At 52.1% G+C, this 286,076-nt stretch overlaps 3 protein-coding genes across 11 annotated transcripts in view; 2 read left to right on the forward strand and 1 right to left on the reverse strand.

The window, feature by feature from the left end:
• PARVB (parvin beta) overlaps positions 1–4,364 on the forward strand; it is a 142,139-nt gene extending 137,775 nt beyond the window's left edge. Inside the window, 1 exon segment of the mRNA XM_030915385.1 lies at positions 3,734–4,364. Coding sequence (XP_030771245.1) covers positions 3,734–3,810 — 77 coding nt within the window. The 3' untranslated portion in view covers positions 3,811–4,364.
• A 12,802-nt stretch (positions 4,365–17,166) lies between these two features.
• On the forward strand, positions 17,167–84,830 carry PARVG (parvin gamma). 9 transcript variants are annotated; one of them, XM_030914166.1, is made up of 15 exons: positions 17,167–17,256; positions 17,627–17,805; positions 19,202–19,292; positions 22,101–22,165; positions 24,349–24,451; positions 25,678–25,818; positions 27,117–27,232; positions 28,599–28,654; positions 30,158–30,180; positions 32,701–32,759; positions 32,893–32,961; positions 35,157–35,258; positions 39,410–39,477; positions 42,479–42,551; positions 43,050–43,382. In XM_030914166.1, the coding sequence occupies exons 3-14, from the start codon at positions 19,214–19,216 to the stop codon at positions 42,510–42,512; spliced, it is 915 nt and encodes a 304-aa protein (XP_030770026.1). In that variant the 5' UTR covers positions 17,167–17,256; positions 17,627–17,805; positions 19,202–19,213; the 3' UTR covers positions 42,513–42,551; positions 43,050–43,382. The 9 variants fall into 9 exon arrangements, with proteins under 9 accessions (XP_030770026.1, XP_010367631.1, XP_030770030.1 ...); XM_010369329.2 differs by lacking the exon at positions 39,410–39,477; XM_030914164.1 differs by lacking the exons at positions 17,167–17,256; positions 39,410–39,477 and adding an exon at positions 17,270–17,428.
• A 2,188-nt stretch (positions 84,831–87,018) lies between these two features.
• Positions 87,019–167,579, reverse strand: SHISAL1 (shisa like 1). Its single transcript, XM_030914172.1, has 5 exons — positions 167,284–167,579; positions 137,814–137,912; positions 133,716–133,929; positions 122,279–122,596; positions 87,019–87,536 (listed from the first exon to the last, which is right to left on the reverse strand). Coding segments are annotated over exons 2-5 (600 nt in total). The 5' UTR covers positions 137,881–137,912; positions 167,284–167,579; the 3' UTR covers positions 87,019–87,535.
• Positions 167,580–286,076: the final 118,497 nt, after the last annotated feature.

The following is a 286,076-nucleotide window of genomic DNA, read 5'->3' on the forward strand; positions in this document are numbered from 1 at the left end:
AAAAAAAGAAAATGGATCCTGTCCCTTCCATCCACCCACCGCAGCCTCTGCCTCCTGCCAGTCCACGCAGAAGGCTCCTGGCCGGTCCCTTCCTGCCTGTTCATCCTCCTCTCAGAGTTTCACAGGACAATTTCACACCCTCCTGTCTCATTGTGTGTGTGGCTGTTTATTCTTTTTTGTTTTGAGACAGAGTCTCACTCTGTAACCCAGGCTGGAGTGCAGTGGTGTGATCACAGCTCACTGCAACCTCTGCCTCTTGGGTTCATACCATCCTCCCACCTCAGCCTCTTGAGTAGCTGGGACTAAGGTGCATACCACCATGCCCGGCTAATTTTTTAACTTTTCTTTTTTGTAAAGACAAGGTCTCACTATGTTGCCCAGACTGGTCTCGAACTTCTGGGCTCAAGTGATTCGCCTGCCTCCCATTACAGGCGCAAGCGCCCGTGCCTGGCCTTATTTATTGTTTAGTGTCCCTCCTTCCCCACTAGAATGGAAGCCTCAAGGGAGCAGGGCTTTGTCCGCTGCATGCCGGTGCTGAGAACAGTGCCTGGCCTGGAAACCGCTCGACAGCACTGGATCAAAGCACACGTCCAGCAGGGAGTGTGGCAAGCTGCTGCCCGTAGAGGCCGGCCTGGCCTGGGTCTCTGGGACTCCTTGTTGCTGCTGCACCTCAGCCCTTTTGTTGCTGCGAGGCAGGGGCATGAGGGAGTGGCTAGGGGCCCGAGGGATGCTGCTTTGCCTCTCCCCAGCTGTGCGTCTTCGGACAGGTTACTTTGCCTTTCTGTGCCAGGGCCTCCTCCTCATCTGTGCAGGGGAGTGACGACGGCACCTGCCTCCGTGCGTCTCATGGGGTCGCTGGGGGGGTGCGTCACACAGGACTTGTTAGAGCCTTCAGTGTTCGACTCTGCTCTGTAACTTTCCAGCAAGGCTCCCGGGCAGTGCCACCCACGTGCTGCTGAGCCTGACTGCCCCTGAGCACCTATTCGGCTCAAGTGAGCTGCTCCTCTGAGCAGTGCAGAGGGTCCTGCCCATGGAACACGCCAGGTCCCTGCTGATGGTGGCTGCCAGCTCAGCGTTCGTGTCTGGTGGGTTGCACACTGTCAGGGAGGAGAAATCCTTGCTCATGTCTGCTGTGGGCTTGGCTGGGGCTTCCTTTGGTTTCCTGTAGCCTAAAGCCTGGGCCCTTTCTGCAGCACGGGCTGCTCCCCCGTACCCTCACAAGAACCCCTGGCGGCCCTTGGCCTCCGAGCTGCTGAGGGAGCCCTGGTTCTTTGTCCTCCCCAAACCCCTGACCTTTTTATTTTTTTTTCCTGAGACAGTCTTGCTTTGTCACCCAGGCTGGAGTGCAATGGCACGATCCCAGCTCACTGCAATCTCCTCCTCCCGGGTTCAAGCAATTCTCTTGCCTCAGCTTCCCGAGTAGCTGGGATTACAGGCACACGCCACCACACCTGGCTAATTTTTGTATTTTTAGTAGAGATGGGGTTTCACCATGTTGGCCAGGCTGGTCTTGAACTCCTGACCTCAGGTGATCCACCTGCCTCGGCCTCGCAAAGTGCTGGGATTACAGGTGTGAGCCATCGCGCCCAACCCTTTGTCCCCTTTTTGAGGAGTGAGGGAGGAGCCTGTCCAGAGGCCAGGATATCCTCTGACGGGCCGGTCTCCGAGCAGGGGGTTTGCCCCTGAGCCCAGATGTGTTTCCTACTCATCTGCCGCTGGACAGCACATTAGGGAACCCACCATGGGCACATGGAAACCAGGCCAGAGGCAGAGGCACCACCAGCCCAGGGCAAATAGCAGGTTCTGCAGCCTCCCAGGCAGGGTCCCTCAGGTGTCCCAGGACCTCTGTCCAGCCCAGGCAGGGGACAGAGCTGGTCTGCAGTGCTCATTAGCACCTTCACTGGGCCAGCACTGGGCAGGGGCCAAGCCGCAGAGATTTATGAGACGGGGTCCCTACTGGGCCTCTTTATTTTGTGGCTGATGCAATGAATGAGAGATTTTTCCTTCTTCATTCAAAACCATCTGGGGAGCAAGAATCAGGAGGTAACAGATGAGAATGACATGGAGACTGCAGCGCAGTGGCTGTGGTCTCCCTGACGCCCTCCTCCAAGCTAGGCAGACTTACCTGGGTACCCAGGGCTGGTGGGGAGGGAGGCAGTGGCTGTGACCTCCTCCCCTGCGGGCCTGAGACTGCCCTGTTGGTCCCCACTGGGCATGTCTCATGCCCCCTGCACGTGGGCGGGTCTGAAGAGCCAGGCCCACACCTGGTTCCCCAGGCCCCGAGCTCCAATGGGCATCCTGGCCCCTACCCCCTTGCGGGGACCTGGCGGAGACTCCAGTGGGGTCCCCGACCCTGCCCGTAAGGAGGCCCCTTGCCTGGGAGAAGGGCTTGTGGCTCGCTCGAAATTCACAGAGCTGAGTGCCGGAGGTGGATGGTGGGGTGGGTGTTTGGGGAGCACAGAGGGACTGAGGTTCAGGAGTCACAGAAGGGGAGTCCTATCCCTGGGCACAGGTGCTAAGGGGTGGCCATGGTTAGCAGGGTCTGGCAGGGGTGTGAGGGTTGAGTTCTGTTTGTCCAGCGAGGCTGTCTCGAAGTTCTCAGAGCTCAGACCTGGGGGCTGTTGTGTGGGGGCATCGGTGCCAGGCTGCTGCTCTGGTCTCCCTGTGAGTCCACCATGGGAGTGGACTCAGAGGGGGCCAGGGAGTGACAGCCCCCACCCCTGGGAGCTGCTCTGTCCCTGCTGCCGCCCCTCACCTTGGCCACCTCCAACTCCGTGGCTGCCATCCTCCCTCCCCTGCCTCCACTGCGCTGTGGGAGCTGGGGTGGATCCTTCAGGCCAGGGGGAGACCCTGGGATCCCCGACAGAGCCCTGGGTGTGTTCCCAAGCCCACCGAGCCGAGTTCAGCCCTGCTTTTGCTCTGACAGCACACTTGTGGGCAGGTCATTTCTCCACAGTGAGTCTTGGTCCTCTTTGTAAAACGAGAGGGAAGGAAAGGAGGCTGTGCGGGCTCTGATGAGGGTGTGCAAGTTGAGAAACTCCACGCCTGGTGACAAGGACAGTTGCTGATTCTTAGCATCCACCCCACCTGCTCTCTCAGTAACAGATGTCGTTTCTTGCTCTTGTGATCAGGGCTAAAGCACAAGGTCATCCTGTGGCTGCTTTTGGATCACAGGGAGTCAGGACTCAAAGGGCCTCGAGCATTATCTGGTCCAGGCCCGTTTTACAGATGAAGAGTCTGAGCCCCATATCATGGAAGTCACTTAGAGGTCACAGAGCAAGTGAAATGAACAAGGTGTCTGATTCCCAGGAAGGTTCTTGGCCACCCAAAGAAAGTGGCCCAAGACTTCCAGGGCCCCAGAGGGAGCCGTCAGGTCCATTAAGTGTTACTGGGGTTTTTGGTCCCAGAAGTGTCATTAGCCATGTCCCCCAACCGGTCCTTAGACACATCCTGATGCCGATCCAGGACGGGCTGTGGAAGTGTCTCTGTTTTTGTCACCCCAGATGCCTGTCCCGCAGGGTATCAGCCCGCATTGGGAGCTCTCACACAACCTGTGTGTCTGGGGAGACGCTGCCCACAGCGTCCTGGATGTGGTGGTGGCAGGTCTTTAAGGGGAAGCACTCTGTGTGGACGCGGCAGCTGGTGTCATGCTGGAGACATGGCTTCTGAGAGTACCTACTGCAATGACAGGAGAATGGCTGGGTCTCTGAGGTTTCTCTGTTTCCTTCTGCAGACGTGGTGAACTTGGACCTCAAATCCACCCTGAGGGTTCTTTACAACCTGTTCACCAAGTACAAGAACATGGAGTGACGGGGGAGCTGTGGATGGTGGCAGGAGTGTCCCAGCAAGAAAGGCGACATCTGTCTGTGCCCTGTGCCTTTCCAGGGAGCCAGGTGCCATGGGCTTCTGGTCCAAACTGTGTTGACTGTCATCCCCACCCCACCCCTACCTCAGGCCTGCACCACCCCCTGCCTCTTTTGGTTGTTGTTCTTAATCTCCCTTCCATGTAATTCCCAGTGGGCGAGAGTCTTTGAAAATGCAGGATTCTAAACACCCGTGCTTGCGTTTGAGGCCTCGCGTCACTCAGTTGCGTGGGATGATGAGTCCGTTATTGTCTGCCTTGGCCGAAAGATGGAAAAAAGCCTGAAGCCCAACCCACAGCTAGTTGAGAGCACCCTGCATTCCACCTGATGGTGCAATTAGCAATCACAGGCCTTCAGAAGTACAACATCAGCTCAGCAGCAACGCCAGCTCCCCGAGGACCCAGGCTTGATGATTCACCGGGGATCCCCGGTGATCTCCTGGGCTGGGTTCTCCTTCCAAGTGACGCCTACTTAATAAAAGGGTTTTGCAGTTTGAAAAACTTTAAAGTCCCGGAAGCTTAGATGTGACATGAGTGTCCTCCACCCACATTCCTGTGGCTTCTTGGCCACTCATTGTTGTTTTAATGTAGCTTTCGCACAAACATCTGAGACTCAGGATGGCCCAGCTCCCACAGGCATTGAAAGGAGCTGTTTGCTGGGGATGTTTCTTAATTTCTTGCTGTGGTTGAGGGGCTGGGTCTGGAGATGGCTGTAATTGTGCTGCTTGAGATAGCTTGCACCCTAGCTTTCCCCTTCAGAGGCCCTTTTTGGGAACGAATGCGTCTTCGGAAACTTTAAAATGAGTTGGTGCGTTGGTTCACTGGCTCTGTGTAGTCAAGTGCCACAGGTGAGGGGCTGAGACATCAGAGAGTTACATCCTCAGGCCTTTCGCCTTGGTGTGTAGATGCCGGCTTCCCCCAGTGTCTTCACACGGTCTCCCCTCTGTGTGTCTGTGTCCTCACTACCTCTTTTATTTTATTTATTTATTATTTTTTTGAGACGGAGTCTTGCTCCGTCACCAGGCTGGAGTGCAGTGGCGTGACCTCGGCTCACTGCAACCTCTGCCTCCCGGATTCAAGCCATTCTCCTGCCTCCACCTCCCAAGTAGCTGGGACCACAAGTGTATACCACTAGGCCCATCTAATTTTTGTATTTTTAGTAGAGATGGGGTTTCACCTTGTTGGCCAGGCTGGTCTCAGTCTCCTGACATTGTGATTCACCCACCTCAGCCTCCCAAAGTGCTGGGATTACAGGTGTGAGCCAGCGTGCCCATGCCCAGTGTTTTTTTTTTGGGGGGGGGGGGACAAGGTCTCACTCTGTCACCCAGGAGTAAAGTGGTGCCACCTCAGCTCACTGCAGCCTTGATCTCCTAGGCTTAACTGATCCTCGCACCTCAGCCTCCCAAGTAGCTGGGACCACAAGTGCATACCACTAGGCCCATCTGATTTTTGTATTTTTTGTAGAGACAGGATTTCACCATGTTGCCCAGCCAGGCTGGTCTCAAACTCTTGGGTTTGAGCGACCCACCCACCTCAGCCTCCCAAAGTGCTGGGATTGTAGGCACTAGTGGCCATGCCCAGCCCGACCCCCTCTTCTTAGAAGGGCTGCAGTCCTATTGGATTAGGGCCCACTTATATGACCTCATTTATCTTGATTACCTCCATAAAGACCCTGTCTCCAAATACCATCACGTCGGAGGGGCTGGGGTTAGGACTTCAGCATGTGGATTTGGAGGCGGGGGGCATAATTCCCCTTGTAACGGGAGGATGTGAAGTGTTCATCTCACTCTCCCTGTAGCCCTGAGAGCATCTCCCTTTAGAGTATCCTATAAAAGGAGTTGCTGCTCACTCAGTTATGAGCTGTTCACCCCCTCGCTCACCGCAGCTCTGCAGAGAATTGGGGATCCCATCAGGCCATGCTTTCTGGGCTGGCCTCTGGTCGCAGTGGCTCCCTCGCTGTGGCGCCCCCCTCCCCAGCTCCTTCCCAGGGTTATGGCCCACCGACCCCCTGGGATGCACCTGCAGCAAAGCGGCCCCCTTCCTTGGCATCTCTCAGCATTCTCTGTAGTGAGCCTGGCCTTTCTGATCTTGTTAGCTTTTGGTCTTCCTGCCGCAGATCAGAGCTGTAGAGTAAGTTTTAATATGAAATTGAATGCCAACACCGAAGTTTTAGAAAACAGTTTAATATTCCCCCTCAGTTCCGGCTGTTGCTAGGCTGGGGATGGTTTCAGAATAGCCATTTTGATGGAGGTGATTTCCCAGCGGGGGAAAGAAATAATTAAAACAGCATTACCGTGTCTCCTGCGGGATGCAGTGACATTAAAGAGCCACACTGACAAAAAACCTGGGACTGGAATGTTCTGTGCTGCCTGCATGGCACGGACAGGATCACGGCCCCCTGGAGCTGGTGGAGCGGCCCGGCCTTGCCCTGCTCCCACGTGGGCCTGGAGAGGGCGCTGTGCCTTCCTGGGGTTTGGGATTTGAAAAGAACAGAGCTTGGCCAGGCGTATGGCTCATGCCTGTAATCCTAGCACTTTGGGAGGCTGAGGCAGGTGGATCACTCGGGGTCAGAAGTTCGAGACCAGCCTGGCCAACGTGGTGAAACCCCGTGTCTATTAAAATACAAAAATTAGCTGGGCGTGGTGGCACATGCCTGTAGTCCCAGCTACTCGGGAGGCTGAGGCAGGAGAATGGAATGAACCTGGGAGGCAGAGGTTGCAGTGAGCTGAGATCAGTGCCACTGCACTCCAGCCTGGGTGACAGAGTGAGACTCCGTCTCAAAAAAACAAACAAACAAAAACAGAGCTGCAATTTTCAGCCAAAATGAGCAGTCCCGGCCCATTCTGTGTCATCAGAGGGGAGAGGCCAGTGACTCTGGGAGGGGGCTTCTCCTTCCCAGGGAGGTCCTGGCAGCCCCCATCTGGGAAACACATGTCCATCCTCGTGTCCATGTCACACTCTTCTGGGTTTCAAGTTGAACAGTAAAAGGAATCATAAGATCTGTAGGGAAGCTACACAGGCCTCGTGTTTCACAACAGGGACCCTTAAAGGCCATGGTTCCAGCAAAGGATGGGATTTTTTAAAATTTTGAGATAAGGTCTTGCTGCGTTGCCCAGGCTGGAGTGCAGTGGTCATTCACAGACGCACCTGTAGCAGACTACAGCCTTGAACTCCTGGGCTCAGGTGATCCACCTGCTTCTGCATCCCGAGTCCCTGGAACCGCAGGTGCATGCCACCATACCCGGCTTGGATGTGATCTTTTGTTCACATTCTTTTCCAGTTGGTTCAAAGGTGTAGGTGTGCCTTTTGCATACCTGGGGAGGGTCCCGTTAGGCTTGACTTCTCTCATTTTTCTCCATTCACCCTCAGTTTGAGTCCGAAATCATAGCATGGCCTGGACAGATGCGTCAAGGGGCCGGTTCCAAGGCAGAATTTAGGGTGAACTCGATTCCTCTAGGCTCAGGATGAATGGCTGCTGGGACATGAGGCTGGGTGTGAGATGCCCTGTGTGCTGCTGCTCTTGGTTCTTAGTTCAGAGAAGTTCTGGGACCCTTCCTCCTCCCAGCACCACCTTTTCAGTGAATGGTTCTTTGAAGAGGAACCCTGGTCCATAGGAACTAAGTGAAAGCAAGGCCGTGTATGTCTACTCATGGGGACAAACATCCAGTGCAAGGGGGTCTCAGGTCTGCAAGGCCCGAGTGGACGCTCGGACAAGGGCAGGAAGGTATTTGCTAGTTCTCCTTCTCCGCGTGACATGTCTCTCAACCCACACCGGCTAGCGGAGCCTCCCGCAGCTTCAGTTCCCCTTTGACACCCACACAGTGTTATGCAAGCACTGAGCCCAGAGCCCCGCTGGGCCGTGGTGTCCTAATTGGAGGTGACAAAGAGCAATTTTATTTTAAAGCGACTGAATCCTTTCCCCCTGTTTTGTGTGCCAGTATTTTGTTGTCTTCTTAATTGTTTTAAGCAATGTTTACTTTAGATTCCTGGATGTTAAATAAAACCCACGAAAACCCTGGCCATGCTGTTGGTCAGGCCCACCTGGCTGACTGCAGGAAGCAAGCGCTTTTTGGGAGCTCACTGCAACACCAGGCAAACACTTCTTAAGCCAGAGATGCCATTAGGACAATGCCACGTGGCGTCACAGTATGCTGTTATTTATTCCAATAAAGAACTCGTGAGCATGGGCCTGTCCACCATCTTTGTTTGGCTGCTGTTTTTATCTTTTATGCATTTAGCATTCATAGGTGGTGCCAGCCAAGTAATAGGTGCCAGGGCCTTGTGACTCCACCCAGCCCTGCTTCCCTGGGGCCTTCCAGTTGGACAGGAGCTGGGGGAAGAGCCGGTTCACAGCCCTTTGTGGGGGATGCGACTTTGGGAACCCTAAGCTTCCGCTGGCACCACAAGGAGAAAAGGGCAGCAGAGTCACAGCTGCAGGTGAGTAACAAAGGCTCGTCTGCCCCTCTGCCTAGGTCCAGACCATACACACACAAAGCTAGCGGCCAAGGGCACAGGCTGCATGAACATGTGGAGGTGGTCTCCTTACTCTTCATGCTGTGATGTCACAGGGCCTTGCATGCTGACCAGTAATTGACCGCTCTTGACCCTGCAAGGCAAAGGACCCCTGTGTGACAGAGATGGTGGCCTGCCCTCCGTGCTGGCCCTGCCGTAAACCCTCCTCGGCACAGGTCATAGCAGGCTTCAGGCGCATCAAACTTTATGAAATGATGATAAAATTGTGACTATGCCAGGATGGGTAGACTGGAGAGAAAGGCAGCCATACTATTAAAAAAAAAAAAAAAAAGAAAAAACTAACAATTATAAACTGCAGATGGAAGGAATCTGGGCTTTGGAGAAGTGCCTGGGTTTGTGTCCACCTTTGTCCCTGTGTGACCGTGACTGCAGGAAGCGAAGTAGCCTACACCTTCCAGCTGAGGGTTCTGAAGGACAAAGTCAACCTCCTTCCTTCAAAGTCAGCCATCCTCAGCAGAGAGGGAGGTTCTGTCCCTTGGGGGATCTTTGGCAATGTCTGGAGACAGTTTGGGTTGTCACAGCTCGGGAGGAGGCATTCTGGGCAGGTAGCTGGTGGGGCCCAGGTTGCTGCTTAACGTCCCGCAGTGCCCGGGACAGGCTCCCTTCTCCCCAGCAAAGAATCACCTGGCCCCCATGTGCACTGTGCTGAGGTTGGGAAGCCCTGCTTCCCAGGTCCTTGAGCCTGGCCTGTCTTCGCCTGTGCTTTTATTGGGTAGGACTCAACTGTTACTATTGATGGGGATAAAATATTGTCCACTGAGATGCCGAGTCTTTGAGGCCAGCAATGGTGCAGAACCTTTTGGGGATCTTCCAATTGGTTCTGTTCAGCAGTCATTTACTAAGGGTCTGGTTTGTCCAAAGCTGGGGCAAGTGGCCAGTGAGAAGAGTGTCCCCTGCCCTTGAGCCGGTGGAGTGAGAGGCAACGCCCAGAAAGGAGGGGTGCGGGTGGGGCAGGGGAGTGGTTACCTGTCTGGAGAGGGACAGCTGAAGCCTGGAGACGGTGCGGTGGAAGCCAGTCTTTGAGAAGGAACAGGACCTGGGTGCTTCAGGTGGACCGGAGTAGGGACTAATCCAGGTGGCTTTAATTCTTTATCTATTATAAAAATTGGTTTTGGGCTGAGTGTGGTGGGCTCTGACTCACGCCTGTACTCCCAGCACTTTGGGAGGCCGAGGTGGGTGGATCACTTGAGGCTAGGAGTTCAAGACCAGCCTGGCCAACATGACAAAACCCCGTGTCCACTAAAAACAAACAAAAAAACCCACAAAAAAATAAAAATTAGCTGGGCATGGTGGCACACACCTGTAATCCCAGCTACTTGGGAGTCTAAGGCATGAGAATCGCTTGAACCCGGGAGGCGGAGGTTGCAGTGAGCTGAGATCACCCCATTGCACTCCAGCCTGGGTAACAGAGTGAGACTCTGCCTCAAAAACAAAAAAGAAAAGTGTAGGTGACATAGGACAGTTCTGAAGATGCTCTTAGACTGACCTGATTCTCCCACGTTTCTCACTTGTTGTTCTCAAATATAACTGCAGTCTGGGCACAGTGGCTTACGCCTGAAATCCCAGCACTTTGGGAGACTGAGGCAGGCAAATCGCCTGAGGTCCGAAGTTCAAGACCAGCCTGGCTAACATGGTGAAACCCCATCTCTACTAAAAGTTTAAAAATGAGCCATGCTTGGTGGCAGGTGCCTGTAATCCCAGCTACTAGGGAGGCTGAGGCAAGAAAATCACTTGAACCCAGGAGGCGGAGGTTGCAGTGAGCTGAGATTGCGCCATTGCACTCCAGCCTAGGCAACAAGAGGGAAACTCAGTCTCAAAAACAAAACAAAACAAAAATTGCTTCTGTCCCATTCTTTCAGGCCGATGCACTGGCATGAGCTGCATGCCCCCAGGAAGGCCCCCCCAATTCAATTGTCACCTCCCTAGGGGGCTGTGGTGGGGAAGGGGCTCTCTGCTTAGGTCAGGGCCCCTCCTTTCCTGGTGGCCAGTCTCTGGGGAAGTGACATTCCACTGCCACTTGCTCTCAGATGTGGCAGAACTGACAGAATCTGAGAATCTCGAGAAGGAAGGGACCTTCTGAGGTCACCTCCGTTCATCCTTACCCTGGCAGGAGCTCCCGGCCACTGCTGGCCCGGAAATCTCTGTTCCTTCTGCAAGGACAGTGCCCTGAAGTTGGGCAGCTCGGAAGTAGTGAGGTTTTCAGTGGAAACCTGCTCTTTGGGGTTTAAATTTGACTTAATACATCATCATCATCTTCACCAGGGTGAGGCTTTGCCCTGGGGCAGGGGGCAGGGAATCCCTGTGTCCAACACAGTAGGACCCTGGAACGTTCATTTGGTCAGTGCGTTTTGGGAGCCTGCTGTGTGCCGCTGAGGTATTGGGCGAGGGGCGGTGGGGGTGTGCTAGGGCACAAGGACCGGGAGAGAGTGGAGCGGCAGGGGGGCAACACATCGAGGCCAATGAGGAAATGCAGCTGGGGGCAGGTCTGGGATGAAGATGCAGCAGAGGACTGCATCTATGCATAGAGGCGGGTAGGGAGGTCTCTGACACCAGAGAATTGGGGCAAAGGCCCCGTATTCTTCCAATCCCCAGCGCCTCGGATTTAGGTGGTTATGTGGCTGGTCCCAACAGCTGGGACGTCACGCCGGACAGCTTTTGTCACTTCTTAAGGCAGACCGTCACCTTAAAGTATCCAACACCTTTGTGGATGTTTGGTGTGTTTTCAAAACATCCACACAGGGTTCTGATGTTCTAGATGGCTTTGGAATGTAGTGCTAGATTTCCTTCCACAATCCCATTCTTAAAAAAAGTATTGCCAAGGTGAGCCTGAAACACTGTTTCAGAAAGCAGGGAAGCACAGTTATCCCTGGTGTCCTCTGTGGAGTGAATCTGGGACCCTGGAGGATACCAAAATCTGAAGATATTGAAGTCCCTGATATCAAACGGCACAGTATTTGCATATGACCTATGCACATCCTCCTGCATACTTTAAACCAGCTCTAAATTACTTATGATACCTAATACAATGTAAATGCTATGTAAATAGTTGTTACACTGTATCACTTAGGGAATAATGACAAGGAGAAAAAATCTGCATGTGTCTGGTACAGATGCCATTGTTTCTTGATATTTTTAATTCATGGTTTGTTAAATCCATGAATGTGCAACCAAGGACATGGAAGGGTCAACTGTACTCAAGGAATGATGGGGACGTGTCAAGAGGACAGAGGCACAAACAGCATCCACATTTTGGATACTTCAAGCATCTGAAGGAGCAATGTGGAGTATAACACATTGGACTGGTTTTTAATTCATGCACTTAGAGTGATATTAAACTAGGATGAGAGCAAAGGCTTTTTTTTTATTTTAACATTTTACTTTTAGATAGTTTCAAACTTGCAGAAAAGTTGCAGGAATACTACAAAGACTTCCTATGTGTATTAATCCATTCTCATGCTGCTAAAAGAGACATACGCAAGACTGGGTAGTTTTAAAGGAAAAAGGTTCAATGGACTCACCATTCCACATGGCTGGAGAGGCCTCACAATGATGGCAGAAGGCAAAGGAGGAGCAAAGGCATGTCTTACATGGCGGCAGGCAAGAGAGTGTGTTTAGGGGAACTGTCCTTTATAAAACCATCAGATCTCATGAGACTTATTCATCATCATGAGAACAGCACGGAAAACCCCGCCCCCATGAGTCAATTATCTCCCACCAGGTCCCTCCAATGACACGTGGGGATTATGGGAGCTGCAATTCAAGATGAGATTTGGGTGGGGACACAGCCAAACCATATCACTATGTTTACCTGGAGACTCATGAATGTTAACATTTTTACTTTATCCTCTTTACTCTCTGTCTATCCCCGCCTGTCTGTCTGCCTCTCTCGATATAATAATAATGATATATATTTCTTTAGACACACACATTTACCTGGTGATAGATACATTTTCTGAATCTTTGAGGGTAAGTTGTAGGCACTATATCCTCTTCACCTCTAAATACATCAGTGTATGCTTCCTAAAAGTAAAGACATTCTCTTCCATAATCTCAGTATGTGTCCAAATGAGGAAATAACATTGATACAATGGCATTGTCTAATCTACAAACCTTAATTATGTTTTTTTCCAATTGTCTCAGTGATGTCCTTTATACCAAAATAAGAGGCAGGACATGGCATTGAGTGAGTTGTCCTATCTCTCCAGCCTTCTGTAGTCTGGAGTGGCCCTTCGGTCTTTCCTTATATTTCATAGCCTTGACTCTTTAGAGAATGCAAGCCAGTTATGTTCCAGAATGTGTTGCAGCTTGGGTTGGTCTAGTATTTTCCTTGTGATTAAATCCAGGTTATGCATTTTTGGCAGAAGTGATGTGTTCTTCTCAGTGCATCGTTACCAGGATGTCATGTTGATTGGTCTAATTTCTTTTCTTTTTTTAAAATTAAGTTCTAGGGTACATGTGTACAATATGCAGGTTTGTTACATATGTATACATGTGCCATGTTGGTGTGCTGCACCCATTAACTCGTCATTTACATTAGGTATATCTCCTAATGCTATCCCTCCCCCCTCCCCCCACCCCACGACAGGTCCTGGTGTGTGATGTTCCCCTTCCTGTGTCTATGTGTTCTCATTGTTCAATTCCCACCTATGAGTGAGAACATGTGGTGTTTGGTTTTCTGTCCTTGTGATAGTTTGCTCAGAATGATGGTTTCCAGCTTCACGTCCCTACAAAGGACATGAACTCATCCTTTTTTATGGCTGCATAGTATTCCATTGGTCTAATTTCTTATGATGTTCATTTTGATTACTTAGCATGTGAGCACACATCTGTGGTCCCAGCTACCCGGGAGGCTGAGCGGGGAGGATCACTTAAGCCCAGGAGTTCAAAGCTGCAGTGAGTCTTGATCACACCACTGTACTCCAGTCTGTGTGACAGAGTGAAACACTGTTTCTATTTTTAAAAAATATATATTAGTAAATATAGTGTTTATCAAGTTTGTATACTAAAAAATGTAATTCTTCTTTGTAATCAATCAATATTTATGAGGAAAGAATTTTCACTTTTGGAGTTACCTTTCCGTCAGGAATAACTAGGAACCTCCACAAAACATACGAAACAGTTACTTCAGACATTGGACATGCCTTTGCTCCCCCTTCAACTTCCACCATGATTGTGAGGCCTCCCCAGCCACGGTGGAACTGTGAGTCCATTAAACTACCTTTCTTTATAAATTACCCAGTCTTGGGTGTGTCTGTTTTAGCAGCATGAAAACGGACTAATAGACATAGAAACTCTTTGTGCTTTCCTGCAGCTTTTCTGTGAGTTTGAAACTATATAAAAGTAAAATATTAAGAGGCGAGTCAGATCTGTGATCCCCAAGAAAAGGGTGGCAAGTGAGGTGAGCCCTACCCTGCCCTTAGCTTTCTGCTTGGACATAATTCCTGGACTGTGCTGTAGTCAGGGGGACCCAGTAAGTGCCCGGTCTCACTGATTTGAGGAGACAAAGATCAGAGCTTGAGGAGATGACGCTTATTAAAAAACAGACATCGAAAGAATATTTCTACCAGAAAAATTCCAACACTTCTTAAAGAAATACAACCAAATTCAGCACCCAACAACATAAACATTTAATGTCTAGCATTCAATAAAACATTCTTATACATATAAAGAAGCAGGAAAACGTGACCCACAATTGGGAGGAAAATCAGTCCACAGAAGCAGACCAGCAAATGACAGAGGTGGGAGATGCTACAGGACAACTGACCTGATGTTTAAAAAATGTTAGTGTCATGGAAGATTGTTCTAGATTGAAGGGCTCTAAAGAGACATGAAAACCAAATGCAATCCCGTGTGAGATGTGATCCCTGAATGGATCTTGGAGTAAAAAAAAAAAAAAAAAAAAAAAATACAGCTGTAATAGACACTTTTTGAAGCCTTGGTGAAATTTGAATGTGGATGAAATATTAGAAAACCTTCTATCAATGCTAGTTTTCTTAGGCGTCATAATGGTACTGTGTTATGCAGGTGAATGTATTTGTGTTTGGAGAAACCTTCTGAAGTATTTCGAGATATCATCCCTAAAGTGATATGATCCCTGCAATTTATTTATTTTTATTAATTTTTTAAAAGTTTTAGTTGTGGTTAAAAATACATGTAACACAAAATTTACTGTCTTAACTATTTTTAAGTATACAGTTCAGTAGTGTTAGGTATATTCGCACAGGTATATTTCATACTGTGTCTCTGAAATAAAAAAGACTGGAATAATTCCCTTCTATCCATACCTTTCTCTTAATTGGGGTTTGGGGGTGCTTGGACTTATCTCCATGTTACTCTTCCAATTCTTAGAGTCCCTCTCTTCCCCTAAACAATGCTCTACACACAGGAGGCTCGGTGAGTTGTGGATTTAGTATGTTGTAACTCTACACCATACAGGATTAGATTCCGCATTGATTTTTACATCAGCCCTGCAGCCCCAAGAGATAAGAGATGCTTTGAGGGCTATCAGAGAACTCCCTGTATTCTGAACATACCTTGAGCTGAGAATGTAAAGCCTTGGGACTGTCCTTTTCTTGCTTTAAACTCTTTGGTGTGATGATAACAAGCTCAACCCACAGTCCTTAGATAACCTGTGCTTGTATTGCGTATGGAAGCCAAAACTCTGCCAAAGCCGCAATTTAATAGGTACTTAGTTCTGAGTGATGACAGGTAATTATTTTGCCATCACAGGCTACGATCTATTAGAACTCCATTCTCTAACAGTTACTAGGTCCTCACTGCCTTTAAATCAACCAGAACAAGTAACCAATCCCAGTTCCCATCCTGGAGGTCGTGTTGCCTGCAGTTGTTTCTGGTAACAAATCCAAGGTTAATTGGGATTCCATTGCCGATGATTAGGGCCTCTTCAGTTGTTTGGAGGAGAAAGGAATCTGATACGGGAAACTTTGTGATTCTCAAGCCATTGGAAGGCTGGAGGCAGCGCCTCCAGCAAGGACTTGTGGAAGAATACTGCAGAACTGGGTCCTGCAGGAAGCTGCCGAGTGAGGCTGGCCCTAGAAGCATGCTTTCTGGGTTAAATGCTTTAGGTTCACCTCTGCAGATCCACTCCCCACCATTTTCTCTCCTGACATTTATGGACCACAGCAGGGGACTTCTTTTCTCTGGCTTCTGGCTGGATGTGGCCAGGGAGGCCCTGGCAGGAGGGAGGAGAGTGAGGCCTGGTCATTGATTCACCCAGCTGTGCCCTTCTGCTGGGTCACCATGACCTGGCTGTGTCCCTCTACCAAAGGCCACAGCTCCTATCGCGAGGCCCCTCTTAGAGCTTTAGTGATTCTGTTCCTGGACTCTGCCACCCACTCCCTCCTTTGCCGTCTAGGTTTTAAAGAAGTAACGGCTCCCCCATATTGCTAGCCTGGGTTGCAGCACCGTTTCTTCTGGGTTCCTTTAACCCTGCCCCAGCTGTCCCTTTATTAAACAGTCTTCAGTTAGCACATGGGAAAGCACCGTCTCTTGGCTGCTGGGACTGGGGCTGCTACACCTACATGGCTGTGATCCAGAGTCAGAAGCCACCACCAGAACCACTGGATCCGGAGCTGGGCTGAGCCTGCTACACACACCCCAGCAAAATAGGTCCTGCATGGTGGCTCCTCTCCCCACCTGCCACAAGCCCCAGTCCAGCACGGGCACATCAGAATGGCAGGGACTGAATCATGCACCTCAGTTTCTTCCTCTGTAATATGGGGGTGATGATTGTACCTACCTCAAAAGGAAGTTTCCAGTAAAATGAAAGCCCTTAAAATTATGTTTGTTTCATCACCAATGACTCCATAAATATTAGCAACAATACCAGTACTAAGTTTTGTCATTTTTATATTAACTTCTCGTAAACAACTGTACTTTCCTGCTCTCACATACTCCTTACACCTGCATCCCACCTCATTTAGCCACTTTCTGCCTAACCTGTCAGAAAGGGTGGATAGCTTCCCAGTCACCTGTTGCTAGGGAAACACCATTTCAGCCCGGATGGTGAAGATTTCCAGCTCGAGAGACCAGCTCGGGTCTGAAGTGTTTCTCTGACTATCTGCTGTGCTGAGATCTCTCCTTCTCGAACCCTTCTATGCCTTTGCATATGCTGTTTTCTCCACCTGCCACGTTCTCACCCCTTCTTCTACTGCAGACTCCTATGCAACCGTCAAGGCCCCATTCTCCTCTGGAAAGCCTTCCAGATCCCCTCGGCAACAACCATCAATATTTATTCACTGAGCCCACTTCGTGCCAAGCATTGTTCTAGACACGGGTATGTAACCGTGATTGAGAGAGACAGACCATAGCAGCTCCTGAGGAGCAAAGGTCTGGTGGGGAGGCAGGCGTCACACACCAGCTGACCGACCAGCTGAGCCAATAATGCCATGGGTTTAAGTGCTGTGAAGGAAAGCTCCAGGGGCCATGGTAAAGAATTATAGGGAGGACCTACTTCAGGGAGGGCAGTCAGGGAAGGCTTCCCAGAGGAGGAGGCATTTAAGCAGGTGTGAAGGATAAAGACTCAGCCACGTGAAAACTGGGGCAGGGGCTTCTAGGTGGAGGGAACAGGACATGTGAAGATAACAAGGCAGGGAGGCAGGTGGTCGCTGTGGCCGGGAGAGAGGTTGGGGGATGAGGACGCAGGTGTGGCTGGCAGCTTACTTATGCTGGGGCTCATGGGCTGGGTTTCACAGCCTGGATTTTATTTTAAGAGCTATTGGGCGCCGTTGGTGGGTTTGAGTGAGTGGGGACAGGAAGTGACTCACTCCTCCGAGGGCTTGTGGGAGACTCAGCTCAGGGGCAGGCAGGGGGCGTGGGGAAGACTGCAGCTCAGAGTCCAGGTAGGAGGCTCCCGCCTGGTCCCCGGAGAGGAACGGTCCTGGCCCAGGGCGGGGTGTGGAGGTGGCAGGACGGTGGTGCAGGATAGAGCGTGGAGGCCAGGCCGACAGGGTGCTGGTGGTGGGTTGTAGCGGTCGACCCCAGGCTCTGGCCTAAGTAGCTGCCATTTTGGAGGTGAACAGCCTGCGGGGAAACTGGCGTGATTTGGGGCAGGCGTGGAGAGGGAGAGAAATGGAAGCATTGAGTTTAAGTGGCCTGCAGAACCCCTGGGGCCCAGGTGGCACGGCGGGCGCTCGGGCTCCAGGCAGAGCTTTCTGGAGGTTTGTGGCAGCTTCACTTTCATGACATCCGCCCCCTTGGGCCCTGCTGCAGAGAGGAGGAAGCTCCTGCCGGCTGAGCGGGCCCTGGAGGAAGTGAGCAGCGGGGCTCCTGCCTCCTGGCCTGGTCCCCAAAGCCCCCAGAAGAACCCGGAACCTGCTTTCTTTCGGAACCCAGGGACCACACTTTGCACCCAGTAGGCCTTCGTTTTCCTGCGTGGAGAAAGCGGTTGGGTGAGTTCTGGCATCGGAGCCACCATACTTGGGTGCTGGAGGTCTTGGAGGGAGGGGCCCAGACACCACCTGGGAAGGATCCCAGAGTGCAGTCCCAGCCGAGGCCACCTGGGGAAGGGAGTCGGTAAAGTGGGACCTTGAGTCCCCATGGCCCCTCCCACTGCCCCTGCTCAGAGTCTGCTTGGAGTCCTCCCACCCTGTTCTACGGAGGAGTTACTGTCCCTGAACTTCAGCCAACCCCTCTGTCTCCAGGTGAAGAAACTGAGGACCTAGGGCCAGGAAGGGGCTTGCCCAGGCTGCTGATCCCTTTGGGCAGCATCGAGTCCAGGCCCTCCTTGTAAGCTTGCATCCAGGACCGGAGAGGGCAGGGGGTTTGCCCAACGTCACACAGCATGAGTGAGGAAGAGCTGGCCTGGGACCCAGGCTTCCTGATGCCCAGGCCGGGTGCTTTCGTCTTCTCTGACCATGGCCCTCAGCTTGGGGATTAAGGGGCTGGGAGTCAGTTGGGTTCCCCACCACCTCCACACTACAGGGCAGGATGGAGTCTGGCGTCCCCCACCCCAGGCTGGCTGCTGGTCTGACACGAGTGGCTCCAGTCGAGTGAATGCCTCCGTCTCCCACAGCTCTGGGGGCTCCCTGCTCTGGCCACCAACTTCTGCCGTGTGATCCCCCACCCCAATGTCTGATTGAGTTTGAAAACACTGAGAAGACCCAGGGGCTGAAGAGGGAGGAAGAGGGAGGCCAAAAGGCGCCAGCCGAGCCGGCGAAGCCTTTGCGGGAGAGGAAGTGAGCCAGGGGAACCGGAAGGAGGGCTAGGCTGGCCTCTGGGTCTGCCCCTGTCCCGGGCATGTGGCAAGCCCAGCCTTCTGCCCATAATGAGGATGAGGAAGATGAACAGTGCCCCTGTCAACCCTGGCCCTTCCGGTTTATGGGATGGGCGATGTCACCATTCCACGCATCCACCTCAGCCAGCCCCACACAGGCCGACCAGGGAGGTTTCCCTTGAGCTCAACCTGACAAGCTCTGAGGAGTGAGCTGTACCTGCTTTGTCCTGACGGGGTGGGGTGGGGGTCCCTGGGTAGAGGGCTGGGGGCTGCAAGAGCGTGGTGGGCAGCCGCTCTGCACCTGCCTGAGGAAGGACCACTTCCCCACCAAGTCTGCTTGGCTGTGTCTGCCCTCAGCTTCTGTGCCTTTTTCTACCCCGTCACCCCGCAAGGGTTGGTTCAAGGGCTCTTTCTCACAGGGCCCGTACCCCCCGCCTAGGCTGGCATGATGACGTGCCCCTGGAGCCCAGCTTCTACCCTCCTTCTCTGCCTCTAGGTCTAGAGGAAATGAGGGGCTCAGTGACTTTGGGGTTTCTCAGACCATGACGTCCTCTCCCGCCTCCTCTGTACAGGATTGGGAGGTGATGGAGCTGGAGTCCTTGTACGACCTGCTGCAGCTCCCCAAAGGGGTGGAGCCCCCAGCGGAGGAGATGCTCTCACAAGGTGTGTGCCCATGCGGGTCTGAGGGTGGAGGGTGAGGGTCTGCATGGCAAGAGCGAGCCTGGCCATGCCTGGGACATGCAGTGCCTTCCCAGCTGTCAGCTGAGTGCCTAATTCTGCTCACCCCTGCCTCCGCCTTCTGCTTTATGCTTGACCCAACTCCTCCTCCTGGAACCTTCTGCAGAGCTAGAACCTCTTCTCTCCAGGTGAGAGACGGTATGGATTACGATGGTGAATACCGATTGCTCTCGTCCTGGGAGCCTTCTGTGTGCCTCTGCTACACCAGCACCTGTTACCTGTAGCAACTCGTTTATTCCCAAGGATGGGCGTCATTGCCTACTTTATACAGATGTGGGAAACTGAGGCACAAGGGATAACGTGCCACAGCAACAGGAGACTCTTAGCAAGTGGTGGAGCTGAGTTCTGAGCCCAAGGAGGGTGGTCCCAGAACTGGGGTTCCACACGCACCACACAGCGATGCCCACCCCACAGTGATGCCCATCAGGCAGCAGTGCCCACCCCACAGCGATACCAGGCAGTGATGCCCACCCCACAGCGATACCCACCAGGCAGCGATGCCCACCCCACAGCGATGCCCACCAGGCAGCAATGCCCACCCCACAGCGATGCCCACCCCACAGTGATGCCCATCAGGCAGCAATGCCCACCCCACAGCGATACCAGGCAGTGATGCCCACCCCACAGCGATGCCCACCAGGCAGCGATGCCCACCCCACAGCGATACCCACCAGGCAGCGATGCCCACCCCACAGCGATACCCGCCAGGCAGCGATGCCCACCCCACAGCGATGCCCACCCCACAGCGGTGCCCACCAGGCAGCGATGCCCACCCCACAGCTATGCCACCAGGCAGCGATGCCCACCCCAGTGATGCCCACCCCACAGCGATGCCCACCAGGCAGCGATGCTTTGCAGAGTGTGGGGCTCCTGATGTGCTCCCCTCACACATGTGGGTCTCTTTCAAAAGGGGTGAGCATAGGATGGAGCAATTCAACAAGTGTGGGTCACCCTTTCAGCAAAGCTCTGTGTCATGAGCTCTTTGGGGGGTTGGCGGCCACAGTCCCTGAAACCTCCCTTCTAGGAGATGGCTCAAAAGAAGGACGGGTGCAGGTGCCCAGAGCTGTCCCCTCCCTGTGTTCTCTGAAAGAAACGAACAACAGCACAGCAGGAAGCAACCAGATGGCCCAGGGGGAAGGGCTTTAGGTGAACTCATTGGAATTCCTGGAACCACAAACACGTAAATGTGCTGACAAAGAAAACGTGTGAAATAATTGAAGGGAAGGGAACAGAATGCAGCTTTCTCCAACTCCTGTGAATACCGCCTTTTAATTTTTATTTATTTATTTATTTCTTGAGACAGAAATCTCGTTGTGTTGCCCAGGCTGGAGTGCAGTGCCACGATCTCGGTTCACTGCAGCCTCTACCTCCCAGGTTCAAGAGATTTTCCTGCCTCAGCCTCCCAAGTAGCTGGGATTATAGGCACCTGCCACCACACCTGGCTAATTTTTGTATTTTTAGTAGTGACGGGGTTTCACCATGTTGGCCAGCCTGGCCTCAAACTCCTGACCTCAAGTGATCCACCCGCTTCGACCTCCCAAAAGTGCTGGGATTACAGGCGTGAGCCACCACGCCCAGCCCTGAATGCCACCTTTTAAGTAGGTGTTATGGAGCGAGAACTCCAGCGCCAACAGGGTCGCTGGTGCAGCAGGTGAGACCCCAGAGGGGACAAGCTTGGTCCAGAGTCACCTGGCTGGCTTCTTCACTGTCTGGTATTCTGTGTTTAAACCATTGAAGATTAGAAAGTGTCCTGAGGAAAGTTGCTGAGTTAGGATAGTAGGACTTAGTTACTACAAAAAAAAGAAAAAAAACTTTTTGTTTTACAATTGGTTTAAGAGACTTAAAGATCTGGCAAGCAGAGCTGGGATATTGGATGATTCAAGTGGCAGGAAGTCTGCTCCAGGAAGGGACAGCACCATTTTCATTCATTCGTTTGTTCATCATTCATTCATTCATTCATTCACTCACTCACCTGCTCACTAGCCCAAGCATTGGCCCAGAGCCTGCCCTGTGCTGGGCACATCAACCCATGATGCTGTTGCCTTCCCATTCGTCAGAAGACACGGGGCTGGGTAGTCCTTGAAGGTTTTCCAAATGTCTAGGAAAAGCCTTTATTGGAGTCACGTGAGAGACAATGCATTTTGTGAATTTAGGCAAGACAGTCCCCACTGCTGGCTCAGTTTCCCCCCATGTACGTTGGAACTAGTTGATCTCAGAGGTCCTTCTCAGCCCTGACATATTGTGGGTTCTGTGAGTCTAGAATGTGGGCAGATGCTGGCCATGGCCTTGGGGAAGGGGAGCTGCTGGGCCTCTAAGGGCTGCCCCAGGGAGTCTGACTACTAGAGGGGCCATGGAGGGGCCTGGCAGACCTGGGGTAAGTCCCACCTTTGCCCCTTAGAGCCTGGTGAGCCTGGGCACCTCCTCCCTTCTCTGGCTGGGGTTTCACTTGACCTAAATAGGTAGGGTTCCCAGATAAAACATATTGCCTAGTTCACTTTGAATGTCAAGTAATCAAGAAATAACTTCCGAGTTCATGTCTCAAAGTATAAATGCCGCAGTGTCTGAGGATGAGCTGGTGTTTGTGAGGGAAATGAGGGAAAGCACGCTGGGGCGGAAGTGGCAAGGCCAGTGCACCTGGGGCTGTGGTGCCAGACTCTGTGGGTGACCTGCAGAGAGCGTGGCCAAGCACCCCACAGGGTCCCCACGCGCTTGTCATACCCACTCTGCTTCCAGGAGGAAAGAAGAGATACCTGCCACCCACTTCCCGAAAGGACCCCAAATTTGAAGAACTGCAGAAGGTACAGCAGCGTCCACAGCCCTGACTTCCCTGGGTGCCTCTTCTTGGCAGACCAGGCAGCGGCCTCCATTCCTTGACCTCAGGCTGGGGTGTGGCAACCCCCAAAGACCCTTGGGAGGCCTGTTGAATGGAGCAAGTCACCCACAGAGCCTGCATGAACAAACATCTATTGAGCACCAACTGTGTGCCTTCACATACACCATCCCAGCAACCTCATGCGATTTGAGGGGAATCTATTGTCCCCTACATCCTGGGGACAGGACAGACAACGAGGCTTAGACAGGTGACCTGATCTGTCAGGGGCATGCAGCTGCCCATTACGGAGCTGTGGTTTGACACGAGCTGCCAGCCCCTAAGCCGGTGTTCCTCCCCAGCTTGGCTGCCCAAGGATGTAGGAGAACTGGTGAGGTGGTGGCGGTGCGCCTGGGTCACCCGTGCTCAGTTCTCTCCTTGGTCATGGGTCTGCTGCTATGGCCACTGGACCATCTGGGCACGGGTGGGCTCCAGGCCTCTGTTTCCCTCAGCCTCTGTGTCTTCAGTCTCCACATGGCCTCTCTGTTGCCTCCTCCAGGGAGACCTCCTGGCCTACACCATCTTCCCTACCCAGAGGCTTTCTGGGCCATTTTCCATCATCCTTTCTATTCCCTCCATCCACCTTTCCCACCTTTGGCCAGCACACCTGGCCCAGCCCTGTGCCTGGCACTGGGGACACCATCCATGGTCTTGCCTGGAAGACCTGGAGGGGTGCTGACACGTCATACCAGCTCAGGCTCCTCCAGAGGCTGATCCTGAGACAAGGATTTGGGTGCCAGTAGTTGAGTTGGGAGGTTATGCCAGGAGTCATGGGAGGGAAGGGGCCAATACATGGTTAGTGATGGAGCTGGTCGTGGTTCTGGGGGCTGAAGCCTGCTAGGTATCCTGGAACCAGCATAGAGCAGGCTCAGAGCATTCCTTCCCGAGGGGCGATGGAGCTGGGGTGTTTATACACCACCCCCTGACAACCTCCTGACAACCTTTAGTGAACAGCTGCTCTCTGAGAAAGGGCTGGGCCTTGATTCCCTGGCACTCTGACCTTTTGAGCACAAGCAGAGTGGGGACAGCTTTGAGCAGAGCTGCAGGTGGGAGCTGGGCCAGTAGGTGCCAGTCAAGGAAGGGGCAGGGCATCAGCAGTCCCTGCATTAGCTTCCTAGGGCTGCTGTAACGTGAGTGCAGACTGGATGACTTAAACCACAGAAACCTATTGTCTTACAGTGCTGGAGGCCAGAGGTCGTCAACCAAGGGGTTGGCAGGATCGGCTCCTTCTGGAGGCTCTCAGGGGCCCCTGTCTCCTCCCTTCCCCCCCAGCTCTGATGGTTGCAGCATCCTGGGCTCTCAGCTATGGATGCATCGCTACAATTCCCACCTCCATCTTCACGTCCAGTGTCATGTCTCTCATTTCCTCCTGGGACCTCAGTAGGAACACCTTTAACATCCATATTTCTGCAGGCTGGGCGCGGTGGCTCACGCCTGTAATCCCAGCACTTTGGGAGGCCGAGGCAGTTGGATCACGAGGTCAGGAGATCGAGACCATCCTGGCTAACACAGTGAAGTCCCATCTCTACCAAAAATACAAAATATTAGCCAGGCGTGGTGGTGGGCACCTGTAGTTCCAGCTACTCGGGAGGCTAAGGCAGGAGAATGGCGTGAACCTGGGAGGCGGAGCTTGCAGTGTGCCGAGACCATGCCACTGCACTCCAGTCTGGGTGACAGAGCGAGACACTGTCTCAAAAAAAAAAAAAAAAAAAAAAAAAAATCCATGTTTCTACTGACCATCTCTTCAGGGCAGTCTAGGCTTTTTCTATCAAGTGTTCATTGTCCAATTCTTTCCATTCCCCAAGCCACTTCCCCATTTTTAGGTATTTGCTATGGTAGTTTAGTTCCTGGTACTAAAACCTCATACATGATAATGACAGCCCCACGCTGCTCAGGTTTGTGATGAAGAGAAGCAGGGAGTCTGCAGGAACCCAGAGCAGGCCCCTAACTCAGCCTGGGAGATCAAGGAGGGCTTCCCAGTGGAGGTGACATTTGACCAGGTCTTGAAAGATGGGTAGGAGTTGGCAGGCGAGAGGCAGGCATTCCAAGCCAAGTGTAGGGCCAGGTGAGAAGCCCCCATCCCCCCAAAAGTTGTCCCCTTGGGGCCTGCAGGTGCTGATGGAGTGGATCAACACCACTCTCCTCCCCGAGCACATTGTGGTCCGCAGCCTGGAGGAAGACATGTTCGACGGGCTCATCCTGCACCACCTATTCCGTAAGTGGCTGTTTCTGGGGCTGCCTGGGCCTTGGCCCCATCCCCCTGACCTGGCCCCTCCAGGCCCTACAGCTGGGCTCTCTCCCTCAGTCCCCACAATGACCCCGGGTTTAGGGACCCCTGTCTCACTTTCTAGATGGGCCTGGGCTGGGGAGATGGAGGCGCTGTCCATGGCCCATGAGTGAGGGGGCCGAGCTGGGGCTCAGGCTGGGGCTCTGACACCTGGGTTGGTGACCTTTCCACCACACCACACTGCCTCTCCAACACTTATTGAGTGCCTGCTGTTTTGAGGTGCTGGGAGGTAACAAAAGAACCCATGGTCCCTGCCCTCGGGCTGTCCCAGGCTGCTGGAGAGAAAACGGGCAGTCCTGGGTGGCTGGGGACAGGGCTGGGCTCCTGCCTCCGTGTTCCTCCTCAGTCTGGAAATCTCCAAGGGGGTTTGCTGGGGGTGTGCATTCTCAGGGCCTCTTCCTGGCCCCGGGCAAGTGTCCCCACAAGCCCCAGAGTTATCCTCTCTCTTTGCCCTTGTGTGGTCATGTCTGGTCTACGCATCTCTTCTGCACACAACTGTGGTCTTGGAGGCTACAGATAGGAGTCCTACAGATAGGACATGATTCCATGTCCTCAGCACTTCGCCTGGGGCCAGCCTCCGCAGTGTTCACCGAGCTCTTTGGAGATGGGCTGTACAATTCCACTCATGCGGCTAGCACTTCCGGTCATGTCCCATGTAGCAGGCGCAATTCATCCCCAGAACAGCCCTGTGCTGTTACTATCCCCATTTAACAGATGACTAAAGTGAGCCTCTGAAACGCTCATAATTTGTCCAAAGTCTCATGGTTAGGGAAGCAGGGGGTTCAGGATAGAAGCCTAGGAGTGTAGGCTTTAACCACAAGGCCACACTGCCCTGCAGAGATGAAGTAGACACAGCTGTGCAGAAGAGCAAGGGATGCAGGCACAGGCTGATCAAGGTGAGGTGGGCTGTCTCGACCAGCTCAGGGGGCTGAGACTTGCTCATATCATGTGGCCTGCCTGCCCCACCAATTCCTGGGAACTGGAGGGCATACCTGGTTGAGGCTGTGGGTGTGTCCCAGGGTCCAACACCAAGAATGAGCTCTCCAGACCCATGTTCTCTGAAGCACCAGGCAGGCTCAGCCTCCTGGAGGGTCCCCAGGTACTCTCTGAGCTGCCCCCAGCCAGGGGCCCTCACCACCCTCTCCTGCCTCCAGAGAGGCTGGCGGCACTCAAGCTGGAAGCAGAGGACATCGCCCTGACAGCCACAAGCCAGAAGCACAAACTTGCGGTGGTGCTGGAGGCCGTGAACCGGAGTCTGCAGCTGGAGGAGCGGCAAGCCAAGTGGAGCGTGGAGAGTACGTGGGCCACAACCTGGCCACCCCGGGGGAGTGTGGGGCCGCTGGGGTCCTTCTGCTCCAGGCTTCTCACCAGGAAGGCGTGCTCATCCTCCTCCCAGCAGGGGTACAACCTGGGAGTCAGGAAGGAGGTAGAAGCCTCGGGCAGCCACAGTCAGTCATCTGGCAGAGCAGCCAACAGCCCAGCACATGTCTGTGCCCCGGAGGGTGTTACTGCAGCAAAGTGCAGCCCAAGGATAGCAAACGGTCTCGTGGAGAATGACAGTCACTGCTGAGTTCCAAGCACCATGGTCAGCCCATCCTCACTCTCATTTCATTAAAGTATTGGAATATCTGCAGGCCCTGCTTGTACAAAAAATGAGTGTGCCTGGCCGGGCACGGTGGCTCATGCCTGTGATCCCAGCACTTTGGGAGGCCGAGGTGGGCGGATCACCTTAGGTCTCAGGAGTTCGAGACCAGCCTGGTCAACATGGTGAAACCCCCTTCTCTACTAAAAATACAAAAATACAAAAATCAGCTGGGCGTGGTGGCAGGTGCCTGTAATCCCAGCTACTCAGGAGGCTGAGGCAGGAGAATTGCTTGAACCTGGGAGGCGGAGGTTGCAGTGAGCTGAGATCGCGCCAATGCACTCCAGCCTGGGCTACAAGAATAAGACTCCATATCAAAAAAACACCAAAAAACAAAAGAGTGTGCCAAACACCTAAAATTCCCTACCCCACCTGGTTCATAGTTTGGTATAGATTTCTTTCCCTTCAATTCTCTATATCCCCTCAACCCCCATCCCAGGTGAGAAAACTGAGGCTGAAAGAAGTTAAGCAGCTTCTCCAAGGTTGGGCGGTGAGGATTTAACAGAGTCAGTTTTCAAACCCAGGTTTGTTGGCTCACGTGCGCCTGCGTTCGCAACCTGTAAGGTCTCACAATCAGTAATTGATGTTGATGAAATCAACCTTGAATTAAGTCACATTGAGCTGAAACCTAATGATCGTTCAGCCAGTGCCTTCCCAAGGTCACTTGGTTTTTTCCAATTGTAAACAGTGCTGCAGTGAACATCTTTGTGTCTAGCGCTCCTTCCACAAGGTAGATCGTACCCCTGGGCTGTATTCTAAGAAGAGGGATGACGGGGTGAAGTGTGATGGTTTTTAGGTTCTGAACATGTATCCCCAGATCTCTGCTCTGCAGAAGGCTGGACACAGACCTCCTTCATCTGCAGATGGTTGTTCTGACAATGAGGAAGGCTGCATTTGGCTGCACGTTTTGGCGGCCCCCTGGGCTCTGACCTGTCTCCACTCTCTTCCCAGCCATCTTCAACAAGGACCTGCTGTCCACCCTGCACCTTCTTGTGGCCCTGGCCAAGCGCTTCCAGCCCAACCTGTCCCTCCCAACCAACGTCCAGGTGGAGGTCATCACCATTGAGGTAGCAGCTGGGCCCCCAGGGATTTGTAAGCAGCAGCTGAACGTCTTGGGTCCTCATTGCCCACCCTGCATGGGTGGAGTTGGCTGGGGCGGGGCTCACCCAGGGTGAGTTTCAGGGAACCCTGAGAAATGGAATCCGGCCAGGACGGCCAGGGGATGCTGTCTGGAGCTGGGGACAGGCTGATAAGAGTCTAGTGGGGCTGGCAGAGGCCTGGGGACATGAGGTCCATGGCCAGCCAGCTCCATTTGACCTCAGCAAAGGGCATCTGGTTGGCAGAGGCTGAGGCCAGGGGTTGTCAGGCTATATCCCTGAGCCATGTGTGGCCGTCTGTTCATAGCCACAGGGAGCCTTCACACCCCTGAGGCAAAACTACTACTGTCACCATGAGGGTGCTGTCTCTTGTTAGATCACTGATGACTGTGACAGTGCCCCGTTCTCCTCTTTCAGGAAGCCTTCCTAGGTTTCCCCACCCTCAGATGTTCTGTCTAGCGTGTGGCCTGCCTGTGCTGCAGTTAATACCCAGGAATCCATGCTTCCCTCTCCAGACAGACTCTGAGCATCATAATAGGGGGCCCCACCTGCTCTTTGCTTCCCATGACCCCCCTGCCCCAGCCCAGCCTTGGGTCCCTCATGCAGAGGGGCTTCGTGTCTGAGAGCTTACCTCTGACTCGCCCCAAGAGAATAAGCCAAGTTTGGCTAAACCTAGTCAGTCATTTCTACTTTTTTTTTTTTCTTTTGAGATGGCGTCTTGCTCTGTTGCTCAGGCTGGAATGCAGTGGCACAATCTTGGCTCACTGCAACCTCCACCTCCCCGGCTCAAGTGATCCTCCCGCCTCAGCCTCCAAGTAGCTGGGACTACAGGTGTGAGACACTGTGCCTGGCTAATTTTTTGTATTTTTGGTAGAGATGGGGTTTCACCCTGTTGCCCAGGCTGGTCTCGAACTCCTGAGCTCAAGCCATCCACCTGTCTTCATCTCCTAAAGTGTTGGGATTAGAGACATAAGCCACCACACCTGGCCTTCTACTGTTTTTTAAAACCATTGATTATCATTCCCTACGAAGCAGTTGTGTGCCTTGGTCTATACTGCCAACATAAATCAGAGGTGACTTCATTGATTCACTCCATCATTCATTTGTTCATAGCCACATGCCATTGATACGGCCCTCCTCCCGCCGTGAGACTCTGGGGATGCCTCGGGGAGTGAGGCAGACACATCCCCAACCTCAAGACTCCTGGGGAAGAAAGACAATTAAGCCAGGAGGCTGTCCTGAGGAGAGATGATGCAGAGCAAATGGGACACTGGGGCTGCTTTGGGCCCCACAGTTTTCTGGATTATTTAATTTCCTTCCCCTTTATTTTTCTTAGAGCACCAAGAGTGGTCTGAAGTCAGAGAAGTTGGTGGAACAGCTCACTGAATACAGGTGAGGGAGGACGAGGGCCCATGGGTGGGGCTGGGGCTCACAGCAGTGGACGGGGGGCAGGGCGGGGCCGGGGCAGATATGCCCGACCTTTGTGGGAAGGGCCCTCACACTCTGTGGCTTTCTCTCAGACCCAAAAAGGCTGCACTGACCCCTCAGTTCCACGGTAGCACACAGGACCCCTTTCATTCCAGCCTCCAATCAGGTCCCTGCCTGGCCCCTCCCAGCCACCCTGCTTTGTTCTCTAGGGTGGGGGCCCCTGGGTTTGGGGCACAGGAGCCAGTGAATCTGTCTCTCTAATATGAGCAGGATGTTCCTCTTTCCTTGCAAAGCTGTAAGAGTCTTAGAGGCCCCTGCATGGGCAGGGGCTGGCCGTCTTACTCCCCACCCACTGGGGGGTGTGGCCATCCTGCTCCCTGCCCACTGGGGCATGGCCACCTGCTCCCCACCCACTGGGGCATGGCCATCTTGTTCACTATCCACTGGGGCTGGCCATCCTGCTCCCTGCCCACTGGGGCTGGCCTTCGTGTTCCCCGTGGAGCAGAACAGGTGGGGCCTGGAGAGGGATGGGCCCTAGGGGCTGCACAGCTGCCAGCAGGTCCACCTTTGCTGGCTTCCATGTGACGCTGACTCACGATCTCTCACAGGGATGCAGCCAAGTTGCTGGCCAGGTGGGGCTGCCATCCTCTGAAGGCTTGGCTAGTGCTGGAGCGGTGTGGACAGCACACAGCGTCTGTCCCTCCTGGCAGCCTTGGCGTCTGTGCTGACCCCAGGTCTCTGTCCCAGGCTGCTGGGCTCTGCCCCGTGGGGTCCAGCTCTCTTCTGGACGGCTGTGGTTAGAGAGACTCGGCCTGCCCTGGACCTACAGAACTTCTCTTCTATGGGGTAGGGGTGGATCTAAAAACCTGACCAAAAAAAAAAAAAAAAAAAAACCAAAGAAAAATTGTTCAAAAACAATAAAAATGGGGTGAAAGAAGCCAGACCCAAAAGAGAACACATGGTATGGTTTCATTTTCACGAACTTCCAGGACAGGCAAAACCAATAGATGGCAAGAGAAATCGCAGCTGTGGTCAGTGTAGGGAGGGAGGGGATGGAAGGGAGAACACGGTGGGGGGCGGGGGGTGCTGGGAGGGTCTGCAGCATGTAAGTGGGGGTGATCACACAAGTGTGTATGTGTGAAACGCACAAGCTGTAAATTTACGACTTGTGCACTTTATGATAGGTGTGATGTATCTCCCTCAGAACAAAGCAGGAACCACAAAACCAGCAAAATCCAAATGTCTCCAGGTGTGGAAGCCTCAGGGAAGGGCACGAACCTGTTTCTGTCCTTTGCTTCCCGCAGAGACCTTCTCTGCTATCTGCCCTACCTACAAAGCTGGCAGGAAAACCACAGCATGCCAGTGTCTTTGCAACCTTGCCAGCACTGATGCTTGTCATATTGAGACATTGTAGGTTTGCAGGGTTTTTTTTTAACCATTTGTTTGCTTTTTCCACCCCCTGCACAGCACAGACAAGGACCAGCCTCCGAGTGAGTACTTTCTTCATTTTTGGAAATCTGTTCCTATCTGATGCGTGTTAATGCAGACGAGTCTTGATGGAGGGTTAATTGCTGAGCATTCTCTCATTTGCCCGTCGCCTGCTGTTTGTATCTCAAACCTCATTCTTATTCATTTGTCCCTCTTTCTGTCTGTCCATCATGGAGCTGGCTGCTCTTTCTTATTATACCGTTCCTGTGGGGAGAGAGATTTATAATTCACATAGGCGGTGATGGTGGAGTCTGGTAAATGTGTGGGCTCTGGAGTCAGTGGTCTGTGCTCAAACACCAGTTTTCCCAGTCATTAGCCACTTAAGTTTGGGCAAGTACCTTAACTTGTCCGTGCCTCAGTTTCCTCATCTATAAAAGGGCACTCACCTTTTAAACTGGCAGTGAGGGTTAAAGGAGATAATTTGTGAGTGTGTTCAGCATGTGGGCAGTGCTCAATAGTGAGTGGGCAATAATGTGGCACCTACTCTTCTGACAGGGCAATAATGTGGCACCTACTCTTCTGACAGAGCTGTTCACCAGTCAGTTGATTGATCTACTTGCTACTTCTTTCATGCATCTATTCCTTTGTCAGTGGTCTGGCCAGCTCTTCACCCACTCATCCATTCATCCATTTATCCATCTATGGATCCATTCTTTCTTCCATTCATCTATCTACTCACCCACCTATCCACCTACTCACCTATCCATCCATCCATTCATCCATCCATGCATCCATCAACCCATTCTTCCATTCATCTATCCACTCACCCACCCATCCATTTATCCATCCCTCCATCCATCCATTCGTGCTTCCATTCATCCATCCATCTATCCACCCACCCACCTATCCATCCATCCACCCACCCACCCACCCACGCACCCATCCACCCACCCACCCACGCACCCATCCACCCACCCACGCCAAGCACCCATCCACCCACCCACGCACCTATCCACCCACCCACCCACCCACGCACCTCATCCACCCACCCACCACACCCACGCACCTATCCATCCACCCCCCACCCACCCACCCACGCACCTATCACCCACCCACCCACCCACCCACGCACCTATCCACCCCCACCCACCCACCCACGCACCTATCCATCCACCTATCTCCCCCCCACCCACGCACCTATCCACTCCACCCACCCACCCACGCACCTATCCATCCACCCACCCACCACGCACCTATCCATCCACCCACCCACCCACCCCGCACCTATCCATCCACCCAACCACCCACCCACCCACGCACCTATCCATCACATCCACCCACCCACCCACCCACGCACCTATCCATCCACCCACCCACCCACCCACGCACCTATCCATCCACCCACCCACCCACCCACGCACCTATCCATCCACCCACCCACCCACCCACGCACCTATCCATCCACCCACCCACCCACCCACGCACCTATCCATCCACCCACGCACCTATCCATCCACCCACCCACCCACCCACCCACGCACCTATCCATCCACCCACCCACCCACCCACCCACGCACCTATCCATCCATCCACCCACCCACGCACCTATCCATCCATCCACCCACCCACGCACCTATCCACCCACCCACCCACGCACCTATCCACCCACCCACCCACCCACCCACGCACCTATCCACCCACCCCACCCACGCACCTATCCATCCACCCACCCACCCACCCACCCACGCACCTATCCATCCACCCACCCACCCACCCACGCACCTATCCATCCATCTTGCTTGGAGTCACACAGCTGCTGAGTGGCAGAAGCCACAGCAAACTCAGGCCAGTCTGTGTATTTGGTGCCCAAGGACCAGTGTCCCCATGGGAGGTGTGTTAGCTGCAAATAGCAGGAATCCAGCTTGTGCACAAAGGGCATTAGCCTGAGGACATGAGGCGCCTGAGACTGGACCCCAGGGCCTGAGCCGCTGTTCCCAGACCCCAAGGGAGTGAATGAGTTGCTGAAAGAGCTGGCCTTTTGTGGGCAGCAGATTCAGACACTCTTGGGGGCGGGGGGAGGCAGCAGGGAGGAGCCCTCACTCAGCCAATTTAAAACCAAAGGGAGGAGACTCATGGACCCTGATCACCCACCTGTAGCAGCTCCCGTGGCCCTGGGGAGTGCAGCAGGGCCCTGGGAGGAGGGAGGACCAGCTGGCAGATAAAGGGCTGCAGCTGTGCCGACGCAGTAACAGGTGTTGGCTGCAGGAAGCGCGGCTGTTTATGAAATCCTACTGTGTGCCCGGTCACTGTGCCGTGGAGCCAGGTGTGTTATCTGCTATCGAATTCCATCTCTGCAACAACCCCAGCTAGGGAGGCACAGAGAGAGAAGGTGACTCCCCCGGGCCACACGGCCAGGAGACCAGTGACTCAAATCCAGGTCTATTTTATTTGAGAACCATGATCTAAAACGACAGCTCCCTCTGGACTGGTTATTCTAAGAAACTTTTGTGAAAAAAAAATTCCCTGTTTGGCACAAAGATAATAGCATTGTAATGAGGTGTTTATTGGATCTGTGTCTGCAGAGGACGTCTTTGATGAATTATTTAAGCTGGCTCCGGAGAAAGTGAACGCAGTGAAAGAGGTAGGAGAGATCAAAGCTCTCAGCAGCTCTCGGGCCGCCCACCCCACCCACCGCCCACCTGCGCTGTAGGAGGGAATCACGGGTCCTTGCATCACACCTGCTGCGTGCTAGGCCCGTGTTCTTCCCTGGTTAGGCCATCGTGAACTTTGTCAACCAGAAGCTGGACCGCCTGGGCCTGTCTGTGCAGAATCTGGACACCCAGGTAGGGACTGAGCTGCGGCGTCCCCAGGCAGGGCAGGGCCACTGGCTGTAGGAAGGAAAGAGGGTTCTGCAGGCCTTGGGAACCTGCTGTGTGGTGGGGGTCGTATCACCTCTTGGAGGCTTAAGGTCTCGCTCCCCAGTGGGACTGTTGCTGGCAGGCAGCACTGGCCACCAGGGACACAGTGGGATCCCGGGGGTGGGGGTGTGGGAACACTTCACAAAGCTGGAGTCACCTCGGCTGTCACTGCTTCTCATTGTTATAATTTTATTTTATAATTAATCTTAGACTAGCTGATGCCAAGACTTGAAGCACATGAGTCTTCCCAGCGTGGTTGTGTTCGCCCAAACAGAATTTATTAGATTTGCGCCATGTGCCAGGCGTAGGTGACAGCGCAGCCCCGCCGTCTGCAGGCTCCATGTCTCTCACAAGCACCCTGAGGAGCCCAGCCCTCCCCCAGCTGACTGAAGCTGAATTTTCCCAGGAGCAGGAGCAGAATCTCAGGGGGTCAGCACCCACCGTGGGCTGTGGCTTTCCACAGTGAAGCTGTGTCCCCATAGGCTTCCCACACTGCAGCGGGGAGCAGGGGGTGCAGAGGAGCAGAGCAGCTGCCAACCCCAGGGCCTGCAGAGTGGGCATGGAGTCTGCTGGATGCCAGTGGCCTCAATGGGACATGACGTAGGCATCTGGCCACCTGGGTTGTGCTAGGGTCTGGGGTGGGGAGGGAGTCTGGTCCCAGATGGACCAGTTGGCTCATGAAGCTCGTAGCCAGAGCTGCTGACCTCTCAGAGAGACTCTGGATGGGCATTGGCTGGGGAGGGAGGGGTTAATGTACTCCCATGTCTAGTCACTAAAACCAATAAAGCCCTCACTATGTGCCAGTCCCCAGGCAAAATGCTTTCCATGTTAACTCATTGAATCCTCCCCATAATCCTCTGAAGTGGGAACTATACTACCCTACTTACAGAGGAGGATGTTAAGGCACAGAGAGGTTAATTAATTTGTCTAAGGTCACACAGTGATAAGTAGTGGACCTGGGATTTGAACCCAGGCAGCTGGGGCCAGAGTTTGTGCTTATAACCACCTCATACAGTGGCCACGTGAGAAGTATGTGTGTGATATCGTGTGGCAGCATGGCAGGGTGGAAGCAGCAGGCTCTGCAGCCAGATAGACACACATTTCCCTTCTGCCTCCACCACTTATGGGCCCTGGGCTCTGCTGAGACCCCTCCACATTTGCTGTGTGACCTTGGGTGAGTTACTGGACTTCTCTGAACCTTAGGCTCTTCTTATAAAGTGGGTACAAGACAGCAGCTTGGTAGAGTTGTGAGTGATACATGAGCTGGTGAGCCCCACATGTTTGGTATATTACCTGGCATGCTGCCGGCATGAAATAAATGAGATTTGTAGTTTTATTATATTTCATGTGGGTATAAACAGGATGATTTCTGAGATTTGCATTCTACCTGTTCCATCTTTATCTCTCCCTTGGTAAAATAATGGGTTTTAGAGACTCATGGCATGTGCAAAGGTGGTATTTAGAGACTGTTCAATAAAATGGGGTAAGGAAGTCCCTTGCATTCCAGTTGTATTACCAAGGAATAGCAGCGGAAAAGATTTCAGGCCCAAACTAATAACATCGAAACAGGCTTAATATGAGGAAATTCCATTAAGGGCTTCGAATGGCAGTTTCTTCCAATATCCCATCCTGTGTTTTGTATCTTTGAAGAGACTCAATACGATTATATTAACATATGATATGCTGGTGGCAGGGACGACAGCTTTATCTCTGAACATACAGACAGAACAGACAGAAATATTAATGTGGCAGCCGGCGAGATGAGCCCAGTGTGCTGCTCTCTGCCTTTTCTGATGGAATAATTTTACACTTAACTCTGTTTTCCCCTGTGTTTCTGTAGCTTGTGAAACAAGTGTGCTGTTTAAAAACTGACATGAGGCTATTCTGCAGTAAGTTTAGAAAGTACTTTTTTCACTGAGCATGTACTGTGTACCAGGCAGCCTGAAACCACTTTTTACCTGCAACGCTGTGAGGTCAGGAATGTCTTCCCCACTTCTCACCAAGGAACCAGAGGCTCAGAGAACTTGTACGACTTCCTTAGGGCCACACAGCCTGTAAAAGACAAAGTGGGCTTCCCCAGACTTCTTCCATATGACAGTCTTCAGTTCCTGCCTTTGTAGTTTGCAGATGGGGTCATCTTACTCTTGCTGATTGGACAACTTGAAGGCTTCTTCCTGCACTTAAAGGAATTCTACCTCACTCCCAACTCTCCTGCAGAAATGGTAAGTTTTCCAAAGATTTTTCTTGATGGTCTACCTCTGGGTGAACAGATATACAGAATTGACATGACCAATCTATTTATTCACTTCCAGGTGAAGTGAAGGGTGTAGGGGAAGCTTGTTTGTCTGTGTTTGTCTGTATGTCTGCCCATCCATCCATCCATCCATCCACCTATCCATCCATCCATCCATCCATCCATCCACCCACCCACCCACCCACACACCCACCCATCTATCCATCCACCCACCCAACCATCCATCTATCCATCCATCCATCCATCCATCCATCCACCCGCCCACCCACCCACCCATCCATCCATCCGCCCAACCACCCATCCATCCACCCACCCACCCAGCCATCTATCCACCCATCTACCCATCCATCCATCCACCCACCTACCCACCCACTCACCCACTCAATCATCCATCCACCCACCCACCCACTCATCCATCCACCCACCTACCTACCCACCCACCCACTCATCCATCCATCCACCCCTCCACCCACCCATCCATCTATCTATCCATCATCTACCTATCTATCTATCCCCATCTACCTATTATCCACCTACCCGTCCACCTAGTAGCCCTTCTGTTCACCTACCAAGCCACCCACCATCTATGCACACATCCATTTAACTGCTCACCTATCCATCCACCTACCTGCCTGTCGATGCACCTATCTTCATGTTTATTCATCTACCCAGTCCATCCATCCATCCATCCATCCATCCACCCACCTGCCTGCCTGTCTACCCACCCATAGGAAGTTTATCTATATGTCTGTCTGACCATCCATACATTCATCCATCCACTTGCCTACCTGTCCATTTACCTGCTTGTCCTTTCATGCTACCTGATTGCCTACCTGTCCATTTACCTACCTGTCCATTTACCTGCTTGTCCCTTCCTGTTCTGTTTATTGATCCACCCAATCTACCCATACACCTGCCTGCCCATCCACCCACCTGCTCACCCACCCATCCCCTACCCACACGTCTGTTCCCTCATTCCCTGAGGGCCTGTTTAGTGCCAGGCCCTGAGCTGTGTGGGATGTTAAGATGATGCAGCACAGCTTCTGCTTTCAGGGACCTCTCAGTCTGTGCCCACTGTTCTCCTAATGACATGTGGTCTTGCAGGGCCACAGCAAAATGTGTTGGTTCAGATGCCTGGGTCAGAAGAGGGACCTGGAACAATGAGGGGTTAGAATAATCTCAAGGAGTCAAGAAGGGCATTGCATCAGAGGCGAGCTGGGAGGTTGGTTAGGGATTGGTTTGCACAGTTATCGAGGAAGGGCTCGCAGAGGGGAGGGAATAGCGTCAACAAAGGCTCAGAGTGGGGCAAGAACAGGAATGGGTCAGGTTGCTGTCGGTGCTTCACTCTGGCTAGAGGGGCTGGAAGGGTGGGGCCTGACCTGGGGGGCTCAGCAGTTCCCACGTGGACCCTAGAGGCTGGTGGACTGGCTGGGAGCTGGCAGCCTGCATCCAGGCACAAGGGCTGCATCTTGACCTGAGGAAGAGGGACAGAGAGAGTGATGGAGGTGAGGTGGGAGGGCAGTTCCTACTGCCTCTTCCCCAGGTACAGCCTTCAGTGCCCACTGGCTAGTCCTGCCTCCGCCCCCACCAGGCCCCTGTTGTGTGTGCTGCCACTTCCTCGAGCTCCCTGGGCTCTCCCACCTCTGGGCTTTGGCAGAGGCTGCTCCCCTGTCAGGAGCGCCTTTCCTACCTGGTAGGCCTGGCCCATGAGAAGGGATTTTACTCCTTTCCAAATAAGGAAACAGAGGTCCACGGGGGGCCAAGGCTTACCCAGGGTCAGTGCCACGCAAGAGGCCTGGGTCTTGTGCTTTTCACCACCAGCTCCCTGCCTGCCTGGACCTCAGGTTTTCTGTCTCTGAAAATGGGCTGACAATGCCTGCCCCCCACTCAGGCCACACAGGTAGTAAGAAAGAGTTTGGAGAACCATCGAGGAGTAAGCATTGAGGGACATGTGGTCCCTAGTACCCCCAGCCTTGCCTCTCACAGGAGGTGACATTGGAGGCGTGCATCCCAGTGGACAGGCTGGAGGGTTGGTGGCTGGTGGCATGCCCAGGATCCTGGGCAGCCAGCTTATCTCCATCCATGCCAGGGTTCCTGTGGCCCGGGGTAGGAGGACCTCTTTATCTCTCTGCAGCAGTAGCATTTTCTGAAGAGATGAAGCAGGAGGCAGGCCCACATGCCCAGTCCCAGGGCCAGCCTTTGGGGCTGTTTCTGGGAGAGACAAAGGCTTCCATCCCTTTCACATGCCCAGGGCGTCCCTGGCACTGGATCAGGCCTCTTGGCCTATCTGGGGCCCAGTAGCAGGTGAGGTCCCCCCTGGGCCCCTACCAGACTGCCCCTCCACCTGGACCCTTCTTCTGGGCCCCTCCCCTCAACCCTTCCTGGACACCCACCCCATGCCTCTCCCATGCTTTAAGTGGACCACCCAACTGCCAAGCCCCATCTGCCTCCCCGGCCACGTCCCCTCCTCTCTTCCTGCCGACTCCCAGCTACAGCCACATGACCTCTGGCCCGCTTCCAGCTCTCCAGGGCCTGGTCCTCCCCCATTCCCTCGTATCCACACAGGCTGTGCTCTCAGCCCAGCCTACCCCGGCTTTGCTTCCCACCTGCTTCCCCGGGCGGGCGGCCAGCTCTGCCCACCTTCTCAGCTCCTCTGCAGTCCCTCAGTGCTCTGTGGGGCCCTGAACCACAGTCCACACTCCCTTGGGGTTAGCTCCCTGCACTTTGCCTCTCCTGGCCCTCTCCCCCATCCTACCTCCATGCCTCTGTGAGGGCGGGGCAGGGTTGCATCTCCATTTTACAGAGAGGAGCCCGGAGCCCGAGAGGCTTACCCAGGACCACCCCGCTGCTCAGTGGCAGCCTCATGCCAGGACAGCCTACCGCCCGCAGCCTGCCGTGTCCCTCGCCCCCACGGGGATGCATCTTGAGTGGGTGTGGGCTCCATCTTCCCTAGAGGCCAGGTGCTCTGGACTTGGTTCCCAAGAGCTAGATGCTGGGTCAGAGCAGTGAGGCCGGGACAGCCAGTGTCTATGGTCCTGGTGGTCGTGGCAGGCAGAGTGGCCGCTGCCTCCTAGGTTCTTCCATTTGGAGGAGCTGCATCGGCCAGCCGTTGCCACAGACGTGCTGCTTAACAAACCACCCGAAAACCTAGGGGCTGGAAACCACGCTCATTTCTTCCCACGGACCGGCAGGTCGACTGAGTTTAGCTGCTGGAGGCTCAGTTAAACTTTGTCACTCCTCCGAGGACTGGATGGGGATCAGGCTGCCGTGGCTGGGTGGCTCGGCTCTGTGCCACAGCCTGCCATGTTCCTCCTGGGACCAGCAGCTGGCCCAGGCACGCTTTCCTCCTGGCAGTGGCAGAGATACACGAGAGACCAGACAGAAGGCATGAGGCCCTGGCTTGGAATGGGCAGGCTGCCACTTCCATTGGAGCAGGCCCTGTGGCCTTGGCAGTGACATGGGACAGCCCTGCTAAAGTGTGTGGGCACAGAATTGGGCCGATGGTGGGATCTCCCACAGGCGGTGTGGACAAATGTGCTAGCAAGTCCTCACGTTGGCTCTTGGAGTTAGGAACTCTTCCCATCCCCATTTCCACACAGGAAACAGTTCAGAGAGGCACAGAAGCATGGCCCAGAGCACACAGTGAGTTAGGGACCTCCCTGTTTCCCTCCTGTGGAGCCAGCGTGAGCCCCTGGGAGCTGGAGGGTGCCAGGGCTCAGTGGGGTTGAAGCCAAGGCTGAGACTGGGTTCTGAGCCTGCCTCGGGAAGGCAAGGCACTGAAATGTGAGTGGTGAGGAGAGAAGGTGGAGGAAGGGGGCAGGCGGGACCACCTGTGGGCTGAGGGCCTGGGGCTCGGAACCCAGCTCAGAGCCGCTCTGGGGCGCCCCTGGGCTGCAGGGCCTCTGCTCAATCTGTTGCACCATCCAAGCCCCAGTTACAAGATGGGAACAAACGTGCAGACTTCCATGTTGCTGTGTGCAGCCGCTTTGCTGAATCCACTGATTTTAGAACCTACTTCTGAATATGAGTCAGATTAGATGTGGGGGAAGAGCAGCAGCCTCTTAGCTCAGACCCCAAGAATGAATTTTTACAGCATATTGTGGGCAATCTCTGCTGCAGGAATGTGTAATCGAAATGCTGAAGAGGTCGTCAGCGGAGGAGGGCAGGAACACCAGCCCTTGCCGAAGGTGGGCCCCTGCGGAGTTGTTATCTTGGCAGAGTAGCCTCTTGAAATTGGATTTCTCATTATCAGACCCTCTTTGCGGATGGTGTTTATGTGAGATAGTCATTCGTTATAGGCACGGAAGTTAAGGACAGGGGGAGAGAGGATCATTTGCTCCCAGAAATCAAATCCCTGGAGCCAGGAATCCTTGGCGTCCTTCCACATTAAATTATTCTTCCCCAGGAGGATTTGCACGCATCCTCCTGGGTTGTGACCTTCTCTTGGCTCTGTGGAAGGTGGTAGTTTTATCTTCATCTCAAACTGTAAACGGAAGAAAAATCTCTGGACAGAGCATCGTGAGATAGCTCTGCAGTCAGGGTCAGCTCTTCTGGGAGATGATCTTTTGTTCAGATTGAGTGTCATTGAGGAGGAGTGTGACAAACAGAAGCAGATGTCATAATTTTCAGTGTTGATAGCAGCTCGCAAAGCATAAGCTCCATGAGGGCAGGGGGTCTGGTCTGTTTTGGGCACTAGTTGCATGGCTAGTACATAGTAGATGACAAGTATTTTTTAAATAAGTGAATGAACAAAGTTATTCCAAAACATTGGTCCCAGGAGGTGCTCTGTGACGAATGCATTCTACGAATAAATAACTTGGGGAAACATGTCTAGTCTTGAAGGTTCATGAGACCCACTAACACGTTCAAGGTTTTGATAAGTCCTGCAGTGAAGGACTTCCATATTATTTTATTTAATCCATCGGTTTCTAAAAATGTTTGGCCACAGATATCCCCTTTCCTGTCCATCCTAGATCACAGTTTGGGAGATTCTGACTCACTGAGTATATCAAAGGCGGGGCTTTGAGGCAGGAGAGCACAGTGTGGGATTGAGAACCTCAGGTTCCTCAGGGTCTTGTTCTCACTCCGACATTTACTCTCCGTGTAACTGCAAATAATTTTCATAATGAGAATGTGAACAGTAGCAACAATTGCAACCCTAGTTTCCCAGAATATTCCAGGCTAGGAGGAAGAACTGGGGACACAGTGATGGGAACTTCTGGTGATGCTCTGGTCTATCCACTCAGAGCTTCCCGTCCATCTTGGTCTGGACAGCCTCAGAGCTTCACCCCGCATTGGCACCTGCAGCGTGCTGCAGCATTGGCTCCGTGTGATAGCCTTTGTTCCGCTCTGTCTCCCAGGCTGGAGTGCGATGGTGCAATCTCGGCTCACTGCAACCTCCGCCTCCTGGGTTCAAGCAATTCTCCTGCCTCAGCCTCCCAAGTAGCTGGGATTACAGGCATGTGCCACCACACCCAGCTAATTTTTGTATTTTTTAGTAGAGACAGGGTTTCACCATGTTGGCCAGGCTGGTCTTGAACTCCTGACCTCAAGTGATCTGCCCACTTTGGCCTCTTAAAGTGCTGGGATTACAGGAATGAGCCAACGTGCCTGGCCCGTTTCTTCTTGTTGGCTGACTATAGAGGAGCGGCCTTGCTGCTGCTGCTGGGCACCCTGCCCATACACTCCTTTCCATCTGGGACCCGCCCTCCATCTTTGTGTCCCCAAGTGGAGAAGGACTCTGGTAACCCACTTCCGGCTCCTGTGCCTTCATCATCCTCCCCTTCAAATCTTGCTTTGTGGCTTCAATTCTGTGTCCGTCATCACATTGGATGCGCATGGCAGCCTTGGAGAGGCAGGCAGACAGATGCATCATCCGCATGACACAGATGAGGCAGCTGAGGCCCACCCAGGATGTGTGACTTGTCTGAGGTCAGACACTTAGTGGCAGGGGTGGGGGTGGCAGTGCACAGACATCCAAGCTAGATCCCAAGAGTCCTCTTGCTCGGACCCTCCAGGAGATGGCTGGAGGTGGCCTGGGCCAGGCTGGCATTCTGGATGAGTCTTGCCTGGCCTTGCTCATCCAACGCTCAGCCAACCTGGCTTCTTGGCCCCTGGCTGGGTTGCCATGGGAACTGCCTTGCCCTGGTGGGACTGCTGTGGCCAGGCAGATAGGGAGGGAACGGGACGAGGCACGGCTGACCCCTGTGCTGGGATGTCCAGCCCCTCTAGTGGATCTACTGGTGGCTAAGGCAGAAGGGAGGACCTGTTTGAGGTCACAGTGAACCAGGAGTTCGTCCCTCTTCACCCACACCAGGCTGCTGCCTTAAGGCAAAGGGCTGGGACCTACTCTGGTTGTGGATGAGGCCCAAGGGAGAAGCTAGAATGGAAAGGGAGGGGACCCACTGCGGGAGGGCCGGCAGGGCTCCTGCGTTCTCACCGTATCCTACAGCAAGGCACAGGGGAACTGTGGCAAGCCCACTTTGCAGATGAGCAGAGGGAGGCCGCAGGCAGGGACCAAACTGAGGAATGAACCCCTGGGGGACCTGACTGATGCCCAGGCGCCCTCTACCTCTAAAGGGAGCCATCTCTGAGACTGCACCCCAGGCAAGGGGTGGCGGAAAGGACAGCCACTGGGTGGGGACCACTCCAGTCTCCAGCCTGCTTCTCATGGGCATTGCAGTGGACACACCTGGTTTGAGCACTTTCTGTCTCGTGAGCTCCAGTGAGCCCCTTGGTTCCTCCGAGCTCGATTTCTTCACTGTGCTTTGCCCTGGGAAACAGCTGTTCTCAAAAGGGCTCTGCCACCCCAGGCCCTTGCTCCTTTCTCTGGGTAGTTTTCCCTGCCTGGCGGGACTCACAACCAGTCATCACCTCCACCAGGAAGCCTTCCCTGATCCCTACTGGGTATCCTCTTTGGTGATTGTCTTTTTCAATGGCAGTGACCCCTGGATGCGTGTGTGTTCCCAGTGTGGTACAGCACCTGCTCAGAGTGGGGCCTGTGAGTGGCTGAGGAATGAGGCATGGATTGTTTGTGTGACGGAGTGAGCTCCCCATCCTTGGGGGCTGTAGGGAGTTTGGGCTCATGATGGACATGGCAGACAACAGGAAGGTCTTGGCACTTGGGACCCAGGGCCTGGCCTGGGGCGGCTGCTTGTGCCCACATCTGACAGGGCCTTGTCATCATAGCTGCACAACGTCACCCTGGCGCTGGAGCTGCTGAAGGACGAGGGCCTGCTCAGCTGTCCCGTCAGCCCTGAAGGTGAGAGTGCGTGGCCGATGCCCACATGGTGGCCAGCCCTGGGTGGCCGCCTCGTGCAAGAGCCACAGAACAGGGTGCAGGGCGCTAGGGGATGAGCACGCGTTGGCAGAGTCCTCTTGCCTGGCAGGGGTGGAGAATGGGTGCTTGCCGAGGTTTCCTGGGTGGGGGTACTGCAGCCCCAGGAGAGGAGGTCCTGGGGTGGGGGAGACCAAGGTCTCTGGGGACAGGCTGTCCAGAGAAACCAGACCTTGAGGAGTTGCTGTGTTGGAGGCACCACAGAAGGGTTCAGGGGAGGACTGGCCAAGAGGAGGAGGCAGGTCACACAGCGGGCATGGGACTCAGGCCTGGAGTGACCAGCTGTCCTAGTTTCCAAGGATTCTCCTGGTGTTAGCACTGAAATCCTGAATGCCAGGAAACCCCTCAGTGCAGGGCACACCGGGATGGTCGGTCACTGCCACCTAGGCCTGACCGGCTGCTCTGCCCTCCTTTGGTCCACAGACATCGTGAACAAGGATGCCAAGAGCACACTGCGGGTGCTCTATGGCCTGTTCTGCAAGCACACGCAGAGAGCACACAGGGACAGTATGCCCCGTGGAGCCCCGAATTGACCCTCACTGCCCCCAGAGCCTGCCTGTCAGCTCAGCTCAGAGGGCCCGAGGCCACAGGGGGTCCTCCCGCAGTCCCGCTGTTTCCTGTGCATTCATGACCTGCTTTCCTCCCACCCTGTCTCCTGTCTCCATCATCAGATTATCTCTGAACCCCCTTGTGTGGATCATTTTGAGCTGCCTGGCCTTGCTCAGTTTATTTTAATAAAAGTATTTCTGGGAGGGATTCTGGGAACTTGCCAGGGTCCTGTGGAGGGCCCTTAAACCCACAGCCTCCCTCCCGTGGGGTGAGTGTGGGTCACATCAGTCTCTGGGCCCAGGCTCGTGAGAGCCCAGAGAGGTGGCATCACTCAGGGCTGGAGGCTCTCAGGGACAGGGCCCACAGCCCCAGACCCTAACTTTTCCAGCCCAGCTCCCTACACTGGCCTGCTTCTCACTCGGGATGATGGGCCCCAGAGTCACCCTTCAAGGCAGGAGCCCGCGTGGCTCCATAGCCACGCCCCCACCCACCCACCGGGAGAAGTGGATTCAGTGACTGTTAAAGCAACACAGGCCGGGCTGAGCCCTGCAGCTGCCCTCATGAGTTTTGCCCAAAAGTCACAAAGGAGCAATCTTCATGGTTGGTTAGTGGGTTCAGGTCGTCTCCAGTCTGTCCTCGGGAGCTGTGGTTTCACACTCGCTCCAGTGAGACTTGGCGTTTTCTGCACATAAGAGTTGCGTGGGAGAATTGCGCATAGTCGGTCCAGGGCTTCTGGAGTGGGGCTGAGCTGATGGCTGATGGGAGCAGAGGAGGAGGCTGGCGGGGAGGGCTGAGGCAGGCAGGGAGGTCTGAGGCTGGCGGGGAGGGCTGGGACTGGAGGGAAGGGGTGGAACTGGTGGGGAGGGCTGGGACTGGGGGGAGGGGTGGAACTGGTGGGGAGGGCTGAGGCTGGTGGGGAAGGTTGAGGCTGGTGGGGAGGAGTGAGGTTGGTGGGGAGGGGTGGGACTGGCAGGGAGGGCTGAGGCTGGGGGGGAGGGGTGGGAATGGCAGGGAGGGGTGAGGCTGGTGGGGAGGGCAACCACTGCCCCAGGCTGCTCCTCCTCCTTGGACCCTGAAGAGGCCTTTGGGTCTGGGATTTTCACAGTTTGACAGCTGTGGCCTTGGGGAGGGGCTTGTGAAGGGGTTAGGGGATAGGTCATCACTGACACCCACTGGGGGCGCCTGGGCAGATGTCCTTCGGGAGAGCAAGATGGGAGCCAGGGACGCGGCGCCAGGTCAGCCCTGAGAGCTGGTGTCTGGGTGTAAGGAGGCCTTGAGGGGTCTTCCCTTCACCTAGCCTCCCATCTGCCTGCCCCTCTCAGCTCCCAGTTCACAGGGCAAACCCAAGCCCATGAACGGGTTCCATGTGAGCGCTCAGATGCACCCCTCTTCATGGATACCCACCCTACGCCAGCTGCCTCTGGGAAACGTGCATCCTCCCACACCAGGTACCTGGAGCCCAGCTCCTTCCACCTGCTCAGGTGCCCCCTCCATTGAGATGCCCCCTCCAGCGCCTCAGGTCCTCTTCTTGAGCTTCTGGGGACAGAGGCTCAACTTCTCACAGCTGGCTTCATCCCGAAAGCCTGAAATCCAGCCCCACTTCTTGGGGTCTTTGCGTCCTCACTTGCTCGGGCCCCACCCACTGCAGGCCGGCTCTGCCTGGCTGTTCCACATCCTCACTCTTGCTCTATTTGACAGCAATTAAAAAAAAAAAAAAGTGACTTATTTAATTTCTGTAGCTTTATTGAGGAATAACTTCCCAGTTTGAAGTGTACAATTTGATGAGTTTTGACAAATGCATGCAGTCAATGTAATCACCACCATCGTTATCCAGACATGGGACATTCCCATCACCATGCAAGTTTCTGCACCTGTCTGTAGCCAATCCCCTTCTCCCAGCCCCTGGCCCTGGGGACCACTCATCTGTTTTCTGTCACCATCATTTAGCCTTGTCTAGAATTTCTTATAAACTGTGTCCTATGGTATGTTGCTTTTTGTGTCTGATTTCTTTCACTTAGCATAATGCTATTGAGAGTATCTCCATTGTTTCTTTTATCAACCACCCATGTCCTTAGTACAGCACCATTATATGGGTACACAGCAATTTGTGTATGCGTTTGCCAGTTGATGGCCCTTTGGGGTTCTTTTGGGGTTTTAGTTTTTATGAGTGGCATTGGTATTCATGTTCAAGTCTTGGTGTGGGGCATATGTTTTCATTTTTCCTGAGTAAGTACCTAAGACTGATGTGGCTGGGTCATATTAGTGTATATTTTACTGTATAAGAAACTGCCAACTAGGCTGAGTGTGGTGGTGCATGTCTATAATCCCAGCACTTTGGGAGGCTGAGGTGGGCAGATCACCTGAGGTCAGGAGTTCAAGACCTGCCTGGCCAACATGGTGAAACGCCATCTCTACTAAAAGTACAAAAATTAGCCAGATGTGGTGGTGCACACCTGTAATCCCAGCTACTTGGGAGGCTGAGGCAGATAAAAACTCTTGAACCTGTGAGTTCAAGTGAGCTGTGAGTGCTTGAACTTGTGAGTAAAGTTGCAGTGAGCTGAGATCGCACCACTGCACTTAAGCCTGGGCAACAGAGCAAGTCTTTGCTTCAAAAAATAAAAATAAAAATAAAAAAAGACTGCCAACTCTTTTCCAAAGTAAATGTGCCATTCACATTTCCACCAGCAATGTATGAGAGTTCCAGTTGCTCCACATCCTTGCCAACACTTGGTACTGTCCATCTTTTCCATTTTAGCCATTCTAGAGGGTACAATGGTATCACATTGTAGTGTTAAATTTATTTCCCTAATGACTAATAGTACTGAGTATGTGTGTTAGTCAGCTTGGGTTGAAGAATACCATAGAGATGTATTCCTCACAGTTCTGAAGGCTGGTAAGTTCAAGATCAAGGTGCTGGCAGATTTGGCTCCTGGTGAGGCTCTCTTCCTGGCACACAGATGACTTCCTTCTCTCCGTCCTTACAAGGTCAAGGGAAGAGAGAGAGAGAGAAGGGGAGAGAGAAGAGAACAAGAGCATCAGAGTGCTCTGGTGTTTCTTCCTCTTATAAGAAAATGAATCCCATCATGAGGCTCCATCCTCGTGACCTGATCTGACCCTAATCACCTCCCAGAGGCCCCACCTCCAAATACTACTACACTGGGAGTTAGAGGTTCAACATGTAAATTTTGGGGGTACACAGACATTTAGTCCATAACAACGTCTTTTCATGTATGTTTCCATCTGTATATCTTTGGTAAAGTGTCTGTTCAAATCATTTGCCTTTTTTTTTTTAATCTAGAAGTTTTGTAATTTGAGCTCCTATATTTAGGTCTATGATCCATCTTGAGTTAATCTTTATATATGGGGTGAGGTAATAGGTCATTTTTAAAATTTTCTTTTCTTGCCTGTGTATGTGTATACACATATACATATATGTGTATATATATAAATGCATAATTGTTCCAGTACTATTCATGTAAAGATTTTCCTTTCCCATCAAATCACATTGGCACTTTTGTAGAAAATCAATTTGCCATATATATTTAGGTCAATTTCTGGACTCTCTATTATGTGTTATTCTGTTCTGTTGATCTACACAATCTACATCTTTATGTGGATATGTGTATTTTTATACCAATACTATAGTGTTGTGATTACTGGAGGTTTATAACAAGTCGTGAAAGCAGGTAGTATAAGTCCTCCAATTTTTTTTTTTTTTTTTTGAGATGGAGTTTCAATCCAGGTGGATCACCTGAGGTCAGGAGTTCGAGACCAGCCTGGCCAACATGGTGAAACTACGTCTCTACTAAAAATACAAAAATAAGTCCTACAATTTTGTTCATTTCAAAAATTATTTTGGTTCTTCTAGGTCTTTTTAATTCTTTTGGTTTCTACATAAAATTTAGAGTCAGTTTGTCATTTTCTCTAAAAAGTCTGCTGAAATTTTGAATTGAATTGTGTTCTTTAGATCGAATTGGGGGAACTGACATCTTAAATATATTGGGGAGCTAAGATCATTGATTTGAGAACATTCTTCTTTTATATAAACATTTAATGCTGGAATTTTTTTTCTAAGAACAGCTTTAGCTGCATCTATGAAAATACTATATGTTGTGTTTTCACCTTCATGAAGTTCTTTCTTTCACCTTCATGAAGTTCAGAATATCTTCTAATGTCAAATGTGACTTCTTCTTTCACTCGGGTTATTTAGAAGTGTATAATTTCCAAATATTTTGGGATTTTTTTCCAGCTATCTTTTGGCACTGGGTTTTGTTGTGGTCAGAGAACATACTTTGTATGATTTAAATCATTTAAAATGCATTATGACTTGTTTTATGTACTGGATTATGATCTATCTTGATAAATATTCTGTACGCACTTGAAAAAGAATGTGTGCTCTGCTGTTGTTGGACAAAATGTTTCATAAATGTCAGTTAGTTGGTTGATTATGTTCTTCAGATCTTTTATATCCTTACTAATTTTCTCTCTACTACTTCTATCAATTACTATATATGTAAATGCAATTATATATATATAAATGCATAATTGTTCCAGTGTTAAAAGAGAAGTGTTAAAATCTTCCAGTGTAACTGTATATTTCTCTATTTCCCCTTTCAATGCTATCAATTTTTGTTTCATAACTCATAAAAGATTATAGTGTCCTTTTGTCTCCTTTATCCCTTGTAATATCTCTTACTCTGAAATCTGCTTTGTCTGATATTAATATAGCCACTCAATCTGTTAGTATTAGCATGGTATATCTTTTTCTATACTTTTAAACCGAGTCTATTTAAAGTAGGTTTCTTATAGACACAAATAACTGTGTCTTTTTATACAAAACCTCTGCCTTTTAATTAGAGGGTTTAGTCCACTTACATTTTTTATTGTGGCAAAATATACCTAGCATAAAGTTAACCATTTTAGTCATTTTAAGTGTACAATTCAGTGGCATTAAGTACATTCATACTGTTGTGCAACCATCACCTCCATCCATCTCCAAAACTTTTCCTTTTTTTTCCCCTTACAGTTCTGATTGAACCAGTTTTATTTTTATTTTTTTATTTTTTTATTATACTTTAAGTTCTAGGGTACATGTGCACAACATGCAAGTTTGTTACATATATATACATGTGCCATGTTGGTGTGCTGCACCCATCAACTCGTCAGCACCCATCAACTCGTCATTTACATCAGGTGTAACTCCCAATGGCATCCCTCCTCCCTACCCCTCCCCACAACAGGCCCTGGTGTGTGATGTTCCCCTTCCCATGTCCAAGTGATCTCATTGTTCAATTCCCACCTATGAGTGAGAACATGCAGTGTTTGGTTTTCTGTTCTTGCGATAGTTTGCTAAGAATGATGGTTTCCAGCTGCATCCATGTCCCTACAAAGGACACGAGCTCATCCTTTTTTATGGCTGCATAGTATTCCACGGTGTATATGTGCCACATTTTCTTAATCCAGTCTGTCACTGATGGACATTTGGGTTGATTCCAAGTCTTTGCTATTGTGAATAGTGCCGCAGTAAACATACGTGTGCATGTGTCTTTATAGCAGCATGATTTATAATCCTTTGGGTATATATCCAGTAATTGGATGGCTGGGTCATATGGTATTTCTAGTTCTAGATCCTTGAGGAATCGCCATACTGTTTTCCACAATGGCTGAACTAGTTTACAATCCCACCAACAGTGTAAAAGTGTTCCTATTTCTCCACATCCTCTCCAGCACCTGTTGTTTCCTGACTTTTTAATGATTGCCATTCTAACTGGTGTGAGATGGTATCTCATTGTGGTTTTGATTTGCATTTCTCTGATGGCCAGTGATGATGAGTATTTTTTCATGTGTCTGTTGACTGTATAAATGTCTTCTTTTGAGAAATGTCTGTTCATATCCTTTGCCCATTTTTTGATGGGGTTGTTTTTTTCTTGTAAATTTGTTTGAGTTCTTTGTAGGTTCATCTCCAGAACTTTTTCATCAACCCAAACTGAGACTCTGCACCCAGGAACTACTAACTCTCCATTCTCGCCTCCCTCAGTCCATGGTAACCACTATTCTACTTTCTGTCTCTGTGAATTTGACTATTCAAGGTACCTCTAGTCCTATTTACATTTAATGGAATTATTAATGCCATCTTGCTATTTGCCTTGTTCCTATGTTTTTCTTATTTCTTTTGGATTGAGAACTTTTTAGCTATGTGAATTTATTTTCATTATTGGCTTACCAGCTGTATTTCTTTATTTTCTTTTCCTAGTGGTTGCTCTAGACTTTATATACACATCTGCATTCACATCCTGTGGTTGCTATAACGAATTACCACAAACTTCTTGGCTTAAAACAGTAGAAATTTATTCTCCCACAATTCTGGAGGCCAGATGTCTGAAATTAAGGTGTTGGAAGGGCCACATTCCCTCTGGAGGCTCTAGAGAGAAAGCTGTTCCTTGCCTCTTCAAGCTTCTGGTGGCTACCAGCATCTCTGGGCTTGTGGGTGCATCGCTTTAATATCTACCTCCACAGTTACTTTGCTTCTTTCTCCATTTTCTGTCTATCCCTCCTCTGTGTGTCTCTTATAAGGGTACTAGTCATGGGATTTAGGACCCACCCAGATAATCCACATTATCTAATCTCAAGATCCTTAATTTAATTATATCTGCAAAAACCTTTTTTCCAAAGAAGCTAACATTCACAGGTTCTGGGCATTAGCATGTGGATAAATCTTTTTGGAGGCCACCTTTTAATCTATTATAACATCTTAACTTATTACAGTCTACCTTTAAGTAATATTACTTCCATTTCACTCTTCTGTGTCCTATTGTCATGTGTCTCATTTCTATAGAATAAATTTCACAATATATTATTTTTGTTTAAAAATGTCAATTGTCTTCTTTTGAGACAGAGTCTCCCTCTGTCACCCAGACTGCAGTACTCACTGCAGCCTCGACCTCCCAGGCTCAATTGATCCTCCCACCTCAGCCTCCTGAGTTACTGGGGCTACAGGCATGCACCACCACACTTGGCTAACTTTTTTGGATTTTTTTTTTTTTTTGTAGAGATGGGGTCTCCTATGTTGTCCAGGCTGGTCTCCAACTTCTGGCCTCAAGTGATCCATTTGCCTTGGCCTCCCAGTGTGCTGGGATTATAGGCATTAGCCATGGTGTCCAACCACATCGATTGCCTTTTAAATAGTTTTTTTTTTAATTGAGAAGAAAGTCTTTTATATTTACCTACATACTTATTATTCCTGGTGCTCATTGTTTTGTTTTCCATTTGGTGGTATTTTCTTCTTGCCTAAAAGACTTTATCATCTTGTGTAGTGTTGGTTATATGAGCTTGTGTACCTACGGAAATAAATTCAGTATTGGTCCTTCCCACTCCAAACAGCTTTCCTGGCGATGCCTTCTGCTTCTAAAATTCCTGTCCCTCCTCCCTAAGGGTCACTCTCCAGTCTCCACTGCAGCTCTAGCCCTGAGCTCCAGACCCACATTTCTTTCTTTTTTCTTTTATTTTTTGTGTGTGGTAAAATACACATAACACAAAATGTACCATCTTACCATTTTTAAGTGTATTCAGCAGTATTAAGTACATTCCTATTATTATGCAACTGTCACCACCCTCCATCCACAAAACTCTTTTCATCTTGTAAAACTGCAACTCTGCATCCATTAAACAATAACTACCCTTATCCTCCTCCCCTAGCCCCTGACAACCACTGTTCTACTTTCTGACCTAATCCACATTTTGAACTTCCCAGGGCATAGCTCTGCCTGGGGTACCCACCCCAAGCTCACCACATCCAAGTCAGAACTTGCCCCGTTCTCTAATCCTCACTCTGGAACTTTCCAGCTGGCCTCCCTTTCTTGTCCCTCTGACTTCACTTCTGCACCAGCAGCCAGAGTGTTTTTGTCCTGGGAACCCAGTCTCACTACCATCCTGCTCTAACCTTCCCAGGGCCCAGCCTCCAGGCAGCTTCTGGACTCGGTGCTCTGGTGCTGCTGGCTTTGTGGCCCTCCTGCTCACTGTGTTCTGTCTCCTTCCCTGCCTCAACCTTTCCACACTGCTTCCAGTTATATCCCTGACATCTCTGCAATCTTTCCAGGTCTTTCTGATGCTGTTCTCTCTGCCCAAGATGCCCTCATCCCGCCTGCCCCAGGAACTTGTCATTCAGAAATGGAGTGGGGACATTATTTGAGAAGAAAGTGGGGAAGAGGGTTCACCATGGGACAAGGTGGGTGCCTGGGGGCCCCAGGTGCCTGTGGGTGGGTGGAAGAAGTGGTTCCCACAAAGAAGACTAAGACGAGGCAGGAGCAGGGAGCCCTTTCCTCCCCTTATTTCACTATCCATGGCCTTCGCTCTTTTTCTCTCTTCTTCCATCCTAAGAAATCCGACTCCAGTAGAAGTTGCAGCAGAAGTTGGAAGCAGGATAATTATAGCAAGCTGAACAGGAAGGCGTCCAGGGCCAGAGAAGGAGCTGGCAGCTTGGGCTGGGTGTGCAAACAGCTTCGAAGTGAAGGGAAATGCCTCGAAGGCTGGGGTGCCTCGGAGTTGAGCTGCTTCCCAAAATAATCCAGAGGGCAGCTGTCTTGGAGTCTGAAACTGGGTCTGGCCGCCTGAGCTGCAGGAAGCCCCAGGACTCACACCAGCTCCACTCTGGGAACAGATGGAGCTAGGATTTTTTTTTTTTTCTTTTTACCAAAGTCAGCTGGTAAGCGAACAGCTTGTCTAGAGAAAAGTGTGTTCCTGCCTCCATATCTTCTGGCAATGGATCAAGGCTGCCAATGCCATCCCAACCCCCATCCCTGCACCACCAGCCTTCTTTCCTTGTAAGACTTGGGCAGTGGTGAGCAGAGGGGCATCATGGACCTAGAGACACATGAGGTCCCCACCCCCTGGGAGTGTAGCCCAGGGAATGTCCTGGGCCCCTAGGTCAATGGGGGACTGGGCTGAGGGGCCTGGCTGGTAAGAAAGTAGATGATGAAGATGTCCCAGAAATGATTCTTCCAAGAAGAGTCAGCCAGTGGAGCTGGGTTGGCCAACAATTGCATGAAGTCATTTATTTATCCACAAGCATTTCATATGGGTTTGTTTATTATTACCTAGAAAGGTGATGCATTAATACCTAGGTGGGTTTTTACAAATGTGCAAAATCACAGTGCACACACCATTTGTAAGAGAACTTCTCCACCTACTGTGTGCAGGCCCAGGGCACAGAGCTGGGTATAAAGAGAGTGCTCAGACCGAGGCTCTATCCTAGGGGAGGTGTGACCCAGGGTGGAAGGGGCTGGGTGGTGCAGTGCTTAGAGTGTGATGCTTGAGTTAGACCCTGGGGTGTGAATCCTGGGCACATCCTCACCTCACTCTGTGACCCCAAGCAAATCACTTACCTCCTTAAACCTCAGTTTCCTTCTATGTCAAATGGAGGCAAAAGGAATCTATTCTTTATAGGGCTATTAAAAAAGTTGAGTATCTGGAGAGCTTGAAGCTTGCTGGACACATAACATTCAATAGATGTCAGATGACATCATCGGTGTCATCACCATCATCACCACCACTGTCACCATCATCACTATCACATCATCACCTCCATCATTATCACCATCATCACCACCGCTGTCACCATCATCACTATCACATCACCTCCATCATCACCATCATCACCACCACTGTCACCATCATCACTATCACATCACCTCCATCATTATCACCATCATCACCACCGCTGTCACCATCATCACTATCACATCACCTCCATCATTATCACCATCATCACCACCGCTGTCACCATCATCACTATCACATCACCTCCATCATTATCACCATCATCACCACCGCTGTCACCATCATCACTATCACATCACCTCCATCATTATCACCATCATCACCACCGCTGTCACCATCATCACTATCACATCACCTCCATCATTATCACCATCATCACCACCACTGTCACCATCATCACTATCACATCACCTCCATCATTATCACCATCATCACCACCGCTGTCACCATCATCACCATTACATCTCATCATCACCGTCATCATCTCATCATCACCTCCACTGTCACCATCACATTGTCATCACCTCCATCATTATCATCAGTCACTATCATCACCATCACATTATCATCATCACTATCGTCACCACCATTACACCATCACCATCATTACTGCTACATCACTATCACTACCATCATCATCATTGTCACCATCACCATCACTGTCACCATCATCACCACTATTGTCACTATCATCACCATCACATCATCATCGTCATCACCATCATCACTACCATCATCATCACCATCACAGTCATCATCACTACAGGCACAAAAACAGTGCTGGAAGTCCCTCCTCCATAGGTCCAGGTGAGGATGCAGTGACATGAGGTTCGTGAGGTTAGAGGCCTGGCATGCCTCTGGCACTCAGAGTTAGGCACTAAAAGACCAGCTCATCAGATGAGTCTTACCTGGATTTTGTGTCTCAGCTTCTAGGCTTTGCTTGTTGGAGACCCACAGCAGCACCTAGCCCTGGATAAATACTTGTGGACTGACCCACTAACATGACCTCTTAACTCTCCTGGGTGAGTCAGATCTAGACCTGCTGCTTCAACTTGCAGCCCACCCAGCTGGCCACCCCAGCACTCCAGGATGCCAGTGTTCAAGCAGGGCTCAGCTCTGACTTGAGCCCATCTTCTCGGCCCCTGTGCTGGGCTGGTAGGCTCACCAGCTCAGCTGAAAACACAGGGGCAAATGGAGAACCTATGGCTCCATGATCTCTCTCTTTTCCCCGGCTGTCTGGAGTAAGAGGCAGGTGTGTGATATGGGAAGTCCTGGCTCCAGTCTTACTGGGCCCCTTAGCAGCTGTGTAGTTTTGGACCAGTCCCTGCTCCTTTTGAGCCTGAGTTTCTTCATCTGTAAAATGGAACGATCCTGCCTGCTTAGTTCAACCCCCAGGATGGGAATCTGTCTTAAGGATGAACTGCAATAGTGGTGGGCAGGGTTTTGAAAAGTGCTATCAGCTAAACAATGGCCATGGCTAGCACTGACTGGGGTCTCTACCTTTCTTCAGCAGCCATGGCCCAGATGGCCTGGCCACTCACCAAGCCCATCTCCTCTTCCTGCTGGGCACGCAGCTGGACTGCATGCCCCGCCTTCTTTGCAATCCCACGTGGTCATATAACTGAGTTCTAGTCAGTAAAATGTAAATCAAGTGAAATACAACATTACTGAGCCTGGTCCTCAAACCTGGTCCCCTGCATGACCTGATACTCTGATACTCCCTGATGCTCTGGTGATGCCGACAAGCCTGGTGAGATTGGAAGCCATGTGCTGAGATGCTGGAGCCACAGACAGAGTCACCCTGGGAGGAGAGCTGCCTGCCAGTCAGGAGCACTCATTTTGAACTGTATATGAGTAAGAAATATTTGAACTCCTACTCATTTGGTGTTTGTTATAGCGGTGGTGTACAAACACTGTAGCACTTGACTAAAACAGCTGCATCAACTCTATTTAATCGTTCATTTTATTTCAATTAGATTTTTTTTTTCCTTTCTAGAAGTTTTATTTGCTGCTTTTTCAAAATATCTTGGCCTTTTTGTAGTCTGTTCTTTATTCATATAATTTGTATTTTTGAACCCTTCCTTTGATTCTTTCTACGGATTATCTTCATGTTCTGTTCTGTGTCTGATGACGCTAATATCCAAACCTTTGCAGCTTCACTGTGCTGTCTGTCGTTTACCTTGATGCTTGCTCATGGTGCTTTTTCCCTTGTGGGTCTTTGTGGGTTTTGATTGTGGTCCTTTCAAATTAATTGTGGAGAATTCTTCAAGGCATAGGTTGAAAATGGGAAGCATCAGAGATTATTCATGTCTGCTTCTGCTGGGTGTGTAGGGTCACTCCAATTTGGCTCTTTCATATGCAGATCCTAGCCTAAGGATTTGGGGGTCCACACAGCTAGTGTAAAACCCATATTACGGCTGTGGTTATGAGCCCTGGCTGAGCCCATCTGGCTTGTGGTTATGACTCTTCAGGGGAGGTTTTTATTCATTTTTTACTCATGTCCAAGATTGATATAGACAAGTATCCTTGCTTTCCCTTTCTTCAGCCCCTCCTTCCCCATCTTATTTCAATAATGACAGCACAGTCCTTTGGGGGATACCAGCTTTATGTGGGGTTTCCCGATCGTTTTTCGAGACAGAGTCTCACTCTGTCCAGGCTAGAGTGCAGTGGTGCCATCTCGGCTCACTGCAACTTCCACCTCCTGGGTTCAAGCGACTTTCCTGCCTCAGGCTCCTGAGTAGCTGAGACTACAGGCGCCCACCACCACGCCCAGCTAATTGTATTTTAGTAGAGATGAGTTTCACCATGTTGGTCAGGCTGGATTCGAACTCCTGACCTCTAGTGATCTGCCTACCTTGGCCTCCCAAAGTGCTGGGATTATAGGTGTGAGCCACTGCACCCCTCCAGGTTTCCTGATTTCCCTTGCTGGGTGGGCCCTGGCTTTCCTCCCATGCCCAGGGCCATATGTGGTCATTACAAAGGAAGATCAGGTAACCAGGCGTGGCCGAGGTCCCCCAGGCAAAGCCAGCTTTGGCAACTTCTCACCTCTTGGGATTTCACTTTCACTTGTAGTTCTCTGGTTTGTGTTTTCCTTGTTCTTGCTCAGCGTGGTGCATTTTAACACATACATTATAGATCTCTCTGTATATATGCGCATATAAAATACATTTATATACATACATACATATAAATTATATTTTCCGTTGCTTTGCAGTGGGACTCTTGTTCAGCGATTAAGTCTGCCATACTGTGGAAAATAGAAGCATTCTCTGGTAGCACATAGTAGATTTTTAATAAGCAGCAAAAAGTATCTTTAAAATCCTCCCTCTCCATTTCGAGTCCCCACGTGGAAGCATCTGCTCTCCCACCATCCTCCTCCATTCAGGAAAGCCCTCCCTGTGCCTAGCTCTGTCTCCCAGCCCAGCCCAGCCCCTGAACCAACCAGACAGTGGAGGAGGGGTTGAATTTGTCTATAGATAGTCTTCTCCATCACGTCTGTACAGTCGGCCTTCAATGTCTGCGGATTCCACATCTTCAGATTCAACAACCTTGCATCAAGAATATTCAGAAGAAAGGCAGGGCATGGTAGCTCATGCCTGTAATCCCAGCACTTGGGGAGGCTGAGGCGGGTGGATCACTTGAGGTCAGGAGTTTGAGACTAACCTGGTCACCATGGTGAAACCCCATCTCTACTAAAAATACAAAAATTAGCCAGGTATGGTGCGGCAAGCCTGTAATTCCAGCTACTTGGGAGGCTGAGGCAGGAGAATCACTTGAACTCAGGAGGCGGAGGTTGCAGGGAGCCAAGATCATGCCACTGCACTCCAGCCTGGTGACAGAGTGAGACTCTGTCTCCACACACACAAATAATAATAATAATACAAATTTAAAAATATAGTATACTATTTACTTAGCATTTACATTGTATCAGGATTATAAGTAATCTAGAGATGATGTATAAGTACAAGGGAGGATGTGTGTAGTTTATATGCAAATACTAGGTCATTTTATATCAACGACTTGAGCATTTGTGGATTTTAGTATCCTCGGGGGGTCCTGGAACCAATCCCCAGGATACTGAGGGACAATTGTATACACCAGCCAGAAAAGGCTTTGGTGCTTTCTTCTCAAGGACACAATTAGTGTGGGGTGTGCTGGGAGATGGAATCTTCTGGAAGAGCTGGTCCTGACTCTGCTGGAGGGCAGAGTAGGCTGGGGTAGCTGTTCTGGAAGAAGGAAATGGCCTGAGCCCCAGGGGCTGAGGGAGGCAAGAAACGGGTGTGAGGGAGCCCACAGCCTGAGACGGAGACTCAGCTTCCCTGTGGGCTCACCTGCGGGAGGCAGAGGCCCCAGCTGACCCAGCGCAGCAGGCAGGTTCTACATCAGCATCAGGCAGAGCGGATTTTTTTTTTTTTTTTTTTTTTTGACAGGGTCTTGCTCTGTTTTTCAGGCTGGAGTGCAGTGGTGAGATCATGGTTCACTGCAGCCTCAACCTCCTGGGCTCAAGCAATCCTCTCACCTCCGCCTCCCGAGTAGCTGGGACGACAGGCATGTGCTACCATGTCCAGCTAATTTTAAAATTCTTTTAGAGATGGGGATACACTACGTTGTCCAGGTTGGTCTCAAACCCCTGGCCTCAAGTGATCCTCCTGCCTCAGCCTCCTGAAGTGCTGGGACTACAGGTGTGAACTACTGTGCCTGGCCAGACAGAGCTTTCTAATGGGCAAAAATGGTATCCATGGCCTTAGAGGCAGTGAATCTCCATAGAGAGGGGTGTCAGCAGAGGGAGGAACCACCTTCTGGGGAGTCTGCACAGGGTTCCAGCCTCCAATGTGCAGGGGAGAATGAGGTGCTCCTAATGGGTTGGGTTCCACACCCTGGGTCAAGTGCCTTGTTCAGACCACCTTGGGCACAGACCCTATGCCCTGTCCTGTCTGCTCCGGCTGTCAAAATCTGGGCTGTGGTGGTCAGACAGGGCCCATCAGCTGATGTCCATTCACCATTTAGGAGCTCCTGGGGACAGGTAGGATGTCATCGGGACCAAGGGTAAGACCAGAGTCCCTGGGTCGCATAGAAAGCATCGGTCATGCTATTCCCACGATGCCACTCAAACCTAATCACACGTCTAACTCATCTAGGGGGTACAGGCAGACTGACTCCGAGGGGACAAGGCCTTTCCCCACTCATAGCTTCGGTCTCCCCCTTCCTTTTAGGGCAGGAGGCTCTGACCTTGAGATTCTAGGGCATCACCCTCCCTGTTCTGGGCTTCTCAGAAGCAACCGCCCCACCGACCATCCGCAACACACACACATCTCTGGCCAATTTCCCTGGGAGCAGCAGCTGACAACAGGGTTCTGCGGTGCTGTGACAGTGGGCCGGGTGTGATGTAGTGATGGTTTCCGGAGCAAGGGGCAGGATCCCTAAAGAGCAGAGTGGACTTCCTAGGAGCTGGGGAAACCTCAGAGCTCCTCCCTCCCTCACACGGCAGCTTCCAAGGTACTGGGAGGGCCCCAGTCATGCATGTGCAGTGGCATGGTCTCGAATCACTGCGACCTTCGCCTCCTGGGTTCAAGCGATTCTCCTGCCTCAGCCTCCTGTGTAGCTGGGATTACAAGTTCCCGCCACCACACTTGGCTAATTTTTGTATTTTTAGTGGAGATGGGGTTTCACCATGTTGGCTAGGCTGGGCTTGAATTCCTGACCTCAGGTGATCCGCCTGCCTCGGCCTCCCAAAGTGCTGGGATTACAGGTGTGAGCCACCTCGCCTGGCCCACATGGTGTAGTTTCTATACACCTGGTAAGAGGAAAATATCTTTGGGTTTCTTTATTTAAAATGACAAATGGGGCCGGGCGCGGTGGCTCAAGCCTGTAATCCCAGCACTTTGGGAGGACGAGACGGGCGGATCACGAGGTCAGAGATCGAGACCATCCTGGCTAACACGGTGAAACCCCGTCTCTACTAAAAAAATACAAAAAACTAGCCGGGCGAGGTGGCGGGCGCCTGTAGTCCCAGCTCCTCGGGAGGCTGAGGCAGGAGAATGGCGTGAACCCGGGAGGCGGAGCTTGCCGTGAGCTGAGATCCGGCCACTGAGATCCGGCCACTGCACTCCAGCCTGGGTGACAGAGCAAGACTCCGTCTCAAAAAAAAAAAAAAAAAAAAGACAAATGGTAGAAGTTTTGCAGCCCATAATGCCTGAACCTGGACCCGGAGCTATTGAAATGGGGTTGCTCCAGAAAAGCTATGCTCTGAGACCCCCGGGGCTGGGACACTCGGCAACTTCTTTCCAGTGGAGACCCCGAGTTCCTGCTCCAGACCTGACCTGCCTTCCCACAGCTGGGGGATCCTGCAGGTCTAATCAGGTCCCTGGACTTCACACCCAAGCTGCCCTCTAGCAAGGTAGCAGCTGCGCACGGACGGCTGTGTTCAAATCCCTGCTCCTGCTTTCCCTGCGTGGCCACTGCACCAGGGAGGCTTCCTCATTGTGGGGGTGAGGATTCTGATGCCAACCATAACAGCTTCCCGTCTTTCCTGCCTTCCAGTTTCCTCCAGCTGCCTGATAAACCTCCGTGCATGAGAGAACCATGGTTTTGGGTCTTGCTATGTTCCTGGCCTCTCTGGTTGAGGAATCTGGCCAGGGGCTGGCGGGGGTCTCAGGTGGGAAGGCTGGACAGGCAGGAGGTGACCGGATCCTGGGGCTGCACTCATCCTGGGGCAGTGGTTCACTCCCACCTTGGGTCCCAGGTGGACTTGGCTGGTGCTGCCAATGGAGCAGGGGGGCACAAGTGGCCTCCCTGTGTGCCTTGGGCTTCTCAGGGCATGAGAGCCGGGCTCTGAGTGTCCCAGGGGTGGTCATACTCCCCGGCCTCACCGTGCTTTATGATGGAGGCCGTCACAGCTGCCTTGTCCTCTGCAGAGTCCTGAGGTGGTACAGGGCATCACATGGTGAGGGGCTCAGTGTGTTGGCTCAGGTCTCTCTTCCTTCTTGTATAAAGCCACTAATGCCACTCTCGTCATAACCCATTAATTCATTAGCCCATTCATCTATTAAGCTTCTAATCTGTGAATGGATTAACCCATTCAAGAGGGCAGAACCCTCATGATCCAATCACCTCTTTTTTTTTTTTTTTCTTTTTGAGATGTAGTCTCGCTCTGTCACTTAGGCTGGAGTTCAGATCTCAGCTCACTGCAACCTCCGCTTCCCTGGTTCAAGCAATTCTCCTGCCTCAGCCTCCGACTAGCTGGGATTACAGGCGTCTGCCACCACACCTGGCTAATTGTTTTGTATTTTTAGTAGAGACGGAGTTTCGCCATGTTGGCCAGGCTGGCTTTGAACTTCTATCCTCAAGTGATCCACCACCTTGGCCTCCCAAAGTGCTAGGATTACAGGCATGCGCCACCGCACCCAGCCCCAATCACCTGTTAAAGGTTCCACTTCTCTTGGCCGGGCACAGATCACCTGAGGTTGGGGAGTTTGAGACCAGCCTGACCAACATGGAGAAACTCCGCCTCTACTAAAAATATACAAAATTAGCCAGGCATGGTGGCGCACACCTGTAATCCCAGCTACTCAGGAGGCTGAAACAGGAGAATCGCTTGAACCTGGGAGGCAGAGGTTTTGGTGAGCCGAGATGGTGCCACTGCACTCCAGCCTGGGCAACAAGAGCAAAACTCCGTCTCAAAAAAAAAAAAAAAAAGAAAGAAAAAGAAAAAATGGCTCCACCTCTCAACACTGCCAAATTGGCAATTAAGTTTCACGTGAGTTTTAAAGGGGATCAGTGGGCCACTGTGGCCTCAAGAGCCTTGTGGGGTTTGAGATGTGAGAGCTGAGGACCACCAAGGAGAGGGGGCCGCGGAAAGCAAATGATGGATGACCCAGAAGGGGATTGGACCTCATGCAGGCTCTGTGAGCAGCTGGCTGTGCAGAGCTGTTCCCTGCTGGGCAGGCAGCTCAGATCCTCTCTTGAGTGAAGACAGAACATATTTCGAATGCAGCTTTCCTATGGGCACAGCTTCTGTCTCAGAGCAACTCCTAGGACAATGTGGCCTGTCCGGAGGGAGCCGGGAGGAGGGCACTGGTCAGGTCCTGGGCCTTTTCCCTTCCAGGCACCGGCAGGGAGCTCCACCCTGGCAGGCGTGGGGAGAGGCCGGAGCGGCAGGCACCGTGACCAGCTGGAGTGGGGACGCGTCTGACAAAAGACTTCCCCCACCCCCTGATTTGTGAATCTAATTTTAGGAAAAATTTTACACAGTGTAAAAGCCTTTAAACACACGTAGCTACACATTTTACAAGCTGCTTCTATCGATAAGAATAAAATTACATATAAGAAACATTAGCTTCAAGCAAAACTACCCTCCATTCGAGGACACATCTCACTGGGGTCACTTGCTATGGAGGTGGAGGCGCACTGATGCGTTTGCATCACGGCTGCTCCTGACAGTTTGCAAGTATTATTTGAGTTCCCACACACTCATTCGACAGGAGCCCAGAGCCGCCAGCTCACAGCCACAGCCTGGCTGAGCTGGGCAGGGTGGAGGTGGTGGTGGAGGGGGGGGAGGAATTCAATGGGATGCCCTGGGGCCAGGGAGGGATTCAGGAATTGGAGCCAGATGCTGAGAGTGGCCATGACCTTGCAGTGTTAAAGGAAAGAAGGTATGGGGTGGGGGTACCCCACTCTTCAGGACCAGCCTCTCATCCATGCATCCCACTCATATTTATGGAGTGCCCATCACCTGAGTGGATTTGATCTCCCTGTGAGTTAGCTCAGGGTTACCATAACATATGACCACAAACTGGGTGGCCTAAATCAACAGCAATGTCTTCTCTCACAGTTCTGGAGCCCAGCATCCGAAATCTAGGTGTCGGCAGGGTTGGTTCCTTCTGGAGGCTCTGAGGGTGAGTCTGCTCCGGGCCCCTCTTGCCCAGCCTCCAGTGGGTTCTGGAAGCTCTTGGCATTCCTTGGCTTGTGGCCACATCCCTCCCCTCTCTGCCTGCAATGTCACGTGGCCTTCCCTCTGGGTGCCTTCTGTGTCTGAGTGTCTCAAACCTCCCTCTCCTTTCTTTCATGAGGATGCCAGCCAGTAGATTTAGGTCGAGCTTTGTCTTAATCACATCTGCAAAAGCCCCATTTCCGAATAAGGTCACGTTCACAGCTCCTGGGGTTAGGATGCAGACGTGTCATTTTGGGAGCACTGTGCAGCTCACTGCAACCTCAGAGAAGGCCCAGGAGGGATGGAGTTTTCCTTGAGGTCTCTGCAGGGCTGCCCCCCCGGTGAGGGAAGCTGGCACAGGGGCCCAGCAGAGGGATCCAGTGGCTGAGGGGAAGGAGCCAGAGGGACCTCGGTCCCAGGAGGAGCTGCCTCATAGTTTGGCAAGCACAATAAGCCTGGGGCCTCAGGGCCTCCATAGCTCTGGGAGCAGCCAGACCCGGTGCCCCAACTCGGCCCCTTCTCTGTGGGTGTCTTATTCCATTTTTTGTTGCTTATAACATAATACCTGAAACTGGGTTTTTTATAAGGAAAAGCAAGTTACTTCTTACAGGTACGGAGGGTGAAAAGTCCAAGGTCAAGGCACTGCATCTGGTGAGGACCTTGCTGGTGGGACTCTCTGCAAGAGTCCCAAGGTGGCACAGGGCATCACATGGTGAGGGGCTCAGCGTGCTGGCTCAGATCTCTCTCCCTTCTTGTGTAAAGCCACTAATGCCACTCTTGTCATAACCCATTAATCCAGTAGCCCATTCATTTGCTAAACTACTCATCTGTGTATGAAACTAATCCTTTCACTCACAAAGGCAGAACCCTCATGATCCAATCACCTCTAAAGGCTCCACTTCTCAACACTACCAAATTGGCAATTACATTTTACATGAGTTTTTTGAAGGGTGCAAATATTCAAACCATAGCAGTGGGCCACTGTGACCTCAAAAGCCTCCTCAATGTTTCTGCCCTCTGTGATCCCAAGCCCACCCAGACTCTCCTCCCGGCACCACTCAGAGCAGACGGGAAGGCCAAAAGACCTATAGTCGGTGGGGGTGGGGAAGGTGGGGAGGTGACCTGGGGGAGAGGCTGCTCAACAGGGATGCACACCCAGACAGGTGGCCTGTACCCTGCCAACAAGTGCCCAATTGCCTTACTCCAGTTTTTTGGTTTTTATTTGTTTTTTCAGACAGAGTCTCACTGTGTTGCCCAGGCTGGAGTGCAATGGCACGATCTCCACTCACTGCAACCTCTACCTCCCAGGTTCAAGCAATTCTTGTGCCTCAGCCTTCCGAGTAGCTGGGATTACAGGCATGCGCCACCATGCCTGGCTAATTTTTGTGTTTTTAGTAGAGATGGGGTTTCCCTATATTGACCAGGCTTGTCTTGAACTCCTGACCCCAAGTGATCCACCCCCTTTGGCCTCCCAAAGTGCTGGGATTACAGGCATGAGCCACCGCGTCCAGCCCTCCAGTTTTTGATCCTGGGACTGACTCTTCCCCAGTGAGAATGTCAAAGGTGCCTGCCCACCTCTGGGAATTCCCTCCCCAGTCCCGTCCCTTTGTTAAGAATGCTGCTGTCACTTGTACCCACACATAGAGCTCCTTCCTGTCACCCAGCTGTCAGCTTAGTTGACACTATTCAATGTCAACTAATGCGAAAAGCCCCATTGCCCTCTCCTGTGGCCTTGTGTCCTCCGCACTGCGTAAGCAGGAGCTGGAATCTCCTCCCCCTCTTCCCTGCGCTGCTGGGTGTAGGTTCCTATTTGTTTCTCCACTGACGGCAGGGACCCTGAAGGGACCAGTTCACGACATCCTACGTCTAGAAAAGTGCTCAACACATTACAGGAATTCAAGAAAGAAGTTTGTCAAATGAAGGAACTTTCTGACATTCTGAAGCGACTAACGATGGCATGGACCACTTGGTAGTAGTGAGCTCCCTGCCATGGGTGGTATTTAAGCAGTAGTTGGATGACACTCAGAGGGTGCATTAGAGAGACAAACGCGGGAGGTAGAGTTCAAGCTTAGGGCAAACACAGATCCTTCTCAGGGTCTCTGACCATTCAGTGTCCCCTTCCCTGCTACCATCTTGCCCTGAGACCCTGGGGGATGCCTCTCTTCTCTCTGAGCCCCAGTCTCTCAACAGTTCTAGAAAACAAAAGGTGGCAGCATCTATTTGGCTGAGCCACCTAGATAGAAAAGACTTTGGAAGGAAAGGCTAATATTTATTCGTTATCATATTCAGCAATTAGACTGGGGAGCCACAAATAGATATTTCTAACAAGAGCCCGTCTGTCCCTGCCTCTCCGGCTCATCCTTCACACTCCTTGTTCATGTCACGTCTTGCTGCCTCCCGCACTGGGGGTTTGGCTTGAATATTTGCCAGCTGCTCAGTTATTTTCTGGGGTGATTCATGGGAAAGTGGGACGTTCAACTGCAGTTGGGATGTTCTTTTAAAAGAACATGTGCCGCTCCCAACGGGGCCACATCTGAGTGAGGCACAGGGCTCGCTCTTCTCTGGGGATGGGCGTGCAGGGGTGGGGAAGAGCTAAACATGTGCCACGGACTGGAAGGGGCCGCATCAAAGCCCGGGCTTCCCCAGGGAGCAGTCCGTCTGTTTTGTGCCCTGCCACAGGTGCTCCATTCCTAGCATCAGCATTCATGCATCTGCTGTTTCTCCATCTTATTTTATTTTATTTCATTTTATTTTTTGAGATGGGGTCTCACTTTGTTGCCCAGGCTGGAGCACAGTGGTCCGCTCACCGCTCACCACTGCCTGGAGTTCCTGGGACTACAGGCAGGCAACACCATATCAGGCTAATTTTTACAATTGTTGTAGAAACAGGGGTCTCCTTAGGTTGACCAGACTGGTCTCAAACTCCTGGTCTCAAGCAATCCTTCCTGCCTCAGCCTCCCAAAGTGCTAGGTTTACAGGCGAGAGTCACCGTACCCTGATTGTTCCTCCATCTTCAAAAACAGTCTCGATCTCTTCTCCTGCCCTCCACTTTCATGTTTTTTGTTGTTGTTTTTTTTTAATGGAGTCTCGCTCTGTAGCCCAGGCTGGAGCGCAGTGGCACGATCTCAGTTCACTACAACTTCAGCCTCCTGGGTTCAAGCCATTCTCCTGCCTCAGCCTCCCAAGTAGCTGGAATTACAGGCATGTGTCACCACGCCCGGCTGTTTTTGTATTTTTAGTAGAGATGGGGTTTCACCATGTTGTCCAGGCTGGTCTCAAACTCCTGACCTCAGGTGATCTGCCTGCGTTGGGATTACAGGCGTGAGCCACGGTACCTAGCCACTTCCATGTTTCTTTCCCCCTCTGGATAGCAAAGCTCTTTGAAGGAACGAAACTCCTCCCATCTTTCTCGAACACCCCCCTCCAGCACACTCTTGACCCTGTGGATTCCCTGAGGCTTAATGAAGTCAGCAGTGACCCCCAAGCCAAAACCCATCTGCCAGGGTCGGCTGGCAGATGTCGGCTGTCTGAGCCACCCACTGAGTCTGACTCTGCTGGCTGGTCTCTCTCCTCCTTGCTACCCTCTCCTCACCTGGCTGCCAGGACTCTGCTGCTGTCAGCCTCGCTCCCACCTCTCTGGTAGTTCCTCCTCACTCCCTTGCTGGCTCTATTTTGTGTCCTTGACCTTGAACGTGTTGGGGAGTTCTGGAGCTCAGTCCTTACTGTGTCTTGTTTTATTACCCTCTCATTCCTTTACTGATCTCATCCTGCCTCGGGGTTTTAAATGCCCTCCAGATGCCAGTGACTCCCATGTACACCTCCAGCCTGGACCTCTGTCCTGACTCCTGACCTCCAACTAGGTTTTCAATGTGGATGTCAAAGACACCTCTGCTCACATTCAACACGTCCAACACTGAACTCTTCATCTCCTCCCACCTCCCTGTCTGGGTTGGTGGCTGCCCTGTCTTCCCCGTGACTTGGGCCAGGAGCCTGTGTTTATCCATGCTTCCTTTTTCTCCTGCACTCTACATCTCATCTGTCAGAAAATTGTCATTCCATGGCCCCAGTGCATCCGGGATCTGATGGCTTCTCTCCACCCCACTCCTTTTCCATCCTAGTGCAAGCCACTTTCATCCTTGCCTCTGTAAGTCTGTTCTCAGCACTGCAGTCAGAAGAAGCCTTTACACGGTAGCCAGATTATGCTGCTCCTCTGCTCAAACCTTGCCAAGGCTTCTCCTTTTCACCTGAAATGCAAGCCAGCATCCTTCCCGAATTCTGCAAAGCCCCAGATAATTTGACTGGCTCCCTGCACCTTCTCTAACATCCCCTCCTATTGCTCCTTCTGCATTCGGCCACCCCTTCACCTTCTCCTGTTCACTGGGCTCCAGCCACCCTGCCCCCCTTCCCATTCCTCCAACCTGCCAGGCACACACCTGCCCCAGGGCCTTTCCACTTGCAGTTCCTTCTGTTCGGATGCTCTTGTCTCAGATATTTGCTGGGCTCACTCCCTCACCTCCTTTACCGCTGTGCTTACCTTCTCCATGCAACCCCTCTCAACCAACTTATTTAATAATTTAAACTCCTCACCTGTCCTTGCTCCACAATGCAATAGCTACAGACGCGACACACTTTAAAGCTGAATTTGCATCATTAACGTTTTCTCCATCACTTGCTTAAGTCTAGACAATCAACACAACAATCAATCAGGCTCTGATGTGCATTGTTTGCCAATTCCCATGGTGTATGTAGTTCCACCAAGGCCAATTTTAAACTACCTATATGACGCCCCTGAGCAGTCTTGGAGAGAGATGCACAGAAGCACACCATTATATAGTATTTTGTAATAAATGTAAGTCACCCTAGGAGCATCAATAATAGTAAAATGAGGTAAGATAATTAGGACGTGATTACTCTGAGTATGCATTACCTTTGTTTTTAATAAAATGTACTTAATTGGAAGTTTGTGTAATTTAATTTTTTTATTGACTGCATTTAACAACTGACTCACAAAATTCCTGAAAAATTAACAGTAGGCTTTCACCAGCCAGTATGTGCTGGCTCCAGCACACCCCTGAGAATGGTTGATTAATATGGAATGGCCATGCTGTGGAATTTTATGCAACTCTTTAAAAGAATGAATTGGAGCTCGATAGGGGATTTGGAGGAATTTTCACAAAGAATTGTCAAATAAGAAAGCAAAATATAGAACCACGGAGTCGTTTTTATAACACAGTGATCCCCCCCCCAATAAAACCCTCTCTATATGTGTCTGTACACATTAATAAATACTTGCATAAGTATCCAGAATCAACTTGATTTGGGGGCATAGGATGTGAAGTGTGGGAAGGAGAAAAGGAAACCAAGCAAAACAGGAAAACAGAACCAAAAAGACTGCCAGGAAAGCAAACTATACAGATGGTAACACATTTTGGCATTTAAGCATAATATATGTATGTATTTGTTCATATCATTAAAATACATTTTTAAACCAAGTCCTCATTTGGACAGTTGTTCAGGTTATCTATTGCCATATAACAAACCACTCTAAAACTTAGTTCGAGTTACCAACAACCATTTATTATGACAAGCCTGTGGGTTGCACTTGTGGTGTTTCTGCTTCACATGGTGTTGGGATACTGGGATGGCTGCAGGGTTCAACATGACCTCCCTCACATGGCTGGGGATTGATGCTGGATGCAAGCTGGGAGCTCAGCTGGGCCTATCAGGAGGGGACCTGAACTCTCCTCTATGTTGACCTCTCCACGTGGCTACTTGGGCTTCCTCACAGCATGGTGACTGAGTTCTAAGAAGAAGCACTCCAAGAGGCAAAGGCTGGAGCTGCATCATTTCTGCCATATTCTATTGATCACAATGAGGACAGGGTCAGCTCAGATTCATGGGGAGGAGATACAACATTCACCTTTCGATGGAAGTGGCAAGATAATATCACAACAGTGCATGTGGTAAGGGAAATACTGTGGTAATTGTCTTTGGAAACACAAAAGACCACAATGATCCAAGCCCTTGATGATGTGGCACAAAATCTTCATTCACTACACTGGGGTGAGGACCCAGCGAAACCCTTAGTGACAATCCCCTGGAGGGTTTTCTTCCAGGTTGACTGAGTTGTCTGTGGGTAACATTTTGTTATATTTGTGTATTGGTTGCAACTCTCAGTTGGCTGCAGACACAAGACTTTGGCAGAAATCAAAAAACATTCTGTGAGAATCAGTTGAATACACACATTTTATAAAACAGTATCATATATTTTATCATTTGTAAACTTTGTGTCACAAATCTTTTAGTGCTAATAAATTTTATAATAAAAGTAGACGTGTGTATATATGATAGATATATGCGTATATATGATATATGTGTGTATATGCATTTTTCCCCTGTAGCATGCCTCCAAGTATTCCTCTGTTGTTAAGCATCATTTTGTTTCTACTCTACCATGGAATTCCATTTTACTCATGCTGGGTTCCAAGGGTATGTGCATTTTAAATTTTAATAGATATTTTCAGATTGCTTTCAACAGAAGTTAAAATTCTTATTTCTAGCAGCAGTGCGTAAGACGACCCTTTTCTCACACAGTTGCCAACAATAGATTTGTGGATTTGTTTTTTGCCAGTCTGATAGGCGTAAAGTGGTATCTCATTATTTCAACTGGCTCCCCTCTGCATCCCCGTAAGTCTGAAGGTCTTTTCATATGTTGGGTGACATTTGGCTTCCTTCTGTGACTTGCCTCTTGGTTTTTCTGTTTCTATTGGGTTGTTTATTCCCTCCCTGTCAATTTGTGCATGTTCTCTGTATATTAAATTTCAGCCTTACAAGTGGCTCTGTGTTCCAAATCTCAATTATATATTGACTTTACATCATCTTTTGTCATATAAAAATTAATTTTTGCATTACCAAATGTTTATCATTTCTTCTATAGCTTCCGGGTATCTGATCTTGGTTAGGAACCTGTCCCTTTGTTGAGAGTGTCGATATAACCCTTCAGAATTTCTTGCTGAATTTTTATTGTTCTACTTAAGCCTTTAACATAAATCTTATTTTCATATATGGCTAAAACAGGAGTCCAATTTTATTTTTTTCTGGGTAAGTAGCCTGTTATGACAGTTAAATATTTGTGGTTTATTGAAAAACAAAATAATTATGTATTAAATAATAATTCCCCACTGTATTGAAAATGCTACTTTTGTTATGTTAAATTATTATATATACTCATATATATTTTATATTCTAATCTGTCATTCTTATGCCAATGACATATTGATTTTGTCATAGTGTTTTCGTAGTATGTTTTAATTTGGGGGATTTTAGGAAGTCAATATATAACACTATTTCTGGGATGAAGTCATGAAGAGTGCCTCCTTTATTCTGTTTCCCTTTCCATGACATTCACTGCAGAGAGGCTCTGTGTTGAAATTATGGAGACACAAGATGAAAGCAGTTGGATCCCTGAATCACTTTATGGAGGAGAGTTTCTTCCCTGGAGCTTTGCCTGATTGCATCATCTTTGCATGAGCGATAAACAACCCTTTGTTTTTTACCTCAGCATAGCCTATTCTATCCTGACTAATCATTGGTGCTGCTGTATCAAAAAGCCAAAATATACAGCATTAGCTTGGTGGCTGGTGGTGTGTGCCAAGGACACTGATACTGGAGGCTGGGGCATGGCAATCTGTACCATTCATGGTAACACACTTGTTAAATGACATACTTGCATTAAGAAGGCTAAGAAAGAAGTCTATTGCAAGCATATCTTGGCTGTTGACTTTATTCAACAAAGTCTTACAAGAAATAAGTGGCTAGTTTGTGAGCAGCAAAAAAGGAAACAGAGAAATTCCACAAAGTTAGGGCTTAGCAAAATTAAAAAGCCGACTGCTTCCAGATGCCAACTAACTTGATACAGGGTTGACAACACCACTGAGCCACAAAGGCCCAAACTACCTCCGGGCAAAAGGCAGATTTAAAAGATCCAGATAGACTCAAGGTAAGTGCCATGATATTGTGTGTGAGAGAGATGGGGGAACAAAGAAGGTAAATAAGTTGAGATATACATCTCAAAAATAACTTTTGGGTGAGTTATGGTACAGGGAACTCTTTGGAAACAAATCAAAAGCAGACTAAGATTTTAAGGATGTTGTATTATAAAAGAAACCCACAGTTTGAACTAAAAAAGTCTCAGACTATTCATGACTTAAAACAAGCTATGGCTCCCCAATTTTCCATGGGCCAACAGCAGCTGAGTTTCACAGTCCAAACACAGCATATTCTTCCATGTCCATTTGAGATGTGGCCAAGGAGGGTGATGGAATGACAAAAGGGCCAGGGAGAACAAGGAACAAGGGACTTCTTCCTAGAGAAGCTTAATGAAGAAACCTTCTCTAACGAGGGTAGGAGCTTTCACAATGTCTACTCAGAAGGATTTCAGAATTGTTACCTCTACCTGTCTTCTTTCTCTCCATTTAAAAGTAAAAATGTTTATTGCAGTTGTCCTAACCCTACTCCATCATTGAATATTGGGTCTGTATAGGAAGAAAGGAATGTGTCTCTTCTAGTTTAGAAGTCTCCACACCAAGAAGAAGCAGGTATAGACCTGTTGGAGAGCACTAGGCAGTTCACTTGAAGACCTTCAATTTCTTTGTTTTTTTTTTTTTGTTTTTTTTTTTTTTTTTTTTTTTTTAAGAGGTGGGGTTTCACCATACTGGTCAGGCTGGTCTCAAATTCCTGACCTCAGGTGATCCACCCATCTTGGTCTCCCAAAGTGTTGGGATTACAGATGTGAGCTGCTGTGCCTAGCCTAAGAAGACCCTCACTTTCAAGCTGGATTTGCTGACAATTTCAAGTGGGGTTTTCTGTCTTGAGAAAGTGAGAGTACATTCTACATACTTGGGAAAAACAATAACCAGAGGGTCATGCAGGAAGATTACACTTCCTACTTCCTGGTAGTTAGGTGGGGCCATGTGACTAGTTCTAGCAAATGAAATGTGAGTGGAAGTGTCATGTATCACTTCTGGGCCAAAGTTTAAAAGTTGATGTTTCCCTAACACTCTGTCTTTTGTCGTGGTGACCTTGGAGGCCACCAGTGAGGTGATGGTGGATAGGATGAAGGATGCCTAGAACTAAAGGGGTTTTCACCAACCCACATTAGATTTTGCATGAATGAGATAACATACTGCTTGCTTTCTCTCTCTCTCTCTCTCTCTCTCTCTCTCTCTCTCTCTCTCTCTCTCTCTCTCTCTCTCTCTCTCTCTCTCTCTCCCCCTCCCTCCCTCCCTCTCCCTCTCTCTCTCTCTCTCTCTCTCTCTCTCTCTCTCTCTCTCTCTCTCTCTCTCTCTATTTTATTTTATTTTATATTTTTTGAGCTGGAGCTTCACTATTGTTCCCCAGGCTGAAGTGCAATGTGCCTCACAGCAACCTCTGCCTCCCGGGTTCAAGTGATTCTCCTGCCTCAGCCTCCCGAGTAGCTGGGATTACAGGCGTGCACCACCACCCCTGGCTAATTTTTTATTTTTAGTAGAGATAGGGTTTCTCCATGTTGGTCAGGCTGGTCTCAAACTCATGACCTGAAGTGATCCGCCTGCCTCAGCCTTCCAAACTGCTGGGATTACATATTTCTTAATGTTTAGCTACTGGGAATAATTTATATTAGATTATTTTAGGTTTTCTACCTATACAATCATATCATCTGTGAAAGGTGATGTTTGAATATTTCTTCCTTTTTGATCCTTAACATCTTTTGTTTCTTGTCTGTGTCTTGCTGTACTACCTGGGACTTTAGTCAATGTTGGGTAGCAGTGATGACAGCTGGGACCATGGGCTTGCTTTTTACAGGAAAGGAAAGCTTTCCGTATTTGGAGAATTGAGGCAAGTAAGATGTTTTCTGTAATTTTTTGTGAGCATCTAGTGTCTGTTAAAAGAAAGTTCCCTTGGACTTCTAGCTTCCTAGGTGTTTTTATCTTGAATGGTTGTTGAACTTCACAATTTTTTTGTATCTCTTGAAATGACCACATATTTTTCTATTAAAGAAAAAATGCTAATTCTCCTAATTATATTTATTATTTTCTGATGTCAAAGCAACCTGATTGATATAGTTTGGCTCTGTGTCTTCACCCAAATCTCACCTTGAATTGTAATAATCCCCAGGTGTCAAGGGTGGGACCAGGTGGAGATCATTGGATCATTGGGGTGGTTTCCCCGTGCTGTTCTCGTGAGAGTGGGTGAGTTCTCAGGAGATCTGATGGTTTTATAAGGGGCTGCCTCCATCACACTGCTCTCGTTTCTGCTTTCATTTGAGATGGAGTTTCGCTTTTGTTGCCCAGGCTGGAGTGCAACGCAGCTCACCGCAACCTCTGCCTCCTGGGTTCAAGTGATTCTCCTGCCTCAGCCTCCTGAGTAGCTGGGATTATGGGTATGCGCCACCGTGTGCCACCCTGTGAAGAGGTGCCTTCTGCCATGATTGTAAGTTTCCTGAGGTCTCCCCAGCCATGCGGACCAGTGAGTCATTAAACCTCTTTTCTTTATGAGTTACCCCGTCTTAAGCATGTCTTATAGTAGTGTGAGAATGAACTAATGCACTGACATTTCTGTTCATGGTTAGGTCATGCTGAATTCTGTTTATTGTCTTTTAACTGGTATTTTTGCGTCTATGCTGATGAGTGAGACTTACTTTGTCAGGTTTTAGTATCAGGGTAATTCTAGTCTCCAAATGAATTGAGGCCATTTTATGCTCTTTAATATTCATTTTCTATTCTCTGGAAGAGCTTGTATATGATTGGCATGGTTTCTAGAAGACCTTATGATTGGCATGATCTCTTCCTTAAATGTTTGCTTGAATTTGTAGGACCTGGGGTTTTCTTTTTTTCTCTTTACTTTTATTTTACTTTAAGTTCTGGGATACATGTACAGAACATGCAGGTTTGTTACATAGGTATACATGTGCCATGGTGGTTTGTTGCACCTATTAACCTGTCATCTAGGTTTTAAGCCCTGCATGCATTAGGTATTTGTCCTAATGCTATCCCTCCCCTTGCCCCCCATCCCACGACAGGCCCCGGTGTGTGATGTTCCCCTGCCTGTGTCCATGTGTTCTCATTGTTCAACTCCCATTTATGAGTGAGGATATGTGGTGTTTTCTCTTGGGTTCAAGCGATTCTCTTGCCTCAGCTTCCCAAGTAGCTGGGATTACAGTTGTGTGCCACCACACTCAGCCAATTTTTTGTATTTTTTGTAGAGACGGGGTTTCACCATACTGGTCAGGCTGGTCTTGAACTCCTGACCTCATGATCCTTCCACCTCGGCCTCCCAAAATGCTGGGATTATAGGCATGAGCCACCGTGCCCAGCCGACTGTTCTATTTTTAATTTGTGAAGAGTATGGCTGACATTAGTTTTCAGTCAGTTAAACTTGTGTATCAACTAGGGGAAAATTGACACATTTACTGTGTTGTCTTCCAACTCATGAACATGGTACATCTCTCCATTAATTTAGGTGTTCTTTGATTTCTTTACCAAGATATGCTCTTAAACTTGAATTTTCTTTTAAGCACTTATTTATCTGAATCACATAAGTTTTAATATATAACAATTCCCTTATACTCACATGTATTCTGATTTTCATTATGATTTATTCTTTGACCTTAGCCTATTTATATTTCTTGTTTTTCAAATGTATGGGAATTTTTATGTTTATATATATATATATTTTTTTTTAATTTATTATTTTATTATTATTATTTTTTCTTTGAGACAGAGTCTTGCTCTGTCACCGAGGCTGGAGTGCAATGGCACAATCTTGGCCCACTGCAACCTTTGCTTCCCGGGTTCAAGTGATTCTCATGCCTCAGCCTCCTGAGAAGCCGAAATTACAGGTGTGCGCTAATTACAGGTGTGCGCCACTATGCCTGGCTTTTTAAATATATTTTTAGTAGAGACGGGGTATTAGTGTATGTGTGTGTGTGTATATATATAATCTCTAGTACATATATAATATATAATATACTATATCTAGTATATATAACATATTTTCAAATGCTTTGGATATGATTTTTTCATAACAATTTCCTTTTTAGTCCTTTTGGGCTGCTGTAATAGAATGATATATATATATACATAATATATATAATAATATATGTATCTAGTATATATAATATATATACTAGAGATTTTATATATATTTTTTCTAGTATATATATGGAACTATAGGAATTTTCTAATATATACACACACACTAGATATGTATATTTTTTCTAATATATACACACACACAAGATATGTATATCTTTTCTAATGTGTGTGTGTGTGTGTGTATGCTAGAAAATCCCCATATGTTTGGAAAACAGCATTCATCCCCAAAGAACACAGCAGCAAGGCACTATCTTGGAGAGAGTGAGTCTTCCCCAGACTCCACCTCTGCCAGTGCCTCGATCTTGGACTTCTCAGCCTTCAGAACTGTGAGAAATATACTAGAAAATTCATATATATAAAAAATAGATTTCTATCTTAATGGCATTGTGGTCAAATGAAGTCCTTTGAAGTTCACTGATACTTGCTTAATTATACAGTATATGCTAACTTTCTGTAAAATTTCTGTGTCTGCATGAGGAAAATGTGTATTTGTATGTGTTGAATGCATTGTTCTAGATATCTCCATTAGGTAAGGTTTCTTAATCACATTCAGTTCTTCATATTCCTACTTTTCATCTGATTGTTTGACCTGTTATAGAGAGAGGTATGTTAAAATTTCCCAGTATAATTTTGATTTTGTCTGCTACTTATAGTTCTATCAGTTTTGCTATATATATTTTGAGGTTTTATGTCAGTAGGTGCCTACCAATTTAAGATAATTATATTTTCTTGTAGCATTGGCTTTTATCATTATGAAATGTTATTCTATATCTTTGCTAATACTTCTCATCTTTATCTAATATTACAGATACACCAGTTTTTCTGTTTATTGTTTGAGTTAGTGCTTGCATAGTGTATCTTTTCCCATCCTTTTACTTGCACTTATTTTCTATGTCCTAAGGTTGTAAATGTCTTTTATAAATAACATCTAGTTGGTGTTTTTGTTTTTTTTAAAATCCAATCTGATAGTCTTTGTGTTTTAACTGGTGCATTTCATTAACCAAACTAAAATATTTGGTTTTAAATATTTTAGTTATGTGATTTTTTTTGGTCCCACCTGTTTTGTAGTCTTTCTTCTCAATTTTTGTTTTCTTTTGGATAAGTGCATTTTGTCATTCCATGTTTTCCTTTATATTAGCTTGGAAGTTATATTTTCTTTTACTGTTATTGCAACAGTTACCCTAGAGATTACAAAATGCATCCTTAGCAAAATAGTATAAATATTGTTTGGTATTCCTGGACAATCCAAGGACCTAACAATACTTTAGCTTAATTTATACCCCTCCTGTGTTCTCTGCAGTCGTCATGTATTTTATTTCTGTATATTTTAAAATCCACGAGACATTACAACCATCAAATCAGCCATTCTTTATTTACGTTTGCTCCAGATATATCCTTCCTGTTGCTCTTTATTCCTTTCTGTATCATCAACCTCTGCCTGAGATCATTTGTTTTACTGCCTAAAGAAGACACTTTGTTATATTTTTTAAAGTTCGTTGTTAGTTATATATTTTAAAAGTTTTAATCTTTTCTAAGAAATCTTATTTTACCTTCACTCTTGAAAGATATTTTTGCTAGGTTTAGAATTCTAGTTTGGCAGTTTCTTTTAACATATATACCGTTTGATATAATAGTATAAAATAATATTATATTGTCCTCTAGTTTCCAGTACTTTTATTGTAGTTTGCAAGTCTAATTGTGCTTCGCTGAAGTTAATCTCCACCCTCACCCTTTTTCTGACTGCTTTTAAGGTTTTCTATTTGTCTTCTACTTCAGTTTAGTAGAACTTCTTGAACTTGTGGCTTGATGTCTTTCAGTAGTTGTAGAAAATTCTTAGTCTTTTATCTCTTCAAATAGTATTTCTCTCCAATCCCTTTCACCTTGCCTACTGGGACAATTATTTTTCAGTTACATATCTCCTGTGGCTGTGAAGTATTTTTCTGTGTTTTTCATCCTTTTATCTCCCTGCTCTTCATTCTGGATGTTTTCTTGTGACATATCTTCAGGTTGATTAATTCTCTCTCCAGTTGCATCTAATCTGATTTTTAAAATTAAACCTTTTTATTCTGAGATAATTGCATATGCACATGCAATTTTAAGAAGTAGTACAGAGACATTTTTTTACTTGGTTTCCTCCAATGGCAGCATCTTGCAAAACTGCATTACAATATCACAACCAGGATATTGACATCAATACACTGAAGACACAGAGCATTTCCATCACCACAAGGATCCCTCCTGTGGCTCTTTGACAGCCACACCCACTTCCCTCCTGCTCCACCCCCTCCTTAATCCCTGAAAATCATTAATATGTTATCCATTTTTATAATTGCATCATTTTAAGAGTATTATATAAATACTATATGTCACTTTTGGTGTTTGGCTTTTTCACAAAGCATAATATCTAGAGCTTCATCCAGATTGTTGCATGTACCAATAGTTACTTTTTATTGTTGCATAGTAGTCCATGTTATGAATATACTACCATTTGTTGAACCATTCTCCAGTTGAAGTACATGTGGATTTTTCCCACATGTGGTTTTCATCATTTTATCTCTGTCATAAATCAAATTGCTATAAACAGTTATTTACAGGTTTTTGTATGAATATCAGTTCAATTTAAATGGAATAAATGTGCAGGAGTGCTATTGTTGGGTTAGATGATAGTTGCATGTTCAGTTTTTAAAGAAACTACTAAACTGTTTTCTAGAGTAGCTGTAACATTTTATACTCCCACCAGTAAGGTTTTTTATGTTTGCTATTCTGATAGGTGTGTAGTGATACTACCTCGTGGTTTTAATATTCATCTGCCTAATGATTAATGATGTTAAATATTGTTTCATGTACTTATTTGCTGTCTCTATTTAACAAAAAAGTATAAAACTTATATCCTGAAAACTGCAAAACATTCTTGAAAGAAATTTTAAAAGGTCTAAATAAATAAAAAGACATCTTATGTTCATGGATTGGAATACCTAATATTAATGTGACAGTACTCACCAAATTGATCTATAAATTCAACAAAGTCCTGCTCGAAATCCTAGCTACCTTATTGTCAAAAATGGACAAGCTGATCCTAACATTCCTATGGAAATGCAAGAGACCCATATTAGCCAAAATATTCTTGAAAAAGAAGAACAAAGTTTGAAGACTCATACTCCCCAGTTTTAAAACTTACAACAAAGCTATGCTAATAAAGAGAATGGTACTGGCATAAGAATAGGCATATTGATCAAAGGAACAGAATTTAGAGTACAAAAATAACCCTCACCTTTCTAATCAGTTGGTTTCTGATAGTGGTGCCAGAACAATTACAAATTGTACTGAGACAATTGGATATCCACATGAAAAAGAATGAGGTTGGACCTCTACCTCACCATATACAAAATTAACTCAAAGTGGATCAAAGACCTAAATGTAAGAACTAAAACTATAACGTTCTTAGAAGAGAACATATGGGTAATTCTTCATGACTTTGGATTAGGCAATGGTTTCTTAGATGTGAAACCAAAGGCACAAGCAACAACATAAAAAATAGATAAATTAGACTTCATCAAAATTATTTGCCCTTTGTATATCCTCTTTAGTAAAATGTCTCTTCGTGTCTACTTTGCTTTTGTCTTTTACTGTTTACTTTTGAGTGTTTTTTTTTGTGTCTAGCTACTAGTCCTTTGTTGGATATGTGGTATGAGTTTTTTTTTTTTTTTATCTGTAGCTTGTCTGTTCCTCCCTTTAACAGGGTCTCTCACAGAGCAAAACATTTTAATTGTGATTAAGTCCAATTAATCAATTTTTATTTTAAAGAATATTTTCCCAAAGTTTTATAGTTTTACATTTTTAACATTCAAGTTTATATTCTACTTTAATATTATTTTTATTTAGTATATAAGACTTAGGTACTTACCCCAAGGGTCTATTTTCTTTTATCTTTTTCCTATGAATGTCCAATTGCTCCAGCACCATTTGTTGGAAAGCCTAACTTTCCCTTATCAAACTGCTTTTGCACCTTAGTCAAAAACCAATTTGGCAAATATGTGGGGGTCTATTTAAGTTCTCTCTTCTGTTCCATTCATCTGTGTGTCTGTCCTTCTAACAAAATCACGAAGTCTTGGCCGCTATAGCTACATAAGTAGTAAAATTGGGTTGAGTGATCACTCCCATTTCTCCCACTCTATTGTTTCAAAATTACCTTACTTGTCCTTTGCTTTTCTGTATACATTTTAGAATCATTTTGTCCGTCTGCAAAAAAATCTTCCCGCGATTTTGGCAGGAATTGGAGATAACTGACATCAATCTGATTTGGGGAGAACTGACATCTTTACTTTGTTGAGTGTTTCAATCTATGAATATGTCAATCTCTTCATTTATTTAGATTTCCTTCGGTTTCCTTCAGCAGTGTTTTGTCTTTAAAAAAATAATTTGTTTACTTATTTACTGGTTTTTCTTCTTCTTTTTTTAAGCAGTGTTTTGCAGTTTTCAGCATACTGGTGTGAACCCAAAAGTCTCTGAGACAGATCTCCATCAATTTAGAAAGATCATTTTGCCAAGATTAAGGACATACCCATGACACAACTTCAGGAGATCCTCACGACATGTATCCAAGGTGGTTGGGGCACAGCTTGGTTTTATACGTTTTAGGGAGACATGAGACATTATAATCAGTATGTGTAAGGTGTACATTGGTTCAGCCCAGAAAGGTGGGACAACTCAAAGTGGGGAAAACGACTTCTGGGTCATAGGTAAGAGACAAATGTTTGCATTCTTTTGAGTCTCTGATCAGCCAGCCTTTCACCAAAAACACAATCTGCACGTGGGATGGTGTAGAGGAGTAGCCACTTCTGCCTTAGTTTGGCTTAGTGAAACACTAGGTCAGAGGAAGCAAATCAGACATGCATTTGTCTCATGTGAGCAGAAGGAGGACTTTGAGTTCTGTCTGTCCTTCGTCCACAAGGAATTTCCTTGTGGGAAAATCGCAATTTCAGATTGGCTTCTTTCACTTAGTAATATGCATCTGTGTTTCCTCCATGTCTTTTAATGGCTTGATCCCTCATTTCTTTTTAGCATTGCATAATCTTGTATTGTCTGGATGTACCACAGTTTATATTTATCCACCTACGGACGGACATCTTGGTTTCTTCCAAGTTTCGGCAATTATGAATAAAGCTATAAACACCCATGTGCAGGTTTTGTGTGGACATAAGTTGTCAACTCCTTTGGGTAAATACCAAGAAGTGTGAATGCCGGGTCGGATGGTAAAAATATGTTTTGTTTCGTGAGAAACTGCCAAACTGTCTTCCAAAGTGGGTACCATTTTGCATTCCCGCAGCAGTGAATGAGAGCTCCTGTTTCTCCACATTCTCATCAGCATTTGGTGGTGGTGGTGTGCCGGGGTTTGGCCATTCTAATAGGTGTGTCATAGTATCTCATTGTTTTAATTTGCATTTCTGATGACATGAGGTGGAGTAACTTTTCAGATGCTTATTTTCTGCCTGTGTATCTTCTTTGGTGAGGTGCCTCTTAAGGTCCTTGGCTCATTTCTTAATCACGTTGTTTTCCTTTCCTTTCCTTTTTCCTTTCCTTTCCTTTCCTTTCCTTTTTCCTTTCCTTTCCTTTTTCCTCTCCTTTCCTCTCCTTTCCTTTTTATTTTTCCTTTTTTTTTTTTTGAGACAGAGTCTTGCTCTGTCACCCAGGCTGGAGTGCAATGGCACAATCTCGGCCTACTGCAACCTCTGTCTCCTGGGTTCAGGTGATTCTCCTGCCTCAGCCTCCCAAGTAGCTGGCATTGCAGGCACACACCACTATGCCTGGCTAAATTTTTTTATTTTTATTTTTTATTTTTAGTAGAGATGGGGTTTCACCATGTTGGTCAGACTGGTCTCGAACTCCTGGCCTCAGGTGATCCACCCGCCTCAGCCTCCCAAAGTGCTGGGATTACAGGCGTGAGCTACCGTGACTGGCTTGTTTTCTTTTTCTTTTTTGAGACAGGGTCTCACTGTAGCTACCAGGCTGGTCCTGAACTTCTGGGCTGAAGTGACCCTCTCACCTCAGCCTCCCAAATAGCTGGAATGACAGGTGCAAGCCACTGTGCCTGGCTCTGTTTTCTTACGGTTGCGTTTTAAGAATTCTTTGTATATTTTGGCTAATGATCCTTTATCAGATGTGTCTTTTTGGAAATATTTTTCTCTCATTCTTTGGCTTGGCTTTTCATTCTCTTGATAGTATTTCACAGAGCAGAAATGTTTAATTTTAATGAAGTCCAACTTACCAATTCTTTCATAGATTGTGTCGTTGGTGTTGTATCTAAAAAGTCCTTGCCAAACCAAGGTCATCTAGATTTTCTCCTACATTATCTTCTAGGAGTTCTACAGTTGTTTTTTGTTTGTTTGTTTTTCTTTGTTTCACTTAGGTCTATGCTCCATTTTGAGTTAATTTTGTGGAGTGTAAAGTCTGTGTCCAGATTTGTAGTTTTCCACGTGAATGTCCAGTTGTTCCAGCACCATTTCTTGAAAAGACTATTTTTTTTCCTCCATTCTATTGCTTTTGCACCTTTGTCAAAGATCAGTTGACTATTTTATGTGGGTCTATTTCTGGGCTGTCTATTCTGTTCATTGTCTGTTCTTTTGCCAATACCACACTGTCTTACGTAATCTGCTTTTCAACTCATTTACTGAGACCTTAATTTGGGTTATTATGTACTTTTAAAAAAATTTCTACAGTTTCTAATCGGCTCTTTGAAAAATTTCTTTTTTTATGGGTTTCAGATGTGATTTTATGTATTTGGAGCACAGTAAGTATGGCTGTGTGAAGACATGTGTCTGACTGCTCCTGGGCTTGTAGCCTCTCTGCCTGGCTCCTACTCCCTGTGCCTCCATTGCTTCTTTACGTTGCTGCCTTGTGTACCTGGTGACCTCTGATTGTGTGCCAGGAAAGATATATTTGATAAACTGTTGGCAGAAGTATTTTGAAGCATCAGATGAGACCTCTCTGGAGGAAAATAGTATTTGCCACCATCCATTGCCTGGGGGTGCCAGCAGTCTGGCATCCTCATCATCGGATTTCAGGTGTGGGGGGCCTCTGGGCCCCAGGTGAAGTAGGACTGGGCTGCAAGGCCTGGTGCCTGTCCCTTCTCCTGCGTCCTCACTCCTCCTGCTGGCGAGTGGGGCCAGAATTGACTCCGTGTCCAGTGTGAGGGACACATGGTCCCAGCGTGAGGGATGGTGGCTTTTCAGGGCATGGTGCTCAATAAAGGAGGTTACTCTGTCCCCTCACCAATGAGATGACAAACAAGAGGCACCTGGCATGTCACACCAGGGGCCACTGATGGCATGCCGTCTGCAGTGATCAGCCCTGCCGCCTGACCCCCCATGTGCTTTCAGCTCTGTCTTGTCGGGTGCTAGTGCCAGATTCAGGGCCCTGTCACTCCTGTCTGACCTTGCCCTTGCCCCTTTGGAGGTGGTGTCCACCTGCCATTGGCATTGAGTGTTCAGGATGGACTCGCGTGCCCAGCTTCCTCTACCACCACCTTGGCTGGGACCCCAGCCCCTGGTCCTCCACCCTCCCCAACAGAGTGACAAATTATGTGGGCACAGGTTCCCTGGAGCGCATTTTGAAACACCGAAGCAAACGTCAATCTAGGGAACAGTTGACATGACACTCCTTTATTAAAACCTAGGGACATTGTTATAAAAACTACCGTATATAAAGACAAAAGCAGAGCAACAGCAGTCAGTGAAAAACACATTATTATTGTTACATTCTAGTATTATTATTAGGAATATTATTGGTTTTTGGTTTTCCCAGTTATCAGCTCTCAGAGAGACCCCATGCCTGCTCACATGAAGTCAGTTTACAGGAGAGAAAATATTTCCATCCCCCACCCCTGCCGCTGCGTGCCCTTGTCCGGCTGGCCCTGGGGAGGACACATCCGCCTTTTGTGGGAGGTTTCCTGCCTTGTTAACGTGACTGAGCCCCTCACCCTTGCAGCCCCACCTTGTTACTGCACATTGTCCAGACACTGACCACTTGGTTATTTGACTGTGATGTATGTCACTAGCTTTAAAACGAGAAATGGGGAAAAATAGGAAGAAACTGGGTATGAGAAACTAACGTGCAATTCCAAAAAGAGGCTCTCTCTCGGGCCACCAGCTTGGTTCCAGTTGTGGCCAGGGTGGCCATGTCATCTACGGTTTTTGATCTTGTGCTCAGGGTTGGTGCTGACCAATGTCACATTTTGGAGGCTGCACATTTTGGAGGCTGGTTTAGGGTCATTCAACAGGGTGCCTCATTGTACAAACCCAAGGGTCACCGTTCTCAGTGCAGTCTATATAAACAGCATCCCTGGGAGCCCATTACCATTTATGGGATGGTATCATGAATGGTGCCTCCTGGAGGTGAACTCTGCAGCAGCCCTGGATTTCAGTCTGTCAAGGGCAAATCTGTCAGGGCTTTGACGTGAAGATAGGAGTTTAGGTACAGAGTAACTAATAGTCAAACCTGCTCATTCATCAAGCATCTATCTAGCACCAGCTATTGGCCAGGAGCTTGGACTAGAAACTGGGGTGGTGGGGGCAATGATAACTCCAAGGTCACTTTCATGGGTAGGACAGGTAAGTGTTCTGATTTCATTTTGTGAATCTAGGCATGTCTGTTAGGCACAACTAGTCATTTCACAGGTGGTCCCAGCTATAGCAGGATTGGCTCCCAGATGGGCCCTGGGTCTGGGGCCAGGCAAGCGGCAGGCGCTCAGCAAGTATCTGCTGAATAGGTGAGGGAAACGCGTGTCATCCAATGGGTTTTCTAGGAGGGTCCTGACCTCTTCTAGCTTGCCTGACTGCTCAACTTTAACATTTGAGCTTTGCGGGCCACAACTCCCAAAGTTGTTTGCATGCACTTAAGCACCAGTGTGGGATGTGTTGGTGCTACAGGAACTAGGGCACTGTGCATGGCATCTGGCACATAGAAAGTGCGCAGGCTTATCTTCCGGAAGGCACAGGGCTTGGCCCCAGCCCAGTGATATATTCCTGGACTGCAAAGGGCGGTGATCAGAGTGCCATCCACTCATGGCCTGTCCGACTGTCCTGATGCTATGGGAGCCAGGCAGACACCCTCTGATGCCCACCACATGAGCAGGATGATTAAGAATCCCTGCAGTTTGCTTCCATGATTCTAACCCTAGATTTTCACAGCAGACAAAAACACCCACGTGGATGTGTCCCTATAGTGATGGGTAACCCTTCAACATTGATAAGACATGTTCGCAATAACTCCATCCAGGTCTGTTATTCCTTCCTTCCTTCTTACCTACCTAACCTACCTACCTAGACAGTCTCACTCATGCCCAGGCTAGAGTGCACTGGTACGATCTCAACTCACTGCAAGCTCTGCCTCCTGGGTTCATGTTATGTTAATTTCAAACATGGGGGAAATCTGTAAATTCACTTCTGAAGGCTCTTCCTGTTGATGGGGACCAGTTCAGCCAAGTTGAAAAATTAAAATAAGTCAATAAAAAATTTTACAAGTCTGCACCTCCGGGAACCCTGTTTCTTTGAATGGCACAGTCTCTAATAGACATGGTGACTGTGAAGGCAGCCAAGCCATCGGAGGGGCCTGGGTAGGGACAGCGGCTGGAGGGATGTAAAGGGTGTGGCCACACCAGGCTGGAATCCTGACCTGACCTGGACAGTGGCCTGTGGGCGAGTCAGTGCCAGGCTCAACCACACCCACAGCCCTGGTCTGTTTGACATGACCTGAAGAGAGCTTTTGGGTTGACGGTGAACTGGGAACCATCTCCTGGCCAAAGAAGCCTGTTAACCCCCATTCCTGGTCATGTTTTCTCTGACAGTCCCAAGTCCTTCTCTTCAGCTCTGGGCCAAATTTGACTGAATCTTTCTGATGATGAGGGGAGATGCCACCCACCCTGGGAACACTGTCAGCTGCCTACTTGCTGCTTTCTAGAACATTGGAGACAGCAAGAGGGACCAGATCTACCTGTGAAATCACCTGTGTGTGTGCATGTGCACGTGTCCATGCATGTGTGCATGCACAGCTGGTTGTGCACACATGTATTCATGTGCATGTATGCATGTGTGCATGTGTGTACTTGTGTGTGTGTTTTCAATTAAGGCCCGTTGCACATCAGCAATGGTCATGGTCAGGTGCTGGCCTGGCAACTGGAGGGGTCAGGCGAGGCAGGTGAGCAGAGGTGCAGGGCACGTTCAGAGGCTAACGTGAGGGCAGCGAGCCAGCAGGCACTACCAGCTATTGGTTCTGAATAGAGATTCCAAAACACACAACAATCACACCGTACACAGACAAGGGGGAAAGCATAAAACTGCTCATGAATCACACAGTTCCCAGTGGGAAACAGTCCTTACAAACGCGGTAGTTCTGCAAAGCAGCCTCGAATGCAGATTCCTCTGTGGACATCTTGTCCTTTCTCTTGTGTTTTTCTTTTTGTATTATTACAAATTACATGGTTATGGACAGAAGCTCACAGTAAAAAGTAAAAGTAGGCAGCTTAAAAAATCAGGTTGAGGAGTTGCTACAAAACGATAACTCTAGAAATCTATGCTTGAACTTGTCACTACCCTGCAGCCATCTTGTTCTCAGGGACACTCTACTCATTGAAGGACCTGCCAGCCACAACCACAGCAGGATGGGGAGTGTTTATCACAATGACCTGGGGACCCACGGCGTTTGAGGAGCCCTTGACACCACTGGGGGATTGAATGCCCACACCTGCTTTCTACACCGAGTGTTCATACCCACGTGCACACCATTCTCACCTCCTCCGTGAGACAGCAAGTACCGTGACCCCCTGGCACCCCACCTCACACACTTGACAGGTAAGAAGCAGAGGCTCTGAGAGGTTGACTCGTGGGGGTGACCTGTGGGAAGGAGGGTTCTGTGGCTGTCTGTACCTGCCTTTGCCGCAGGCTATCTATACCAGGTGTGCTGAGTCTTGGTGATCTCTGCTGAGACCTCCTGCTTGCCACAGAATGTTCCAGTCCTCAGCCCAGCTGCCCAAGAGGGACTTGGCAGAGCAGTAGGACCACAAACCCCATGGGTTTCTCAGTTATTCCTGAAAAGACCTTTTTCAGGAGGAATGTCCTCCTAGAAGGTTGTAAATCTCAAGGGATGCTTAGGTGAACCCCAGCTCTGTCTATTTGGCAGTGACCTCTGACCCCAGGTGTCCAGGAGAGGGAGGCAAGGCTACCAGTTCCTTGTTGGCGGAGGAAGCACCTATAGAGCATTATGAGGGCTGCAAACCCCTTAAATACCCATCTGACTCCTTCCTCTTACCAATGGGGAAACTGAGGTAACAGACCTTGCCTGAGGTCACGCTGTTTGTTCTCAGTGGCAGAGCTGATGTCAGAATCTGGGTCTTGGGCCCCCCACCTCAAGGCTTCCTCTGCCTGCCGAGGCACTGCACATGGGACAGGCTGTGCACCCCCTTATGGCAACATGACCCTGGGATGGCTCACATCAGGGGAGAGGAAGCCATGCCTTTCTCCAATGGAGACCCCAAGCAGAGGTTCTCGCACTTTGCCTCTGCCAAGCTGTAGGCCTGGCATACCGCTGCCAGCACTGCCTGGAGGAGACAGGTGAACCCAAAGACTGAAGCCAGGGGCCTGGGTGTTCCACAGCCGACCTGTGTGACCCTGGGCAAGCCACTTGACCCGGCTGAGTCTGTCTTCTCATCCATAAAATGGGGAGAGCCCCTTCTTCATGGGGCTGTTGAGAAGATGGAGAGCCAGGCAGAATGGGGGATGGTTTATGCCCTAGCAAGTTTGTTCTGCTTTTCCAAAGGCAGGGCATTTTTTGCACAGCTTGACTCACAGCAGAGCCCAGAGCTGGGCATGCTCGCCCACCCTCATCTCCTCTGGGTCCCAGCCACCTGGCTTTCTTATGCTTCCTTGAAACCACCAAGACTATGGCTGCTTCAGGGCCTTTGAACTAGCCATTCCTTCTGTCTGAAATGCTCTTTTCCTATCTTCAATGCCCATTACTGGCTCCTGTGTGTCATTCAAATCCGGGCTTCAATCATCTGCTCAAGAAGGCCTTTCCAGACCACCCCAGGTCCACAAGTGTCTCACTCACGTGTCCCTCGAACTGAGTTCCCAGCAGAGCACTCACTGCCCTTGCCACCTTCCTTCTTCACCGTCTTGCCCCAGCTAGAAAGCCAGCACAGTGAGCAGGGACCTGCCTTGTTCACTGTCGTGTCTGGTGAATGGATGGGTGGTCAGTGTGAGAACACTAGGTCTGATGAAATGAAGAAACTGGATCAGAGAACACACACGTTTATTAAGCAGGGCCTTCCGAGCTAAGAGCTGAGGGAGGTCTGGTATCACTAACGCCCATGGAATGTGTGTATCTACACTGGCAGCATGGCCTTTGGAGATGTTTGTGATCATTTAGGTGATGCCATCTCATAGGTGCAGTGGGGCAGGAGTGGAGGTGATTAGCTCTGTGGGGGGATGTTATGGGTGTCTAGGTTTATGTGGAAGTCCCACTTGAAAGTGGATGGATTTCTAGAACACTCCTCTTTGGGTTTCTGTAGCCTCGTTACCCTGTCCAGCAAAGATCCCTGTGTCTGTGTCTCCCACCAGATGGGAGGCTCCCCTGGGGCAGAGATAAGGTCTGACTCATCTTTCATCCCCATCACTGCCCAGCACGGGGCCTGGCACGCAGCAGGTGCCAGAATGTGCCGAGCGGATCAGCACTCCAGGTGGTGATGGCGGAGAACTCAGGGAGATGGTCTGTGGAGGCATCAAGGAGATGCTCCTGGCATTGTGCAGGGTGTGCCCTGGCTGGGGAGCACATCATGTCCAGGGAGTTGGAGCCTGGACTTTGGGTTCCTGCACCCCTGAGATCAAACGAGGGGTTGGTCTCCTCCTGGCCACATGGCCCTGGGCACCCCTTCTCCACTGTGAGCTTTTTCTGCAAGGGGTTAATCATACCTGCCTCCCAGGTGGTGAGAGAGTGCATGAAAACACTCAACTTGTTACCTGACCTGTGGTCAGCCTGAGATGCGTCCCTTAGTATTACTATTGTTACAGGAATGAATTCTGTAAGAACCAACCCTACTGGCATTTTCAAATCCCCAGTGCCCCCCGAGACACAGAGGGGCTGTACCCTGTGCTTTAGCAAGAAGCTTGCGGCCTGGACATTGACACTGATCAGAACCCCCAGCTAGAGGGTGACCCGTGCCCATCAGGGAACTTGAGGGGGAAGCCCCAATAAAAACCAACCAACCAAGCAAACAAAAAGAACACCCCAAATCACACACGCGCACACACGCGCACACCCAATATTCTGACACAAATAGCCCCAAGGGGCCACTATTGGAGGGAGCAGGGGCAAGGGAAGCTTCAGTTTTCAACCACAGGTATAACTCACAGACCTCAATCCTCCTGGCTGGAATCAGCCAGAGTTGCTTTTTCTTGGTCATCCTGAGTCCACAATGAGTCACCTCTCAGAAGCCACCAGCCCAAAATAGGACTATTGCTTGCGGACAGGTGGCTCAGAATCCCTTCCCCGGCACCCCCAGCCCCTACCCCTGAGTTTGCTCCTAATCTTAGAAGTCCACGGAAGAGGGTTTTGGGCACAGGCAGCATTTCTTCCTCTGCCACCGCCACTACCTCGGCTGTCCCTGGCATCTCTGTAGAAGTTGTTCTTCTCGGAGACTGCACTGGGTGCTTCAGATCTCATCTCCCCCATCCTGAGGCACAGCAAAAGGGTTTTCTGGAAGAAATACAAGGAAAAAAAGTATTACATGGTGTCTCCTCCATGGGGACTCACTGGGGACATTTCTCTATGGTCTCAGTGCCAGAAGAAGCCAGGTTTCCTCTAAGGACGTGGGTTTTGTCTTCTGAACATTGTGAACCATGTTCTTCCAGTCTTTAAGACTGGAAGCAAGAAAAAAATATCTGCTATCATTATAGCTCCATATAGTACTAGAGCTCTGGCCCATGCAATAAGACAAGAAAAATAAGCATAGAATAGGACTGGAATAGAAGAACCAAAATTACAGTTAACTGTGGATAACTTCCTAGAAAATGTAACAGAATCAACAGGTTAATTAGTAGAATGGAGAATGCAGACATAGAGGTATAATAGTCAACCTATAAGACATCAAATCAATTTATAAAATGCAACAATGTGTATTGACCTCAGCAATTACTAGGGTAATTATATGTCATGGCTTGGGACAGTCTCAGTTAACACTTGTTCTGACATAATTTTTAATGTTGTTCCCCTTTAACCCTCAAAAGTATTCTGATTTGGATGATAAATTATATGGTCACCCTTGCTATATAACAAACTAAATATTAAACACAGATACAGATTCCATTCATATTGACAAAAACCATTATGTATTTTGGAATGACACTAATATATGACCATGTCATACAAAGCTATAGAGAAGAGACCAAGGTGCTCCTGGAATAGGGAGGAGCCAGGAGACCAATGGAACAAGATCTACAGTGTAGAAACAGGTCTGCAGGGCACTTATAGCTTTGATTGGCAGAGTCAAGTTGCAAACCAGACAATGAGGAAAAGAAATGCAAACTCCATCTGTGGCAGGCAGCATGAACCCCACTGCCCTGTGTCTGTTGTAAGACCAATTTCCCAGCCACAAATACTTATTTTTCCAGATTCCCTTGCAAGCAGGGGTGGTCACATGATCCAGTCTGGCCAATGCTGTGTAAGTGGGAGTCTATTGGGAAGGGGACATGAAACCAGGGGAAGATGAACTATCTTGCATGCATGAGAATGAAGGATGCTCACTAACAGGTGGAGTAGAAAGCAGGGAGAAACTTGGTTCTGGTGGCTGCCCTGGACTGCCCCCCCCCCCACACCACTGCAGTTGAATTTCCTTTACTTGCATAAATTACATCTGGTGACAGTTCTTAAGTACGTGGTTTTTGAGCAAACAGAGAAGTCAAGGGAGTGACTCCAACAAAGCCAGGAAAGCCCACTTCCCCAGAGTGAGTGATACACCAAGAGGCAGAACCTACTCTCCACTCTTTACACATCAGTGGGAATGTGTACAGGGGCTAAGGGTGAGAGACTCTGTGGGGTCATCTCCTCTGCTTCACAGAACAAAGCCAGGTACAGTCCATCACCCACTTTGTTTTTCTCCATAGCACACACACCTATCCAACATACCACCTATTGTACTTGAATAGCTTATTGTTTGTCTTCCCCAAATAGAAAGTTAGCTACAAGAGGGTTAAGGTGATTGTGTGTTTTACACATCACTGCATTGCCAGGGTCTAGAACAGTAACTGGCATACAGTAGGGGGCTTAATAAATATTTATCAAATAAATAAATGAACCAAGAATTTAAAGCCCAATGAACCATCTTTCAAGTATAAAGTCAACAGAAAAACATGTTGAATATATTTTTGAATTATAGTTCCCATGACCCTTTCTTTAAAAAGTTAAGGACACCCTTAGGCAAATCAAGAATGATTCAGAAAGGTTTCATATAAAAGGATGGGCAGATGATTTTTTAAAAATTCTGTGGATGGATGGCGGTGATGGCTGCTGTATTAATCCATTTTCATGCTGCTGATCAAGGACATACCCGAGATTGGGCAATTCACAAAAGAAAGAGGTTTAACTGGATTTACAGTTCCACATGGCTGAGGAGGCCTCACAATCATGGCGAAAGGCAAGGAGGAGCAAGTCACACCTTATGCGGATGGTGGCAGGCAAAGGGAGAGAGAGCGAGCTTGTGCAGGAAAATTCCCATGTGTAAAGCCATCAGATCTCAAGAGATTCATTCACTATCATGAGAACAGCACGGGAAAGACCTGCCCCCATGATTCAATTACCTCCCACCGGGTTCCTCCCATGACACATGGGAGTTGTGGGATTTACAATTCAAGATGAGATTTGGATGGGGACACAGCCAAACCATATCAGCTGCCCTACAGTGAGAAGGTACTTAATGCCCCTGAACTGTAGACTTAAAAATGGTTAATGTTATGTGTATCTTACCAGAATTCATAAAAGGGATGAGCAGAAGCATAACAAATGCAAATGAAGAGAAATCAGGGTCAAGGTATAAATGGAGCACTGCCAAGAGGGCCAGCAATGAGCGTAGAATTTGTGTAACTGCAGGACTATTGCAGCCAATCTCAAGATCATGACCATCACAGAGAAGAATGAAACACAACAGGGAAATAATAAAAAGTAGGAGGGATGGAGGTAATATAAGTAAACTATGTCATATTCATATATAGTTGGGAGTCTAAAGAATTGCTTAGAAGTTTAAAATTAGAGGCATCGAGGTAAACAGAAAAAATATAATCAACTAAAATAACTTCATGGAAGGGAGACAAGAGGAAGGAAAGAAGAAATCTAATTTAGGGAGAAAATAAATGTCTAGAGAAATAAGAGGATTAAAGATATCATGTCATATTATAATTATGAAGATAACCACGGGATCAGAAACGTAGCTTTCCAAATTATCAGAAGACATACACACAGAAAATAAAGACAACAGAGACCATATGGAGAAAATTGACAACCCCCACAAAACTATAAAAGCAGAAAGCCTATCAAACAATGATGACAGAACTAAGACCAAATGCATCTGCCATATCAGTAAATGTTAATGAGCCATACACACTTGCAAAAAAAAAAAAAAAGACTGGATCATAAACAACGGCACTGAAGGTAGAATGATTCAGCAAGGTTTCATCAAAAAGGATGGGCAAGACTGGGCACAGTGGCTTACATCTGTAGTCTCAGTACTTTGGGAGGCCGAGGCAGATAGATCATGAGGTCAGGAGTTCAAGACCAGCCTGGCCAACATGATGAAATCCCGTCTCTACTAAAAATACAAAAAAATTAGCCAGGTGTGGTGGTGGGTGCCTGCAGTCCCAGCTACTCAGGAGGCTGAGGCAGGAGAATTGCTTGAACCCGGGAGGCGGAGATTATGCCATTGTACTCTAGCCTGGGTGACAGATTCAAAAAAAAAAAAAAAAAGGGCAGATGATTTTTACAAAGGTCTGCAGATGGATGATGGTGATGGTTGTACTACAGTGAGAAGTACTTAATACCCCTGAACTGTATACTTTAAAAAAGTTTAAAATGATAAATGCTACATGCATTTTACCATAATTTTAAAAAAGGATGAGTAGAAGCATAACACACAAATGCAAATGAAGATAAATCAGGGGTCATAATATCAGACAAAGCTGAAGTCAGGGCAAAAAAAAATTGAATGAGAAAAAAGAAGGGCACTGTGTGAGGGTGAAGGATGACAGTCATCATGAAGATCTAGTAGTAATGAATGTTCATGTACCAAATAGCATGGCTTCAGTATTCACAGAGCAAGACTGGAAATTTAGGGAGAAAAAGCAGAGTATGCTAGCATTAGCACCTTTTTTTTTTTTTTTTTTTTTTTTTTTTTTTTTTTTTTTTTTGGAGACAGTCTCACTCTGTTGCCCAGGCTGGAGTGCAATGGTATGATCTCTGCTCACTACAACCTCCACCTCTTGGGTTCAAGTGATTCTCCTGCCTCAGCCTCCCAAGTAGCTGGGATAACAGGTGCTCACCACTATGCTCGGCTAATTTTTTTTTTTTTTTTTTTTGTATTTTTAGTAGAAATGGGATTTCACCATGTTGGACAGTCTGGTCTCAAACTCCTGACCTTGGGTGATCCACCCACTTTGGCCCCACAAAGTGCTGGGATTACAGGCATGAGCCACCATGCCTGGCCTAGTGCATTTTAATTCACCTGTCTCTAACCATTCCATATGCAGTTGGCAAAAACAAAAGGAGAGAGGGAGCCAAATAATCTAACAACTGTGTGTGTGTGTGTAAAACACAGTCTACCTTCATTCTATTCAAATGCTCCTGAAAGTGCATACACAAAAAGTGACTATCAGGCCACAAAGAAAGTAAATTCCAAAAAATAGAAGACAACATTCTCTGATAACAATATACTAGAATTTGAAAATACTAAGAATGAAACCACAGACCAAACCAAACTTTGCCACCAAGAGGTCTATAAACACTTAAAAGTAACCTTGAGTTAAAAAGAGCAAAAACAAAAACTTCAGAATATCTAGACAATAACAAAAAATATATTTATGGACCTGTGGGATGCAGCCAAAGCCAATGTTAAGAGGAACATATATAGCCTTAAAACACTGATCTTATTAATAAATGAGAAAGCATGAATTGCCCAACTCAAAAAGTTAGAAAAGACAAAATAAACCTAAGAAAGATACAATAAATAAATGAAAACAGAAATGGAGTTAACAGCAAAAGAGAGGAACTCATAAATAACTCCATGGTTTTTTTTTTTTTTTAATTAAAAAAAAAAATTTAGAGACAGGCTCTTGCTCTGTCACCCTAGCTGGAGTGCAATGATGCAATCATAGTTCACTGCAACCTCAAACTCCTGGGCTCAAGCGATCCCCCTGTACCAGCCTCCTGTGTAGCTAAGAGTACAGGTGTGCACCACTACACCCAGCTAATTAAAAAAAAATTTTTTTAGGGATGGCATCTTGCTGTGTTGCCTAGGCTGATCTTCATCTCCTGGCCTCAAGCAATCCTCCTGCCTTGGCCTCCCAAAATGCTGGAATTACAGGCATGAGTGACCATCTCTGGCCCCAACTACTTGTTCTTTGAAAAACAGCAAGACATGTTCACTGCTGGGGAATCTAATGAAGCAGGATATATAATACACAGAAGGTGGAGGTGACTGCTTGGAAGGATTCTCTGCACTTTTGCTCTCCAGCTTCACTTCTCACCATCCCTCAACCCCTCCCAACAGGCTTTTCTTCCAACTTCTCTGCAGAATTTGCCCTTGTCAAGGTCACCAAAGACCTCCATGTTAATAAATCCAGTGGCCAATTATCACTCCCCCTTTCAACTAATCCTCCCAGCAGCACTGACTCAAGTGATTGCTCCATCTGCTTCCAGGACACTACAGTCCCCTTCTCCTGGTCCTCCTCCTCCTCCTCCCACTGCTGGTCCGCCCACATCTTCCCAACCTCCTCCTCTCCACTCATTCTACTCACTCAGGATCTCATCTCCTCTCAAGGATTTAAACACTATATGTGGATGCCTATTTTTCTTTTTTTTTTTTTTCTGAGACAGAGTCAGAGTCTCACACTATAACCCAGCCTGGAAATATGATGACTTTTGAGCCTCAAACTCTCACCTAAACTCCATTCTGATGGCCAACGTGTCTACTCGATGTCACCAAATGGATATTTAATAGACACCTCAAACTTAATATTTCCCAAACTAAAATCCCAACCTTCCTCCCCCATCCAGCTTTTCCCACAATTTTCCTGACCTCAGGAAATACAACTCCATCCTGCCAGTTGCTCTCATCAGAGGCCTGGAGTATTCTTTGACCCCTCTCTTCCTCTCACACTCCATATCTAACCCAGGAGCAAATCCCATTGGCCGGCCCTTTCACTTCCTGCTGCCTCCACCACTCCTACTGTGGTCCACGCTGGCAGGATTCTTGCAGTGGTCTCTGCGCTGGTCAGCACCTTCCATCTGCTCTCAACACAGCAGCCAGAGGAGCCCTGTGAAAACCTAAGTCCAATTACCCCACCCCTTTCCTCAAAACCCTCAGTGGTTCCCCAGATTTCACTCAGAGCAGAAGCTAAAGCCCTTCCCACTCCATCACCTCCCTGTCCTATTCCTCACTCTTTTCCTTTGCATTCTCTCCATTCCAATGGTAATGGTTTGTTTTGTGTCCATTTGGGCCACAGGGTGCCCTGATATTTGGTGAGACATTTTTCTGGTGTTGTGAAGGTGTTTCATGATGAGATGAACGTGTGACCTGGCAGATGAAAGAAAATAGTGTCCTTCTCTGTGCAGGTGGCCTCATTCAACCCACTGGAGGCCTCACAGAACCAACAAGTAAGGGGGAATTCATGCTATCTCTGCCTGCCTTTAAGTGGGGACATCATTCTTCTCTTACCCTTTAGACTCAGGCTGGGACTGGAATTCACACCATTGGCTCTCCTGGGTCTCAGGCCCTCAACTCACACTATCAGCTCTCCTGGGTGGGTCTCAGGCTCTCAACTCACACTGGAACTCACACCATCAGCTCTCCTGGGTCTCAGACCCTCAGCTCACACTGGAACTCACATCATCGGTTCTTCTGGGTCTCCAGCTTGCTAATTGCAGACCTTTGGATTCCTCAACCTGCATAGCTGCAGGAGCCAATTCCCTACAGTGCGTGTCTTCACATGTGTCTATATGTGATTAGTTCTGTTTCTCTGGAGCACACTGACTAATACACCATCTGTTCCAGCATGCTCCTGTCTCTTCTCCCAGATAAACCCAAGGCTGAATCCCTGATCTCCTTTAAGTCACCTTTTTAGTGAGCCCCTTGGCCACCTGTTTAAAGTTATCCTCTATCTCAAACGCATTATCACTGTCTAAAAGTCCATATATTTCACATACACATTTCAAAAATTGTCTGCAGTCTCCATAAAAGCAGGCTTTTTGCTGCTTTTGGCCCATGACTGTATCCCCCAGGCCAATAACGATGCCTGGCACAGGTCGGCACTCAAGATGAACTGAACAAACAGAAGAACAAAGGTGACTGCCTGCTCAACTTGACAGAAATCAGGAAGCCTCCAAGAAATGGATCAATTTCCAAGAAAAGAGAAATTACCCAAAGGATCCGGGAAGGGAGAATCTAAACAGACCAATTGCCAAGAAGAAAGACAGAAACTGTCAAATAGCAAATCCAAAGTCTAAAATAAGAGAAATGCAAATTAAAGCCATAATGAGAGAGGATTTCAGAGTGCAGACAAAAGGGAACATCCACATTCCTTCACTTGCCACCCTGACACAGATCAAAAGTGCTGAGCACCCGGCGTGTGTGCTGGTTTGAGTTTCTGCTTCACTGCTGGTCAGGGGGACGCTGGGGTCATTTCTGTGGAAGGCAATTTGACACATGCCTGTAGTACAGAGGCCCATATCCTCTGAGCCAGTAGTCTCACATAACGATTATCCTACAGACGTGCTCACAAGGGCAACATAGGTACAAGCACATTCATCACAGAAAGGTGGGTCACAGCAGCAGATTAGGACCAGTGAAGTGTCCATCAGCAGGCTGCCAGGTCAAAAACAACAGCTCCCGCACAATGGAGAGCCACGCAGAGACCAGGAAGGCTCGGGCAGCTGTCCTCAGCCACCTCCCATGCTCTGCTCTGCTTCCCTGGGCGTTGGTCATCGAGATTCACGATTTGTGGCATTAATGCCACTTACACGCTGAGCCCTCTGCCCTGAACTTTAGTGTCGAATTCCCACCTTCCTCCCCGGGCAATTTCTGTACTTTCCACTCAATTTTTCCGTAAACCTAAAACTGCTTTAAAAATATATATATTCATTACCTAGATAACAAAATTCATAAGACAGTGAGATGTCACTTTAAATCCACCAAATCAGCCGAACTTAGGAGATCAGATGATTTGAAAGGTAAGTGGATGCCCGCGAAGGGGACTCGCCACCGTGCTCTGCAGACGATCCGGCAACCTCTCTCTGCGTGTACTTCCTCAGGAAGCTCTGGAGCTGGTCTTTAGGGGCAACCTGTCACCTTCCTAGGGAACTGCATTAGCATGAGCTGCTTCTTAAAACACGTTTAAGGCCGAGCACGGTGGCTCACACCTGTAATCCCAGCATTTTGGGAGGCCTAGGCGGGCGGATCAACAGGTCAGGAGTTCAAAACCTGACCAACATGGTGAAAACCCATCTCTACCAAAAACAAAAATAAGCCGGGCGTGGTGGCGTGCACCTGTAATCCCAGCTACTCGGGAGGCTGAGGCAGGAGAATTGCTTGAATCCAGGAGGTGGAGGTTGCGGTGAGCTGAGATCATGCCATTGCACTCCAGCCTGGGCAGCAAGAATGAAACTCTGTCTCTAAATAAATAAATACAAAACTTAGCCAGGCATGGTGATGGGCACCTTTGGGAGGCTGAGGCAGGAGAATCATTCGAATCCTGGGGGTAGAGGTTGCAATGAGCTGAGACCGTGCCACTGCACTCCAGTCTGGGTGGCAGAGCGAGACCGTCTCAAAAACATCTTTTAAGTTCAGAGGTATACGTGCAGGACGTGCAGGTTTGTGACACAGCTAAATGTGTGTCATGGGGTTTTGTTGTACAGATTATTTCATCACCCAGACATGAAACCTAATACCCATTAGTTATTTTTCCTGGTCCTCTCCCTCTTCCCACCTTCTGCCCTCCAGTGGGCCCCCGCGTGTGTCATTCCCCTCTATCCGTGTGTTCTCATCATTTAGCTCCCACTTATGAGAGCATGTAGTATTGGGTTTTCTGTTCCTGGGTTAGTTTGCTAAGAGTAATGGCTTCCAGCTCCATGCATGTCCCTGCAAAGGACATGATCTTGTTCTTTTTTATGGCTGTGTAGTATCCCATGGTGTCTACACAGTCTTCCATACAGTTCTCAGAAGTGAGGATGCAAGAGCCCCTATGACGGAATGCATAGGTCTTGCACACAAAATGTTGGGTCAAAGGTAAGAAATACTATACATGAAAAGTGAAAACACATGTTCCCAGCATTGTGCCTAATTTGGGCATCACGCTCGATTAAGACAAAAGAGTGGGGTGGATGGAGTAGGCATAGAGGGTGGGGGGACAGGGGGTAGGTACAGTAAGGGGCCCATCACAGCCACTGATGTGGGAGCTAGGTACCAGGAGGTGTGACCAGCTTAACATTCTGGACCCAAGGTTTGGAAACCAGGATGAAGCCTGGCTGACTCCACTATGAGGCTGAAAAGCTGAGCACATCACACAAGGCTCGTGAAAAAGGGAAGTGTGTCCTCACCCGCCCCGCTACGTTCTTAGGTGGAAACTTGCAATAGGGTGGCCACATGGTAGAAACGGCCAGAAGCAGGCCAGCTGCGGTGACTCAGTCACGCCTGTAATCCCAGCACTTTGGGAGGCTGAGGCGGGCGGATCACGAGGTCAAGAGTTCGAGACCAGCTTGAATATGGTGAAACCCCGTCTCTACTAAAAATACAAAAAATTAGCCGGGTGCAGTGGCACGCACCTATAATCCCAGCTACTCAGGAGGCTGAGGCAGGAGAATCACTTGAAATCGGGAGGAGGAGGTTGCAATGAGCTGAGATTGTGCCACTGCACTCCAGCATGGGCAACAGAGCAAGACTCCATCTCAGAAAAATAATAAATAAAAATAAACTTAAAAATTACTTGAAAAGAAAAGAAACAGCCTGGGAAACAGCAGGATAGGGGCCGCTCCCTGGGTAGAGCCCTTGGTTGTACAAAAGAGTTCCAAGAAGCATTTCCTGCCCCTGGGCTAGTGCATGGCATGGCTGTGTGTGGGGATGGGCAGATATTCTCACATGCCAAGGGGAGCTGAGACAGAAAAGGACTTTGGGTTGCATTAACAGAAGTATATGTGCCAAAATAGAGGAGATGACTCAAGGTTCTGCTGATCTTTGTGGTGGCTGGACCACAATGTCAGAATTTCAGCTTAGGGGGGCTTGAAACCTACTGTCCAATTTTCCTAGAATTTATCTTTTCTTCTGTTTCCCTGTGTGTTCACCTCTTAGCTCTTCAGGAATGCAATTATAACGTTTACCTCTCCTCCACCAGGTGCTCCCTGCACTGCAAGTGTATCTAACTACAGTTCGATTTGCTTAGAAATTCTCAGGACAAAATATTGAACCAAACCAGGCACCCTCTGGGATCCTCCCCCACCAGCAGATTGCCTCAAGACAACGGTCAGTTTATAGCCTAGCTCTGGCCACCATGGCGCCCTCCAGACTACCCGACTGAGAAGACATATAAGCAAGTCAGGTGGACCCTGCACCTCCTCACCCCCCATCCCCTGCATGCCTTTCACACCAAGTTCCCCTTTAAAGACCCCACTTTCCTCCCCGAAAGCTGAAGCGATTCCCTTAAGTCAGGAGCCTGTACTGGTTCCCCTTAAGCTCTGGAATAAAGTCACTTTCTTTCTACCAGACCCCTCTCTGTTCATTTGGATTCTGCAAGAGGCTGGACATGTGTTTGGTGATGGCCTGACTTGAGAGCCCATCTCCAACCTCCATGCTACACAGGAAGGAAAGAATGTGACATGGACTCATTTTCAGTCCAGGACCTGGTGACAATTCAGTCTCTGGCCTTGGAGACCCTGTCTGCAGGTGCAGACAGTGCCATTAGGCTGGTAAACGTTGGGACAGAGGGAGCCCAGGGACTGAGGGAAGAGGGACAGAAAGTCAGAGGAGGCTTGAAGAGGAGGTCCAGGTGATGGTCGAGGCCTTTGCTTGGTTTCTGCAGGAACGGTAAGCTCACTCCTTTACAGGCCATTCCCTTTTAAGCTGCTCAGTTACCTGGAAAACTTTTACAACGCAGAGCCAAACGCTTGCCTGTGGGCCACAGTCTGGCCTTCCTGGCCCTTCTGGGATAAGAGTGGCAGCAGCCGGGCCCCTCCTCACTCCTTTTTGCTGCTGCAGGCTGACATGGAAAAGAGGTTGTCCATTCTGGGGTGGGGGCAGCGTCACCCTTGACTTTGGCCAAGGCCTCCCGATGGTTACCCCTGCATGGCAGTCTTTGCATTCCCCAGAGTGGTTTCCCTGGAGGGCAAAGTGGCTTCGGTCACTCCCCTGGGATACAGCTCTGTTTAGGGATGACAAGCACAAAACTCAGGCTGGTGGACCCGGGAGGGAAGGGGTGCCACTGGGGCAGGCTGAGGGCTGCTATGGCATTGACGCGGCTCTATTTCTCATACCATTGGTGAGAACGTGGTGTTTGCGTCATTACTTTTTATACCTCATATATATATATATATATATATATGAGGTATAAAATATATATATATACACACACATATATATATACACACACACACTATATGGATTCTCTTGCAGAAAATGAAGTATTTCAAAATCAATGACTTAAAAAAATTCTACTTATAGTTTCTTAGAGGGTAAAGCTTTGATGCCTTAGCTGGGCCTCAGGGCGTCTTACCAACAGAACTGTTACAGCTTTCCGTTTTTTGGTCTCCACTCCAAAGTACTCTTTCCAGAAAGCCCCAGTGTGCTCTTCGACACTACTGGGAACACCCTCCCCTATCTCCACCTCGAAAACTCCTATACATCCTTCAAGACCTCATTCACTGGGCACACCTTCTGTGCAGCTTGTCTGACTCCCGCAGGCCTTTGTAACACCCTGTAGCACACAGTACTGTAGAGTCCCATGGCAGAGATGACCCTGGCCTCAACATCAGATAAGCCTGGGTTCAGGTCCCAGCTCTGCCCCTCACAAGCTGTGTGACCCTGGGCAAGTCATTAACCTCTCTGGGCCTTAGGCACCCACCTAATACTCCTCTAGGCCATCCTCGCTGCCGCCCAGGGGGGCTATCGCTCCTGTGGACACAGCCCAGCCCATCAGCCCACAGTAGCTCCAGGAACGCTTCATTGCACAGCCTTCTGGAAGGAATCTTTGGCAAATGTCAACTCTTGTTCTGCTTTCATGGCAAGCACGCCTTGGTCACATGCGGGGTTGTAGCCTGTGAGTGCAGGAAGCTGTTCCTGTGGGGCCACTGACTCCTGCCACGGAGGACTCGCCTGCCCTGATGCGGGGGTTACGTGTCCTCCTAGGCACTCTGCAGGTCGCCGCGCCCCTCATTGCCAGTCCCGTGGACCCCAGGCTCAGGCCCACCAGCGCTCCCCTCACTGTCAACTTGTGGTCCCTCACACTAGGCCTTCCATAAGTCGGGACTGTGGCACCTTTGGCCAGGCCTGGGCTGGGTGCTGGGGGCTCAGAACTGAGTCAGGTGTGGACCCTGCCCTTGAGAGCTCCAAGCTGGTGGGGGAGCCACACCAGGACCCCGAAATAAGAGCAGCAGACCCATGCTGTGTCAGGGGCGAGTGTCTGGCCGTCTTGGGGCCCTGGCCAGGGTGGGGATTGGGGGACAAGTTCTTGGGAGCAGCCACAGAGCTGGGCCCTGGACAACAGGGAGGGCACTCCGGGCGGAGGGAACAGCCTCAGCCAAGGCCATCCTAGAGGATCACAAGGAGCATGGCTGTTGCAGCACAAGATGCTTCTGGCAGGGTTGAGTCTGGAGAGGCGTTAGCCACAAGGCCTTCATCTGCCAGGGGAAGGTGTCTGGAGCTGATCCTGAGGCTGTGGGGAGTCGACATGGAAGATCATTCCTAATTCTCATAGCGACAAGATTAGGGCTGCAGGGTACTGTTATCTCTTCTGCGCCAGGCAGTGTGTCAAGCACTTCCCATGCATGTGTAGCCTCAGTTCTCTCAGCAGCCTCAGGGGTGGGGACCACTAGTCCCTGCAACTTGCTGATGAGGAAACTGAGGCTCAGAGAGACAATGTCACTAGCCCAGGACTGCATATCTAGCTAGCAGTGGAGCTTGGCCTGTGCTGCTGACCACAGGGCCACAAAGCCAGCCCCTCTCGTCCAGGGCAGTGGCCTGGGCAGGCTGGGGAGCAGCAGGCTGCCCTGCTGACCCTAGTAGCCCTGGTGAGAGAGGAGCTGAGCCTGGAACCAGGAGCAGGGCCCACGGGGTGAGAAGGGTCTGCAGCTGGCAGGCGTGGCTGGCGGGCTGGCGCCTGCAACCTAAGCGGGAAGATAATAGAGCACCTGGCAATTTGAATAACAATGAAAGCTTCCAGAATGCGAACGTCTGTGACAATAACCCTTCCTGCCGACAAAAGCAGGAGTCATGAGGCACAACACGCCTCATTGCAGGTGAACTGGAGACAATGTATTCTCCAGCAGCGGCAACAGCTTCTGTTAGTTGGCGCTGACTGTATGCACGTGGGGTGTGGGGCTGGGGGCCTTCACGTGTTTTGCTTTTCCTTTTCTTTGAGACAGTCTGTCTTCCAGTCAATGGTGTGATCTCAGCTCACTGCAACCTCTGCCTCCCGAGTTCAAGCAATTCTGCCTCAGCCTCTGGAGTAGTTGGAATTGCAGGTGCCCACCAAGATGCCCGGCTAATTTTTGTATTTTTAGTAGAGATGGGGTTTCACCATGTTGGTCAAGCTAGTCTCAAACTCCTGACCTCAGGTGATCCACCCACCTCGGCCTCCCAAAGTACTGGGATTACAGGCATGAGCCACTGCACCTGGCCGCCTTCACATATTTTTCTAAGGGAGTCTCACAGGGACCTGAAAGGGGGAGATGCTATTAACCCTACTTTGTAAATGTGTCCCTGCAGACAGTAAAGGGACATCGAGGAGCTTATTCGAGGCAAGATGGCCATCCCAAGGAACGCTGCCTCAACATGGAGAAAGAGATTCTGCTGACATGACAGAGTTGAGGGTTTTGGGGGAGGGAGATGAGCCTGGATTAACTGGCTGGGCCTGATGCCATCACAGGGTCCAAAGTGAGGAAGGCAGGAGGCTCAGTCAGCGGAAGGGATGTGGCCACGGGAGCAGAGGTCAGAGGGATGTCCTTGCATCTGGAAGGGGCCACAAGCCGAGGAATGTGGGCACCTCTGGGAACTGGAGCAGGCAAGGAAATGGACCCACCCCTGCAGCCTCCAGCAGGGCCCTGTGCTGCTGATGCCTTGCCATGAGGTGTTCATGAGTCTCCTTTCCAACTGCTGTCCTCCAGATCTGTACAAGACTATATCTGTGTTGTTTTAAGCCACTGCATTTGTGATAGTTTATCACAGCAGCTACGGGACAGTCACACAATACCCAAGAGAGATGTGTGTGTTCACCAGGACACGTGGATGTGAAGGTTCACGCAGCTTTACTGATAACGGCTGGAAGGTGGAGACAACCCAAGTTTCCTGAAAAGGTGATGGAGAAACACAGTGTGGTGCATCCACACAATGCAATGGGCACAGATCCAGGCTGGGGCCAAGATAGGAACCTTCATCTTCTGCTTCCTGGGCAGAGTGCTCTGCCCCAGCACCTGCCTTGTCAACGCCCTGGTGGACCCGTGGGATTGCCCAGTTCTTGCATCTTCACTGAGAGGAAAACAGAGACGATGACTCCATTTTACAGTTGGGTAAAGTGAGACTCAGGGCCATGCTGCCCAGGGAGGAGCTGAAGAGACCTGAGGCCTGCTGGGGACCAGATCTTCTCAATGGTGGTTCCTTTTGGCAGCCTCTCTCCAAGCCCAGTGCAGAGCCTGGCACATGGGAGAGCTTTGTGGGAGTTTGCTGAGTAAATGACAGAGCAGGTGTGGTGTGAGCTCTAGTGGCTGGACACACCTTCCCGTCCCCTGCAGACCTGTCCTCCTGGCTGGGTCCAATGTGCAGGGATTTGGGGCACAGTTGGGGTGTCCTGACGGATGTGGTCAATCTCAGGGGATGTCAGTCCATGGATGCAGATGCAGCAAAGTCCCTGGAGCCCTGCCTGCCTCCCTGCTCACCCTCTGCGCTCTGAGGGATGCTCTCTGCCAGGATGGGGCACCTTGGGCAAGGGATGGGAGGCCTCTAATGTGGCCCAAGATGTTTAACCAGAGTCCTACAGGCCCCAACCTGAACTGGACCCAGAAATTCACAAGCCGTGTGACCTTCGATGAGGTCCCCAACACACACACCAGAGACCTTAACACACACACCAGAGCCCCCAACACATACACCAGAGACCTTAACACACACACACACCAGAGCCCCCAACACACACACCAGAGACCCCAACACACACACACCAGACCCCAACACACACACCAGAGACCCCAACACACACACCAGACCCCAACACACACCAGAGACCCCAACACACACACACACCAGAGACCCCAACACACACACACCAGACCCCAACACACACACCAGAGACCCCAACACACACACACCAGACCCCAACACACACACACACAGACCCCAACACACACCAGACCCCAACACACACACACCAGAGACCCCAACACACACACACACACACACACACACACACACACCAGAGACCTTAACACACAGACACCAGTGTTGACTTTTCCCTTTTGCCCTCAGTCCCATCTGTAAAATGCTGCTGCTCATAGCCCCCTGCTCTGATTCTACATTGAGGCCTGTGCTACGCAGCCCCAAGACGGCCTCCAGCTCCAGCTACTCACACCCTCCTTTGGTACCAAGGGAGACCAAAGGATGGGGACGGAGCCAAGTGGCTTGCTTGTAACAAATGGATAGAAGTGACAGGGATGGGATGTCCCTTCCAAGGTTAGGCTCCAAAAAGACTGTGGGTTCCACCGGGCTCTGCACCTTGAAGTCTCTCTCCCAGAGCCCTCTTTTTGGGCGGTCAACTGTCATCCATGAGCTGCCCTGTGGAGAGGCCCACCTGGTGAGCAACTGACATCCCCAGCCAACACCTGACCCCGCCACCAGCCACCTGAGTGAGCTAGGAGATGTATTCTCTCCAGCAGAGCCTTGAGATGACCACAGTCTCAGCCCATGCTTTGACTGCAGCCTCCTGAGAGACCCCGAGCCAGGAGACCCAGCGAAGCCACACCCTGACTTACACCTTTCTGACTCAAAGAAAGGGTTAAATGCTTGCTGTTTTAAGCCGCTGGCTTGTGGGGTAACTTGTTACACAGCACCAGCTGGCTAATACAAGGCCTCAGGGCAGAGCTAGAGATTCGGGGAGAGGGAGGATCTTGGAGACTGTGCATCTGGACATCCCTCTACTCTATCCTCAGGGAATGAGCCTCTGACCTCTGCTTGCACACCCCAATGACGGGGAGCTCCCTTCTTACCGAGGCCAGCAAATCTGCTGTAGAGCCAGGCTGCCTGGGAAGGTCTTCCTTCTGCCTCCTGCTTCCTCTTCCTACTGGTGCCAGCATGGCTCTGGGGGTTCCCTGGCACCAGCCCCATCCTTCAGGGATGTGTGGGTTCCCCCAGAGTGAGCTGGTGTCTGGATCAGGCTTCTCTGCATCACAGCTTCATTCCCTTCTCTGTTTCAGGGCAGAGTTATTGGGAGGCAAGTGAGGGCTCAGGCCTGGCCTTGCCATTCAGTGCGCACCTGGCAGAGGACCCCAGGATGCACCAGTCTTCATTCAGCCTTAGCTCAAAGTCACCATCTCCACCTGCCTCAGTTATTCATCTGCTGCATCCAGCAGATTTCTGTGACATGAGATAGTGCATGTAACAAAGCTTGACACACGGAAAGCACTCAAGAAATATATGTTCTGTTGAATCGGGAGAGAACATATTCAAAGTGCGGCTGCGGAGATGCTTGAGGGAATTTTTGTCTTCAGCAAAATATCTTGATGGGCCATCCAGATGGATGGGGATGGGGAGTGGATGAGGCAGTGGGGTGTGTTTGTTGGAGGGCTTGTGTGTGTTGGGGGGCTGTGTGTTGGGGGCTCTGGTGTGTGTGTGTGTGTGTGTGTTGGGAGGCCAGGGCACGTTGTAGGTGCTCTGGGAGAGCCTCTCCCTGGCTGTTTGACTTTGGACAGGTGCTATGGCCTCTTTGAGCACGGGTTTCCAGCAAAATGGCAAGAAAAATGCCACTGGCGAGGTGGCAGCACAGGGGAAATGGCTGTCCTCTGCAAACTCCCTCACACCCCAGTCAGCTCCGCGCCCCAGTCTGCTCCCCTGGTCTCCAGGAAAAACCAAAATAAAGATCCTGCTTGAAGACAATGAGAATTATTTTGTGCTTTATAGGGCGCCACATAATCTAAATAATGAAACATGGAAACTTTCTTTCCTTCAGGAAGAAGCTGGCAGGCATCCCAGCTATGTAAAAGGCAGGCAGTAGGGTGGGGATGACAAAGCTATTTGATGCCAGCTATGCCCAGTGGCTCCTGGCAGACAGGACAGTGCCCGGTGTGTTGTTGGAGCCCACGGATTGTACCTGGGATGGGGATGTGGGCATGGCAGGCAGGGGACATCACAGGAGCGACAGGCGGAGGGCAGGGCACGCAGCCCACATCCGAGGCCAGGTCCCACGCCCCTCGCCTGCCCTGATCCTCTTGCAGCTTCCAGACCCCATTCGCCCTGGGGTTCCTCCTGCCATGGGTGGGGGCTGCTCCTCCCCAGGCCCATTGCAGTGGTCTCTCGGGGCATCTCAAACTCAAGACACTCCATGCTGCTGAGCCCAAAGCCATGTCTGCCCCAAGGTCCCCATCTTGGCAAATCTCCCAGGCTGCTCAGCCCAGGGTCCCAGACATCTTCCTTGGACCCCCACCTCCTTCTCAGCCCCCCACCCCAGACCCTGGCCAATCCCACGGACTCTACTCCCTGGTGCTGGCCCCTCCCCACCATGACCCTCAGCCAAGCCGCAGACATGGCTACAGCTCGTGGGACAGTGGCAGCCTCTCTGGCGGACTCCCAGCTCCCTTCCCAAAGGCAAATGCATCCTGCCACTCTCCTCAAGGGCATCCCGTCCCTGGACCGAGAAGCCCACACCTCACCATGGCCCTGCACAGTCAGACCTCCTGGCTTCTCCCACCCATCCCCTCCCACATTCTTTCCTCCCCCTCACTCGTCCCACCTGACTGCCCTTCTGATGGATGGATGCACGGCTGTCTCTGCCTCAGTGCCTCTGCACATACTATTTCCAGTGCCTGGACTACTCCCCACTTCCTCCCCTAGTCTCTTCCAACTCTGACAGGCTCATTCCTTTCCATCCTACAGATCCCTGCTGCCCAGAGAGACAGGGCCAGGCCATAGAAGGCTGTGGATGCCCAGCTGAGGGACTGTCTTTATCCTGCAGGCCCTCTGGGAGTCTCTGAAGGGCTGGGAGCCTCTGCAGAGACAGGGCCGGAGTCTGCCCTGGCTTTGGGAGTGGGGTCAACAGGCAGCTGTGTCAGTTTTGGGGGCTTCCATTATTCACGCCCCGCTTGTAGCCTTCCTTCCTGTCAGTTTACCCTCCTGATGTTCGGACACTTCTCAGGGAACTTAGGGCCTTTATACATCCCCATGGTAAAGGTTAATTTTTAATGCTGCTTTGGTAAATATTTGATGCCACTGCTTTAATGGGAGGATGCATTAGACATTAAATGCCACAAAGTGCTCTGAGATGCTGTCCTTTTCATTGGCAACCTCTGTCCATAACTCCTCCTGCCTCCCGCGCTATGAAAATAAAGACTCTTTCTTCTTTGCCTCCTGCTATGAATTTTTCAAAGCATTTTTCAAATCCATTCTTGCCCCGATCAGTGCTTCCATTAGCCAGATAGAAGGTCAAAGAGGTTTTAAGCTGAAAGATGGCTTAGAAGCCTCAGTCCCTTCCCTCATCTTACACAAGGGGAAAGTGAGGCCAAGGAGGGACATGGCCTGCCCAAGGCTAAACAGCAAGTCTGTGGGTGAGGAGTGGAACGAGATGCCGGGACTCCCAGCCCAGGGCTCTGCTCTGGCACTGGCACCCCCCAGAAGACTCAGACCAGTCCTGCCCTCACCCAGTCCAGTGGAAACAGGCCGTGGGGCTCTCTGACTGTGTGAAAGTGGGCGGCAGGGAGAGTGGTCTTTTAGAGGATGTGAGAGGCCTCGGGAAGGAGCGTGACCTCAGCGAGGTTTTGAGGAATGAGTAGGGGCTTGCCAAGGGGCCGGGGTGGGGAAACCGGTGAGGTGAATGGGTATGGGTAAGCATCTGGGGGCAGGGATGGGGACTGATCCACTCTGTATCCCCAGTCCTGGACTGGGGCCCAAACTTGGCCCATGCTTTTTGATCCTTGTGAAATGAATGTGTCCTTTGCCTCCAGAGCTGTGTGCACTGTGGCCTTGATCATCGGCTCCTGGTCCCACAGGCCCTGGTGCCCTTGCATCTCCGTGCTTCCTTCAGCGTAGGCTCTGACCTGACCAGCTTCCATGCATTCTGCACTCCTGGCCTGTCCCTGGTGCTGGGGCTGCTTCCCTGACGTCCTTTCTACTGCCCAGAACAGTAAACATACCCCAGTCAGCTCCATGCACACCATGCCACACAGACCCTCACAATATATACACACACACCACGCCACATACCCCACAATACACATACACCCCATGCCACACACCATGCCACACAGACCCTCACAATATATACACACACACCACGCCACATACCCCACAATACACATACACCCCATGCCACACACGATGCCACAGACCCTCACAATATATACACACACACCACGCCACACACCCACAATACACATACACACCCCATGCCACACACGATGCCACAGACCCTCACAATATATACACACACACCACGCCACACACCCACAATACACATACACACCCCATGCCACACACGATGCCACACAGACTCTCACAATATATACACACACACCACGCCACACCCCCCACAATACACATATACACCCCATGCCACACACGATGCCACAGACCCTCACAATATATACACACACCACACCACACACCCACAATACACATACACACCCCATGCCACACACGATGCCACATAGACCCTCACAATATATACACACACACCACGCCACACACCCACAATACACATACAAACCCCATGCCACACACGATGCCAGACACCAATATATACATACACACACCATGCCACACAGACCCTCACAATATATACACACACCATGCCACACAGACCCACACAATATTACATACACACCATGCCACACAGACCCTCACAATATATACATACACACTACACCGACACCTACAATACACATACACACACACACCCCATGCCACACACATCCACAATATATACATACACACACCATGTCACACAGATGCAGTGTACACATACACACACACCATGCCACACAGACCCACACAATATATACACACCATGCCACAGACACCACACACGTCAGACACACAATATACACACACTAAGCCACACACTCACAACACACACACACACCCCATGCCACACAGACATCACACAATGCACATACCACACACCATGCCACACAGACTCCTACTCACCTGTGACCTGTCCTAGCCCCTCAGGACCCACCTCTGCCCTCTCCGCCTCTCCCCTGGTGCTGGCGTCCCATGGTGGTAACAATGCACACCCCTGTGCCCAGCCCCGCCCCTCCAGTGCCGTCCTTCCTGGTCAGCAGCAACACCACATGTCTCTTGGATCAGACCCTCGAGCTGTCCTCATCCTTAGTGTGCCCCTCCAACATCCAATTCCTTTGTGGGTCCTGCCTGCACTACGTCCAAAATACTGCCGTGTGTCCCCCCAACCACTGCCTGGGGCACAGTGATGGCCTCCCCCCAGGCCTCCCTGTCTCCATTCCTGCTGGTTGGCTGCTGTCAGCTGGGTGGCAGTGGCCTCTCACCAAAACCCCCACCAGACCAAGTCCCCCCGCTTCACTGGCTCCATGTTTCCCTTAAACAAATGGAACCACTCTCTCCCATCTTAACCACCCTGCAGACTTGAGTCCCAAATCTCCCTCCCTCTTGGATGCCATCAATGGTGAGATGTCCCATGGATTGAATCATGGCTTTGGGAAGGAGGTAAGCGACACTCCAGTAAGTGTACATGTTGATCGGGGGACACATCTGGGCTTAAGGCCCTGCAGGGTGACAAGGACATGTCCCTTAGAAACATAAGTGACAACAGTACCAGTCAGAGTCCAGGCAGGGACACAGCAGCCGTGGCTGTCATGGAATAGGTGACAAGTCCCCCTCTCCCCCAGCACCCTCTGGGGCACCTGAGAAGCTACAGGAAGTCCGAGCTGGAGCGTGCTTAGGAGGAGCAGGGAGCAAGCGTCCTCCAGCCCGTGGGCGAGCATTGGTTTCCATCATTTTGACAGGAGCCAAAATGCCCATGTTGGGAGACATTTGCAGCGCCAACAAGCATCTATCCTTGGAAGGAAATATTTCAGCAGTTAAGACCAGGGTTTTAATAGCAGGGGAAATAAAGTTGAATCCATGGTCCTCCCTGACTCAGGCCAATGGAGATAAATTCCTTCTCCACTCGCCCTGCCCTGCAGCACCTGATCTGGGAGCCAACCCTATTAAGGGCCCCTGAACTAAATTGCCTTTTTGGGAACATGACTGCCACTGGCCCAACCACACTTCTCTCTGCAGGGTGATCTCGCTCCTTCCATATTACTCTTGCTGCAGCCGGGAGGGTGATTATGTGGAATTCCCGTCAAATCAACATAAAGGAGTATCCTCCGAGCTGGAGGCGTCTTCACGAGCCCCCAGATTTGCCTGGGCCTTTGTGGAAGTGTCTTTTTGTTAATTACTCACGCAAGCTGGCATCTTTGTTTGCACAGTAGTTACTGCGTTAGGGCATTTTAATTAAGCTTCCAAACTAAAGATTCCAAACTGGCTGGCTAGAGCCGTGCGGGTCTCTCCCGGGGCAGGATTATAGGAGTCACCTCCGAGGAGGGGGCTTGTAAGATGCCCGCTGCAGGCAGCACATCCCCAGAAACAGGTGTGCCATGTTGCCAAGCTCCTAATGGGAGCAGTTTCCTTTCTCCTAACAGCTGCACCCTGGGCCCAGAGACACAAAATCTCCATCTGAACTCCAAATAGCTGTGTTAGGTCTAGTGCGTTCTAGAAGTGCGTCTTCAAAACGACTTTTCCAAAAACCTTCCCTAAGGAATCTTCACCCTTTGGCTGAAGACATTGATTTTTCCAAGCAAAGCCAGGGCAGGGTCAGAATGGATTTTCCACACATCACTGGACAGAGTTCCTTAAGGGCAGGGGCCTGGCCTTTTTTGTCTTTCTGTTCCCAGCACTTAACACGGGGCATGGCCTGCGGCCAGCCCTCAATAAATGCTTGCCGAATACATGAGTAAATTAATCTCGTCTGGGCTGTATCCATACAACGAACACGGATTGCTCCAGAGAAAGAGGAGGACAGGGTTGGAGGCTTTGCAAAGAGGATGCCCAAGACGTTTCCTTGGTGGCACTAAAGACCCAGATGTGTGGCACAGAGGTCAGACCAGTCTTTCTGCCTCCTCATCTGCCCTGCTTCCTTTGCCTGGGAAAGGGCCAGGAGCTGCAAAGGGCCGATGAATTGGCCTCCCGGGACCAGCTTGCCTCTTGCCCTGGCTATCATTGCCCTGGGTGCCTGTCTGTGGGTGTCCCTGGAAACACTAGGTCACTGTTTTCATGTGCACTTAAGAAACACATTGGCTGTAATCCCAGAACTTTGGGAGGCCGAGGCAGGCGGATTGTCTGGGCTTAGGAGTTCAAGACCAGCCTGAATAATGTGGCAAAACTATCTCTACTAAAAATACAGAAAGTTAGCTGGGCATGGTGGCACATGCCTGTAGTCCCAGCTACTCAGGAGGCTAATTCAGGAGAATTGCTTGAAACCTGGAGGCGGAGGTTGCAGTGAGCTGAGATAGCACCACTGCACTACAGCCTGGGCAACAGAGCAAGACTCTGTCTCCAAAAAAAAAAAAAAAAAAAAAAAGACATTGGCTTCCCACAGCAATGTTCACAGACCACTGGAGCAAGCGAGATTATGTGAGGAGGTAAATATACTAGCATTTGAACCGTTATGCACAGGGGCAAGCTGGTAAACATTTAACAACCTATTCTCCAGGCAGAGAAAAACCCTGATTTGTAACACGTGCTGCCAATTTCCCGAGTGTAAATACTGGTGCTGTCACTGAATCAAAGACAGAAAGAGATACAAGTAGCCACCACTTGATAGATTTCCACCATGCAGACACAACAGATGCAAATGACCTCACCAGCACAGATGACTGTAAATGTAGCAAAAGAACTAGGAAGTGATACATTTTGAGTATGTATCACCTGTGTGTTTAACACAATGTATTTAATTGCATGTTTATATAATTTGCAATAGTGGCTGTGTTTAACAACAGGCTACCATAATTCCTACAACTTGAACTCTCTTGAGCCAGTGTGATGTAGCCCCATCTCATACTGGATAATGTTTACTTGCTTGTTTTAATGCGAATTAGGAAAAATACAACTCTTAAACCAGCGATGGTATTGCTTAGAGCAAATCTGAGTTTTCTACAAATACGACTTGATTTCAAGTCAATTAAAAATGTATTAAGTAAACAGAATGAGGGATGTACCCAGACCAAGAACACCAAGGAACTGAAACGTGGGGGATAAATGTTGCTTTATGAAAATGGTTTCAAACCTCAACTGTCTTGGGGGTGCAGTAAAATAAATGAGCAACTCACAAGAGAGGAAATACAATTAATTAACAAATGAAATGAAAGGTGTTTTATCTCAAAAACCACCAAAGAAATGCAAACAGGCTGGGTGCGGTGGCTTAGGCCTGTAGTTCTAGCACTTCGGGAGGCTGAGGCAGATGGATCGCTTGAGGTCAGGAGTTCGAGACCAGCCTGGCTGACACAGTGAACCTCCCCCCGCCCGCCGCCACCCACCCTGTCTCCACTAAAAATACAACAATTAGCCGGGCGTGGTGGTGGGTGTGTGTAATCCCAGCTACTCGGGAAGCCAAGGCAGGAGAATCACTTGAACCTGGGAGGCGGAGGGAGGCTGCAGTGAGCCAAGATCGCACCACTGCACTCCAGCCTGGGTGATAGAATGAGACTCCATCTCAAAAAATGCAAACTGTATAGAAATGGAGGCACCCCATGCTGGAGAGGGAGCCCCAAATCCAGTAACCTCAAAAGCTGCCTCGCCGCACCAGCCCTTTGGGAATGAGGCTGGCGCTGGAATCGAGACCCATAAAACTGTCACCCCCCTGGACTCAGGAATCTCCCTGCCTGGCATCTATCCGGAGGAAATCATTCCAGAAAGGGAAAGACCACAAACTCACAAAGGTGTCTGCTGTTTTCTGGAGTATGTCTCCTCCTCCTGCCCCCAGGAGAGCTGGGATTGGTGTTATTTGTCATCATATTAATAAAAACATTACATGCTGTATAAACGCCCCACGGTAGGGAAATGACTGCATGAATCCCACACGTGGAATCTGAACAACTGTGTGGCTGCTGAAATGGTATTTAGAAAGGTCAGGTAAAATCACAGGGTCATTGCTGATTCAACAGAAGAATAAAATCAGAAGGTACACCATTATTAGAGACGCGCAAAAGCAGGTGTGCATTAGAAGGGAGGAAAATGCAAAGCAGTTATAGCTGTGAGTGAGCGGGAACCCGAGCGGCTTTTTTCCTATTTTTTTACTCTTCAAATACTAGTCGCAACATTAATCACAGTTAGCATTTCCTGAGGCACATGCCACAGACCAGGCTCTGTTCCGGTCCTAACAATCATCTCACAACCTAAGGCCACTTGTGTCCATTGTACTGATGGGAACACTGAGGCTCAGGGGAGCTAGTGGCTTACCTGCAGTTGCCCACTGGCCCGTAGACAGGATCTGAACTCAGCTCTGATTCGAAGCTACGCAGTTCACCCCTCTGCGGGTTTGCTAGAGTACAGCTAGAAGGTTTCGAAGTAAACTTGTATTAGAACTAAGCGTGGGTGTTGCGTTTTTACCTTCTGTTCCGCCAGGCCCTCCTCTGGTGGGGAGTGGTTTGCAGAGGAGGGTGGGGAGCTGCCAGGTGGAAAAGATGAGTACACCTGCCGCCCCCGGAAAGATTCCCAGGGCTGGGAAAGACCTTCACAAATGGTGCAGGGGAAAAGACGAACCCCGAAAGCAAACAGAACCAACCACGCACCCCAACCGAGCACACACCAAGCTGGCACCATCGCCTCGTTTAAAGCCCTGCCTGGCAGCCCGCAAAGGGGCCGATTGCGGATCAGAAGCCAGGCTGAGTTTCGGGAGGCTCCTGGGCCCACATCAGACAGGATTTGTTTCACTGACACCTGCAGGCCAGATCTCAGGTGCTTTGGGGAATCCCTGAGGTCCCGCCCCGGGGATGGGTGAGACCTGCCTTGCACAGAGAACCCACAACCACAGGGCAGCTATGCAGCCAGTATGGGGTGGCATCATCTCAGTGTTAGCTCTCACAGGGAGTGAAGTAAAGGCAGAGACGTTGCTCTTCCCAGTACAAGGATGTGGGTTTTGGAGTCCACCAGACCTGGGTTCCAATTCTGGCTCAGCTGCTGTGCAGTTCCCAGGAATCTCTCTCCGAGCCTTGGTGTCTCCTTCATAAAATGAGGCTCGGGATGGCCAAGCTGCAGTGCAGCTGGGGAGGCTAAATGGCACAATTGGTTGCAGCTGCTTAGCTCAGTAAGTCCTCAATACATGGGAGCTATGGTTACTAACAGTAATAAAGCAGTTCACTGATTTGACAGTGTCTAGGTGCCTTCTGTGCACAAGGCATGGGGCAGGAAGATTCATTCATGCAACATGGATGTATTGAGCACCTACTATGTGCCAGGTCCTGTTCTATGTGTTGGGGTCACAGCTGAGCACAAGAAACACCAATCCCAACTCTCCTGGGTTTTCCATCCAGCGGAGGAGACAGGCACAAAGCCACAAAGCCAACGTGATGTCAGGCGGCAATGCACACGATGAGACAGTAAAGGAGGACAAAGGGACAGAGTGATTGGCGGAGGTGGCTGCTTCTATTTTGTAAACCTTGGCCAGGGAAGGCCCCTCTGATCGGGTGACTCTGAGCAGGGGCTGTGGAAGGGAGGAGTGAGCCCTGCTGGTGTCTGGGAGGGGAGAGGTCTGGGTGGAGGGAACAGCAGGTATGGCTACAGCAAGTGCTAGTGTGGGGAGATGAGGACAGAGGGACAGCGGGGTGGGGTGGGGTCAGATCACGTTGTTGGCCAAGGAAAGCATTTTGATTCCTAAGTGTGAAGGAGGCCATTGGTGGGTCTTGACTTAATGTTTTTAAAAGATCACCCTGCTGCTGTCGGGGACAAAGGCTGGTATCAGGGAGACATGCGGAGGCGGCTGCCTCCCTCCTGGCCAGAGAAGACAGACAAGGAGGGCTGATCTCAGTAGAGGGGTGGGTGTGGGGCGGATTCTGGCTTCATTTTCAAGGTATTGCTGATGGAACACGTGAAGCGGGAAAGAAAGGGAGGAGCCAAGGAGATGCTGGGAGGCAGCGGGGACATGGATGTGCTGGTCCCCCACATCTATGGGACATCCAAGAGCTGCCCTTAAGGACACAGGCTCTGCTATGACAGCAGATCTGGATTCAGGGGAGAGAGACCAGGGAGAAAGATGGGAAGGTGGACAGGATTGGAGCTGTGGGTCCAGGTGGGGTCCCCAGGGGATGGGTGGAGACGAGAGAGAAGTTAAAGGGAGAAGCCCTTGTATCTAAGATCGGGGAGATAAGGTTGGAGCTGCAAAGAGGAGCAAGAAGGGCAGCCATGAGGGGCCAGGATCCAGGACCCTGCGGTGCAGAGGACCTGGGGCTCCCCGGTTCCCCTCAGTCTCTCCCTCCTCCGAGGCTATGCCTATGCTGCTCTCTCTGCTGGGATCCCCTTTCCCCACTTTGGCAAACTCCTATTCATCCACTGAAACCCTTTCTTTGTGTTAGCTGCTCCTCCCCCTGGCTGACCAGTGCTTAGTCTGGTGGACTGTGAACCCTGGGACATCTGAGCACTGTCTTGGACACAGCCGTGAACAGTGGGGAAGGCTCCTGGGAGAGGATCCGAGCATTTGCAGAGCAGCTGCTCCATGCCAGGGCCTTTCCGTATTTCCTCTCATTTAAGCAGACAAAACCTGAGAGGCCAGTTCTGTCACCCACTGTCCTGGTAAGGAGGGGTAAGCTACCTGCTGGAGGCCCTCCAGGTACCTCAAAACAGGGGAGCTGGGATTTGAATCCAGTTCTGTTTGCCTCCAAGAGCCTTTGCTCCTAACTCAACTACTCTGCCTGCAAACAAAACAAATCAAAAAAGCTTCATGGCAGGTGGGGCTATTCAAACAGAGGCCAGCTTCCTGGAGGGTGAGTGAGTGCTGGATCATTGGGCCACACCTCCTAGGCGGGCATGTGGAGGGAAACCCTGTGGAGGTTCCAGGGAGTGCCGGAGAGCTGGAAACCCTCTCTTCCTGGAGGCTGAAGGACCCTGGGCATGAGACAGAAGCGTGCTCACAGAGGCTAAAAGAGAACCATTTCAGGGTAGAAAATTAGAAATCCCCATGGCCTGAGGCAGAAGTGGGTCACTGAATTATGGGCCATTGTCTCCTTGGACAGTTAGCACAGCCATTGCAGTGGTGGTTATGAACACTTTTCCATCACACGGGAGGCTTGATGGGACATAATGTTGAATTAAAAACCCAAGACACACCATTTTATGTGCAGGATGACAACACTGCTCTGACGACCGGCCAGGCTGGAGGACGCGGAGCCCCGCGGATGCTGGTGAGGTCACTTGGTTACCACACTGGCAGTGTCCTTGCGATGGTTAATACTGAGTGTCAACTTGATTGGATTGAAGGCTGCAAAGTATTGATCCTGGGTGTGTCTGTGAGGTGTTGCCAAAGGGGGTTTACATCTGAATCAGTGGGCTGGGGAAGGCAGACCCACCCTTCATCTGGGTGGACACCATCTAATCAGCTGCCAGCGTGGCCTGAATATAAAGCAGGCAGAAAAATGTGAAAAGGTGAGACTGGCCTAGCCTCCCAGCCTCCATCCTTCTCCTGTGCTGGATGCTTCCTGCCCTTGAACATCAGACTCCAACCAAGTTCTTCAGCTTTAGGACTCAGACTGGCTTCCTTGCGGCTCAGCCCGCAGACAGCCTACTGTGGGACTTTGTGATCGTGTGAATTACTACTACTTAATAAACTCCCCTTTACATAGCTCCTATTAGTTTGGTGCCTCTAGAGAACCCTGACTAATACAGTCCTCCAGCAAGCAGGGGCACCTTTATGGTGGAAAATGAAGCAGAAAAACAGAGGAAACTGTGACTATCCCTTGGGGGAGTGCTGAGTAGGAGGTGGGAAATAAAGAAAGCAACAGGACCGCAGCCCCCAGGGACAGCCTGTGCACTGGCTCAGGGCGGTCGGCCTCTCCATGGATTTTAATGCCCCCCCTGAACTTTTGGGGGTGCAGAAAGGGGTCAAGGAGTTGTGTTCCCCAGGAGAAGAGGTGAGGAGAAACTCTGCAGCTGCCACAGGGGTCCTGGTGCACCTCAGGGGCCTCCATGGGTCGTGGTGATGTGGATCCTAGCTGGGCCACAGTCAGCCATGTCTAGGACACAGCGGGCGGAGCAGCATAGGCCTTGGCTTAAGGAGGGTTCCTAGAGTCTGGGACTGTAGCCTGCACTCCGGCGAGTCTGCAGAGTTGGGCACCAGGGCGTGAGCAGGAGGAGGAGATTCCCTGCAGTCCCCCTGTGTACCCTCAGGACCTCTCATCACCATCACCATCCAGGGCAGGCACTGAGACTCAGGGAGGGCCGGCAACTTGTCCGAGGACACACAGCAGGTGGAGTCACTGGTTCTGAGCCTTTCTGTCACCCCCCACCTGCCGCCCATGGTACCCACCACCGTGGAGTGACACTGATGAATGGACATCCTCCAGGGTTTCCGCCAAGCTGTCCAAACAAATGGAAAGCAGCCTAGAGAGCCAGTAAAGGAGGGAACATGCGCCCTCTCAGGCCCCAGTTGGGAAAAGACAGGAACTGGAGGGAACACCCCAGTTTCCTGGTCCAGCTGGAACCCTCAAGGAGCTGCAACTCCGTCCCCACTCAGGACACCAACTGTCTTCTGAATTCCAATCACAGAAGCCTCCTTGGTATTTGACGTTACACCAAGGAAAGAAGATATTTGGTCATCTCCCTTTTCAGTCTCCTCATTTTCTGGAATTTCTTGCTGTTGGCTGGCACCCTCCCTGCAGAAACCACACACCAAGGACTCTGGCTGCAGAGCTGGGAAGAACATGATGCTTGAGTTTCAGCAGGAGAAGGTTCTGGGGTTGGGTGAACTCTAGGACCTCACAGGAGAGGATGAATGAGTTTTGCAAAGAGCTTGAGGGGTTCTAGGCGCAGGGAGAGTGAGGTGAGAAAAGGTGGTACTGGGGCTTTGCTGATAGGCAGAGGCCAATGGATGGAGAGGAACCCTGGACATCTCCCCACCCCTGCTGGGCTCCCTTCTCTCCAGGTGGCCTGAGGTCCCCAGGGCCCAGGGTGATGGAGCCAATGCTGTAGAGGCACTCAGGCTCTAATGACCACTCTGCCCTGTCCCTGCATGCCCCACAGGCAGCATCAGCATCTCCCAGGAACTTGCTATAAATACAGAATCCCAGGCCTACCCCATCATTAGGCATCAGATTTTGCAAACCCAACAAGACCTAGGGGATTTGGATGCCCCTTAAGATCTGAGATGCACACATGATCCCCTTAAGCCAAGTTGGGAATTTTTCCCTGAACTCTGACAGCCTGGAAGGGCTTCGGGGCTGGGAGAGCTGGAGCTGGGCAGCCTCCTCTCCTCAGGTCACTCCCCATCCCCCATCTCCACCCAAGCCCCTAGACCTCAGGGTGGGTTTTGAAGGATGAATAGAAGTTCCCCAGGGAGGTGTGGGACAGAGCACACTGTGAAGAGAATTGAGTCAAAAGCAACGAGGTATGAATCAGCGAGGGATGTGAGGGGTCAAGGCTGGGGTGGAAGGCATGGGCAGTGAGGTGGGGGCAGGCTCTGAGATAGGCAGGGGCCAGGTGGCAGTCGGCTCAGGATTTGACATGGGCTGGGGAAACCCTGGCTGAAACCCATGGATCTACTGTGTGGCCTTGGGCAAGTCACTGACCCTCCCTGGGCTCAAGTTCACTCATCCATACAAGGTGATGATGCGTCCTGCTGAGCCCAATCCTCAGGGTGGGAGTTACAAGAGTCCATGGAAATACTAAGGGGGGCAGTGTCTAAAGTCAAGCACTAAGCATGGTTCCCAGCACTCTCTGCTGGGCCCTGCAGGTCTTACAGGGTGGTGAACAGTAGCCTGAGGCTTCAGGAGGGGGCCGCTCAGGTCGGGAGGCAGGGTCAGGCCACCAAGGGCTGGGGAGTAGGCTCGGAGGCAGCCGAGGCCCTCTCTCAGAAATGGGAATGTGGATGGATGGGGGAGGGAGGGAGGTGAGGACAATGGGGAGTGGAGCTGGGGGTCCCAGGAGGGTGTCGGCCCCTCATCAGGTCCTCACAACTACACTGTGAGGCCAGGCTTGCCCAATTTACAGATGGGGACACTGAGGCTCCGGCTGAGGAGGCTTGGGGCAGGCAGGTTGTGTGGTGCTGGTGGGGCCAGGTGGGTGTGTCTGACTGGGAGCTGCTGCCTGTGCCCTGGATTTGAGACAGCAACAATAACGACCATCACGACAATGATAGTGGTACCTCCCAGGACCCCGGCCACAGCCGCAGTGATGAAGACAGCACAGCATGTGGCAGGAACGTGGCAACGTTCTTGGGCCCAGCTTAATCCCAGGGGCATAGCAGCTCCTCTCGTTGGCCCCTCCACTGCTTGCTCCTTTAGCCTGAGGTGGGTCCTGGCAGTGCAGAAGTGAGACCTGGGCTGTCAGTGTGAGGGGACCAGCGCCCACCACCTGAGGAGAGAGAGGGCTCAGCCAAGACCGTGTCCTGGACCCCCAGTGCTGATGCTCCTGTTGCATCCCTTGCACGGCATTTGCTGAGCAGCTAATATGTGTTGGGGCCCTGAGTCGGGCTGCAGTTCTGGCTGTGGGAGCTGCACACCATTGCACAACTGACAAGGGCGGAGAGTCTGGCAGGTGGACGAAAGTCCAGAGAGTGAGGTCAGGTCAGGGATTGGTGGGAGGGCCCGGTCGGGCTGAATACAGGTGGGAGTGTGTGAGCATGTGTGTGTGTGTGTGTGTGTAGGGGGTAGTGCTGCCTCCTGCCGCACTGTGAACTGAGTGTGCTTAGAGAGGCTCTTTGCGCCTGGGAGGAAAACCCAGGACCCCCGCCGTGCGAGGGAGACACTGTTAGATGAAGAAGGCACCTTGTCGCAGGTGCTGTGTCCCTGGGGTGCCTGCTGGGTCATACTGGGCTCCGGGCCCTCAGCGGTTGTCCTGACTACTTTCAGGAGGAAATGACGGGCAGAGTCTTGGGGTCGCCGGAGAAGACAGTCCAGAGAATCTGAGCAAGAAACTTCACAGTCTGAGTTCATTATCTACTAAGTGGAGGGAAAGCCCCGCTTCCCCGTGAAATTAAACGAAGGCGGCTGAGCTTTGTGACCATTGCACCCCTCTCGACGCCCCTGCTGGCTCCTAACTCAGTTATAAATCCCACAGGCAGGGAAGGGGACAACGCCCCACCTGCCTGGCCATGTGATTCGGCAGCACCTGGCGTTTGCCGGGCCAGCTGGCAGGAAAAGCACATTTCTAGCGATTGATGGAGTGCGTGTCTGTGGGGACCGAGATGCGGGGACTGCGTGGGGCCGAGCCACTGCCGCCAGGCCCTTCAATACGGCTGTGCGGTGGCCTGGGGGCTGCCTCAGGCCCCTCACCCACCAAACCCAAGGGGTTTTTGAGAGGGGAGGCTGCGCTGGCCTCATCTGGGGAGCCGAGGGCCTTTAGGCCGGACCCAGCAGTCGCCCAGCTTACTCCTCTGCCCCAGCTCTGGGATCTGCTCCCCGCCCACCACGGGCCCTCCCGCTGCAGAGCACCCATCAGAACCGCTGCGGCAATCAGGGTGGGAGCCAGGGGCAGGGAACTCCTGGGCACTGAGGCAGTCCTGGCTTCCAGCACAGCTGCCCCTTGCCTCCACCTCCCCTGGCATCGCCTGCCTGCCCTGTCCTGGCATTGCCTTGGCCTCCTGCCTCTGTCCCCCCCAAGGTGGTCCTTGACCCACTGCTTGGGTCCCACTAAGCCTCCCCAGAAGTGGCTGAGCCTCATTAGGAGACTCCAGGAGCTCAGGGGATGAGGGTGTGTCTGCAGCTGTCTTCCTCCTGCCGCCCCTGCACGGGGGACCCCGAGGAGCTGGAGAAGCTGGAGTCATTCGCAGGAGAAAGAGCTGGGGTAGGCAGGGGAGAAAGAGAGAGAAGCCACAGAGGCTGGGCTCACAGGAGACTTCTGGAGGTGAAGAGAGATTTTGGGGAGCAGCGGCACTCAGCAGGAGGCTCCTGAGAGGGCTGTGAGGGGAAGAGAAGCCTTTCCAGGGGCTGATGAGCATTCAAGAGCCTCCCTGGCCCACACTCCTTGCCTGGACATTCTCCAGTGTGACTGAGAAGAGCTGCAGAGAGAGCTTGTAATGCCTGTTTGGGCGCCCAGCAGTGTTCCATTGACTGGGACACCACATGGAGGCTGGGCCGTCTGCGGCCAGGGACCTCGTCCGGTTACAGTCAGAGCTACAATGCTGGAGACGTCCTGGGTCACACAGCCGGAAGGACCCTGGAGTGGCAGAAAAGGAGGCTCCTCCCTGATTTCCAGATCAAACCCCCTCTCACTTTGGTTCCTCAACTGGTAAAACTGAAGCCCAAAAACAAGCTCCTCACGCAGAGTCATGCTGCATGTCAAAGAGCACAGCACGAGTGGGACGGTGCCCGTGAATCCAGCCAGGGACTGGTTATTCCCTTATCCTGCACCACACCCTTGTGGGTTCTGACAACCCCTTTTCACACTCACATGGTGATGGGAACACCTTCCTGAGCTTGCACTCAGGACAGTCAGGAAAGACGAGGAGCCTCTGAGCTCCAAAAGGAAATGTGTCCCACCTGGACTTGGAGCTCAGCCGCCCACTCAGGCTCCGTGCAATCCCTGCAGGCTTGGCAAGCTCTCTGCATCCTGATGGCACAGCACAGTGCCTGGCACACAGCAGGTGCACAGTGTGTGCTTGTTGATGACAAGCAACATGGAACGGGGTAGGGTGGGAATGGCTGCTGAGACAGGCAAAAGTGTTCTGGGCAGTATGAGATGGGGGAGCTGTTAGCAGCAAGCACAGTGAGACAGGAAATGGAGGACCTTGAGGCCGAGGCAGGAAAACAGCTGAGTGCAGGGCGCTCACGACATCCACCATACTCTTGGCAAGTGTTCAGGGAGGTGTGAGCTATTTATTCCAAATGCACGTGCACGCAAAAGGTGTGGGAGTGGGGGAGGACCACCGTTTTAAACAGAAGATTCTCAGATATCAAAAAGCTTGGCTCTTATAGACATTTTCCAGTGCCTCCCGAGCTGTGGTGTCTACAAGCATCACCCTCAGAGATGCCTGGTCAGTAGGCTCTGGATCTTCAGTTTGGCAAACCCTTGAGATGTGTCTGTTGCAAGGGGTTCACATTTCAGAACACCCCACTATTGGGTCCTGCCAACAGATATTTTATTGTCTGTAGCTCTCTGGAGTCCCCACTGCTCAATGGTGGAGGCTGGCTTCTTCTCTACCCATCACCTCCACATTCCTCAGAGCCTGGCACAGACCCCTGCCCCAGGACTCAGCCAGCATTTGTCAAACGGAGTCACACAGGGCTGTGTCTTTGTCTCCTGTGTGATTGATGGCGTCATTATTCGATCGATAAGCACAAGCTGATTTAGGCATATCTTATTAATTATTTAAGGCACACTCATTATTGAAAAGGTCACTACCTGCTAGCTATGTGAACGATCACTAACTTGCTTGGTTGCTGCCTCCAAAGAGGAGGCAGCAAGGGTTAACTGAGGACCTACTATGTGCCAGGTAAGGGCACAGTTAACCCTTGGGAGGGGGCAGTCTTACCCACTCCTCCTTCACAAGGATTGGAAGGTTAAGAGGGTGAAATCTCGTGCCTGAAATCAAGGAGCAGGTAAATGGCAGAGCCAGGACTCAGACCCAGGTCAGACTGCCTTCAGAGCTCCTGGACGTGAACCCAGGGGTCACTGTGTGGTAAACTCCTGCACCCCTCCAGCAGGGGGATTCTGGGATGGATCTTGCAACTCGGGTTTGGTATCATGATGTCCCTGGATGATGTGCCCTGAGCCCTGTGTGCCCATGGCTGCAGCTCAGCCCTCACAGAGCGTCTGAACCTCTCACTCTACTCCTGGACCTGGGAATCGACCCTCAGTCTGGTTCCTGTCCTTGGTGCTAGCCAGCCTCCCAGGGAGTTCCTGCTCCAAACGCATAGACCCTGCCTCTCCCCTTCCAACTCTAGATGCTGCACTACCCAGGGCCGCCTGGGGTTAGGTCAGGCCCATTCCCACCATACCGGAACTGGGCGGAAATGGGAATTGCTATAGACAAGCTCAGATCTGAACATAACCCTGGAGCAGCCACCCCACAAGACCAACCCTGGAGATGCCACCTCCCTGGCTGGCTTCCTTCCTTCCTTCCTTCCTGAACAGCCTGCCTGAGTCAGCGCTAGTACCCCTCATGCCACACAAGGCATGTACGTATGAGGAACCAAGTAACATCTGTATTTTCTAACCTCATGCTGAAAAATCTGCCTGGACAGACTGATTTGCATCCTTTGGCCAGATTTACAACTCAGAAAGCCATCCGGTTTTCCCCTTTGCCTTGACAACTAGGAAACGCAAAACTCCACTCAATGTTTAGTGTTTCCAGCTCTCACACTGGGCTCTAAGCACAACGCGCTTGCAAGCTTTGCTTCTAAGCTCTGTTTCCACCTCTCATTTTGACTTTCCTGTCCAGGCATGTGTTGTTGGCTACCCATGACAGTTTGAAACTTTTCTTGGCAAACAGCAAGCTAAGCAAACAATCGGGTACCTAATGAGCCAAACACTATGGCGAGAATGATGGCGTATTCTCCAAGCTCTCCAAAGACAATCACCCACATCAGTCTGGGTCTCTATTGCAGCCACTCACCAGGCAGACGAACTCTGGAAGGTCATCAGTGGTGGGCTGTGAGCATCTCCCCGCAGCGTGTGCATGGCCTGGGGGGCTTGCGGCAGCGGGCCTGGGGGAGGCTGCGGCTGTGGGGCCCGCTGCCCTGGCCGAGGGGCCCGAGCAGGGTTCCCCCACCGCCGGGGGTCCTGTTTCATCCATCGTCCCTGGATGCCCCACCGTGCCAGGTAGACCTTGCAGATGTCGTAGTTCATTGCCGAGTAATACAAAAGGTCCAGAACCAGCAGCATCAACACGAAAAAGCCATAGATCCACACTCCCAACAAGGCGGTGTAATTGCTGTGAACAAACAGAGAGGGAGTAAGTGAGGAGAGGGGAGCAGCCCAGCTCGGGCCAGCTTCATCAGTGGGACTGATTAGAGAATGTGGCCTGGGGGCTATGTTGTGGTCCCAGGGAGGAGGGTACTGAGCCCCTCTGGAGGGCAAGGCCTTGGCTCCCTCTCCTCTGCCTGCCCTGTTCGCCTCTTTCCCTGGAATCCACTGCCTGGTCCCCACCTGAGCATCCTCCAGGACCCCTAGCCCTTGGGCTGGGATCCCTGTGGGTCCCACAGAATCAGGTACTTTGTGGGGAATTCTGAGCTGGCATCTGGGGCTCCCAGGACATGATAGCCTCTTCCTTTACCTGGTGCTGTTTTGGCCTGCCCTCTCCCTCCTTCCTGCAGGTGCCCCTGCTCACCACCCCCCGCCCCACCTTTGTCTACGTTGTTCCTGACACCCAGGATGCTCTCACTGCCTCACCCCTGCTGTGAGGATGGAGGTCCTCCCCATCCTGCTGGACCAAGGGCAGAGGCATCAGGTTCTGCCCTCCAGACCCCCTTCCAGCCTCCCCCAGGGGTCCCCTTCACTCCACACGACCAGGCTGGGGGTGTCCGGGCCCCATGACCTCACTTCTCTTACTCATTTGCCCAACATTTCCCTACCAAGGGCTGCTCTGCCTTCCTCAGGCAGAGGCGGCCAATGTTACCGTTGGGTTTGGAAGCCTGCTGTGAAGCCTGGCTCTCCCAGCATCCACCGACTCCACTGCAGAGAGGGTCTGCACTCCCAGCAACCGACCTTGGTACAGGCTGTGCCTTCTTTCCCTGCCCCCTTCCTCCCCTGCCTACCTCCCACCGGCCCTTTGTCGAAGATCACTTCCTCCAGGAAGACTTCCGGACACCCTGACCCTCCTACATGGCTGGGTCAAGCCTGTCTTCTGGTCCATAGCCCTGAGTTCCCCTCAAACCCAACTCCTGTCACCTAGAGCCACATCTGTCTTCCACACCCTTCCCCAGGGCCAGGGTCCGAGTCTCCCTCACTGTGTGCCCAGGGTGGATGGTGTCCTGGGCTTGCTGCTACAGCTGGGGCTGCTGAGCCCTAACAGTGTGTGCCAGGGCTGTGACGGCCTGAAGTCACCGATCCATTCATCACTCCGGTGCCACCTCCGTCTGCTCCCTGCTGCAGGCATGTGTTTGGGTGGGTGTGCGCTTCTGGTGTCGAGACGTATGAACGGAGCCAGCGTCCGGCCTGCACACGCCGCCGCTGCACATCCCCAGGGAGAGACTCACCCGGCTCCTGCCCAGATGGGGGTCTTGGGGGCAGCAGATCCTTTAAGATCCTGTTTGAGGCTGGGGGAATGGACCAACCCGGAGCCTGGAGGCCTGGTTCTAATTCTTCTTCTGCCTGGTTTGCTGTGTGGCCTGGGAAAACCCTTGCCTGTCTCTGGGCCTGGAGGAGATGAGTATTAGGCCTCTCTCAGTCTCGACTTCCAGGCTCCAGATCTTCCCAGGCTTAGGTCAGTCCCGGGTGCCAGCAGCGGCCTCTGTAGGAAGATGGGGGCTGCTTCCCTTGGACTCCTGTGGCTCCGACCAGGGCTGAGTCCAGGGCTGGGGAACTCACTCTCACTCTCTGCCTGGAATGCTTCCCTCCCCTCACTTGGCCAAGCTCCTGGCCTGAAGATGCTGCTCGGGTGCCTGGGAGCCTCTGGATGGAAGGCCTCTGTATGTCCTGAGCACTTCCCATGAGCAACCGCAGGCTGGTACTTGGGCTTTGTCGCTGTAATCCCACAGCTCCCGGTCGCTGGGGGTCCTTGCTGCCTCCCTGCCCCCACCTCCCAGTCTCCACCACCATGAAGCCTGCATCAGACTGAGGGGCTCAGTCATGCTAAGGTGTAAATGACTGACAGCCAGGCCCCAGCAGCCTTATGTTAAAGAGAGTCTGTTAAAGAGAGTCTAGCTTTTCCTGGAGGCATCTGGATATGGAATTACTTCCAGGAATTCCAGGAAAAAGAGGCCTGCGGCCCCATCCAGCATGCTGGGGCAGGCATCCCCAGGGTAGATGTCCCTGCAGACCACAGTCTGAGGAGGCAGGCCTGGTTCCAGTCCCCAGGCCCTCCTGCTTTCCCCAGCACCCTCCCTCCTGCAGCCCCCACAGAATTGCTCTAAGTGCCAGGTTTTTCTTCAGTGGTTCCCATGGCAGCAGCCACGGGGGCTGAGGGAGGAGACGGGGAAAGGGGAGGCAGGGCAGCTGTGTGCAGATGCTGTCCACAGAAGGGTCCAGGATGCCAGCTGGGGGTGTGGCTGGGCCACAGGCTGGGCCTCGAACCACCAGGCCAAGAAATCATAGTACCAGAAGCAGCAGTGGACACTTGTTCCCCCACCTGCTTCCCACGTTAGCCCTTTTAATGCTCATGCAACCACGGGAGGAAAGAGTTTTTTTCATCGTTGTCATCCCTGCTTTACAGATGGAAAACTGAAGCTCGGTGGAATTAAGAGACTTGCCTAACAGCTCACAGCCATTAAGGGGCAGAACCAGAATTTGAACTTAGCAGCTGAGCTCTAGAGTTGCGCTCCTAACCACTACAACGCACTGTCTTGACTGCAGCCAACCAGATTCTCAGATACAAAAGGTGCTCCAGGGGTCCGGCACAGTGGCTCACACCTGTAATCCCAGCACTTTGGGATTTGGTGATGGGAACACCTTCCTGAGCTTACACTCTGGACAGCTTGTACTCAGCCAGCCTCCACCCTTGAGCAGTGGGGACTCCAGAGAGCTACAGACAATAAAGTGTCTGTTGGCAGGACCCAGTAGTGGGGTGTTCTGAAATGTGGACCCCTTGCAACAGACACATCTCGAGGGTTTGCCAAACTGAAGACCCAGAGCCTACTGACCAGGCATCTCTGAGGGTGATGCTTGTAGACACCATAGCTCGGGAGGCACTGGAAAATGTCTTTAAGAGCCAAGCTTTTTGATAGTTGAGAATCTTCCATTTAAAACGGTGGTCCTCCCCCACCGCCGAGGTGGGCGGATCACAAGTTCAGGCGATCGAGACCATCCTGGCTAATGTGGTGAAACCCCATCTCTACTAAAAATACCAAAAAAAAGTAGCCAGGCATGGTGGCGGGCACCTGTAATCCCAACTACTTGGGAGGCTGAGGCAGGAGAATGTCATGAATCCCAGAGGCAGAGCCTGCAGTGAGCTGAGAGTGCACCACTGCACCCCAGCCTGGGTGACAGAGCGAGACTCCATCTCAAAAAAAAAAAAAAAGAAAGAAAGAAAAGCTGTTCCAGCCCAACAGCACTCCTGCCTGGAGGCCTTTGTCCATGCTGCACCTCTGTCCAGAACCCCTGCCTACTTCCTGCACACCCAGCTGGCCCTGGCATGTGTCTTAGCCCAGATATCACCTCCTCCAGGAAGCCTTCCTTCATGCCCTGTGTCAGTCCAACCCCTACCCTGCATTCTCAAAGCCCCTGGATTTCCCAGAGCACACTGTTGTCTTTGTCGTTTTGTAGGACTGTCTGCCCCTGGAGATTGGGAGGGCCCTGAGGGCGGGGTTGGGGTTCAAATCATCTTTATGAGCCCAGCACTCAGCCTTAGGTTGTGAATACTGACACCAACACGTATTGAGAGCTGAGGATGGGCTGGGGACAGTGGCTGCTTTGATACTAACTTCCCTGGAGTTTATAGGCTGCATGTCTGTGCGCCAGCAGCTAATAGAAACCCCAGCCATTGTTATGTGCCAGTGCCCTTTGCTTCTGAATCCATGCAATGGTGCCATGAGGGAGGAGCTAGTATCCCCATGTCACACATGAGTAAATGAGACCCAGAGAGGCAAAGTCACTTGCCAAAGGCCACACAGCTGGTGCGTGGCAGCGCTGGGAGCTGGACCCAGGATCCTCTGACTTCAAGTAAGCTGATCTTGGGGGAATTCCATGGTCGAATCTAGGACAGATGTCCAGAGAGGGGTCCCCTGCACCTGTATGGTGTGCCCGCTTGTCCTGGGCATCCTGCAGATCAGTGTGTCATTGTCATCGTGTGTGTGTGTGTGTGTGTGTGTGTGTGTACTGCCGGGCTCCTGGACTCTGCAGCCAGCTCGCTGGAATTGACACATGACATGACCTCCAGCCCTCCCAGCTCATCCTCGCTGTCAGGGAAGGGAGGGGACTGCCCGCAGGAGGTGGCAGGCGGGGACACCCGGGCCACGGGCACCATGCTGAAACCACTCCCCTGGCCTGCCACGGCTGGCCCTCCCCATGGTCAGCCAGATGGGAAGATTCAGGTCTTTACAAAACTTTCATAAATGTAATGAAAAATATGTGACCTGGAAATTAATTCCATCCAGATGCAGGGGTCTTTGTTATGTGGGTGTGTGTTTTGTAAATGGCAGAAGATAAAAAACCAAAGGCTGTTTTATGGAGCAAGATGTGAAGGCAGCCAAAGCCGCAGATCGCAATTTTTTCAGTGTATTTTGGGATATTTACTGATTCAAATTCTTTCGGTGTTTCCCAAGCAGTAAACAAAACCTTCTCTGATGGAGGAATCTCACTGAACGTCTTCCTGGGGCACAGGAGCAGATCCGTCAGCAGGAAGAGCAGCTGCAGCCAGCGTGGGGATGGAAGTTCCCGTCACCACCCCACCAGGCAGTCACATTTGAGGGCGGAGGAGGAGAGTTCCTGAGGCCAGCAGGCCAGAACGAGACATCGGCACAGCTGGAAGATGGCCGATGGCCCCTCTGCCAACCTCATCTAAAAAATGGGAGTGTGGCCTGCTGGGTGCAGTGGCTCACGCCTGTAATCCCAGCACTTTGGGAGGCCGAGGCGAGTGGATCACCTGAGGTCAGGAGTTCGACACCAGCCTGACTAATATGGAGAAACCCTGTCTCTACTAAAAACACAAAATTAGCCAGGCGTGGTGGCGCATGCCTGTAATCCCAGCTACTTGGGAGGCTGAGGCAGGGCACTCGCTTGAACCCGGGAGGTGGAGGTTGCAGTGAGCCGAGATGGTGCCATTGCACTCCAGCCTGGGGAACAAGAGGGAAACTCCATCTCAAAAAAAAAAAAAAAGGGTATATGGAGCCCAATGGCAGGAGTGGCCTCGGGTCCATGAGACAAGGTGGATGGCTCTGGTGACCAAGGTGTGGGCGCAAGAAGTCAGGGCTGTGTGAATTCACATCCCAGCTTGGCAAAATTCTGTCTGTGTTATTTTGGGAAACTGAAGCTCAGTTTGAAATGTCTGTGAAATGGGGATACCTAGACCCCCTACTTCATGATGTAACTGTGAGGTTCTGAGATAACATGAGGGCCTGGAGAGAGACAGACCCCAGGAATGCTGGCTCGTGTGATTAAGGCACAGAGAGAGTGCTTAATAGGTCTAGATCTAGACAGGCAAAGTGCCTTGCCCAAGGTCACATAGCAGGATCGAGGTTGTCTAGTGCAGTGGCGGTGTGTGGGCTTTGGGCCTGGATATACCTGGTGAAGCAGAGTCTGTTACTATCAAAATACCACTGCACCTGGCTGAGGGTGTTCCCAATAGGGTCAATCCCTCTGTCTCTCCTCACCCCACTGGTAACAGGCTTGGACAAGTGACGTGCTTTGGCCAATGAAACATGAGCAAAAATGCTATGGCTACTTCTGAACAGAAGCTTAGAGACACGACGTGTGTGGCTTCACCACTGCCTTCTCCCTCTACGGCAGGGCCATCCTGCCCGGGACGGGGGCTGCTTCTCTGGCCTTGTCACAGAATGCTTTACCCATAGAACCACAAGAGCCCAAGAAGGATCCAGAGTATGAGCCAAAAGGAAGCCTTTGCTTCTCAAGCTCCCGGGGCCTTTGAGGGTGCTCCTCCCCTCGGCGTGACTAAGCCCGGGATGACCGATACGGCGGACTCAAACCCTGCTGTGTCCCCTGTGTGCTGTGTGGCTGCAGGCAGAGCTTCAGCCTCTCTGAGCCTCAGCCCTAGTGAACGGGGCTAATGGAAGGTCCTTCACAGATAACAGATGGAGGGTGTCAGCGTGAGTCAGGCCTCTTGTGTTGGAGGAAGTCCTCATAAGTGTTCATTCACTTCCTTCCCCTGGGGAAGGGCAAAGCTTTGGGGGTCAGAAGTTTCACACTTGGACAAGGGAGGGACAACAGTCCATGCCTGCACAGGCTGAGGCCTTTGGGTGCACTGTTCTGTCTTCCTAGAGTCCCTCCCCATCTCCCACCCGCTGTGGCCCATCTGCCTGGTAAAGGAACGCCCATGCATTGTGGAAGATGCCACTCCCAGCCACCTCCTCCCAAGAGACTTTCCCTGTCCCCAGAGAGAACTGACCACATCCCCTGCACACCCTGGCCCACCATGACCCCCACACAGAGGCTTCCACAGATTGTTCAGGGACCTGGGCCTGAGTCGCCATTGCTGGTGTCTGGCGGTGCCCTGGCATGGGAAGGAGTGCAGTACACTTCTCATCACGTCAGAGCCTCTGCCCCACCCCTCTCTCTGCAGTCTCTCTATGGCCCATGTGGCTGGAAGTGGGCATCTCGCCATGGTGGTGGGCTTGGCGAAGCTGCTTCCTCTCCCTCTGCCTTCCTGCCAGGCAGCCAGAACCAAAACAAACCATTCTGTTCCTCCAGAAAAATACAAATAAATAAGTCATCAGAAGCGCTCTCCTTTTCCCTGTCACCAGCCCCGCCTTCTGGCTGATTCGCCAGCAGGGAGGGCTGTGGAGGGGCGGGGTGGGGGAGGAGGGGCGAGGAGGGAGGACCAGGAGCTCCTGCATCTGCACAAAAGCCCTTCCGGGAGTCACACTGGCCTGGTCCATCTAGACGGGCTGCTGGGGAGTGCTAATCTGTCTAGGATACTGGAACATACCGCCTCTTAGCTGGGATCTGGTGCAGTCCCCAGTGACACACAAATCCTGGCCTTCTAGAAGCACCAAGGGGTGGCAGAACCAGGGCTCCAGAGCCCCTCAGATCTTGACACCAGTTGTTATCACCCGTGTGGTCTGGGACAGGTGACTTCCCCAGCCTGGGCCCCAGCCTCTTCTTCCTCCCTTGGTGAGGATTAATGGGCACCATACGTGTCTTGCCTAGAGGAGCCTGTGATATCGTGTGGCCAGGGCCCCAAAGCACAGGACAGGCACAGAGGTGGACTCTACCTGGGTCCCCTTGCACACACAGGCCCTCTCCTATCCATTCAATGACTCGGGACTTCAGCCCTGCATCCTGCTCCCCAACGCTCATCCTCAAGTCATCCTCTGCCACCAGTCCAGCCCCACCTGGATACCAGGCCCTACTTCAGCTCCATGGGCTTGGGTCCTCTCCCCACAGTTCTTGAAACTGGGCAGCTGGGAAGAGGCTTCCATGGCCCACCCGAGTTCTTGATCTCCCCTCAGTGGGGTCGAGGTCTGGCCTAGGCCACCCTCATGGGTCCTGCCCCTGCAGACACCCTAGGTCCTCTGGGGCCTTATCTCACACACGGTCCATGCAGCACAAAGCCAGATAAAACCCTCCGGGGACCCTTGACGGCCTCAGAAGAAAATCTATCTACTGTACCCCCTAGGCTAGACAGGACCCTCTGCCCTCACTAGCTGTTTCTCCCCTGGCTCCCTTTGCTCTTCCACTGGGCTACAGAGAATTCTGCCCAAAAGTGCTCTTTCCTCCAGGCTGTGGGGCTCCCACCTTCTTAAACACTGTCAGATCTCAAGAATCAAGTACCACGCCTCCCTCTGCAGGAACATCTATGACAGGAGAGGCCTGGGGGAGGAGCAGGAGCTGCGTCCTCCTCTGTGTGGGCTCCATACTCACAGCTATGGAGAGGGCAGGTGACGAGAAGATCGCTGGAGAATGACAAGGGCTGGGATCTCCCCAGGACAGCAGCTTAACTGGCGATGATTCTGTGCCCCCACATTTGGCACTATCAGGAGTCATTGCCGGTTATCACTGGGGTGGTGGGGAGGAGGTACACCGGGTCAGTGGAGGCCATTGGGATGCTACTAAACATCCCACAATGAACAGAGTGGGCCACCCATGGAGGATGACCTGGCCCCAAATGCCAGTGGTGCTGGGGTGGGATCCCTGCTCAGGTGGTCTCTCCTCAGTAGGATCTGCCTCTGTTGGTAGAAGCTCCAGAATGACTAAAGTGATTCCAGACCATCTGGGTTGGCTGCTGGCTCCACCACTAACCACTGCCTTCATCAGGCAAGTGACTCAACTGCTCTGTGCCTCCCCTTCCTGATCTGTAAAATGGGCTGAGGATGGGCTGCCAGGTAGCTGCAGTGGCACGAGGTTGCACGCAGAGACTCAGCTATATTATGTGCTCCATAAACACTTTCTAGGGCTAAAGATTAAAAACGTAAGTTAAAATTCTGATCCTCAATACTCCCATTCTCCCCAGGGGAAGGCCTTTATTCTGCAGCCCAACTCTTCGTCAGCAGCCGCCAGGACCCCCTGCACTGCTGGAGTGGAGTGTTCCGTGTGAAATCCTGTGCAAATATGCAGATTATAGAAACTTGTGGGCTTCAAAATGAGGATCCCAGACACCAGTCACCAGACCTTGGAGAAGTCTGGATGTTTTGCCAAGCCCTGTCTGGTGTTCAGCCAGAACTTGCAGCACGACAGGGTCCTCACCCCAGTCCTGGCACTACCCTCCTCTCTCAGGGAATCCGTTCCTTGTCTTATACAAGGCTCGGGTCAAATCCCAGACCTGATTCCAGCCCTGATATGATGGACAGGGCTTGCTGAGTGACTTCACACACAGAATTATTCTAAGGGCTGAGCAGATGGCGAGAGATTCAGGGGAAGCACCCGTGCGTTTGAGGAAGGAAAAGGCTGGGGAGCTGGCCTAGGTGGGAGGTGGGGAGATTTGGAACAGGCGGCTTCCCCCTGAGTGAATGCAGCATGGTGGCAAAGTCCTTCAGCCCCAACATCAGACAGAGATCAAGGCTCACACTCGCAACCCACCCCCTCCCTTCAACAAACGCCCCTTTCAAAAAGATTTTTCCTTATCATGAAAAAAGACATCTGCCCCCAAACTCAGCCTCATGCTTATTGGGAAAATAATTTGAAGCACCACACTAAAATCAGAGAAAGATAAGAAGCCTGACAATTCTAAAGACTGTTTTAGAGGCACTAGTCAACACAATTGGACAAGAAAAAGAAGGTAGGGTGGTAAAATTATCATTGTTTACAAGTGGAATAATTGGAAACCTAAGAGAATCAACTGAAAAAAAAATAAGAAATTTCCGTAAGGTGGCGGAATGCAAAATTCCTATCTCAAAATCATTGCTTTTATCAAAATTCATATCTCAAAATCATTGCTTTTAACAATACTCAGAGGATATACTGGAAGGAAAGACCCAATAGCAACATAAAAAGAAATAACTCAAAATAAATGCAAAATATTTGTCTAATACGTATATGAAGAAAACTCTAAAATGCTATGAAAGAAAATTTGAACAAACGGAAAGACATTTGTATGGAAATGTTCAACATCATAAAAAGTCAATCCTTGGATTAACCTATGAATTCAATACAATCTCAGTAAAAAATACTAACTGGATTTTTTTGGCGGGGAGGTAAGGTTACTACACAGCTGATTCTAAAGTTTGTATGACAGAAGTTCCAGAAGAACCCACTAAGACATTAAAATATATTAAAAGTCACAGTGGTTAACACAGTGAGGTACTAGTGTATAACCACAACAACAGAAGCCCAGTGCATATCACACTCTACCTCAATACTCAAATTTAGTATATTAAGGTATTTAGTAAGTTTGCATTTCATATCGGGGGAAAAGAGGTGGCCAATTTAATAAATGGTGTTGGAATAACCAGTTACCCATCTTGAAAAAAGAGTAATAAAGTTTAATTTCTACTTTAAAACTTTCATCAGAGTAAATTCCAGATAGTTCAACTACTTAAAGACAAAATATTAAAATGTAAAATAATTAGGAGAAAACATGGTGGTATTTTTAATGACCTCAGAGCAGGAAAAGTCTTTCTTAGCATGAGGCAAAAGCCAGAAGCCATAAAAGAAAAAAAAAAAATGATAAAATGTGATTACATAACAAAAATTAAGCATGAGGAAAAGCATTATAAAGTCAAAGTCACACTGAAGAAACATTTGTAGGGAAACATTCAACAAAGAGAAGATGGGAAGATGTTTGCAACTCATATTTCTTTCATATGTGAAAAGCACCCATAAATAAGAAAAAGACCAAAAATTCAATAGAAAAATGACAAAAGACATAAACGGCTAGCTCACAGTAAGAGAAATACAAATGCCTCTCAGGCATGTGAAAAGATGGCCAGCTTCACTCAAAATAGAGAAATGCACGCTGTTTTGAAACTCCATGACTCTACTTAGCATGTTCTCATTACTTTTCTACCAGCAAACTCTCTCTTTCTCCACTCCTGTGCTCCCCTCAATCAGGCCCCTGATCCAAACATATTTTAATCACCTTAAGGAAAAGAACTGCTTGGGATTAATCTCTGGGTCAATGGTGTCAATCAGTATTTGTGAAATGAATGAAAAATGAAGGAAGGAACCCAGTGGATTACAGGCCCAGGCACCTTCTACACCTGAAAGCTTTCCACATCCTTAACCTCACTTAGCTTATGTGGTGACCCTGCAAAGTGAGTGTTCTGTGTCCCTCCTTCCCTCCCTCTTTCTTTTCTTTTCTTTTTCTTGTCACCCAGGCTGGAGTACAATGGCGCCATCTCTGCTCACTGCAACCTCCGCCTCCTGGATTCAAGAGATTCTCCTGCCTCAGCCCCCTGAGTGGCTGGGATTGCAGGCACATGCTACCACACCCAGCTAATTTTTGTATTTTTAGTAGAGATGGGGTTTCACCATGTTGGCCAGGCTGGTCTCGAACTCCTGACCTCAGGTGATCCACCCACCTCATTCTCCCAAAGTGCTGGGATTATAGGTATGAGCCACTGCGCCCAGCCTCTGTGTCCATTTCTCAGATCAGAAGGCTGAAGCTTAGAAGGCACAATGGGCCAAAAGCCCTGGTCATCCAAAGACTCTCCCAGACTCCTTCCAGGCTCACCCAACCTTATAGTGGTTACCCAACCGCCTCCCCAGGGGACAGGATTTTGGGAGGCAGGTTGCCTTGCCTGGGGCCTGAGGCAGTGGGGTTGCACCCCCAGTGTGGTACTCACTTGTGCATGTAACCCTCGGAGCTGGCCGTGAGGTTTGCCTGCATCACCGCCTGGAACTCCGTCTCGTTGCAGCAGTATTTGAAGACCGTGTTGTTATGGTGACAACAGAGGATGAAGGTCTTGTTGTCCGAGAGCCGGGGGCAGTGGAAGCCGAAGTGGTAGCGGCCTTTGTGGTCTGTGTATGGTTCACAGACCCGGAAATGTGCAGACAAGACTGGAAGACAGAGTCACCAGGCTCAGAGGGGTCCCTTGCCAGTCCATGGATGCCAAGAGGTAGGGGAACTGGCTGGTCTCTTCTCGGGTCCTGCTTGCTTCTTCCCTTCCCTGGACGCCTTTGTGGTCCACTGTGAACCTCACCTATGGATCCCCATTACCCCCAGCCTCCCAGCCCTGGTTACACTCTCTGTGTCACCCAGACTGGGGGGGTCCTGGAAGGCAGGGCTGGCTCTCCTGCCTTGGTGAACATGCTTGACATGCAGCAGCCACTCAACTAGAAAATCAGCCTTGACTGAGCACCTACTGTGTGCTTCACAGACCCATCTCATGTAACTCACACAGCCAAGCCAGTTTGAGATCCCACTTTACAGATGGAGAAACTGAGGCTCAGAGACCCAAGGTGACTTGCCCGAGCTGAAAAGTGTTGGAGGGGCAGGAATGGAACTCAGGCCTGGATTCAAAGTCTGGGGCCCTCTCCAGTCTTGTATCGCTAGCTCTTTGTTCCCAGGTGGGCCATAGTGGACCTGTTGCTAAGCCCAGGCTGGCCCGGGTGGTGGCTGGTATAGGTGCAAGGACCTCTTGGGTACCTCTTGTGTCAAAAACAGCAGGCCCTCTGTTCCTTAGTTTCTACTAAACTAGTACCCTAGGTCCCAAGGTCCCCAAGGGCCTGCCTCAGTCACCCCCACCTCATGGTGGTAGCTTCGCCCTGGCCTGGAACCCTCCCACCCCTCTGCTCGGGGCGAAGGCCCCTATTCAGCCACCAATGCTACTGCAAACCCAGGATGGTATTTACGAGTCTTGCCGATGGTGATAAACAGGATTGAAAGTCTGAACAAATATAACAATGGAAAAAACCTAGAGCCCACTGTCTCAGGCTTAATTAGTATCTTCATAAAAGAGATCGTTGTATCTAATTTGTATCACTGAAAAGGGGCTTTGCTGACTGAATACATTCCTTCAACCACAAAGGCAGCGGTTTTGCAGGAGCTCCTCCAGCTCATTGAAAGCTCTGTGTCTGCTGAGAGGTTATTAGACTGCAGCCCACACAGCTCCCCGCCTGCCCACCCCGGGCTGCCGCAGGGGAGTCCCAGCTGGGCTGGGCTGGGCTGGCAGGTGGGCAGGCGGCCTTCATGCACCGGGGTGCTGAGGCTGCCTGGGGGTAGGGGGCATGACATTCCACACCCCTTCCCCCAAAGACAGCACCCTCCTCTGTGGAGATGGGCAAGACCAATGTGAGAGAAAGGTCTCAGCTTTTTTGGAGCCAGGGGAGCTCTCCAGGCCCCCTTCTCATCCTCAACCTTAAGAAAGAACAAGACCCCCTCTGGCGATGTGGAGGTTATTAAGGGAGCCCCAGCTAGACAATTGTCTCACTCATCTCATTTATTCCCGTCGTACAGGGGAGAAAACCGTGCCTCAGAGCAGCAGTTCCCAAAGTGTGGCCCCTGATTGGCCTCGAGGGCATCCCTGGAGGGATTGTCAGAAATGCAGATTCTCAGGCCACTGGGCTTCTGCATCAGCAGCTCTGGGGTAGACCCCACCATCTGTCCCGGCAAGCCCTCCAGGGGATGCTGATGGGCTTGGGTTTGGGACCCACTGGCCTAGAAGCAACGGGCAGAGGCAGCTGGCCAGTTCTGGCCACTGTCTGTGTCACTGCCCAGGTCAGTGAGGAGCCCCTGCTCACGCTCAGTGTGTGGGCGGCTGGGGAGGGACCAGAACACTCATGCTGCTGGTCAGAAAGTCCAGCTTGGGTGGGACCAGCCCATGAGGTGACCACAGGACTCAGGGAGGGAAGGGACAGAGTGGTAGGGCAGCATGGAGGAGGCGGCCTTTGAGCTGGGCCTCTAGGGACTGGGAGGAGCCTGATATGCAGAGATGGGGGGCTGGGGAGGGCAGGCTCAGTGAGGTTAGGGGATGTGGAAGGGTCCTGCCCATTACCAGCGCCCAGCTCACCCGGCCACCGCTGGGCAGTCAGTGCCACAGGCTTTGGTTATTTGGTAATGATGAGGCCTCCCCAGCTGCCTTCCCGGAGCCAACAGAGCCCTGGGCTGGGAGCCAGGACAACAGGGTGGGAGTCCTGGCATGAGGCTGCCTGGGCCATCGTGACCTCTCTCACCTCCTCCCCTCACTGATGAAAGACTCATGGTCTCCAAGGAGGGCTGGGGGCTCCCAGGAGCGTAAACAGCAGGGCGCAGCCCCCACCTAGAGAAGGAGGCTGTGTGTGCTCTAGGGGCACTAGGGGCAGTAAAGGGCAGCATCCTTGGGCTTCTGCTCTGGGGCACGGTGTGACTGCAGGCCGAAGGACACTCTGTTAGGAGGCCCCAGCAGAGCAGGGATGCGAAGGAGACAGCCGCATTTCGGACCTCCAAGCCTCAACCATAAGCGAACCCAGAGAGAGCTGCATTTTGGGCCCCCAAGCCTCAACCATGAATGCACCCCTGTGTGCACAGCTCCACGTAACTCCTGCATCTGGATGGCCCTCATTCACTGGCTGGCCCCTCACCTGAAGGGGTGACCTCAGGGAGGCCACTTTCCTTCTGAGTGTCTCACCTTCCTCATTTGTAAAATGGGCAGAGTGGGTCCGTCCTCCAGGGGCGGTGAGGACCAGGTGAGCCAAAGCATGGAAAGCATCTAGGGTGGAGAGGGCAGCTGGGTGGCCCCCAGACTCCTGGCCTGAGTGTGGCTTTGGCTTTGCTGTTCGGGGAGCCCTGCCAAGCACCCCCAGACACCTTCGTAGCCTCCCTCTGAGCTGCCCCCAGCAAAGGGGCAGGGGCTGAAAACCACCAGGCCGGTGTCAGTGACCCTGCTGAGCATGCGGGCATGAGGAGGTACAGAGAGACACAGAGACAGAGACAGAGAGATAGAGACAGAGACAGAAAGACAGAGTCAGAGAAAGACAGAGAGACAGAGACGGACAGAGACACAAAGACGGAGACGGAAAGAGACAGAAAAAGACAGAAAAAGACAGAGGCAGACAGAGACAGAGACAGACACAGAGACACAGAGAGACAGAGACAAAGACAGAGAGAGATAGAGACAGACACAGAGACACAGAAAGACAGAGACAGACAGAGACAAAGACAGAGAGACAGAAACAGAAAGAGAGAGACAGAAACAGAGAGAGAGATACAGAGATACAGAGACAGACACAGACACACAGAGACAGAGATAGAGACAGAGAGATAGAGACAGAGACAGAGAGATAGAGACAGACAGAGAGATAGACAAAGAGACACCGAGAGACAGAGACCCAGAGACATAGAAAGACCGAGGGAGAGGAAGCTGGAGAGCCAGAGCGGGGCTCCTTGCTGGGAGCAGGCCTGGGCTGGGGAGCAGAGCTGCCCTTGAACTGGGGCTCTCAGCTCTAGCTGGGAGGAGCAGAGGACTTAGTTTGTGCCCATCCTTGTACCTGGGAGAGCAGGAGCCCACCTGTGACCTCAGCTGGGCTCCCAGGGACAGCCCAGGAGGCTGGTTGGGCTGGAATCTGCTAACTGCCTTGTTCCAGGTGAGTCAGGTCCCTCTCCAAGCCTCAGTTTCCTCATCTATAAGATGGGATGACTGGGACACTGCCTAACCTTGTCTTGCAGGGGCGAAGGACAGAATGCGAGTCAGGGCTTCTCCCAGGGGTGCTGGCAGCCAGCTGAGCTCCCATGGGAAGTCCCAGGGCTGTGGTGCACAGCAGAGACAGACAGAGAGACAGAAACAGACAGAGACCAGCCACACAGCAACCAACATTAGCTGCTCGCCAGAGGGGTGCCAGTAAGGTGAAGGACAAACGGCAAGCCCCTGTGTGTCCCCAGAACCCCACATGAGCCAGCACGAACCTCAGGAAGAGACCACACCCCCTCATGCCGCCCCCGCCCCCAGCATCCACGGAGGTTTTACCTGCAGAAAACAGCAACGAGAAGAGGACGGCGAGCACGTTCCAGGACTGCTGGCCACAACTGGTCATCGTTTGGCTTGCATTGATCCGTCCAGAGCTGCCTGTTCAATGAGAGCCAGGAGAGGCTGGGTGTGGGCTGTCTCGCCTGACACCGGCTTTGCTGCCTACAGCGGGGGACGGGCAGGCGGGCAGTGGGCAGGAGAGCGAGTTTGACGGGAGTAGAGGCCGGGTGTGGACGATGGAGACGCTGCTATCCAATTTCCTTTCTGGAATGAATGACCTTCCCCCACAAGCCAACTGTCACCTCCTTTTCTTTTCATGGCAAAATGAGACTTAATCAAAGGAGGACGGATGGCTCAGGTGGTGGAAATGACCAGCAGGCAGATGCTGGTGGGCAGGCGCCAGAGTTGCAGGACTGAGGATGCCCGGCCTGGCTCGGCCACCTCGAGGCGCTTACAGGACCCAGGTCCCCCGCTGTGTCGCTAAGGTGGAGGGGTTAATGGTGACCTCCATGAACCCCTCCACAAGTATGCACGGAGCCAGGCAGCTTCCCAGGCATGAGGCACACAGCAATGCATGAAATAGAAACGATTCCTCCCTGGAGCCCCTGTGTTCTACTCAGGAAGGCTGACAACACGCAAACAAATTAATGTTTAAAATGCTCCGAGCTTCTGAGTACACATCCCAAGGCGCAGAAAACAGGGACTCGAACAGATACGTACACACACCCGTGTTCCCAGCAGTATCCTTCACTTTAGTCAAAAGGTGGAGGCAACCCATGTGCCCATCGGGGGATGGATGGGTGGCCCGTCACACAATGCACATTACTTCCCAAAAAAGGAGGGAAACTATGATACATGCTACAGCAGGGGGGTCCCAGAGGGAATCATGCTCATGAACTAGGCGAGGCACAGAACACAGACCACGAGATTCCACCTACACGGGGTCCCTAGAGGAGTCCCACTCACAGGGGATTTGTCATCGGGTCAAAAGCAGAATGGAGGGTGCCAGGGGCTCGGGGGAGGGGGATGAGGAGTGAGTGTTTCATGGGTACAGCCTCTCACGTGCAGCCTGCTCCCAGAAAAAGCTGGGTTGGGTCCACACGAGGAAGCTCACCTGCATACCTGGGGGCGGGGTCTGATGTGAGGACGGTGGGGCCTGGAGAGCCCTGAATCCCACCCAGGTGGGAGACCCTGAGGACTTCCTGGCCTGGCTGAGCCACCCTCCCATCCCCCAGCCCCACCTCCGCCATCTGCAGAGCAGACTCCCTGCCCGCTCCATTCTGTCCACGCCAGGTGAGGCCCTCCAGCCCCTGGGAGGATGGTTTCAGAGTTGAATACACAGTGCAGGGATCTGTCACCAGACCACACATTTCTGAAAGAAGAGATGGTGGAAGACAACGCGCAGCCGAAAGAAACAAGCCCCTCTGCTTGGCCAGACTGTCCTGGCACCTGCTCTGGGCCCCAGGAGCCAGCCAGCAGCTGCCTTGCCCTCCAGAGCTCACAGCCTGGTCAGGGAGAGCAGAGGGGACACCAACCTGGGTCCCAGGGCAGCTCCGAATGCTGCTTTACTTGGGGCAAAGTTAGGGCTCAGGGCAGGCAGAAGGGAAAGCCACTCAGGCCTCCCAGAGGTTGGAGACTTTCAAGGCCAAACGCACAGTGCTCATGGCCTGGCCCTGGCCTGGGCTCTGCTTCTGCAGCCTTGGTCTCCTCCCCTGTAGCATGGGCATCGTGGTGGGAGCTGGGACATCAGGTGCTGACCTTGTGAAGTCTGGTTTGCCAGAACAAGGGAAGGGACTGTCAGGATTGTAAAATGCCACTAGAACACAGGCCCCTAACACTAAAGCTTACTCAAGCTTACTCATCTCTTCCTCTGGGGAGGGGCCCCTCCCATCTACCCGCAGGTCTCTCTGCTCCCACCACTGCCCTGCTCATCCCTGGGGGCTGTAAGCTGCTTAATGGCTCTGAGCCTGGGCCTCCTCCCAGCCTCCTTCAGGCCCCCCTGGGAGGATGAGCCCAGGTCAAGCATCCGGGAGTGCTCAGGAAAGGATTTCTCCTGCGGAGTCCTATGGATCAGCCCTGGAAAACGCGCCGTGGGAGTGGAGAGTGATGAGACCTCTGAGATGCCTCCCCCATGCTCCATTCTACACATGGGGATGCCAAGGCCCAATAAGAGTTGAAACAGGTCCCCAGACTCCAGCTCCTCTGACCCCCGTAGGGTGGGGCTGCCCCACTTCTGTGGCTGGGGCTCAGCTCCAAGAGCTGGTAGGTTTGTTGAGTGAATGAGGAGGATCTGCCTCAACCACAGGCCTGGCCCCTGCTCCTGCTGCTCCAACTCCCTACAAAGCCCTGAGTGTACTGGCTGATGTTGGGGGGCTGTTGCTCACCCCTGGGGGGTGCCCTCCCTTCACCCCTAGGAGTCCAAATCCTGCACCACTTTAGAAGCTGCTCCAGTATGACCTCCTCCAGGAAGCCTGCCATGATTCTATCAGCTGGAAAAAGTTTGCCCCTCCGCTGAGGCCTAGAGTTTTCCACCTCTTCCTTCATTCATGTGTTAATTCATTTATTCATTCACTTATTCTCTCAACACCCACTTGCTGACCTGCACTCGGGGCCAGACCCTGGGATGGGCTCTAAGAACACAGAAAAGGTGAGTCCCTGCCCTCAGGGAGCACAGGCAAGGGTGCCCAGCAGTTTCCTGTTATGTGATTCTCCCCAGAACCTCTTCTACTAGGTCATGAGGGTCCTGGCCAGGGTTGGCCCTCAGCCCCCGATCTGCTGAGCAGACCCCCACCTCTGCCTTCCCAGACCCAGGGTCCACAGCTAGAGAGGTCTTTATGCTCCTGGGGGATGGTTCCAGAGATGAACGCACACTACACAGATGTGCTGTGAGACAATGTGGTTCTAGGAAAGGACGGTGTGCAGCCTGAAGCCCGGGGCTGGGACTTAGGAGTTCCATGGACTGGGTGGGAATTCCAGCCCTGCGGGACACCAGCCTTGGGCACTGAGGCACACCCCGTGGTCATGTGGGTTTGCACACTGCAGGTGTCCTTGCCACAGCACACTGTGGTCGCACTGGTCACACGTCCAGCCTGGGCTTTCCTTGGGGGTCTGTTCAGCATCCATGGCCTGGCTGTGCCCCCAACCCCCCTGAGTCTGGCCTGAGATGGGTCAATGTGCAATCAAAGCTGCAGCCTGTATGCTAGACAAAAGCCCTAGGGGTATGTGGGGAACTCTGGATGAAGGGGTCAGGGGGCTTCTGCATGAGGAGGTAGGGGCTGCCCTTACTCCCCAGGCCCCCAAGGCAGCTCAGGGCCAGAGCTGAAAGCTGAATCTTCAGTAGAAAAAATAACCCACTGTGCGTCACGAGAAGTTACCTAAGTAAAAATTCCATTTCTAATGTTCTGAGACAGCAAAGCTTAGAAGCCAGCCTCCCCATTCCAAGCTAGGTCAGAAAGCTACTTTGGAAACCTCTCCGGGCCTTGGGGACCAGCCAGCTGCTGTGATCCCAGTCAGGCTTCCAAGAGGCAGCCAGCCTCAGGGCCACGAGTTCAATAGCACTGATGTTCACAAAACCAAAGCCATCACCTTGGGTCCCTCCGTGGGGTGTGAAGAGGGGGAACTGAGCTTGGGGAGCTGTGATGACGATGGGTGTGCAGAGGGGACCTAGGCTCAGGGATTTGTGATGATGATGGGTGTGCGGAGGGGACCTAGGATCTGGTGGCTGTGATGATGATGGGTGTGCGGAGGGGACCTAGGATCTGGTGGCTGTGATGACGATGGGTGTGTGGAGGGGACCAGGGCTCGGAGAGCTGTGATGACGATGGGTGTGTGGAGGGGACCTAGGATCTAGTAGCTGTGATGATGATGGGTGTGTGGAGGGGACCTGAGCTCGGAGAGCTGTGTTGATGATGGGTGTGTGGAGGGGACCTGGGCTCAGGGAGCTGTGATGATGATGGGTGTGTGGAGGGGACCAGGGCTTGGAGAGCTGTGATGACAATAGGTGTGCGGAGGGGACCTGGGCTCAGGGAGCTCTGATGATGATGGCATGTGCAGAGGGGACCAGGGCTCAGAGAGCTGTGATGACGATGGGTGTGCGGAGGGGACCTAGGGTTTGGGAGCTGTGATGACGATGGGTGTGCAGAGGGGATCTGGGCTCAGTGAGCTCTGATGACGATGGCATGTTACACCACTGGGCACCATCACCTGAGAGGCCCCACAAATGAGGTCTGTGGGACATTACTCCGGCAGCCCAAGAACAGGCCCAAGGGTGTCCCGCCATCCTCCATCCTCCTGTGGGCCCTGCACTGCCTGCAACCTGGGGCTGCTAACCTGGGCTGGCTCACACTGGCAGAGTTTGTGGTGTGCCAGGCTGAACCCTGGTATTTACCGCACTGTCTCAAGTGACCCCCCACGTCAGCCTGAGGAGGTGGATCACCAAGCTCCCATCTCAGAAGGGGGAAGCTGAGGCTCAGAGAGGTGAAGTGACTTGCCCAAGGTCACACAGCCACTCAGTAGCAAAGTTCACTCTACCTCCTGGCACTGAAAAAGCTTCTGAGGCCTCCCAAGGACCCCCAGAAAGCACATTAACCACAGAGATTAGATTTATCCTCCTGGATTCTATTTCTCTGAAAGTTGGTAAACTGCCTAAGATGGCAGTCCGTGGCCAAAACAAAACTGAAACACTTGGAAGAACATTCTGGCAGAGTGGGACGTTCCTGAACGCTCGTTTGACCACGGCCAGAATCACGAGTCAGGCATGCATCTCTGCGGGCCACCCCTTGGGTCAGCCTGGGACTGCTGTTCGGAGATTTGAGGATTATTTTTAAACACCGAACTTGGTGAGGCTGGGGAAGGAGAGGAAGGAGGGCATGTGAAGAGAAACAGAGCTGAGAAGATGAATTAAACCCCACCAGGAACAGCAACGGATCTGTTTTAGTGTCAGCCAGGCTCGGCAGGGTGGGATGCAGGAGGGCCTGCAGGGCGGGGCTAGGACCTCAGGCTCCCACAGGCCTGGACGCTGGCCTGATGCCTGAAGACCCCCCACAGCATTGGGGGCTTCCCGCCAGCCCCTCCTCAGCCCACCATGCCCCACTTTTGGGCACGACCAAGCACACCTCCAGCCCAGTTGCAGGACTGGGTCTACGGCAGCAGGGCTTGGGGGTCGAGCCCTCTGCCTGGGGCCAAGTCCTGGCTCCACCTTCTGTATCCACATCCCATGTGACCTGGGGTGACACCTGAGCCTCAGGTGTCCTCAGCCCTAGAATGGGAATCGGCAACTAATTCACCAACTAAAGGAAGAGAGGCATCGAAGCCTTGGACAGGCCTGGCCACGTGCTTCTTGCTGCTGCGGTCTCTCACTCTGCCTCTTTCACCAACCCAAGCCCTACGGCCCCTAGACTCAGCTTTCCCAAGCACCCACCTAATCACCTACCTGACTTCTTGGGTTCAAGGCTGCACTTTCACCTGAGGCCCCTTGTAGCCTGGCCCTGTGGCCCTCTTGCCCTCCCTGTTCCTGGAGCTTCAGCCCTCTGGGTCTGTGGTGCCTCTGAGCCTTTACTCATGCTGTTCCCCTATGCTAGGACCCCCCTTCCCCTCTCCAAATCCGCAGCCTGGAGGCTCATCTGGGGTGGTCATCTCTCAGGGCAGCTCTCCCGCTGTGATTCTCCCATTCCCCAGGTGAGCTTCTGACACTCTGGCTTCCCCCCTCCCCAGGGTGGTCTCGGCCTGTCTTGAGGCTAGGGCAGGGGCTGGGTGGGGTTCACCCGGGGCCAGCATGGGCAGGAGCACTCTGTGAAGCCTGCCTGGTTTGTGTCCTAACTTGAGAGAGAGCTGGGAGAACGGAGCATGGGCAGCTGAGGGTGGCAGAACCGGGACCTCTGCCCTGGGATTGGCCCTCCTTAAACAAGGACGACGCTCGGGCCTGAACCCCACAGGATGGAGAACAAAGGACACATGGCCTGTCCCCTAAACACGTCCCACCTACTCTACTGTCGTAGGGGGCGGGAGGCTGACCGTGGGGTGAGGATGGGTCTTGCCCAGCATTCTGGGCATGAAGCGGCTGGTGGCGGCACTCAGGAGTCCAGGCCTTTGCCCAGCTGATCCTGCCCCTAGACATCCCTTTCCCCACCTTGTATGTCCAAACTGAACCCGCCCATGGGACCTGGCTTAAGTGCCACCTCGCCCATAAGCAGCCCCGGCTACCCGCCCTCCTGACCCCACTGTTCAGGGAGTGGTTTCTCTCCTGGTCGCCACTCAGGGATCACCTAAGGAGTCTCTACTGACGACCAACAGTGTTGGGCATGGGGGATTCCTGCTGCCATGAGCCTTACAGCCTGCTGGGAGGCGGTCACAGACAACAGATTACATAATGATCCGTAATTCTACCTAGGTACGATGATTAGCAGTGGTAGCATTAGCACGGATTAGCAATTCAACAGGGCACGGCTCTCTGGGGCCCCACCAACAGTCCTGAGGGTAGGCAGCGGCCCAGCAGAAGGGCAGCAAGTACAGACAAGGAGACAGGGGCTAGCAGCTGCAGAGCACCCAAGCCGCGGGCGGAGCACGGCGCACAGTGCTCCCCGTTCCTCACCCGTTCCCTTCCCACCCAGCCCTAGGCTGCACCCTCAGTCTCCCTGTTACGCAGATGGAGAATGCGGGGCTCAGAGAGGGGACTCAAACCCCAGGGTCTGCTCCTGTGTCCTGTCTCCACGACTCATAAGAGTGTTTACTCCCACAGGCAGCACTTGTGTGCATGCCTCCCTCCACACAGCACACACAGCACACACACATGGGTGCACACATATGTCATCAGGGATGTTTAACCTCCGCAGGTTTCCCAGTCTCCAGGGTCTTTCCTCGGTAGTGCAGACCTAATCCTGACTTTGTGAACTTTTGTTTTCAGGACATCCACTTAGAGGTTATGAAATCTCACTCCGAAACGTGAAGTCCAGGAATAAACACTTTGCGAGGCTCCATGCCTGCATATGAAATGAGATCAAAGCACGTCTTTGTGACCCCTTCATACCTGCAGGAGGAAGCGGCAGGAGGGAACTAGGACATCTTTCCTCGCTGTGCTGGCCAGGACTGAGGCAGCCAGAGTACATGGCTGGACAGGCAGCCGTTCACCTACAGCTGGGGTGCTGGGCTCTACGGCTGACAGCGAGTGAGAAGGGCCAGCACCTCACACCCCAGTAACGGCCAATGTGACCTGAGCCCTGCCGACCCAACGCCTAACCCTGCAGCGGTCACACCCCCGAACCCAGCTCTGCTGAGACCATTTCGTTTTTGCTCATCTCTGTGGGCAGCACAGGCCTGGCACATAGTAAGCCCTTTTTAAACACATGTTAATTGGCCGAATGAACATAGGCAATGATCATCTCCATTTCTGAGATAAATAAACCACAGATCAGAGAAACTAAGTAATTGCCCAGAGCTGGAGGGTGGCAGGGTTGCAATCTGAACCCAGGTCTGCTCAACTCCAAACAGGGTGCTGGGGGCGACCACATAGGCTTTGTAGCGAGTCTCCCTGGCCTTGGATCAGAGTTTTATCACTAACTAGCTGGGTGATCTAGGGCAAGTTACTTCACTGATTTCTGTTTCCTCATCTGTGAAACGGGAGCCGTGCTCCACACCTTGCAGGTATACCAAAGATAGAAAGGACCAGAAGCTAGCAGGGCACCCAGAACATTAGCAGTTGATCCATAAAGGGTTCTTATCTGATGTTACCCACTCCACTGTTCCCAAAGCTGATGGTTTAGGTACCAGAGAGGGTCCTGTGCCCCTTGGCAAATGAAAGCGTATTTGAACTCCATGTCTACGTCGGATTTCCCCAGTTCCTGTTTCCATGCTTTGCCTATTCCTTTAGTTGGCCCTGATTTCCCTCTGCCTTATCTGTTGGTTTACTGCTTCCCTGCCTGGTACGAATTCTTCAAGGGTGGGAAATTTTATGCCTCTGCATTGCCCCACCATGCTTTGCACACAGTAGGTGCTGAATAAATGTCTGCTGGCCATAGAGTAGGAACTCCATTAGCACTCATTGGCCTGGTTTGTTTTATTGCAAAGAGCAAACTTCCAGATGGGAACAGCAGAGATCCAGGCAGGAGATCTCCTTCAGCTGAGACAGGGCCTCAACTTCTACGGCCACCCCCAGGAGTGACCATGGGCCATCAGCCCTGGGTGGAAGCCCCTTACTTTAGCCTAGAACCCAACTCCAGGGCTCTGGTGGGACAGGTCGCCCTGAGTCCGAGGCAGCCAAGGTGGGCCAGCTCACACCCCCTGGGCCCCCACTGTGCCCCTACCAGGTGGGTATACCATTTGCTCCATGGGGCTACTCTCAGGGTCAGGGCCACAAGGAGAAGCATGCTGCCATGAAGGGTGCTGGCCTGGGTGCTGGAATTGGGAAGGCATGAAGGTGACCACCAACCTGGAAACCTCTCCTATCTCCCCAAATCCCTCCCTCAGTGGATAAACATTACAGTGTATCCCCAATAAGGCTCTTGTCCCTCACTGACACCTTTCCCCGCTGAATCCACCATGTCCCAGCCAGCTGGGCTCTGGGTCCAAGTTACAAACTCACTTGTTCCAGTGATTTCCCCTTTTGAGCCCCGGGCCTGGACCAGTTCTGCACCCGTCAAGTTCTCTGGGTGTGCTACTCTCTTGAATGTTGGAAGTAGGCACTGCTGTGATCCCATTTTACAGATGAGGAAGCTGAGGCCTGGCAAAGAGGGACTTGAGCAAGAACACACAGCTGAAAGGGGCTTAGCTGGAAACCCCAACCCTGCTGGAGGCCCTAGATGCCCCACTGTCCTCCTCGGGGCCACACTGGGTCACAGGGCGAGGGGCTCCAGGCCAGACTCAGTTTCCTCCCCTATTAAGGGGACAGCTTGGCTGAGACAATCGTGGGCCTTCTGCAACTCAACAACCCTTTGTTTCTCTCTGTCCTCCTGGATTATTTGGTTGCACCATGGAGATAAAATAACCCCTGGAAATCCCAGAGGCATTTTTTTCCCACTGGAGAAACACAAAAATATCACATGAAGAATGAATCACTTAAAGTGTCAGTGCAGGAAGAGGAAAGACAGGCACGGCGCTTGCCTCGGTGGGCGGGGGCGGGGTGGCCCTGGGTTTCTCTTCAGCTCCCTCCACCTCCCTGGTCCCTAGAACCCCTTCCTCACCGGAGTGAAGAAAAGCCAAAGCCCGGAGCCTCAGTTTCCCAATCTGTAAATGGGGACAACATACCCACCTTGAAGGGGTATTGGGAGGGGTCAGTGCATTCATTCATTCATTCATTCATTCATTCATCTATTCACTTATTTCATACCAGTGTGATGCTGGACTGGGACTGCAGACTCCGAAGTGGGCTGAACAGACCCACCTCACCCCTGTGAAGCCAACTAAACGCCCTCCAGGCCATGACTAGGGCATCCTGAGAGCACTCCCTAGGCCTCCTGCAGCTCTCAAGCCATGCCGGACCCTGCCCTGAGCCTTTGGCTTTCTCTCCAACCCCTCTCTGTGCAAGGCTCTTGACACAAGGACACTGAGGCACAGAGTCGGCCAGCAACTTGCTCAAAGTCACACAGCAGGTACGTAGTAGTGCCAGCATCTGTGTACCCCCAAAGGGCTCCCGCCCCTCTCGATCAGAGCCTGCTCCCCTTCTTACCCCACTGGCATACCTGTCACCCTGGCCCCTCCCATTCTTCGGTGACTGGGAGTCACTTAGCAGCCTTGCCTGGCTTCTCCCTTAGATGGAGTGTTTAGCCAGGGCAGGCACCCCAGGCCCAGCGTGAAGGAACAGAGGTGCCCTTGCACAGTGAGGACCTGGAAACCTCCACAGGCTGCTCCTTACCTGCCAAGCCCTGTGACTGAGGGACCAGAAGCCTTCCCTGCTGGCTGCAGTCTCCCTGCAGCTGCTGGCCTCTTCCCTGGCTCCTGGTTGCCACCAACCCTAAACCCCAATAAAAGGAGAGCAACTTGGTCGGGCCTTGTATAGGCAAAAGAGTGTTTTCCAGCGCAGGCTGGCATGTGTGTGCTGACAAGAATTCAGCGTGCTCCTCAGGGCGGGGAGTGGGGTTAGGGTGCTGAGTCAGCCCTGCAGTAGTCCAGCTCCCGCCTCGGCCTAGGGCCGCCACCTCCCAGGCCCAGGATGGCAGCGGCTGCTCCCGCAGTCCCCACGCACTCCAGGCTCTGGTCTCACTGCCTTGTGCATCCTCAGAGCACCAGCAAGAGCCCCATTTTACAGGTGAGCATACTGGAGACACTCCCTGTGAGATCCCACAGCTAGAAGCAGCAGAGCTGGGGCTCACACCGAGGCCACCGGGCTCCAGGTGCACACCTCGGCAGATGCTTGGCACAGTACATGTGGGTTCCTTCCCGTGGCCCTCAGTCTCTGTTGGGCAATGGAGGTTAGTGACACCACTGCACAAGCCCCTCTGGCCAGCACTGCCTGGCGAGGGGTGTGGGTAAAATGAACGGTCCCCACACTAGCCCACAGAGAGCCCGAGAGCCCACAGCGGGTGTGTGGCACCCGCCTGACTCCATGCTGGGCTGACCTTCCTGCTGTTGCCCCCCCATCCCTGGCCTGTCCCCACCCAGCAGCAGAGGGTCCTCCCTGCCAGTAGGAATGCGGTGGGAATGGGGCAGGAACGGGGCGGGGGGTGCCCACACCTACCACTGTTTGAAACACATCAGTGGCTTCCATGACCGTCTGGACTCAGCACAGGGGCCTCGCTGGCCTCTGCAGGCACATTTCCTGGCTGCCAGGCACTCCCCCAGCCCATGGCTGTCTCCCACCCCTGGGCCTTCATGCATCGTGGTACCTCGGCGGCGCCCTTGGCTGGCTTCTGGGTGGCATTTAAACACAGTCATAAAGGAGGCCAGCCCTCCTCTGCCTCCCACCCATCCCTGGAAGCCTGCCATCCTGAGCCAGGCCAGAAATAAACCTCCTTTTTCCATTCCTTTCGGTGGACAGAGAGCGAGTTCAGACTGGTCTGGGTGTTCCTTATCTAGCCACAGTCCCGACAATGGCAGCCCAGAGCGATGAGCCCCACGATGGGAAACCGGGGGCTGTGGGCGCCCAGAGTGCCCGATGCAGCCTGATGGGGTAGGGGGCCGGGGGTGGGGGTGGTATTTATTTAATCTTCATGATTAGGAGGTACTGTGACTATCCCCAATTTACAGATGTGGAAACTGAGGTGCAGAGTTTCAGTAACTCGCCCTGGGCCGCCTGGCTAGGCAGTCAGACCAGGGGGTCTGGTGTGGACACCTGAAGGATGAGTCGGGCAGCGGGGCGGGGGTGGGGTTGGGGGAGTGTTCCTGTCAGAAGGGTACAAGGCACACAAAGTCCCTCCTGCCTCTGGTCTGGGGCTCAGCACAGCAGCAGAGAAACAAAAGGCCCTGAGCTTGGGGTCTGAACACGGGTTCAAGTCCCGGCCTTGCCACTTCTCAGCTGTGTGATCCTGGGCACATTTCTCTGTCTCTCTGAGCCTGGGCTTCCCTGTGGATTTTGTTATGGTTCAAAGCAGACCTCCTGTGCACCAGATCTGGAGCACCTATGACACAGCAAAGTATGGGTCCACCAATGACACTTACTCCTTGCAATCACCCTACGAGGCAGGAATTTTAAAAGTTCACCTTTGACAGAGGTTAGCAGCACAAAGACCAGCCTGCCTGGCAGACTGGGCTGAGGGCCACCTGGAGGGAGGATAATCCCAGTGCAGGCTCAGGGAGGCCACTGTGACCACATCCTCTTGCACGGTGGGCCCTTGCTTCAGCGACTGTGGGGGAGGAACAGCACCAACATTCCCTCTCGGCCGAGGGGACCAGCTTCTAGAAAGCTCACAGCAGCGCTACGGAAAACCCTAGAAACAGCCCTGGAGACGGCCCAGTGGATGAATAGGAAAATGCATGATGTTACGGCCAAACGCCAGAACACTCTTCAGCTACCAAATGCACTGCGGCCGCACAGAACGTCAAGGGGCATCTCAGCGCTACGAGGCTAGAGAGAAAGTAAAGTCTCCAAAGAGGAAGTTCAGCATAGTACCCTTTCTAGAAGGCTAAAAAGAACTGTAAATAAAATGTACTTTTTGAGAGCACATCTGGCTATAGCGAGGCATACAGGGGGATGTGGGGTGAAGTGGGCCCTGCTGGGGGGTGCACAGGCTGACACTCCTGCCCTCATGCTGGGGGATAGGTCAAGGATGTTTCTTATATTATTAACAAACAAACAAGTAAATAAAGAAGTCTTGGCAAGGACCACTGAGGGAGAATACCAGGAAGCAGGGAGAGAAATGGGCCTGACTCCATGGCCTGGAGTCCAGAAAATAAAATAGAAAATCAACGTTCAAAATATATGTAAAGGAAAACAATGATTATAGTATCCCCCAGCCTCATCCATTGCACACAGGCCCACCTCTCTGGGCAGCTGAGACCCACACGGGGGCCTGGGTGGAGACTGCAGAAGCTGCTTTGTCCTGGCTGGGGGTCCCTGAGATAGCAGCGTTTTTTCTGGTTCACAGTCCCAGGTTGCTGGGCGTGGTGCCAGAATTGTCCAATTCCAGTAGGGAATCAGCATGAATTCCCAGCCTCCTCCTATTGAGCCCATGGACACCTCATCCCTTTGAGACCCTCCCAGTCATAAACGCTCTGTGCCTCAGTTTTCCCATCTGTAAACTGAGGACTCTGGGCCATATAACATCCTCCTGTATTTCCGTGTTTTGAACTGAGCTGGTGGCCCCACATTACCTGAGCCACAGAATCACAATGCTGCTTCTTATGCTGTCATTACCTGCCTGGCGGGTCACCTGCCTCGAGGAGGCTTGGTTTCTTCCTTTGTGGAGGGTGCCATGCCTCCATCCTGGCCCCTCCAGGTCATGGGGAGGATAACTTGACACAAAGAGCACGTAGGGCCCTGCCTGAGCCACTGCTGGGGAATTGCTGCCTCCTTCACAGGCTCACAGGCAGCAGCTCCCTGACCTCAGGTGATTCCACAATGGCAGGATGGGTCTCCATCTTGGCCCTCAGAGGATTCGCAGTCTGGGGCAGGGAGGGGAGAGACATCACACAGTGTAGACCACCCATATCGACGTGGAGTAGGGCGATCATAACCCCCAGGGACCAAGTGCTCTCTGCAGTACCCTTGACAGACCTGGTCTCCCACACATCATGCTCCTGCAACAGGACGTGTCATTCTGTGACTTGCCCAAGGTTACAAACAGCAGGCCTCAATGTGGAATCCAGATTTGGAGCAGACCAAGCCAGGGAACCCAGCTGGGACGTGGTACACCCTGGGGAGAGGGACCTCGGTCAACGATGCAGGATGCGGTGGAAATCCGCCAGAACTCACTAGCTTGGGACCTCAGACAAGTGATAGACCGCTCTGAGCCTCAGTTTCCCCAGCTATCTAATGGGGATGGTACCCAGGGTAGGCCAAGATGAACAAAGAGATCCCTGGAAGTGGCTGCACCAGGGCTGCACAGACCTGTAGGATCAGAACCAGGGTGGGGGCCGAGGGATCTGCATCTGTCCCAGCTTTCCAGGGCGTTCTGATGCCCACTCAAGGAAGAGCAACCGGGCCAGCTTTGCAAGCCGCCCAGTCTTTGTCCACTCTGCAGTTGTAGACAAAAAAACAGCTGTAGAGAATCCTACATGAATCAGTGATGGTGTGTTCCAATAAAACTTTATTCACACAAACAGGCAGCCCCAGTTTGCAAACTTCTGGGTGAGATCATTGCTACCCCAAGCACAGCCCACAAACCAGCAACCCTGGCATCTCCCAGGAGCTGTTGGAAATGCAGGCTCTCGCGCCACCCTTCCGGCTGAATCAGAGGCTGCGTGCTAACCCATTCCCCAGCACCTGCAAGTCTGAGAAGACCTGGGCTGGAGCCTATAGCAGGTTTTCTGGGCAGCTACCTGGTCCTGCTGGTTCCTTCTGAAGCAGATTAGGGGGCGGGCAGGAAGGGGAGCTGGGGGTTGCTGCCTAGAGAGTTATAACAAACCAAGGCACCAACGCGGCTAATTGGCAGCAGCTGCTGTTTCAACCAGAGACTTGTCAGCTGTGATTAAGCAAAGTTGCCTTTAGGCCAATCAACTTCAAAATTATGCAAATAGAGCTGCAGCGGAGACCACAGGGATGGTGCTGAGCCAGCTCCCCCACCCCTGACCTGGCACACTTAACCCCCCATCGTCGGCTGGAGGGCCCCTGTCCACCCTCACCACTCCCTGGACCAGTTCCACTTCTGGAGGTTAATGAGCCTCCCACCCACACTCTGTGTAATTGGCATGGAAGCTGCTGGGTGGGTGCGATCCAGCTCCAAGAGCCGGGCCAGGATGGAAGGATGTACCTCTCGAATGGATCAGCTGCTGTACCGATCACCGATCACCGATCAGGGCCCGGTCAGCCACACCGACCCGCAGCGAGCCAGGCCTGTCCTTACTCGGGGTAGTCCACGCCCAGGAGGACTCCCTGGTGGCAAATGGCTGGACAGCGAGGGAAACAGCTGCTTTCAAAGGTGATAGGAAGCGGCTCTCGGTCGCCTTGCCGAGCCCTTGCAAACCCTTGCAAACCCTTGCTGGCCCCTCCAGATGTGAACAGACAACAGCCTCCTCCCACCTCATCTGCCTCCACACCTGTGGCCCCTGACACCCCAAGCCTGCTGTGCCGCCAGGTGGACTTCTCAGCTGCCCTGGCCCTGTGGTCTCTGGTCTCAGGTTTGCTGTCCTGCTCTGCGGGCTGTTCCCACGGGGGCCGAATCCCCAGGAAGAATAAACCACTGAATGGTGCATTGCTGGGGGAGGCAAGGAGGGCAGACCTCCAGACACCAGACTTAGAACCCAGAACTGTATCTGCTTTAGACACAGACTCCCCAAGTCCTCTCCGTCACCCCCCGCAGGAGAGCAAGCACCAGGCTCCACTTCCTCAGTTGAATCCTTCTCTGCTTAGTCGTCCCCAAACTAGAGATCCGTCCTGATACCGAGTCTGTACTTTGGAAAGAACAGGATGGATAATGAACATGTCTGCCCTGTCTGCTGAGCATGGGGCCCTCTGACCTTCCCTAGCTGGGCTCTGGCACTGCAGCCTCCTGACACCAAGGGGCTTGACAGGGAGCAGGGACTGAGGGGCAGAACAAAGTCCCTCCAGGAGAAGGCCCCACACTCAGGCTGGCTACCCCCCGACCCAGTCCAGCCCTTCCAGGAGCTCACCGTGGGGGGCGGGGAAGTCCAGGGCAGACAACCCTCTACCCCAAGAGTCCTCTCTGCAGGCCCGATGCCATGCCCCAGCCTTCAAGAGAAGGCCTCCTGCTTTCCAAAAAGGAACGTCCCTTATAACGGGGAGAAAACTGCTAAATTACGTAGCATCGGTCGACATCTGGGTAAACGGTATTATGGAAGTCTAATTAGTGTGCTGCTGCTTTGGGGGAGTGTTAGCTCAAAAATTTCTGGGGAATGGAGAGGTAACATCAAAAAGTATTTATGAAAGCGTTTTGTCAACAGGAAAGCAATCGGGACCGGGATGGCAAGTGCAGAATTCCAGGGGCAGGCGGGTGCTGGGCTCAGGCCTGGAGGACGGTGGCCAAAGCCATGGCCAGAGGGAGGACAGAACATGCAGGCTGGCCTCGGGGAGGGAACCCAGCTGGCCCTGTGATCCTGGACATATGACTTAGGCTCTCTCTTTACCTGTGAAGTAGGGTGCTAAGCCTCTTTACTTGGGTGGTGTGAGGATTAAATGAGATGACATATGTGAAACTCGGAGCCCGTGCTAGGTGGTTAGGAGGGGTCAGTCACCAGGCCTGCCCTTTTCCCTCCCATCCTCTCCTCAGGTCGGGGCCTGCTCAATGCTGTCACATAGGTTCTTTTAGGTGAGCAGCACGGTGACCCTGAGAGGCAGGTAAGGGCTGTTCATGACTCTCAGGTGAGGACACAGAGACTTGGAGAGGCTGTCACTCCCAGAGGGTCACACAGCTCATATGTGGCAGACTTGGAACTGGCACCCAGATCTCTGACTTCCCAACACGGAGCTCCCTCCAGGCTGCAGCGCTGGCCATACCTGGCACCACCCACAAGTCCTCAACGTGGCTAAGGATGGGAGCTCAGACACTTGGGGCTGAAAGGGTCCCCTTGTACTGTGGCTTCACCTCTCATTGTCAGCCAGGGAACCTGCCCAGGGCAGTAGCCCATGAAGACTCCAGGCCACAGAGGCAGAACCAAAGTAAGAGTGAAACCGTGTATAAGCCTTGGCCTCCCATGAGGTGCAGACAGGAGGAAAAGGCCATTCCTTGGGCACCTCCAATGTGTTCAGCACTATCCTGGGTGTTTCACAAGTATCGTCTCCTCCAACGTTCAGAAAAGGAGGGGCTACTGCCCAAGCCTGCAGATGAGAAAACTAAGCCTCGGAAAGGTTGCGTTGCCTGCTGAAGATCACACAGCTGCTGAGATTCTGGGACTTGGACCTGAGCTGGTTGAGTTTTCAAGCCCAAGTTCTTTGTAGGACTCGGGCTCTTGGCCTTGGCCCTTGGGGATGAAGGGGAAAGAGGAGGGAGCTGCAAGTCCCTAAAATGAAACCACTTCTCCATTACTGGGAACAGCCCCCTCTCCCAGTGATAGGGGAAAAACAGAAGAGACCATTCTGGGATTCACTGGTCCCATTTCCCACCAGTGCCAGATGTCCCCACACTCACAATGTCCTGGCAGACCCTACCCCTGGGCGAACTCCTCCAGCCTCAGAAGCTCCCCACACCACAGTGGAGAGGGAGTTGCTCCCTTCGGGGACAATTGAGACCATGTGGAAGGAAGGCTCTGGCTTTCAGCTCTCCTGCCCTTCCCACCACTCCGGTCTGGCCTCACACTGAACATGCTTATTTTAAAACAATCAGCATTTGGCTCAAGTCGTGAAAGATTAAATGTAGGAGTTGTGTTAGGAGGAGTGAGATGCACTGTGCCGGGGAAGAAAGGGGTCGTCGGTGTGGGAGGCCCCTAAATGTCTCAGACCTAGCTCCTGGCCCCAGTGATGGGCGGCGGGGGTGGGGGGAAATCAGGTCTTGAGGGTAATGGATCTGATTCCAATCCCACCTCCATCTCTAACAGACTATGTCACTTCATTTAAACCCTCAGTTTCCTTTCTTCCTTCCTTCCCCCCTCCCTTCCTTTCTTCCATCATTTAGGCAAGAAACTTTTACTGAGCACCTACGATGTGCCAGCCCTGATTCTATGGCCTGGACCCTGGGGGTATAGGAATGAACTAGGCAGAGACACCTCAACCTTGGCATGGAGAGGCCTTGTCTGGCAGTGTGGGAGAGAGGGACAGAAAGACCTCCCTCAGGGTGCCTGTTGAACACAAACATCCAATCTTAGCCATGTCCATGTCTGAGTTCCTATATGCTGTTGGTTCCTGGAACCAACAGGGATGCTCCCTCTCTGAGACCCCCTATTGCCAGCTCAGAACTGGTCATGGAGGAGGAGGCAGCAGGCATTGGTGATAAGTGGACCAGGCAGTGGAGCAGGGGGCAGGGAGGAGGTGCGAGGCCCTGGTCAGGGCCTTGGACAGTCCACAAATAAACTCCAGCTCATTCCTCTGCCCAAGTGAGCTTAGAGGGAGAGAAAATAGCTTTCACACTATATTTTCTAATTTTTTTCCACTCCAGTGCTTCTAAATCGATCCAGAACAGATTGTCCAATTGTTTGAATTTCAGGAGAGATGTCTCCTGATCTTTTCCTAGTCCTGCCTAAGATTCTGCCAGGACCCCGCCCTCCCCCATGACCCTCTCTTTGGCCCGGCTCCAGTTGATGTCCAGGCTGTCCGGGGCTCGACCCCTGGCCTGTGGACCTGCAGGTGATGGAGGAAGGGCTGCACTCCCAGGTGGTACTCATGCCCAGGGAGGCCCTGGTAGAGCTCATCCCTGGAGGGGAAGGCTTTGCTTTTGCAGGAAGAGCTGAACTAGCCAGCACTGTGGGGCAGTGGAGTCCCACCAGAGGCCGGCCACAGCCCACCCTCTTCTCCCACAGAGAAAGTGCTTTGGGTTTGGGGCTCAGTCAAGTCACAAGCAACTGGGAAGGGGTATCATCGTCCCCATGATTCCCAGCAGCAAGACAAACAGGCGTCGTCTCGGACACTGATGGGCCTGGGGCTGCCGGGGGACTGCAGGCATCCAGGGTCCCGCCATGATGGTGGATTAGCAATGTCTAATGGTAGCAATGTCTGCCCCAGGCACAGCAGTGAGAGTGGCAGTGCTCCAGCCACACAGTTGCCATCCAGGTCCACAGGGTAATGTCAAAACCCAGTAACTCACCAGCAATCCAGTAACTAATGCCCCTGTCACTTACCCACTCACCCACCCATCCATCCATTCATCCATCCATCCATCCATCCATCCATCCACCCACCCACCCACCTATCCACCCACCTCACCCACTCATCCATCCATCCACCCATTCATCCATCCACCCACCTCACCTACCCATTCAGCCATCCATCCATCCATCCACCCACACATCCACCCATTCATCCATTCATCCATCCACCCACCTCACCCACCCATTCATGCATCCATCCATCCATCCATCCATCCATCCATCCATTCACCCACCTCACCTACCCTTTCATCCATCCATCCATCCATCCATCCATCCATCCATCCATTCACCCATCCACCCACCTCACCCACCCATTCATCCATCCATCTACCCATTCATCCACCCACCCATCCATCCACCAATTCATCCATCCATCCACCTCACCTACCCATTCATCCATCCACCCATCCATACATCCACCCACCCATCCACCTGTCCATCCACCCATTCATCCATCCACCCACCTCACTCACCCATCCATCCACCCACCCACCCATTCATCCATCCACACACCTCATCCACCCATTCATCCACCCATTCATCCATCTATCCATCCATCCATCCATCCATCCATCCATCCATCCACCCACCTACCCATCCACCCATCCATCCACCCATTCATCCATCCACCCACCTCAACCACCCATTCATCCACCCACCCACCCACCCATCCACCCATTCATCCATCCATCCACCCACCCACCCACCCATCCACCCATTCATCCATCCATCCACCCACCTCACCCACCCATTCATCCACCCACCCACCTCACCCACCCATTCATCCACCCATTCATCCATCCATCCATCCATCCACCCATCCGTCCATCCACCCATTTATCCATCCATCCATCCATCCATCCATCCATCCATCCACCCACCCACCCATTCATCCATCCACCCACCCACCCATCCATCCACCCATTCATCCATCCATCCATCCACCCACCCACCCACCCTCCATCCACCCATTCATCCATCCATCCATCCATCCATCCATCCACCCACCCACCCACCCATTCATCCACCCACCCACCCACCCACCCACCCATCCATCCACCCATTCATCCATCCACCCACCTCACCCACCCATTCATCCATCCATCCATCCATCCATCCACCCACCCACCTCACCCACCCATTCATCCATCCATCCATCCATCCACCCACCCACCCATTCATCCATCCACCCACCCACCCACCCATCCATCCACCCACCCACCCATCCATCCACCCATTCATCCACCCACCCACCTCACCCACCCATTCATCCATCCATCCATCCATCCATCCACCCACCCACCCACCCATTCATCCATCCATCCATCCATCCATCCACCCACCCATCCATCCACACACCTCACCCACCCATTCATCCATCCATCTACCCATGCATCCATCCATGCATCCATCCAGCCACCCACCCCGCTGTGACCAGAGTCCTCCAGCCTTGGCTTCTACTCAGCTTTCCACAAGTGCCACAGAACAGCCACTCAGAGCTCCCAGAAGTCTCCCAGACTCATTTCCTAGGCTCTAGATGCATGGTTCCCTCTGCCTCAAATGTCGCTGTTCCCCTTGCTCATCAACCTGGTCATCTTAGACTCCATCTCCTTGGATGCCGCCTCCTCTGGGAAGGCCCCCTTGATGCTCAGCCCCTTTCCTACCAGCAGAATTGCTCCCCATCCTCTGTCATCACCCACACCTGTGCATTATTTTACAAAGGGCTTGAGTCTGGAGCCAGAACAGGTGACTGTGTCCACGAGTCCCTGCAGACTGTAAGCCTGTGAGGACAGGCCCTGCGTACTATCTCAGGAATGAATAAACCCATGACATGCACGGGACAAGTGGCCTGCCCATGCCTGCCTGCACCCACCCCCTTCTGAGGAAGCAGCAGACAGCGGAAACCAGCCCCTGGTTGTTAAGATGCAGGGAAGCAGGAGCAACCCCAGTGCGGCTCCTCTGTGGCTCCTGCAGGCCCCACACCTTCCCTGGGTGTCTCTCCTCCCCAAAGAGGAGTCAAAGAACAGCCAAGGAGTGGAGAGGGTGGGCCCATCGGAGCACTCTGCACAGTTCCTCCTGGGTTCAGACTCCTGCAGGAGGGTCTGCTGTGAACACATTTTACAGAGAAGGAAACCGAGGCAGACAGGAGGCAGGAGGCTGGGCAAAGCCACACTGTGGTGAGGGGTGGGCACAGGAGTGTGGTGACCCTGAGTTCCCACACCAGCACCCCTCCTGACCACAAAGTGCATTCAGCCTCCCCAGTAGAAAGAACAGAAGCCACCAGGTCCAAATCCTGGCTTTGCAACGTAGTGGCTCTGTGCCCTTGGGGAACTCACTTTGCCTCTCTGAGCCCCTAGTGAGAATAACAACCTGTCCCTGCTCACGGAAAGTTACGAGAATTAAACAAGGTGATGTTGGCAAAGTGCCCAGGATAAGGTTGTGGTGAGCAGGTTAGGGTCTCCCCATCAGGTTGGGGCTCCAAGGGCCTTGGGCAGAGCATTCCCATCCCTGGGCCTGGTTCTGTCCATGAGTTGGAGGTGCTTCCTCACTGCCCCAAGTGCCTCCTCTACCCCTTCCCCGACCCTGTACCTCAGGTCTCCTCAGGAGGGGACCAGAGAGTGCCCAGGCTGATGTTTCATGAGCTCCACCAGCTCCAAATCCACCCTCTGCTCCCTGTCACCCACTGCGTGGAGCCCAAACACCTCCCTTGACTTTCAGTTTGACTTTACAGGTTGCAAACCACCTTCAAGTGTGTTATCTTTGCAAGCCAGTCCTCTCCCTGCATTATGGAGGGGGAAACAGAGGTTCAGAGCGGCAGGAACTTGCCTATGCTGAAGCTGAGGGAGTCACAGCCTGAACTCAGCTCTGTTCAGCTTCAGAACCAAATTGTGAGGGATAACAAGCAGCCTGGGCTCCCAGACTCAGGCCACCATCCCCAGTTAACAAAGATTCATGCAGCAAAGAGAGATCATGTCCAGCTACACAACGTATCCCACTTTGTTGCTCGCATCCTCAAAGGGAAGCCTCTGCCCCCAAACTTCAGCCTCTTCCTTGGCTGTCCTGATCTTAGTTTTGTTCATTCACTAATTCATTTATGTGTCCATCCATCCATCCACCCATCCGTCCGTCCATCCATCCATCCATCCATCCATCCATCCATCCATCCACCTCACCCACCCATCCATGCATCCATCCACCCACCATCCATCCATCCATCCATCCATCCATCCACCCACCCACCATCCATCCATCCATCCATCCATCCATCCACCCACCCACCCACCATCCATCCATCCATCCATCCATCCATTCATCCATCCACCCACCTCACCCACCCATTCATCCATCCCTCTACCCATTCATCTATCTATCCACCCATTCATCCATCCCTCTACCCATTCATCTATCTATCCACCCATTCATCCATCTATGCATTAATCTACCCACCATCCATCCATCCATCCATCCATCCATCCATCCATCCATCCATCATCACTTCATTCCCAGAAACCTGTCCAAAGCATGCCAAACCTGGGCTTGATACTATCAAGCTAAACTAGGAACAAGGCAGCCTCCACCCTTCCAGAGAGAGGCTCTCTGACCCTTCACCACTTCTGTGCCTCCTGGGTGTTTCTGTTTTTAAATGTAGCAGTGGTGATAATAATACCAGTTATATTTACTGAGCACTTACTATATGCCCATCTGCACCAAACACATTCCTTGCAATAACTCATTTAAATCCTGAAGAGGTGGATATCATCTCAATTTTTAGATGAGAAAACAGGCTCAGAGAGGTGATGTAATCTGTCCAAGGCCACACAGCCAGGAGGAGTGGAGACTGGGATTTGAACTCTTACTGCCCCTCCAGAGCTTAGGGATAAAACGTAACGGTTATCGATGTAACTAACCCAGCTGTCCCAAATGTTACAATCTCTGCCTCAAATCCTCTCAAGTCACTCAGGTTATTATCATCATTATTAGCCCTATGTTGAAAATGAGGATGCTGAGGCTCAGAGGGAAATATGCAGCCCCCACTGGTCACTAGTAAGAGATGGGGCTAGATTGGAACCCAGGCTCCAAAGCTGGCTCCCACCTGCGTGGTCTGCGGTTGCCATGGCGCTGGGTAGGCAACACCGCCACTGGTCTAACTGCTCACCTGATTCATTTTCTCATTCATTCAACAGCCACAGGCATGGCAGTCCCTACTCTAGGGGTCTGGGGATGAGCAGACTTGGTTCCTGCCTGCCTGCTTCATGGAAGGGCTGCAACCATGTTAACACAGTAACACAAAGCTGGTAACAGTATCAAAGTGAGAATACAGAGGTGGACAAGGTATTGAATCCACACTGTGCTAACTAAGCCCTTTGTATGAATTTTTCTTATCTGGTCTCACAATAACCCATTTTGCAGGTAAGGGAACTGAGGCTCCAGGGGTTATATAACTTGCCCAAGGTCACAAAGTAAGGAGCAAGCAGCGAGGAGACTTGTCTGGGCAGAACCCCAGCATAGCCTCGGGAATTCCAGGCTGCTCTTAGGGAAGCAGGCAGCCTGCCAGGGATCAGCACCCGGAGCCTCCCTCTGGCCCGTTGTCCTGACGATGGGGCTCATCTCAGCTGCGTGGCTCATTCCCCAAAGGACTTTCTGTCCTAGGGATCAGATTCCAAGCAGTTGCACCCAGCTGGTGCTACACTGCCACATCCCAGCCTGGCTCCCAGAAGCCTGAACAATTTAAACAGCAAAGGCCCTGCTGGAGGGCTGGGCACAGTGGCCCACGTCTGTAATCCCAGCACTTTGGGAGGCCAAGGTGGGTGGGTCATCTGAGGTCAGGAGTTCGAGATCAGCCTGGCCAACATGGCGAAACCCCATCTCTACTAAAAAGACAAAAAATAGCTGGGCATGGTGGTGCGCGCCTGTCATCCCAGCTACTACTGGGGAGGCTGAAGCAAGAGAATCACTTGAACCCAGGAGGTGGAGGTTGCAGTGAGCCAAGATTGAGCAACTGCACTCCAGCCTGGGTGACAGAGAGAGACTCCGTTTCCAAAGAAAAAAAGACCCTGCTGGACTCTCACTGAGCTGAAGGCTGAACCTGGGCCTTCTGGGGCTTGGGATGATGCCAGACTTCCTGCAAATGGGCAGAGAGAGGCTCCATCAGCACATTTTCTGGACGCAGAGACCGAGGCTCAGAGCTGGCAGCCCCAGCATGGGCATCGCCAGGACCCAGGTCCTGAAGCCCAGCCCCTCTTGCAGCCAGGGAGTTCGGCTCCCGTGGAGGGAGAAAGGGGCCTTTCTAGACTTTGGAATTCATGTATGTGGTTCTTTAAGTTTTAGAATTTCGATAGAATAACTTACTCTATTTGCTCTCCACCCACACAGAGCCCATGAGATCCAGGGCCTTGGGTTTCAGAGCCCTGCCTGGCTGTGACTCTGGCCACCTTGGGCTTCTGGGCTCAGCTCTCTCCTTTAGGGAAACTTGGCCTGCCTTGGGCTACCCGAGGGCAGTGGAAAATAATGGATATGAAAGGGCTTTGTAAAAAGCCACATGTCCAGCCAGGTTGTCACAAAGGAACCTTCATAACGAGAAGCCACATCCGTGTGAGACCCACACTGAGACCTTCCTCAAGCCACTCCTCCTCCTCAAATGCCCCTCTGCCTTCTCCTACGCACCTTTCAAGACCCAAGCTGAAAGTTACTTCTACCAGGAAGCCCTCCCTGACCCCTCTCAGAGGCTGGTTTTTCTTTAGTTCTCCTGCCCCTCCCTGTGACAAACACGTTACAAAACTCACCAGGGAAGGACCCTGTTTCAAATCGCCCCTCCTCGCCCCCTGGGCCTGGCACCCTGTCCAGAACTCGGTAGGCGTTCCAGAAATGTGGAATGAATGAACGCTAAATGCATCTCTTTTGGTCTGTAAATCCAGCTGCTCACGTACAATTCTCCCGACAAAGGAAAGGAACCCAAAGTGAAAGCAAATCACCATCGTTTCCGTGACAAGCTCTGGGAGCCTCAGAGGAAATTCTCGCGCTGGATTATGGAAGGAATTTGCCTTTATTTTTAATTTGTGCCAATATCTAAGAAAACGGCACTTTATTTTGAGCCCATCAGGCAACAACGAGGAGCTTTGGAATCTGGCACGGGAGACAAACTTTCCCAGCCCAATTTCCCAATGCAAATCTCTCCGCAGCGGCAGAGCCGGCCGTCCCCTCCCTCTGCTGGGCACCTCTCTGAGGCTTGCCAGGGAGGAATAATCAGATTATGTAGCTGGGTTTTCAAAGATCACGGTTTGTCTCATTTTCCAGGGAAGTGTGAACAAAAAAATTTTTCCCTCCCAGGGCTCTGTTAAGAGGTTCCAGAACTTAATTCAGTGTTAAATGGGTGTAATTTGGGAAACTCATGCATTATTTCTTAATTTCTGGAAGGAGCGTTTGCACACATCTGCTGGGGTAGGTGTGCGTGCGGGCAGATGGGTGGTGACTGGAGCATGTGCCCCAGATGGGAGGGGAGGGAGAGCAGGCTGGGGGGCATGGGCTGTCGATATAAATGCCCCATTCAGGTTGACGTCGGAAAATATAGGACTAGAGGCATTTACATTTCATCTCAGCTTCTGCTTCTGTGGATGGCCAGGCACGGAGAGATTCTGAAGCCTTTTCCTAAAAGGAGTGCCTCGGGGGGTTTCAGGGCAAATTTCGTCATCTAGGAAATGTCTGTACTGTCCCACACCGCCCCGACTCCCCAAAGCTCCTCGAGGCCTCTAGACAATGTCCACCGTGTCTGCAATATAGGCTTGAGCATCCTTGGCCCTCAAGAATCCCCAGTTTACTGTGTGACCTTGAGTGCAGTCCCAGCCCTCTCTCAGCCTCAGTGTCCCCATCTGAATATGGGGAAGCAGATCAGCTTCAACCCCCTCCACCAGCAGCTCCTGGGGCCTCTCCCCATCACAGCACAGCGCACGAGGCTCAGGCCTGCTGCTGGCACTGTCTTTGTCTACCGCCCTGCCCACCCCCTTGAGGGCTGTGGAGAGTGGGGTGTGCACACACACACACACACACACACACACGTGCGCATACGCCAGAGACCCTGCCTGGGCCTGGTCTGGCACTTTCAGAGGTACTGTGTCCTGAGGTGCTGAACAAGAAATCCTGGGCTTGTGGGGAGTGGGGGCCCCGGCTAGAGAATGATTTATTCATAGAGTCATTCATTAAACAGGTTGGCTGGAAGCTGCCCGGGAGTGGGTCTCAACAACCTTGGGGTCTCCTCCACCTCCCCAGGGGGTTCATGCTTGGGGGTCAAGGAATGTGTACCCAGGAGGAAGGCAGGAAGGAGGGAAGGGGTACAAAAAGGGAGGGAGGAAAAGATGGGGTCACCCCCCTGCCAGGCCCTGGGCAGAGTGAGACCAGCGTCTACAAAGTGGGTGTCCCCTATTGTCCCCAGGAGGGCATAACCAGGGTGGACAGGGCCTCGGGTCACACTCCTCACTCATCCTGGCTCAGATGTCCAGAACCCTGCCTGTTTAGTGTTTAGGAAACGAGGTCCCACTATTCTTAGGTGTTGACGATTGTTTCAGTAACTTCTGAAAGAGCAGCTGGGCTGAGAGAAGCCCCTCTTGGGGCAGCAGGGGAAGGGGCTCTCAATTCGCTCTAAGATCCTGTGAATCTATTGTACGAGTCAACTGGGGAGAAGCTAAAGCAGCCGAGACTGGGTTAATAGAGGCAGAGCATCCCTAAGAAGGGAGGTGATAGCTTTCATCTAATCATAAGGCGGGCCAGGCTCTGGGTCAGTAATACGGGAAAGTAAACAGGATAATGAGTAGGAAGTGAGACTATGGGGCCCCAACCCTGTCATGGCTCCTGGTGCTGTGTCTTAGGAGCCTCTACATCCCCACCCCGCACTAGGCGATATAGTGTAGTGGTTGGGAGCCTGGTCCTGGTGAGGTTATGTATTATTAGCCTCTCTGGGTCAGTTTCCTCATCTATACAACAGAATCTACAGTTGCCATTGACAAGGTTGGCATGAGGATTAAGTGGGAAGCTGGGTTCTGAGTGCACTTAGCATGGTACCTGGCTTGGAGCAGGCCTTTGGGCTGTCACTGCCAAGTGCAATCCTAGTTCTGTGCGGGGTGCAACTGTGAGCCTGTTCGGTGAAGTCCTGTATTGTGGACACAGACAGCTGAAGTGGCCAGACCTGGTGTCCACATGCCACCGCCCCCGACCCACCCCAGAAGCCAAGGGCCTGGGCATGAGGCAACCCACCTGCAGTGTGGCCTTTGGGGTGGGGCTGGAGAGGGCTTGGCCAATTGTCCTAGGAAACTGGAAATCAGATTCACCATCTTGGCCAAAACTGCCTCTCCCTCTGCCCAACTCAACCATGGGCAGCCCACCCAGAAGCTGTCTAAGCTCCAAACCTGGCCACCCTCCCTCCTCCCTGCCCCACTCTGCTATTCAAACCCTCACCCAAGCTGGGGGTGGTGTTGTCTCCTGCTCTGGCCCTGCTCCAGGGGAGCTCCATCCCCCAGCCCTCCAGGCCTGCAGCCACCTCCCAGCCCTGCAGGTCCAGAAGGCTTCAGCCACCCTGCTGTGTCTGCATCTCTGCCCATAGAGGGTCCCTGCCCAGAACATCTCCTCCCCCTTCCTCTGGTTGATTCATGCCTGTCATTCTGGACCAAGCTCCCCCGGCCCCAACCCCTCCCAGGTTCCAAAGGACAAGTGCCTCCCGCACGTGCACTTCCCGACCCCTGGGAGCTCCCCACTGCCTCATGGCCTGACCTAGGCATGCCTCCAGCTCTGCTGGCTTGTCCAGGGTCACTTCCTCCTCTGCTTCCTCGACAGCTGCCAAGGGTGAGCCGAGGTGCTTCAGCACAGGCATGTGGGCTAGGGGAGCTGGCTTAAGAAGGGGAGGGAAGGGATGGATGGATGGATGACTGGTAACTGGGAGTGGCCATCAGCTGGTCTCACTCTAGGCAGGTCCCACTTGCTTTCTTTGTCACTTACAAAGGTCTGACTGAGCAGCACTGGCCCTGCCCCCTACCCCTCTCATCCAGTCCACCTGCCCTGATAAGCTCCAGGCTGGGTGGCTCAGGAGAGCGAGAATGGGACACACACGCGCGCGTGTGCGCGCGTGCACGCGGCTCCAAACGAAACTGCTCCCCTCACTCCTCTTCATCAGTCCATACCTCCCAGATGCCTGAGATAGAGCCAGGAACGCAGCGTGAAGATGACATTAAAGAAAGAAACCGTCAGAAACCCTTGCCTGGGGCATTCAGCAACCAGCCACAATCAGCTGCCTGGTTGTAGAACTTCCTGGTCATCTCTTGCCAGAATAGGCACAGCAGACAGCCTCTCTGGAGAGACGGGGTGCTTGCAGAGAGGTGCTCTGCACTGAGCAGTCACAGATCCAGGGCATGGGGAGCGACCCCCCAGTTCTAGGCAACCATGACCGGCATGGGGATTGTCCTGGTTGATGCTGGGACCTGAAGGTTATTTGAATTCTGCTTTCGAATGACATTTCTCACCGAAGCTGAAACCTACCCGTAGGTGAAAAGTCCCAACGATTACCCCTGGACCATCTGATTCCCAGAGAGATTTGGACAATCAGACTCAGGTGAGGAAACAAAGGGTGATGCAGGGAGGGACTTCTCATCAGTCTGGGTCTGAACAGAGCTGAACTTGATGGTATTTCAGGCACAGCCACCCAGCAGCGAGATGCACAGGACATTACTAACCGAAAACACCTTAGACAACGCCTACAGCAGGGCCCTCATTTTATAGTCTAGGAACCTGAGGTCCACAGACATGTGGACAGCTGCCTGGGGTCACACAGCCACCAACGCTCAGTGGGAACCGACAAGTGTTTCTCACAGTGAGCTCACAGCAGCCTTTGGTGGTGGGCATGGCTGCCATTCTGTCTTCCAGATGAGGAAACCGGCTGGGAGGCGTCAGGAGCCTTGGTCAAGGTCATACAGCCCTGGAGAGGGGACTGGAGGCCACCCCCAGAGAGTCCCTGTGTGGGGCACTTCGTGTTCTTCCCATCCTAGGCTGGGATTCCTGTAAGTGTCAGGTGCAGTCACTTACAACAGGCTCAGGAGGCCCAGAGAGGTAGGGGAGATACAAAGAGGCATCCCCAGAGGTGCTCTCCCGCAGATTACATAACTCCCCTTCCCTGTCCGATGGCCCCGGGGGGAGGCTGGGGCAGCTAGCAAGAGTGGGGGGCACCCAGCGGGGGAATGGACCCGGCCTTATTCGTCTATATCCTCTTGACTCTTTCCAAAGAGGTAACAGTCGTAGGCGCCAGGACGCACTGGCTTTCTCCCCCTTTCTTTTTCCCTCTGGTTGGGTAACAAATACTAATACTAATAATGATAATAATAATTGGAATAAATATAACCTCGAGACGCTTGGGGTCTCGTTGCCATGGCAACCGCGGGCGCTAATGAGCTTCTGAGGCTGCCCTCGGGGCCACCCAGACCTGGGCGCGGGATCAATGTTGATTCGGCCCCTGGAGGCAATAGCGATTCCGCGGGGGCCACACGGCGGACCAGGACCGAGGAGCAGGCACTTGGGAGGGGTCCTTCTCCCCGTCCCCTGCGCTGCCCAGCTGGGACCCCCAGGCCCCTCTGGGTCCGCAGCGTGGCCCTCAGTCCCTGTGTAGCCCGCACGGGGCTCCCAGCTCACTGCGCTCCCCGACTCGGTTCTCGGAAGCCAGTCCCCACCTCGGACGCGGATTCCGGTCCCGGCCACCGCGTCCCGGCACGGTGCGCCCCGGACTGCTCTTCACAACCCGGCCCTTCTTCTCCAAGGTTCAGCGACCCCGACCTTGGTGAGCGCCGGCGCGGACCCCAGTGCCGAACACCGGCTGTCCCGCAGGGCTCCTGCCCCCAGACCCTTCCCCGGTCGTCCCCAGCCCCTTTCTAAAGAGCCCCGGACCCCAGTCATATGACCCTTACCCGCCTCTCTCAGTGCGCCCACCCTTCACCCCTTCTCCGGAGCCCCGCGCCGCAGACCCCGCCCCCCACTTGCCCAGACTCTCCTCCGCCAAGAGCTCCGCCCCGGCCCCTTTCCACGCCGCGCTCGGACCCCGGCCCGGGCGCGCCCCTCCCCCGCGCGGCCCCCGCCCTGCCCGCCCCGGGGCGCAGCTCACCTCGTGCCCGCCGCCCGCTCGTCCCTCGCTCCGTAGCCGGGAGCCGGCGCCCGCGGGAGCCGCCTGCTGGGGTGCGGGGGCTGCCCACGCCCCCGCGATGCCCCCGCCGCCGCCGCAACAGTTGTCCGGCTTCTGGGGGCTGCGGGGACGCGGGGACTCCGGGCTCCTGGATCGGCGCTCGGAAGGCGCCCGCTCCTAGGCGCGCCGGGCGCGGCGCGGAGCTGGGGCTGGGGCCGGGGCTGGGGCTGGGGCTGGTGCCGAGGCTGGAGCTCCGGCTCCGCGTACGGCTCGGGGTCCGGCGGCCGGCCGCATGCCCCGTCGCCGCCCGCGGCTACTCGGCGGCCCGCGCCGCCCGGCCGCCCGCCGGCCCCGAGCCCCGCGCCGCGCCCGCCGCCGCCGCCGCCGCCGCCGCGCTCATGCTCGCCGGGCCCCGCGCTCGCCGCCGCCGCCGCTGCCCACTTCACTCTTTGGCGCTCGCTCCGCGCCGCGCCCTCTGCTGCCCCCTCGCCCGGGCTCGCCGAGCTCCCGCCGCCCTGCCCGCCGCGTCCTGCGCTCTCCTCTCTCTCCCTTCCTCTCTCCTCCCTTCCTCTTTCTCTCTCTCCCTCTCTCTGCGTCCTCCTCTCATTTTTTTTCTTTCGCGGTCTCTTTTCTCCCCCTGTGGCTCTTTCTCTCTCCCCTCCTGCTGTTTGCGGTGGCTTCTCAGTTTCTCTTTTTACTTCCTTTCCGTCGTTCTTTCACGCCTTCTTCCTCCTTTTCCTTCCTTCTACTTTTCCCTTTCCTCTTCCCGCTTTCCTGCCCGGTTTCCTTCCTCCCTGCCTCCCTTCCTCCTTCCTTCCTTCCTCTCCGTTCTTCTCTCTTTGTTCCTTCCTCCTCCTTCGCTCCTTCCTTCCCACTCCCTTTTCCTTTCCTCTTCCCACCCCAGTTTCCTACTCTTCAGTCCTCCCATCTCCTTCTAACACACACCTGCTTTGTCTGGGGGCCACGTTATTCCCGCCAGCCAGACCCTGGCCAGGGGGATCAGGGTCACGGTCAACTTGGGCCAAGAACCCTTCGCATGAGACAGGCTCCTCTGCCACGGTTTCCTGTGGGAAAGGCCCCACTTCCTACCCTCCTGGGCCACTGCATGGGGTCCCCTCCTCGGCTCCTGCTCCCCGCTCCACCCAGCAATCCCCCAGCTCCTGTCTGCCCCCCATTTCACCCCTCACCTGTGGGACAAGAATGTGCTTGCCCTTCTGTGGCCTCAAAGCCAGTGAGCCCCCATTTCCCCACCTTCCTCTGTCCCCGGCCGGGAGACCTGCGGTTGTAAAGAGGTCTTGTGGGGAGAAGGTTGCAGCCTCCTCGAGGGCCCCAAGAGAGAATGGAGACGAAGATCTTTTATCAATTATTGATTTTAGGAGGAAGAAGGGAGCCTCTGGAGGACTGGCCCCAAGATTCTCCCACCTGGGTCTCCTGAGATGGTGGCCCTCATTTCACTTTTCTAAGCATTGATGGAACTGCAACAGAAACTGGACTAAGCCCTGTATACTTGTTGTATTCTTTATGCTTTATTTGTTCCTCACCACAGTGCTGAGCAGCGTCCTCCCCACTTCACAGCAGAGGCGCTGGGACTCAGAGAAGTTAGGACACCTGCTCTGAGCCACACAGTCAGCTAGGGGCAGAATCGGGGCTCAAGCCCAAGTCTGCCTGACCTTTCAGGCCCAGTCCCTCAGCCTTGGCCCCTCACAGGTACCTGGGTGAACATCAAGAGAAGGCACCGAAGGCAAGCACTGCACCCTCTCCTTACTGAGGAGGAACCAGAGACAGCGGCAGGTGCCTGGCAACAGCTTGTACATGACCCGTTGATGGGGCTGGGAGTCCCGATGGCATTTCTGATGCCACATCCTGGGCCCCTTTCAAGGATAAGAGGGAGGCTCAGCCTCGTGCCTAAGGCACCCAGCAGGACAGTGGGAGTGGTGCCGGGGCGCCCACGCTAGGAAGCCTGCACTGTTGGAGTGCCTCGATTTCCCCACCTGTCTCACAGGTGTCCATGCCTTCCTGTCCTCAGTGGACCTGGCTTGAGCAGCTGCCCAGGCAGGACACTGAATCTCCCCCAAGGGAGCTGATGTGGGCCCTGCTCATGGGAGAGGCAGAGGGGCCTCCGTGAATGCCCCAGCAGGGCGAGGTCAGGGCCACAGCGAGGGCTCAGGGAGGCAGCACCTGCTTGGCCACAGGGGCAGGCAGTGTTGCCCAGTGGGAAGGCTCATGGGATTTGTAGCAAGGCGGCACTTTGTCCCTAATTGGCCAGGTGGCCTTAGGCACGGCACAGAAGCTCCCTGAACGTCAGTTCTCTTTCCTGAAGAGGTCACAGCACTACCTCCCAGACAGGGTGTCTCAAGGACTAAATGAGACGAGGCCCATGAGGTACTTCTCCTGGCACCTGGCAAATATCCCAAGAGGGGGACAGAGGAAACTGAGGCCCAGAGAGGCCATGGAACAGGTGGAAGTGCCGGGTGCTGGTGGTGGTGGGGGGCTGGGAGGTGCCTACCAGACTGTCCCGTCTGATTTTGGCTGTCACGCTGGAGAGGTGCCTGTCATCTGTGCCCTAGCAAGGACTGTGTCTTAGGCTCTCAACGCCAGGGACACTCAGCTTTGAGGGATGTGGGCTGAGCGAGGGGAGGAGGTGTCAGGGCGTCACAGCAGGCCGCCTGTGTTGCTGGGATGGGGTCTGTGGTGTGTAGTGTGTGTATGTGTGTGTTGTGTGTTGTTTGTTGTGTGAGTGGTGTGTGTTGTGTGATGTGATTTGTACATGGTGTTTCATGTGTGCATGTACTATGTGTGCTCTGTGAATGCGTATTAAATGAGTGGGGTGTGTGTATGGCATATGTGTATGTGTGTATGAGAGAATCTGAGTGGTGTGTGTTTTGTGTGTGTGCTGTGTGTATATGAGAGTGTGTGAGTGGTGTGTGTTTTGTGTGTATGTGTGTGCATATGAGTGTGTGAGTGGTGTATGTGTCTTGTGTGTGTTGTGTCTGTGTGGTACTGTATATGAGGTGTGCGATGTGTGTTTATGGTGTGTCTGTGTGTTGTATATAGTGTATGGTGTGTGTGGTATGTGTGAGATGTGTATGTCTATGAGTATACATAGGATTGTTGAGAGTGTGTGCTGTGTGTGTTCTGTGTGTGTATGCGTGTTTAAGAGTGTGTGTGTGTTATATCTGTTGTGTGTCGTGTGGTATGTGAGTATAAATTGTGTTGTGTGTGTTGTATGTGTGCATTGTATGTGGTATGGTTGGTCTGTGGTCTGTGGTGTGTGTGGTGTGTTTGTGAATGTGTATGTATGTGTATGTGTATGAGAGTGTGAGTGGGGTGTGTTGTGTGTATATGTGAAGATATGTGAGTATGATATATGTGAGTGGTATGTGTCAATGTGTGTGTCTCAAGGTGTGTGTGGTGTGTGTGTGTGTGAGTGGTGTGTGTGTGGTGTGTGTGTGTATGTGAGGGTGTGAGTGGTGTTTGTGGTGGTTCATGGTGTGTGTGGTGTGTGTGTGTGAAGGTGTGAGTGAATGGTGTGTGGTGGTGTGTGTAGGGTGTATGAGGGTGTGAGTTGGTGTGTGTGAGGGTGTGAGTGCTGTGTGTGGGGTCTGTGGTGTGTCTGTGAGGGTGTAAGCAGTGTGGGGATGTGGTGTGTGTGTATGAGCTGGTGTGTGTGAGGGTGTGAGTGCTGTGTGTGCACTGTGTGTGGGGTCTGTGGTGTGTCTGTGAGGGTGTAAGCAGTGTGAGGATATGGCATGTGTGTAGGTGTGTATATGAGTGGGTGAGTGTGAGTGGTGTGGGGGTTGCAAGTGTATGTATGTGTGTGAGGTGTGAGTGAATAGTGTGTGTGGTGTATGGGTTGTGTGGTGTCTGTGTATGTGTAAGGATGCGAATGGTGTGTGTGGTTGTGTGTGTGAGTGGTGGGTGTGTGTGTGTGTGAGGGTGTGAGTGGTGTGGGTTGTGTGTGAGATGTGAGTGGTGAGGGTGTGTGTGAGATGTGAGTGGTGAGGGTGTGTGTGAGATGTGAGTGATGAGGGTGCGTGTGTGTGTAAGGGTGTGAGTGAATGGTGTGTGTGTGTGTGAGGTGTGAGTGGATGGTGTGAATGAGCGGTGTGTGTGCTATGTGTGCTGGGGTGTGTGATGGCTGTTGGCATGCGGGGGTGGTGGAATGAGGCATCTCCCTTTTTTGGGTGCGCATGTCTGGAATCTCCATATGGTGTGTTCGTGCATGTTTTCCACGTGTATGTGTGGTGGTGGTGGTGTGTGTGTGCATGTGTGATGTTTGTGTATATGTGTATTTGTGGTGAGTGTGTATGTATGGTAAGTGTGGTGTCTGTGTATCTGTGTGTATGTGTGGTGGTGGTGGTGTGTGTGTGTGCATGTGTGATGTTTGTGTATATGTGTATTTGTGGTGTGTGTGTATGTATGGTAAGTGTGGTGTCTGTGTATCTGTGTGTATGTGTGGTATATCTGTGTGTGGTATGTTTGGTGTGTGTTTCTGTGTGTATGCATGGTGTGTGTGTGGTGTTTGTGTGTGTATGTGTGTGTGTATGGTGTGTGTGTGTATGGTCTGTGTGTCTATGTGTGTGGTGTGTATGTGTGGTGTGTATGGTGTATGTGTGTATGGTCTGTGTCTGTGTGTGGTGTGTGTGTGTATGTGTAGTGTATGTCTGTGTGGTGTGTAGTGTGTGTTTCTGTGTATATGTGTGGTGTGTGTGTAGTGTTTGTATGTGGTGTATGTGTGTTCTGTGTGTGTGTGTGTGTATGTGTGATGTGTGTGTGTGGTGTGTTCAGGGCATGTGGAAAGCGTCATCATTTAGTGGAGCCCCTCCCCCTCATTGTCCCTCCCTACCGCCCTTCACCTGCCACTGGGCGGGGCTCTGTGCCTGTCCCAGGTCAGTGCTGGATACCCAGAGACCAGAAAAGGTCCCTGCCCCAAAGAAGCTTAAGGTCGGGTTGGTGACAGCACAAATGTTAAGGCTGTATCACTCCATCTCCTACAGGATGAAACTCCATCCCCTCTTCCTGTGCCTGTGGCCCAGCCCACCTGCCCAGCCTCCTCTGCAGTCAGGTGCTGGAGCTCCAGCCATGTCAAACCTGCAAGCCACGGTGGCTGTCCTGGGTGGTCACTCCATGGCCTCCTCAAAACCCCATGACAGGCCCACTATGTGCTGGGCTGGGCTGCCCTCCGCAGTGCTTCCAGAGCCCTGCACCTTCACCTTCTCTCTCTAGAACAGGCTCCCCTACCTTGGACAAAACTACTTTGCCTCCCTGAGCCTCAGTTTCCTCATCTGCATAATGGGAATGACCTCAAAGGGTCAATGTGAGGATCAGACGAGAGATAAGATCATAACAGGCAATGGTCCTGTCGATTAACCCACAATAAATCAATGCTTGGCACTTCGTGGGTACTTGGTCTCATCAACGTCTCTTCTGCTTTTTCAGGAGGCCAAGGGGTGAGCAGGAAAAAGTGTGGACTTTGGAACTGAATGGATTTGGGTTTGGATCTCTGCTTGGCCACTCACCAGCTGTATGACCATGGCCAATGTTATTCACTTCTCTCGTGTCCTGTGCTGCCCCTGTCAGATGACCACCAACTTTACATTTCCAGAGTCTGAAACCAAATGGGTATCCCTGGGCCAAAATCCTGGGGTGGGTGGGGCCGCGCTTCCTGGAGGCTCCAGGGGAGGACCCTCCTGGCCCCTTCCCACCTCTGGTGGCACCCTCAGCTTGCAGCGACATCACCTGGTCTTGGAGGGCAGTATCTTCAGATCTCCCTGCGCTCCTCTTCCCACAGCCTCGGGTCAGATGCTCCCTCTGCCTCCCTCTTATAAGGATGCCTGTGATCGCATTAGGGCCCACCTGGATCATCCCGGATAATCCCCCCATCTCAAAATCCTCCGCTCAACCCCATCTGCAAAGTCCTTTTTTCCCTGCTTGCTGTTTATACGGTAGCACTGGCAGGTTCCAGGGATTAGGATGCGGATATCTTTGGGGGCAGGGGAGCACTCTTCAGCGTTCTGCCCTCTGGGCGTCTGCTGAGGCAGGTGTGAGGGCATAGGCTCGGGGCTACTGTGTGAGTCCAGTGAGACGGAGCATGTAAGCATGTAAGCTGTCATCCACGGACCACTCAACAAATACTGCTGCGTCTCTGCTCCTGGCTGCACTGGAGGAGGCATGGGCAGGTGACTATGCAGACTGCCCTGGGAGACATTCCCCTGCCCCATTTCTGGGCACCTACTGCGTGCCGGGCCGCGCCCGACGCCCCACATCTGTCGTGGCTTCATCCTCCATCCCTATTTACTATTTCTCTGCCTTCGGGAGGCCTGCTCCCCCGCAAACTTGACTGCTCACGGGCGGCCTGGCGATGACTCATGCTCTCTCCCTCGGTGGAGAGCAGCCTTTTCAAAGGGCTGGCTGGGGAGGGAGCTAAATTTAAAGCCAGGCTTCCCGAGAAGATCACCTGCCACATCAAAATTGCAGCCATTTAATCGGGAGTCGGGGACATGAGGCATCGCACCCTCTTTCCTTTCTGAGAGGGTGGTGCTTGGAGCCCAAGACCCTGCGGCGGGCAGGGGGAGGGGGCTCTGGTGTGGCGGAACCAGCTGCTCCCTGGTCTCAACATATTCCCTCACCTTCCCCCACTTCCTTGGGGAGCAGCCCCCCACCCTCCCAAGGACCACTCCCAGCCCCTTCCTCCTCCAAGCGGTTCCAATCCCCCAGCCCCCATTTCCTAAATTCAAAATCGAGGGCTCAGAGAGATTTAGAGGCACCCTACCCCCTCAAAGTCCTCCAGCAAGGGTGTGGCCAAGCTGGGCAGTGCCCTGGACTGGTGGTTGCTCTGATCCTTGGGTAGGGTGGACAAGGCAGGGGCAAGTTGTTGCCTCTTTGAGCTTGTTTCCTTATTTATCGATCAATTCCAGGCGGGAGGAAGCACTTTGGTGGGTCCTGGAGGGCATTGTGTTCACTCTACCTGTTTACCTGGGAGGAGATGGAGGCCGTGAGGTGGGGAGACTCGGCCCAGGACCCCGGGAGGGAAAGAGGAGCCGGCCAACAGCCAGGCCTCTGCCTCCCAGCCCTGGCCTCCTCTGAGATGCGAGGCTGGCTCGGTCACTGCTGCCCTTGTGCCTTTGCCAGTGGGTGGGGCTGGCTGGCTGCCTGTCCCAGCTCCCTGCTCTCCTAACCGACCACAGGAGCCTCGTGTCACAGCAAAGCCATGGCTTCCCTGTGGCTATAGGAACAGGTCACAGGGAGGCAGGGCTGCCCACTGGTTAGGGTGCTGGCTGTGGGGCGAAAGCTGAGTCTGAATCTTGGTGGCTGCCGTATTGTGAGTCTTGACTGCTTGGGGCTGAGCACATAGTAGTTGCTCTGTGTGCAGGCATCAGTGCCGTGGCTGACTGTGGTCCCACAGATTTGGAAGGAGTGGTGAGCTGGGTGCCAGGGTCCGGGAAGCTCGCAGGTCAGATGCACTATACAGATGCCAGCAGTGGGGTTTGCCAAAGGCCGTCATCTCATCCCTGGGGGTTCCACAGTCTGCCAGCTCCTCCTCTCTGGCCTGCCCACCTCCCTGTTGGTCACAAGTGTAAACACAAGTTTCTCTTCCAGGCCTGGCAGGAGGCAAGAGGGGGCTTCTGTCTGCAAACAAAGTGCATGCAGCAGGCCCGCCTCTAAGCCACACCCTCCTCCCTAGTGTTCCCCTGTGATTACACTGTACTGAGAAAGGAACTTTGCAGGTGTCATGAAGGTGACTAATCAGCAGACCTTAAGAGGAGATGATCTGGCTCAGGACCTCGTCACATGAGTCCTTTAAAAGCAGAGCATTTTCTCTGACTGGTGACAGCAGCTGGGGCCCAAGAGACCCAGGGTGAAAGGCGTGGGCATGAGGCAGTGGGGTGCAGGGGTCTCGGGACAAGGCGGTGAGGAGCTGAGAGCCCCCAACCAACACCAGCAAGGACACAGGACCTCAGTCCTATAGCCACAAGGAGCTGGATTCTGCCGACACCTCCAGATGAGCCCAGGAGCCTCCAGGTGAGGGCCCAGCCTGGCTGATACCTTGAGGTCAGCCTTGTGAGACCCTAAGTGGAGAACCCACTGAGCCTGCACAGACTTCTGGCCTCCAGGACTATGAAACAGCAGGTGGGTGGTGTTTTAAGAGGCCAAGTTTGTGGCAGTTTGTTATGTTTTGCAGCAATAGAAAAACCCACGGCCTCAGCAACCACTTGTGCTAACACCTTTTTAATGGGGTGCAGAGTCTTACAGCCCCTCCTCCACTGTTCCCCCAGGGGGCAGCCCCTGACATTGCCATTCCTCTGCTTACAGACCCTCCATGGGTAGCCTTCAGGATGAAGTCTGGGCTCCCCATGGTTTGGCATTTAACGTGGGAAAGAAAAGACATCGTCCCCATCAGTTTGGAGAAGGTTGGCCGGGGGGCCCTGCTGTGTGCTGGGGGCAGCTGAGTTTCACAATGCACCAAGCTCCCAGGGAAATGCCTGGACTCCAGAGGCAGCTGTGCAGACCTGTCTGCCCCCCAGAGTCCTAGGGCTCAGGGCGCATGGAGATGCCCCTGGGTCAGGGAACACTGAGCAGCCCAGGCACACTGGGAAGACATCAGCTGTGAGGGGGTGACGCGGAGCCAGAAGGGTTGGGGGATCGGGGAGCACCAACTTCACTTCCCGAAGCTGAAACACAAGAGACCCCAGGGATGCAGGCTGTACCTGGCCTCAGTTTCCTTATCTGTAGACGATCACTGATGATAAGCCCCGCTCAGGTAGCACCGGGCTGTTCTCAGCGTGTGATGCGCATTACCTCGTAAGATGGGGTAGGTGCTATTTGTCAGTGCTGTCAATATCACAGTTTCCCAGGCAAGGAGCTGCGGATAGAGGTGAGGCTAGAACAGTGGCTCTCGGGCAGACGGAGGGGCCGGTGAATGAGGGCCCGGGCTCTGGCTTTGTGGCTGTGTCCTGGGCTTGCCTCCTGGCACCCCATATAGCAGCTGGGGACCTGGACCAGGTGGACTGGCTACCACCTGCTGCCCTGTGTCCTCCTCTGCAAATCGGGGACAGTGATGGCTGGTCTCAGCCCAGGCTGGCTCACAGAAGGCAGAGGTTCTGTCCAGGGGGAAGTGAGAGGTCCCCACCGTAGCTCAGATGCTCAGCCCTGCCACCCAGCTCTGTGGCATCAGGTTCATCAGGGGGAATGGCAAACTCCACTCCTGTTCCCCGGCGCTGTGCGTCTAACCTGGGCTTGGCATCTCTGCAGCTGGCGGCTGTCACAGCTCGCTGCATCCTACCGCCAGGCATCTGAAACTCAGCCTGGGACGGCGAGAATTTAGATGGTGCCAGTTGGCAGGTGGAGCTGAGCACCCAGCGATGAGCCTCACTTGCACAGAGCCCCGCCTACCCTGCAGCAGGCCCCCAGAGTAATGCAGTAATAACAGCAACAACAATGACGACAGGCAGGATCTTTGGTGTGTGTGGGAGTCCCCGAAGTTCACTGAGTGCCCTCCACACCTGCTCATGCCTTGCATCCATGCAGGGAGTACAGGCAGGTGCTACCCTCTTCTCAGAGAGGTTGTGTCATGGGCCGGAGGTCACACAGCGCCTGAGAGGCAGAGCTGGGCAGAAATCTGAGGACCCTGATGCAGATGCTCGTGCTACTGCTGGGAAGCTCCTTCTCAGAGCCTGTGTCTTGGGGCACTAGGGTGAGGGCTCTGCTCTGTAGACCAGTCATTTTACATCCCCGGGGTGGAGCAAGGCGGCCCAGGCTGGACAGGAGCCTCAATTTTGTAGCTGTGTGCCCTGCACAAGTCACATGGCCCCTCTGAGATTAAGATCTACCTTTTTTCTCTGACCAGGTTGCCAGCTCCTTGAGGACAGGGAGTGCACCTTCTCTCCTCACTCTTCCTGGGCCAGGCACAGAGTATTGGCAGAACACTCTGTTTAACTGAAGTCGAACGAGGGCCCCCACTTACCGGGGGCTCTGTGCCTCACACTGTCACTCGGATGGTTTGCCTGAATCTTCACAGCCATCCTAGGAGTCACTTCTATGCATTTCCTATTAACAGATTACAAAATCAAACAGGCCCAGAGAAGTTAGGGGACTTGCCCAGGGGCACACAGCTGGCAGTGGCACAGCCGAGATTTGAACTTGGATCTCTCCCTCCCTAGCCCCTGCCCTAAGCCTCTACTCTTGACCTCAATGCAACAAAGAACAGAGTCGAGAGCTCTAGGGTGGGAGCTGATCCTAGGCCTGCCTCTCTAGGCCTTGGTTTCCCCCTCCCCGCTCCGTGCTCATTGCTGGTCTGGTCCCTCCAGCTCGCAGTGGGAGGCTCTGGTAGGCTCCGTTCAGCATTGGCTTCTGGCTGGTTTAGTCCAGGCGCCGAGAGGCAGGTTATCTGGGATTCAACAGCTCAGGCCCCCATTGCCCAGGCTGGAATTCCAGGCCTCTTTGATTTCGCGGAGCAGCCTCTCCCAATCTTGTAAATTGTTTGGCTTGGCCTCACGGAGCAACCTTTGTTATTGCAAAATCTCATGTTTCCGTAAAGCCCAGGGAAAGAAGAGGCTTTGGCGGCAGGTTCCAGCGCCTGTCTGAATTCTGTTCTTGTGAGGCTCCCAGTTGTGGGGAGGCCAGCCTGGGGCTGAGCGGCAGGGTGGGGGCCGTGGCCCTGGCCAGGTGGCCCAAGCCTGTGTGAGCACCTGCCAGCCGCAGTCTGGTCACCAGTCAACATCCGAGATGAACCAGAACCGCCACAGAGATGCCCAAAGGCCAGACAGGGTGAGACTGGGGTGAGGAAGCCAGGGGAGATGTTTCCATGGTCACAGGCCTGGGACACTCCACAGACCCTGTCCAAGGGCTCCCAGGCAAATCGGGACCAGCCAAGCCCTGATTCCTTTGGAAGAGGAGAAAGGAAAGGAAACTCCAGCTTCCAGAGCCTGGATTCATAAATCTCCTGCCAGGCCTGGGCCTTTACAAACATTTCCTCATGAGCACTACCAGCCCACCATGAGCAAGGCATGATTATTTTTGCACTGTTACAGCTGAGGATAGGAAGGATCAGAGAGGTTAAGTACCCCGTCCAGGGCCACACAGCTGGTCAGTGGAAGACGTTGCCTGTGCTGGATTGGATTTCCAGGTTCAGAATCATTTATGCCAACATTGTTTCTCAGTTGGAGAAAGCAAGGTTTCATCTTAGTGTCCAGGAGCTGCCTCTGCCTCAGTCTCTCCATCCTGGATCAGGCCCCATGAGGGACCAGGCCCTCTGCGGTCAGGTTTGCTGACATCCTGCTCTAGGTCCCCCAGAATGTGATGCCGGGTACTGGAGCCCAGGCCAAGAGAGAGGATGGGCTGCCTTCTGCCCCAGGGCACCATGGGAATATCTGGGAGCACCACTTGCAAAGATGGAACCCCAGAACCATGGATTGCTAGAGCAACCTTCTAGGACCAGCAGCATGAGCCCCAGCTACTGATGAGAAAATGGAGGGTCCAAGGGTCCAGTGAGTTGCCCAAGGCCCCTGTGCAGTGAGCCTCCTTGCCACCTTCATGTTTAATTTCAATGCGACAATTACAGATTTGCAGTCAGACTCTTGGGTCTGCCTCCTGTCTGCGCCCCCTTGGACAAAACGCTTTCCTTTTGTAAGTCTCAATTTCCTCATCTTTGAAATGGGGCCCACAGTTCCTCCCTTTTAGGGACCTGGGACGGTTGGTCAGTGGAGGCCATATAACTAACTGACTTACCACAAAGCCTGGCACACAGTACGGCCTCTGCTTTGCAGTCCTCACTGCCTGCCCCCACTAGCGGTCAGTACCTATAGTTTGATATTTCACTTATCACAATCACTGCTGCTGTATCTTAAGCACCTGCTGTGTGCAAGGCACTCTGCTAGGCACTTGGTGTCATCATCCATGACAGTAACCACAGCCACTGTTTTGAGCCACGTGCTGGGTGCAATTGTGTGCCTTTCAGAAACATCTCAATGGCTGTAATGTGGGCGCTATCATCACCACATCCGTCTCACAAACAAAGAAACTTAGGCTGGAAAGTGACTTGCCCAGGACAAAAGGCTAGCACCTTTGGTCAGTAGAGCTGAGGGTCCGTCCTCCTGAGCCAGTCTGGGGACCCTGGGGCAGAGCCTGGCCTGTCAGGAGAGGAGGGAGGGAGCAGTGAGGAAGGTGGGCTAAGGGGGTGGGTGTAGACGGGCAAAAATGGGAAGCTGCAGGCTGCCAGGTGCCTCCCAGGGTGGAGTCAACAGGGCTGAGGACCCACAAACTGTCTTGGCCAAGGCCCCACCCTGGACCCTGGAGTATGGTGGTCAGAGCAGGATGGGTCTGTGCCACAGACATAGGGACTGGTCTGCATGGGACTCTGCCCTTGACAATGGGGGCTCACAGTCCCTAGGTGAGCTGGCTTCACTGGGCAGAGTCCCTAGGCCCTCTAGCTCTAGACACTCAGTCATTCCTCCTAGTACTCCCCTCTCAGTACCCACTGGTGCCATCTGGTCCAAGACTCACTGTCTCCTGCCTGGGCTTAGGCAGTAGCCAACAATCTCTCTGACTCCATTCTCTGGCCCACTGAGCCATCCTTCACATGGAGCCACAGGATCGGTGTGAAATCCACATCCAACAGTATCACCCTCCTGCTCAAGACCCTTCTATGGCTCCCTATTTACTACTTTCAGGATAAAGTCTGGATTCCACCTGCCATCTTACCCCGTCTCTGCCAAAGGCCACCCTAGGTTTGCAGAGCCTCTCACCTTTTCTGAAGGTACCGTTATACTCTGTTTTCTTTTCCTGGATGTCTCTCTTGCTCCTTTTTATCTCTGAGGACCAAGAACATTTGTCTCCTCTTCGTGGAAGCCTTCTCTGAGCCCCAGTCTGGGTCCCTGCTTCCTTTGTGCTTCCTGCCCATCACAGCCCTGGTCCCGCTGGAGTGACACTGTCTGTCTGTGCCTCTGTCACTGCCAGGAGCTCCCAGAGAGTCAGGTTTGGGTCTGCCTTGGTTCAATGTTCCCAGTGTAAACCACCACAGGGTCCAGCCCAGAGGGGGTCTCCATGACTGACGTTGCATACATGGTTCCAACAAGCCTGTGCTTGGAGAGCCAGCCTGGGAGGCAGGCAGCGGCTGGTGCCCCTTGCACTCCCCCGGGACAGCTGGGGCAGTCTGGCCATGTCTGCAACTTGGCACTGATGTTTGGTTAATAAGCATATTTGGCACTTGCCTTGCACCTTTCATCCCCAACCCTCTGAACGCATCCCCAACTTTAATTAATTCTCCCCACACCCCAATGAAGCTGCTCTTCCCACGGCAGATAATGATGTGCGAAGTCCTTTCGGTGAAGGTGTTGTGATTAATTCCACTGTGTAATTAGGATCGTCTCTTCCCACCTCCCAGGCCCCTTCCAGCTCTCCCCCTCCCTCCCCTGGGCCAACAGGTGGACTCCAGGCCTTCAGCATGGAGCGCTGGTTTATTATTGTTACGAAGCCACACGTGAGCTCACTGCCTCAACAGTTCGGCTTGTCCTTAGAAAATATAATGGGATAATTTTTGCAGAGAGGACCGAGGCAGCGGAGGAGCAGTGAGTGGAGTGCAGCCACACTGGAACCTGGTTTCTGCAAGCCTGGGGAGTGAACTGAGGTTGGGGAGGGCCCTGGGAAATCACAGCTTTAGAAAGCTCTCCCTCCTTCAGGAAGCCTCCTCTGATTAGTCTGCTTAGATTGGCCTCTCGCTTTTCTGTTTCCCTCTGGCCTTTAGAGCAGAGGCCCCTGTTTTAATAGGTGATTGTTTGGTGTTGGTTTGGCCTTCCCAACGACACTAGGAGTCCCTGCATCAGATTCAAGTTTCTATGTCTTTGTATCCTAGGGGGTGAGCGGAGGACTTTGCATCCAGTAGACGGGTATGTGTGGATGGGTAGATGGATGCGGCATGAGTGAACAGATGGTAGATGCCGGGGGATGGATGGATAGATAGGTAGGGAATAGGTGAATGGATAGATGGGTGGATGGGTGGATAAATGGATGGATGGGTGGATGGATGGATGGATGGATGGGTGGGCTTCTGGATGGGTGAGTAGATGATGGGCGGGTGGATGATGGGCGGGTGGATGATGGATGAACAAGTTTATGGCAGGATGACTACACAAATGAGTGGTTGGGTAGATGGAGGGCTACGTGGAGAACTGAAGGACGGGCTGGGTTGATGGGTAGATGGGTAAGGTGGTGAGTGTGAGATGGATGGGCAAGGGGCGTGTGGCTTGGGGGGTTACTGGGTGAACGATGGGTTGTGGGTCTTCAACAGACCATAACAATAACGGCAGTAATAATTTACCTCTAGCTAATGTTTACTGAGGTACCAGGCATTGTTCCAAGCCTTTTGCATTATTAATTAGCCCATTTAATGCTTGTAACCCTTCCATGGGAGAATGCATGGTAGATTGAGAGGCGGCAGCTGGGGCGTCTGTGTTGTGGACGGGCAGGCAGTCAGGCAGACAGCTGGATGTGCATTTTGTGATGGCGGCAGATGCTTGATGAAACAGATGGGGAGCTGGGCAGGCTGGGAGGGGAGGCGTGCGGGGAACAGGACGACGAGAGGTCCTGAGGGGCAGGTGAGAGGCTGACATAAGAGCTGAGTATGTTTCATTTGTCCGCACCTCAGGGAGGGACATTTCCATCCACTGGACACCCACACCAGGAAGCTGGTGTTCCCCTTTGATGGCCATCTCTGCCTCGGTCCCTCATCCTAGCACCCCTTAGGGCTCCAGCCGTCTAACACCATCCATTCCAGATTCCACTGACTCCTGCTGGATTTTGCCTCATAGGCCCCCTCAGCTGCCCCAGCCCACTCCCCTGTCCCCTACGCATGGAAGCCAGAGGGATCTGGCCAAAATGCAATTTTTTTTTTTTTTTTTTTTTTTTTTTTTTTTGAGATGGAGTCTTGCTCTGTCACTCAGAGCTCACTGCAACCTCTGCCTCCCGGGTTCAAGTGAGTCTCCTGCCGCAGCCTTCCGAGTAGCTGGGACTACAGGCACGCACCACCACGCCCGGCTCATTTTTGTATTTTCAGTAGAGACAGGGTTTCACCATGTTGGCCAGGATGGTCTCAATCTCCTGACCTCGCGATCCGCCCACCTCAGCCTCCCAAAGTGCTGGGATTACAGACATGAGCCGCCGTGGCAGGCCCCAAAATGCAACCTAATCCTGCCACCTCCTTGCCCAAGCTCTTCTGTGGCTCCCAACCCCCACGGACAGCCAGCCCTAGTCTGCCGTGTGTCCCATGACCAGCGGCTGCAGACACACCTGAGGCCCTGGTTTTCCCCCAACAACAGGTTCTTTCAGGCTTCCAGGTCATGACCACGAGGTGCCTCTTCCCAAATGCCAGCCCCCATCTCGGCCCATTCACCTCGGGTCGAGGGAAACCTCATCTGCTCTGCAGCCCCCTGTCACAGCCACCATCCCAGAGTCTGTGCAGAGGTTTCCACCATCCCAGAGTCTGCGTGGAGTTTCCAGCCTGAGGTCTGGAGCCGTTGCTGTGTTCAAACCTTGGCTTCTCCGGCCCAGCCTCCTCACCTGTGAAATGAGGGTGAGACTTGTTCTCATCCCCCCGGTTGTCTTGTCGTGAGGACTCAATGAGGTGTGAAAAGTGCTGACAACACAGCTGACAGGTAGAGAGCGTTTCACAAATACCCGGCTATGATTGTGATTAATACAGTGTCTGCCTTCCCCACCAGGCAGTGAATTTCTCAGAGATAAGACTGGGGCTTCTTCATGGATGAATCATTTCTTTCAACAGATATTTATGGAGGCCCTTCCTCCGTGCAGGGCAGTGTCCCGGGTGCCGGGGACACGCTAGTGCAGAGGACCCCCAGGCTCAGCCTAGGCCCCAGGTGACGTAGGAGAGTGGTGACCAAATGGTGGCATCATGTATCTGCCTAAATGACAGCAAACAGGACAAGCCAAAGGACCTTGGGGGCTGAGTTCCCACCAGCTGCCTGCTGGCCTGCTCCCTGGACCTCGAGGGGTCCTCACCTTTCGGAGCAGGGCAGACTGGCTGCCCAGGTCCTCCATCTGCATAGCCGAGTCTAAGCCACTTCTCTCTCAGGGACAGGAGGGTGACCTTGTGTCTCCCAGAACCTGGGCCCCGAGGAGCTAAGAATAGTGAATGGACCCCACCCCCCACAGTGCAGCCAGCTGCCAGTGGCATCTATGGGGACATGGCTGAGCCCTGGCAGCTGTTGGGGAGCGTAGGGGAGCCAGAGGCGGGGAGAGTTTTCATCTCCAAATGTGCTGAGCCAGCGCTCTGGGCTGCCGTCCTTGCGGTCTCACCTGGAGTAGGGGAAGGCGTGTGAACTCTGGCTCTGCCAGTTACCAGCAAGTGACTTTGAGCCAGTTGCTCGTCCTTGCTTCTCTGTTTCCCAGAGAGGAAAGTATCAGGGCTCTTGCTTCAGAATGTGGGCTGCCTCCTGGCCCCCACTCTAATCCTGACCCCCGCCAGGAGACTCAACGATGGCAGCCCTTGCCCCAGGCCCCTGTCTTCATCTTCAGCTTTGCCAAGCACATGCTCTCCCCCTGGCACCCCCTGTTTGCATATGAGGAGGCAGGAGTGGCTGAGAGCTCACAGCACTGCTCTGAAGTCTGCCAGCCTGAGGACAAATGCCATCGGGCACTCCCAGCCTATGACCTCAGTGGAGTCCTTTGCCTCTCAGCCTACTTCCTCCTGTGTAAAATGGGGACGATGGCCCATCCTTGGGGCACGGTGCCGTGGGGTGAGATATGCATGTCAATGGCACATAGTGAGAGCGTCTGAAGCGCACAGGAAGTGTTTGGTGTGGCTGTTATGCTTCCCCACGGGACGGGCTGCTGTGGCGACTTGTACAATAGATTCCCTCTGCACAGCCAAGCTGGGGAGGAGAGAAAATGGCCAAGTTCTCTGCATCTCTGAGAGTCAAGGCTGGGACCAGCAGGGAGATCTTTGGGGTGGATTGGAAGGGCCCCAACTCTCGGAGCTGGGAGAAACAGTCTAAATTGGCTGTCCATTCAGGTAGGGAGCTCCCCATTCATAGGGGTAATCAAATATAATCTGGTCCTCTGCTTTCCAGTGATTCACATATACGTGGGTCAGTATTTTCCCTGAGATTTCATGATGCTGTTGTTTATCTAGATCCTTGTCAGTAGAAACACTCTATATAGACTTTAGGTGAAAATCAGGTCTGACCCTGCCAGGCTCCTGCCACGGACCCTTCTGTGCTCCCATTGCCCCAGTAGGCAAGGGAGGGGAGGAGGGAAAACTCAACAATGACGTCCCCATGCACGCCGCGACCCTGGCCACCACGCACACTACGACCCTGGCCACCACGCACACCACGACCCCGGCCACCACACACGCCATGACCCCGGCCACCACGCACGCCGCGACCCCGGCCACCATGCCCACCACGACACCGGCCACCAGACCTAGAGTGGGAGGAAGGACACAAGGCCAACACCAGCAGGTGGATGAACGTGGACAGGTGGATTCAATCCGGGCTGAGGGCTCATCCCCAGGTAGCTGGAGAGGATGAGGTGAGAGACAGCGATTGGAACAAATCAAACCGATTCATGTGCTGCCCAGAGCGCCTGTCATGCAGTGAACTCGTCACAATCCTTGGGGTGTTCTTTGATGCCTGTTTCATAGAGAAGGAGTCAGAGGCTCAGAGAACTTCAGTGACCCTCCCACGGTCAACTCCCAGCCGTGGAGTGGGACTCTGAGCCCAGCTGCAAATGCTACTGCCCATTGCTCCCTGGCTGGTGTCTGCGAGGGGTCATTGTCTCGCTCCCTGGCCAGCACAGGCCAGTTATGCAGCTGAATCCCAGGCTGCTGCTGGTCTCTGGCACAGATGGCCCCTGCTGCACTGGGCAGGCCTGTTGGGTTCTGAGCTCTGCAGCGCGGGGTGGGGCGGCTGCCCTGGAGTGGATGCCTTCCCCGGGTTTCTCTCTGGTCCATTGCTCCTCTGGCCCATGGCTGCACAGGGTCCAGAGTGGTCGGCAAATCACAGTGACCGTCTTCTCCCCCATGGACCAACTGGAGAGGAGCACTCAGGTGTCTGCTGTCCAGGTGTCTGCTGGCTGGCGCCCCTGCCCTGCAGATGCCAGAGCAGGTTTCCGGTGGTCAGAGTGGCCTCTTTCAGGGAGCCAACCTATGGGGTCCCTCAGGCTCCATTCGCTGGACCCCTATCCTATAACATGCTCCTGAAACCCAGCAGCCTCAGGGAAATTGAAGCACAGGCAGCGTAATGAGGGCCAGTTCCTGCATTTGGTCTTAGCTTCAAACCATCCCATGGTGACCAAGAGTAATGGTTCTTCCATTCAGCAAGGACACTGGGGGTGAAGGCTGCATTCCAGGAGTTGCTCTAGGCCGCTCACTTGGAGAGGCAGAGGCAGGGAGAGAGGCTGGGAGGCATTTTTCTAGGTTATGTTTGTAACCTTGACCCTCCTCTTCGCTTGTTCATCTACGGGCTGCCAAGTCCCCAATCTCTCTCTTGAGCATAAACCCATGTCACTAACTCTCCCGGCCCTGAGGCTGCAGGCAGGTCTGAGTTGGAACTCTGTCACCCCACGCCCAGATCTCCACCCTCACCCTCCAGTCAGATGCTTCCTCTTGGCTGGTACCAGGCTCTGTGGTTCCACCTCGTGAATTCACCCACTTTCATCCACTACCACACTGTTAGCACACTGTCGCTGTCTAGGCGTCATCCTGCTGTCTGTTCCCAGGCCCCCACCTGAGTACCATCAGCCCGGCTCTGCCCAGTAGCCCAGCCAGCTGCCTGGAACCTCCTGCGGTGGGATGATCTGACCAAGGTACCAGGACACCAGCATCAGTGAGGTATCACTAGTCAGGGTCCCCAGAAAGGCAAACGAAGGGGGCCCCCTTTCCCAATCCTGACTTCTCACCCACATCAGAGAGCAGAGAGGGAGGACTATGGGGACACTCTTTCAGGAAGAGAGTGGGCGCGGTCCCACCCTGAGTCTCCAAAGGGGAGGAGACTGCTGCCAGCTTCTCCGCTGCCTGGTGGGACCAGTGAGAGAGGCTCGGTGTTGACTGGAGCCAGGGGCCGCAGGCTCAGGGGAGACCCAGGAGAGAGGGCTGGGTTGGACACGGCTGTTATTCCCAGAGTTGGCCTGGCCAAGGTGCCTACATGAGTCCGTGGTTTAGACATGGGGCTTAGGGCTGGGGGAGTCCTGCCAAGAGACCCTGACAGTGAGTCTTCAAGGTGTGAAGACCTTGAAGAAGAGACTCAGGGGCTAGGTGTGGGAGGGCAGCCGCCGGGGGCCAGGGATCTGCTTTGGGAAACTCCGCCCAGTGGCTGCATCTTGCTGTCTGATCAGAGGATGGGACGGGCAGGCAGCTGGGGTGGGATCTGTGTTAGAGGCCTGGGGGACTGAGGTTCGGCTGATTTGCCTGTGGCCTCAGGGGGTGTGAGCCCCATGCCCATGTATGCGGGGGGCTGCCATGTCCTCCCAGGCGATGGGGTTGCTTCTGAGAAACAAGTGGCCTTTGTCCAGGAGTCACGGGGGGTGGGGACATCCCAAGTTCACAGACACCCCTCCCCCACTCTAGAAAGTATGAATGGAGACAAATTTCATCAGCCTGGTATTCACATGCGTGGCACAGCTGCCCCCAGCCCACTTCCCCATGGTCCCCAAAGGTCTTAGCCTCACACAAGAGATTCCCCGACTTTCCAAACTCGTCAGCCTTGAGGTTTGTCTTCCTGGGTGTTTCTGCCCAGGGCTTTCTGCTGTGCCTGAGAGGTGGCCCAGGATCATGTGACAGGAGGAGAAACTGGCCCCCAGGCCTGGGTTTACCTGCCACTCTGCTTCTCACTTGCTGTGTGACCTGAGGCACATTACCAGAGTTCTCTGAGTATGTTTTCCTAGCCGAGCTTTTGGACAGATGCCCGGTGCAGGGATGGGTGGTCAGAAAATGCTGTTTCCCCTGTCTCCCTTCCACTTTTGAATGTTTCCTCTTCTCAGTTCACATTTAAAACAGTTCCCACAGGCCAGACGTGGTGGCTCACACTTCTAATCCCAGCACTTTGGGAGGCTGAGGTGGGCTGATCACTTGATGTCGGGAGTTCGAGACCAGCCCGGCCAACATGGTGAAACCTCATCTCTACTAAAAATACAAAAATTAGCCGGGCATGGTGGCTCATGCCTGTAATCCCAGCACTTTGGGAGGCCGAGGTGGGTGGATCACAAGGTCAGGAGATCAAGACCGTCCTGGCTACATGGTGACACCCTGTCTCTACTTAAAAAATATAAAAAATTAGCCGGGCATGGCGGCAGGTTCCTGTAGTCCCAGCTACTCGGGAGGCTGAGGCAGGAGAATGGCGTGAACCCGGGAGGCGGAGCTTGCAGTGAGCCGAGATCATGCCACTGCACTCCAGCCTGGGTGACAGAGGGAGGCACTGTCTCAAAAAAAAAAAAAAAAACCATTAGCCAGGCATGGTGGCAGGTACCTGTAATCCCAGCTACTCAGGAGGCTGAGACAGGAGAGTCGCTTGAAACTGGGAGGCGGAGGTTGCAGTGAGCCGAGATTGCACCACTGCACTCCAGCCTGGGTGACAAGAGCGAGACTCTCTCAAGCACAAAACACCAGTTCCCACAAATGCCCTGAACCTCCCCCTGAAACAATGACTCATCTTGGGGTGGGGGGGTGCCATAATGTATGTGATCAGTTTAACCTTGTCTCAGCCACAGTGTCGACACCCCAGCCCCCGTCACCCCACTGACGTTAAATAGGCAATGAACGCAGCAGGTGGAAGCAGTTGCTGCCTGATGGGGGAACTGGATGGCGAAACCGATGGCAGGGCCGCAGTGGGAACGTGGCTTTGCCTGCATCACGGGGGAAGAATTTGAAGGATTGGTTGAGGGCCATTGAGAGCCTGTGGCTGACGGAGACTTGGGGAATTTAATGATGGGTTAGTTGCCTGCATACAGGAACCCGCTGACATGGCATTTTGGGGGAATTCTGGGAATTTTAGTGACAAGTGTTCCTGACTGCTCAACTTCACCCTCACCCCCCTGTGGTTCTCATTTTCTGATTGGGTAAGGACAAACCTCAGTGGAAACTGAGTCCCAGCCGGAAGGGGCCCCAGAGGCCCTCTGGTCAGGAAGGCTCACTCTGTGTGACTGTGTGCATGCATTCACGTGTGTGCGCCTCTTGGCAGAGAGGATTCTAGGTTCTTTCAAAGCTCAGAGAGGTTTGTGATTCCCAGAGACCAAGATCTGCAGGTCTTGTTCATTTTATAAGCAGGAAAAGCCCTGGACAGCCTGGCTTGACTTACAATGTGGCCAATTTGTTTCCAGTTGAACCATTCCCATAGTTTCCTTCAGGAAGCAGGTCTGGCGGGCTGGGGTGGCAGTGAGGGAGGTGTCAGGGACATCTGTCACCGCTGCCCCTCTCCTGGGGTTTTCAGGAGTAGGCCCAGGGCTGGCACCCCCTCACGATGGTCCCACACCCAGTCACAGTGGAGACCGCAGTGGAGGGGAGGGGACTCCCGCTGGGCTTGGTCCTCATTGGTCACACTACCTGTGGCCTGGGTGCCCTGGGTACTTGAGCCTGAGGAGAGGACTGCTTTGGCCACTACATCCACTGCACTGACACAGCTCCCCTCACTGTCCTCATCCCCTTCCTCAGTTTCCCCTTGATGGTCAGCTGGCCCACCCCCTCCTTTCTTGCAGAAGAGGAAACACAACACAGCCCTGTGACTCTTCAGGGCTCCCAGTTTTCTCTGTCTCTGCCAGGCCAGTGGGGCTTGCTGCTGGGTCCACTGGGGTGAGATGTGTGGGCCCCACGGCCTTCCTCCTGCCTGCCCCGGGCTCTGAGGCTCAGGGACCTGGAGACCCCTGTGTTCTAGCAGCCTCTGGCAGGATGAATTGAGTGTGGAGGTTTCTAGACTGGGCCTCCTGGGCAATGTCTCTTCCCAGCCCCGGGGTGCTATTGAGCGGATGGGGGGCGAGGAGAAAGATTCAAGCCAGGAGCCCAGAGGAAGGTGCTGCTCGAGGGACCTATTGCTTGCAGGTAAATTCCTGTGTTTGGAGAACCCGGGTGGCCCCCAATCGCCCCCACTTTCTGCGCCTCCTGACAGGTGGCATGTGGCAGGTGGTCTGTGCGTATCTGTCCCCTTTTGAGAGTTCGTTCTGAGTCAAGCCGGCTCATCCCAAGGCTCCTTAGACCTCAGGGAGCACCTGTGATTTTACAGCAAGCACCCGTGCACTCTCCCGCCTAGACCCCACAACAGCCTGGCCCAGTGGCGATTTCAGCCAACAATTTGTATAAGCCTTCAGGGGACTGAGTGACTTGGCCGAGGACACCCAGTGGGTCAGCAGCAGAGCTGGCGAGAGCACCCACACTTTCCAAGCCTTATTCCAGCACTGTCTTCCCAACCATGGGGAAGCTTTCAGGTCATCTGGTGATGGCAGAAGCACACAGCCAAGATGTGTGTGGAGGAGCTGTGGGTAAAACCCCCCCACCCCCTCTCTATTCTTAGCAAGCAGCACAAGGGACCCCTCTGAAGGTGGGTAAACCACCACCCTGCTCACTGCTCAACCCCTCTGCAGTCCCCACCTCACCAGAGCAAAGTCACTCACCACCCTTTTGCTGGAACACACTTGCCCTGAGATACCCACTGGGCTAATGGGCTTGCTTCCGTCACATTTTTTGTGTTTTTGATTCAGAGTCTTGCTCTGTGGCCCAAGCTGGAGTGCAATGGCATGATCTCAGCTCACTGCAACCTCCACCTCCTGGGTTGAAGCAATTCTCCTGCCTCAGCCTCCTGAGTAGCTGGGACTACAGGTGCCCACCACCACGCCTGGCTAATTTTTGTATTTTTAGCAGAGACGGGGTTTCACCATGTTGGCCAGGCTGGTCTCAAACTTCTGACCTCAGGTGATCCACCCACTCGGCCTCCCAAAGTGCTGGGATTACAGGTGTGAGCCACCGTGCCCGGCCACATCACATCTTTCCTAAAGCGCCAATTTTCTGTAAGGCCTTGGCCACCTCACTGTTCAAGATCTCTACCTGCCCTCCCCACTTTCTCCCTATCCTGATTCTTCTTTCCCTGGTCTTTTTGGTTTTGTTCCCGCCACGGCTCCTCACCTCCCAAACATCTGGGCAATTGACTGTCAACCACATTGTCACCGATGCCCCTTTGATCTGGAGCTTCAGCAACACGAGGGCTGGGTCTGCATCTGCCTTATTCTCTGCTACGTCCCAGGGCTGGGCACCTCTAGAACCTCACTACAAATCTGCTGAATGAATGAATGAATGAATGAATGAATGAATGAATGAATGGGCTGTTAGGGCAGCACCTTCGGGAGCAGCAGCTGCCCAGGACGCTGTGGGAACATTGGGCAGATCCCGGGCGGGGAGTTGGGTTCTGCTCCCAGTGAGCAAGTGGCCTATATCTTTGTTTCATCCATCAGAAACCAAGCCTGTGCCAAGCGCAGTGACAGGTCTACATGGGCCCATTAAAGCCTAAGGAAGAAGGAAGTACTTTGTGACAATTCAGCCGAAGGCAGGGGAAGATTCAGAAAGACTGTGATTCCCCTTTGCAGTTTTTGCGAATTGCATTTCTTTTGGTAGTGAGCTTATGGTCTTTATTTCATTATTTCTGGGGATTTTCTTCATGGCTGTACTTGTGTGTGTGTGTGTGTGTGTGTGTGTGTGTGTGTGTGTGAGAGAGAGAGAGAGAGAGAGAGAGAGAGAGAGAGAGAGAGAGAGAGAGCGCGCGCGAGAGAAAGAGAGAGACGGAGTCTTGCTCTGTCACCCAGGCTGGAGTGCAGTGGTGCGATCTCAGCTCACTGCAACCTCCGCCTCCTGGGTTCAAGCAATTCTCCTGCCTCAGCCTCCCAAGTAGCTGGGATTACAGGTGCGTGCCACCACGCCCGGCTAATTTTTTTGTATTTTTAGTAGAGACAGGGTTTCACTATGCTGGCCAGGCTGGTCTCGAACTCCTGACCCCATAATCCACCCACCGTGGCCTCCCAAAGTGCTGGGATTACAGGCGTGAGCCACCGTGCCCAGCCCCCTGTGGGTTTTATGATAGTGTTACACAGAGTGATTTCAATAATGAAGATCATGCCTGTTTGTTCTTGCTGGCTTGGGAGCCAGGCTCACTGCACAGGGAGGACCAGCCTGGGGGCCTGGATGTGATCTAGGATTGGAGTTTGGACATGGAGGCTTCTCCTGGCACCAGATGGGGAAGTGATGAGAAACAAGCTGGACCAGAGACCAAGTTCTGGGTCGGGAGGTGCATGGGATGACCCACCTGCTTCTGAACTCCTTTCCCGAGTTCTCCATCCACCTCTTCCTCCCCTGAGGAACGCTGGCCTCCTTGCTGCTCTGGGGCCACGTCAAACACACTCCTGCTTCAGGGCCTTTGCACTGGCCGCTGTCACTCCCAGAGAGTTCTGCTGTCCCCAGAGATGCCCGGAGCTGCCTCGCCTTCCTCCATGCCTCTGCTGACAGGTCATTTTCCAAGCACCCCTCACCTCCTGATACTACCCACTCCCCTTCTCAGCTATTCCCCAAGGCATTCATTGCCATTGGCTAGATTATACACGTGATTGCTTATGTGCAAGAAGTGAACGGTTTCTGTTCTTTAGAAGATGGGGAGGGAGGCTCGAATCTGGGGGCCAAGGAAGGCAGAGGGGCAAGGACATCCTGGGTTTCTGATATGAGGATCTAGCTGGGGTGGAACCATTTGCTCCAATGGGGCACTGGGACAACACTTCCCTGAGAAGCTTCTGGTCTCCCCACTTGCATTGCTGCCCACGGTGGCCCCCATCGGCCCCCTCTGTAGCAGCAAACCCATTGCCAGTACCAAGCAGTGCTTGGCCGGGCCCTGCTGACTCCGTGGCTGGTTCAGCTCACTTGTAGCCCCCTGGATACTGCCCTGAACTTACTATTAGGGGCTGAATTGTGCCCCCACCCTTCATATGTTGATGTCCTAAACCCCCGTCCCTCAGAATGTGACTTTATTTGGAAACAGGATTGTTGCAGCCATAATTAGTTAAGATAAGGTTGTACTGGAGTGTGCCCTAATTCAGTATGACTTATAAAAAGGGGAAATTTGAGTCCGGACGCAATGGATCATGCCTGCAATTTCAGCATTTTGTGAGGCCAAGGCAGGAGGATAACTTGAGTCTAGGAGTTTGAGACCGGCCTGGGTAACATAGTGAGACCCTCATCTCTACAAAAGTCAGAGTAAAAATATTAGCTGGGCATGGTGGTGCATGCCTGTAGTTCTAGCTACTGGGGAGGCTGAGGTGGGAGGATCACTTGAGCCCAGGAGGTTGAGGCTTCAGTGAGCCTTGATCCAGCCACTGCACTCCACTCCAGCTGGGGCAATAGAGCAAGACCCTGTCAAAAAAAAAAAGAAAGGAAGGAAGGAGGGAAGGAAGGAAGGAAGGAAGGAAGGAAGGAAGGAAGGAAGGAAGGAAGGAAGGAAGGAAGGAAGGAAGGAAGGAAGGAAGGAAGGAAGGATAAGAGAGTGGGGTGGGCAGACCTTGAAGACAAGAAAAACACCACATGAAGAAGGGGAGGCAAAGATTGGGGTGATGCGTCTACAAGCCACAGAATGCCAAAGATTGCCAGCCAAACCCCAGAAACCAGGAGAGAGGCCTGGAACAGACCTTTCCCTTGGAGTCCTCAGAAAAACTAACCTGCTGACACCTTGGTCTTGGACTTCCAGCCTCCAGAACTGTGAAGGAATACATTTCCATTGTTTTTTTGTTTGTTTGTTTTTTGTTTTTGAGATGGAATCTCACTCCATCACCCAGGCTGGAGTGCAGTGGCATGATCTCGACTCACTGCAACCTCCGCCTCCCAGGTTCAAGTGATTCTCCTGCCTCACCCTCCCAAGTAGCTGGGACTACAGGCATGCACCACCACACCTGGCTACTTTTTTGTACTTTTAGTAGAGACGCAGTTTCACCATGTTGGCCAGGTTGGTCTCGAGCTCCTGACCTCAGGTGATCCACCTGCCTCAGCCTCCCAAAGTGCTGGGATTCCAGGTGTGAGCTACCGTGCCCGGCCCATTTACATCACTTAAGCCACCCGGTCTGCAATACTTTGTTAGGACAGCCCTAATGTCATTGCCAAGCTCAAACTGGTCAGTCTCCAGCCTTCACCCTGTGCCCTCCCCTGTTCTGACCTGTCTCATTTGCCAGTGGAGTCTTCATTCCTCAAATAAGGAGTCGCTTCTGAGTCTCTAATTGATCACTTGAAAAATTAGGATAATAATAGCCACCTCCCACGGCTGTCACGCTCCTTCAATAAAATATGACAGAAAATGCACCTGGTTTGTAGCGATGCTCAATAACTGGTGGTGGCAGTAATGCGATAGTTATTTTTATTGTTGTTATTATGAATCATGTTATTTTAATTAGCTGTCAGTTTCCAGGTCTGAGCTGGCCATCCTGGAGATAAAAGAGCCTCGTGGTCAGGGGCTCTGCTCACCACCATGTGCGGGGGTGGAGGCCACCTTGAGGATAAAGGAAAGATATGCATGCCTTGTGCAGACATTCATTCATTTACCACTTGTTGCTGCCTCTGTGCCCACACAGTGCTGCCCCAAGGATGCAGCTACATCTAAAGCAATTGCATTGTTGCGTGATCAGGGCTCTGAACTCAGGCACTTCGGGGGTCCAGTGCAGGAAGGCTTCCTGGAGCACGTGGCTTTTGAAATAAACATAAAAGGAAGAGAATCCAAGCTTCTGGGCTCCCAGCTTATTTGCTGTGTGACCTTGCCTTCTCTGAGCCTCCTTAAGTGAAAAACAAGGAGTAAGAGTTCACCGGCCACTGAGGCCTGCCCCCAGGAAAGGCTCAGAGTTGTCACATCAGTTGAGCCTCAGGGTCCCCAGGCTGTGCTGTCAAAGCCAGCTGAAGTAAAGACACTGGTTCCCCTGCAAGGGAGTCAGGCGGGTCATGCTTCCATTCCAGCCAGCTCCCAGAGCTACATGCGTGAGGATAAGAAAAGAAACTCCAAGAAACATCTGAAACATTTCACGGCTCCCTGCCCCGCTGTTCCAGTTGGAGAGAAAACAGAACGCCGAGCCAGTCTCGCTGATGACCCACACCCTGCCGCGGCCGAGCCTGGACTATCCAATGGCGTCCTGGTTCTTTTCATTCAATTTAGTCTCTGCGGTTGGCCACCTGCCTGTCCTTTTGAGCACTGAACTCGAGGGATAAATGGGGAAGCTGGAGCTGGGCAGATGTCACCGTTTCTGAGAGTTGCCGCTCGCTCACCACCTGGGATTTTGTTTTCCCCGTTGGAAAACAGAAGATCCCAGCAATGTGCAATCTTTCTTTGCTGGCAGGTTTAAGGCCTCTTGTAAAGAAGAGCCAAAGAAGGAGAGAGAAACACACTCTTGCTGTGTGCCTGTTCTGAGCCAGGCTCTGTGCGGCGCCTGACATCCTTTCAATCCTGTGTACCTATTTTACGGATAAGAAACGAAGAGGCAGGGAGCTGAGACAGCCCCCCTGGGGAGGCGAAATTATCACTGTGAATGTCAAGCTTGCTCTAAACCAGGACATAGACTGAGATTTCAGGGCTGAGTGGTTTCGGGGAGATGGTTAAGCTGGTGGAGGACTAAGGGGTGTGTGTTAAAGAGAAAAATTGCACCTGACCTGTGTTTAAAAATGGCAAAGAAGACTTTACTAAAGATGTTTGTACCAGGGGACAGAGTTTGAACTCAACCTTGAAGACAGGAAGGACAGCTGGAGATTTATGGCCAAGGAGCAGAGTGAGGGGGTCAGTGGATGGAAAATTACTCAGAAGAACCGGATTAGACATCAAGGGTAGAGGACTTCCTGCTACATGGGCCCAGTGGGATTCTTGCTAAAGGGACAAAGACTTAACTATCAAGAGTGGGAGGCCGGGCGCGGTGGCTCAAGCCTGTAATCCCAGCACTTTGGGAGGCCGAGACGGGTGGATCACGAGGTCAGGAGATCGAGACCATCCTGGCTAACACGGTGAAACCCCGTCTCTACTAAAAAAAAAAAAAATACAAAAAACTAGCCGGGCGAGGTGGCGGGCGCCTGTAGTCCCAGCTACTCGGGAGGCTGAGGCAGGAGAATGGCATGAACCCGGGAGGCGGAGCTTGCAGTGAGCTGAGATCCGGCCACTGCACTCCAGCCTGGGCGACAGAGCGAGACTCCGTCTCAAAAAAAAAAAAAAAAAAAAAAAAAAAAAAAAAAAAAAAAAGAGTGGGAGAGAGGAACTTGGTCTGAGATCAAGGGTGAGGGATTCTCTCCCTGGACTGACTTAGCGGGATTCTTTGCCAGCCAAGGTCAAGGCCTGTGCCAGAAGAGGGCTCAGAGGCACCTGGCTAAAGTTTGGTCAAGGAGGGCGCTCTGTCACGTGGAGGGGGAGACACTTAGGAGCAGGAGGTTGTGGGTCACGGTGTGAATGTCCAGGTCTCCCCAGGGATATGGCAGAGCTTCGAGGTATCCCAGGAGGTGGTGAGGGGCCGGGCCAAATGCCCAGAGCCAGGGGGAGGTGACGGGCACCCTGAGAATCCAGCAGGTACTGGACCCAGAGGTCTGGGGACCCCAGTGTGTGTGACAGACCTGAGTTTCTCAGCCGAAGTTCGGGGTCAGCAGGGGAGGAAAGAGATGCTCAATTAGGTTGGCAGGGTGAGGGCAGCAAAGGTCTCAGGGCTGGGTGTTGCTGGGTGGGTGACTCAGGCCCCCTTGCTGTCCAGAGGGCATCCTCTGGGCGTCCATCAGGGACAGTGCCAACCCTCCGCTGTAACTGTGTGCACCTTAATGGGAGCCATCTCCCCAATTTCTTGCCAACAGAATACAGATTTCATTAGGCAGCAATGTGCCTGGGCCCAGAGGGACCCCAGGATGAGCACCATGGATGAGGGGTGAACCACACGTGTGGGGACATGCGTGCTGCCTGGGCCCCCACCTGTGATCCAGCAGACTTTGGTGAGGTTGGTGCTTGGGAGTCCCCAGCTGCAGAGCTGAGTCCCAGTTCAGCTGCTTCCTGGCGGGGTGAACTCAGCCCTTGCTCACCTCAGCTTCCTAATCCTGAAAACAGGTAATGAGGACACTTACTCCCTGGGGAGAGTCATGAGGGTTTCATGGGCCCAAGCCCAGCCCATGGGGTTAGCGAGGATGATGATGATGGTGAGGAGTTAGGACCCCCACCTCTATCCCATGGGATTGGCCATGGCATGCTGCAGGGCTAGCTGGAGAGGAACCATCCTCCCCATGGGGCTGCAAGGCCATGTGTGCAAAGGGCCAGGGGCAGGCTGGCTGAGGCAACCTGCAAAGCTATCCTGCTGGCTGGGTGCAGTGGCTCGCACTTGTAATCCCAGAACTTTGGGAGAAGAGGCGGGCGGATCACAAGGTCAAGAGATCGAGAGCATCCTGGCCAACATGGTGAAACCCCGTCTCTACTAAAAATACAAAAATTAGCTGGGCGTGGTGGTACAAGCCTGTAGTCCCAGCTACTCGGGAAGCTGAGGCAGGAGAATCTCTTGAATCCAGGAGGCAGAGATTGCAGTGAGCCGAGATCGTGCCACTGCACTCCAGCCTGGTGACAGAATGAGACTCTGTCTCAAAAAAAAAAAAAAGCTATCCTGCTTTGCAAAAGCTCTCTCACCTCGGTTCCTGCCAATCCCCTTACTGCCCCCAGGACACAGGCTTCCCCAAGCCTATTCCCATTCTACAGATGAAGAAACCAAGAAAGTGAGGCTCAGAGAGGTATAGCAGCCCACCTAAGTCTTACAGCCGGCAAGGAGAACAATAGAGACTCATGTGTGGGCCTTGCCCTGCCCTACCCGGGACTGCAGCAGGGTGGGCTGGGAAGGGATTTCTGAGACTGAGAACAGCTTAGGCAAAGGCTCAGAGGCAGGAAGGGGCCTGGAAACCCAGGGTGCGTGAATGTTGGGCAGCACAGTGCCGAGCTGGGAAAGGCATCCCCAGGGACAGCAGGTCATGCCCAGACTGTGGCCTGGGGTTTCTGTAAATGGAGCTTCGCACAGTAGGCCCACCACAGCCAGTGTAATTTGGAGAGAAAATTCCAACCGGATAAAGACAAATGTTCTTTGCTACTGCAGCTCCCTGCCCTGCGGGCCATCTCAGACTGTTACAGCGGGCGGCCGGCTGGAGACCGTGAGTGGTGAGGAATTCAGAGTCGGGGCCAGGGCAGTGCTTCATTCCAGTGGAAATGTGTGCTGGCTACGTTGTTCTGGGTGGTGTGGTATGGGCTGGAGCCGGATGGCATGGATGGAAGCACACAAGGACATGTGGGGGCCAGATGTGTCCCCCGAGGAATCCCACCAGCTTCCGTCATGACTCAGTTCTGGGACAGCTGAGGGCTTAGGAATTGGCTTTGGCTTTGCAGAGCAGACGTGGAAAGGTCAGCTCCACGCTGGTCCAGTGTGGAGCCTGGCAGGGCCCAAACCAGAAAGGAAAAGTGGCCTGGCTGTGGCCTCGGTGACCTTGGTATTCGGGTGTGTGCTGGCAAGCCTGCCTTCTCATCGCGGGTATGCGTGCCCCCCGGGCAAGGACTGTGCTAAAATGTGTCACTGTCGAATTCATCCAACAACTTCCGAACAGCAGCTGTGTGCCAAACCCAAGCGGGCACTGTGGGTGCCAAAGTAAATAGGTCTCAAGTTCCGTCTCCTCCCAGCTCCTTCCAGCACTGGGCTCCTGGCTGGCACCAGCAGGCTCTGGAATGAGCCAGGCCTGGGTTCAGTCCTGCCTCAGCCCTGACTGTGAGAGCCTGGACAAGTCACTGTCTCCCCTAGACCTGGCTTCCCCCGAGGAGGGCAGGGCTAAGGGTGCTGTCACAGCGGTTACTGGGGTAGTGATCCTGGAGTCAAATAACTCAGGCTCTTTAAATCCTAGAACTGTGATGGATCACCCATGCTATGGGCTCGGTTATGACCCCCAACATTCATGTGTTGAAATCCTAACTCCCATACCTCCACATGTGGCTGGACCTGGAGACAGGGTCTTTAAAGAGGTGATCAAGTTAGAACGTGGTCATTGGGGCGGGCCCTAATCCAGTAGGACTAGTGTCCTTACAAGAAGAGGAGATTAGGACACAGACACCCACAGAGGGACAATCAGGTGGCCAAAGACACTGGGAGAAGCTGGCACCTACGCACCAAGGAAGAGAGGCCTCAGGAGGAAGCACCCGGCTGGGACCTTGGCCTCCTGAGCGGTGAGAAGATGACTGTGTTGTTGAAGCCGCCCCATCCGTCAGCGCTGCCTTGGTGTATGGCAGCTTGAGCAAAACACAAGCCGCACTGCAGACCCTCTCAGGCTGGAGTCTCCCTGCACTGTACCCGCCGTGGGCCCCTGGCTAGCACTTTTGCTGGGGTTCAGTTCTAGAGGAGGCAGGGCTCCCAGCCCCAAGCCTGTCAAAGACAATTCTCTACCCAGAGGATCCCAAACGCTTCTCTCAAAGAAAATGCCTTCCACCATCCCTGACGGAGCACAGCTGGGGGTTAGTTACAGCCAGAGGTTATTTACAGCCGGGGGTTAGTTACATCCAGGGGTTAGTTAAGCCAGGGGTTGGTTATAGCTGGGGGTTAGTTAAGCTGGGGGTTAGTTACAGCCAGAGGTTAGTTACAGCCAGGGGTTAGTTACAGCCAGAGGTTAGTTACAGCCAGAGGTTAGTTACAGTTGGAGGTTAGTTACAGCTGGAGGTTAGTTACAGCCAGAGGTCAAGCCGGGGGTTAGTTAAGCCTGGGGTTAGTTACAGCCAGGGGTTAGTTACATCCAGGGTCCAGCATCTGCCTCCAGGGACCGTTCCTAGGGACGCTCTAGTTCCAAAGCTGCTTTCGGCCCTACCATCCTGGTTGAAAAACCATTTAGAGGAACAAGCAGTTGAGTGAGCCCTGGTGGGTCCACTCAGTGGAGTCCAAAGTAGCTTACACCCAGTTGGTCTGAAAGCTACACCCAGGGAAATGCAGAAGGCGACTGACGCCTATTGAACGGCCCTCCAAGCAGCACCTGGCTCCAAGAAATGCTTTCTGTAAGTGATCTGGTTTATTTTTCTTCCTAAAGAAGCTAATATTTTTGTCCCTATTTTACACACAAGGTGAAAGGACATCTCAAAGGCAGGGACTTGTGTCTCCCTCACTTCCTTTCCCAGCACCCAGCACCCAGCATAAGCCTCCATCCAGTTGACCGTAGCAGTAAACATGGGCACCTGCTGGCTGTGTGCTGGCCACACCCTGAACCCTTGACATGAGCTGGCTTATACCATGCTCAATGCCTACAGCAAATACTGTGTCAGATCCCATTTCACAGATAAAGAATCTGAAGCCCAGAGGGGCTGTGACTTGTCCAAGGTAAACGCCTAGAACGTGCGGATGCCAGGAATCACCCCTGGCACTGCTGGGTTCCTAGCTCAGGTGTGCAGCCGCTGGCTATCCTGCCTCTCAGCCCACCGTAGTTGAAGGACTGAATGAGCGAGTGGCCCTGCTACTTCCTGGCTCAGGGGTCTACAGTAAGTCCCCTAGACCTCTAAGCCCCAGTGTCCTCATCTGTAAAATGGGCTTCCCCCCTCCCCACCAGGAGCTGCCTTGTGTTGCTATGAGAGAGATGTGACCTGATTCCAGAGACTCGGCTTCCAGTTGTGTGAACTGCCGGCTTTGTGGGGACAGGGAGGGCGGGGACCATGGGGCCATCTGCAGCCCCTGATGCCTGGCTACGAGTGTCTGATGAAGGACCTGACCCTAGGACTTGGGGTCCTCAGGGCATGGTGACTCACCCTGGCTCCTTCCTTCCTCCGTGGCCCTGTGTTCCTGGCTGAGGAGCCCCCAGCTCAGCAGCCTGTGTGAGCGAGCCCCAGGTACTCTGGGACCAGCCCAGACTCACAGCCAGGACGTGAGGCCATGATGACCACCCGGCACATCCCTCTGCTCACCACAGCCTCAGCCCTGATGGCTCCCAGCCCTCTGGAAGAGCCAGCCCAGCTGGATCAGGAACACCAGTCCGGAGGGTAATAAGGGTTCCCCGTGGAATGAGAGAGACTCCACATGGTCGGCGGCGGCGCCTGGACGGTACCCAGCATTTTTCCAGGGCGTTCCGGGAATCCCGCTCTGGATCCTTGTCTGATGCACTTTGAGTCAGCACTCGAGCCAGACGCCCGCTCCGGGCTGGCCAAGAGACAGGCCGCGCTTTGTCACAGGAGCGCTGGGTGTGTGAGGGAGCCCAGAGTCCCCTGACTTAAACCAGCCTGGCTCACTGCCCCCGTTTCACAGATGAGGACACCGAGGTCCAGAGGCAGGGCATCCTGTCCACCCTAGATACTCCCTGTCAATCATCAGAGCGGCTCCCCTCAGCCCCTGCTCACCCCATCCTGCCGTGTTTATGATGGCAGTGGTGGGACCATCTGGACCCCACCTCCCCCTGGGGGGGCTCACCCTGGACTGAGGACTGAGGGGCTGGGCCTCAGGTGCAGAGAAGAGGCCCTGGGACTGCCACGTCCCAGGTCACACACCCCCATCCCTGGGGGACAGAGGCTTCATCTGGTTATTTATGAAGACGCCACTCTGCCAGAGCCTGCCCAGGACACGGTTTCTGCCTTTGAAGACATGCATGGGAAGAGTGACCTCCAGGTCAGAGTGGTAAATGCCGAAATGAGGGGAGCACAGTGGGAGGACGGAGCACAGGGATGGAGGCACTGGGGATAGGCTGCTGAGTCAGCTGGAGAAGCCAGCCCAGGGCCCATGGCTGTTGGGGTTCAAGCAGAAGCCCCCACAGACAGTGGCCCCTGTGGTTGTCAGTGGAGCCTTGGCTGGGGTGTGAATGGGGGTAGGATTGAGCCGTCCCTCCCAAGCCAAGCCAGGAGGTCAGCCTGGAGGAAGGCGCCTGACTGTAATTGGTACAAGGGTGCAACATGAGCTGGTTGCTGCTTAAGGAGAAGGATGAGGGGTGCCAGCACACCAACCAAGAGCTTGACAAGTATCCCCTGGGGACATCTTGGGGTTTATGCTAAGGTCTGGGAATAAGCTCTGGGTTATTCTAGGAACTGTGGGACAAAAGGACTTGTTCTTTCAGTCAAATTGGACCCAGAAGAAAGGGTGGATCCTGGAAGCTGGAACAGAGGCGGCATCGCCAATCAGGAACCCATGGGGGAGGGTTTCCAGGACCACCCAAGAGGCCCAACCTCAGCTCACAGCCGTGTCTATCCAGAGAGACCCGGCGCCCCACCTCCCCTGCCAAAAAAAAAACCTTCCTTGCTTCCCTGGGCAGGCCCAGCTCTGGAGGGGCAAGAGCAACACCCAGCAAGAGGGAGGGGACAGAGGAGAAACTGGATGCCCCCCTTCCCTGACTCCTGGACGACATGGAGCTGAGCTGAGCTGAGCTGAGTTGGCAGAGGAGGGAGCTCCAAATTCTAAGAGTCTCAAATTTAGTACAAGACTCGCCTGGACTTTGTATTACCCAAACTGCCTGGAAAATGACGTGAAATAGCTGCAGTTCCTTGCAAGGGGGGAGAGTGAGTCTGCCAGGCAGGAGTGAAGTGGGGAATTGAGAAAGAATAAATAAAGTGCTGTATGGATGTTAAACTTGTTTAATTGTCACAGGCACCCTTTGAGTGGAGCCTGTTATCATGCTCGCTTTCCAGAGGGAGCCACTGAGGCACTCAAGGATGCCCCAGGGTCACACAGCAGGCACACAGCAGAGCTGGAATTGGATGAGGCAGGCTGGACCCAGAGGGTCCCCTTCCTGGCCTGTGGTGCTGCTTCCTGGCAGACACACTTGCATGTCTGTTGATTCCCCCCAACCCCACCATGATGCTAATGCCAGCGGCATGGATGGAGCGCTTGCTAGGAGCCTGCAGACATGGATGGAGCACTTACTAGGAGCCCCACAGGCATGGATGGAGTGCTTGCTAGGAGCCCTGCAGGCATGGATGGAGCGCTTGCTAGGAGCCCGCAGACATGGATGGAATGCTTGCTAGGAGCCCACAGGCAATGGATGGAGCGCTTGCTAGGAGCCCACAGGCATGGATGGAGCGCTTGCTAGGAGCCCGCAGACATGGATGGAATGCTTGCTAGGAGCCCACAGGCATGGATGGAGCGCTTGCTAGGAGCCCACAGGCATGGATGGAGCGCTTGCTAGGAGCCCCGCAGGCATGGATGGAGCACTTGCTAGGAGCCACGCAGCACTTTGCAGGCCTCACATTCATTGGGTGGAATCCCCGTTTGCAGATGGAGACAACTTTGATCTCAAAGGAATTCGTCTCGAACACTGAAACTTCAGAATCCCAAGAAAGATGTGGGAGAGATTTTTCGAGAAAACCTCTCCACGTTCCGAAGACAGAGACCTGTCACACAGGGCCAAGGAAAAATCATGGAGCTGGGAGAGGGAGGCCTAGGTATGAGTAATAACAGTCTAACCAAGTATCCCCATTTTTCTAAGAAAAATAGAATGAGTTGTGATTTTTTAATTATCTGTCTCTTTCTCTGATTCCCCTGATTCCCTACTTCCTACTTATCCCTTTAGAAATGCAACAAATATCCTTTTGGCTCCCCTGCACCTGATGCTTGCTACAGGCCGAGTCCCTCTAGCTATGTGCTTAGACGCTCCAGAGCGGAACTCTCACCCAGCAGGAAGTTGCCTCGAGAGACAACAGTCCATTGACAACCCAAAGGATATCCGCAACAAAACTCTCTCCCACCTGGAGAGTTTTCAGCCGCTTTTACAACCTAGTCCTGCCCACGAAGGTGCCAGCAGTCACCAGTTTTACCACCGCCTGGTAGATAAAGTACCAAGCTAGCAACAGGACCCACCCCACCCCGCACCTGCTCGCTTCCTCCCTGTGTGCCACTGTTAGGTCCCCTTTACAAAGCACCTGCTTTTTTCTCCAAAAGTAAAGCGATACCCTTAAGGCAGGAAGCCTGTACTTCTTCCCCTAAGCTAGCTTGGGAATAAAAAGTCACTTTCTTTATATCGGACCTCACTCTTGTTAATTGAACTCTGCAAGTGGCAAGCAACGGAACCTGTGGTTTGGTTGTGACGGTGACAGCAGTTGTGTGCCAGGTGCGCACTCTGTGAGCCACCCATGGTTTTGAGTGTTTTACGCACATTATCTCATTGAATCTTCCCACAACCCCAGGATGGAAAGACAGCAAACAGACCCACCTTACAGACAAGGCCACCAAGCCCCGAGGGGTCAAGGGTCCTGCCTGAGGTCTCAGAAAGTGAAAGCCACCCAAAGGACACAGCCCACCCTCCCACATCCCCTTGGCTGCACTGGTTGGGCCGCAGATGCTTCCCCTGAAGGCATCTGTGACTCAGCTGCCCACTGTGAAGAGGCTGTGGGCTGCATCCTGGATTTCAAGGTCTCGCTGGTCTCTGGCATTCTGGGACCCCACCCTCCAGCTTCTCCTTCCTATTTTTCCTTCAGCTTCTGCTCACCTGCTTTGGTCCCCACTGTGCAGTGCAGCCTTGTCACCAAGTGCTGGACACCCCTTGGGGTAGAATTGGTGGATTTTCATGGCACTTTGGCTGGTGCTAGCATGTGCCCCCTAACACCAGCAAGCAGCAAAGATAGTGAGCCCACGGCCACTTGTGACAGCTGTTCCCTTCCCGCTTCCCTACCTCCCCCAACCATATCTTCATTAAAGAAGCAATAATATCCATAGACTAAAAATGGCCACAGCCCTCCCTCCTTCTCTCCTTGGCCTGTGCTGTCCCCTCCCACACTGACCCTGGGCCTGCCCATGTGACTAGCTTTGGTGTGATGCAGACAGAGGCTTGGAAAGCCCCAGTGTGTTGGGGTTCATCCACTCAGTACACTAGGAACATTGAGGCTGCCAAGTCAGTGAGCCCCAGGCAGTCTCCTACACAGGCCACAAGGGGAAACTGAGGCCCCAAGCCACCATCTGCCAGGCACCAAACAAGTGAGCCCACCCAAGATCATTTCATCACCAACCAACCTTCCAGCTGACCACAGAGCATACTACCCTGCAGATAAGAGTTCAGCCTAGCCAGCCCCCCAAATGGCTCAGACAGCCCACAGAGTCAGGAGCTCAAGAAATCACTCATTTTAAGCCACAGAGATTTGGGTTGGTTTCTTACACAGCAAAAAGTAACTGATATAGCCACTAACATTTGATTTGAGGATTGGGTATTGGGTATAAGTGTTCAAGACTTCTGTGCATTGGAAGAATTGCTTTCAGTGCAGACTGGCCTGGAAATTATTCTTTACACCAAAAGCTTAAGTTTCTAAAACCCGCTCAGAGCTCTAGCATGGACCTCAAAGGGTGGCTGATGGAGCAGCAGAGGTGTCCCGATGCAGAGACACAGGGTCATTCCCAAGGACTTAGGTCTGGGGACAGGTGTTTTACAGACTCCCTTAGGAGTGGCAAGTCTCCCGGAAATGTGGTTGGTGAAGACACACAACGAAACTGACAGAGAACCTCAACATTCTCTGGTAGGAAAAGCCAGGATCCTGGCAGAGGAAGGAACAATTCCAGCAGGGAACTGATCAGGACAGAGAACAACGCAGCCCCAGTTTTGATCCAGGGGTAATTTTAGCTTAACTAAGGAGTTCCCCAGTCCGTAAGTGGAGAGGGGATCCAGAACCCCACAATTTATTTTTATATCTTAGTGTATGTATCTATGCATCACATATGACAGGATAGAATATTTATATAGATATTTTAGTTAACAGCCTAATAAAACATATACATAATTATTATTCCAGAGCAAGAATCTGCAAAACACATTTTTCTCCTTTTTTTATTTTTGAGATGGAGTTTCACTCTTGTTGCCTAGGCTGGAGTGCAATCGTGTGATCTCGGTTCACTGCAACCTCCTCCTCCCAAGTTCAAGCCATTCTCCTGCCTCAGCCTCCCAAGTAGCTGGAATTACAGATGCCCGCCACCACGCCCAGCCAATTTTGTGTATTTTTGGTAGAGACAGGGTTTCACCGTGTTGGCCAGGCTGGTCTCAAACTCCTGATCTCAGGTGATCCACCTGCCTCGGCCTCCCAAAGTGCTGGGATTACAGGTGTGAGCCATCATGCCTGGCTGCAAAACACTTTTAATTTTCTTCATAAAGTCCTGACAGTCCCCAAACACTGTGACAGACAGATACCTGCTCTGGGGACCAGTTACATCTTCCTGAAGGTGTGGAGTCCCTTCCCTGGACGAGGTTGCTAGGCTTCATCTGACTGTCCAGGAAACGCAGTGAGGCAGGTGGGAGCCCATTTTACAAATGGGGAAACCAAAGCCCAGAAAGTTGAGATGGGCTATTCAATGTCCTCCACACAGCAGGCCTGGGAGTCCAACCAAGCCCAGAAAGTTGAGATGGGCTGTTCAATGTTCTCTACCTGGTACACAGCAGGCCTGGGAGTCCAACCAAGCCAGCCCCTCTGACTGCACACTCTGCAGACCTTTCCCAGCGTCATAGGCACCAGACCCAATGCCACTTCCCTTCTTCCTGCTGATGGAGGGACAGACCCTTGCTCTGCTGGCCCCACAGCCACTCCTCGGGTCTTCCTCGGAGCTCTTGCCTAGAAGTGAGCACCTTGATGGAGACCCTGGTCAGCCGCAGGGTAGTGGGGGGACTCCTCCAGGGTGGGATCTACATTCAGCCTGGCTTCCATGGGTGTCAGTAAGAACCCGACCTCCAAATGTTCCTTGGCCAATGGTAGGAAGACAGTTAGGTGTTGGCCAGGGGCCCTCTTGGGACAGGCAGGGTTTAAGCGCGTCTTTATCTCCAAGGTTGCGCCTGCCCAGAGCAAGAGATTGGGTTTGTTTGTACTGTGGCGGGTCTTTTCAGCCCGTGGGTACATTTGGCAGCGGCTTCCAACCTAATTAATTCTTCCACGCCTCGAAGGGGCCCGGAGGCTAGGCAGCAGCCAGGGCTCTTTCATTTGTCTGGGAGGGGCAGACCCGACTGCTCAGCTAGGGCGGTAGTGACGATGAATTTGTCCTCCCCAGGAGGGGGCTTGGGACCAGCGGAGAAAGCAGCCTTCCTCAGCGGTGCCCTGCACAAAGCTGGTGGCAGGCGACACCCAGGCAGAGTTGGGATGCTCACGTCTGGCAAGGACAGTGGGCCAGCACTCAGTAGGGCATTGGCGCCTCGCCACCAGCCCCCGCCCGGCATCTGTGCCCACAGTGGTCTGCCTGCTCTGCTGGCGTCGACCTTCCTGCCTCCGGGACTTTGCCCTTGCTGGTTCCCCTGCCTGGAGCGCTGCACCTGCAGCTTTTTGATGTTATTTCCAAAGGTGGTTATGCAGGCAGGCTGCCAAGAGCACCTCCTGCAGGGGACGACCCACATGGCACCTTCCCTGGAGACCCCCAACCCCTGCCTGGAGCAGCCGCCTGCGATCCCGCCCTGGCCATCTTACCTGCTCTACTATTATTATGGCTCTCAGCACTTACCATCACCCCTTACGTGGTTGCTGATGGCCTGTCCTTCCCTCCCCAGGATGTTAACCACGAGGACAGAAACTTTTGCCTATTTTGTCGGTACCTGACAAACCCTTCACGGGGATAACTGTGCTCCACAATTATCTGCTAAATGCTTGAATACAAGGAGATGACTTTGAGCCTCATCACTATCTTTTCAGGTGGGGCAGACAGGCCAGGATTAATACCCCATTTTGCCACCAGGAGAAACTGAGGCTCAACAAAAGGAGATTGACGTGATGTCACAGAAAAGGTGAGAGGCAGAGTCAGGCAGGAGCCCAGGTCCAAGCCAGCCAGCATCAGGGACCCTCACACGGGGATGTAGTGGGGAACAGCTCCCTGCAGAGCTTGCCGTCCCTCGGGGTGGGGGGTACAATGTGGTCATCACCAATAACGTGCCATTGCAAACTGAGGAGTGGGTACCTGGAGGGCAGCTCACAGGTGACCTAGCCTGGCCCTGGCAGAGGATACATTTGGGCTGAGACGAAGGATGGGCAGGAAACCCTCAACTGCTGAGGCAAGACCTCAGCATGCATTTGAGGCTGTGACAGATGCTCAGGGTGCCCCATGGCAAGAGCAGAAAAGCTGCTGGCCCATCAGGGGCTAGGCTGGAGCCTGCAGGGCCTCGTGGGCTATGCTGAGATGTTCGATCTTTACCTGAGGGAAAGGAGGCCCTTGAAGGTTTTATGTGGGGTGATGTCACCAGGTCTGAGGACCCAGACTTAGATGTTGGGGACTCTCTCTGGCCACCTGCCCCAGTCTCCTGGCAGCCCAGGCCCCATCGGATGTGGAAGCACTTAGGGCATTTCTGCAGCATCCAAACCAGATGTCGCAGGCTGCCTTAATGACCTGTTGATCCCCCGAACACCAGGAATCAATTTCCTGCTGCTCTGTGACCAGGAACTGGCTGAAGATGCCCCTGGTGAGGGCAGCAGCACACATGGGCCTCAAGGGTGGCCTCTGGGGAAGTGATGGGGTCAGAGACACAGCTCAGGTTCTTGGGGCACAGCAGCAGACTGGGGGACCAATGTAGGACCCCGTGCAGAAGGCACGACATTTTTCTAGTAGGTTTTGATGCGGCAGCACATTTCTGTCGGCTCCATCACAAATACTCACAAAGCTCCTGCACCGGGTGGACTACTGTCCCTAAAGCCTGTGTCTACCTAGAACCCCAGCATGCGATCTCATCTGGAAACAGGATCTTTGTAGATGTAATTCATTAAGATGAGGTCATGACGGATTAAGGTGGGCCTTAAGTCCAGTAACGTGATTTTCTTCTTTTTTTTTTTTTTGAGACGGAGTCTCACTCTGTCACCCAGGCTGGAGTGAAGCAGCACAATCTTGGCTCACTGCAACCTCCACCTCTAGGGTTCAAGCAATTCTCCTGCCTCAGCCTCCCGAGTAGCTGGGATTACAGGCACACACCACCACGGCCAGCTAATTTTTGTACTTTTAGTAGGGACGGGGTTTCACCATGTTGCCCAGGCTGGTCTCGAACTCCCAACCTCAGGTGATCTGCCCACCTCGGCCTCCCAAAGTGCTGGGATTACAGGCGTGAGCCACTGCACCCAGCCCCAGGAATGTGATCTTCTGAGAAGCCCTGGAAAGACACAGCGATGTACCCAGAGCAGGGAAGGGCAGGCAGCAAAAGAGGCAGGATGGGAGTGAAGCCGCTGCAAGCCACATGCCCAGGGATGCCCCAGCCACCAGGAGCTGCAAGAAGCAAGACAGGATCCTCCTCAAGAGTCTTCAGAGGGAACCCGGCCCTGTCGTCACCTTGGTTTTGGACTTCTGGCCTCCAGACTGGGATAGAATAAAAGTCTACTGTTTTAAGGCCCCAAGGTGTGATCTTTTATTACGGCAACTCCAGGAAACCTGCTATAACCCCCAGCTTTGGCTCTGGCCATGGGAGATTCCTTGAATTACTATGACAAATAACCCTCTGAGTGGAACTGGTTGCTTTGGGAGCCACCAGATACCTGCGCCCCGGCCTGTCCTGGTGAGTTCACCATTGTTTGACTCTTCCACTAGGGAGGTGCCCAGGCTAGGAGGCTAAGGTCATTGGCTCCAACTGGGTCAGTCAATCAGAGGCTCCCCTGGAACTTTGCTCCAGCTGCTCAGCCAGTTGGAGGCTTTCCTGGGACTTTGCATCTAGTGCTTGTGAGGCAAAGAATCCGGTGGCATCAGGGAGTGGTCAGGGTAGAGACTGTCCCTCCAGTGTAGCAGTGCCAGCGCCAGCAGCAAGGGCTGCCTGGCCACCCTATTCCCACAGCTGGACCTGCTTGTGTCCTGGGTCACCAGGCTGCCCTCGGCTCCTGTCCCATTTCCTGGCTAGGATTTAGGCTCCGGTAGATTCTGAGAACCCTCAGATGGGTTTTCTATGAGATTTCTGCTATTTGCCACTCAACCTCCTGATGATCACCTGCTCATGCAGGCTCTGCCCACTCACAGAGGGTGGGAACAGAGGCTATGCTGTGACCTACTGGAGTCTCACGGCGGCCTTAAGGGAATGGGTCATTACCCATCTGCAGAGGGGAGGGACTGAGCCTCAGAGAAGTACAGGGACCTGCCCAGGGTCACACAGCACCTTCCCAGGGGACAGGTTTGCATCCCAGCTGCTGCTGGCTGGGATGGTGAGTCAGATTTCCAATGACAGCTGGCAAATTCTCCCCTTGCCCTCTATCTCCTCCAGCCCATCTCTTTTCTACAAGGTTTGTGACATTTCTCCAGTCACAGTCACCTCCAGAGAAGAGCAACTCTTAGCCTGACCCTGTGTTGGCTGTGGTGCTTGGAGCTGGGGGGATGAGGAGGGGTGAGGCAGACTGTTCCCAAGACGCTCACGAGCCTGCACAGGGATGAGAGAGACAGATACAACGACAGCCCACCCAATGTGAAATGGAGTCAGGGAGTCATTCTAGAGAAAGAGTGTTTTCTTCTCTGGGAGGTGTTGGGAAAGCTGATGAACGCTTCCTGGAGGAGACAGCCTCAAAGTTTTGAGGGATGAATAGGAGTCTGTTGGGAGACCAGGGTCCATGGGAGGCAGTGAGTGTTGATTAGGATCTTGACCAGGAGCCAGAAGCTTCTGGGTCTTCAGGAGAGAACCAGAATCCAGGGTCCAAGACCCTAGCCCAGTTACCCTCAGCCCACATGACCATGCATATCAGCTCCTCTGACTTCACCTCCCAGCTCTCCCTGCCCTCCCAAACCCATCCAGGGTACTCTGAGGAAATCTGTCTGATACCATTGAAGAGGGAACACCTGAGAAAGGAGTTTCTCTTCTTCTTCTTCTTTTTTTTCTAGACAGGGTCTCTATAGCCCAGGCTGGAGTGCAGTAGTGCAATCTCGGCTCACTGCAAGCTCTGCCTCCCAGGTTCAAGCGATTCTCATACCTCAGCCTCCTGAGTAGCTGGGACTACAGATGCTTGCCACCATGCCCGACTAATTTTTGTATTTTTAGTAAAGATGGGATTTCGCCATGTTGGCCAGACTGGTCTCAAACTCTTGACCTCAAGTGATCCACCCGCCTTGGCTTCCCAAAGTGCTGGGATTAAAAGTATAAGCCACTGTGCCCAGCCCAGAGACAGAAGTTTCTGTGTCCCTTGGCCCCTGCCCTGCAGGGGAGTTTGGTGCTACTTCACAGACAAAACAAAGCCAGTTGGCAGTGTCAATGGCTTGCCTGGCCAGCTCTTCTACAGGTGATGTGGTGAGAGCAGCCCTGTGCAGCCCAGAGTGGGCTGGTCTGGTGGGGTAAGGGGTAGCAAGCCTGGCAGGAGAACCCCTTTCTTTGTTGTTGCTGATCTAAATCCTGCACCCAAGGGAGAGGCCCATGGAAGGACCAAGTCATCTCAAGTGGTGTTTATCTTTCAGCTTCCTCCAGGCTGCTATACACGCTATACACACACACTTCCCATAGCCCTCCCACTGCCAGGGAGAGGCCTGCCTTTGGCACCCACTCCTCTAACCTGAGAAAGAGGAGACGGTGGTGAGAATGTGGCCTGACTGGGGCACGGTGATTACTGCGGACAGCCAGGAGCCCAGGGAATAGCCTGGGAATAGGCTTGGGACTTATCCAGTGACCCAGGTAGAGCCGGGCCCAGGCATGCCAGCTGCCAAGGGGAACAGATGTGCTGGGACTTGGGACCTGTCCAGCTTCACTGCTCTACTCAAGCCCTGGCTGGGAACAAAGCATGAAGTCCTAGTTGCCTTTGGACCCAGGAGATCCGGTTTCATCACGGATCATTGTTTAACAAATTCACGTTCTTTCATCCATTCATTCCCTCGATGACTAATGACCATCTCAGTGCTGGACAACACCAGGACTAACAGATAAAGCCTCCTCCTTTAGGAGCTCCCAGCTGGTGGGAGACAAAGACAAGAACATATAGAGTGACTACAGAGAGTGATCAGGGCTATAATGGGGACCCACAGGGCAGAGGCTGGGGATCCAGAGGAGAGGCTTGCCTGAGCCTGGGGGTTGGTGAGCATGTGCCCAGCATCTCAGAGAGACAATCCATCTACATTCATTACTGGTTCCTCCTCTCCCATCTAATTAATCGCCATGACTGTATCTCTCTCAACCCACCTGTTGCTACCATCTCCACTGCATCTGCCAAGTTGAGGCCAGCATTGCCTCCTACCTGCCCTCTATCCTGATCTCCAAGAAAGGAGAAAAGTGATATAAAATACAGGCAATATCAATTCAAAAACACAGGAGAACAATGAAGGCAGCCTGGACTTGACAGCCAAGATGCCAGAGAGAAGGAAGACTCATTAAAGTGAGACTGATATTCTACCTTTCTTTTCCCATCAAGACACCTGCCAATTTGTAGGCAGCTGTTCCAAGAGGCTGAGAAGCCCAGAAAAAGCTAAGCAGAAAGTGACAGCTAATCAGAGCTCCCGGAAGTCACAAGGGACCAGGAAGATAAATATTGGAATTTGGGGCTATCAGAGCATCCAAGACTTGAAGATCTAAGTTCCAGGAGAAGAGAAGCACCAAGAAGTGATCCCATTACTCTCTAAATCTCCCCTTTGGAAAATGTGCCGATTCCTAAGCAGAATGAACCTAGCAGAAAGTGGCTGTTTAGACCAAAAATCTAAGCACTTTTAGCAGATTTATGGTCAAGGAGGAAAAATTGGAGTTCAGGGATCACCAAGGAGGAAGGACCCAAGAAAAGACCTCACAGTCTCAGACGGACTCTGAAGGTATCCATACCCTACACATAAATCAGAGAGAGCAGGCCTGAGGAGTCTAAAACCCAGCTTAGAGTCAGCTCAGGCCCTGATTAGATTGAAATTATCTCCTCATAATCTAAATACCTTTAGAAGTTAAACTAAGCCCTTTCAAGGGGATTATATGATATGAAGAGGATATAGGCTTTTAGACAATGTTCAACACGTATTTAAAAATTACCAGGCATACCAGCAACAGGAACAAGGGGGACGGGATAAACCTATGGGTGTGTCTGCCTTTGGAGAATAGTCTGGCCCACTTCTTGTAATGTCCTTATCAGCTTTAAGTATGAGGGCTATGCTTTGCCTCTAAAACAAGTAGAAAAATATTCCCACTTTTTTGTTATGTGCATAATTTGTATCCAATTGGTGCTATTTATTTCTTAAATGTTTGGGAGAATACACTCCCTCTGGGCCTGGAGATCTCCTTGTGAAAAGGTTTTAAATTATAAAGCAAATGCTTTGAGGACTATTCAAACTTTTTACTTTTTCTTGCCGCATCTGGCCCCCGTGTGCCCCTGGGCAAGACAGGTCTCAGTATCCTCTCCTGTGAAATGGGATGCACCCACCTCACTGCACTCCTAGGAAAAGTCCCTGAGATCCAGAAGGGTGAAAGCTGCTTCTGGGGTGGGCACACAGTGGCTGTGCAGGAAATGCCAGCTCTTAGCCCTCGCGGGCTGCAGAGCTGAAGGGTGCTGTGGATAGAAAGCCCTTCCCCAAGCTGCACAGCAAGGGGTTGGTGGCAGAGCCAAGGGTGGGGTCCTGAGCCCTCCAGCCCCCAGATCCATTTGCTGATGGACTCCTGGAGAACAAGGAGCTTCCAGACTCTACAAATCCTCCGGGAACAAAGGGAACCCAAACAGCACACAGACTGTTTGGAAAGTGCAGTCCTGCTGGAGCCGCTGGGCTCTTTGTGGAAACAGCTGCCCTGGCAACAGGAACTGAGGAGGAGGGAAGCTTGACTCTGCAGGGAAAGGAGTTCAAATCAGGAGCTCCCGTTATCTGGGTGTCCCCAAACACTGGGAGCCAGAGCCATCCCTGGGAGGGGCACTGGCTCCTCGCTCTCTGGGACAGAAAGGCCATATGGCTTTACAATTACCAGCGAGTGCAGACTCCCTCTGGTCTTCCCATCTAGGGAGCTGTGTGGCCTTGGGCCAGTGCCTCAACCTCTCTGGGTCTCAGCGTCCTCGGTGGTAAAATGGCATCAGTATGATGTGTCCTGTATGAATGGTTGAGCAGGTTCCATAAGTTAAGATGTGTGCATTGCTTACCTGAAGCCTGGCACCTGCAAATACCACAAATGTGCTGGTTGCTATTATTATTGTTGTTGTTGTTGTTGTTGTTATTGTGGAATCCTGGCAAGAAGGAGTGTAGGGAGGAGGGGGAGGGCAAGGACTAGGAAAAGGTGAGGCTCTGTGGTGGAGGAGTCCAGTCACAGGGTGGTCTCCAGCATGTCACTTCCTCTCACCCTCCTTAGATGGGGTGAACAGGACCCCAGGATGACCCTGGTAGGGAAGAAGGAGCCACAGGCCTGGCTGGTACTACAAGGCATGCTCATATCCATCCACTTGGCCAGGCAGGGAGTGACGCTGGTGTTGGGGCAGGGCAGAGACAAAGACCAGGAGGGGCCATTGTCAAATGTAACATCCTACAGCGGGAGGTCAAAGCAGCTTGATCACAAGAAAGACTGTGAAGAATGGTGGTGAGCACCCTGTCAATGATGGAAGGGAAGCCCCAGGGCTGGATGTAGGGGAGAGGCTCCTGGACCACATGCTTCCCACCTCCTGGCTGAGCACACAGACATCTGTCCCTCAGCTTCTCCACCTATAAATGGGATGACAGCAGCCCCCAACCTGCAGGGTGGCCTTGAGGACGGAGTGCAGAGCCTGGGCAGAGTGCTGGCATGCCGGGACACCAGCTAGGATATCAGTCACACGCTTGGAGGGCCAGAAGGACGGCGGCTGCGACCCCATGCTGTGCCCAGCTCCCCCTCCCTCACTGAATACAGCCAGGAGGCAGGGGGTGGGGTGCGGACGCTCAGCTCAGCCGCATTTGTCTTGTTCCCCAATCTCAGCGATCATTCCCAGACCGCAGGGCGGCTTTATGGAGTGGAAAAAATCCATTAAGGTTTTCAAAGCAAAGCTCAAGACGAAATCACCTCATTGTCAGGGTCTTCCCCCTCTGGCTCTCTGGGTCCCTTCCCCCACCTGTCCTGGCCTGGCACAGTGGGGGCTGTGCCTCTCCAGCAGCTAAGTGGGCAAAGCCCAAGGTCAGCCTCAGATGGCAGCGGCTGCACTCCCTACAGCTCCGTGAGGTGACTTCGGGCATGCCCTCTCTGGAGCTTGCTGTTACACAGGGACCCGGCCCCTCCTGCTCCTCCACCCCCCGCCCCAGGAACCTTTAAAAGTACAGCTCAGACATTGTTCTTCTTCTGCCTAAAATCTCCAGTGGCTCTCGGCCATCGCCTGGCTGTCTGCCCTGACTCCCAGGCTGACAGCACAGACCTTGGCCAGGCAGCCTCGGGCTGGGATCCCAGCTCGGCCTTGTCCCCACATGTCACCTAACCTCTGAACCTGTGTCCTCATCTGCAAACTGGTGTAGAGGTCATAGCAGCCCGGAGGGGCTGAGACATATGTGAAATGACCGCAGTGAAGAGTTCTGTGCCCAGTTAAATGCCCACGGTCATTACCACAGTCCCTTGTCCCCACCCCTTCCTTCACTTTCTTACTGGTCACATCTGCAAATTCCCTGTCCCTTCCTTGTCATGTCTCTGTACCTTTGCAGATACTGTCCCCCTATTCCTGCCCTGGCTGACTTATAAGGTTCAGTTCAGGGTGCCCTCTTCCAGGAAGCCCTCCCTGATTACCCAGATGAGCCCTGGCCCTCCCATCACAGTTTGGAGCATACAGGGTTGGCACTGGACATTGATTTTCCTGCCTTCCTGCAGATGAGCCTTCCAGGACACAGCCCATGTCTGGGTCTCCAGCACCTGACATAGGACCTGGTGCTGTCATTGAGGGCTGGTTGATCGGGACTGGCATCTAGAAGCTTCTAACACAGCTGTAAGCACATCTGAGCCCTTTTTGCCCCCAGGGTCTGCCTGTGGTCTGGCATTTAAGGCCCTCTGCAGGTGAACTCGTCCAGGCCCTCTGCTCCTCTCCCCCACCCTGCTTTGATTTCATCTGAGCTCATCCAACTCCTTCCTGCCTTGGGCCTCTGCTCAGCTGGGTCCTTCCTCCCGGACACCTTCTCCCCATCCCTTTCCTTTCACCCATAGACATTCTACGCGAGCTAAGGACCCTTTCAGACTGCACCTCCTCCACACAGCCTCCTGGCTCCCTCCACACAGCCTCCTGGCTCCCCCGGCCCATGCTGAGTTACCCTCCCTCCTCTTTGCCCTTGGCCACAAATTCATGCTTCAGCCTCGGGGCAGGTGCCCTTTGCTCTCGGTGAGTAGCTGATGAGCACACAGTTCTGGAGGGCAGGAGGGAGAGAGGGGCAGGCAGAGAGCAGAGCCTGAAAGCCAGGACATTCCCCGCAGCTCGTGGAGACAAGCTCATGTCCCTGAGCAGAGACTCAGAGCTGAAGGGACTCCTTTGGGATGACACACGGAGGAGCAGAACCCGGGTTTGAACTTGGCTGTCCAACCCTGAAGGCTTCCTCCGCACCCCAGAACCCTTCCTCAGACTCTGACTGGTGCTCCTCAACCCCGGCACCCTTGGCCACAGTTAGTGTGTGCAGGTTGGGGTGAGGGAGAGGAGACTCAGGGGCCCCTGGGAGCAATGAAGTGCAATTGCCTGAATTCATGGAGAGGGAACAGCCTCCCTCCCTAACCGCCCTAATTCCCGGTGTTTACAAACTGCTGATTTCCCCGGGCTCCAGGCTGGCATGTCGGCAAAGTATATTAAAATCCATGGTTTCTGCTAAGTTCCCACTCAGGGTGGCTTCTTGGAGGGGTGAGATATGAAGCAGGCAGAAGGGCAAGAACCCAGCAGCCACGCCGAAAGCTGGGGAGGAGCCTCCTGGGACCTTCTAGAAGGCTGGAGATGACCAACAGCTGGGCTAGAGGAAGAGCCAGGAGAACTGAGTGGCTGGAGCCTGGTTGGGAGTAGGGGTGGGAAAGGGGTGTGGGGAGGGGTCATGAGATCAAGAGAGGGGACAGAGAGGGCAGTCATTTAGGGTCAGGGGCCTTGGTGAGTGTTGGGACTTCAACCCCAGTGAACTGGAGGTGGCTAGAGCTGCCCGGTGGCAGGGAGAAATTGCAGGATTCCAAAGACATCTTGCCTTGGGTCAGGGAAGCAGGGAGCTGGCTCAGAGGGGGCTGTGGGGACCTGGTGGGAGATGAGCTGTGGGAGAGGGTGGCTTGGACAAGGGTGGCCTAGAGCCCTGGAAGGGCTGCCACAGGGTGGAGACAAGCGGAGGGATTGGGATGTGGCCTGAAAGTGGGGCCTCTGGAAGGGCTGGTGAGTTGGATGCCTCAGGTAGAGGCAGGAGGGGCAGGAGACAGGAGATAGGGGAAGCTCGGGTGGGGAAAATGGAAGAGGGGAGACTCCGGCCAGCTGATATTTGTCAGATGTCACCCTGGGATGGACTGGGCATCAGCAAACAGGAAGTCCCTTCCATGGGACACAGGCCAGCCAGGCCCGCCAGGATGGATGCCTGCCAAGGTCAGAGGCTGGAATTTCACTGAGGGAAGGCCCCCCGCTCCTGGATCCCATGACTCAGAGGCACTCATGAAACCCTCCCAGTGCGCACAGCAGTGGGGGTCTCCTGACCACACTTCACATTTTCCTAGCGCTCCCCCAGCCCTTCCCTGAGATCTCGCACTAGCCTGTGAGGGCCCAGCCAGCCTCAGCTCTGCTCAGATGAGGGCCCGAGGACCGTCGGTGGGGCCCCGCCCAGTCCTGCAGCTCTCAGTGGCACTGACCCTGGTGACCCAACCCCCAGTCCTGTGTTCTCTGCTGTCAGGGGCTGGTGTGCTTGCCGGCCTCCCCACAAGGGTCCCTGCAGTGCCCTGAGCTCTCAGCAGCTCTAAGTCCCCTGGCTGAGCCCAGCACCCACGCCCCACGGTGGCTGCACTCCCCCTTGGCGAGCTCCCATGGCTTTACTCCGCGCGGTACACCCAGGGTCCCACCTGTGTATGGCCATCCCAACGCCTCCCTTGGAGGCCGAGGGCATCTCCCAAAAGACATTTGAACATTTGTGCCCACGGCAGCTACCCCGGTCATTTCTATAAGGAGGAGAATTCTCTTCTTTGTGTTTTCCTCTACTTTCCAAATTGTCAGGCTTAATTATTCCAAAGTTGAAACTCTGGAGACAAACCTCTCAGTCTCCCCACAGCCAGGCCTGTGCCATGAGGGCCCCCACCCTGGAATGACCTCAGGTCCCCACTGTTCTTCTCGGTCTCCCCACAGCCAGGCCTGTGCCACGAGAGCCCCCACCCCGGAATGACCTCAGGTCCCCACTGTTCCTGCAGCTGATGGGAAAATCAGGACTCACAACAGCATCCGGCTCCCAGGCCAGTGTCCCTTGGAGCCACTGAGTGCTGGCCTGGGAGTCAGGGCCTGCGTCCCCTGCCTGCTCTGACCCCATGCCCACCCTGGGTCCTACCTGCTCTGACCCCACGCCCACCCCGGGCACCACAGGCAAAGCGTTCTTCCTGCACTGGCTTCCAGTCTGTGAAAGGGACATTGGCGCCTGGTCCTCTGTAGTTCACAAGCGCGTGAGTAAAGGGAGCGCTATTACTGATGAGGGTGAATAACCAGTGTCAATGGAGCTCCCTGAGTCACCTGAACATGTGGCTGCCCTATGTTGAAGGCTTAGTGGACACCGGCAGCCGCCACCTCTCCAGCCACATTACATGCCACACCCAGCACAGTTTTCTGAGCTTTTCTGTGCCCAAACACTTTAGGGTCCTTCCCACTCCAGGGACTTTGCACACACCTCTGTCTGGAATGCTCTTCCTCATCTTTTCCTAGTGAACACCTGTCCATCCTTTAGCTCCCAGCTCAGCGAAGCCTTCCTCCCTCCCCGGGGGCTCGGAGTAGTTACCTGCCTTTGTGGCTACGCAGTTGCTTAGATAGCTAATGTCTGTCCACCGTCCTGGGCCATGCACCCATGGACAGACACCTATCTGGGATACTGACATCTTCCCAGGCAAGGCCTGGTACACAACAGGTGCTTCACAAACGTACCTTAAACCACTCAGTGGGCTGGGTGCGGTGGCTCAAGCCTGTAATCCCAGCACTTTGGGAGGCCGAGACGGGCAGATCACGAGGTCAGGAGATCGAGACCATCCTGGCTAACATGGTGAAACCCCGTCTCTACTAAAAAATACAAAAAACTAGCTGGGCGAGGTGGCAGGCGCCTGTAGTCCCAGCTACTCAGGAGGCTGAGGCAGGAGAATGGTGTGAACCCGGGAGGCGGAGCTTGCAGTGAGCTGAGATGGGGCCACTGCACTCCAGCCTGGGCGACAGAGCGAGACCCCGTCTCAAAAAAACAAACAAACAAACGAAAACCACTCAGTGGAGGAAAGCCTACATTATTCCCACAAGCAGGTGGACCTGAGCCCAGAGGAGGTGGGGTTTCAATCTTCAGCTGCACTGCCTCAGAGCCCACATCCCCCACCACTGGACACAGGATCCCCGAGATGAGATTTCACTGTCGGCCCCTGTGGGCAGGCATCACGGCTCTCCTCCCCCTGCCCTAAACCTGATCATTCCGCCCCATCCTTGTCTTGCCCACCCACCATGGACAGCCCCAGGCTCACTAGCTCCTGCAAGCAACCATCTGTTCACAAAGGGCCCTGTGGACCTCCAGATGTCTCACAGTCGGTTCTGACAGCTAACACCCTCCCTTGCTGACCCCGAGGGCAGCTGGTGACTGCTCAGAGTCTGGGTCATTATAGTCCCCGCGCTGTTTTTCCACATGTTTCAAAGTTCCTGTCCCAGTGAGGAGGAAAAGCCTTCATGGACAGCGGCCTGAGGCAGAAACCAGCAATTATTTCAGGGGCGCTGACTGCCTTATGTTCTAGTCCGTAGGATTTATACATGGAGATGGGGCCAGCTCTGGGCTGGGAGCCCTGCAGCCAAGGACAACCCTGCCTCAGTGGGACCAGAGGCCAACACCCCCTACCCCAGCCTTCCTTGGCCAGGGAGGTCCAGGCCAGCCTCTCTTACCAGGCGACCACCAAACCTTCCCGCCCCCACCTGTGTGCCTCACTTCGTTTTACGCCTCTGCCAGGAACAACCGCCACAGCTAAAGCCACCACCATGTGCCCACGGATTCCCCTCTAGGGTAAGGGATCCCCTCCCTCCCCACCACCAGCGGGCACTTTGCCCTGTTGGTTCTCTTCACAGCTCTTATCTGGATTCTAGCGTGTCTCATTTTGGCTTCTATTTAAGATTTTTGCTTCTCTCTTCCCCTCACTAGAATGAGAAACCCTGGAGGCATGCACGTGGTTCTCAATACTGCTGTGGCCGCCATATATGGCTCCCAACAGTGTCCACACCAGAACCTCAGGACCTGTGAATGTGTCACCTTTCGTGGCAAAAGGGGCTTTGCAGCTCTGATTCAGGGTGGGAACCGTGGGATGCGAAAACTGTCCTGGGTTGTCCGGGTGAGTCCAGGGTTAATCACAGGAGTCCTTAGAAGCAGGGACCCGTGTCTGGCTGATGAGCAAGATGAGGTGGAGGGAGGAAAGATTCAAAGCTCAAGAAAGACTCGACCTCCATTGCTGGTGTCAAAGAAATGTCAAGACCCTCTAGGTTTATTAAGCCAAGGCAGAAGTCAAGCCCCAGAGACTGAGTCATATAGTGAGTTTGTAATTCCTGCTTTTTTGTTGTTTTGTTTTTTTTGAGACAGGATCTCGCTCTGTCGCCAGGCTGGAGTGCAGTGGCACAATCTTGACTCACTGCAACCTCCGTCTCCCAGGTTCCAGTGATTCTCCTTCCTTAGTCTCCTGAGTAGCTAGGACTACAGGTGTGCACCACCACGCCCAGCCAATTTTTGTATTTTTACCAGAGACAGGGTTTCACCATGTTGGCCAGGATGGTCTCAATCTATTAACCTCATGATCTGCCCACCTTGGCCTCCAAAAGTGCTGGGATTACAGGTGTGAACCACTGCGCCCGGCCTCCTGCTTCTTAGATTAGAGAATAGCCCTCTTCCTCATTGTTCTTATTCTGTAGAAGAAACCAGAAGCCAGACCTCCCCCACTTCCAATCAGTGATTTTTATTATAGATGAACTGCCTCCTTGATTGTCTGCAGCCAGGACAGTACCATCCCAGCTTAGCCCAGACGGCACAAAAGACCCCAGAACCGTTACATCTTTAGCATGGAAGGTTAAATATACCTTTCCCCAAAGGAAAAAATCACCTCAACTAATGAGATCGTTGTAACTATGCATGAAGCCTTATGTAGAAAGCTGCTGAAGCTCTGCTGTGCTTCCCTAAACTTTGTCTCTATAAACAATCCCAAACTTCCGTATTTTGGAGCACTGATTTCCATTCTTTGGAATCTGTGCTTCCCTGGTGGCTGGGCTCAAACACTGCGCTTGAATAAACCTCTGTGGGTCTCAGGTCCCTGGTTTAAATAAACTCTCTGGAAACTAGATTCTGACTTGTTTGATGATTTTAGGTTGACACTGGCTTTGGAGATGGAAGAAGGGGTCATGAGCCCAGGAATGTGAGCCCCTCCAGAGGCTGGGAATGGCCTCAGCTAACTGCCAGCAAGAAGACTCAGTCCTCCACCTCCTGGAGCTGGAGTCCACCTGTACCCCCATGAGCAGGAGACGGATATTCCCCAGGGCCTCCAGAAAGACCTTGCCCTGGCTTTGATTTTAGCCTAGCGTGCACCGTATTAGACTTCTGACCTACAGAGCGGTAAGAGAATGGATGGTGCCATTTAAACCACTGAATCTGTGGTCATTGCTTATGTGGCAATAGAAAAATACACTGCTAAGTCCACTGCCTAGAAAGGCTCTGGCCTTCTGGTCTCAACCCTCTCTGGCTGATGGGCTGACAACAGCCCCCAGGTGGTGTGACTTGCCTGACACTTAGAGCACTGAGGAAGCTTGCTGGAGATCACCCAGCCGGGGAGTGGCAGAGGTGGGACTCCAACCAGTTCCTCCCAGCAGGTGCTGTCCACGGGGTGGGGCGGGGGGCAGGAGCAGCTCCGGGGCAGAGTGGGCTTAACATCAGCAGCCATCCACCTGTGCAGAGCTCTGCAGCTCTGCCCTCATGGCCCTGGGGTACAGAAGGGAGGTGGCACTGCACCCCCCAGTGGTTCCCTGCCACCCGCGTGCATGCTGCAGAGAGGGGCCGTGGTGATGTCATGTCTTCCGTCCAAGGGCTGTCCTGGAGGTGGAGCTCACTGTGCAGGGAGGATGGGTTAGGGCAGCTCTACAGCAGGGGTTTGGCTTCCCCAAGGAGGCACTTCCTGGCTGGCAGAGCTCTCCTCCGCCTGGGCAGGAAGAGCTGGTGGGCTCAGCTTGAGAGGCCATTGGGGTGGCTCCAGTTAAGAGGGCATGGACGGGCACGGTGGCTCATGCTTGTAATCCCAGCACCTTGGGAGGCCAAGGCAGGCGGATCATGAGGTCAGGAGATCAAGACCATCTTGGCCTACATGCTGAAACCCCGTCTCTGCTAAAAATACAAAATATTAGCTGGGCGTGGTGGCATATGCCAGTAGTCCCAGCTACTCAGGAGGCTGAGGCAGGGGAATTGCTTGAACCCAGGAGGCAGAGGTTGCAGTGCACCAAGATCGCCCCACTACATTCCTGCCTGGTGACAGAGCGAGACTCAGTCTAAAAGAAAAAAAAAAGAGGGCAGGTGGGTGAACGACAGGCTCAGCTCAGAGTCACCTGCTGCTTTGAGATGCCAGGCTCCTCTGTGACTCCATGCAGCCTCTTCCTGCCCTGACCTCATGTGGCAATTACTGGAGACTTGTCTCTGTGGCCACACCAGGGTCTCCTGGAGGGCAGGGCTGTGGCTTGCGCCTCTGTGTCTCCAGGCCCAGTGACGCTCTTAGGAATCAATGACTGTTCCCTGAGAACCTGCCAGGGCCAGACCCTGGGGCCACAGAAGCGGGAGAGTCAGGCCCACTCTTTCAGGGTACAAGCACAGCACAAATCAGTATGATCGATTAGATAGAGCTCTTGGGATGGGGCAGGGGTACAAGTGCCAAAGGAGCATCGAGATGGATGTGGGGGTGAAAGGGGGACTAGGAGAGCTCTCCCCATGGAAGCTGAGGGAGGAGCCAAATGTGAAAAGGTGAGGAGGAGGCGACCAGGGGAGGGCAGGAGGGAGGGTGCCCTGGGCGGAGGGACAGTGTGGACAAAGTTGGAGGGTGTGCCAAGTGGAGAGCTGAAGGCTAGGGCCTAGGACCCCATGCGGGGAGGGGGCTGCAGAGGTCAGTGGGAGATGGCTGGGGTTGGGGAGCAGGTGCAGGGAGGGGCTGCAGAGGCCAGTGGGAGATGGCTGGGGTTGGGGAGCAGGTCAGACAGACCCTCCTCGGAGTCGGGATATCTTTCCCGAGGGCAACAGGAGCCACAGAGGGTGTTCAGCCAGGGATGACGCTGGCAGAGTTGTGTCTCAGGAATTTCCAAAAGCACCTGGAGGGTAACTAGCCAGCCGGAGGAGCCTGATCGGATCTTTCAAGAAGGATGGGGAGACACGAGGGTGAGAGACCCAGAGAAAGCTGGAGTGAAGCCAGGAAACCCAGGCCGGCTCAGCTGCCCTCCCTTCTCTCTCCACCGCCCCGAGCAGGGCTAAGCGGCAGCATGAGAAATGGCCCTCCCTGGCGGCAGCTCTCCCCCACAAGTCATTTGAAAGTGTTCCCAATCGAAAACAGAACATTAAAAAGAGGAATTCAAACATAGTCAATCCCTCCCTTTGCCGGGATTAGCTGCCAGGAGCATAATGATTTTCATTAATACCATCAGCTTTCCTCAAACTTGATTATAATTACTCTCCAGCCCACATTCCCTTCTAAGGAGTGATGATGAGTGGAATCTACATTAATCAAATCCACTGATCACATCTGAATGTGGTGGCCTGAACTCGAGCCTGTGGCCAATGGGAGAGGCCAGAGGGGACGGCCAGACGCCCTCTCTCCCTGAGGTGACACATCCATATGGATGAAGGATAAATGAGCAGTAATAGGGTCCTAATCAGCCACCTCCCTGCAGCTGCCTCTGTCCACAGGGTCTGTTCTCATCCATCACCTGTGAGGCCCTCACACAGCTCCCAGTGGCAGGGATACTCTTTGTATTTTGAGACAAACAAGAACCGTGGCTCAGGAAGGTCGTGTGACTTCCTGAAGGTGGCCCAGCCTGTCGGAAGTCAGTTGTAAAGCCAGAGCCCGGGCCAAATTGCTTTCTCCTCTGTCCTGATGGTTCTCAGGGGAGCAGGATGGGTGCTGGAAGGAAGAAAATAGCGAAGAAATGGGGGCAGGAGGAAGTGGGAAGCATCTTTCTGGACTACCCAGCCCCCTGGGAGAACATCCAGCACCCTGTCTGGCCACCCGGAGTCTAGGCAGTGACACCTGCCCCACCGCCCCCTGCACAATGACACTGGCCACTTGTCACTCTCCCCTCTGCACTCTGCGGGGATTTTAAATGCACTTACGTCACTTGAGGCTCTGAGAGCTGCCTGGTCCCCAGCCCCACCGCAGCCCCTTCCTCTCCTCCACTCCCTGCTGCACTCCAGCAATTCCTAATCCTCACAGTCTCCCGGAACAAGCCCTGCTCCCGGACCCTCACCCGCCTGCCAGGCCACTCAGATATCCCTCCCTGGGAAAGCACTTTTGATGGCTACAGGCAGTGCCCTTCCTCTCTATGGATCTCAGGCTCATGGTGTCCATGGAGATGGTCACATGTAAATCATGAGGGTGGGAACAAGTAAATCATGGAGGTGGGCACAGGTAAATCATGGGGGTGGGCAAAGGTAAATCATGGAGTAGGAACAGGTAAATCATGGGGGCGGGCACAGATAAGTCATGGGAGTGGGCACAGGTAAATCACGGAGGCGGGAACAGGTAAATCATGGAGGCGGGCATAGGTAAATCATGGGGGTGGGTACAGGTAAATCATGGAGCAGGAACAGGTAAATCATGGGGGCAGGCACAGATAAATCGTGGAGGCAGGAACATGTAAATCATGGAAGTGGGCATAGGTAAATCATGGGGGTGGGCATAGGTAAATCATGGAGGCGGGCATAGGTAAATCATGGGGGTGGGCACAGATAAGTCATGGGGGCGGGCACAGGTAAATCATGGAGGCAGGCATAGGTAAATCATGGAGGCAGGCACAGGTAAATCATGGAGCAGGAACAGGTAAATCATGGGGGTGGGCACAGGTAAGTTGCCTTTCTAAGCTGGCTACTTAGAGTTTTCCCATTGACAGAGTTGAAGGTTGGCAGCTGGGTTGGAGGAGGCCCCATGGCAGCTTCGCCACTCACTGGGCTGCCTCGGGCATGGGTTCACCTAGCTGGGCCTTAGTTTTCTCATCTGTAAGGTGGGGCAGTAAGAGCACCTAACACCATGGGGGTGCAGGCAGAGCGTTCGGCAGGCTCTCCGCAGTGTGGGGGCGAGGTGCTACTTTCCTCTCTGACCCTCATGTCTCTCTGGATGGCCCAATTGTCCCTCAAGGACTTTAGGACCTTGGGAATAGGGACTTGTCTTCTCTTCATCACTAAGGCATGTTGTGAGCCCCGGGCACTGCACCAGCTCTGATCAAAGAGCAGGCACACAGCTCTGGCCCAAGGCACATGCCTTGAGGGCCTCTCTACGGATGCAGGGCCCAGCCCACGGTAGGGCCTCCTCCGGGATACGTGCTCTGTTGCATCACATGTCGTGTGATGGGAGGGGCTCAGCAGGCACCCAGGCACCTTCTGTGGAGCTCAGAGCCCAGAGTCAAACCAGCCAAAGCACCCAACACCCCAACCCCAGGCCATGGGCTGCCTAGCTGCAGCTGACACGCCAACCTCCAGCCCCAGCCCCAGCCCCAGCTTCCAGGGGAATAAACCTGTCAAGTCATCCCCTCCCCTCCCCAGAAGGAGTGGGTGAGCCACGGGCGCCTGAAGGATGACTGGGCCCTGATGATTAAGCTGAAAGAGAAGCAATGCCTTACTCAATATTGACATAGGGTGAACAAAAGAAAAACATCATCAATCCATTAGCCAGGCAAAATAGCCGAGCCCCCTGCTAGGGTGGACTTACTGCCCAAGATGGCACACTGGGTTCCCAGGACTCTGCCCTTCCCTCCCTGGGGCCGCTAAAACAGAAAGTGCTTAGAGAGAGGGCAAACTCCTAGCTATGCTGGCGGCGGAGAAAAGGGGCCTCCCTGTGGGCAGGACAGCATTGGGCTGGGCTGAGGAAGAGGCTGGAGTCGAATAAATCTTGACCAGAGGTAGGAGGAAGGATGGGTCTCCCTAACTGGGCACAGAAAAGCCCAAGTTGGGCATCACAAACTACTCAGGTAAGGACTGGCCAGGGCACAGGGGCATTTGGGATGGCAAGGGCTCGCCTGGTTCCTCCTCTCTTTTGTTAACCAGAATTGCTGGTGACAGGCACCTTTGACTCCCGGAACCCAGGTGGCAGTGTGCCTGTGTGGACCTGCCTGCGTGGACCTGCCTGCGTGGACCTGCCTGCGTGCTAGGTGGTAAGGATGAAGCAGAGGAACGTGAAGGAATAGCTGAGACACAAAGAATACTGAAGACTGATGAAATTAACAAAAATAGTGCAATGGGTGTGTTGAATCATCAGAGGCTCATCTGGAGATCAGGCTGGCATTCTGGAAGACAAGAAAAAGCACCTCTGAAGCACAGAGCAAAGTGACTTCGAGATGAGGGACGTGAACCACAGGACCGAGGGGCAGGGGCGTCTGACGATGAGATTTAGCAGCCCTTTGAGAGCAGCTCATTGGGGAGAGCAAGGGACAATGGGAAAGAGGAAGTCATAGTTTAAAAAATAATGGGCCGGGCATGGTGGCTTACACCCGTAATCTCAGCACTTTGGGAGACTGAGATGGTTAGATCACCTTAGGTCAAGAGTTCAAGACCAGCCTGGGCAACATGGTGAAACCCCTTCTCTACTAAAAATTAGCTGGGCATGGTGGCACGTGCCTGTAATTCCAGATATTCAGGAGGCTGAGGCAGGAGAATTGCTTAAACCCAGGAGGCAGAGGTTACAGTGAGCCGAGATCATGCCACTGCACTCCAGCCTGGGCGACAGAGCAAGACTCTGTCAAAATAATCATCATCATCATAACGATAGTAACAGAAGAAATGTTTCCCCCCGACCTGCAGCAAGATACATGTTGATGGATCCAATGCACCCGATAAGAGTTGAGCAGGACTAATGATGGAGAAACACCCACGCCTGGTGAAATTTCAGAATGACAACTGTAAGGAGAACATCGTGAAAGCTTGCAGAGGGAAAGAGCAGTCTGGGACAAGGGAACAAGAGACAGGCGGGTATCAGAGTTCTCCCAATCAGCCATGAAAGCCTGGAGGCAGTGGAGCCATGTCTGCCAAGTTCTGAGGGAGGAGGTTTTGATCAGAGTTCTGTGCCAGCTGAACTGTCTTCAAGGATGAAGGCAAACAGAAGTTTCTTGAGATGAGGAGAAAGGCATCTGGTTTACCCCCCATGCCCTTCTACATGTGTACCCCAGACCAGGCTGCACGCACACCACATTTAGGCTGCATGCACAGAGTTTGAGAGCTGCTTGTCATTAAGCAGGGGCCAAGGAGAAGGCAGCATAGATCGGGGGCAGGACCTTCCAAGGCAACACAGAGCATCTGCGAGACAAGAAGCAGGTGAAAACATCTGTGCGGCAGTCGTTGCTGGGTGGATTCTCCTAAGCACAGGTTTTCAAGAGCTGGAACCACATTTCCTAGTCTGTGGGTTCAATCACACTCCGAGTTTCCTCAGGAAACCCACACAATGCTAACATCTGCTTCTTTGTTCATTTCCAACATGTAGAATGAGTCCATTGACAAAGGGCTGTCTGGCGATTTTTGGTTGTTCCACCTGGAATGCAGAAGCCGTCAACCTTGACCACGGAGCTCCCAAGCCCTGGGCAGAGAGAGTGGGGAAGGGTGGAGGGGGAGTCATTTCTTCACCCTCTATGCTGGTTGAGGTTGGCACATCAAGAAACTGAGACGAGGTTCTTTGCTCATGTAACCAGTGGCCTCGTTTGTCCAGGCTCAGTGAAGGGTCAAGTGCGGCTCCACACAGCGATGTCAGAGCTGAGGTCAAGACAGAACTGGTTCATCCTCCTGTGGGAGGGTCCGACATGAAGCCCACCACCAACACAGGAGAGAAGCCCCACGGCGGCGGGGTGGCTGGGAGGACTTCGTCTGGGAGGGGCGCCTCAGAGCTGCTATGCTGGGCACGCCCTGTGGACAGTGACTTTCAATCCTGGCATGAATGGCAAGAAGGACCCGATCGTCCTGCCCGGGGCTCAGCCAGCTTGGGGGCCAGGGGAGGAAGTCTGCCTGGCTAGAGGAATTGCAAGGGGACCAGCGGCGCTGGGAGGAGAAGCACATAGAGGTGGTGGAGGAGGGAGCAGAGCGCATGGAGCAAGAGGGGTGCAAGGTACATTCAAGAGAGGCCCCAGGCCCAGGTCCTGCAGGTCTGGAGGCCACGGCAGAGTTTGGATCTGACCACAGGTGCTGTTGGGCATCGTAGGACAGTTGAACAGGGGAGAGCCCTGGTCCAAGGAGCTCCCTCTGGCTTTTGGCCTGCTGGGGACGATTTGGGCAGAAGGAGAGCAAGAGTCCGAGGCGATGGCTGGGGTCAGGCAGCAATGGTGGTCTGTGCTTTAAATCATGGAGCCCATTGGAGCCCGCAGGGAGAAGAAAATACCATCGAGGTGAAGGGCAGGCGGAGAGACAGCAGGATGCATAGGGACCTGCCTGGGCAAGCGTCGCATCTCAGAGCCAGAGCCCGCAGATAACGTGCAAAGTTAGTAAGAAAGAGGTAGAAGTGGATTATTTGAAGTTAGAAAGAGAGCTGATAGAATTAAAAGCAAAACAGAGAACAGCTGTTGCCTCAGGGGAGCGGGTCTGGGCAGGGGGATGGGAGCAGAGGTGGCTTTTACTCTTCATTTTCTACTCTTCCATAAGATTTTATATGTATTCTACATAACCATGTGCATATGTAACTTTTTTAATTAAAAAGGGAGGGGGTGGGGAGAAACTAGAAAGATGTGGCTGGGTCATCCTTCCAGAACAAGCCACCAACTTAATGGCAGAGGAGGAGACGCGCCCAGGAGCACGTGCTGAGCGCAAGCCGTGACTGTGAGATGGGCAGCGGTGGGGCTGTTGGCATGGGGTGGTCCTGGAGGCCCATCCAGGAGGCAGAACAGAGGCTGAGCCCAGGGCAATGAGGGCGCACTAGCTGATGAATGGGAGATGGGATCAGAGGGATCAGCAAGTGTGAAACACTGAGGCCAAACAGACCAGGGACATGAGATGTCCAAAGAAGAGACGGGAATCCCGGACCAAGAGATGGGAATCGGGGAGGCGGTGAGGAGGCGAGACAGGAGGGGGCTGTCTCAGGCCTGGTGGCCAGAATTTCTCTGAGTCCTGGGCTATTTGGTGGCGATAAGCCCAGCATCCTTCTGTAATCCAGAGTAACACTATGGCAATGGTAGCTCCTGTGGGTGCTTCCTCTGTGCCGTGCCATGCCCTGTGCTAAGCATTCCAAGTGGATTATTTTGTTTTCTCCTCAAAGCACACTTGCCTAATTGTGCCCATTCTACAGATGACAAAACTGAGGCTCAGAGAGGTAAATTAATGCAGAGTTGGTGGGCTGGTCAATGGCAGAGCTGTGATTGGAACCCAGGCAAGCCACTGCCGGCTCTCTAACACCACCCTCGATGGACTCTGGCAGGGGACAGGGCCATCCCCTGGGGTCCTCGGTCCAGCAGGCTGCACTGGCAATAGGGAGGTAGAGATGCAAGCCTCACCCCTACGCTTCTACAAAGAGGCTCCATGGTCCCAGCTGTGTCCAGGGGCTCCCTGGAGCCTGAAATTCATTTCACTTATAAATACATTAAAACATCATCGGAAGCCTTCTCACTGCAGAAGCAGTTGAAGCATCAGGGAGAGAGGCAGAAATCGAATCTGTGCAGAGGCCATGGCTGGCTCCTCCCGGGCTGCCTGCCCACGGCTCTTTAAGGAAATACTCAGTTTGGAAGTGCTCACTGAAGCAAAAGAAAGCACTAGCATGTCAGGAAATAATGAACCAAATCATTCATTTTTCAGGACAACCATAAGCACCCTAGCAGACCAAGGGCAGCCAGTACCTGCAGCCTCCCTGGACAAAGAGGGGCTTCTGCGGGACACAGGCCATTTGCCTGCTTAGGTAATTGACGTGAACAAGGAGGTTGCGGCTTGGGGTGAAATAGCATGGGATGGGGTTGCGTGGGACGGGGTTCAAGGCCTGCATTTGCACCCCTCTGCCTTTGCCACATGACCTTCGCCAAGTCAGTCTGCCTCCCTGAACCTGTTTCTTCCACTGTAAAACGAGGATAAGATGGGAGCGCTGCGTCATCATGGTGCTATCAAGTCTGGCATGTTGGAGAGTCCTTGGCCAGCGTGAGACCTCACGTGCCTTTGTGCTGTCCCCAGCCTCACAGGTCTCACTTCCATTTCTAAGGATTGCACCAATCTTACCCCCACCCCCGGGCCTTGGCACTTGCCACTTTCTCTCCCTGGAAAGCTGGTCTCCCAGCTTCCCCTGGCCAATCCCAGCAGGTCCCAGCTTCAACATCTCTTCTTGGGTGAGGGTATTCCTTGCTCTCCCATCTATATTATATTATGAGATTGTTCTTTCTTGTGACACCCTGTGTTCCCTGGATATCCACCTGCCGTGTGCTGGCTGTGGGGACCTGGGAGGAACAAGACCCAGGCCCTGGCATGGAGGAGCCCACCGTCTGAAGACAGAGACCAGAGGCATTAACCTAGAAGTTGGGCCAAGTGCTGAGCATCACACCAGAAGGACTCATTCCTGTGTTGTCACACCTTGAGGGAGGAGTCAGATTTTAACAGGAAGACACAGGGAAAAGGCATTCAGGGGAGGGAACAGCCCAGGCAAAAGCAGAGGAGTACCTGATTGCACAGAGGATTTGGGGGCCAGGATAGTGTATTAGTCAGGGTTCTCTAGAGGGACAGAATTAATAGGATATATACTGGGGGGGGGGTAGTTTATTAAGTATTAACTTACACTATTACAAGTTCCCACTAACAGGCTTTCTGAAAGCTTGAGGAGCAGGGAGAGCCAGTCTGAGTCTCAAAACTGAAGAACTTGGAGTGTGATGTTCGAGGGTAGGAAGCGTCCAGCATGAGAGAAAGATGCAGGCTGGGAGGCTAGGCCAGTCTCTCCTTTTCACGATTTTCTGCCTGCTTTATATTTGCTGGCAACTGATTAGATGGTGCCCTCCAGATTAAGAGCGGGTCTGCATTCCCCAGTCTATTGATTCAAATGTTAATCTCCTCTGGCAACACCCTCACAGACACACCCAGGATCAATACTTTGCACCCTTCAATCCAGTCGAGTTGACACTCAGTATTAACCATCACAGATAGAGTCTTGTGTGACTGCAGAGGAAGTTGGGGCAGCTTGTGGAGGCCGTGAAAGGTGTGATAAAGAGTGTAGACTTAAGCCTGCGGGTGATGGGGGCCTGAGGAAGTGAGTTTCTCAAGGGTCCCCAGGGCCAGGCATGGTGGCTCATGCCTGTAATGCTAGCACCTTGGGAGGCCAAGGCAGGTGGATCACTTGAGGTCAGGAGTTCAAGACCAGACTGGCCAACATGGCAAAACCCCGTCTCTACTAAAAATACAAAAATTAGCTAGGTGTGGTGGCACACATCTGTAATCTTAGCTACTTGGGAGGCTGAGGCAGGAGAATCACTTGAACCCAGGAGGCAGAGGTTGTGGTGAGCCGAGATCATGACACTGCACTCCAGCCTGAGCAACAGAGCAAGACTCCATCTAAAATAAAAGAGTCCCCAAAAGGAATCCTGCAGTGGTGAGTCCTCAGAATAACTGCAACTCACAGCAGAGGGTGATAAACAGGGAGGGGAGCTGGCCGGTCTCCCAGTTTGCAATCCCACAAATGACACATTGTCTGTCACCCAGAAATCCTCGGCTTGGGGACTGCCCCTAGCCACAGTGCTTGTCCACATTGGCTGGTGGGTTCCGGGGCTTCGAAGCCAGGCTGACTTGGCTCCCAGTCCCTCCTCTGGCATCTGTGTGTTCCAGGGGCTTGTGCAAGATACTTCCCCTCCGTGCTTTCAGTTCACTTGGCTACAGAGGGGTCTAGGAGACAGCAAATGGGAAGGAGCAGGATGGGGGCGGGGGGCTCGGGGAGGGGGCTGGTGGTCTAGAAGGGAAGAGCAGCGTATGTAAAAGCTTGGCATGGCAGTTTCATCTTACTGGAGTGCAGAATAAAGCTGAGAGGCACTGGCAGGGTTAGGGTTGCAGAGCCAGGAAAGGGCCAGAAAGCAGGCTGGGGCTCTATTTGAAGATGGTGGTGGGTGAGGTGGCTTGGGAAGCCGATCAGCTGGAGAGCGATAAAATGAGAGGTGCTTTCTAGCACCTGGAAGACGCTGAGTACCGTCGGGGGAATGGACTGGAGGGCCCACAAGTTTAAACTTAGCAATGGAGATAGAAGGTACCAAAGACACAAGCTTTAAACCTTGCAGTGGAGATGGAAGGTACCAAAGAGGAAGTGCACTTGTGGTGCTGCGGCCCAGGATGGCTGGCATACACATTCACCAGGCACTTGTGAAGGGCAAGGCTCTGTATAGTTATCAGCTCAAATGTGATCACGTTACCATGTGACAGATATGGCACACCTGGGGCACAGAGAGGTTAAGTAACTCACACAAGGTCACACAACCAAGGTAGTCCACATGCATAGCACCCCCTCCTAACCACTTGGCCATGCCTCCTGGGAGAGCCCACAAAGTGGCCAGAGACCAGCACAAAGCATATCTTTTTACCAGTGCCAATCTGCACCACACATGTTCATTACTATTATGGCTTCTAGCAACACCTATGATATTTGCACAGCAGTTTACAGTTTGCAAAGCATCTCACCTACATTGCCTCCTAAGGCCCATAGAGTAGCCCTGCACAGTGTTATTAATCCTGCTTTCCAGACGAGGTCAAGGGACCCGCCCCAGCTCAGGTGGGCAGCAAGGGCTGCAGGCACCCAGGGCTCCTTGCCAGGTCGGTCAACCCCATGGGGCTAGAGTTTGACAGTGGCTCACTAACAGCTGTCAGCATTCCTTGAGCTTCTCCTGTGTGCCAGGCCCTAATTGCCCATCTCATTAATTCCCTGGGCATTCTGGGCCTCAGTTTATAGATGAGGGCACTTGAAGCTTTTGAATCCATCGAACAAGGTCGCCTGGCTAAGTGCTGGAGCTGGGATGCAAGCTCGATTCAGTGCCCGGAAGCCTGGGCCCTCTCCCCTGCATCCTGCTGAGTGGGCCCTCATTGATTGGTGACTCTGAGCTGGCATCCTTGCTATGACCCCCTCCATCCCATCAGCTCAGGGTGCAGCAACCCCCACCCCAGTCCTTGGCTCAGGATGGCAAGATCCGGAAAAACAGGATCTGAAATGGGTAAGAGTGTTTCCGTTGCAACGGCCAGATGACATTCGTGCTGCTCTCAGGAGCAGAACAGCACCAACAAGGAGCGTGATGGGACTTCATTGTCTTCTGGTCTTTAATCACTTATGTTCCCCTCTCCTGACACACCTCTGTCAGAGCCAACAGGCAGGCGGTGTCAGAGCGCATGAGGAGACGCTTGTCCCTTAAAGTGGCCGGTCTTCAAGAAGTCATGAAGTTTGGGGTTGCTCATAGAGGAAAGTGTGGCTCTGGGACACAGCCCTCAAAGTACTTGCTGCAAGATGAGGGCTGTGGCGCTCTGGCAGGGGGACGAGAAAGGGATTCCTGATGTCTCTGCTCCTAGATGAGAAACAGCGAGAGCTCAACTTTGTGGTCAGTTGGCCCAGGCTGGAGGGTTGTGGTTATATTAACCCACACAGAGACAGTTAGGGTACAGGCTGGGAGGCCTCTGGGCAGGAGAATTCCTGGTGTGCTGGTGTGTTTTTTGGTTTTTTTTTGGAGACGGAGTCTCACTCTGTCACCCAGACTGACTGGAGTGCAGTGGCACAATCTCGGGTCAGTGCAACCTCTGCCTCCCAGGTTCAAGCTATTCTCCTGCCTCAGCCTCAGCCTCCCAAGTAGCTGGAATTACAGGTGCACACCACCACACCAGGCTAGTTTTTGTATTTGTAGTAGAGATGGGGTTTTGCCATGTTGGCCTGACTGGTCTCGAACTCCTGACCTCAAGTGATCCGCCTGCCCCAGCCTGCCAAAGTGCTGGGATTTGTACAGGCATGAGCCACCGCACCCAGCTGGAATTCCTGGGTTTTAACCACAATATTGTGAAACTCAAAAGAATCTCATGGCCCCACATGGCCCAGTTCTGCAGAGTCAAGTTTAAGGAAGCACAGGCCAGAACCAAAAGTAGACAATGACAAATGATCTTTTTCACTTGATTTTCTCAAAGTGCATGAGAAGGAAGCCAAGGATTCCTCTTTTTTTCTCTTTCCCCAACGTGTAGCTTCCCCAAAGCCTCTCCTTCTCAGTCCATGCCCCTGAAAACATACACCCCTGTCTTCCTCCGTCCTGTGGCTCTTCCTTCTCATCCGTTCTTCTTGCTCCCAGCTCATTATTAAACTTTCTTTCGCTCACCCCTCAGCCCATCTGATCAGTGTATAATTTTCTCTGCACTCTGCCCATGACCAGAATATTCTCTACAACAAACACAGCTCAAGAACTGACCCACGGAACAGATTCTTTCCCTTTTTACTCCTGCTTCTTCCCTGTCTCAACTTTTCCATTTCTGCCGTTCAAAAATCCAGGCACGGGCTGGACCCTCAGAATTCTCCTTAGCAATCTGAGAGTCAGAGCAGGCGAGTGGACAAACACAAGATTCTCCTTCCGTGGGCAGGACGGGGAAGCTGGAAGTTTCTCTGTGCTACCGTAGCATGACTATGTCATCATAGCCACAGTTCCTGCTTGAGAAGGGCTCCTCCCAGTTACGCCCTATCCTGACTGCTCAGTCAGCCGCCCCCTGCCCTCAAGGAGGCCTCTCGTGTGACGGAGAAAAATGAATATCGCCACAGGGCCACTGTCACAGGCTGCCTTTCCGGAAATCTGTGCAGGTCCAGCTGGGAAGAGGGAGGCGGTCCAAATGGCTTCATGGAGAAGGTGATGTTTGAATTGGAAATAGGTATTTACCAAGAAGATGGCTGCCCTCAGAACTAAGGGAACGACCGGAGTCAAGGCCTGGGACCAGTATAGGGCACGAGGGGTGAGGCTGGCAGTGGCAGAGGGACGGTGGGGGGTAAAGAGGGACAGAGACATCGAAGTGGCAGGTAGGAGACAGGCAAGGAGGGGGCTGGAGGGAAGGGTGTTCCTGGCAGAGGGAACAGAATGTGCGAAGATCTCCGAGTGGGAAAGAGTCTGGTGTGCTTGGAGTTCCTGGGGGACTAAGGTGTCTGCATCTGCCTGTGTGTCCACAGGGCCTGGGGCAGTGGGTGTGAGTGGCGAGGACCAGTGCTGGCCACCTCTGACGCCAGCTGTCACGTTATCACCCTGTTTACAGCCCACACACAAGTGGTTTGGCCAAGACTGCAGTCAGGGGTCTGATGGGGGCCTCTGCCTGGATCTGCCTGCATCTTAGGCCTGCAGGATCTTACACTTTGGGCAGGCTCCAATCCCCAAAACACCTGGAGAGTCCTGGGCTCCGAGAGCTCTGTCTGTCCCTTCAGCACACTGCATGGCCGGCTGCATGAGCTCACCTTGCTCTGGGCCACACTGTGAACTCAGTGACCAGGTATGGGTGGCTCCTTGTGCAAGCTTACTCCAGGGCCACAGAACACTCATGGGTCCTACTGGGTCACTGCCACCTGCTGAGGGACTGGTAAGGACCTTCCTCTTTGGGGGCCTCATCTGCACAGTGGGGAAGGCCACATGGAATCATCTGGGAGGAAGCACCTGGCAGGGGCCTGAGCAGCGGGGGCCCCATACCTGGGGAGGGAATGGCCAGCATTCAGGAAACCCCAGTCATGGGTCTGCCAGTGCCCTTACCCTCACTGCAGATCCAGGCTCAGATCCTGGTAAATGAGACACTCTGGCCGGCTCTGTGCGGAGATGGCAAAACGGTCTTGGGCTGGTTGGAACAGGAAGGAGCGGAGAGCGAGGACCCCGAGGGTTCATGGTAGAGCCAGCAGTGAGGGGCCACATGCCCAGAAGAGTTAGGCTGAGGACCCTGTGACCCCTCCCTGCCTATGTAATGGGGCACAAGGACAAGAACTGGATGCCAGGCTGGCTGCCTTCAAAGCCAGCTGTGCTCTACAGTGCAGGTGGCTTTGGACTTGTGCCCTGGCCTCCCGAAGCCTCACTGTCCACTTAGAGAGTGGCAACGCCAGGGCCCTATCAGGGCTGTTGCAGGGAAAGGGGAGATGAGCTCTGCAGAGGCCCCAAGTTCAGAGGGGCCGGTAACTGTCCACTTAGAGAGTGGCAATGCCAGCGCCCTACCAGGGCTGCTCAGGGAAGGGGGAGATGAGCTCTGCAGAGACCCCGAGCTCAGAGGGGCCGGTACACCCATCAACAGCGTTCCCATCACCTGGGTGATGAGACCCTCCACAGGACCCCAGGGGATGGCGGTGGGAGGGGCAGTTGCTGCCCAGTCCCGCCGAGGCCTGGGGGACCCAGAGTGCAGGTGTAGGGGCCTCCAGCGTAGAGTGGATTGGATTAGTGTGAACGGTGGCAAGGTTGGTCTCTGTGGGGACAGTTGCCAGTGGGAGAAAAGAATCCATGAATTCACATTGGTGGCTTCTGTTGTACATTTTTGAGAGGAAGAGAAAATGTCCCACTCATCCATATTTTAAATGAAGAACAGAAAACAGCCAATACATTTAAATTGCTAAAGAGGACACTTGAGTTTTATTTCATGGCCACTCAAGGCTGAGAGGAGGGAGAAGGGAGGAAGAAAGAGTCTGGAGAGAAAGAGAGAGAGGTGGACATGTGGAGAGAGACGGGGGCTGAAACCCTCAGAGGAGGGATTCAGAGGAGACTCTGGGTGGAACCCAGGAGAACCTTGTGAGATCTCAAGGAGACCCTGGGAGGACCAGAAAAGACCCTGGTGAGACGTCTAGAAGACCCCCAAGCATACCCTAGCGAGATGCTGGGAGGCCCTTCTAGGACACTCCAAGGTAGCCCTGGGAGGCCCCAAGGAGAGCTGGGTCTGGCCCTGGCAGGCTGGTGCCTTCTAGAAGTCATTCTGCCTCCCTGGCATTGCCTGTAGATCCCACCCAGGGTGGGGCACGGGGCATGGTTGTTGGAACAGAGGCAGGAAGGTAGGCCTGAAACTGCTGCGTCTCCTCCAGCTGTGCGGCCAGGATTTGGGGGGAGGTCCAGCTGTTCCCAGGGCTCAACCTGGGGCTGCCAAATGGTGATCCTCTCAGCCCTAGAGCTTCAGGAGGGGATCCCCTATGTGGGGAAGTCAGCAGGAGGCCAGACTCACCCTCTCTCCATTCCCTCCTCAGCCTTCTCCAAACAGAGCAGCCCCTTAGAAAAGATTTTATTTGAAAACCACCAAAACTAAAAACCCACAAGGCTACAATCCCTCCTCCAGGTTGCCACTTGACATCCTCCAAAGTCAAGAGCTTCCTCTGAGTCACTCCAAGCACAGCAGGGTGCACAGGCCTCCTCGGGAGCTGCAGTCTCCTCCCCTATGAAGCGGGCATCAGTGCCCCAGATTGGGTGAGTTTCTCTAAGAGCAGAGCCTGGGAAAACAATAGCCTGCCCTTCCCAAGAGCTCCACAGTTCCAAGTGCTTCAAGCCAGCGAACTCATTCCATCCTCACCAAGACGCAGTGAGACAGGTGCTGCCATCGCCCCCATTGGCCAGTTGGAAAATCGAGGCACCAAGAGGTAAAGTGACCACCAAGATCTCATGGCTGATGTGGCAGAGCAGGGGTTTGCACCCAGGCTGTCTGGCTCCACAGTCCCTCGACAGACCACCTGTGCACACAGTAAGTGTTCAGCAGTTCAGCCCCTTCTGAAGCAAGACGAGGACTGATTCATAAAAAGGAAACCCACGCTCAAGTATAGGATGGGGGTGGGCAGGGGACGACAGGGAATGAATGCTTCATCCTAAACTGACTTTCATATTATTCCTCTTATATGTTCAGTCATTCATTTTCTTGGCCGGGCGTGGTGGCTCATGCCTGTGAAACCCCATCTCTACTAAAAATACAAAAATTAGCCAGGTGTGGTGGTGTTCACCTGTAATCCCAGCTACTCGGGAGGCTGAGGCAGAAGAATCACTTGAACCCTGGAGGCGGAGGTTGCAGTGAGCTGAGATTGCACCAGTGCACTCCAGCCTGGGCAACAGAGTAAGACCCCGTCAAAAAATAAAAATAAAATTGGGCCAGGCACGGTGGCTCACGCCTATAATCCCAGCACGTTGGGAGGCCGAATGGGCAGATCACTCGGTTGGGAGTTCGTGACCTGCCTGACCAACATGGAGAAACCCAGTCTCTACTAAAAGTACAAAATCAGCCAGGTGTGGTGGCACACGCCTGTAATCCCAGCTATTCGGGAGGCTGAGGCAGGAGAAGCACTTGAATCCGGGAGGCAGAGGTTGCAGTGAGCCAAGATCGAGCCACTGCACTCCAGCCTCGGCAACAAAAGCAAAACTCCATCTCAAAAAAAAAATCGTTTTCTTAAAATGTGGACTCAATTCTTTCCTTTTTGAGCTGTAGGCAATGTTGAAGGGGTCTAGGTCTCTGTTAAATGACCGTGGGGACAGGTGGGGTCCCAGGTCCTCAGGCCAGCTGCAGCCAGGCTCCCACACTTCCTTTGCACACACGAGGTCTTTAGTGCATCAGCCCTCATGGCTGGCGGGTGCTGGGGACTGTTCACACATGCTGCAGAGAGAACAGGTGGGCCTAGGCTTGATGGGCCTCCTGCAAGTGACATCTGAGGTCACTGGGTCCCTGTTTACTACCAGAGTCGCCGCCCCAGGCCTGGGGTGACCAACCTCTCTCTCCTCATTCCTTCCCCTCCCTGTGCCTGGACCCCTCATTGCTCTCCTCCTGCCCAGCCTCCTCCATGTGCACAGGGTGAGAACCTCCTCCTGCATTTTCACACACGCATCTCCCTTCATTCTCCCAGCCCTCCTGGAGGATCGGCCCAAGCAGGGATCACCTGCCCATTTCACCGATGGATACACGGAGGCTCATGGAGGCTAAGGGATGTGTCCAAGCGCGTATAGCTACAAGACGCAGGAGCCTATCTGGGAATGCAGGTCTTTCTGTCTCCTGGTCTGCACTGCTTGGAAGTGGTGTGTACGGGCAGGGATCAGAATATCTTGAACAAATGCTTCCTGCACAGGATTCATTTCCTTAAATATCCTCTCTCCATCCAGGGTCTTGAATTCTTGGGAGACAAGGACGTATTTAATGTGGGAGAACAACCTCTCTCCCTGCAGTGATTTGAACTGGCTGGTATTGAAATACCTTCCTAGCCTAAGGGCACTGGGGCTGTGTATTATTTATTTTGCAAATTATCGGGAACTAGAGTATTTGCGAGCTACCTTTAAGCCACCCTGCCTTCCCTTCGAGCTGCCTGCTGCGTGGCTGTCCAGAGCCTCCGTGTCCTGGGGCTCCACAGCCATGAATTATTAAAGAACAGGACAATTCTAATTCGCATAATGAGATCAGAGGTTCCTGGTTCCTAGTTAATTTAGAGCTGGTGCCAGCGGAGCTTAAAGGAGTTCTCAGGGAACAACTCAAGAGCAGGGGAATTGCCTTTGATGGGGTCCTAGGGCTGTGGACCCTCTGCAACGTCCAGGCCCAGGGAGGGAGGGCAGCTTGCTTAGCAAATGGCAGCAGGGCTAGCCAGGCTAAACAACGAACAGCACAGACTTTCTTGTCTCCAGGTCTTTGCCCAGGCAGTGCCCCCTTCCGGGATGCCCTCCGCCCATTCCTCTGCCTGCTAAAATCCCATCCAGCCTGTGGTGCCCCTTTATGGGACCATCTCCCCGCAAAGACTTTCCTGTTCCCTCATTCACACACAAGTGCTCCTGGCCTCATCTCCGTTCCTCTTCCTGAGCCGCCTAAGCTGGGAGGAATGCCGTTACCTAAGTACTGACGTCCTCTCTTGACTCTGAACTTGAGCTTGTCTCACTGAGATCTGCACCCTCAGGGCCTGGCCTGGCTCTGTACTTAATAAACCTCCACTCTCCTGTCCTCAGGAGGGACAGCCTGGACAGGGACAGACGTGAATAAACTGGAGAGAGGGTGGAGGGCACGCGTGGGTGTGGAAGATGCGGTCACCCATCCCCAATCCCCACTCCCTCCCTGCACTGTGACCTCACAGTGCCCTCCAGCAGAGTTTGGTGGGGGTCTACACCCTCATCCTGCTGACTCGGAGCCTGGCCTTGTGGTCTGCTGTGGCAGATGGAACAGTAGCTGAGACACATGAGCAGACCATCTGCGAGCTTATGTGGCGTGGTTTGACCCCTTGCTCTTTGGTCACCATCAAGAAAGAACAGACCCCAGCGTGAGTCGTGTGGAGCCGTCCAAAGCTAACTCACAGCCTGGAGCCAAGTGCAGCGGAACTCCGTGGAGCCCAGCCATCCCCAACCAAGACAGCCAACCGCAGCCAGACCACAGGCCCGGGAGTGAGAGCAACACACGTGTGTTGCTGTGAGCCACTGAGCCTGGGGGACTGTTTGTTACAGAGCACTGTTACAGCAATGGCAGACCCACGCAGGAGCAGGGACTACCCCAAATTGGATGGGCAGAAGTAATCTGAATGAAATGGCTGGGTGGTAAAATTCACCAGCACATCCACGAGACAGAGCTTACCCTCTGCACCCACAGCCGGGGTAAGTGGGCTGGCAGTGCATGGTACCGAACCCAGAGGCAGGGAGCTGGGGGCATCCAGAGGAATGCTCAAGGCAGCATGCACAGCAGAGGCTTGGCACTAAAGGCTGGGCATGTTTGTTGGAGTGGCCGGCAGACACCATGGGGTTTTTACTTGTTTGCACTAACATATAGAACGCTGCATCATTTTGCCAATTGGTGTATTTTTACAGAGCGTCGTTCCTTTCCATAGCCCTGACCAGTTAAATGCGTAAGACAGTGTTTGCAAGCATGGCGCACCAAGCCTGGCTTTCTGTCAAGTGTCTGATAAATGGGGCCACTGTTGTGATTGCAGGAACGTGCCTTGGTTTTCAGGCCTTTGTCACAACACTTGCAGGACCCTGTCCCGGGTCCTGGCATCCCGGTTGTGGAGCTGGGAAAATGACCACCACCACCTCTGACTCTCCCAGCCTTCCTGGGCACTCGCAGAGGCTGCACCCGATCAGATGGAGCTCTCCTTCCAGCCTCGTGGGTCTATGGACAGCTCTCGGGAATAGGCCCACCTCAGAGGCATCTGGGGGAAGAGGCTGGGTGTGCACATGCATTCATAAACAGGAAGCCAATCAGCCACAACAGAGCAGACGCTCCCAAGACCAAGACCAGCGCCTGAAGGTGGTGGTTATGGTGATTTACAGCCAAGCTTGCCTTGGCTCTGCCCTCAGGAGGCTCTACCCATTGTACGGAAGTGATCAAGCACCATGGACCAAAATCCATCTGCCTGCGGTGTCGGCCAGGACTGCGTGGGGCAGAGGCGGCACCAGAAACGGGGGTGCGGAGGCTGCTTCTGTGGGCGCCACGGCCACTGTCCTAGGCAGACAGCATTGGGATGAGTTGGAGCTAGGGCAGAGGTGCCCACATAACCCTTGCAGGTCACCTGACTGTGTGTGTGTGTGTGTGTGTGTGTGTGTGCACATGTATGAATTCAACAAGCATTGTGACACACCTACTGTGTGCCAGGTCCCATGCTGGGAAGTATTGGCCTTTGAGATGCACAGGCTAATCAGAAGACTACATTATCATGATATATACAGCGCAAGGGCGGCCACATCCCTCATCCCTGTCCCACTTCCCACGTGTGATCTGTCCATCCTCCCACAGCCCAGTAAGGAAGGAAGAATCGCGGCCATTGTATCCACAAGCAGACTGAGGTTAGAGGAGCCCAGCATTCTGCCAAGATTCATGTGGCTGGGGAGCGCGCAGCAGGAGCCCAGGTACGAATTTCAACCCCAATGATAGCAGTGATTCCATTTCTGTTCCTAGTGACACAGGCCACATGTAAGGATTGGATGTTAAACCAAAGCTGGGAGTGGGGTGGGTTTCCTGGGGCAGTTCATGAGGTGGCTCCTGAGCAGGGTTCCTTGAAGACACAGGGGAGAGAAGGTCAAGGAAACCAGATCCTGGGACACAACCAGAGTGGATGGCAGCAGAGGCAGAGTGGACGGCGGCGGAGGCAGAGTGGACGGCGAGTGGGGTGGGGTGGACACCTGGCCCTGGGTAGCCTCAGGGTCCTGGGTAGCATTTGCAGGAGCTGTGTGCTCCGTTCCCGACCCAGCACTGGCCGCCTGGTGTTTCCTGACCCGCCACAGTGGAAAGCAGCCCAGGCAAAGCCTGGCCCTGCCGAGCCGAGCAGCCCTCACACACTGGGCTCAGCCAAGCCAGCCTGCTGCAGGAGTTGGCTACGGCAGATGCCAGCTCACCCTCGGGCGGAGAAAAATCCATCACGGCTAATCCACTCCCCCAGTGATTCCTGAGCTGTGTGCCATGGAAAGGTTGGCCCCAAATCTTCTCTGGCCTCCCCCCAGCACCTGCCTTCCTCTGAGAACTGGGGCGGGAGAAGGCTGCCAGCAGGCCCCTCCACGGAGGACCATCTCCCAGGTGTCCTGAGCGTTTGCTCTAACCGCTTCTCCTGCAGGTGCATACCCTTTCCTGGGACCAGACACAGAAAGCTGTTTAGGCAGAAAGCCAGGCCTGACAGCCCCTCTGAGCACGAGGACAAATGCACTGAGCTCCCAAGGCGAGTCTGCTCATTCTACCTCTAGTCCGTCAGGCCTGGCTCGACTCCCAAAGCAGCGCTCACCAAAATGAGTTTCTTTGTGTAAGTCTGGAAGTGTGACACAGAACTGGGGAACTGGAGACCTGCCCAGGGGGCTGTCTCCTTGGATTTCTCCCCACCTTCCAAAGAGAATCTTCCCCAGCCAGTGTTCCCGAGAAGAACTGCTGTCCACCCTCCAGAGGGGCAGAAGCCCGGTGCCTTCTGGCCTTGCCCCACCCAGACCCCGGAGCAGGAAGCGGAGGCCTTTCTCCTCCAAAGGCACCAGCTCCTCACAACCCAGGGCAGCAAAGCTTTTCCTACCTGGTTCCTGCAAACCCATTACCCTGGGGCCAGTGTCTCATTAAGTCAACAGGACTCCAGTTTTTGATGGAGGAAGAGAATATTCCAGAATGAAAAGGCGAGGCTCTTCCCCACCAGGCTGGGGGCACGGAGAGGGAGCCAGAGAGCGAGGAGAGCTCAATGCCTGTGCCAGGATTCTTAGAACCGAGGGAAGATGCAAGTAACCAAGGGAGCTGTGGCTCCTGCCTCCTCCCAGAGCCTCTTTCCCACCCCCCGGCCCGCATCTCCTTCTCCAAGAGAGCAGGCCCTTCAGGGGCACAAGGAGGCATCGCTTACCTGTGCCTGGGCTTCTTGCTGTCCAGTATGCAGAGGGCAAGGCTGGCACCGGGAGAAGCGGCTTCAGGCGTCCCAGGGACCTGCTGCCTCTTTTCCAGGGAGCAGCCCCCAGCACGCTCTGTGCAGCTCGTCCCAGCTCAGGGCATAGATGTGCATGTGTCTGTGGAGGTGGGGTGCCCTCAGAAGCAGGGGGTCAAATATTCTTGGCTGCCACCTGCTGCCAGCCCATCCCAGGGGCCAGCTGCCTGAGAGGGGGGCCCTCCTGGCTGCACCGCCGTCATCTGTGGGGAGTGGCAGGCGGCAGCTCTGGCTCTCCAGGCTCCTGCCTGCTCCCGGGCTTAGGCGAGTGGTTTATTTATAGAGCCCGGCCTTCCCCAGATGCCAGCATCCCAGCTGAGATTTCCAGCGCTCAAACTCGCCCATACCTGCCCTGAGCTGTTGCTCACTGTGACTGTTCCGGAGGAGAAGGACCAAGGCACTTGAGCCATGTGGTCCTCAGCCTTCTCCCCTGAGAAGCGCAGGCTGGACCGGGGGTCTCCCAGGCCCTCCTGCTGTGGGCAGTGCCTGACCCAGGAGCCTGGCCTGCGAGTCAGCTTGGGCAAGGCGCTTCCCCGCCCTAGGCTGCCTCAGTTTCCTTTTCTGGAAGATGAAAGAAGACAGAGGGTCTGCCTGTCCAGAGCAGGGCTGGGATCAAAGAATGGACTGGAAGGAACAATGGCCACCACCGTCCACTCTGTGCTTCTCCCCAGCTGGGCTGAGTCTTTGCGAGGGTACCACTGTCGCCCCCAGGGGCTACTCCATAGTAGATGCACACAGCAGGTGCTTGAGAATGAGTGAATAAGGGAGCAGACACATCCCCACATACAGGCTTGCTTCAGGCTCCTGATAACCTGCGAGGGTCCTGGAATATGCCCATTTGGCAGACGGGAAGCCCGAGGTCTAGAAGGGTGAGGTGACCTTTCCAGGGCGCCCCAACAAAAGGCGGTAGCATCACAGTTCCCATGGGTCATTCTGTTTCCAAACCTCATTCCCTCACCACGCCCTCATCAGGCCTCACGGTCAGATGAGTGTCCCCTGCAACGCTGCCATCTTCCGAACCTGATGCGTAGTTCAGGGCTCCCCCACCACCGTGGCTACTGCGATCTCTGCTCCTCGCTCCTGCCGGCCAACCCCCGGGGGCCAGGGCCTCTGTGAACGCATCTGCCTTCCCGAGGAAGTGCTCTGGTGTGCCGCGAGGGCTCCTCCCTGGTTCTGGCTGTTTCTCCTGGGCATTTCCCCCGTGCCTGGGGAGCCCGGGTGCATCTCCTGACCCCGCTGGGCCTCACTCTCGCCTCTCAAACCAGTGATTCCTCCTCCGGGGCGAGTGAGGGGCTTGTCTGCCTTCTCACAGGTGAAGGCGCCAGACTCACAGGCCCCCATGTTTGCTCATCCGCTTCGACTCAGCTCACGTGAAAGAAGTTCGCTAATCTTTGTTGAGTTTGCTCGGTGTGCTGGAGTTAACAGAGCAGCCCGGTCCTGGTGGGCTCCAGCTTCAGTGCAGGAAGAGCATGGGCCGGGATGACCTCCCCAGACATGCAAGCGTGGGTGCAGCTGCTGGTCTCTGGGCCTCCCCACTACCCCCTTGGCCGGTGCTCCCCCTGCGCCTGGGAAGCCACCTTCCTCCCTTCCTTCCACTTCTTTGCCTGCCAAGATCCCTCAGGGCCTCCCAAGCCCAGACCCGCCTCCTCTGAGCTCTGGGCACTGGTGCGCTGGTCTCCAGGGCCCCAGCAGGGCTGGGGACTGGGAATGCCCCCCTTGCTCCTCTCTTGGAGAATAGGAGGCCGGCTGCCTGGATGCTGGGACAGCAGGGACAAAGCTCAGAGGTCTCTCCCCGCATGGAGTCGGATGTGAACCTCCGCAGGGCCTCCCCAGCCTCCGGAGCTACTTGGAAGCAGGGCAGCATGGGCTCTCACTCCTCACCCAGAACTGTCCATCCCTGGGCAGCTGACCCGGCCCAGCCAGTGGTCCCTGCTAGGACCTGTCCTGCAGGAATAGCTGGAGAGGCAGGGGGACCACATCCCTCCAGAGCACCCAGCACCTCCCCATGCGCTGTCTCAGCAGGTCACCCCTCTCCGGTTGTCTCTCACAATCCCTGATTCCGGAGGACCTGTCCAGGAGAACTGACGTGCTCCTGTGTCCCCGCCTTGCTTGACCTGGTCTCTCCCGTCGGGGTGGACACTCCCCGAGCAGGCCCACTGCTTACTCTAGACTCCCAGCACCCACTGTTCCTGCTTCCTGGTCACAGGAATGAATCTCCTAAAGAAAGGTTAAGCTAATCATGGCCGTCGCAGGATGCCATGCCCTGCAGCCATCACAAACTGATTTCTGAGTAATGTTTAACATCAGGGGAAAATGTTACACCTTGACGCCAAATGAATAGAGTAGATTACAAACTGTCCATGTAGGATGGTCTCAGTGTTGTTTAAGATCTATGTTAGACTGGGCGTGGTGGTTCACGCCTGTAATCCCAGCACTTTAGGAGGCCAAGGCTGGTGGATCACCTGAGGTCAGGAGTTTGAGACCAGCCTGGCCAACATGAAACCCTGTGTCTACTAAAAATACAAAAATTAGCCAGGCGTGGTGTTGGATGCCTGTAATCCCAAGTTTTTACAAGTTGTTTTATTTACAATGCCAACTTTTAAAAGGTCGTTCAAGTGATCTGGACAAGATACTAGGCAGAAACCGCTTTACAAGAAGAGGGAAAACCCAGGGTGCCCCTTTCTGTAAAGAAGCCACCGTTCAGTTTTATTTAGAGCAAAGAAAAAAGAAACTTTTGATTACACTAGAGGAAACTCAGACATAGGTTTGGAATCTGTACTCAAAACTACACACACAATGAGGACAGTGTCCTGCTGTCATGACCTGCTGCTGCACCTGCCCGTGGTGTGTAACATTCGCAGTGACAGAGCAGTACGGCTAGTATTCAGGACCATCCTCACAGTGTTCGTGTCAGATGCATTTCACTGCTCTCCAGACCGCTGTTCTCTTTGCACACTCAGGCTTCTTCCTCTTTGTTTTTGATAAGGAAGGTCTTGTGAATCTACAGTTTTCCCCTCTATCATGTGGGCGGTGGTCACATGTAACATCAAGCAAACGTATGAGTCTAAGTAGTTTACAGCCAGAATAAGTTCAAAAAGCATTTCTTTGGTCAACTTTCAGGGATTCTGGGTCCCAACAGAAATGATCTGTTCACTCTTCTTGGTTCTTATCACCCTCAGGAGGAGGAGGGCATTCCTTGGCGCGGGTGCACCCGAGTGATCTTTTAAAATATTGCTGCATTAACATTTAGGAGAGGAACTGAGCCATCGTCTCCCTCCTCATTTCTTCCCAAATCTTCCAAAGTAGTTTTTTTTTGTTGTTTGTTTGTTTGTTTTTTGAGACAGAGTCTCACACTGTCGCCCAGGTTGGAGTGCAGTAGTGCAATCTCGGCTCACTGCAAGCTCCGCCTCCTGGGTTCACGCCATTCTCCTGCCTCAGCCTTCTGAGTAGCTGAGACTACAGGTGCCCGCCACCAGGCCCGGCTAACTTTTTGTATTTTTAGTAGAGATGGGGTTTCACCATGTTAGCCAGGATAGTCTCGTCTCCTGACCTCATGATCCGCCCGCCTCGGCCTCCCAAAGTGCTGGGATTTTTTTTGAGATTCCCTCTAAAAAAAAGTCCATCATGAATATTCTTATTGTGTTTTCCTGTATGTGATGTGACTTATTTTCTGGCTGCTTCTAAAATTTTGTCTTTTTATTTGGTTTTTAGAAGCTTGAGTATGACGTGACAAAGCGTGTTTTTTCCTTCCACGCATTCTACTTGATTTTACAGTTTCATGAGTGTTTTCCAGTTTACAGGCATGAGCCACCGTATCCGGCCTTTTTTTTTTTTTTTTTTTTTTTTTTTTTTTGAGACGGAGTCTCATTCTGTCACCCAGGCTGGAGTGCAGTGGTATTATCTTGGCTCACTGCAAGCTCCACCTCCTGAGTTCAAGTGATACTCCTGCCTCAGCCTCCCCAGTAGCCGGAATTACAGGCACCTGTCCCCACATCCAGCTAATTTTTGTATTTTTAATAAAGATGGGGTTTCACCATGTTGGCCAAGCTTGTCTTGAACTCCTGACCTCAGGCGATCTGCCTGCCTTGGCCCCAAAGTGCTGTGATTGCAGGCGTGAGGCACCGCACCCGGCCTACAACGTGGTCTTGATAGTCACACATTACTTGACAATTTCCACATCAACTTCAAGTATCTCTCCATCAGAACTCTGCAACTTTCCTGAAGGCACGATGTTTGGTCTTAAGGAGATGGTGGAGGATGGCAGAGTAGGGCAACGTCAACACAAGAACAAGGCCATTCTCAATGTGTACTTACGTCTTTCCTCTTCTACTTATTTTGGATTTTGTTTGCACTTCTTTTTCCTAGCTTCTTATGGTGGAAATTTTGATGACCAATTTTAAACCTGTCTTCTTTTTAAATTTAGGCATGTACGAAAGAAATTTTATTCTAAGTACTGCAGCATCCCCCACATTTTGATAGGTGGTAGTTTTTTATTCAGTTAGAAATATATTTTAGTTTCCTTTGTCATTTCTTCTTTGACTCTTAGGTTATTTAGAAGTGTATTTATCAATTTCCAAACACATGGCAACTTTCTAGATATCATTTTTGTTATTGATTTCTAACTTAATTCTGTTATGGTCAGAAAGCATACTCATTATTATTTCAATCCTTTGGAATTTATTGAGGTTTGTTTTATGGCTCGGAATATGGCCCATCATGGTGAATGTTCCAAGTACACTTAAAAAATGTGTTCTTTGCAATTGTTGGATGGGGTGTTATATAAATCCCAATTAAATCAAGTTGTTTGAATGTGCTGTTCCAATATCTATAACCTTATGAATATTCTGTTTATTGTACTATCAATTGCTGACAGGAGTATTAAAATTTCTAACTATGATTGTGGATGTATCTGTTTCTCCCCTTTTATCAGTTTTTGCTTAGTATATTTTGATGCTCTGTTAAATAATGCATACATATTTAGGTATATTTACTTGTTAAATGAATTCTTTCATCGTTATGAAGTGTCCTTCTTTTTTTTTTGAAATGGAGTCTCGCTCTGTCGCCCAGGCTGGAGTGCAGAGGTGCAATCTAGGCTCACTGCAAGCTCCGCCTCCCGGGTTCATGCCATTATGAAGTGTCCTTCTTTATCTCTGGTAATACGTCTTGCTTTAAAGTCTACTGTGTTCTTAATATAGCCACACCAGATTTTTAAAAAATGTTATGTGCATGTTTTATCTTTTCCTGGCCTTTACTTTCAACCTTTTTATTTAAAATGAATCTCTTGTAAGCAGTATATAATTGGGTCATGCTTTTTTTATCCACTTCAACAATCTCCGCTGTTTAATTGAGGCATTTGGTCCGTGTGTATTTCACGTAATAGTGATATGATTGGGTTTAAGTCTACCACCTTGTTATTTGTTGCTCTGCTTTCTGTTCCCCTGCTGCTCCTTTTTGCTTACTTTTAGGTTGATTAGATATTTTTTAGTGCTCCATTTTATTTCTGCTATTGGCTTCTTAGCAATTCCTGTACTGATTTTATTTTTAAGTGGTTTCTCTGGAGGTAACAATATGCATCCTTAACTTATCAAAGTTTATTTAGAGTCCCTCTTCATGCTTCACACCTGAATTCCACGATTTCTGCTTCCTCTTTTTACTTTACACGTCTCACTTCGCAAATACAATGGCGTAATTTCACTTACCTGACCCTGAGCGATTGTTTTCGTATCATTCATTTTTACGTATGTTATAAGCCCTACCTTACACTTAATTTTGATTGTATAGTGATCTGGTTTGGCTGTGTCCCCACCCAAATCTCATCTTGAATTGTAGCTCCCATAATTCCCATGTGTTTGGGAGGGACCTGGTGGGAGATCATTGAATCACGGAGGCAGTTTCCCCCATACTGTTTGCAGGGCCGTGAATAAGTCTCATGAGATCTGATGGTCTCATAAGGGGAAATCCTTTCACTTGGTTCTCATTCTCTCTTGTCTGCCGCCATGTAAGACATGCCTTTCCTCTCCCACCGACTGTGAGGCCTCCCCAGCCACGTGGAACTGTGAGTCCATTAATCCTCTTTTCCTTTACAAATTACCCACTCTTGGGTATGTCTTTATCAGCAGCATAAAGATGGACTAATACATAGATTAAGATGTCTTTTAAGTAAAGATAAGAAGGAAGAGAGAGCCCCTTATATTTACCCATTTATTTGCCGTTTCTGGTACTCTTCATTCATTCCTCTGTCTCTCAGTTTTGACCCAAAAGACATCCTGCAGCATTTTTTTTAACTGTAGTTTTGCTGTAATTCTCTTCACTTCCATTTATTTAAAGATTTCTTTATTTAACTCTCATTTTTGAAGAATGCTTTTACTGATTATAGAAATCTAGATTGACAGTTTTTTTATTTCAGAACTTTAAAAATATCATCCCTTTCTTTTTGTTTTTCATTGTTTCTGCTTAAGAAGCCCATCATGGCCGGGCACAGTGCTCACACCTGTAATCCCAGCACTTTGGGAGGCCGAGGTGGATGGATCACCTGAGGTCAAAAGTTTGAGACCAGTCTGGCCAACATGGGGAGACCCCGTCTCTACTAAAAATACAAAAATTAGCTGGGCGTGGTGGCAGGAGCCTGTAATCCCAGCTACTCTGGAGGCTGAAACAGGAGAATCACTTGAACCCGGGAGGCAGAGGTTGCAGTGAGCTGAAATCGCACCATTGCACTCCAGCCTGGGCAATAGAGCAAGACTCCCTCGCAAAAACAAACAAACAAAAAAGTTCATCATGAATATTCTTATTGTGTTTTCCTGTATGTGATGTGACTTATTTTCTGGCTGCTTTTAAAATTTTATCTTTTTATTTGGTTTTTAGAAGCTTGAATATGATGTGAAAAAGTGTGTTTTTTCCTTCTATGCATTCTACTTGATTTTACAGTTTCATGAGTGCTTTTCATCAGTGTTGACAAACTTTCACCCGTTACTTCTTCAAAGATTTCTCTTCCCTGATCTAAGTCTTCATGACTATCATGACTAATTTATCAGACTGTTTGGTATTGTCCCTTAAGTCTCTGTTAATTTTTTGACATAAATTTTAGACAGTTTTAGATTTATAGAATTATTCCAAAGAGAGTACAGAGAGTTCCCATCGTGCTCATATCCACTTTCCCCTGTTATTAATATCTTAGTATGGGACATTTGTCATAATTAATGAACACTGATGCATTATTATTAACTAAAGTTCATACTTCATTCAGATATCCTGAAGTCATTTTTCTCTTCCAGGATGGCATCCAAGACACCATGTTATAATTAGCAGTCATATCTCCTTAGGCTCCTCTTGGTTATGACAGTTTCTCAGAGTTACTTTGTATTTGATGACTTGCCAGGTTTTTTGTTTTTTGGGTTTTTTTTGGGGGTTTTGAGACAGAGTCTCACTCTGTCATCCAGGCTGGAGTGCACTGGTGCAATCTCGGCTCACCGCAACCTCCGCCTCCCAGGTTCAAGTGATTCTCGTGCCTCAGCCTCCCGAGTTGCTGGGACTACAGGCATGCACCACCATGCCCAGCTAATTTTTTTGTATTTTTAGTAAAGACAGGGTTTCGCCATGTTGGACAGGCTGGTCTCAAACTCCTGACCTCGTGATCCGCCTGCCTTGGCCTCCCAAAGTGCTAGAATTATAGGCGTGAGCCACCGTGCCCGGCCACTTGCCAATTTTAAGGGTCGCTGCTCAGGTATTTTGTATTCTTGAATTGGGATTTTCAAAAGGGTTTTTCTCAGGATTAGAGTGGAGTTTAGGGTTTTAAGGAAGAAGGCCACAAAGGTAAAATGCTATTCTCATCATATCATATCAAGGGGACATCCTCCCAACTTGGCATATCACTGTTGAGGCTGAGATGATCCCTGACCAAGGTGGTGATGGTCAGGTTTCTCCCTGTAAACTTACCCTTTTCCCTCGTTTCCATACTATACTCTGGAAGAAAGCTGCTATGTACCTCCGCGCTTCAAGAGTAGGGAGTTACATCCCACTTCCTTAAGTATGGAGTATCTACATAAAGTATTTGAAAATCTTCTGCATGGGAGACTTAAGTTTTCTCTCCATTTCTTTACTTATTCAATCATTTATTAATATTAGGTAGTATTACTTTTGCACCAGCCAAATGTAAGTATTAGTATTTATATCAGTACGGACTTAGGTATATTTATTTTATACTTGCTTATAATTACATAGCCAATGCAGCTTCATTTATTTTGGTGCCCGAATTATTCCATCTTTGCCAACTCCTCCAGTGGGCCTCTGTGTCTCTTTAGCATTTTCTTACTTTCTGGCACTAGGAGATGCTCCTGGCTTATTTTGTGTATTCCCTACCCCAGTCCTAGAACCAGCATTTTTCCAAGGAGTCCTGGTTTCTTTATTTGAGAAGGATATTAGGAACTCAGACTTATGTATTCAGTGTGCCCATTTCTACTGGGGTATTATCACCTCCAGGCCCTTTCAGCTGACAGGGGTTGGTGATGAATTTTTAAATACAGCACCTTGCTCTGGCAAGAATACAGAGCAACAGGTGTTCACATTCCTTGCCGGTGGGAATGCAAAATGGCACAGCCACTTGGGAAGACAGTTTGGCAGTTTCTTACAAAGCCAAACACAAGCTCACCATACCATCCAGCAATTGCCCTCCTGGGTACACTCGAGGGATTTGAAATGCCAAAACAAAAACCTGCATGCAACAATTTATAGCAGCATTATTGATAATTATCAAAAACATGAAATAATAGGCAAATGGCTAAACTGCAGCACATCCTTACAATGGAATGTTATTCAGCAATAGAAGGAAATGAATTATCAAGTTATAAAAAGACATGGGTGAATGTCTTTGACATGAACAGAGCAAAGAGATATATTTGTATATACTGACCTATGTATATACATATAGCTATAGGCAGCATCTGTATTTATTTTAACCTAAATGTGAGTTCACGCTGATGTCTACAACTCTCATTCATTTCCACATGAATCACTGTAGCTCCCTCCCTTTCCTTGCCTGTAATCTGACACCCTGACAGTAAGAAACTGGGCTCCCACTACCCACCATCCATCCACCACATTGTTCGGTTCCAGTTTACTTGCATCATGGTTTCAGAATTCTTACTCATGTTCCTGTGAGAAATGACTTTATCAACTAGAGCACAGTGCTTATGTACAGTTTCTTGTGCCTTTAGTCTTATATACGCCACTCATCTCCAAAGTTACTTACATCTGCACCTTCTCCCAGTCCCCTTCAGTGAGGTCACTTCATACATTTGTAATGCAGTTAGATTCTTTTGGCATATTCTGTATTCCATTCTGGGATTCCACCACCTCTTATGTAGATTTTTAACATTTGCATACACTAAGGTTTACTCTTTGTGTGTAAAGTTTGATGCATTCTGACAAATGCTTAGTATCTTATGTTCACCATGAAGATTTCATACAGAATAGTTTTACCATCTAAAGAATTACCCTTTTCTTCACCTATTCAACCCCCTCATCTACATCTCAAACCCCTGGCAACCACTGATCTAGTTAAGATTTCTATAGTTTTGCCTTTTTTTGTCATATAATTGGAATTATGTAATAGGAAAACCTTTTCAGACTTGCTTCTTTTACTCAGCAATATGCATTTAAGATTCATCCATGTCTTTTTATAACTTGATAACTTGTTTCTTTTTATTGCTGAATAATATTCCATTGTAAGGATGTGCCACAGTTTAATCATTCACCAATTGTTTCATGTTTTTTTGACAATTATGAATAATCCTGCTATAAATAGTTGCTTGCAGGTTTTTGCATTGGCATAAGTTTTCAAATCCCTTGAGTGTACCTAGAAAGGCAATTGCTTAATAGTATGGTAAGCTTGTGTTTGGCTTCGTAATAAACTGTCAAATTGTCTTGCAAAGAGGCTGTACCATTTTGCATTCCCAGCAATGAATGCAAATCCCACATTCACCAGCAATGAATGTGAACACCTGTTGCTCTGCATTCTTGCCAGAGCAAGGTGTTGTATTTAAAACTTCATCATCAACCCCAAGATTATGTAGATTTTATTCTATGTTTTCTTCAAGAAGTTTTGTAGTTTTCTGTTTTCCAAGTAGATCTATGATATATTTTGAGTTAATTATTATACAAGGTCTAAGGTCTGTGTCTAAGTTCTTTTTTTAACATGGGCATATTACATATGCAATATGCATATAGTGTGTATTACTCTCATGCTGTTGTTGAAAAGACTGCCCTTCATCTACCCTGTTCATTTTTCTTCATGTTTTTTTTTTTCATCTCTGTTCTGAAGTTTCAATAATTTTTATTGATCTTGTCTCATGGTCTCTATCTTTTTTGTTTCTGTTATCTCTAATATATTGTGAAGCCCATCGAGTGAATTTTTCATCAAAATTCTTGTACTTTTTAGTTCTAGAATTTGCATTTTTAATAGTTTTTATTCTTCTATTGAGATTTCCTACTTGTTCATTCATTAATACAATATCCTTTAGTTTCTCAAAGACTTTTTTCTTTAATTCTTTGGACATATTTATAATGCTTATTTTAGAGTCTTTGTCTACTAAGCACAATATCAGAGCCATCTCAAGTTTAGTTTCTATTGACTGCTTTTTTCCTTGACTGTCAAACACGTTTCTGTTTCTTTTTGTTCCAAGTGATTTTTTTTTTATTGAATGGTTGGCATTGTGTATAATCTATTGTAGAGATCCTGGATTTTGCTACCTTCCTCTAAAAAGTGTATCTCATTTTATCAGAGAGTTAAGTTACTAGCTGACCACTTTGAACTTATATAGGTTTGGTTTCACACTTTGTGTGGACGGTAGAAAGACTATGTGTTCCCTTGGCCCCTTTGATTTGGCAGGAATTCTCTCTGAACTCTGTTTTCCCTGCAGATCTTTTCAGGGCTTGGTTTTAGGCTTTTTAGGGGGAGGTTTAGTATAAATAAGTATATTAGGGTGTTGTCCCTACTCCTAAGGCATAGCCTGTTTTTCTAACATTAGGATACCATTTATTATGATGCTGGTTTGCTATACTATTTATGATTCTTTTTTATTTCCATAGGTTATTGGGGAACAGGTGGTGTTTGGTGACATGAGTAAGTTCTTTAGTGGGGATTTGTGAGATTTTGCATCACCTGAGCTGTATACACTGCACCCAATTTGTAGTCTTTTATCCCTCACCCCCTTCCTATCCTTTCCCCACTGAGTCCCCAAAGTCCACCGTGTCATTCTTAGGCATAACCTTTTAAGGATCTCAGTGGACGCCAGGAGTGTTATCAAAGTGTTAAGATTTCTCTACCCTGGCAAGGCTAGAATTTCAATATTCACCAGGAGCATTCTCCCCCTAGCTCAGCTCGAACCTCTGGCAGTTCCGTTTTGCTTTCAATCCCATAGTGTCTGCTCTCCGAAAGTCTTGGTCTTCTTAGTCTCCCAGCATGTACAGCTCCTACCTCAATGATGAACTCAACAGCAGACCCCCACATTGACTCCTAGGGTTCCCTGTCAACACAGTTTCTACCTATCTGATTGCCTGACTCTACTGATCCCAGTCATCCCCAATGGTTGTCTTGTCAGCTCACCATGGCCACTGAGCTCTGTTTGGACTCCAGATCTCTGTGCTTTGGTCAGAAAATTCTGCCTTGGACAGGAGCTGGTCGTTGATTGCAGGCGCCTCTGCAGGCTTTCCTTCTCTGAGGGATCGCAGTCTTGCACTGCCTGCTGCCCACTTCTTCCAAGGAGCTGCCTCATGCACTTAATTTAATTGCATAGTTTTTGTTTTGTTTTGTTTTGTTTTGTTTCTGAGACAGAGTCTCACTCTGTCCTCCAGGCTGAAGTGCAATGGCACAATCTCAGCTCACTGCAACCTCTGCCTCCCAGGTTTAAGCGACTCTCCTGCCTCAGCCTCTCCAGTAACTGGGACCACAGATGTGCACCACCACGCCCAGCTAGTTTTTGCATTTTTTAAAGTAGAGATGGGGTTTCGCCATATTGCCAGGCTGGTCTAGAACTCCTGACCTGAGGTGATCCACCCGCCTCGGCCTCCCAAAGTGCTGGGATTATAGGCATGAGCCACTGCACCCAACCTTAATTGCATAGTTTTTGACTTACAGAAGGGCCAGTTACTCTGCCTTGGCCACATGTGGAAGTCCCAAGTGGCTTCATTTCTCACCCTGAACCATTCTCTGCCCTCTGGAATGTGCAGGAACGCTCACATTCCTCCTTCAGTCTTCAAGGCTCTGCATAATCCAGCCCCTGCTTATCTCTCAGACTTTGCCTTTCACTCCCCACTTTCATTCACTTCCAGCCACCAAGTGGCTTTTATCTCTCGCATGCATTAAGCTCTTTCCCGCCTCTGGGACTTGGCACTTTTTCCCTCCAGCAGAACGTTCCGCCCCCAGGTCTCTGCCTGGCTGTTTCCTGCCAGCTATTGGGGTCTCCGCTCCACATCCCCCGCTTCTCAGAGAGTGTCTTTCCGACAGCCTCATAACCGAGCCCACGGTCCTCACTGGCTCTCCCATCACCAGTTTTCTTTCCAATGCTTGTGGCTCTCTCATGTGACCTTGCCTGTAAGCAGGTTGATTTGTTTACTCTTAGTCTCCCCGAACAGAATGTCCTTCCTGTGAGGCAGAGGCAGGCCTCTCTTCTCCCCTGCAGTGTTCCCAGGCCTGGTGCAGGACCTGGCACACACTGGCCTCCATGTGGCCCCTCCTACCCCCTTGCACTCTGCTGGGCACCTGTAGGTACTTGGTCACCATCTCCTTCCTGGAGAGTCATCTTCCTTGAATAGGCAGGTGGGGTTCCCTCCTGCACCCCTCAGCTACCTGTTGTGCGGCCCCCTTCCCTTAGCCTTCCCCTCCCTTCACATTCTTGCCTTTTGTCCCTCCAGATGGAGCTAAACAACACTTTCCTGACTGGGCTGTGTCTATCAGAAGGCTTACTCCTGCTCCCACCCGCGGGCCCAGAACGGAGGAAACACAGCAGGAGGCTCAGCAGTCAGGCCTGAAAGCTGGGAAGACGGAGAGCAGGAAGCAGGGGCCAGGGAGAGGTGTGGAACAGGAAGGGGTATGGACAACCGATGGGAACAAGGCCGTGAGGTTGAAGCCAACGCAGGCACTAAGGAGGGCCTCAGGCACTTTGGATGGCCGGCCCTTCTCACCTACTCTCAGTGTCTGGGCTCAGCTGGAAGACTGGGCTTCACAGACGCCAAGGGCATGGGCTGGATTCTCTGGAGGCCGCTCATCTTCCCTTGGGTTTGTTGAGGGGATTCAGGTGGGCCCCCTGGTGACAAGAGAGTTCGGGCGTGGGTGGGGAGCAGGCAGGGCTGGCACCAGTGGGCAGTGGGCAGCCCCTCATGCATCCAGCACCCATCCGCGCTTGCTGACCTTGGCTGCATGAAGAAATCACTGGGGAGATTTAAAAAACGCGGGTGCCGGTGTCTGTCCCCACCCCTGACCGAGTACACGAATATCGCTGGAGGGGCCTGGCAGCCGTAATTTGAAGAGCAGTCCGGGTGATTCTCAGGTGCTCCCAGGGTTGCAAACCTGCCCAGAAGCTTTAACAGGAGCACTTGCAGCCTCCTCGGCTCTCCACCCTGGGAACCTCTCCCCTGGGCTAGCAGGTACCTGGGTCCCCAGAGATGGCATGACTTGTGGCTGGTGGAGCTGTTCCTCTTTGCAGGCTTAATTAACTGTAATCTCCAAAGCAAGAGAGATGGCTTTCTTCTGACTGACAATTCTGCCTATAATTGATACTTGTTTCCCTTTCTTCCCAGAGGCAGGAAATAGAAATCTCACTTGCTATTAAGCTTGACCTTAGTCTAAGACCCTTCAGATCCAGGGGAAGACCCCGGGGACATGGGCGGGGCCTCTCCCCATCTTTCTGCTCTGCCCTGCTCCTTCCAAGAGAGGGAGGGAAGCTCTGTGGACTCAGGTACCCTGGACTGGCTGACGGAACCCTGGGAAGTCTGCCCATCCTAAAAATATACCAGCTCTTCCTTAAGATGAAAATATGTGTCCCAAAAGCCAATCTCTAGAATGTTCTAGAGAGCCAGTTGCTTCTGCAATGACCACCCCCAGGGCCGTTGTCTGGGAGGAGTGTGAGTTGATGACGGCACAGATGGCACGGGAGCAGTGGATGTCAGTCGGTTCTGGGTTCAAATGCCGCCTCTGTTTCAGGAGGTTACATTGCTCTCCAAGCCTCATTCCTCGTGTTGGGTGGTGATGGTGATGGTGTGATGATAACAGTGATCCCCATCTCTTGGGGCAGAGAAGGATTACAGGAGAAAAGGGGTACCCAAGTGCTTCCCACACAGCTGAACAAATGCTGATGGCCACGGTGACCAGGACAATTGCAATGGCCACTTACAGGTGACTTGGAGCTGGCCAGCCATCGTAGCTGAGCAGGCTGCTCACCCAGGGATGAGGAGGGGGTCCCACTCCCCGGGGGGAGACATTGCTGGGTATGAGTCAAGCTCCCCACCACGCTGCCGCACCCTCACACCCACACCATTCTCCTTATTTGCAGGCAGGAACTTTGGGCTAATTATGGAAGTGAGACAATGACCGGCTGGCCTGTTACGCACAGTGTAGGCTGTGGGAAATGCGCAGGCACCTGCCAAGTGTCTCTCCTCCCCAAGGCTTCCAGGAGCTCCAGCTGCCATCATCCCTGGGAGGGCTCCAGGCACTTTGGATGGCCCGCCCTCCTCACCTCCTCTCAGTGTGGAAGACTGGGCTTCACAGAGGCCAAGAGCACCGGCTGGATTCTCTGGAGGCTGCTTGCCCTCCCTTGGGTTTGTTGTGGGGGTCTTGGGTTACCCTTTTTTAAGAGGGCCTAGCTCTTCCCTAGCCTAGCCCAGAAAACCATGCCCTCCTCGCTCCTCTCCTGGCGAATGTCTCCAGGGACACTGTCAGAAGCTTTCCCACTGGGTCCCAACTGAGCCTCGGAATCCTTCTCAACACAGCCCCAGGCACCCTCTGTCGATGAATGAAGGCTGGTGTTTGAAATGGAAGCCATTTGCCAGTTCTGCCTTAAACCTCACGACTCTGAAAGCATCCCAGGGAAATGTTACTCACGGTGTGAAGCAGCCTGCAGCTGTCCACAGGGGATCCCCTGGCGAAGGATGGAGGAGACTCTCCTTCGGAGAAGGCTGGAGCTGGAGTGGAGGCAGAAGGGAGTGGTGAGGAGGAAGGGCAATAGCATTTTCTTCCCCGAGACACCAGCGGGCTGCCTGGGCTCCTAACTCGCCTCTCTGCCCCCTCCCGCCTTCTTCAATCCCCCACTTCCCTGCCGCAGAGTTGTGGGACCCTTTGAGGGAGGAGGCACAGCAGAGGCCGAAGGCCTACGTCGGTCCCAGCTCTGCCACCTGAGCTGCTGGGCTTAGCTTCTTGTTTAGCTTCTCTGTGCCTCTGTGCCTTAGTTTTCTAATCTGTACGATGGGAATAACATTTCCTGCCTCCAAGGACCATTGTGAAGCATAAATTTACTAAGATGCTATTGAATGGGTTATAGGAATCTTTATTTATTTATTTATTTATTTATTTTGAGACAGTCTTGTTCTGTCACCAGGCTGGAGTGCAATGACGTGATCTCTTCTCACTGCAACCTCCACCTCCCAGGTTCAAGGGATTCTCCTGCCTCAGCCTCCCAAGTGAGTAGCTTGGACTACAGGCACGAGCCATCATGCCCAGCTAATTTTTGTATTTTTAATAGAGACGGGGTTTCCCCATGTTGGCCAGGATGGTTTCGATCTCTTGACCTCATGATCCACCTGCCTCGGCCTCCCAAAGTGCTGGGATTATAGGCATGAGCCACCGCGCCCGGCCAGAACTCATCTTTTAACAATTCTAAAGCCAGAGAGCACCTGACAATCAATGGCATGTTGCAGTTTAATTGGGAGCATTTGTTGTTCTCTCTTGGTGCCATGCAAAAATACAAGCATCTCCCCATTGGTGGCACCGCCAGTGGGTTGAAATACAGCATATAAAGCCTTAGAGCCAGGCCTGGCACGTGGTAAGTGCCGATAGTGCTAGTGGTTCAGATTTCTATCATCCAGATCTTGTTCTGTTGCTCCCCAACCCCACCCCAGGGCAATGATGCAAATAAGAATCACTGAAAACAGGCCAGGAGTGGTGGCTCGCGCCTGTAATCCCAGCACTTTGGGAGGCCAAGGCGGGTGGATTACCTGAGGTCAGGTGTTCAAAACCAGCCTGATCAACGTGGTGAAATACCGTCTCTACTGAAAATAAAAATAAAAAAAATTAGCCAGGCATGGTGGCACGTGCTTGTAGTCCCAGCTACTCGGGAGGCTGAAGCAGGAGGACAGCTTGAACCCGGGAGGCGGAGGTTGCAGTGAGCCGAGATCTTGCCACTGCACTCCAGCCTAGGCGACAAGAGCTAAACTCTGTCTCAAAAAATAAAAATAAATCACTGAAATCAGAAACCCCTGTTCTGGGGCATTGCAAGAGTGTGCTCAAGGGGAGAGCACGGGGATTAGAGTTCCGGCAGGTGGTGACGGTCCTCCGGCCATGGTGTTCCCCAAGCCCTGCCACCCCCGGCCACCCTGGTCAGTTCTGTGTCCGTCTCTCCACCTTCCCCCACAATACACCTATGGTGCTTCCTGACATGGGACCATGCTCAATGTTCTCATCATTTCTCTTATAACAATAACATTTTTGTGCAAGATGATTTTTATTGTTGGCATAATATCCTGTCACATAAACGGTCTATGCTTTTCTTAACAGGCACCCATAGCTAGTGGTTGAGGTTGAGGTATCATACAGAAGTACCTGGTCCCTATGGCTCTGCACCCATCACCTGTGATTCTTCAGGATAAAACCCTGAAGGGGAATTGCCAGAGAGAAACCATGGATTTTCTATCAATGATGAGGACCAAAGCCTATCTTTGGTCCTCATTATTGATTTACAATCTAGGAATCATTATCCCTACTGACTAGAAGCTCAGCTAAGCTACTTCTATTCCACCACCTGGAAATGACTCTTAGCCTCTGTGGCTTTGGCTTGCACCCACCTGGCTCCAGGTCTCCCAGAGGCCTGAGAAACCTTGGTGAAACCTGCAAAGTTCCCTTTGGCCTGGCTTATCTGGGGCTCTGCACTGATGCACCGTAAGAAGGATGGAGCCTTGGGAGCGTCCCCTTCTGCTGCCGGCAAAGCCGGTTTCCCCTACGCTGGATTTGTATGTATTTATTCTGGTCCGTTAGCAATGGCCAGTCTGGGCGTCTGCATCTAGGGAAGCACCTTTGCAGCCCTGTCTGTGCCTTCAATTTTCTCCAGAGTTTTCTCTCCCAGCCGGAGTAGCTGACCCGCCGGTCAGCAGGCTGTGAATTCATTATGCACAGGCACCGCAGCCTCTGTCAAAGAACGCAGAAAAGCAATTTTAGAAAAGAAATCCTGGTTTCTCGTTTGGTGGCTTCATTGTGGGAGAAAGTGACAATTATGAATGACATTAGAGCTGTGCTGGAGCACTGGGCCGGGAGAGGAGGGGAATGGTCTCCGCTCTCCAAGCAGGCACTGGCTCTCTGGGTGCCAGGCCTGGGTTCGCTTCTCTCCCCAATCCTACCGCCACATGGAAGAGGGTCCCGCTCCACGTGCCACTCAGGACCCAAGGGCCGAATGATCCCAGCGTGTGCGGGCCTCACTGGATCCCAGGAGGCCAGAAAAGCCCTAAGGGGCATCCAGAAATCCTTCCACTAGAACAGGGAACCTAGGAGGCCCCAAAAGAGGAGGGACCTGCCTGAGTTCACACAGCAAGGCAGGTGAGGGCCTGGGGCTGGGACCCTCCTCTCAGGGGCTAGGCTCTGTCCCCTTCACCAACTGTCCCTTAATCCCTGCGGTTTGGAGGAGGGACAGCAGGTCAGGTTCCCCAGGAACCGAGACGGGAATTTGGAGCAGGAGGCCATGGTAAGGAGGGGGCTCTTGGAGTCTGTTGTAGGTTGAGTGGTGAGCCCCAGAAAGATCTATCCCGGCCGGCTCAGTGGTTCACGCCTGTAATCCCAACACTTTGGGAGGCCTAGGTGGGTGGATTGCCTGAGGTCAGGAGTTCAAGACCAGCCTGGTCAACATGGCAAAACCCCGTTTCTACTAAAAATATAAAAATTAGCCGGGCATAGTGGCACATGCCTGCAATCCCAGCTACTCAGGAGACTGAGGCAGGAGAATCGCTTGAACCCGGAAGGTGGAAATTGCAGCGAGCCAAGATCACACCATTGCACTACAGCCTGGGCAACAAGAGTGAAACTCCGTCTCAAAAAAAAAAAAAAAAGAAAAAGAAAAAATCTATCCATATTCTAACCCGTGGAACTGGTGAATGGAAAAAGGGGTCTTTGCAGATGTAATTGAAGTAAGGTTCTTAAGTGTCCTTATAAGGGTCAGAAAGGGGAAGACAGAGAGCAGACGCCCACGTGACAATGACAGAGACTAGAGGGATGTGCCCACAAGCCAAGGAGCCACCAGCAGCTGGAAGAGGCAGGAAGGATCCTCCCCTAGAGCCTCGGGCAGGAGCAAGTCCCTGCTGACACCTTGATTTCAGACTTTGGCCTCCAGAACTGGGAGAGAATAAAGTCTGTTGTTTATGCCACCGAGTTTGTGATATTTGTGACAGCAGGCCCTGGAAGCTGACACCATGCCTCTGCAGGAGAATGAGGAGGAGGGGGATTGGACAGAGGGAAAAGCTGGCCTCGACAGGTCCTGCAGGAATTCTGGGGCTAGGGTACCCCTGCAGAGGCATCCCAAACAGAGGCCGGGGGCTGGGCCTTTGTCCTTCTGCATCAGCGGTCGAAGGTCAGTCACTGGGTGGTTTGCTGGGAGGAGTGAGACCTTGAGAGGCAGCTCCCTGTGTCATGGTGGGTGTCATTGTGGATGCCCAGGGGGCAAGGGGCTCAGTAGCCCCAGGACCATCTGAGCATCGGGGAGCCATTCGAGTTTGCATGATAGAGAAGCAGACAACATTGTCCGCATAAAAGTGGAAAACTCCTATATGGCAAAGGAATGAAAACAAAGCAAAAAGACATATGTCAGAGGAGGAGAAAGCATTTTCCATACGCATAACAAAGGCTTAATAGCCTCCTTTTGTGGAGCGTGTGCTAGAAGACGAAGACAGTAAGACAAAACACAAACACCACAGTAGAAAAGTGGGTAAAATATTGAAGGAGAAAAAATAAAGAAAACATGTTCAACTTCACCAGCATTCAGAGAACCGTAAATTAAGGAAACACATTACTTCTCACCCATCAGAGTGCCTGCAGTTAGAGTGATGGTGTTCACTGTCGGGGGATCTGGTACTGTCTGTGTTACTCGGATGGTGGATAAATGGGTTCTGCCTTGTGGAGGGCCAGCACTATCAAGAGGGTAAATGCACACACCCTTTCAAATGAGAAGGGCCACTGTTAGAGACTCTTCCGTGAATTACTCAACAGGCACACAAAGATAAATGTGCACTTGGTTTATAGCATTATTCTGTTTTGTTTTGTTTTTTATTATTGAGATGGAGTCTTGCTGTCGCCCAGGCTCGAGAGCAATGGTGCGATCTCAGCTCACTGCAACCTCTGCCACCAGGGTTCAAGTGATTCTCGTGCTTCAGCCTCCTAAGTAGCTGGGACTACAGGGGTGTGCCACCATGCCCACCTGATTTTGTAGCGGAAGTCACAGCATCATCTTGGATGGCTCCTTCCCTCTCCAACACATTCATGACTGGGTTGGCAGGGAGCAAGGGGCGGGGGGTGGGATGAGTCCCACTCCCTGCCCAGGCTCACAGGCCGTTGCTTGTTCGGACCACAATGGCCTCCGCAACACCCTCTCCTGCCCCTTGCAGCCAGCCAAGCTTCAGTCACCTGGCCTCCACTCCTGAGCCCTGAGCCAGGGTCCCGCTGCCCATGGAGGACGAAAGTGTCTTCCTCAGAAGACTGCTGGCTTCGCGAAGGCCGGCTCCATGCCAGGGAGTGGCCACTCAAAAAGATGTATTGGTTGAGTCCATGAGAAAAAGAGAAACAGCTGGTAAAAAACAGCTAAACGGCTCGAACCATGCCCCTCAGAGAAGGGCTGATCTAAGAGGCGGGTGATAGTGTCCAACTCCGACATTCATAGGGGGAGAAAGCCAGATGTGCCCCCACCAGCCCACCAGGAGGGTTAAAATCCTCTCCGGGCCAGGGATTCTCCATCCTCAGCCTACTTGTGCCAGACCACTGATACCACGTGTCCTCTGCCACCCTGAGTATCTACATCTTCTTATTCACGGACTGTTCAAAGTCGGGTCCCAAGTTCCTTGCCTGGACCATTTGACTTTCGAGTGAAACGTAGCAAGTGAAAGGCCTGTGGTGCATGCGGAACTGGCTGTCCGTGCCACCCACAGCAAATGAGGAGCCACCTGCCCCAGGTCCCAGGCTGCCTGCCACATCCTAGTGGCCCAGGAGGTGGCCTTGTTGGCCCAGTGTCCCTGTGGCTTCTTGGGGGCTGGTCCGGGAGCCCCTAAGCTTCTGCTGGCTCCTAGAGCAGGAAGCAGAATTGCTCATTGCAGGAGAAGGCTCCCTGTTGAATTAGGGAAATATCTAAGAATTCTATCCTGCCACCCCAGAACCGGGGAAACATGAAAACCAAGGTTTCAAATCTCTTCAGCAGACTCCATCTGTGCAGACCACAGTATACTCACAAGTAGGAAATTTGAATAAATACTCTTCTCATTTGAAAATCTTCGAGCTTGGGTTCAAGCCTGCATAACGCTGGTGTGAGCCTGGTTGGAGGGAGCGGTTGGGTTGGTGAGTGGCAGGGTTGGTGAGGGACAGGATCCTGTCTTCCCACCATGGCTCCCGCTGGGGGCTCATGGAACTTCCGCAGAGGACCACGGGGTGAGATGGGAGCCTGACAAATACACTCCTCTCCCCAGTGGAGCTGCAGGGAAGCCACATGTGATGGAGCTTGGGGGTGGGGGCGTGGCCTCTGCAGATAAGGGTGTGCATTAGAAAAGGCGCCCAGCGCGGTAGCTCACACCTGTAATTCTAGCACTTTGGGAGGCTGAGGCAGGTGAATCACCTGAGGTCAGGAGTTTGAGACCAGCCTGCCCAACATGGCAAAACCCAGTCTCTACTAAACAAACAAACAAACAAAAAATTACAAAAATCTGTATTTTTGAGGGCACCTGTCATCCCGGCTACTTGGAAGGCTGAGGCAGGAGAGTCACTTGAACCAGGGGGGCAGAGGTTGCGGTGAGCTGAGATGGCGCCACTTCCCTCCAGCCTGGGTGAAAGAGCGAGACTCCATCTCAAAAAAAAAAAAAAAAAAAAAAAAAAACCCGAGGAAGCGACTTAGCTGACTTAGCTGACACCAGGTAAAGAGTTGGGAGGAGGTGGGGACTTTGTTTCCCAAGCAGAAGCCAATCCTGCTCTCACCCAGCGCCTGCACAGCCCTCTTCCCATACAAGGAGCCAGACTCCCTGTGTGCAATAAAAGGGGAAAGAGAGGGTTCTGGGCCCCAGGGGTTGCATGAGCTGAGTTTGGGAAATAGGGTGTGACCAGCAGAAGAAATACAAAAATGCATCGTCTTTCCTCATCAGCAAAATGAAAATGACAACCAGAGGCCACTTGTGCCTCTAGGATGAGAAAAGCTTTTTCTAAGGGGACGGTAGGCAGGGCTTACAAACAGGCAGCGAAATTAACCAGGTTGACGGTGGCAGGAGAGGGTGCAGACGGGCACCGTCTTTAGAGCACGACTCAACACGGGTTTCAGAAGCATTAAAATATTCACATTTGGCCAGGCACAGTGTCTCTCACCTGTAATCCCAGCACTTTGGGAGGCCGGGGCGGGCGGATCACGAGGTCAGGAGATTGAGACCATCCTGGCTAACATGGTGAAACCCCATCTCTACTAAAAATACAAAAAATTAGCCCAGCACTGTGGTGCACACCTGTAGTCCCAGCTACTCTGGAGGCTGAGGCAGGAGAATTGCTTGAACCCGGGAGGCGGAGGTTGCAGTGAGCCGAGATCGCACCCCTGCACTCCAGCTTGGCGAAAGAGCGAGAAATCTGTCTCAAAAAAAAAAAAAAAGAAAGAAAAAGAAAAAGAAAAAAAAAATCTTCACGCCTGGTGTCAGTTTCCTATCCCTGCTGTTTTTCATCACAAACTGATACTATCACGAACTGAGCAGCTTAAAGTAACCAGAATGTATTCTCTTCCTGTTCTGGAGGTTAAAGTCCAAAATTAGTTTCACGGGGCTAATGTCAAGGTGTTGTTAGCAGGACTGCTTCCTTCTGGAGGCTCCAGGAGAAAATCCATTTCCTTGCCTTTTTCAACTTTCATTATTTTTTTCTTTTTTATTCTTTCATTTTTTCCGTATGTATTCTGTTTATGTCGCCTTTTTCACCTTAAGGCCACCTGCATTCCTTGGTGTACTGGGTTTGAATAGCGCCCGTTTCTCAATTCAGGTCTACCTTGTTAAAAAGAAAAAAACCAGAGTCACAGCAAATGTAGTTTAAAGATCTAATTGGCTTTTATTTGCAATTCTAGAATCAGTTTAAAGATCTAATTGGCTTTTATTTGCAATTCTAGAATCAGGCTACATCTTACTCTATAAAACAGAGTGGGTGTTGTGCAGAGCTGAGCAGATGGGGTGGGCTTTACAGGCAGAAAAGGGCTGAAGAAAACAAAGCCAAGGAATGAAAAGCAGACTGGTCGTTTCAAAGTTACTATACAGGGCTGAAGCAGAAGGAACTTTCTCATCATGCAGTCTCAGGTAACCAGGTGTCTTCTGGTTTGTTACAGTAAAACTTTTGTTTTCTTGGAAAACCGGTGCATTTCAAAGTTTCATTTGACTATGTAGCACTTAGTACAAGTGACTCCATTCTGATCTGCTGGGGCCTAGTGCAGCTGAGTGTGAAACAATAGCCTCCCATGATTTTTTTTTTTTGAGACAGAGTCTCACTCTGTTGCCCAGGCTGGAGAGCAATGGTGCAATCTCAGCTCACTGCAACCTCCGTCTCCTGGGTTCAAGCAATTCTCCTGCCTCAGCCTCCCAAGTAGCTGAGATTACAGGTGTCTGCCACCACGCCCGGCTAATTTTTGTAGTTTTAGTGGAGATGGGGTTTTGCCATGTTGGCCAGGCTGATCTGGAACTCCTAGCCTCAAGTGATCCACCCACCTCGACCTTCCAAAGTGCTAGGATTACAGGCGTGATCCACTACGCCAGGCTGTAGCCTCTCGTGAATTTTATGAACAGCCAGGAACCTGAAAATGTGACATTATTTGGAAATAGGGTCTTTGCAAGTTAATCAAGTGGCCGAGTCAAAATGAGGTCATATTGACATAGGGTGGCCTCTAATCCAAAGACTGGCGACCTCATAAGCGAAGGGAAACTTAGAGACACAAGAAGGAGGAAGACCGCGTGAGGGCAGAGTAGAAACCGGAGTGATGTGGCCACAATCCAAGGAATGCCTTTGGCCACCGGAAACTGGAAGAGGCAGGGAAGGATCTTCCCTAGAGCTTTGAGAAGGGACAGAGCCTTGTAACGCCTTGATTTTGGACTTCTGGCTTCAGATAGGCGAGATAATGAACGTTGTGATGTTGTGGTTTTAAGTTCCCCAGTTGGCAGCACTTCATTACAGGAGTCCCACGAAACCACTACACTCGGCCCATAGCCCCTTCCTCCATCTTCAAAGCTCATCACTCCGGTCTCTGCTTCTGTGAATGTGGCCTTCTCCTTCTCCTGCCTCCTGCCTCTTCCATTCCTCTTCTAAGGATGGTTGGAATGACAGGCCCAGCTATGAGGCCCTGCTTTTGGCCCCTGACAGCTTCAGGAAATAGGTGGGTCCCCTCCCCTCTACCTAAAACCTGCTCACTAGGCAGAAGCAGGACACGCCCTTGCTTTTGTGGCTGTGGAGCTTTCTTTATTTTCCTGCCCTTGTCATCTGGTTCTTGGATGATGGGGAGAGCAGTGAGAAGGAGTCTCCTTGTGATATTGAGAAGTAGGTATTTGGTCTTCATCCCTGTTTCCTGACATATAGCCCCTAAACTCTTGGAATCTTCAGAGTGGTTAAGAGCGTCTTTAGTATGCTAATGAGTGACTGATGGTTGAGTGCCCCTAAAATGGGGGTAGGTCATCAGAAAGACCAAGGCAAGATCTGAGAGCTGGGACATTCAGTGCTCCCCCAAGCTACTTCCACAGGGCAGAGGGACTAAAGGTTGAGTTGATCACCAACAGCCAACGATGTGATCAATCATGCCTATGTAATGAAAACCTAACAGGACTGGGTTTAAGAGGCTTCCAGATGTGATCAGTCATGCCTATGTAATGAAAACCTAACAGGACTGGGTTTAAGAGGCTTCCAGATGTGATCAGTCATGCCTGTGTAATGAAAAAGTAACAGGACTGGGTTTGGGGGGCTTCTAGATAGCTGAACACAAGGAGGTTCCTGGAGGGTGGCACGCCTAGAAACTCTGCACCCCTTCTCCCATACCTCACCCTATTTGTTTCTTTCATCTGGCTGTTCATCTGTATCCATTGTAATATCCTTTATGATAAATGAGTATACATAAGTAAATTGTTTTCTTGAGTTCTGTGTGCAGCTCCAGCAAAGTAGTTGAATCCAAAGAGAGAGTTGTGGAAACCCCAATTGATAGCTGGTCAGTCAGAAACACAGGTCACAACCTGGGACTTGATTAGTGTCAGAAGTGGCAGGCAGTCTTGTGGGACTGAGCCCTCAACCTGTGGGATCTCGCACTAACAGGTAGTGGGATAACACTAACAGGTAAATAGTGTTAGAATTGAATTAAAGCAGGGGACACTCAGCTGGTGGCCACTGGAGCAGACTTGCTTGGTTGGTGTGTGGGAAAAATCTCCCACACATCTGAGGTCATAGAAGTCTTCTGTGTTGATTGTTGAGTGAGAGAATAAGAAAAAACACCTTTGTTTGTTTTTCCCCAATATCTCTCAGATAATTAGAAACAGAAAATAAGGATGCATTTCTTAGCTCAGCAGGAAGTCAGCATAAAGGACTCATCTTTCCCAGAAATGGGATGGGCTTAAAATATAACCAGATTCATGAAAGATCTAGAAAATTCCCAGATGAGGCCGGGGGCGGTGACTCACACCTGTAATCCCAGCACTTTGGGAGGCCGAGGCGGGCGGATCACAGGTCAGGAGATTGAGACCACGGTGGAACCCCGTCTCTACTAAAAATACAAAAAATTAGCCGGGCGCGGTGGCGGGCGCCTGTAGTCCCAGCTACTCAGGAGGCTGAGGCAGGAGAATGGCATGAACCCAGGAGGCGGAGCTTGCAGTGAGCCGAGATCGCGCCACTGCACTCCAGCCTGGGCGACAGAGCGAGACTCCGTCTCAAAAAAAAAAAAAAAAAAAAAAAAGAAAATTCCCAGATGAGTGTATAATAATATGTTCTGCAGAGAAAGATGGGGTCATCTAGACTCCATCCTAATGGGAAACACTGTGGCAGGTCTAGTCCTAACTTCTGAGGGACCCCAGGTGAGTCTTGTCCCCACCAAGGCCATGGTCTCCTGTCTGGGTTGGACTAAACCAGACCTGGTCAAGGTTTGTTTGGTTATTTTTCTTCCCCATGATGGAGCCTCCATTTCAAATGTAATTACACACAGTGCTTTAACAAAAACTGGTAAAAGCAATATTTTCTTTGCATAAATTCATTTTAAAATTTCAAATTGATAACATTCTCTTGGAATCGGCATTTGGCGAGGATGCTGAGGTTTTGGGGGAAGCATTGGAGCATAAAGCATGGTGCCTGGGAATGGCTGTGGTTGTATGTAGCCTCGGCATCCCATTTCTTGCTGTTTTTTGCTTTGGATGAAGAGAATCAAGGTCATCTAGATTCCCAGGGTTAAGTCTTTAAATGTCATCATCATTTTTTAAATAGCCCACCTTGCATTCTCTGACTCCTCCACCAAATTGCTACTGGAATTTAAGAGAGAAATCACTCGATATTTTTGCTTTTTTTTTTTTTTTTTTTTTTTTTTTTTTTGAGATGGAGTCTTGCTCTGTCACCCAGACTGGAGTGCAGTGGTGCGATCTCAGCTCACTGCAACCTCCCCAACACCTCCAATGCCAGGAGGAGTAATTTTCCTAATAACCTTTGGTGTCTCTGACTTTTAGCCTCCAGCAGCTACTTCTAAGATTTACCGGGATTTCCCTGGACATGGTTTGACAATTTCCTCGAGGAATTAGACAGTTAAGCTTCAAAACCTGATTTATCTGAGAATGGCACATTCTGGTTCCCGAGCCACCAGGCACCTCCTCTCGCCAGCTCTGCTGTTGACAGCAAAGTGGCCGCCCTGAGTGGGGACCTGCCAGGGGCAGCTTGCATGTAATTCAGGGGCTTCTCTGAGGACGCCTGAGAAGCACGTAGCATCTAAGACTGTATTCTTGGTAATGAGGGTTTAAGGAAAAGCAATTCTGGAGCAGGCTCCAAGAAATTGAGATAATTTCACTGGGAGACAAGAACTGAAACGTGACCCTGCTCTGTGTGGTCTCGTTCTGGAGGCAGGTGACAGGGTGACGTGACCACCTGGAGGGCCCTTAGATGGCAGACAGGGTGAGGCGGCCTCCTCTGCCTGGACAGCTACAGGGTCAGGACCAGGACCACAAGGAGAAGGTGGGCCCAGCAAGCCCCGGAGGACGCAGGTGCCAGGACTGTCACCCACTCCTGGGGAAGGGCAGGCAGGAAACAAAGGGGTAGCTGAGGGGATGCAGGAGGCAGAGGCGGGTAGGAGTTGGGTGGGGGGAGGTGGGGGGAGCAGGGAGGGCAGGGGAAAGGGCCTCAGGCCAGTCCTGGAGGAAGGAACTTCCTTCCCCGGTGATGGCCATGAAACTTCCCCTTTAGAATTCTGCCGGGAAACTGGCTCTCTGCACTATTTTGTTGTTGTTGTTTTGTTTTTCTGTTCTTGGGGCTGTGGAAGGAAGGTGCTGTCTCTGGGGCTGTCAGAAAAGTCCAGAATCCTCCTGGAGTTGAAGTCCCTCTGGGGGGCCAGGATGGCAAGGAAGCGGAACCCTGGAGCCTGTCAAGTTACCCCAAGGCTGACTAGTCCCAGTTGCCAATAAGACGCAAGGTGGGCGTAGTTGTGCCTGGAGCCCAGACTCCTGTCCTGGGGTAGGGAACAGTCGCCAGAAGGAGAAAGTGACGGAACTACCAGCTCAGGCCCCCACCAGCCACGCACATGAGTGGCCCCTCTGGGTCCTCCAGTACTGCACCCCTGCAAAGGGAGGCTGATGGTGTCTGCACACACATGCACAGACACATGCACACACATGCACATGCGTGATTGTGTCGGTTTCCAAGCCTTGTTATTGTGAGTGCTTCTAGGCTTCCAGTAATAGTCAAACCGCTTTGTGAGCCTCCAGTGAGATCCTGGGGGTGGGGCATCTTCATGGACACTGGTGGGCGGTGGGTGCCCACTGCATGGAAGATTTCGGTCCTTCTCCTACCTTTCCTCCCCAGATTACTGGGAGGCTTAAATAAAGCCAGGCTGAGGGCACATGGCCGGCCATTGGTGCACCTTAGCAATGTTATCCTCACTACTAATGCAATGACCCCCAAGCAAATGAAGAGGCTTCTGACATCAACGCTGCAGGAGAAAGTGGTACAGGCGGTGGCCCGGCTTGAGATGAGCAGAACAACCCAGACCCGTCCGGCTTTGGGAGTCAGAGGCTCGGCTTCAAATCCCAGCTCTACCTTGGTCACCCGCAGAACCCTGAGCCGTGGAGGATGAACCCAGTCGGCGTGCAGGGGACGTGGCCTGTGCCTCGCTGCAGGTACCCCTCCTGTCTCTCCCGCAGCACTGATGACAGGCCAGCTGTGCTGGGCACCAAGAATGCACCGGGCCTGCTCTCACGGGGCCCACAGACCAGGGAAGGAGGAAGATCGTAAATGAACGAGTGAGCGAGACACCATGCGTGCATTCCACCCGGGTCTGCAGAGCCCATGCTCTGAGCCAGGCACTGATCTAGTAAATACACACGGCTCACATGTTTCAGACACTTGCGTTATGCCCGGCCTCAACCTCTGTTACCCCTGAAGTCTCACAGCAGGCCTAGGAGGTGACCCTCTTGTAACCCCCTCTTATAGGAGACGAAAGAGACGTCCAGAGAGGCTAAGCTCCTTGCCATGCTGTTAGGCAGTGATGGAGCCTGCACCCATAATCGGTATGCTGCCTCCTGCTGGAATCCAAGGGGGTGTCCGGGGGCTGAGGCTCATGTGGTCCCTGCCTCCTGGAGCTCAGGTTAGTGGGGCCCAGAAGGAGAGGGATAGGGCACTTCCACCTGTTACAGTGAATTACAGGTGGGTGAGATCAGGGAAGGCTTCCTGGAGGAAGTGATGCTTGAGCCAGGATCTGAAGGTCAGGCAGCAATTAACTAGGTTCAGACGGACAGAGAATCTACTCCTCCTACTCATACTACCCATTCTTTGACACCCCCTCCAGGAAGCCTTCCTTGCTCTCTCCCAGTTGGAGCTCCCACACTACAGCTGCACTATTTCTGTCAGTGCTTGAGCCCCCACCAGACTGTGGAACTCCCACAAGGCAGTACAGGAGGCTGGCTTCTCTGTGTCCCCAGCACCACCCAGCCCTGGGCCCGGGAATCACAGAGGCTGAGGGACGGCAGGCTGTGTGGGCTGAGGCTGGAGGGCAGCATAGCGGAGGGGCCCATTTGTCACACTGGCTCCAGATGCACAGGGTGAGACACTCAGGAGCCCTGCTGCTCAGGAGAATTTTAGGCCAATGACCTGCCGGCCCCTGATTAGCCCCTGACGTTGCTCTGTGCCAGGCAGCTTGCCAGGCAGGTGACCCCTCTTGGACCCCAGGAGAGGCTGGAGTAAGCATCTCTCCAGCCAGGACTTGCAAACGGCATGCAGTGGAGGGAGCCAGGGAGAATGAATTGCTGGGACCCAGCTGTCTGTTCTGGAAGAGGGCATTGCCCCCGCCCCCGCCCATGTTAACTTTGTCCTTAGCTTGTACCCAGAACTCCACTGCTGTCTATCAGTTGGGCAGACAGAGGCTGCCCTGCCTGGCTGCCAACATGAAATGGCATTTTGCTCGAGGTGTTCCTCCTCCCTCACCTTTCCCTGCCTCTAAATTCAGAGCAAAAGTAGCATGAGTCATGACTCATCGCCACGGTGAGGGACAAGCCTGCTCCGCCAGGGAGGGGCTTTGTTGCAGTCTGAGCCGGACACTGCAGCTAATGATTGCGCAGCGGGGACTCAAGACCCTGATGTCTCTGGTGCCAGAAAAATATAACAATAACAGAAACAAACACCAAACCCACAAAAGCTCAGTGCAGAAGTCTGACAGTCCAAGAGCGCCCATGTACACAGGCCGGTCAGCTGGGGGATCTTGGACAAGATATCCTTGAGGATAAAGATATCCCTTTAATCTCAGTTTCTTCATCTGTAAAACGGACAGGATAATGCTTATACCTACTTCATAGGATTATTGTGCTAACAAATAAGTGAGTATCATACGCACAGCACCCACTAAGGTTCAGATACAATAAATGGTGAGCAGTACTGCCATCGTTCAGATGCTCATGAAAGCCTCTGTGTCGGTCACCAACTAACCATGGTGGCCTGAAATGAGCCTTGGAAACCTAGGATGACAAGAAGTGGGTCTAGTTTGTACCCTGGTGTATTACCAAGACTTTCATAAATGGCATGGGAAAATGACCCCTGAAGTTTATGACCACAAGCCAGCCCTCATACAAGTTCATAGGGCCAATTCACGCTTCCAGTTCTGTCTGCAAGAATCTCAGGCTGAGAATTTAGATGAAAATGGTTTTCTCTAGACTTCTCACAAACGAATGCAAATGTCCTCTGGAACAGTTAAGGTGACATTCCACCACAGGAGCATCTTACAGCTGAGAGTCACTAAACACACGAGGAAACAGGGCACCGTAAGAACCAGCACAAACCTCACCTAGCTGAATCAGACCCACAGAGTCTCCAGATAGCAGAATTATCAGACAAGGAATATAATATAAGCCTCTTTAATATAATTAAAGACACAAAAAAAGAGGAGAATTGGAAATATGAGTTGGGAACAAGAGATTCTAAAAATGGACAGGGCACAGTGGCTCACGCCTATAATCCCAACACTTTGGAAAGCTGAGGCAGGAGCATCACTTGAGGCTAGGAGTTCAAGACCAGCCTGGGCAACATGTCAAGACTTCATCTCCATATAAAATTTCAAAATTAGTAGGGCATGGTGGCACTTGCCTGCAGTCCCAGCTGCTTTAGAGGCTGAGGTGGGAAGATCACTTGAGCCCAGGAGTTCAAGGCTGCAGTGAGCCGTGATCACACCACGTACTCCAGCCTGGACAACGGAGAAAGACTCTGTTTCTAAAAAATAAATAAAATAAAATAAAATAACCAAGCAGATTTGAAATAGAGTCAAATGGAATTTGTAGAAACTAGTAAAATAGTCATTATGTAAATTGGCACAATTACTTTGAAAACAATTTGGCATTTTCTAGTAAATGTGAAGATGGGCACTCCCAATTAGTTCCCTTCAACATTTTTTGGAGAATCTCCTGCCCCTGTACACCAGGAGACACATGCCAGATGTTTCTAGGAGCACTGTTTGTAACAGTAAAACAAACACAATGAAACTTAAAAAAAAGAAAGAAAGAAAATAACGTTTTCACAGCAGAGGTGTCTAGTCCTGGGAGGGGTTGGTTTGCAAGGGAGTGAGCCCCCCCATCACTAGTGGGAAGGTGAGTTGAGGCTAACGACTTCTTATGAAGACGCTGTGCTCCGAGGCCTCATTTGCGCTAAGGTTCCGGTAGCTGCCCCAGTGCCGGGCCCCTGTCTGAGATCTCTCCTGAGACCCCGGCTCTGGACCAGGCACAGGGGTCATGCTCTGTGGACATTTGAATGAATGAAAAACATGAATGAACAAAGTGACTGCAGTCACCTTACTTCACCACCCATGCAGACAGCCCTGCCGTCCGGACTCCCAGGGAGCCCTGGCCTGCATTCCCGTCTCCCAGGCATTCTGACTCACACGTTCCCCAGGACATGGAGGGTGTCCAAGTCGTGTGGATGTGTGGCCCTGCAGACTGAGCTGGCCTCCCTGAAGAAGAGAGCACTGCTGCCCCTCCTCTGCACGCGTGTACCCTGCCCCCCCTCCCCCCCACCCCCCCGTCGGCTGGGGTGGAGATGGGACGTCCCCTCTCAGGGTAAGACAGGCCTGGGGGCTGTTCCTGCCGGAGCCACGTCTTTGGCTAATGATTCATACTCTGAGCCGAAATCTCATTATTTGCATAATGGAGAAAGGAATTCCTCCCCAGAGGGCTGTTGTGGGAACCAGGTGCAATTTTATGGATAAGACAGTTCTGTGTAAATGTCACTGCTGGACTCAGCTGGGGACTTATGAGGCCCTGCAGGATGGCAAAAGCTGTTTCAAAAAGGCTGCCACGTGTTATCCCATTTAATTCTCAGCACGGCCCAATAACCTAAGTAGGACTGTGATCCCCATGCTAAGGAGGTGTAGACTGAGGTTCAAAGAGGTCAGGAACCCAGGCCACACAGGGGCGTGGGGCAGCCTCCATACAGAGTCAGGCTGGAGCCTTGCAAGGACCCATAGTGCCAACTGCATGTAAGGGGCAGCCTCGTGCTTTCTGTTGCTCCAGTCCACCCACCCCCTGAGCTGTCAGCGATGCCTCTGAGAGACGGTGGGCAGAAGGGCAGTCATCCATGGATCCCCGAGCCAGGGCCCTTGCACATGACCTCAAATGAGAAGCCGATGGTGCCAAGGCCTTCTGAGTCAGGCTTGGGTTCAAATTCCTGCTCCACCACTGGGTGATGAAGTATAGGCTTCCTTCCCGCGTGGTTGGAAGGCACTCCCCACCCTGTCCATCCTGGTAGGTCACTTGCTTTGGCCAATGGAATCAAGTGAACCCCATGTGACTAAAGACCTTGAGAGTGCACTTGAGGTTTGCACTCTGGTGATCAGCCCCGAGAAGATGGGCTGGAGCAGCCTGGGCCAGGAGCTGACCCAGACCCGTCCCTGTCGACCGCAGGCAGCCTGAGGTTGAGTTGCCCAGGCAAAGCCAGTTGGGATCAACGGAACCGCAGTCAACCTGAAGACCCGGAAAAGGGGAAGTCACATACCTACTGTGTGTGCTGCCCGGGGCTGGGGTGTCTGTGAAATTGGCTTAGTTTGGAAATTCCTGACTCATTCTCTGAATTGCTGAATTCATTCTCTGGGCTTTGGAATCTTTGTCTATTAAACACAGAAAAGGCCTCCCCGCTTTCAGGGTTCCTGGAGAATGATCCGAACCAATCATGCTTCCTTTGAAACCCCAGGGTCCCCTGCAGGAACAGACCACCCATGTAGCCCCCCACTGTGGAGGGGTTTTCTCTGCATGTCTGTCTCCCCTGAGGGATCAGGCCGTGCTCAGGGCAGAGCTGGATGGGCCCGCTTCCCTGCCCAGTGCCTGGCCCAGAGCCTGGCTTGGAGAAGGCACCCAGGAAATGTCAGTTTCTTGCCACCAATAACCCTGCCTTTTAGGGCATTGTGTGGGGTCAGTCCATTGTTGAGTCTGGAAGAAGCCCCTGGGGCTGTGGGGCCATCCCTCCTCCCTGAGCACGCGGGCACAGTCCCTGTGCTGTCCATGCTGCATGAGGATTACGGGAATCCTGAAAGCAAAGGCTCAGCTTTGGAGTGACTGTGGAGGGTGTGGCTTTAGCGGATTGGGAGACCTTTACATCCCAAACCCAGAATGCAAGCAAGCCTGGGCATTCTTAGCCTTGGCACACTGGGGCTCGGTGTCACCCTCAGCCAGGCCATCTACAGAGTCAGAATAAACCAGCCAGGGCAGTGGACAGAGCAAAAAGACCAGGAAAGAGCCCACAAATTGGGGGTAGCATCCAGACAGTGGAATCAGCTGCCACCAGCATGAGTGGAATGGTCACCAAGAGCTATGAAGTTCCAGGGGGACTGCCTGGTCTGTCTCATCCCCTGCACACATTGCACATGAGGAAACTAAAGCTCAGGAAGGACATGGCATGGCACATGTGAAGCCTCAGCTCAGACAGTGACAGACCAGATGGGACAGGATCCCCCAGGCTCACCCACAGGGTCATCAGTGTGCAGGGTCTCAGAGTCCAGCCTTAGCGGGGACTGTCCATGCCATCCTGTATAGCCGCCCTTCCCAAGTCCTGGAGGGAAGGCCACCTGCTCCGAGGGTAGGGCCAAGACAGTGATGATGAGTCACAGTTGCCACCAGGCCAAAGAGACAGCCTCTATGTGGTCTTTCCCAGGCTGCAGGACCACAGGAGCCACGCCCTGGTGGCAACTGCTCCATGTCTGCAAGCTTCAAGAATGCCGTGCAATTCCAATCCAGGAAGGCCACTTATAAGGAATTCCATTCTGGAAAGTCGCTGCCAAGCCAATCACTGAATCAAAAGGAGGAAGTCAAACCCTTAGGGTGGATTAAACCAAAGAGATATCCTGGGTACCTGTTACATGCTGGGCACTCTGCTAGACTTGCTACTTAAACATGGATTCCTATGAGACATGTATTATTATCCCCATTTTACTGATGAGGAAACTGAGTCCCAAAGAGGTGAAATAACTTGCCCAGGACCAAGTAGTAATATGAAAATGGAGATCTGTCCCGATCATTCATTCATTCATTCATTCATTCATTCATTCAATATATTTTGTGTCTGATCTATGCCAGACACTGTGAATCTGAATGGCCTCGCCTGTACCCTCTGTACCTGCTGCCCCCAGCCTGCAGACTGCTTGCTCATGCCTTCACAGCATGTTTGCCAAGCGCTTCGTGGGCACCAGAGCCGGCAACTTGTGGGAGACCCTGAGCCAGGAAACCCCTCTAAGCCCCCAGATGCCTGACCGCAGAAACAGCGAGACCATGGATGCTATTGATTTAAGCTTGGGAGTGATTTGTTATACAGCAATAGGTGATTCATAACTGGCACACACAAGATTCAGGCTGGGGAGGTCATCCTTGACAGAGTAGGAGCTTCACCATCTTGGACAAGCACCTTGATCAAAAACCACCTAAATCCAAAGGGCATCAGCCTAATGGCCAAGGTCAGCATGACCATAAATCACAAATGACATCCCTTCCTTTCCCTTCTCCTTCCTTCCTTCCTTCCTTCCTTCTTTCCTTTTTCCTTCCTTACTTCCTTCCTCTTTCCTGCTTGCTTACTTCTCACTCTGTCACCCAGGCTGGAGTACACTGGCATAATCGAGGCTCACTGCAACCTCCACCTCCTGGGTTCAAGCGAGTCTTCTGCCTTAACCTCCTGAGTAGCTGGAACTACAGGCACCTGCCACCATGCCCAGCTAATTTTTTGTATTTTTAGTAGACGGCGTTTCACCATATTGGCCAGGCTGGTCTCGAACTCCTGACCTCGTCATCTGCCCGCCTTGGCCTCCCAAAGTGCTGGGATTACAGGCGTGAGCCACTGCGCCCAGCCTCCTCTGTAACTCTTTCAATTATTCCATTCCACTGAGCAGGAAGCCAAGCAAAGGTGAGTGGGGGGCACTCAGGACCCAGAGTCAAGCTGGTGGGTTGGCCTCTGATATGGTTTGGATGTGTGTCCCCTTCAAATCTCACGTAGGAATGTGATCCCCAGTGTTGGAGGTGGGGCCTGGTGGGAGGTGTGTGGTGTACAGGGGTGGGCCTCTTGTGGATGGTGTGGTGCCTTCCTCGAAGTAATGAGTGCGTTCTTGCTCTGAGTTCACACAGGTCTGGTTGTTTAAATGAGTGGGACCTCCCCCTCTATTGCTTGCTCTCTCTGTGTGATTCACCAGCTCCCCGTTTGCCTTCGGCCATGATTGTAAGTTTCCTGAGGCCTCCCCAGAAGCAGATGCTGGCTCCATGCTGCTTCTACAGCCTGCAGGACTGTGAGCCAAATAAACCTTTCTTCAGAAATCACCCAGTCTTGGGTATTCACACTCCTTTATGGCAATGCAAACGGCCTAATCTGGCCTCCTAGCTCTGCTCCTTCTGGCTTTGTAAGTGACTTTCCTCTGAGCTTTGTTTCCTCATCAGGAAAAATGGAGAGCCCTCTCCGTAGGGGTGTACAAGGGGTCAAGAGAGGTCTTGGAGGCTGAGCCACAATGTGGGTCTGTGTGATGGGAAAGATTTTGCTTTCTGGTTGTTATCCGGTTTGCTTCCTACAGTTTTATCAGCTGCAAGCTCCTTCCCTGGAGCCTCCTTTAATTGGGTTGAGAAGGCACGATTTGCCGGGTGAATGAGTTGAGAGGGTGGGTTGGGGGCAGCTCCCTGGTCCCTGCTGCACACTTGCACCTGGAACCATTCTCTGGCACAGGATATATGGTCCTTCCCACCACTGGTTGAGTTGAACAGTCACAGAGAGAGTGGCTGTGGAAGGAAGGGTGCCCCTGTCCACCCTGCAGTGCCCACGGCCGATACTGTTATGCCCCAGAACAGCCGGACCTACTGTTCCTTGTCTGCCCCATTCTGACTCATCAGAGCTCAGATACGAGCTTATCAGATATTATGAAATCACTCATCCACACAGACCAGACAGAGAAGCAGAAGGCTCTAGGACAGAGGCCAAGTCCAAGACAAACAAGGTTTTAGGTGATGCTGGAGAAGAGAGCCCACCGGAACTGGGGAAGAAAGAACAAGGATTTCTGGTTCTCCTCTCATTCCAGGTGCACACTCCTTCAAAATCAGGGGTGAGCCTATGACCTGCTCTGACTGCAGAAGCGATGAGTCACCTCCAGGGAGAAGCATTAAGGACCACTCTGCCTCCCCCTTTCCACTGTAATGGACATGGTGGCCCCGCACTCCTGACTTGCAGCTCCAGGATGTTGGTGCTCTGGTCAGCTGGAGCAGTTGAGCCATCCCTGGGAGACTGTGGCTCTGGGGAATCACCTGCACCTGTGGTGGACTTTGTTTGGGCAGAAACACATGTTTGACTGAAACCACTGGAACTTCGACAGTTTGTTCCTGCTGCATCATGGAAATCAACCTGATCGATGCAAATATATTGTCAAGTTGAAATGAAATGCAGGTTTCAAAATAGCATTGATTCATCCATCAGTTATTCATGGGGCCCCTGCCTTCCCGCCCCATGTCTGCAATTTCAATTCCAGATTTTGGGGGGGCGTTTAGAGTCCAACTCCCTCCCCAACACACACGTAGGAAAACGAATGTGGGGATAACAGGGCGGCACTGTGGTGATGGTGATGAGGCAGGGAATGGCCGTCCTGGCGCACAATAGGGCCTCGCTCAATCTCGGCTCCTTTCCCAACTTTTCCTGCTCACACACCTGTGCTCCGGCCTCATCCAGGTGTCAGGGACGAAAAGCATTTTAATAGGGCAAGTATTATCATGTGGGCCCAGGACAAATCCTTAATATTAAAATCACAACCCAAACGTCTATGGAGGAGACTCAGGCCAGTCAGGGCAAGTGGTCACGCCTGCCCCTGCCTCGATTCCAGCGTCCCCTCGATTCCAGGACCTGAGGGAGTTGTGTGACCAACTTCTTGCTGAGGAGCCACAATTCAGGGAAGGCAGGGGTAGGCAGAGGGTGCTGCCCACCCACAACAACAATGGGGCTGCCCCTTAGAACCTGGCTGAACTGGCCTGAGCCCTGTCACCCTTGCTATGGGACATAGCACCCCTGCCCTGTGAGCTCCGGATTCCCACAGCCTGTGAGCTCCCCGACGTGACCACCACAGCGCAGGCTCGGCCAATTGGGTCTGTGTGATGGGAAAGATTTTGCTTTCCGGTTGCCGTCCAGTTTGCTTTCTGCACGTTTATCAGCTCCAAGCTTGCTCTCTAGTGCCACCTTTAATTGGGTTGAAAAGGTAACATGCGGAGCCTGCTGCATGTTGGCAAAAGTGCTTCTGCTGGCCTTAGACGGGAGGCTGGGGAGTCTAGACTCTCCTTCATGGGGGCACGTGTGCTGCTGCACCATGGTGCCATGACACTCGGGTGTGTGGATGCCCTTCAGCGTCCCCTCGATTCCAGGACCTGAGGGAGTTGTGTGACCAACTTCTTGCTGAGGAGCCACAATTCAGGGAAGGCAGGGGTAGGCAGAGGGTGCTGCCCACCCACAACAACAATGGGGCTGCCCCTTAGAACCTGGCTGAACTGGCCTGAGCCCTGTCACCCTTGCTATGGGACATCCAGTGTCCTCCCCATCGAAGGCACATGGACCACCAATAACTTCCCTTTTCTTATGAGCTAGAGTTGCATTTCTGTTGCTTGCAACCTCAAAAGTCTATGCTGGCCCATTTACAATGACTCAAAACTGTTGATTGCCTTCTTGCTACCATGATACATGGACAAGCGTCCATGCAACTCTGGGAGCTGTTGGCAGCTATAAGGAAACCCCGCTGGGGAAAAGCCCCTGCTTGGTGGAGGGTTGATATGAGGGAATTATGGAGGAAGATCTGGAGCACCAATGCCATTGAGAACCTCTAAACCAAACCACACCAGGAGCCTCTCTCCTGCCGGACATCTCAGTCCTGTGAGTTAATTTCTCTTTACTATTCTTTCCCTGTACTATGATAACTTCCATCCAGACTTGATGGAAGGACTGTAAATATTCCTGGAATGAGATCTTGAACCGGGAGATGAAGGCAGTCCCTGGAAGGCTAGAAGAGATTTTGGTTGTCTTCTTTGTGTTTGTATGGATGTAGGCAACTTCGAATGTTCATGGGAAGAGGAAGGATCTGTACAAAGCTTGGGTAGCCAAGGGCTGTGAAGACTGTAATAAATAATCGTCACCTCCTAGCATTCTTCTCCCTTCCCACCGTCCCCTATGTCCATTTGGATGTCCAAGTAAACTGGCTCTACTCTCAGCCCCAGGGTTGGAGCCTGTGATCTGATCTGAACCAATCAGCGGTATTCCATCCCCTGGCCTGGTAATTGGTTCCAATTTGGGGGCGGACTGAGATTGGTCCGATAAGAGTAATACCAGCCTCTGGGGAATGACTTGGACCTGTAGTGATATTTGCATGAGACAAAGAAATCCTGTCTCTCTCAAAGGATGTGAATGAGGAAGCCTGCAGGCCCAGGAGCCACTGGCAGTACTCTTTGGACTCTAAAGGGAGCCAGCTTTAGGATGAATCTGATGCCGTAGAAAGGAAAGTAGAGGGAAAGCAAAACACAAAAGTTGATATTCTGTTACATCATTGCACAGCTGAGTCACACTTCACCTGAGCCATTCGGTTTGCCAGATGAATGTCATCTTGACATTTATTTTAAAAGCCCATTTGGGTTCTTGCTGTTTCCTGTTCTTTGCAACGGAAAACATCCTGAGCAGGTGGCTACTGTTATTATCCAGATTTTGAAGATAAGAAACTGCGGCACAGGAATATTAAGCGATAGGTCCAGGGCCATTGGGCTGGTAAACAGAGGTGGTAAACCCGGAACATGCAATGGTAGCCTAAACGTATAACTACGATTGGCCACTTGCCATTTTCTTCTGCCTTTAGGAAGTTGGTCCTCTGCACTTCTGGTCTCCACTTAACACCCAGGAGGAGGTACCATCACACCTGCTGTGCTGGCGTTGTGTTTCTGCTGTGGTCACCTCTGAGAGTCGTGGGAGAGCCAGTCACCTTCATACATGTGCACACACAAGCACCGTCACAGAGGAACTTGCCTCCAGGAGTTTACCATGCACGAATACCTGGACTATTAGGTTGCTTTTCTTCAGGTTTTACAGTTCTCCTGGTCACAAAGCCCTCCACTAATAACAGTTCATTTTCTTAACTTATCTTTACATAAATAAGGTCATAGGATTTTCCCACTTTACATGGTGAACAAGCGGAGACTCAGATGAGAAACCTGACTTACCACTGGTGGCAGAATGGGAAGTCAAGTCAAGACATCAGTCCAGCATTTTTGACTCATCCACTTGATCACTGGTTTTCAATCTTAAGATGACCATGACCCACACTGAGAGCAGAGACTGAAATGGAGAGAGAGAATGAAAGCTTAAATTTAGGTTTAGAAATAAACAGACCACCCAGCACTTTGGGAGGCTGAGATGGGCGGATCGCAAGGTCAGGAGATCAAGACCATCCTGACTAGTGCAGTGAAACCCCGTCTCTACTAAAAAATACAAAAAACTAGCTGGGCGAGGTGGCGGGCGCCTGTAGTCCCAGCTACTCGGGAGGCTGAGGCAGGAGAATGGCGGGAACCCGGGAGGCGGAGCTTGCAGTGAGCTGAGATCCGGCCACTGCACTCCAGCCTGGGCAACAGAGCGAGACTCCATCTCAGAAAAAAAAAAAAGAAATAAACAGACCAGGCACGGTGGCTCACACCTGTAATCCCAGCACTTTGGGAGACCAAAGTGGGCAGATAACCTGAAGTCAGGAGTTCGAGACCAGCCTGACCAACATGGTGAAATCCCGTCTCTACTAAAAATACAAAAAAATTAGCCAGGCATGGTGTCAGGTGCCTGTAATCCCAGCTACTCAGGAGGCTGAGGCAGGAGAATCACCTGAACCCGGGAGGCAGAGGTTGCAGTGAGCCGAGATTGCACCATTGCACTCCAGACTAGGCGACAGAGTGAGACTCTGTCTCAAAAAATAAAATAAAATAAAAAAATAATCAGCCCTCTGTTGGGGAAAAGACCCTGGCTGGAGAGAGCCTAGATGTTCCGCACCTAGAACGATGGAGCCCTAGACAGGGCTGAAACCTCCGTTGCTTCTTGATGCTGTTCACCTGTTCCTGAAGATTCAGATGAATCTCTTTTCAGAGGCTCAGAGGGTCCATACAAACAGCTTATTCCTGGGACACTGAGTTTCGAGATGCCTTCCTGTTCAAAAGGAAGGCTGGGAGCAAAGCCTGGTGGGGAAGGTGCAGATGTTGGTCGGGACCCTTCAAATAGTGGTAGAGGGGGACGCAAGCTGGAGGGGAGGTGGTGGCGGCTCAGGTTCCCGGGGAGAAGGCCTCGATGGGCAGAGACTCTGGGAGGGGCCTGGAAGCCTGTCCGCAGATGTTCCTAGCAAAGCCTCATCATCTAGTTCTAGACCCCAAGCAACTTTTTAGAGCACATTTTAAAAGATATCATCTTGGGCAAAAGCTCCTTTTGTTCACCAGATCTTATTGAAAGCATCCCCGAATTTTAAATTCTTCACTTTGAATGGAAAACATATAGAAATATTATCACTAGGCACTGAGATGTGGATGACCTTAAATCATCATTTTGAAGAAAAATGCTGAAAAGGCAATTATGTTTGAGCTAAAATAACAAAATGCATTAAACATAAGCAGAATGAGTAAAATATCCTTACCCTTTCAAAAGAGAGAGGCAGAAGAAAGGGCTCTGGCCCAGCACTTGCTAAATCTTGGTTCTGTTTTTTTTGTCACTCATTCATTCATTTCTTCATTCCTCTTTTTTTTGAGACAGAGTCTCAGTCTGTCGCCCAGGCTGGATTTAAGTAGCACGATCTCGGCTTACTGCAACCTCTGCCTCCTGCGTTCAAGTGATTCTTGTGCCTCAGTCTCCCAAGTAGCTGGGATTACAGGTGCCCGCCACCATGCCTGGCTAATTTTTGTATTTTTAGTAGAGACAGGGCTTGTTGGCCAGGCTGGTCTCAAACTCCTGACCTCAGGTGATCCTCTCGTCTCAGCCTCTTAAAGTGCTGGGATTACAGGCATGAGCCACCACACCTGGCCTCTTCATTTAATTTAATAAGCATTTGGTGAAACCCTGTCTTGAGTTACATGCTGGCTATAATCCATGAAGAAGCTTCGGTTCCTGACCCGAAGGAGTTGACAGTGTAAGGTGCATTCAGCCCCTGAACCAACAGTAGCACCATAGGCCGTGCTCTGTACGGCCGGGGCACAGTCTCCCGGCTGAATGGGTTCAGGGACAGCCTTTCCCATGATCTGACATTTGATGCGGGACCTTAGAGATTTTCTAGAAAAAGGCAGAAGGAAGCCTGGAGGAGATAAAGAGTGATATCTTGGAACATGCATCTATATCTGGTGTGACCGCAACCATGTGTAGTGTGTGGTGTGGCATGTGTGTGTGCATGTGTGGCATGTGAGTGATGAGTGTGCTGTGTGCATGTGTGGTGTCTGTGTGGGGTGCATACATGCACGTGTGGGCATGTGTTGGCACGCAGGGAGGTAAGTGTGGCAGGGGAAGGGTAAGTACTGTCCAGGTGACATCAGAGACATCCCTTCCGCAGTGCAGAGAGCCTTGGGGAGCTGGTGTGCCCACTGGGAGCGTCTCCCTGTGCCACCTCCTCTGGGCCCATCTCACTGGCTCCAGGGCAGGATGGGAGGGCTGAGCTCTGGCTACTCCATCTCCCAGGTGAGGGATTTCTCCAGGCCCCTGCTCCCCTCAGCCTCAGGTGGCTGTCTGAGAATTCAGTTTCTAAAGATTCCATGAGCCAGAGACAAAAGCCAGGGTCCTTACTGAGTCACAGCCTGAAATTTGGCTGTCGGCCTCCAGGCTCTGGTCTCTTAGCAACCAGCCATGTGGGCCCAGGGCAGCTGCAGGGCTCTGCTCCAGGCAGGATGCACCCAGGGGCTTTGGAGTGGGTCCCCAGGCCACCTCTGGCAGCTGAGGTGTGAGGATGGCCAGGCGCCGTCTCTCTAGCCTTGACCTCGCTCTCCTGGTCCCACCCCCAGCCCTGCTCCTGCACCTGAGCTGACAGAGGAGCGCTGCCACAGCCCTGCCAAGCCCTGGGTGATCGGCCCCGGGGGCCCTGGCGGAAAGAGCCTCTCTGAGCAAAGCTGCTGCATTTTCTCTTCTCTGTGTTCAGTGTGCCCCACATGCTCACGTCTTCCTACCAAGCCTCCAAAGGCTCCTGCTTCTGCATGAGCTCCAGGGACGGTCAGCCAGGTGCTCTACTCCCAAGGGATAAGGGCTGGTGGAGCTCACCGCCAGGGCCAGGGCAAAGGCATTCTTGGAGGAGGAAATAGCCAAGTCTCAGAATGCTAGAAGAACACGACTCACTTAGGCAACATAATCATCTGAAATGCCTACAGTGTCGGCTAAACAGGGGTGGGGCAGGGTTAGATTATAAAAAGCCTTCAGTCCATGCCAAGCAGATTATCGGGGATGGGGTGCAGCAGGGAAGGCACTGAAGGGTTTTAAGCAAGAGAGCAACATAAAGATTTTTGGAAAGCCATCTGTCCCCATGCACAGAAAGGGTGGATGGAAGATGTATTGACATTCAAAGAAGGTCCAAGCAGGACATGATGGTCCAGGCAGGACACAATGAAATGGTCTAGGCAGGACATGCTGGAAGCTTAGACTGTGACACAGAGACAGAGATAGAGTTAGAGACAGAGATCAAGATAGAATGGAGGGGAGAGGGAAGAGCTTCACAAGGGAGGCTGTGTGAGGGAGAAGGGATGTGAGTGGGTGATGAAACCATCACTTGGGGATGAACAGTAGAGGTGGAAGAGGAGGTCTGAGGGTAGAGGATGGATTCCACTTAGTGGCCATTGCAGGTGAAGTACCTTTTATTTATCTGGGAGAGTATGCCAGGAGTGACTGAAAAAACTGGAGACTTCTGTAACACCTTGTTCTCCAAATTCTTGTCCCTCCTCACTCTTAGGAGGGCTCTGATTCTTCAACCTGCCTCTCTCTAATACCGATGTCCTGGGCTTTCTCTGGATGCCCTTCTCCTCACCCCAGGAGGACTCATCCCTGGCAGGGCTTCATTTCCTACCAGAGTGGGGATAACTGCCAGAGTGGCACATCCAGCATCTCTCCTGAGCTCCAGAGAGATGCAAGATCACACTGGACCAGTTAGCATCACAGAGTCCAGCAGCTTAAGCAAGTAAGGATTTTTGTCTCATGGAAAAGCCCAGAGATCACGTTCAGCTGGTGCAGTCCAACAATGTCACTCCATCATCCTTTGCCTGTGACTTTGATCCCCATGATCACAAAATTGCTGCTAAGATCAAGACACTACCTCTGTATTCCAGGCAGGAATTTTTTTTTATGACACAAAGTTCCGAAAAAGGGAAATGGAAGCTGGCTCTGGTCCTTTTACAAGGCTTGTCTAGAAGAGATCCCTAGTGAGTGTCACTCACATCTTTTTTACCATAACAGTGTCATCAGGCCACCTCTAGCTGCAGAGGAGGCTGGGAGAACCAGTGCTCTAAATGGGCATATTGCAACTCTGACCAAAATCAGGGAGAGTAGTTATTAGTTAGGCAACTAGCAGCATCCACTACCACCTCCAAGCGTTTATTCTATCTTTGATTACCTCCAAAGACACAGAGCTCATTCTCCCCCAGGGTGGCAGACAGCAGCTGGGTCACCTGACAGGAGGCCACAGAAGCCCCCAGCCTGGGCTCCTCAGCCCACCGACTCCTGCTTCTGGGGTAAAAT

This window comes from Rhinopithecus roxellana, chromosome 13 (assembly GCF_007565055.1).
Source record: "Rhinopithecus roxellana isolate Shanxi Qingling chromosome 13, ASM756505v1, whole genome shotgun sequence".
NCBI classification, from domain to species: Eukaryota; Metazoa; Chordata; class Mammalia; order Primates; family Cercopithecidae; genus Rhinopithecus; species Rhinopithecus roxellana.

Excerpts from the sequence above, each read along its gene's own strand:
- SHISAL1 (XM_030914172.1), bottom strand. The coding sequence starts at position 137,880 with ATGACCAGTTGTGGCCAGCAGTCCTGGAACGTGCTCGCCGTCCTCTTC. Across the intron at positions 133,930-137,813 it reads CTCGTTGCTGTTTTCTGCAG|TCTTGTCTGCACATTTCCGG; the intron begins GTAAAACCTCCG and ends TCTGTCTTCCAG. Across the intron at positions 122,597-133,715 it reads TCCGAGGGTTACATGCACAA|CAATTACACCGCCTTGTTGG; the intron begins GTGAGTACCACA and ends GTTTGTTCACAG.
- PARVG (XM_010369329.2), top strand. The coding sequence starts at position 19,214 with ATGGAGCTGGAGTCCTTGTACGACCTGCTGCAGCTCCCCAAAGGGGTG. Across the intron at positions 19,293-22,100 it reads GGAGGAGATGCTCTCACAAG|GAGGAAAGAAGAGATACCTG; the intron begins GTGTGTGCCCAT and ends CTCTGCTTCCAG. Across the intron at positions 22,166-24,348 it reads AATTTGAAGAACTGCAGAAG|GTGCTGATGGAGTGGATCAA; the intron begins GTACAGCAGCGT and ends TGGGGCCTGCAG.